Here is a 288,358-nt window from a genome sequence, read left to right as displayed (position 1 = left end):
AAATCTTCTGAGCACATGCCCTCTTTTTTATCATTGCTGCCCACACCACAAATTAATTAAAGCACACTCACGAATGCCCCCTGATGTGCCATCATTAAACAGTCTTTGAAATGTAAACAACCATTAAACCAACTTCCAAGTGCTTTGAATTCATTTCTAATTCAGTTTGCAAAGATACAAACTGCAGTCATGTTCTGTATTTATCACAGCAAAACATTTCAGACATCAGGATGCACCGATCTACATCAGTATGTGCCCTGTTACTTACTTTAGTAAAACCACTGAGTAAGGATGTTGCGTTATGTGTTTATACCATAAACTAAGGATGTCAGCATAACACTATAACAAATTGGGTCAATGCAAACGCACAATTATACACAACTTTAATCCCACACAAAAGTACATAGATACCACAATGTCAATGTTCATGAGTCCTTGATGAACTTGAATGAACTTTCAAGTTGATATTAACCATATAGTTGGGCTGGGACAAAATTGATTCATTCAAGTATCTGTATTTTTTTAACTTTTTTTTTTTTTCAGATTTTTGGGGCTTTTCAAACCTTTTTAAGCGACAGGACAAGTGATAGAAGGGGGTTAGAGTGGGGATTGACAGGGGTGGAAAGGAGTCATGGGTTCGATTCAAACCACTGCCACCAGCCTCAGTAACTACAGCCTCTGTACATGTGTTGCACAAACTAACCGCTAGTCCACCTGCACCCCGAAGTATCACACTTTTTTGGGACGGTTTCAGAAAGGACATTTATTTACCCTCAACCTAAATATTTACAATAAAACTGTTGATTCATACATTTTAGGCAAAGTTGGCGGCAGCGTCACATCATTGGCTTGCACAACTGCTTCCAAGCCTAGAGCAGGTGAAAGTAGCCGAAAGCTGAAAATGGCGGGCAACAAGACACACGAGACGGGCTAAAACCAGCACCTTTACATTTTAAATCTAAAGTATGGACGCACTTTGGGTTAATACAATTGTCAGGAAAAGCAGAGCTAGAAATAGCTAAAGTAATATGTAAACTCTGTCTTTTACCGGTCTGTTGTAGAAGATTGGTCATTGTCCTCCAGACAAGAGGTATGCACGACTCTCACAAGGTTAAATGTTGTAGAGCTACTTCATAGTGAAGTTACTGAGTGGAAGATGCTGAAAGAAAGACGCTGCTTTATTCACAGACAACTCAGCTGATATGGTTGTTGATGCACACTTCACATCAAGTGCTACATACACGTCCTCAACCTGATCTCTCAGCATGCACTTCAGTTGCCAGCTGTTGCGAGATTACTTGGACAAGTACGACGGGTGACTGGGTTATTCCATTAAAGTGTCACGGCACCCCATGTTTAAGAGAGAAAACAAATGTTCATGAGGTCGCCGTGCACAGACTGGTAACAGACGTACCAACAAGATGGAACAGTGTGTGTGTGGAATGTTTCCTCAAGCACCAGCCAGTGGCGTCACCCTACGCTCTCCATTATAGCCCCCACTAGTGGAGAAGTGGAGAAGGCCACGCTCGACCAAGCTTCAACTCTTGCTCCAAAATTGAAAGTTCTACCCTTCTTGACTGACATGGAGACGCAATCATTTTTTTTGCAATATTGCAACGATGAAGCATCATGATCAGATAAATAATTTAATAAAATAATTCACAATTATTCATCTTTCATACTTTGTTCTGTATAGTAGTGTGTGTGTGTGTGTGTGTGTGTGTGTGTATGTGTGTTTTGCAATTTAAACCAAGAAATACGTAGAACGCAGTCAAAGATCAAGATTTGATTGGACTGTATTATCCGTTTAATGAAGAGGTGGAGAGACTTGGAGGAGGATCTTAATGACGGCACACCAGATGAGGAAATAGAGAAGGATCTCCAGGTGTCGTCACCTGCTATAAGAAGAGTGTCCTGTGAACTAGCTGGACTACTTGGAAACCCTTTTGTTGATGCCATTAAGGCACCAGCAACATCACAGAAGTCAGCTTTTGACAGTGCATAGAGGGAGGTGAGAGACTGCAACTCAGCTGCTGCTTTTCCGCTGTCGAAAACCTGGTGGAAAGAATTTTGTCATGAGTATCCTCTCCTGGCTGAGCTAGCAAAGCGGTACTTATGTGCACTAGCTTAAAGTGCAGAAACAGTGGAAAGTACCAGTTTACTTCATAGTTCATGAATGTTATTCATTCTGTACAAGTTTTATCCGCGCGTAAGGGTTTTTTGAAAAGGGCAGTTGAAGTTTGATTTCATATGAAGTATGTTTATGTAAAAGGCTCACATTTGTGCCGAGTCCAGTTTTTAGAAACTCTCATCATTTTGCCTTACATTTAGATTTTGATCGTTTACAGCATTAGCTCATTCAGCTTCATTGCACTTTACATAAAATGATGTATATTTATGTTTAAAATATTGTACATTTTGTCAGTGTAACAAACCGTGTTAACATAAAGGCTCATATTCATGCTGTGTACTGTTTCCTACATACATTATCCATCTTGGTTTAGTTCGGCTTGTATTTGTGTACTGAGTAGGGGCAGCTAAATAACACTTTACTTAAATAATGTATATGTTGGTTTTGTCTAAAGTACATTGTGTGTTGATCATATCAATGATGCGTATAGGTTCCTACATTTGTACTGAAACCCGTACGCTGTGGGACTTGCTGGATACAGTGAAGCTGCCAATCACTGGAAAAAAAGGCCGGAGCTTCACAAGTGACAGCCAGTTGTTGGTGTTCATCAGTGCTAAGCAAATCCTGGTACTGAGCCAAGACCAACCAAGCCAAGCTCTTGTTAAGCTCATTAAAGTTTCAATAAAATTGCTTCAGGTACATACTGTGGAAAAGGTGGGAGAGTTAGCAAAGATGCGCCTCTTGGTGATTTTCTGCACAAACTGGAAAAAAAAACTCACAAGAATAATGGAATATTAGGGTAACTTCAAACCCTAATGTTATTCTATTCTCCTCACGCATAGGCTCACTACTCAAAGGTTTAGCATAGCCAGCATTACAACTTCATTCTCAAGATATTAAGACTTTTTATTTAGAATTTAAGTCTTAAATCTTGTAATATTACAACTTTATTCTCTCATGACTGTGTTCATGCATCCTTATTCTAGGACTCTAAGTGCCCTCAACACTCATTGTACCCTTAAGTGTCTTCAAAATACGTGATGAAAATTGGCTTTGTCATAGAACTGTCATTAACTGGCAAAGCCCTGTTGTGAGTCTCCACGTCAGATACAGAATAAGAACTATGTCCAAGAACCAATTGATATATTAATGCAATCTTTCCATCACTGTGCTGCAGATTATATGCAAATATGTTGTAGAAAACAACTCTTAGTGATATGAAATGTCATGGAAAATAAAACGTGGTTCAGCTAAATAGCTCATTATTTGTGTTCTTTCCTGGCCATACTGGATACATAGAATTTTGCATATACCAAGCATTAGGAAAGAAGGGTATGTGAAGTCAATTTATTTTCCCAGACTTTTTTAAGATTCAGCGTTATAACGAGTAATATGCCTCTCACTTTTTTTTGTAAAAACTGGTAATGAAGACTTATGTGTAGACAAAAATGTTGTCAGGTCTTGCAGACTGCAAAAGTTCACTGATGATGTTCAAGCAGTTATTACAGTTGCCCCATTTCCCAATCACTTCTTTTGATCCTCATGACCAAATCAGTTTAAAAAAAAAACATAAATTCCAGCAGCACATTATGATGTATATTTATTTTTGCTCATCCAGGTACAGTATTTCTCTGTAGTATGCCCTATGCCCCCTTCCTTACTGAATTTAAAATTGCCTGGATATGCATTTCAAAGACTTCAGCATTATAAAAGGAAGTGTCAGTCTCAGATGAAAGCTTCACTGTTGATTCAAACATCCAGCAATGAAGCCTTCTCCTATCCCAGCACTCCTTCGATGATGACATATGTTCTAATCATTGGGTCATGTCTCTCACCGACATCAAAAGTGCCATGTCGAGATGCAGAAACTCTCAAAGAAGCAAAGGAAGGGGAATGACTTCCTGGATGGGTTATGTCGGGGAGGAGAAGAAAACGTTTGACACTTCCTTCTCTGCTCTCCTGTTTTTGAAGCCCTGCGGGATACAAGGAGGACGGTGGGGCCGCTCTCTACCTGATTAGGGGGGCATCCAATGGGAATAGAGCTAGAGCAGGAATGGCTTTTATATTTATATTTATGTGGATGGGCGAGTCATAAGGGAGACAAGGCAGAATGTCAGGAGCAGAGGTCTCAGGCTAGTAGGATGCATTTTTTTTCTCCATGATATTAATAGATTGTTGAGCACTGAGGGAACCTGACCTAGTTAAAGCCGAGTGAATGGGCTGTTATATACTGTATGCTGGGTTGAATGTGTTCTATTGAATATACGAATATCATTCGAATAACATTTTTTTTTCTCCCATTGTCAGAAAAAAACAAAGTATATGCACTCCTCCAATGCCATATTTGGCAAAGAAAATAACCACATGGCACTGTGTTTCTCAAAATAGTATGTTGTAATTCTATTTATTTTTACAGTAAAAAAAAACCCAAACAAACATTAGGAACAGGAGATCAACTGAAGGAATTAAAATGGATGCAGAATTTTACATATTATTGTATCCCCTGCACAGTGAAGTGTAATTTACATATTGAGGTATTTGTTATGCAGAATTGGAATTTCTGGCTTGAAAACACAAAAACTGGTTAATGATGTCTGCATATAGTCAGAGGTCTGTGGTCTATGGGTGCGACTGGTGATCAGAATTCAAATTAAAAAGCTAATTTGAAAAATTAAAAGGCATTAACAGAAATGCCTTTTAATTTTCAGAATATGGGTGTATTATTTGACTCAAAAACTAAAATTACTACTAATTCAACCTAATTTGTATTTAATTTTCAGCATCAAAAATGCACAATCTTTGACTAAATTATCATTTTCAAAAACATTTGCCACTAATAATTTTTTTATCATAATTCAAATAATAATGCTAATGCAAATAATAAACTTAAAATGCATTAACTGAAACACATTTTAATTTTCAGAATATAGGTGCATTATTTGAACTATATTTAAAATGAATATTCAGTCATCCAATTTGCATTATTATCATTTCAGGGTTATAGTTGTTGAGATCAGGCTCTGCTTCCTACCTCCGTACAGACGATTGAAGGCAACAGTAATGTATGTGTGTGTGTGTGTACTTTTAATGTAAGAATCTTATTTTAGAAGCAAGAAAACACATACAGTACACCAGGGAGCTCCCATTAGTTGCTTTGGACATTTTATATATGGCATCAGAGATACCTTAGTACTTTACAAATATATTTAATTATTTATATTTAATATTTTAGTAAAAAGTTACACATGGTACAGTGCCTATTGTCATGATTGTAAGCATGTCACTAAATGTGCATACACTGTGAAATGTACTTGTTTATTGTAGTGTGCATTCTAATATCAACTCAGAGACAAATGGAGGCCCAAGTGTTTGTTCACTTCATGGCTCTTTCACTACTATTTCCCACATTTAGTGGAGCAACATATGTTCCTTTGGACTGTCTTTTTCCTGCTAGTGAATTTATTTTTGTTAATTTATTTGTCACACTTTTAGTTGCTCATTTGTTGTGTAGACATCACAGGTCTGATGATAAATAGGTAGTTAAGTGGCTCTGACACTACATAAAAAAATAGGGAATGGCAGATTGATCTCTTTTTCTCTACCACATACACGCACAGTCACTCTCTGTACACACATTTACTCACACTATCTTGGCCACAGTGCACCTGATCCCAGCCCACACATGGAGAAAACATACACATAGCTCCACTCGCCTAAAGAATCCCAGCTTGTTGTGCTCTGAGCCAAGGATGGGGGAACAGAAGGAAGTCAAAGCCCTGAACTGAGCAGGAATGAAGAGAGTAAAAACACTCAGCGGGTGGGTTCTTTGTGGTCTGCACAACAAAGTCAACTACATGGTGGTTGTGCTGCTGTTTTCTACTTTTACACATTACAAGAGCCATGCCTCCTGGTGGAACTTTCTTGAGTAAGCTGTTTTTTCATTTTAATATCATCATGCTGCATTGCGTTTTATGCCAGGTAGATAAAGTGTAGGTACATGAAGATGAGGTGCATCTTTAAAACGTATCTGTCCATACTTTACTTTTGACTTCCCCATCCCAGAGTGAACTGGGAACAACTCTCTGCTCCCCTTTCACCCTCTCATAAGGTTGAAGTATTACTCAGTGATGTGTGTACAACCAGCCATTATAGAATACATTTACTCATGCAGAGTGTCAGTGAGAAGAATCAACGCAGAAGTAGTGCGCACAGGCACCAGAGAGATCCGCTGCACATGTGAAGACAGGCTGATAAACTTTCACATAGAAAGTAGTCAACAAGTGTATATAGTTCAGTGTATAAGTTAAATGTGTCTTTTCTTGTCCACTCTCATCCTGTCTGCATTATTTCTCCTGCTGGTTTCAGCTGCCGGGTGTGTCAACAATCAGAAACACTAACGTTATTCTGCCTGCTGCGTCCTGTAGCTGTAAATTTACACACTCAGAAAACTGAAGATAAAGTCTGTAAATGCATGCCTGTTAGTTGTTTGATATAACTCACACAACACACACTGCATGAGCACGAAGAACAAACATACACACTCAGCTAAATGAGGTGAGGTGAGGTGAGGTTGAAATGCTTAGCAACCACCTCTGCATGTGTTTATTCTTGGTGGTGAGCTGAACAATGAAGAGTGTTTTGCTACTGGAGTTATTTCTGGTTTGGTTTATGTTGTCTTAATTTTCCCCAACTCTAACCCAATGAATTACATTTGTATTTATTTGAATGAAACACTCGCCGTTAAGTCACTGAAAATGTATCTCTTTGGAAATCATAGTATGCTAATTTTCAACAAGTAAGTTACCTGTTATAAATCCTCTCTAATCCTGTATTTGATCATGCCTAAAAAAAAACCTCTATTTCAGCGCTGCTCAGAGCAGGCTGTTTTTGTGTCTGTAGCTTGAAATGCAAATGAGCTGTGTCTGACCACGCCCCTCTCTGGAAGGGCTTGGGTGGCTGGGGCATTCTCGATCCATGCCCTACTGCTTAAGGGAAGAAGGCATACTCAAAAGGCAAAGCAAACACCTAGCTGTGGGAGTGTCACCCAAATGGGGGAGGGGTTTGTGATGTCACAAATCTGCAAATGGCCTGTTTGAGCACACATTTTCTGAAAAATGGAGCAGGCAAAAGACGGAGAGGATGGACTTTTCTTATTAATGGGGTGGGGGGGGGGGGGGTGGTGCTGTAGACAAGCTAAAACTAGGGTAAAGTGTATTTTGGGTAATATGTGACCTTTAAGGTGTCTTGTAGTGTTACAGTACAAAAACACAAAAGTGGAAAGAGTCAGACTGTGTCGCTGACACATCAGCCTAAAAAGCTAACTCAGAACAATATATATCTTGTATTTTGTTCACATTTCGGTCATGAGTTGGTCTTGGTTAGTGTAGTCTTGACTAAAACACTGAGTTATGCATTCCCACATGTACACGTAAAACCCTTACACCACATGGTGGAAAAATCTCTGTGGACATTTTTGTTTTTGCCCTCTGTTGCTCATTATTTTTAAATCAATTAGCTCCCTGTATAGCTAGCATTAGTGCCGCATCTTCATATGATATTAAATTGCTCTCTCCTTATATAAGTCTTATATAAGGTTTCCTGTGACTGGATAAAAAAGTGAAGCTAAATCATTCATAACTCTCCCAGTGAAAATAATCATCAAGCAAACTCACACTGCTAAGTAGGTACATCTGCTTATTTATGTGCTGTAATGGGGGGAGGGGGACTGTTGTTATATTCACCTTATATAGCTTTGTTACCATGGTGACAGCAAACTGGTTAATTTATCCCGTGCTGATTTGTTGCCAGTGAGTTGAGTTTTGAGTGCGCCCTGGGAAATGGAGGGAGTGAATTACAGCTCTGATAGATGCACTTCCCTGCAAATGAGAACTTTGAATTCAAACACACATAATGAGACTGACTTTATTTAGGCAACCAGAGGGGAACAGTCATGGCATATAATTAAAGTTAAAAAAAACAAAAGAAAAAACAGAATAAAGTGCGAGCAGCCGCTCAAAGTAGGGTACATTCATCACAAGTGTTTGACCCAATACTGTTCATCAGGCAGACCTGAAAAAAGGCTTTAGGAATAATAACCTTGTGTCACACGACCAAAAATACAATGGGAATTTTTAGCAAAGTTGAGGGAAAATAGTATGCAAATTTAGCACATTACGTTGCCTGCCTGTCGCCTCTCTCACCAAAAAACTGTTAATAATGTGATCCGCCTGCTGTGTGGGCTACAAACAGAAAGGAAAAAAGACAAACGCAAGCAAACAGGAAGACATGAGTAACTTTTTTGTTTTTCTCTATCAGTCTATTTCTCTTTGTTTTGTTTGGCTTGCTTGTATTGCTTTATCTTTCATACTTGCACATAGAGACACTTTGTCAGACTGATCTAAACTTACGCAAATGTGTAGCATGAACAAATAGACAGAAGAGCAAGCAAAAGAACATAAAATATCCCTTCTTTCTCTTTTAATGCTTCTAAATCTGAACGGACAGATGTAAGCACACGTGTATGCATCTAAAATAAGCCACATTTGTGGGAGCAAAGAAGAAGAAAGAAGCAAATGATGATGAGTAATCAGGTCTGTCTGCAGTCCTAATTACACTCTTATTTGGCATTTGGTCACCCATGAGTACCCAACCATTCCAGAATAAACAAGCCCGTCGGTGTCATATCCCGGCAATAACAACAGTGACAGAAGGGCACGGACGGAAGGGCGAGCGAGTACTAGGAGGTGAAACTAGAAAAATACAATGAAACGCCCACCATTTGGTTTCTTTTTGTATCGCCCAAAAGATAAAATTATCCATAATACGATTGTTTAAGGTTGAAGAGGTTAAAGCCAATTGCTTAAATGTGTGGCCTTGAGAGTGTACTCCCCATCCTCAACTACAAAAAATTATTCCCATCTCATACCCACCTACTCACAACTTCAAACTTTAAGCGATAGAGAAAAGCATTTCAGTAAACAAAAAATGCTGCAAGACATATCAGATAAGCTACATGAAAAGTGTTATTCTACAGCAAACAACAAACAGTGTACTGTAACACTATGGAATCACTTCTTCACTCGACTCAAGAGTCTCTGTTTGAATGAAGAGGTTTTGCTTTCTGATGAGCTGGCTTGCTTCATCTCTTTTGTGACTTTATTGCTTGTAACAGGTCAGTGGAGCGCAAGCAGACGGCAAGGGGTGGGAGGCTGAAGCAGTGCCAGAGGCGAGTGTAGGGAGAGACTTGTTAGTATTGTTGCATTTGCTGGTGATCACAGGGAAAAGGTCAGGGGGTCACGCATCAGAGAAAAACCAATTTGTTAATTCACTTGGCAAATATTAAGTGTCAAATACTGCTCCCTTTTCCCTTAAGCTGGAACATAGTTTTTTTTCTAATTACTAAGACTTTCCCGGCTTCGTGTAGAACCTAATATTTGTTGACATATATTCCCATGGATGCAGTTTTCTATGGCAGTCATTCCAGGAAAAGAAATGGTGTCAAATCCAGGCCAGACTGCCACTAGTCTTCAGTACTTTTTTTATATTGCAGTGCTCTGTTGTAAGGTATTGTATTGCAAGCTTACATTGAGGTATTTTCAATAATCTGTATAAAACATGGCCATAGTCTCAGTGACATCACTGCGCTGCTATGAGGCCCAACAGCGACGGTGGCCATATTGGAAATTGCTACATCAACCTAACGTTTTATCAGTCAAACAACAGATAAAGTGGGGGCTTAGAGGCATGTCTTACCTTACCTGAAAAACAGCTAGAACTTGCCCACCAATAAGTCGACTCAACCACCAAATGAATAACTCTTAGCCTTCATAAAATCAACATGGATGCTCTGGAAAAAAGTCCCCTGTGCAGCCAACCTCAACACTTAAGCATTGGCTTCATATTTCAACACCAAAGGTTGCCACTTGGGTATTTCTTTAGAATTTAAGAACAAGGAAGCTCGATAAATGTTTTGAATTAAAGGCTGAGAGGAAACTAAACGACTGCTAGCTGACTTTAACATACAGTTTGAATTAGAGATGATTCCTGGCAATTGGTGTAATTATAAGAGTTCTGAACAGATGTTAAATGATCCCTGAAGGTATGGTCAAGAAAAAATAGCACCCATATATTTACAGATACCATTTTGTTTTTTTGTTTTTTTGAAGTGGGATTCTGAAGCCCAGGACGTGATTGCCTCCTGTTAGGAGTGGAGTAGAACAGCAGATTACAGTTTCCATTTGAGGCTACAGTCTGGAGAAGACAGACAGGGCAAATCAGTAAACCCTGAAGAGGAAAGGTTGTTTATTTGAAGACGTGTAAGGTCTGACTTCGGACGTGGACCCCTACAAAGACAATGATAGCTGCAGAGACAGGATTACAAGAGCAACACACGTCAAATGTATTTCATAACTTGACAATTAATACTAGATATGACCACTCAGGAGTTTCTGATACCCCACCCATTCAACCCAGATTCAGCCTAATTTAAGCTATTTGACTCAGTTGATTGTTTTTGCAGAATTGCCCTTTCTAAAGTGTACTTGCATCATCATGAGTCACATTCTGAACATATTGACACCTTTTTCACACCTCTAGCCTGCAGTAGCAGAAGTGACACTGAGTTAGTTGTGCTCTAATGACAACTGCTGTAGCTGGTTTGCACAGGGCATCAAGATATAAATGAGATAAACCAACAAGAAATTCCTAACAGCTCTTGTAAATCAAGACAATTATTTAAAAAAACTGTACCCTTTTTGCTTCATGAGTTTAAGGTAAGACTGTTTTGTACAGTAAAGGTTTTCAATCCCAGCAGGGGATGGACTGGCCATCTGGAAAGATTGAATATGTTTGACGGTGAAGTGATACTGCTTCTCTTGACTGGCAGGCCTCCCCATGTGTGCGCTGTGATTAACCTTGCATCATAAATCTATCACACATTTAAAGCTCTACGTTGGTACATTTAACCTAAATAGAAGCAAAAATAAAAAGTGTGACTGAGTCAAACAAACAAATTAGCATTTTGCTGCCTTTAGGTGGTTGTTGAAAATATTAATTATGAGTTTGGCCTACAGATCTCAAGAGACATGTATTTCTATAATTCTACAGTGGCTGTTGCAGTGAATGTGTTGACACACAATGACTTTGTTACAATGTTTTACAGACATGTTGAGTCTCTGATGATTTCCCTGTGAGCTATATATTCTCTCACTGTCTGGCTGTCCCTGTGCTAACCTGCTCATTATGCTAGCACTATTTTTTCTGCCAATACTGCTCTTCAGTCATCGCCCTGCATGCATTTCTCTGTGCTCTCATCAGCATCCCCCTATGAGAACTGTCCAATTGGGAGACATGCACACACCCAACAAAGAAGGAGATTGGGGTTTAGTGTCTTGCCTAAGAACAGTGATGAGGCATCCACAAGAAGTCAGCCAGCTCCATTTTTCCCAAAGAGTTTGCAGGAGGTGAGCCAGCTGCCCATATTGGCTCTGGAGCTCCGCCCATTCAAGAAACACAGAGCCAGGTAGAGGAGAGTCAGAGAACATATTATCTGGTCTCACACTTCTCAGTAAACCTATTTTCATATGACATAACACCAGAAAGATTTTGCACCTATCTTTCCAATGTAGCTTTTTTCAACTATGGAGCTAAATATTTTGAAAATCAAAATTAAGCTGACTGAAGAGTAAATATTGGACTTAAATATGCTTCGTGTTCAAATAAATTTCTTCAAATTAATAAAATAATTGTTGCTATTCCTTATAAGGAAGTTCATACAGCATGTTAATGTTGTGTTTACAGCTTGAAGGCTTTACAAATGTAGCCTTCAAGGGGGGTGGACCCAATTAAAAGCCTCACTCAGGTCAAGCAGAAATAATGCAGAAATTGTATCTGGAACATTAACTAGCAGCTCATCATAAAATCTGACTACTGTAAGTGGAGAGAGGGGGGGAAAAAGATGTGGGCATGTGAAATGGCTGTGAATTTATAAAGATTAAGATCACTTTAGGGGCGCTTCAAGGACCAATGTGAGCATTCTGTAAAACTGCTGCAACTGGAGCTGAAGTCAGGGCAGCTTGTGGCAAATGCTAATGAAATTAGAGCTTGTTGTTGAGCTGGGGCTGACATGGCAAGCCGCTGCTATTAAAGCTGTGCTGCTAGTGATTGTTTTCCGGCTTGGGGCAGTGCTGATTGACATATGCACCAGCTAGCACAACTTGCAGCACATGATTCTAATGCTCAGAGATAATAAGACTCGTATTGCAACATGTGCGCCCTGTTATTGGCCGTGCACGTCCAACTGATTTGGGAACAATACTGATATGGATGTGTGAGCAATCTGTGAATGTGGGACATGGCTGGCTGTGGCTAAAGCTAAGCTTCATGAGCTCTGCTGGCCTGATGGAGAGGCTGAGTTGGCCAGGCTAGTGCGGCCATGGAGGTGTAAGTATGGACATCTATTATTCAAGACATAATTATGCAGTGGGCCGCTTTGTCAGCCAGTCAATCAGAGCCCAGCTTTTCATTAGGCTGCCTGTCGTTGCACTGCGCTGGAGGCATGCCTCTCTCGCACATACACACAGAAATACACATATTGGCCAGTGGAAAAAGACACACAGAAATATATGAACACACTCTCCTTTCTGCCAGTGTAACATTAAACAGAAAGAATCTCAGAAAAGGGTGGCATGATGACAATTGCTTCGTCCTCTCTTTTCCGTTCTCTTTTGTCCAGTGGGCCCCCCAGCTGAGACTCAATTTTAATGTCAAAGGAGACTGATTGGATTATGGTTGAGTGAAATATGAGAAAGGCACAGGAAGAGTGAGGAGTGGGGACAAGAGGGAAGGAAGACAAGAAGGAGGAGCAGAGGGAGGGCAAAGTGGTTGAGACCCTTAAATGACGAGCTGCTTAGGTTTAATTGTATCTCTTGATATTCTGCTCTTAGAGGCCCTGTGAGGAACTTAAAGATTGTGTCGACTTTGGCGCCCCGTGTTGACAAAGCGGTAAGTCTCTTTTGTGAATTTGTCCTGTATAGCTATTGTTTCTTGACAAAAAATATGTCACACAGCTTTCTTTTGACAGTCAAACTCCCTGTTAATCTTTTCTGTGGAAGAATTGAAATAAAGCCATTTGTCAAGCGAGCTGTGAATTGCCTCTGACACCTACCCAGTAGCAGTGATTACAGGCATTCAAAATTACAATAAATAAATCATTTATATCGTCCCTTATGGTCTGGCTTACTTTTGTAGGTCATAAAAAGATATCCTTATTAATTTCAGTCTGTTTCACAACCAGATAAAAAAAACATCACCGGGGCTTTAAATGAACAGTAAAAGAGACTAGATAGTCTGTCAACTGAAGTCTCATTATCAGAATCATTTTTGTGTAGGAAAAAAGGCTATTATTACATCTGTTAATACTATAAACCAATCGAGGAAACACACACATCCAATCCAAGAAAAGGGCAAGTGCTGAGTCGAGCAAAAAAAAAGTCACTGAAAAGGAAGAGAAAGACTCTGACACAGCAGGGCTCCAGAAATGTATTACACCAGGGTACTATTTCATTACATCTCTAAATACTCCATGAAAGCACTGATCGCTCACTCTCCTTTGATGAAAGAGCATTAGTTACTCCCTTAAAGAATGAGTCATGCCCAAGGTAAAGTCCTGTGTCCTGACAGTTTCCAATTAAGGGTGCAAGAAAACTGCTAACAGAAATCTGATTTCATCACGGACTTTCCCCATCAAGCACACTACCTGGATGAAGTGGATAACAGGATAAGTGGATGGAGTCAATCACATTGGGATAGAAAAGGCACAGACAAAGACTCAGATGCAGAGGATTCTTGTTTTCTCATAACAATGGCCTAATGTTTTCAGCAAATTCATTTCTACGATGAGCATTTCTTTTCATCATCAATAAAAGGACTGTGACCAACATCCAACACAGCTGCTGACTTATCTCTACTTTATTTCTCACACATAGTAAAAACCTTCACCGTCTCTGTTCAATGCAGTCTTGCCCAAAGTCATCAGCTACAGACACTTACTTCTATGGGCTGTGACAAAGCTTTGGTATTTGAAAAATGGTTTTATGTAAATGAGCAATGATTTTACACTCATCATGTGTACATTTTCCCCATTAGGTGGAGGCCTGTTCAATTATGGCAACACTTTCACACCATTGTGATGCTATATCTGAGATAAAGGCTAAGCTAGCAATCCGCTACCCTCAGATCAATTGGTGCCAATTTAGTGGTGAAAAAGCTATTTAAGTGCATTTGGATTGAGGACGACATACTACAAACACGGGTTTTGAATATAAAATAAGAAAGCAGATGGAACTGAGTTATAACTAATATGCTCTCTTTATATTGTGTTCATTTATCGCATTCATTCTCAAACTGTGATAAGAGTACCAGTGGTGGTACGCGGGATCCCTCTTTTGGTACACTGGAAGTCTCTTATATGGGAGACTCTGATTTTTGTATTTTTTTTTTTTTAAATAAAAGATGTACAGATCAAATGGTTGACGAGGAAAACTGTGATGGCAAGCAGAGGCAGCAAATATGACAGTCAAAGTGTTTTTTGCATTTGTGGCTCCAAACTGGAAATATTAGAAGGAAAAGTGTGGCAGATACGTCGAGCAGCACAGCCTAAACTGAAGTCAACGACATATGCTGGGAGTCGCATCCAGTTTGGATTCTTTTGGAGAGGCACAGAGAAAGAGCCCAGGCCACAGTCCGTGCAGTAAATAATATATAATCAGGAATACAATGGCCTCCTGTGTAAACTGTATATGTAGTTAATAACCCTACACTACTATATTTCAATGTTGGCCATAATGGTGGTTCTTTGGAGAGCCAAATATTTTCTGTGGTGGTACTCATTGTTAAAAGTCTGAGCCTACTTGCTATTCCTCTCGTTTTTGGGAAACCAAACCCATAAGTTGTGTTTGTACCAACAGTCCACAGAGTTCTCTTGCACATCCATCTCCAAAAGAATATAAATCTAATTTACAACACAAGCCTCCAATGCATCAACCTTAAAATAAACAACAGGGATTTATAGCGTTGCATAAACCAATTATGTCTTTGGGGACATAAGGAAGAATGAATTGTCAAAGAAAGCTTTAGATGGCTCCAGCTCTCCCCCACACTCTCCGTCTCTCGCTAATGAAAATGCCAAGAGAACATGGTATGACTGCAAGGGCAAAGAAGAGAGAGGAAGAGGGTCAGAGTCACAGTGAGAGGAGGACTAGAGTAGGGCAAGACAGCAATATGAAGATGTGGTAAAACAAGCTAGATTTGGACAAATAATGAATAATGTGCAAAAATAATAGAGAGATTAGAAAACAGGCTGGGACAAAGTTGATGAGTACCAACCGATCTGACAGAAAACAGTATTTAAAAGACGTGAGAGCATGAACTCCTGCCTGCAGTTTGTGGTTTGCATGTGCTTAAGAGTAAGGGGGAGCTCATAAATATGTATGCAAACATCTTGTACATGTGTGGCTGTGTGCATCGCAATGTTTACTCTTCCTTTGACCGAGATGGCTCATTACCAAATGTGACGGCTGATGAGGAGGAGGGGTCCATACAGTAGACCTCGGAATCAAAGCCAACAGTCAGAACTTAAAAAAAAAATAAAAAAAAAAAAAATATATATATATATATATATATATATATATCAGCTCCACTCCACTCCAGAGAGGAGCAGCGCTTGGTAATGATGTTGACTCAAGTCTGATCCATGTGTACACTTCCTCCTCACTTGGCGTGCCTAGAGAGGGAGGTTTGCGTTTGTGGATGTTTCATTTTCGAGGAAGAGTGTGTGCATAATAAGCCAAGTGACAGGGGACTAGAGCGAAAAGCTACGGTACGCCAAGGCCGTCGGAGAATGTTTGAATAATGTTGCCTAATTGGTGCCCGATATGTTTGGAAGCAAACACAAGTAAAGACAGCAGTTAGCTATCCTTAGCGACAGTTTAGTCTGTGGCAGAGCGGCCCGATGTTTCAGATTAGTCCGCCGAGGAACGCTTTGTGTCTATAAATACAAAACCAAATGCAGCTCATGTACTTGTCTCAGCCCAAGTTTAAATGTGGTTTGAGAAAAAGAAAGTCTTGCATCATCATCGGGGCATCTTTTAATGTAGCATTGCATCAGTAAGCGCGTCCCCACCCTCTCCCAGTCTTTTCATAACTGCCCTCCCGCTTGGAATCAACGAAACAGTAATATTAGATCTTTCATTGTTAACCAGTTATTCAACTAGTGGACAGATTTTTTTTTTTTAATGAGTGGAAGACAGACGTCAACTATACAACTGCTATTGAGAGCCTGTTAGCATAGCTTCCAAGCAAGATGGCGGAGGTTGCTTTTAGATTCTGGGAGTGAGGTCCCACCCACTGATCTGTAATAGCTCCCACCCCCTATGGGCGGGTTGAAAACATGAGGAACTAGCGATTTAGATTCACCCCCTCTAAACAAAGCAGCCTCCGATGACCCAAAATGACGATTTTTGCATCATCGGAGGATCATTTTCAGACAAGAAATACAGATCCTTCCCGTCTCAGGGGAAAATGGGGGCGGAATGCACGACCATTCAAAAATACTAACATGTTTCTAATGATACAGAGCTGAATGCAAATAGGTAAAAAGAGCCTGGCAGTGACAGTTTCTTCATTTGTGTTTTTGCCAATTGCCCACGTCAAATTGTTGTGGATTGTTAGCTAACATTTGCACATATAAACATTCAGCATTAGCATAACAACATATACATTTGTTTGGATGCATGACCTCACCACCAGCAACATATCTGACCTCCTTGTTCCATATTCCACGCCTCGTTCAATCACGTTGTCTAATCTTGGTCTTCTTTCTATCCCCCACCCTCTGAGAATCAACTCCCACAATCCGTCAGAGCTGCAGAATCTTTGCAATGTTTCAAAAAAACATTTTTTTAAAACTCACCTGTACAAACAAGGCTTAACAGAGTCTATGTGGAGAAGTTTAAAGACTACAGCAGGCTGTGGTGTAACGTTACAATTAGTGGTGTAACAGTACACAGAAATCACAGTTCAGTATGTACCTCGGTTTTGGGGTCACGGTTTGATACCTGTTCGGTAGAACAGGAATCAAACAAATCTGTCTGTTCTGATGGGGGCTGGCAGACCTTTGTGTCTGTGAGCATCGGTTTACGTTGGTGTTTGTCAGCGCATCCCGCAGCAGAGGAGCTTGATAAAGAAGACTGTTTGGGTACAAACATTAACCCTCCATGTGGCAGAGAGACCTCTTAGATTTACTCACCAAACAGAAAAGCTACATTTGGGCGCTTGGCAGGTTTTTATTCCGGACCCTGCAAGACTGCATACAAATCCAGTTAGAGAAAGACAATCTAGCAACTGAGGAGGGAAAACAAAGTATGTGGATAAACTAGCTGGGTGGTTAGATAATCATGGGCAGGTGTGTAATGAGGACAGGTGCTGGTAATGAAGAGACCAGGAATGACACATCAAGGGAAACATGAAGGCAGAAAGTGAAATGACAGAAGATGTTCGATTTCTAAAACAGGAAAAGGAATGTGCAACATTAACTAATTAACTTTCCAAAACGAAGGAAATACTTTCTATGGCCTGAAAAGACAAACATAACAAAACAAATCAACTTTGTAATGGGGTGGGAGAAAGTTGTATAAGCCGTTTTCACATAGATAGAATCTTTATTATCATTGTATACAAGGACACAACAAAACTTTGTTAGCAGCAATCCTAAACAGCAGCGTTTACATATGCACTATATCTATATCTAGATCATTTCACGAGGACTACTCCAGATATCCTCCTGACCTGGCTGTCCATATATTCACCTCACAGCTGGAGACTATCCCTGTCAGATGGAATGGGGTGCGGGGTCACCTGAGGTATGACGTAATGCCTACTTATTTCTGTTTTTAATGAAGCCATTTAATTACGTGCACAGAGATCGTAGTGGTCGCGTGCAGACACTCTATGCACCGTGCGGCAGTCAAAGTATATAAACGTCATTCCCCCTCCTATTGGCTCGACGTGACTGCTCCAGAGAATATCCTGCGGCGTTCTCACATCAGCTTCACATCGGACTTGCTGCAGAAAAAATACTAGGGGTCCGGCAGGAAAAAACTCCGGGGGAAGTCCGAGTGAAACATTTGTCTGTTTGCGTTCACATATACAGCTCCTCCTGGAAATATCCTGAGTTTTACAGAAGATTTCTGCAAGTGTGAAAGCCCTATGAGTAACACATTGTTATTGTACAAATGTATGTTTCATAAAGTACGGAAATATAAAAGGGAAATTATGTACTCCACCGTCAACAGAAAGTTTTAAGATGCCTTCAAAAATATTCACAGTGCTTCATCTTCATCTATGGGAAGAACTGATCCGACCCTAGTAACTCACAAATAACAATAACAATCAAATTTCCCTGTGACGTAAAATCTAATTTCTTCAGAGGAGACAATATATTACCTGGCAGAACTGAATAACCCACAAAATACATGGCTAATAATACATGCAGAGAGGCCTGCTTCAAGCTCAGCTATTTCCGGCTTACAAAGCAGCAGCTTATTAAAATCACTAAAATGCCCTCAAATATGTTTCCCATTCATTTCTAACAGATGCTCATTCAAAGAAATGTCAGGTGACTGCGTTTGTGCCCTTGGTCGGGATGAAGAGCAGGAATCTGTCTGCCAAGAAACTCCAACAATCCAATTTTCGAGTCACAAAAGGCTTTGTTTTATGGGTAATGTCACCTTCCATTTCCTTGAATGTTACCTATAAAAAAAAAAAAACGTTGCACTAGCTTGACTTGCCATTACATTTTTCTTTGTACACTGTTGATATTCATTTTGCACCGCTTTTGAACTGAAATGCAGAAATGTCCTTGTTGAGGTACTGAAGCGGTAGGAAAAAAAAAAGTGACGAGTGGAACATGAATGAGAAGAAAAACAACAATGAGTCAGAAGCAAGGACAAGGGCCTCAACTGGCTCTCCACCTGATAATGCTTTTGATCTGATGTGTCACAAGATGATGAACGCTTGACAATTAACTCTCCACTGCAGCACTCAGGAGCGGAAAAAAAATAAAAAATAAATTTGAACTCTTTCCAGCCCACATACACTCAGGAGCGAACACAAGCTGCTCAGCCGTTTCATTGTGCCATTTGCCAAGACCACTTTGACCAGCCTCCAACCTGTTGAGCACAAAGCCGGAGAGATAAGAAGGATTTAGGACGGCCTGGCTCTCCCTTTGTGTTTCCTGAGAAAAATGTCAACAATACAAGGTGTTTTGGGGAGTGGCTCAAACTAAATACCTCTATCAGTCGGTCTGGCCTCTGATCCCCTTTGATGCCACGTTGTTTCATTAAAAAACTCTGAAAGGATCTGGGGCTCCTTATCTCCCATCGTGTTCTACCGCAGTCATGAAACCACCCAATGAAGAACTACACACCGCTCGTCTCGCCTTAGGAAGTGTGTGCACACATTAAGTGTACCACTTGCATGTTTTTTTGCAGACGCAGCCAAGTGCACGTTTGTGTGTGTAAATATGTGTTCTAGTGCAGGTAAGTGGCTGTTGATAGTCCTCCCGGCTTTGTGTGATGCACCTTGAGTGACGTGCGGTATTAAAAGTGTCACTGTTGTGTGACATTGCTGTGATAAGGAGCCAGTGAGAGTCATCCTCATTAAACATCAATCCTGCCTTGGCTCGCAGGCTCGTTGCCCCGGGCGACACCCTGCACTGTGACACATGGAGCTACAACTAATGCACAAAGAAAAGGTGAAAAACAGTATTTCCCTCTGCTGCACTGGAAAATTCTGTCCCTTTTGCTGTCACTTGGAGGTAATTTCAATGTTTTGTTTTGCGTTTATCAGATTTTTACTTATTCACTTATTTTGACACTCCAACAGTCAAACATATGAGCAGATTAAGCCCAGTTATACGTGCATGTGTTTGCCTATTGTGAGTCCTAAATTAAAGTCTAGTCATCTGTTGGGTATTATAGGATTAAAATAGTTTTGTTACCAACTGCAGATGGTGATGAAATGGATTTGTTTGTTTCTTTCTCACACTCTCACTCTCTCACAGCAGCAGGGATAGTGATGTATCAGTGCTCCAACCATTCCAATCTGTCTTTTTGCTTATCAGTTGTCCTTTAAAGAGGAGTGCTGTGACGGGGGATTTCTTAACAACAATGGCAGCTGCGGATCCTGTGTTGTGTCATTCTTCTGAAATATGATGCATACATGTAGCAACCTGCATTATGTGTATAAATGTCTTTTAATGGTGTTAGTGTCTAAAAATAACCCATATTTTCTTTCTAAGACTTGTTGCAGTGTCTCAATCCATTCAGCCAATATTAACCCACAGAAACAAGTTAGAATCATAATTATTTGATTTATCATTTAAAGGACCAAAATACAAGATATCTACTGAATTAAATCGTGGAATGACCCTTCTTTATCATCAGATGTGGAAGTGCTGGCTTCTCTGTCAATGCAGCAGCCAGTTTGTCCTCCTTCGAAATTTAGATTCCGCTGCAGAATGGCTTGTTTTTGCTTTGACCAAAGAAGTAGGCGGCAACCCCCACACAGCCGTTTTGGACACCCGTCGGTTTGCCAGGCAATCAGCAAACCAACAGGTGTTGCAGCGATGTAGGCCGGCAAGTGAACTGTTTCAAATGTAACTGATTCTACCTGATCTAAAAAGCCTCAGCATTTTTCTAATAAGCTCAACGACCAGAAACGTGGTAAGGTTTCAAGAGCAACGCAGAGCAGGTTAAACACTGAAGCTTCCGTGTCCATGACATGGCAAGCTTGTATGATCATCAGCTCTGGAGTAGGGGGGCGGGGGGGAGACAGCTCTCTCCTATTTTGAATTTGGACTGCAGTACCCATTTTAAAACTCTAGGTGTCAGAGTTACATATTGCTCCTTTAAGATAAATCTACAAGAGCTCTTACACATAAACATGGTGCACAAATACAAAAGACTGATCAATCTTACTGTGTATTTGTGTAACTTTCAAGCTTCCGAGTTGTGTTAGGAGTAGTGTTTAATTGTGCTGTGACAGCTGGATTATTTTAATTGACTACAATTTATCCTGGAAGAGACAGAATGAGACCCAGAACCACCTGATTACTCCTCTCCAGCTCCTACACTGATGTATAAATACAGAGCACTAGGTTGGCTGCACTTGCCTTTCTAGTTCTATGGGAAATTCTGATTCATTTCATTTATCAACAGATATCAAAAGACACTGAGAAAAATAGTGGACAACTTAAATAAACCCAAAAAGAATACATACGCTGAATGAGGGGAAGGACTAAGAAAATATGCCCACAGTGAATTGTTGAAAAAGGGGAGAGGGAAGAGTGTAAAATGAAAATAGATGTAAATAACAGAGTTAGGAGGTTCTGAGTTCAGAGGTCTTCTCAGGTCTATCAATCATACAACAGACAATTGGCAGACAACTGTGATAAAAAATATGAAAGATACCGGGTTAAATATGATCCACATTATCAATTGTCACAAGGCTAACAGGGGCTAACATTCAGGGACATTTACGGCTACAATAGCACAGGATTTTTTACTTTTGATATAACTTTTGTGTTCGTGTTTTACTCCCTGTAATTATAGCATTCTCTTCTTGTTATAATATTTAATTGGTCTGTTTTCATGTGCACTTATTTCTCTTCTTGTGAAGAAAAACATTGAGGGTGCTAAGACAATACGTTCCATTATAGTTGTTCTTTTATATAATGATTTTGCATCCTCTGTGTGCTTTGTGTTGGGTTATACTGGAAATTCATGAAAAAACTGCTTAAATAATGGCTTTTTTAGATTGCAGTATGAATGCAGCAGCCCAGAAGAAGAGTAGTAACTGCAGATAAAACATTCTTGCTTGTGCTGCTAAAATTTCACACGGGGCTTTGCTTTCTAGCTATAGGGAAGGCATTTTGCAGAGATCGTTCCCCAACCTCCTTTCCTGTACTTTAAAAAAAAAAATGAAACATACATAAAATATAGATGCTGTATGTAATCTTGTGTTTCTACTCCAAGAGAAGCTATACATATTGTGTTTCTATCTCTATTGGTTTGGAAACTAGAAACTCTGTTCACCAAACTATCAATGTTTCTTCAAATGGATATTTTCTCAGGAGTCCTCTAAATGCTCCACCTCCACCCTCTCATCCTATACTGAGTCACAGGCATTTTAATGACGCACTTTTTATTCTCTCCGGAAGATAAAGTCGGAGTTCAGTGTTGTAAACTGTGCATTGATATTGATCTCGCAAAAAATGATGTCCTCTTGCAGAATTCAAAGCAAATTGAAACACCTTTATTCCCTTCATATGCTCCTTCTGTCAGGTGCAAAATCAATCTGTTTGTGAAATGTGTGCTCCACCGGCGCCACCTTGTCAAATGCAAATAGCGTGCCGGCCTATCGATCAGGGAGATGCAGAATTATCAGGCTTGTCACTTCTCAAAAAGGGAAAGAAACGCTGGGAATCTCTCTCTCTCTCTCAACAAAAAAAAAAAACCCAATCAAGCACACATCAAACTGGCTTCCCACCTCGAGAATATCTTTTCATCTTTGGAGACTCAGAGCGAGGTTATCTCTATTCATGAGTCAAAACTTATCTTCGATCCTGCAGCATCCTTTCCTTTTTTTTTTTTCCACCCTTCCAATCTACAACTCTTCCAAGTTCAAATGGCCTTTTCCCCTGCAGCCAATCACACCATTTAGTGGATGGTGTTGTGCTAATTATAATCGGGTTTCCAGCCCAACTGCCTCCATTCAGCAGCCGTACTGGACACAGTTATGATGGCGAGTCCAGGCCAAAGGGGGCTGGCACCTACATGTGGGGTATGTCCTGCGGTTGGATCATTAGCATGTGGGAACCAGCAGGGTGTTTGGCTTTAAAACGATCAGGGTCAGTGGAATGATACAGAGATTCACTTTTCTTTTTAATCAATGCGGTGTCCCAAGGCCTTGTGCAGGGCTGTTCGAAAAGAGTTATTGGGAGTGCTTCACTTTAAGTACTCTCTCATGCTGAACATTTCGCTGGGAATCAGCACTATTGGATCAGTGCTGGATACACTCTAACCCCATCTGGACAAGTATTAGATACCATGGATTCTCCTCCCAATGCTCTCTGCAGCTCTTTTATCTTTCTCTATTCTTTTTTTTTTTTTCCATCAACTGCATCAGAGCTTCACTGATGTCAGAAGCAGACTAATGACGTTAAACATCGAATCCCAAAAAGCTTGAATTCAATTTGTGTTCTACACACGGAAAGAGAGAGAGAGGAAAGTTATGGTACCAAAATGTATTTTCAATGTGGAATTCTGATGATAGAAATATAGTGAAAAGGACACCTGGTAAATTATTTTCTTACAACTATGACCAGACTTTTACATCTTTAAATGGAATAGTAAATGGACTTGAGCTTGTATCAGGCTTTTCTAGTCTTCTGACTACTCAACGTGCTTTTACACACCTAAGGTCACACCCATTCACACACTTTCACATCCTGATGGCAGAGGTTATAAAGTGACCATCAGAAGTAACTAATCTCGTTCATACATTCATACACCACCGACGAAGCAGAGGGAGCAATTTGGGGTTAAGTTGAGAGTCGACCGACTCTACCAACTGAGCCACAGCCACTCCTTGAAATTTCATTAAATGTCGTCGGGGACTCAAAGTTGTGTATTTGTATTCAGAGTTAAAATATTTGTATGATGTCATTACATGAAGAGGAGTTATACAAACTTCAGAGCATATCAAGGACTTGAAGAACAGTTCCTTCCTGAGCCATGACCCAGCAGTTTGAAAACAACAAGGTCTACCTTTTTTTTTTTAACTCCTCTTTTAGTTCTGATATTATGTACAGTATTCCAAAACAGAATTAATTAAAGAGTCTGGTGGGAATCTCAAGGTAACTTATTTTGAAATATGATACGCAACTCATAAAAAATGTTAATTTCACAACACAGTGATTCTGCAATAATTGGTATGATGAAAGACACTCATATAATCACATTAAGTGATATTATCCTCATTTTTAACCAGTTTAAATTAGTCTCAGAGCTCCTCAAAACATGAATTTGACGTTTCTTGCCAAAAATCCACTCTGATCCCGTATTTAAGCACGCCTATAAACCCCTCTATTTCCGTCCTGCTCAGAACAGGCTGCTTATGTGTCTGTAGCTTTAAATGTAAATGAGTTGTGACTGACCGCGCTCTTCTCTGGAAGGGGGTGTGGCTCAGGCTTTCTTGCACCGCATGCCCAACTGTTGACAGTAGAAAGGTGGACTCAAGAGAACAGAACAAATACCTAGCTGTGGGAGTGTCAACCACCTGTGGGAGGGGCTTCTTCCTTTTGTGATGTCACAAAGGGTAAAATCTTCAAACGGCCTTTTTGACAAGTTTCTGACAAGTGGAGCAGGCAAAAGATGGAGATGCTGGACCTTTTCTTATGATTGGGGGGTTTGTAGACTAAGGGACACATGTTAGAGTAAGAAAATTATTGTAAAGTGTATTTTGCATAACATGTGACCTATAAGAATACTAAACGCCCCTTAAACGGTAAAGTACTAGATTCATTTATGTGTTCACTGCAATTTGATGTCATAAGTGCCACTATGAGGATTGATAAAGTAGTGGCGATATGAGTTAAATTGCAAAGGAATTCTGTTTTTATTACAATAATTGGCAGCAACAATTCAATATTATATTACATAACTTAGGATACTTTCATACTCCACTACTTATTAAACAATTTGTCTGCAGATTATTTTGGGGCTATATCCTGATGCAATAATGCAATTTTTCATTTTTTTTCAAATCCAAATCTGAACCTGAACTCCAGTGAACCATCATGGTGAAGGATATATCACAGTGCAAACATCACCTGTTAACATTGCAGCCATGGCAGGACTGTCATCAGTGCAGAACCTTCAGCCCAGGAGAGCTTATGAGGCTTACTCGTGTGTGTTCAGATCAATAGCAGGTAGTACAATAACCCAACAGCGATGTATGAAGAGGCTTGACAGCACCACACCTCCTCTGGGTTAGAAGCATCCCATACTGTATATGAGATGCAAAATTAAAATGACTGACAAATGATGAGAAATGCTGTTTATTACCTACATTCAGGATCAGGTTTATTCCTCTACTGTTGAAAAGAGATGCTACATGTTTCAAAGACAAAAGTGCTTTTTCAGAAAGGCACCATATCATGATATATATTGACATGTCTATTGCTGCTACTGTGTAAGGTATATTATTTGTATATAACTTGTGTTTTTATTTTGTTCTTTGTATTTGTGTGCTGTTCTATCCTTCGGTGTTACCTGCTGCTGGAATCTGAATTTCCTGAGGGAACCTTCTCAAGGGATTAATAAAGTTCCTCTCTATCTATCGATCTATATAATTGTCTTAGTAGCCTATCCTTTACCAAATATTTATTGTCAATAAATATTAAAGCTCATTAATCAAATTAAAAATACCTCAAAAATGGCATGTTGGTTTATCGTAGAACATTATGCAGTTTGTGGTCGAGAAATAACCAAGTTTATGTCACACCATATAATATGTTACACATCTTGTTCCATTCAATGAAGTTTTCTGACGCCATGTTGCATCTGTTATATATCTGTGTGTGTGCGTCACATTCTGCATATATTCCTGGTACCCTTGTGTGTACAGGATACAAATATGCCTGTGTCTGTGTGTATTCGGTTTCTTATGTATGCAGTCCACATATGGCTGCATGTTTGGAGGCCACATTGTATCATCACTCCACCAGGGAAAGTGATGATGTGTGAAGTGAGAGGTGAGAGGGAAGTGCTTAAATCTGTAATGAAAAGGGAACACAAATAACATGGGAGAAAGGATGAACAGAAAATAGTGTTAGGCTTGCCAGCATTTTGCTACATCAAGCTTTTTTGTGTAAATACCGATACAATTTTTATAAGCATTTTTCTATTTCTTTGGTTTTGACAATATTTAAAATCACAACTCCAAACTTTATCACGTGCCGTTTGACCGGAATACGTGTCAAAAACACTCCGGGAGGCAAAGACTAAAAAGAGGCTCAATCGATGACTACACCATACCTGACATGAGCCTCCTCAAAAACTACATATTGGGGCTACTTAGACTATTGGATTAACCACATGAAAACTGCAAATAGTGTGATGTTTTGGTGTACAAAAGTGCTTGTGTTTCCACCTGAACATTTCTGATGCTAGTAGAGTTTGTTGATAGATAGAGAATACATCATCAAGAAATCCTGAGAAAGACACATTAGTGGGTAGCAAGAGACACAATATAAACACCACATTAACTTAAAGCCACAAGTCAATAGCTTGTGGAGTTGTATATTGGTGTATCAGCACAAGTATAACTATGCATGCATGCAGCTGAGACAAAAACTGGTAATGGGCTGCACTTCTCTAGAAATCCAACCACTAGAACCTAAAACGTTCACCCTTTCAAATTTGTTGACTGACTTCAGAGGCTACTATGATAGCTACCAGGCTGCCCATCAGGATCTATTCAGTGTCTTGCTCAAGGACATGTGGAGTACAAGAACCTCGGACTGAACCAGCAACCTTCCAATTAGAAGTAAATCCTGTCCACCCCTGAGCCACACCCTCCTGCTGAAAAAAGTATATTTCTTAGCATTTTCTAAACTGCTGACCTGAAGAAGAATGCTTACTGGTATTCTTTCACTCGAATGAAAGGAATTAAAGGAAGTTTTCTAATTCGGCCATTAAAGATGTATTCAAAACCTTGAGGATAATTCACTTCAGTGAAAAGTCGTTACAAATGAATCTTTCTCTACACTCATGTTTTAGCTTCGCTGAGGTGAAAGCAAGTCCAATTAACAGGCAGCATGAAATATGAAGCGTATGGGGATACTTTTTTTTTCTCTCAGGTTTTCAAAACGTTGCTAATATGTCACAGAAATACAGCAGAATTAATTGATGTGTACTTTGGAGAATTGTTGAAAATCAAAAAAACCTTGATAAGAAATAGCTAAGTGGTCATTTGAAATAAGTGAAAGATGGACTTAACCTCCTGTCAATGAGAAGTGACACCAGTGGATTTAGTAAGAAAATGTGAGATTGATTTGATTTTCTTTTTTTTAAAGAAGGTGAAAGGTACAAGGACTAGTGTTGCAGGTTAATTAGGCAGACATTGTTTGTTGGTTGTATCACTTGTCAAGCATTTGCAGGCAAACCTCCTCCCTCCTAACACCAGCAAGCCAACAACCATCGCTCCTCTTTTGACGGTGCCTGTAGTCTGCAACACTGGGACACTATGGGCTCGGAATTGATTTTAATCAGGGCTGTCACTGGATCAATGGCAGTTTATTACCCCCAGAAGGAGCACTGGCAATGAAGCTCACCCCCATGGGAAGTGTAGTTTCACCAGCCTTCATCATCCAACCAGCTAACGCTCCTTGGGGAGCGTGTGATATGGGAATTGCAGTTTTTATTGTGCGCAGTAAATCTCATTGTTATCCTTCTGAAATTTGATGGCTGTTTAGAAGTCGATGTCATGAGTGAAAATTGAAAGCAGTGCCTTGGCAGTGTAGATGTCAAATGCAAAGTGATTTGGCCAGAAGTGGATAAACAAGCTGAACAAGGTATCCATTTGTCAGGGTGATGAAACAAAGACTTTCTCATCTAATGTTGGAATATTTGCGTGCACCAGGAGTTCTTTTGACAAACAACCAAGCGGCAGCGTTTAAGGAGCAGCATGTTTCCTAAGAGCCATTTAGAGAGCCGAGAGAGTGGGTTCCAGTAGCCCAGGTGACTAAACACAGCTGTGATTAATTGCACTTTGCTAATAAGCAACTTCTACAACAACTGTCTTCCAGAGCAACTTCAGGCAGTGTTGACAATGGAGGTGTATCTGAACCTGCAGATGTGCGTTGTTTGTGCCAAGCCTTTTGTGCCACAACGCCACTGTACATGATCATATTCACTTGGGGGTTAAACAATTACAAACAACTAAGGTCTCTCCCCAATATCGTCCTCATTCCTCACTGTCCCCACCGCTGGTATTTGTCCAATGATATATGAGCTGAACCTAATACTGTTCTCACCAACCCAATGTCCTGATTACAAACAATTATTCATTGTTACTTACGGTAATAAAAGGGTAATGGGGCCTCATAAATCTACTAGCTGGTACTGCTATTCGCTACCAGAGGGGTGTTGCCAGTGGAGCCCACTGGGGAATGCAAAAAGGGGCGGGCAAGGATGGTCACAACCAATGTCAAACGTTTGACCTGCTGCATTGATTTAAGTCTGATTGGCTTTTCCATAAAAAGCATCACATTATTGTTTAGTAAATGGCCCTCATGATTAATTGTTGCTTGGATTCATGTCGTTGTTTCAAAGGAAGCTAAGTGACAAGACATAAAACATTTGAGTTCATCAATAGAGAAAGGACACTGGGTTTAAATGTATGCTCGTGAGGCTCTGATTGGTTGCACCGAATGTCTTTGGTGAGATGAAAGGAGGTCTTAAAGTGTGTGGAATCAGATTACGGAGCATAATGAAGAAGGTAATGCTAAATTATCTGCATCAAGGTTGATGTTTTCAATTACGTCCAAGTGCTGATGCTGTAGAAACATACGATTAGCACATGTCGGGGGGGAAAAGTGTTTGATGTGCAATGTCAGGAAATGAAAAGAGAAAAAACAGGGAAGGGAGGGAGGGAGGGGAAGTGGGCAAAAGATCTATATCATCTGAGCGCATGATGTGAGGTGCCTGCCGTCGCTAATTCAAGCTGGAAATACATTCAACATTTTCTCATCACATCAACCTATTTCCCATTCCCCTGCTTGTCCTCCCACGCACCTAACACACACACACACACACACACACACACACACACACACACACACACACACACACACACATAAACCCTGGATTCCTGGGCTACCCTGCAACAGGACAGCAGTGTTACCATGATGCTGCTGCGGTCAGTCATCAAGGACAGCTCGTTGAAATTCTGCTCGACTCTTCCCCTTTCTCCCTCACTTTCCTTCCTAACCCCTCTCCCCTCTCCACGGCCTGGGCGCAGCGGCCTGCTTTTGTTAACAGCATTACATAAGAGTCTGAAGAGGAGCGAGACTCACCGAGAGAGCGGGAGACATGGAGGGTACTAACTCAAGGAAAGAAGAAGGCCAGGAATCTGACTCGTGTATATATATTACAGAGATAATCCTCTGTAAATCACTTATTATGAGCCTTTGTAAAACAGGGATAAAATGATCAGGAGCCCCCCTTTCTCCTACAAGTCCACACACACAAAAGATAACACACACTCCTCTTCCAAACCCATGATGATTGCCAAGAAGCACTTAGCGTCGCTCTGACCCCAGTGTTTATTGTGAGGATGGAAAGGGGGATTATAGAAAAATATAATAGGGATACAGGCGGAGGGGAAAGAAGCTGATGGATTGGTGGATAGGTGTATACTTAAGTAATTTGTGAACGAAGGACCTCTGATGGACTGTATGTCCAGCACTTCAAGGACAGGTTTAAGCTGATGGGAGGTGGGTGAGGCGTGTGTGCAATTGGGGGATGATGGATCATGAGGAGGGGTTGGCGGTGTAAAGTGGTGGTTTGTGGTTGGGGGAGGTAATGGGATAAGTGGGCCGTTTGATTCAACCGTTTTATTCATCCGTTTTTTGACGCCAAACACGTGTTTCATTCTGCTTCGTTTAGCCCTGCCGAGGCCAGACAGTGTGACTCCCAGTTATGAAACACCCTAATACATTCTGAATCAGGGAACACATGAAAACACTTATCGGTGGCATGAATATCCATCAGTATACGTAATAGGCCTCAAATGCTTGCACTGATTTCTGTCCATGACAGCCACAGACCCAAACCTACACACACACACACACATATGTGCAGAGAGGGAGCTGCACCTGCCTTTGGTTGGACCATTAACCACGGTGAGAGGGAGGAAAGTCGGGGTTAGTGGAGTGTCTCTTATTTCAACAATCAATCACACATTAGCCGGATAGCAGATCCAACTGAACAAGCTGCCAACGAGACGGGGTGACAGAGAGGAGGAAAACACCTAAAACCAGGCGCTCCATGCATAAAAGTCAGCAAAGGTTCAAGATTTATAATCTGCGTGCATACAGAAATAAGATGATTCTTTTTCAAATATGTGTGTGTGTGCAGGGTTCTTTTTTTTATTTATTTTGTTGGACACAAACCTGATTCACTCAAATGGCAGATGTTGTTGCAGGCAAAACATTTCCTGGAACATTTTACCAGCACATGTCAGGGACTTAAATTACTACTACTTAACCTTTAAAAAATAAAAAATAAATGGCGAAAAACAAACAAGTCGTGTGCTTATGACTTTCCTGAGGGCTTCTAAGTCATCTAGTAACATCACAAGCATTTTGGATGTGGGTCTGTTTAAAAGATGTGTCCTTTTTTTTAAAGGTAAATCTGTTTTTTTAGCATATCTACAGTATGTATTATTTGTGGACAGTCCTGTGAGGTGTCTCCTAAATCTATAATTTGTGTTGTGTTTTTCGAAGTATGTGCCTTAGGCCTACAGATGAATTTCAGCTATCATGCTAGTTCTGTCATATTTACATTCACATGTAGTGCTGATAGGTTAATGTGCACTATCCTGTTTGAGTGAAATCAATAACTAAATACATGTTCTACCCCACAGTGAACTATCAATACAGTTAGATTATCATTTAATCAACTGTTCTTCTAAATATATCCTTAGTATCCACGACTCTTAGTAGTGTTTTAGTTCTCAAAATCGGTCTTTGTCTCAAGACCGGTCTAGAGACCACTTTTTGTCGGTCTTGTCTCGGTCTCAGACTGGGCAGAAACCGGATTTTAAACCGAGACCGGAAAAGACCACCATTGAGAGGCTATTTTTCGATGTCATTACTATTATTAAAAGGAAAATGCCCCTTTCTAACAGCCCTAATTACTTCAGTACATTTGTAGTTAGATTTTATCACCTGGTAACAGCCGCAACCTTTCCACTGTTACAGTCTTAGTGAGTGAAATGGCTGCTGCACACAAGATGATGATGTTTCATTGATATTTATGGGCTTGGTCTTGCCCCGGTCTCGCCCTACCTTGGTCTTGACTGGGTCTCGATCCCTAAATGTCTTGGTCTTGGGTCAGTCTGGGAGAAATCTGGTCTTGGCTATGTCTTGGTCTCAGTTAGTGTAGTCTTGACTACAGCACTATTAAGCCTCGTCAGCAGACATGTCAATGAAAAGCTCCTCTCGAGATCCTTGCTTGTGTTGTACTTACTCTCTGATGTATGCCACTTTGGACAAAAGCTTCTGCGTAATGAGTTGTACAATTGTAGCTGTTTCAACTTCCTTCGTCATCACCAGAGCAACTGTGTGTATGTATAGCACCCAGACTATTGTTACCTAAAGGCATACACAGGTAAATAATAAAAAGTGTTTTCTCATTCTGAGTCATTACAGAAGGTCAGAAAAGTAATGTTTAATTAATTTTTCTATTATTTATATTCACAAAGGAATGTGCTAAGGAGATTAAAAAGTTTTCCATCTGACAACACTGGGATATAAATGATATTTAAAATGTAAAACATTAGAATGTTCAAAATTGTGCCTTTGTTCGGCATTTTAATACAACTGTCTAAGCCCAAACTGAAAAACCCTGTATACGTTAGGAACCTTGCTAAGAATCTTAAAAACACATTCTTTAGATTTTTTGTTGCATTTTTATGTTCCCAAATGACACATGGCTGTCTGTAGTATCTGTTAGCATGTTTGCTGGTTCATTTTTAGCCACATTAGCTGCATGGCTTAAAAGAGAAGGGTTGGTTTGTCCATCACTTTGCTCCAGACTGAAATTCTCAACAACTTCTTTTTAATGATTACCATTAAACTTTGTGCCTACGTTAATGGTCCCCAAAGGATAAAGTCAATCAGGCACCTGATTGTCAGCACCTGGGGTACCAGAAGCTCAACACACGAGTCAATAGCAACAGCAGAATAAGATGTTTGGCATTGGCAGAGAAGATTTGGCAAGTTTTTCATGGGCCCAACTCACATCCTCAGCTCTGCTTCTTATCCCACGAATGCATGTTCCTTACAAATGCGGCACCATTTAAAAGGGAAATAAACAGGCTTTCCAACGGTATAAGATTCATTGCCAAGAAGCATGGTTACAACAACGAAATAATCTACCAAACACAAATTTCCTCACTTTTTGTACAATGCAAATATAAACCATTGTAAGAGGAAACATTGTAATGGTAGGCATGAGTTTTTAGGGGATTTATTTATTATACAAGAGCACTAAAGGAGAGGACAGTTTTAGCAAAGCAAACACATCTCGAGTTAACAATGCCCACCTGAATTGTTACACAGAGATGGAAAGTACAAAGGAGCTTCAGATCAGCAGTGCTGTTTGATGTAAAAATGGTACTGCTGATCACAAGAAAACAGAAAAGTTTGGAAAAAAAATACGTCATGTTTATTGTTAATAAAGTCATAAAGTGGTTGGTATTATAAATCTGAGGGGAGGAGGGGAATGAGGACATCATAAAGAACTTGAACAAAGTTGAAGGAAACTGGGATTTTTGGCTTCAGGAAACAACAAACTGAAGCTCTTTAAGTTGTTGAAGCACTGTAGGGAGGTTGGGACTAACAGTGCCATTAAATGGAAGCTTTAAAAGGTTGGCAAAACCTACAGGAGATCACAGCAGGAACATCAACTTTGTCTCTGTTTCCGTCTCTATTTTATACCTTTAGTGTACTCAGCTGTTTCTTTTATTTATCCACTGTGTACATCTTGTGTCAGCATAAGTACAGCAGACAGCAACAAAATGCTTCACTGAAAAGATACTTGATAAATACTTCCTTTTCTGTTTTCTGACATTCCTGAATGTCCCTTTTTTTATCAAATAAAAAAAGTTGCCACTGCAGCATCAGCGTCCTTCCACAAGGCCAGTGATACATGATGCAGAGTCATAAAACTCCACTTGATGTCACAAAGCAGATGCTTTTATCACATCAAAAAGTAAACAAAATGTGTGTGACGGAGGCGAACAGGTGGAGCTCTGCTCATTGAAAAGAAACATCACAGAATTTGTTGCTCTGACGGCAAAAAAAAGAACACATAAAAAAGGAATCAAATTTAAATATTGTGACTAGTTCACCAAGTTCAAGATGCACCAACTTCAGAAGTTCGTTACTAACTCGTCAAGCCTGATGAAGTGGGTGTTTGGGGGTCATGACATGGTTGACTTATCTAATATGAGTAATGTGAAGAAAAAAAAACAGAATGCCATTTGCATATCATAAATAAAGAAGTGAGGCATGATAGTATAGGATTTACATTTAAGTGTCAGGGCACAATAAGTGCGTGTTGGGCTGTATTACTTTCATTTTTAGCAATTCATTACACTGTATTTGCGTAGTATATACTACTAATAGTAGCCATGGCCGACTATGGATGCTAAAATCCTACTTTTTAATGACATTTTTGGAAAGGTAATTGTGTGACGGATAGGGCTGGGCGATATGACTAAAAATGGTGTTAGGATAAATTATTTCATATCAGTTGATATCGATAATCATCACTCTAAATGTCTAATAATTATTTATTTCTAATTCAAAGGCAGATTTTTGCTCCTGTGCTTAAGTTTAAGAAGCCAAATGGTTACTTGTGATTTAACCTTCTTTGTTGTCAGAACATGACAAACTATACTTGAACAGAGGAACATTTCACACCACATTTCGGTTAGGCTCTGAGTCTAGACCAGCATGTGAACAGTTTGGTCCGCTCCTCCTTTTATCATCTAAGGAATATAGCTAAACTCAGATCTGTTGTGTCCAGAGCTGAGCTAGAGCTATTTTGTTTCATCAAGGCTTGAATATTGTATTCTCTGTTTACATGTGTTAGTGTCACTTCTGTGGTCCAGAATGCTGCTGCTAAGCTGTTTGACTAAATCATCTAGACGGTCTCATGTTACACCTATCCTTATGCCTTTACACTGGCTCCCCGTCAGTTTCAGAATCCAGTATAAAGTTCTTGTTATTGTATTTAGAGCCGTGCATGGTCAAGCTCTGGCCTATGTCACTGAGTTGCTGAGGCTATATAACACCAGCAGGTCCCTGGGGTCCTCTGACCAGGGTCTGCTGGTTGTTCCTCACACAAGGCTCAAAACCAAAGGAGACTGTGCCTTTGAGGTTTGAGGTTTGATCCGTCTGTATTTGATTTTATGTGACTGTCTGTTTGTATTATCGATGTTCAATTCTTTATTGTGAAGAACTTTGTGACTTCTGTTCTTGAAAGGTGTTATATAAATAAACTTTACTAACTTACATACTGATGGCATAGGCTGCAATTTATAGTGCCCAACTGCCCAACAGTACTAGTCCATAAAACCCCATTCGCACAGACTAGCTATGCAGTGGGAGCCATTTGGGGTTCAGTGTCTTACAGGTGAACTGAGATAAACCACTGATCAACATCTGAAGCCTGTAAAGCCATTTTTTGAAATACCTAAGATATCTTAATTCTGCCATAGACCATTGTACAAGTAGTTCTAAAATTCTAGAAATTCACCTTTTAAATTAGTTTTTCCCATGCAGCCAAAAAGAGGGATATAACTGCAGGAAAACCCCAGAAAATGTGTGTATTGATGAGAAAAAAAAAACGTGGTGACAAGGTGCGAAAGAAACAGACTTTCCCAAAACATTATGATATCAATGATGCGGGTTAATGTCTGAATTGAATGTAAACATCTACTAAGTTGTCAGCACCCTTAAGAAGACTAAAAATAGCAGACAATAACAACATTAGACACGTAGAGAGATAAGAATCCTGTTACTCTTCTCAAACTGACAAAGGAAATTAAAATATGCCCCATTTCCTTTCCTCTTTTGTTTTTTTCCAGTGGTTGACTGGTTATGCATTACGTCACCTTACCGTGCCCTCCCACCCTCTTCTTCTTTTGCATGCAGTCAGCCACCATGTGCCATTAATGCGTTTGATGTCATGAAGGTCCTACTTCTTGATGAAAAACATAACTAGCCCTGGTGAACTAATCCGACTGACCAACAAAAACATGCAACATACTCCTTTAAATATTTTATGACCCAATGAACACAGAGAATGAGTTGCATTCAGTGTGTGCAGCATGTTTTTTTTCTGTGTCACTGAACACATGCTGGGACTTTTTTTTCTTCTTTTTTTTTTATGCCCAGCTATTAAAAGATAGCACACATATGAATTATGGATGGACTGTTAGAGGCTAAATCTGAGCCAAAATGTGAGCTTCTTTAAAGAACAGTGCATGAGGCTGGAGTTTTTAGATGCAGTATGTGCTCATTACTTCGATTTATACTATATATGCAACCTTATCTAATAGGACGAAGGCAACACACAAGGGGAATTAAGGTTATATGTTCATGTTTGTGCATCACATTACACTAAAAACAAACTTAAATGTACTACATCTGTAAGATTATTGATGAATGCTTTTGCTTTTCCACTTAAACTTTCTTTCCCTCTCTCTTTCACACACACACTCTCAAACAGCCCTGGGACTAAAGGCCACGGCCTTTACCTTTTAGTGTTTGCAGTGCTTATTGGAGCATGCAGTCTATGCCATGGCCCAGCTCTCAACAATGGCCTCAGCAAAGATCCCATTTAGTTAAGAGCCCATACAGGACCTGTCTTGGGGCTAAAGATAGAGTAGCACAGAGGGAAGGAGGAGCAAAATAGTGGGATGGAGTCTATAGCCGAAGGAGGACAAGTGGAAGATGTGTGGAGTTGTTCCCATACCAAAATCAGTATCTGTATCACAAATATACTGATACTGTTATTGGTTTATGATAACTGATATTGGTATTGGAACATAGCCATCAGTATTGTTATCAATTTATATAAATCAGTGTTTCGCCACCAAGACTTTATATAGTTTTTTACCATAATGGTACCTCAGTAATACTCATTGTTGGCCAATTATGATGTCTAGGTATTGGAAAAATGGTATCAGAAGATCACTTGAGAAGAGTAACCCTTTGGTGATTCTCATTAGTTAATTAAAATAAGGATTCTTTTTAAAAATGTATTTTATCTTGATAGTATAGGAGGTGTGTTAATAAGTGTCCGCATATACGCAAGTCTACAGTAGGTACTCTGTATTATATTATTGGTTGGGAGAAGTTGGTATCAATCTCTTCAGATTAAAAAAATCTATTATACATGGTTCATTCTTATTGGTTAATTTGTTTGGGAAAGCTAAGTTAATCTTTGTATTCCACTCTCTTTTGTCCTTTTCTCTTCTTTCTTTTTCTTCTTGGAATTAAACTTTGTGCCCCAGCACTCAGCACCTGTATAAGTCACTCAAATGTTCCAATCCACACCAACTCTCATGAATCCAGCATTTGTCATTCCCCTCCTTCAAAGTCCAACTCTCTCAATCCCAGTAGACCAAGCAATCTCACTCTTGTCTTGATTCCCTTTTGGTATTGTCAAAATGATGGAAATGGCAGCAATTCCTCAGTGAGTGCAGCTCTCTAATGGTGATGGGTGTTTTCTGCTGGCATGAAATTGCTAACTCATCTCCTACAGGGCAAGATCAACCGTCATCACTACTGTCACGCCAGGGTATATTCATTGCCTCGCTCTGCCCACCTTGTGGTGATAGAGTACAGCGAGGCATCATATTTCATGTGCCGTAAACGCTCAATTAGAATCATGTCTGGCAAGGAGTGCGGTCACAGGTGGATGTCGCTATCATGATGCAGCAGTAGTTTGATGAGCTGGGGTGATTTTTACTTCTATTTCTTAGAATATCCCTTCTATGAGGTGGCTCATAAGGTAACTAAATCCCCAAAACTTTTGGAAATGTTTGGTATTTCTGTCTTTTAAATCCCACAAACAACAATTGCATTTACATACCATTCCCTGTAATAATCAGAGGCTGATCTAAGAAGGCAGAAAAGGTTGCTGCAGGGGTGGCTAGGAGCTGATCCCTCCTGACACTGGGTCAATCACAGAAATGAATACCATTCACAATCATATTTTTGACTTCTGGAATTTCATAGGGCCGGATTAATGTAGCTTGAATATCTTTGAAGTGTATTGGGAAACTTTAGAGAACCCACACATTGACATGATAACATGCAAATTGATTTTCTCTGCAGGTGTAGCCTTGTGCATAGATTTTTCATTGGTCTAGGTTCAACGCTCAGCAGGACAACCGTGGTATGTGGAATGTTAACACCACTGCACACATACTTGGTGCAGCGTCAACCCTCCTTCAACTGGCAGGCACTTGAAAAATTTGCACAGACGAGTTCCAGTGCCATCCAATGCCAACGCTGAATAGATGTGTGCCTCATTCATAATCAGTTCTCCACTTAAACTTTATTGAGATTGATATTTCATTCGAAGCCTAGAAACAGAGACAGTGTGTTCATACATCACTGTGAAAAAAATTACTAGTGGTTAACTTACAGTTATTTTTATTTAACATTAATAAAAACAATGACTTTAAACATGTCCTGGCAAACTGCCTCTTTTGATAATGAGTCATTGGGACTATAACACTGATTAGAAGTTAACATGTTGGCCTTAATGGAATTTGGCCAGATAGAGATCAAATAACAAGTTGCCACCATCAGTCAGCAAAATGACTTTAGTGCACAGATGTTGTTCATTTATAGTTGCATTTGAACGATAATTAAATAATGACACCTAGTTATTCGCAGGTTTATACCAGTGAAAGTATGAGTACATTTCAAGCACATATGCCATCAACTAGCACCTTTCAAAATCCCAGAAAACAACCTTTGACTTTCTGTGCAAGTTTAAATCAGGGAATTGGTACACATGCCAAGGATATTAGCTTTGTTCAGATATTCAGATGGTGTGGGTCAAGTCAAACTTTGTGACGCTTGTACCTTTCCTTGTATTTTTTGCCAAAAAAGATTACTAGTTTTTGGGCTTCAAATTTGTCAGGCCAATGATATCTGGCTTGTTAAACTTAGAGTTGCCCTTTGGATACACTGCATTAAATATAGATATATTTTTGAAATATTTTCGGAAAATAACTTAACTGCTGTATCAGCTGTAACATTTTCCCAAACATATGAACAAGCCTGTTTGGTGGAGGTTAAAAGGATCCCAATCATACCAATCTGTTCTGTCACCATTTGGCTAAGCAATATATTAGCCTCATTACATTTACAATACAGTGGTTGCAATATGATCAGCCAAGACAATTGTACCATTTGTTGGAATGTCAGAAGAGTTAAAGTGTGTCAAGGGTTATGCACTAGCTGCTTATTCACTCATGGACTTGAAAGGCCTTTGATGCGAGATATACGAGTTGAGAACATAAAGACTACTTGACAAGACACTTTATTTAATCCAGATATTTGCTGTGTCTTCAAGCCAATCAAAATTGATTCTGAGGAATTATATGTTTAAGGCTATTATCTATCTTACAGGAAGAAGTCATGAACTAAAGTACACTTGATTCCAACACAGAACCGCCAGGTATTTACTGCAATATAGGTTGTTGTTTTTTTTTATCTGCTCTCTCGATACAATTCATTGTATTGATTGCTAGATGTAAAACTTAATAAAAAAGACTTAATCAGTTCATGTTTTTAACCAACATCTTAAGAAAGCTGCCCTGAAAATATGTGTTTTAATTGCCATTTTCATTATCATTCAAGAAAAATCAAAATGCTGCCGATATGAGCAGGGCTTTGGAATAGGCATGCAATGAGCCTTAATAGCTAAACTCCAGATGGACCTAAATCACATCTCTCGCGGGTTTTTAGGTCTAAGAGCCATCTGGGGCACCGCAGAGCAGCCCGCCAAGCTGAAAGCAAGGTAGACTTAAATCAAAGCTTCTTTTTTTTCCGGACCTGTTTGGCCTACAGTCAGCCATGATGGATGAGCCAACAGACTATGGTACGCTGTGGGCTTCAGCTGCTCTTAAATGTATGGGCAGGAGGTTGGAGGGATGGGATGAGCAGAGCAGACAGAGATGAGATGGAGGGACCAGGGGAGATATATGAGAAGAAGCCCGCAGAGAGGTGATAGATGTCTACGACGGGGAGCAGAAGGAAGGGGATAGACAGACTGAGATGACCAGAGAGAAGTTATACTGTAGGTGGGCTGAGGGGAGGGCCATTTCCAGCCTGTCATCTGTCTCTGTCAGCTAAAGGAAAAGTATCCCTTAGATACTCTGAAATGTAACACCGGAGCTGAAGGTAAGGATGGCTTTGTGTAGGTATGTGGAAATGCACCACTCACTGCATGTTATCCAGTGTAAGGGTGATTTATAGCATGGAGGAAATGGAACCTGGATTCTTTCAGATGAGACTGACTTTGTGGACTCACCATCACATCTTTCAGACAACCCTACATGTTTCCGTAAAGATGAGAAAAGAGACAGAGATTAATAGGTATAGTATGACCAATAGTTATATCAGGTTACAAAGCATGACTTTAATACTTGTGCACTGTATTTTAAACACATGCTACACTGTTATGTTTATACTTGTGCTTAGATGTGTCTTATCTTTTTATAATTTCAATAGCAAAGAAAATAGTTTATGATTTGGTTCCAACGATTGAGTATAAAGATGGAAAATGCGTCTCCACTTCCTTTTACTGTACAAAAGTGAAGCCAAATCACCCCTGTATGGGTATAGACAATGTGCTGGTGACCTAACTTGGAGCCAGAAACAATGAATTGAAGATAGGCTGGGGGATTAGCAGTACTCACGTCCTATCCCTACTGATCAAAACAAATGTAACTTAATGAAAAATCGGCCCTCAAGTTGGTACAGTCTACAGAAGAATCTTTTTTGCTGTTTTTGCAGATACCTATTCCTCTTTTTTTGAGATATTATAACAACCACATTTCCCCCAATGGGGGTTCAATAAAGTTCATCGTATTTTATTCTTGTGTTGGTTTGACACTGCGAGTTCTGGGAAGTTCATCGACTATTCTGCCTTACAAAGCCAAGATGTATATTCTTTTCCACTCATTTGTTTTGTTTCCTATTTTATTTTATTATTTTATAGATCAGATTCAAATATATTTTTATCTTATGAATACAATTTTACTGTTACAGGCCTATATGTTTGGGTATGTGAGCAACAATTCATATGAACTGAACAATTGATTAAAATCAATTAATTAATTAACTCTGAATGCAACACATGAATGCATTCTACGAGACACGTGACACACATGTAATTATATAACAGTTTTATCGCCCTGGGCATCAGTTACCAAAATGTACTCCTTGCTGTGAAAGATATAAACATAACTTTTGCATCTTTTTGAGACTTCAAAAGTACTCAAGAAACGGAAACCACCACTGTTCTCTCTCTTTCACTTGCAGCAGTCGTTGGATACAAATATTACTTTAAGATCTGTAGATTTATTTTTAGTTCAGGTAGGCTACTTTTGGCTAGTAACATAACAGTGGTTGAATCATTTTAAAACATCTGGAATCAAAAATAACTGAAACATTTTCACAACTTTGCTTTACATATCTCCCTTTTTTTTCTGCATATTTTTACCCATTACATGAGTGCTGTAAATAACCTCCCCACCAGTTCCGATAAAATTGAGTGTGTTTACATTGAGTATCCTGGTTATAAGTCTTATCCCGGTTGGTCCTAAAACAAAGGCAAACTGCAGTGTCTGACACCTTCTTTCACAGTATATTTTACAGATACTGCGTAACTAAAAAACCCAATATCTCTGGGAAATAAAGCAGTAGAAGAATAAGTGGATTTCACAAAAAGTGCAGATACTGCACTTTGGCTTTGTAGGGCAGTATTGTGTTAATGTTGTTCCATTTCTTCTCACCATTCCTGTCATGTCGTTCCTTTCTTTAATGTCTATCGTTTCTGTGCATACTTTTTAACAAAAAAACAGGATCACAGGATATGCCTATTTAAAGTTATAATCACAATTCAAGTTTAAGTTTCATGTCAAATTGGTATGTTTCCGGCTGCAAACAAATTTCCCTGTGGATACAATAAAGATACCTTTAACCTTTGACCTTTGAAAGCACAACTTGAGGGGATAGCTTCGGTCTCGCATCAAGTCGAGCTTCTTACTCGGGGTCAGTACCATGCTAAATAGTGAATCAATTACAGTTGTTGCAAAAGCTTCCCCTGAAGGTGCAGTTATATTTCTGAGGAGTTGCACATAGGGCAACAGCACAGGCTACAGTGAAATGAAGGGAATAATGCAATAATGCTTTGACTGGTGTGAACATGCTCACTCTGAGATTATTCCAAACGTACTAAATAAAATGAGGAATGAGTTTGACATCACCTGCATGTAAAACAAACACTATCTGATGTGAAATATAAGTCAGTTCAGGTTGTGTAAAGTGTAGTAAATGCACTTTTATCTTTCAAACATTGTGTAGGTTTCATTACCAGCAATGGATTGATGCCCCATGCTGTTAACCCTTATGTACTTCAACAGTCTGCTTACATTATCAGTTTGTAGCCATGTTAATGAATTGTTTGTGTATATTTGGTGTTTGCAAACTCGCTTCCTTTCCAATTGGCCCTTGAGGGATGAATATTTAAAGTGGATTAAAGATTAATGCAAGTATAGGAAAGCTAGACGGAGACTGGATTAGTTTAAAGGAGCCGAGAGGGGTGGAAATATACGTTTTGAGCTGGCTGAGTACAAAAATAAAAAAAACACTAATTCAGAATATACAGAGCATCGGTTGCATGTTAGAGAAAAGGGCAGCACACTAAAAGACGGAAAGAGGAGGTGGCATTAGGAGAGAAGGGGAAGGAACGGAACGGGGGAGTCAGTGGGGAGTTTTGTACCAAGGAGCACTATCATAATTGTCACATTTGATCAGGGAGGAACTCTAGTTAGCTTTATGGACCACTGCTTTTTTCCGAGCTCCCACCCCACAGAGGATTCAGTAGGCTGAGCACACACAAGTGTGCACCTACACACTCAAATTTATGTTGGCATTTATATATACGGCTGCGCACAAACCCACACATGAGGGAACATTTGACTAGGCTCACAGAAGCATGCACATTTGCACATTTACAGATATATAACGGCACCAAGATAATGAATAGGGCAATCTGAGGCTATTTGAGAATGTTTTATTCAGGTGTTTTGGTGCTTTGGTTTAGCTTTCAACACAACATCCGCAAAAAAAGCATGACCCTCTTCTCTGTCTTGATTTGAAATGTAAGTGAGGGGAGATGCAGTAACACAGAGAAGGCAAGGATTACTGGAGTGTATCTCTGGAAAGCGTGAATGGATAATTGGCGGAGTGAAAACATTACGGTGTGTGAGTGCGTTAGCTTTGATGGAAGTTGGTGAAATGTCAAATCTTCAAAGCGATTCCTGCAAACTGAAATCAGAAACAGGAGAGAGTATAAATCCTGAAGGAGAGTAATAAGTGGACATTTAAAGAGTTGATGGTTCACAGAGAGGTTGCGCAGGAAAATAATTCAAACTCAAATGAAATAGAGGTTTTAAAGAGTGCATGTGTTGGTGGCTGTTTAGTGAGCTGACAACATGACTGTGACTGAATTGGGCTAAGTCTTTTCCCCCCCATTAGCCAAGTAAAGAGAAAAAAAAGCAATGAAAAAGCAATTTAGCAATGCAAGCTCAACCCCAAAGCTTTGCCTTGTCCTTTTTTTTTTTTGCCTTTATTTATAGGAAGCAAATCAAACACACCATTGTTTGGGAACCATTTAGCCTAGACAAAATGAATCAAACAGGGGGCATACAATTTCTCAGCAGGGCAGGCATTTTTAAATTACAGAGAGGGAGGGTAGAAAATTGCACTTGTTTTGATTAGGGGGGTGCCCGGCAGTTTAGTTGTGGTTATCTGCATGCCTTCTGGTGTTTTCATTTAATATGAATATTAAGGTTGGACACAAAAGGAAGAACTATAAACGTGTCGTGCACACTCTGAATCTTGAAAGCTGTGACTAAAGGAAGTGTTTATTCAAACTATTACCACCATTCTTTAAATGACAAAAGCAAATCAAAGGCGAGGGTGATTTTTTTGTAAAACAACTTTAAAGCAAAAATAAGGAAAAAGGCAGTAAAACATGTTTTTTTTTTCTTAATATACAGCATCCATTAAAGTGCATGCATAAAGAGCTCGCTCTTCTATCATCCTCTGATTAGCTTCTTCGTGTTCTACTCCTGCCTTTGAACACTAGTTCTTCTTAAGAGTGTCTGTACAGAAAAACACCCTCCAGCCACAGCAGATGTCTACTAATCAGGTCAAGAGGCCCAAGTGTACTGGCATGTACATATATGGTACATATTCTATATGTGTTATGCTGTTGCATTGTACAATGCAAAGCTTAACCTAGCTGCCTCTTGAAGTGTGACTACCAGAGGTGAAGGTCAGAAATCATTACTGCATGGTGTAATGTAAGAGGCTAAAAATGAATTGATAACATTTAAAGGATAAAGGAGATTAAACGGAGACGCAGATTGTAAGTCAGGTCATTTAATTAAGTGTGAATTTGGTTGAAAGCGATCTTTACTGATGATGTCGTCTGGAAATCTGGACTGAAATGAAGAGCAAAGGATCGCGCAGGATAGTTTTAATTTTGCAATGCAGTAAAAGTCAAGGGTTAGAATACTGAAATTTGAAAGTGAAAAAAAAAGAAACAATCTCTGTGCTGTTCTCAAACGAGCTTAATTGACTTTATTGTGTGTGTGTGTGTGTGTGTGTGTGTGAGTGTGTGTCTGTCTCTCTTTGCCCAAAAGTATATAAGCAAGCTCCAAATCACCTTTCATGTATCTCCGAGCTGCTGATGGAGCTCTCCATGGTGCTGAAATCTTCCAAGGGCTTTGTCTGTGTGTGTGCTCGTGTCTCTCTTTGAGTGAGTGTGTGAGCCCATTTGTGTGTGTGTGCCTACGTGTGTGCATACCTAAAAGCACGATTCCTAAGCTTCAATAAGCTTTCCATGGTGCTAAAATTGCAACAAACTTGGCAGATGCTCTCTGTGCCTTTCAATCATCCAACTTCCATTATGTCACCATTTGGCTTCCCTTTCACTGTTTATTTTGAGTAACAAGGTCGTCATTAGTGAGTATAACCAGGCAGGAAGGATAATGAGAGTAGTCATCCATGTCCACTGTCCAATAACACAGTTATTTGAATGCCTCAGTGGGTTTTACACACCAGCAGCCCTGGTCAGCCAAAGGTCTCTTAAGAAGACAAGGACGATGGAATAATTGACCAATAATAGGGGTATCAAAGACCCAAGACTAAACTGGAAAATTCCAATCAAAGAAGTCAAACAGTGGGTCAGATGATGAGAGTACAAAGACTTAAGTCAATAAGGAATAAGGAATATTTTTTTTATCTTTGGTACTTGTCTGTATTAGACAGGATAGAGTGGGGGTTCCAAAACATTTCAGCCCATGACCCCCAAAATAAATATGCTAGCAAATGGGGACCCCCATTGTCCCTGGAGGTGGTTAAAACATTTAATGTTGCGCACACTATTAGGCCTCTCCAAATAGTGGCATATGAACAGCACAAAAGAACACAACAGCCCAAACAGGAAGTAGAACATATGTAATCTCTTGAACTATGTTTTTGTTTATACTTTCACAAAATTGGACAAGATATGCTATTTAAATCTTTCACATCTTTTTGGAAGGAATCTCACTCATGGGGTCCCGACCCCCACATTGGGAACCACTTGGATAGGGTGTAGAGATGGGAAATATGGGGAAAAGAGAGCTACAATGACGTGCAGCATTGATGCCTGTGCCTCTTCACATGTGGAGTGCACTCGGACAACTAGGCTTAACTCGTGCCCCGATAAGTTGCACTCTTAATTCATCTTGTGCCCGATGTGATTGAATGTATCAAATTATTTCAGAACTCATTTCTCATCAGAATTTGACTGTCAGCTTTGCCTTTACTTTAGGACAGTGCAGAAGTATACTGCTTGAAGCCTCTGCCAACCATCCCCATTGAACAGCACAGGGAAACATTCAAAGTGTCTGCCAAGAGTGTTGCAAAATAGACTGTTGTACACAATGAAACCTTGTCCCTTTTTTGTTGATATCTATGGTGCTGTCTTGCCAACTGGTTGATGTCGATATGTGAAGGATGTTTACATACTACCCTGGTCTGTTTGGTATGGAGAGGAGCTGATTGTCTGAGCATTATCTGCTTCTCCTTATTAAAATATTCAACCTTATCAGAATCCCTTTTTTTTTCCAATTAGTCAAAGGAAATGATAAATTGTAAAGCGAGATTCCTATCGGGCAGTAAGTGAATTGAAGGTGGCGAATGGGGAATTTTTCATCAATGTTATGTAGCTGCAGAACTAAATGATACGGCATGTTCTATAATGCTTATAAATGAGCGTGATTGTCACAGTGGCAGACAGTCTCTCTTTTGATCAGCTTTGTGCTTTCATTTGGTCCAATTTAGGGAGCCCACAAAATGTGATTCTCAGCAGAGTCCTCCCAGGCGTTTCACAAAATATTCACAGAGCAAGAGAAAATGTAGTATTTGCAGATTATTTTGAAAGTCTATCCTGAAATGTTATATATCATGGGGCCATTGAATATACCGTACAGAAGGAACTGTAGCATTAATCAGACAGATATGATCATCATGGAAGAACTAAAATATTCCATCAGTCCGTGAAGGGATCGTGCTTCATCCCAGTTAACTTTCCAAACCAAAAAGTTGGATAACAGAATTAGTTTTTTTTAAAAACATAAATAAGTAGGCACGAGCATGAAGTAAATCTAGAGCAACCTACAGAGTCAAAGAAAGTGTAGGAATCAGGAGAAAATGTTGCCTCTCTTTTATGCCAAATGTATAGCCTAGCAGTGCCCATGGGTTTAATATATGGGCACTGACACACTGTAATCTGGCAGACACAGTCCCACTCCCGTGATAGCATTTATTTCCTATGTATCTTCTGCCGCACTGCTCACAAAGCCCATCGAGGAGCAAAGATTTTCAAATCTGGCTTGTGGAAGTAATGCTGTCCACTTTTGTCTTCAGCGACTTCATTGTCACACAGTGTTCCTCCATCTTCCTCTGCGTTTGGCAGCAAGTCTTCTCCCTAGTTGTTGACTGTTCTTTCAAAAAAAAAAAAAACTTCAGTGAAGAGAGACGCTTTCATATTTGATGATGAGAATACTTTATTGAAAAACTTAATTGTGCAGGAACATGGATCACTAGTTACACAACTGGAAGAAGAATGCAAATGTGGATGATGGATGAATGAAAGCTGAACCTATACAGCTCCTCCTCTTCCTCCACCTCCTCCTCCTCCTCCTCAATCAAGCCTTCAAAAGAAGCACTTGTCCCACAACTTTTTATTCATCCCTATGCAAATATATGCAGCATGGTGCTTCAAAATGTAATCACACCATCTACCGTGTAGGAGATGCCTGTGATATAAGTTTGTAAGTGAAACTAAAGCCAGTGGAACTTTAAGGGACGATTTAGCTGTGAAGCTCCATCAGGTTTTGACGTGTGAGTTAAAATGCAAGTTGCAACCTCCGGTGTTAAAAGAAAAAGCCGATGCGGAAGTGTAAGAAACTGCATTGGCTGGTGTGTCTGTTTGAGGTTGGCTCCAACAGACCAGTAAATAAACAGATGCCTGTTTTTTTCCAGGAAAAAAATACAAGTTTACAGCCTGGTACAAAAAACGATATCGGTCTGACTATTTATTGTCTTCATCAAAACACATTGTTCAGGGGTGCATTTATTTTCATAACACATCCGTTTTGATTTCATGAACGATATGTGTTACGCATAATTAGGTGGCTGTCTAATTTGATTGACAGCTGAACAAAATATAACGGTTTGTCAGGAGGCTTAGTTTGTCGCTAGGGAGACAGCATTTCCAGCATGGTGACCACCACAGACGGGCTTCCAAAAGCCCCCTACAGGAACATATGTGTGACATCACACATGCTATGTCCATACATATTATAATACACAGGGTATGATTAAATCATGGCTCATGAATAATTTACAAAGTTCTCTAACACTTGAAAACTCTCACATGTTTCCAGAATATAGCTCTGTTGTGCATTTTGAAATTAAATTCAATGTTTTGACCTGTCTTGTTTGTGACCTTTTTGTTGTTAGTTAGTTGACATTTTTATTTCTACGTTCTTTTGAACTGTTTCCCTAAATATTCCGATTTGTTTTTCTTCAAATTTATTGTGGCTTTTTCTTTTTTGCTTCTCGCTTGAAATAGGCTACACAAATACATGCATTACAATTGTGACTTTAGATGGGCAAATATCTTCTTCATTTTAGAAAATATTTTGCAGAAGACCAAATATAGAAATACATTTTTTTTTTTTTGGGGGGGGGGGTGTCCTTGTGGTTTGTGGTCGCACACCATGTGCAGAAACTATGGTCCTCCAAGCAGGCAGCCCAGGTACGAATCCGACCTGTTGCTTCTTTCCTGCATGTCGTTCCCCACTCTTTCTCTCTCTCCCCCCCTCTATCCACTGAGATAACTATCCATCTCTTAATAAAAGCATAAAAAGCCCAAAAAAATAATCATCCTGCAGAAATGTGATTGGCACTTTATCTTGTAAATTTGGTGCAGGTTTAACAAATGTATTTTTGAAGATTATCTGTTTTAAATCTATGTGACTGCTCAACAAACATGAACCACTTTACAAAAAAAAACCAAGTTACCCTGAAACGTATGTGCATCATTCTACTCATTTTTGCATTTCTGTATTTGGAAACTGCGCGTACTGACGTCACGACGGGCAATGGAAGCGGGGGTAGGAAGAGCACGAGGGGAGGGAGGGGAGGAGGGGTTCCGCTGTGAACGCGCCTGACGGATCCCCGGCGGAGGGCAGCGAGGGCGCGCATCTCTGTCCTCCGCTTGTGAAGCGACTGCAGGGGAGCCAGATGCCCGACTGTGAGCCGCTGCCTGTGGATACCCATCCCGAATGCCAGCGAAGGCGAGAGAGCCACAAACACACTTCCGCCTCTGCGTGGGAAGAGGAGAGGGACAGTGACCGGAATTGTTATTTAATACATTTTTCTCGCTGTCTCTGTTTCAATCTCTGCTTCAAATGAAGAGCTTCCTCGGACTTGGAGTACCGGGCATCAGTAGAAAAAAAAACCGTTATCCCACTCTGCCCCTGCTGCTGCTGCTGCGGCGCTGCTGCCTGTGAGCGCGTCCTCTCTTTGCATTGGAATATACAGCGTGCCTATATGCGCAAAACCATGGAGATTATCTGACGTGGATGTATCTTTGGAACAAAACTGGACATCTACAACAGCAACGTCCCTTCTTCTTTTCATTTTTTTCTTTGCATTGCCTTTTTTTCTCTTGCGTCCCTCTGTTCTGTTCGTCTGTTTTTATATCTATGGCCACTTTATGATTTCATGTCCTTATTTTTTTATTTTTTTCCCCCCACTCTTATGATTTTTTTGGTCGGGTTTTCGGAGGCGCAGAAGTGGAATGCCTCGCAGTCAAGAACATTTATCGGGAGAAGATTCCGCGCAGCAGCGAGGGATGAATGAGTGATAGTCTCCCCTCTCCATCTGAGACGTGCCATGGATGGGAAACTTAATTTGTATCCACGGAACCGAGCGGGGAATAGCCGTCGCATCAAATAACTGCTGCTGACAGCGATCAGGTAATTCTTTTAATCTATTAAACTGAACATCTCTGTCAAGAGCCGTTTGCCTGTTTCTTTGCGCCATGCAGTTCTTCTTCCTCTACAGTCTGCTGGCTAGTTTATTCATTTTAATCCAGACTTCCTCGTGTACAAATCACAGTTTACACATGTACATACTTTATGGACGCATGCAGAGAAGCCAGTGCTGCAAACAGAAGCTAAAGTATATCGACAGTTCCGAGGGGATGTGAGATCTGTGAACCTGAACACAGGAGAACTAATCACAGGAAAAGCCCCAAATCCATCTCTGCAGCTGAAGAGGAGCCCATTAGTTGAGCACAGGTGGAGAGAAAGAGCCTTTCTGAATGCTGAATCCCTCAGTGGTTGCCTCTAAAGCCGCTGGCAGACCTGTAACTTTGCGCAGTGGCCAAAAGAAACACACACACAGACACGCACACACACTCACAGCACCATCGTGCGCACACCGGCTGCACAGACTTCTTTTCTCACCTTCCATACCTGCTCTATTTTCCCAGCCAACACACACACACACACACACACACACACACACACACACACACACACACACACACACACACACACACACGCTCGCTCGCTCACAAACACGATGCTGGTGTTCTCAGTTTCCACGATACCGATTTTGACTTTAGGATGAGATTTTTTTTTTTAACCACAGCTCCTTTGACAGGGCTTCTCTAATGGCTTGAAATGATTCAAAGCAGGATGGCGTCGGCTTCGTGTATAAAGCGGGGGCTTAGAGTTGTGATAGCGGTGTTTCTTCCCCACTCCGTGCGCACTGTGCGCCTGGGTGAGTGGGTGCCTTCTCCTGCTGAATGCTAAAGAGCCAGGATGTACCAAAGACGCCAGTGAGCGTGCACTGGGAGTGGGGGGGGGGGGGGGGGGGGGGGACTGAAGGGATGGGTAAGCGCGGGGGGGGGGGGGGGGGGTTGCTTGACTTACATCCGTACTGGCATCTCACCACGCAACAGAAAGCCCTTTGAAAGCTACCTGATCACGCACTGAAGTCCGATTTATTTGTGGCTGTCTGCCGCAGTGCCACTTCTCGTTACCATTCCTCCGCCCCAGTCTATCCCGGGTTCTTTTGCGTTTAATGATGAATATATGGGGTGTTTTATGGAGTCTGCAAGAGAGGTTCTCGAGTCTCTGGCCTTGACTCCCCCTCTTCAGAAGCGAGCAGGTGGCTCCGGTGACGCTGAACGGGAATGACAACCCAGGACGAGACAGCGGGAGTGCAAAGGAGCCTCGGAGCGTCCTCTCTCTCTCTCTCTCTCTCTCTCCCTCTCTCTCACTCTCTTTCCTAACCCATCTGTTGAGCATGCAGCTCGTGCGCTAACTCGGCACGCACCTAAAAAAAAAAACAACTAAAAAACTCCCATCGTTACAATCAAATCCCCCTTAAATAATGTAAGGGAGCGCACATGGCAGCATGAAGCGACCTCCATTATTTTATTCCCCAAGTAGCCATCTGTGGCATGCTGAACAATTTCCCTACAAAAATGAGCAGAACTCTGCTGTGGCAGCCTGTGGGGGAACTGGTGTAGGCTGTTTAACAGGGACACTGATTCATTGAGATGTCTCTTTGGGTCTTGGCACATTTTATATTTGGATTAACAGGTCGGATTTAGCCTGTAGTCTTTACTCATGTTTCCAAAAGAAAGTTAAGGCTTGCTGTAATCATTACAAAGTGAAACTATACAGTATGATCCCAGAACATTATTAAATGGATGTTGGAGTGAGTGGCTGTGTTGTATCCCTGCCTACGCCCTGAATGTGAGCTGTGATCAACTTTAACCCCCCCCCCCCCGCCCCTCGCCTCCTCTCTTTGTAAAACCCGCTGACTAACCTCGTTCGTTTTTATTTCTGGGGGCTTACTGCTGTCGGAGCTAATGGAGCCTGCAGGGCCATGTCCCCTTTTAGCAGATACGAGCAACCCACCGATGATGGCTGAAGCTGGATGTGAGAAGAGTCTCCTTTTTAACCCTCAGATATGCGGAGGACAAAGGGTGGGCAGGGGAAACGCTGGGTCTCCCTGTGTTCAAACAGTTATAGTTGCAACCAAAAGACCGAGTCTGCTTTTTAGTGTCCATTTGAAGGATTTGTATGAACATCCGTTTCGATACTTTTGTACTCAATGTTCTAGTGCTATGACTTTTTCTAACTGCTTCATTACAAACTACTGGGATTTATTCCGCTGTTAGTGACACAAACTGAGTTCTAATTTGAGTTTTTTTGTGTTACAGACAGTTGAATCCCAAACTTACCACTCAATAATTAACCATGTTCAACCCCATTAAAGCATTTGATACATATTTCAGCCATTTATGTTCTTGAAATATCCAAATTCAAGAGACAGTTTTAAGACAAACTGAGACATTTGTCAGACTTGTATTTGAATCACATGACATCAACAATTTCCCCAGTTTTCAAAAAAAGCAAACTAAAAACAAGAAAACAAATCTCACATATCAAGAGATCTGCTCAGATGGGACATTACTGACCATATTTCAAGAATGTTGTCTTCTCAGTCTAGTTTTGGGATGCATAGGTAAGAGTAAGAGGGGCAGGAAGAAGCTTATCACAGGTTAAAGGAATGACCAAAACAATGTCTTTCACCAAGGCTTCAAGATTCAAGATTCAAGATTCAAGATTCAAGATTTTTATTTGTCACATGCTCATACAGATGTGCAGTGAAATGTAAGGACTGTTCCGCAAGGCCATGCAATAAACACTCAAATTACTAATACACATATATACAGTAAAATAGAATATAATGTAAAAAATAAAAAATAATTATTTGAATGTACAAAATATTAAATATAGAATAATGTAAACAGTGTAAAGTGTCCAGGGTGTCAAAGTGCAATGTGCAGATTGGAATGTGGTGTGTGTGTGTGGTGTGTGGCTTACAGTACCAATGGACTATGGAGGAAGCTATGGCTTGACCCTGTGACAATCACCCAAAAAAAAACCAAGCTTTGCTGTACACAGTATGGTTTGGTAGTTTGGTAAGGTTATCTGTTAGATTATTGTCCATCTGTCCCCACCAATGGGCTGTAGTCAATGTTGGACATACACTCAGAGTAGCCTCAGATTCAGCACCATGGAGAGCGCTCAGGGCAGCATGTTTATACAGGGACAGTTGGTGGATTATCCTGGTTTACACACAGGCCATGTTGAGCATGCTTCATCTGAAGTTGTCCATCAAGAAAATTCATTGTACTCCATTTTTTTTATTACTGCTAAAATCCTGTGCTTTGGGTTCAGACGAAGACAACACAAAACCATGGCAACAAAAAGTACTTTATACTGCTAGAGGTCACATGAGGTCACAGGAAATACACATTTATGTAACTATGTTCGAGTATCTGAAGTTTAACATGCACAAGCAAAAGTTTTTAATTGAATTAGTATGAAGTTATCGCGGTCAGCCTTCTGTTATAGCAGTCCAGTTGAATGGCTATAAGTATGTGGGACAGAGTGCTGACAAGATTTACAGTAATTAACAGTGAAAGGGTGTTAACTTGCAAAAGAGCATACTGAATAAATGGCTGGTCTCTTAGCGTGCAGGGCTGCTATCTTTCTTTTGTTCTCTTATTTTTGAAGTGGACATGGTCCACTACCAAAACCCTCAGCTCTGGGTTTTTCCCTTTGCCAAGATGGCCGAAGCAAATGTTTGCAGACATCTCTGGAGATCTCACTTGCTCTTTTTTTGAGAAGCCTCTTGAAATGCACGGGGAGTTATTTGTGATTCCACATTGGATTTGAACATTTTACCAGACCTAAGGTTTGTTACAAGGTGTGCAAAGTGTCATTATGACGGTGAATATTATATTCATTTAGGTTTACTTGGTTAGAATTATTGGGCCACATAAGGAGAGAAGTTGGATATCTGAGAAAAAGGAGCATTTGCTAGAGAGGATAGTTGGCTGTTGCTGGCTTTGAAAACTCATCCCTTTAAACATGTAACATAAAGGTTTAGGATTTTATAATTTTAAGGATAATTTGCTTTAGAATTTAAGATTGATAATCAACTGTGAAGGGTATCTGAAAGCCTCATTTCAAATAAAGACCAACGCATTTATTACAGAACTACATTTAAAAAAATGTGTCAATTTTGACCGAAGCTCAGCGGGAAGGTTAAACAGGACGGACAGATGAGACCCCACGTAATGACGGCTCCATCACTGAATGATCACCCGAGCAGCTGCTGGAAGAGCAATACAAATGACAGCGTGACACATATCGGCTGAAGATGTATGAAAACCAGCCGGCTCTGTGGCAGTTTTATAAGGCCTGTAAATGTGATACTAATAACATCTTCAATATCCGCCCACATGTCATGCACTAATGCAGGCAATGCTAAATCCTTCTCCTTCTCCCTGTCTCTCTCTCTGTCTCCCTCTTACACACACATACACACACACACACACACCTTTTGCCTCACCTACCCCTCTCTACTTCCTTGTTTAGCCTCCACTCAATCTGCTCGGATGAGCTAATGTGCGAGAGTTGAAGTGAACACACACACCGGGAGATAGACGATACGATAGTCAAAGTGATAGTGGTGCATAAAGCTATGTGTGTTTGTGTGTGGTTGTGCGAACATGCATGCTGTTAAAATGTTGCATATGGAGCAGGGGCTGGCGACAGCTTGGTCTTGCCTGGATCACTGCACCCTGGCTGGGCCATTGTTCCTCTGACACCCACTACACACAAACACACACACTTCCTCCCCCTACCTGGCCTTCTCTTAACAAGCCCCCATGCTAATTTCTCCCACTCCGATCTTCTTAAGTCCCTATCCATCCTGCTGTTTTAGTCTAAAAATGATTCTCCTGTTGTCTTCTGTGATTTCTAATCTAGGCCTCTTGCTTCGTCACTGGTAATGCCCAGGTTGGTGTGTTATTTTAAATCGGGTATGCCTGTCTTGTCCCATCAATGTGCTTGGATGAGCCGGTAAGAGTAACATGCCCCGACAACCGGGCTCGAGACTTTCCATCATCACATCTAGAGACAGTGCTGTCAACTCACTGCACATCAGCCTCCACCACACAGACATTCGCTCAGCAAGGTAAAGAAGGCAAAGAAGGGATGGGGGGGAGTAAAAAAAAAATAATCCCTATAAAAATGACGACTAAGTAGTTCAAAGTTGGGTCAAAAATGTCTGGAGGCTTTAAAAGAGCCAGAAGTGAACGCATTCGCAGCATCGACTTCCCTCCTCACCTCTTCTCGTTGTCATATATTCCGCCCGCCTACTTCATATGCTCTGCCATGCTCCATTTGGAGCCACAGATGCCTCTGTCGCTGGGGCGGCATTCATTTGGCGCAGTCCCTGGGTGACTGTGTCAATATTTGCAGTCAGTGCCATTTCGGTTTCGGGGGGGAGCTCTATGAACACGACTGGGCTCGGGCCGAGGCTAAAGCTAAAGGGAAAAAAAAATCAACAGGAAACAAAAGAAAAAACTGCCCCATAGACTCGCTGTCTACAATTAATTAAGCTTTTTTTTTGGCAAGAAGAAGTGGGAGGATGGGGCTTCCTTGGGAATAGATATGGGTTGGAGTTGCAAGAGGAAGTGGGGGGGAGGGGGGGGGGACAAAACAAATTAATTGCCTGGAATTGTGGGGATAATTCACATCTCTAATTAATATTGATCGCACGTGGGATAAGAAAGTGCCACAATATATCCAAGGAGAGCAGTTAATACGATGAGTTTTTGTGTTAATAACTCCATGAAGAAGGAGTTTTTTTTCTGTTGGGTGGTGACTGTGGAATTCAACGAGGTTATTTCAAGTGTGTGTGTGTGTGTGTGTGTGTGTGTTCTTGTTTGGTGCCTGTGCGTCCCAGCAGCAATATTCCCCCTCTTTTTTATGTAATGTTTTTTCATAATGCATGGCCCCTGGGGACAGAGAAAGAGCAAGAGCTGGCAGATTGTATTGATTCAAAGCATCTAAAGTTGCTGTTTTATTGTGCGGTACAGGAGGGCCTGCGAGGATCGTCTTAGCTACTGGCTTCTCATGATTGCCGTTTCTCGGGCTGCGTCTCAGCAACTTACAAAGTCTTACCTTTTGTATTTCCACCTCATCACTATGCATCTCTCAGCATGTAGAAGCTCTCTCTTTCTGTTCTTGCCTCCCTTCTCTTTGCACCTTCCTCTCTCTGTTTTGTTCATCGCATTATGTAACAGAAAATGTCCAGACTCCCCAATTTCTTTTAGAAACACACACACACACACACACACACACACACACACACACACACACACACACACACACACACACACACACACACACACACACACACACACACACAGGTTAACACACACATACAGTTGTTACCTTTTTCAGCTCAGGCACAAGCAGGCAGCTCCTTTCACTGCTTAACTCAGCGTTCAGAGGCCACAGACTCATCTGCCTTCGCACACTGGCCTCATCATCAGCCAAGCACCCTGCTGTGACATCCATCGGCCTCTGTTAAGGCTCCTTATGAAAGGACGCCCTTGTGTGTTTGCAGGCCAACAAGTGGAATGCTGCTCTCTGCCGAAGCAGATGGAAGAAGCCTGCACTCCTTTGTGGTGTGATCTGATGGGATGTGATGTGTGCATGTGCGGCGTTAGGTAAATATGATACTGCATGCATCTGAGTGCTTTCAGAGGAAATATAATGAAATATCATGACGGTAGAACCCGACTGAAGGGTTTTGTTTATTTTGGAACAGAGGTAGAAAAAAAGAAATCCAGGTTCAGAAAAGGTCAAAGAGATGTTTCTATTAATTATTTGTTGCTCCAAACTTTCTTTCCCTTTTTTTGTTGTTGATGTCTTTAAGAGCTCTTATGAAACACACACACAGGCCCATAACGCCTGACATCTCTTAACGTCTTTACACTAATCCTCAGTGAAGGAGAGAGAGAAAGACATTTATGACAAAGTAAGATCCCACAATTAACTTGGAAAAGGGGCTTTGCAAACTCCCTGGGCTGTTGCCGTAAATGAAATGTGTTCTTGGAATGTGCTCAGCTTGCCTGTTTGAATAAAGGTTAAGACCAAAAAAGAAATTCCGCTCGGCATTCAGGAGTAACATGCTGTGATTTTCTGTGCTGCCAGTTTTCATGTTTCATTAGTTCCCTGTGACCCTGTGCGCTATATGTGTGTGTACGTTGATGCAAGTGCAATTACCCATGCTTGAAATGTGTGTTTGAAAACGTGTGTGTGTGTGTGTGTGTTTGTGCGTGTCAGTGTGTGGAGAAGCTCCCCGGGTCTACTAGCTTGTCAAAGCTGCCGCTTGTGTGTTTTTGGAGGAAATAAAGTGGACAGGTGGGTTTCCAGCCCAGGGCTTGCTGGGTAGAATCACAGTGTGCCATGTGTGTACATTTGACAGTCCAATGTTGCCATGGGGATGATTAGCCTAATGCCAGTATTGCATAGTTATTTGTCACATTTGCTGTCCTGGATGAATCGTTTAGAAGAGTATCAATGAAGATTGATCGTGTTTCTTTTGTAAGGCCGTTATTTTTTACCGACAATATGCATCCTTCACTGTCTAATTCCTGATTTCCACTGAGGCCGGAATGAAAAGAGAGGCTGAAGAGGAACAAGTAAGTGAGTGAGAGAGAGAGAGAGAGAGTTGTTCAGAGGTTCTGCTGTCATAGCTTCAGACTGCATGCTGAAAAGTAGCGTGGTGTTTAAAAGTCTGCATATAATAATGAAGTCATCTTTGATACTGTCAAACAGATTAATCAAGGAGACTAGAGATAGGAGGCAAGTAAAGAAAAACAACGCAGACAGAAGAAGCGCTAATTGCTTTTTGATGGACAGGGTCGTCAAAATATCATCATAATGTGTTATTATCATTTCAATCTTGATTTTTTTTCCCTAATGATTACATGCAGTCAATGGCTATCAGAAGATCATAAAAGTGTACAGGCAAAAATGCCTACAGTTTATTTAAAAACCCAGCTGCTGATGGGACAAACAACTTTAGGTACACATATGTTAGATTTGGCCCTCCAAACATAAGTGAATCTCCTCCCTGTCGGCAGAAGTCTAAACACTGCATGCATTATTAGAATTGAACCAGTGTTTCACAATTAGACTTTTCCATTGACAGGCTGCCCAGGTTTATTAACCGTTTTTCTGTGTTTATGTATACAATCTCCATCTAAACTCAATGAAAGACTGGACAATCTCCCCTCGCTCTTTATTTACTCCTCCCATAGGCCTCGCGAGTACCATCTGTTAGCTGTGCAGGTGGTCAGTGAGAGAGAGAGAGAGAGAGAGAGAGAGAGAGAGAGAGAGAGAGAGACGGTTATATACATTTTGTGCAGCTGGTTTAGCTGATGTTATTCTGCACTCTCTCAGATTTTCCATGTCACCTCATGTGTGAAACGTTTTAAATCGAAAGTTGTGTTGTTTCGGGGCGACTTTATAAAAAGGTACAGCTGGTGAAGATTACGAAAGGCAAAGAAAGACGGAGGAAAAGGGAGGGTGTCAGTGAGGTGCCGACCTTGGATGTTTATATGTCTGTTGAACTGCTTAATCAGGATGGTTTCATTGATCATTGTGCATGCTGCTTGAAGTGATCTCCATTAACAGCTCTCTCCTCTCATTCACTGTGCATGCAGGGCTAAGTAAGTTACAATGGTTTCAACTAGGGCCTGACTGATATGTGATTTTTGGGGGCAAATACCGATATTGATATTAGAAAGAGAAAAAAATATGTTACTGATACATCGGCCGATATCTATCTTTGACTTATGTTCAAACTAGCTGTAAACTTTTAGCCAAAGTAAGTATTAAGTCAGTGTTCCCATTTCCAGCATTTGTTTGTTCACCGTTCTCTTCTTTGTCATTATACTCAAACCTGAAACCAAAATGTCCCCACACCACTGATTTGAAAGGTGGCGGCGTTTCCTCCTACTGCAGCCTCTCCACTTTGCTCTCCATGTTAAAGTAATGTGTGAAATCACACACTGAAGTGTTGTCAGCTTTCCCCAACTTCAGCACGCAGTGATTGGATATCAACTCACGAGGAGGGGTTTCTTCATCCCAGCGCATGGACTCACAGGCAAACACAAACAGAGCCAATTCGGACGAATGGAAGGTACTTGTAAGCACTGTGGATGCCGTACCAAACTGTTCAATATTATATTGACAATTGTAACATACCTAGTTTTAACGCAGTGTCTGTCAAACTTGGTTCGGACCGCTCACTCTTAGTTTATTACAATAGCGGTCCAAGCAAGTCTTCAACACAACTCAAACACGACCAGTTCTTCTTTGCATTACCATGTGTCACAGAAATAAACCACTTTCTAGAACATTTAATATATGTGGTGTGTGTGTCAACCAAGCCCATAAGCTTTAGAAGGTTTAGTTTTATTTGAATTGGTAGACATCCACAAGGCTCTAAATCAGTTTTGATCGGACAAATCCATCTACACATAGACTGCTAAACCCCAACAACGTTCTTACCCTGAACCTCAGCTATTACAGCCCAGTGGGTTTGATAGGTAGAGCCAGTATAACTGCAAAGCCTTTAATAACTCCTTCAGAGGTCACACGTGGGGCCAGAAAATTCAGAAAATATACGTAATAGCATATGCCAACTTCCATCCACTTCAATTTTCTATTCATATAGGCGCTGGGACCTCACAGGGCGTGTAAGTGTTGCAGAGTGGTAGCAAGTGGAGCGATGTGATTTCGTGTGAAGTAGCGTTTTTTTTTTGAAAGTCGTGATGTTGGTTTTCTCTCATACTCCCCCTAAGCGCATTTGATTGCTCTTGCACTTTTTACAGTCTGTGTCTCTTGGCCACCAGCATCAGGAGGATGTGTCCCTACATGGCAGCACAGATGTTTGCTTTGACAAAAGGAAAGTGACTGTTTGCGTGTGTGACAGTTCAGACTGACTGCTTTCAGAACGTACAGGCAGCTTCTTATTTCCCTTTGGATCCATCATCCTTCATTGCTGTCTCTGTACATTCATCAAGCAGAGATTTACAGCGCTTTACAGCTCGGGGTAACATCAGAATTGTGCTCAAGTTGAAACATTTTCATCCTGAGCTGACGGTTTTTATCACAGTTTTCTGCCGCCTGCAGCAAATCTGGACCTGTGGGCCTCCTTCAGCATCTTCACATACATTATGTGCTTTTTATGTCGCCTTTAAACTTCGCTTTGTACTATGTTATGCAGCTGAGTGACCAACTTTCAGCACATTCACTATGGAAAGTACTGCGGCAGGTTTCTCCCAGTATGACTGGGGAACGATTGGGGAACAGCCAATATGAAAACCAACAGCAGCTGGGAAGAGAGAGAGAGGATTCAGACTGTTTAGAGCAGTGAGGGATTGTACCCATTCTACTGTGCTCACAAACCGTGGGATTATGTGTGCTCAATTTAATGTCATTTTATGGAGAATTTATCTATTTATGCCTTATGGTGTCCTTATCCCTCATATTTGGATTTGCATTGGTTTCCCTTAAATTACAGTATCAGGCCTTCATAAATAAAGGTTCCCTTCCCATTGGCCCACACTTGGCATACTGATATTTTGAGTGTCTATCAAGCATGTGTATACTAGCCAATGTCTTTACCACATTTTTACAGATATAGTCCTGGTGGCTAAGGCCTGAAAGAGATATTTAGAATTTTGTGGTAGTGGGTTACTTCTAATTAAAGGCCATAGCATGTTTAGAAGTTACAGGTCAGCAAAGCCCCCATTTTGGAGTTCGACCAGGATACCAACAGCAACCTGGGTAGGAATGTAGAACTGAAATACAGTTGAGTGCCACAAGAAAGGGCTTCGTAACAGCAAGGTAAAATGGACAAATATTTGGAATTATTCCTTACACATGGTGTGACTTTTTTTAAATTGGTTCAGATGAGTATGCTACAGCCCTTTGTACAGTGGTGCAATGCTCAGCGTTCTTGTAGGTGTTCCGGCTGGCTTCTCCAAAATACTTCAATTTTCTTAAGGACCTTATATCCCCCATACAAAAATCAGACTACCATAATAAAAGGTTCATAGGAAGTCTGTCAAACTATAGTATCCCCCAAGTGGCCTGGTGGAGTCACAAGGTCCCTCTTGGTTGTAGTGTCAGCATTTTATCATCTCAAGGGAACCCAATCAAATGAATTAACATAAAAAGCAAAAAAAAAAACGACTAACAAGTTCTGCAAAGCCCCAGAAGCTGAAGCCATGCAGTTTTAAAACCCTCAAAATGAGTTACCGCTGTTAATAAAATGACTCCGATTTTCATGCAGGTTAGGTTGAGAAGCCAGACTGAGGTCCCCTCACAGATGTGTTGCGTAATTTACTGTCTCCCCTCTAAACATCGTGACCAGAGGCTGTGTCATCTTGTGGCCCCCCTGCTACCTTCAAAGCAATTAGACAGGTAGATGAAATGAGAGTGTTACAGAGGCCAGCTATGTAATTAAACTCGGAATGAGAGGCCACCAGGCTCATATGAAGAAATACCCAGCTCGCCCACACACTTTGTAGAAACAGGGATTGCCACAGTGTGCTCTTCATCAATACGGTTACATGTTCAGGTGTAGACAGAAAATTATAAATTTGAACTCACTGATGACGAAATATTCTGCAACTAATCATAGATAATCTTTTCTGTGAACAATTGCCCCTTAAAGCTAAGCAATAAGTCAAGATAAGCACATTCAACAAGCATTGCAGTTTCTACATGTGGTTATATTCTAGTATGTAAGTATGAGATATATTAATTATATATTGTGTGATTCACTGTTAGCTCATCATTTTATTAATTATTTTAAATAAGAAGTTCAAAAGCTCAGTAAAGGCCTACTGGTGACTGTCATTTGATACAGAGCTAAAGTTAATCTAACCTCGCGCAGCGGGAACTAATAGATAGTGTGGCTCTTCTTAATACAGAAAGATTAGCCTACCAACATAAAAGGTCAACACCTGCCTCAAGACTGTGCTATGATACAGAGATAGAGTTTAGCTAACCTAAGCTAGCCAGGTTTACCTAAACAAGCCTGTCAGAACTAGCACATTTTGAATAAGGAATGCTTTCATACACTTGCAATAGAGGCAGGGGCTAGCTGATAGCTCAAGGTGAAAATAAATGCCTACCAAGGTAAGATGTTAATACCAGCCTAAAGACCATGTGTTGATATGGAGCTTGAGTTAAGCTAACCTATCGAACTGTTCCCATTCCTATAGCCTAGCTTCATTTTAGACCAGAGGCAGGGGAGCACAGGTAGCCTCACTCTGCTCAAGGTGAAGACATAATTCTACCAACAGCTGCCTTATTGACACTTGTATCTGCAGTTAATGCTTATGAGGTAATTCCTGTTTCAGTAACTTCACAACATTAGTATTACCTGTGTATATCCAATTATTGCCTTAATTTTCAACCATTTTAGTGACAAACTTCCACACTCATCACTAGGGCCCTTGCCTTCAGGACCAATTTAGGGTTCAATATCCAGTATTGTTCAAGGACAATTAGGGACTGGAGGAACTGGTGGTCAAACAGCTGGTTGACCAATTAGTTGATGATGTGTTCTACCTCTGAGTCACAATCCCCTTTTTTGGTTGTTTCAGGGGAAGGGTTAATACCTTCACGTGTTGACATGTCTTTGTAGAATATAGTACAAATGAAAATTTATAGATGTAGCTCAAACTATAACCAAACATGGAGGTATAGTGTGAAACAAATGTGTTTTTCATCTCTTAAGAGCTCATATAATGTTGTTCAGCAGGCGTCATTTCTATGAAGCGTGAATGGTTCTCTCTCCAGGTCAAACAGGATCAAATAAGCTATAAGAACAACCCACCTGATGGGTCATGTGGCTAATAGACAATAAGAGGGAGAGGACCACAAAAGACAATTTAAGCTCTGATTTGTCTCATCATATCTGGTCTGAGCGTAGAACACTCCCCCGAGTGTGCTCTGTTGACACGGAGGTGTTTTGGCTTGTTGTAAATAGAGGCTGTAAAAGGCCAAATGAAATTGTTTGTTGGCCAAGTGTTGAGCTTAACATTTGTGACATACTGCTTGGACAAATATTGCCTGTGCTCACTGGAAACCAACTTCTCCATACAGTTCAATTTGAGTTGCTAATCGGTTGGCGTTTCCATGCTTGAATTACTACCAGTGCCTCAGGGGTCTTGAAGAACCCTCATATGTCTTTCAGAGTTTTTTTTTTTTTTATGATTTGGAAAAGCTCAGGGTGATTGTTCCAACCCTGAACTTTATGAATGCATGTTTTTCAGTAAAGCTCAGGCAACGGATTATAAAGGGTCTTAAACAGCAGATTGCACAATTAGAGTTAAAAAGGTTTTGCATGGATATGGAGGATTGTAATTAAGTTTTATTGATTTTATCTAGAAGCTAACCCAGAAATATTGCCCTTTGTTATAGTTCTCTTATCTTATATCATTAATTTAATCAGTAAGCCTAATAAATTCAACCTTTTTTTCATTGAAAATCCCAAAACTCTGCTCTGCTCTACTCTACCTTTTTAAGGTTGTAACCTAAAGCATTTTCATTGATTATTTGCAAATGTTACGGTTTTTTTTTCAGAATACACATACATACTCTCATTTCACCTTCTATTGTATATTTGTAAATTCATACTTTGCAATATTAGGTCTGAGGCAAATCATTGCATTACTTGCCATTCACCTTATTTACCATCACACCTTTCTAGAAATACTAGGCGAGGAAAGCTCCGTCAATACATATCCAACAGATGACATCCCCACTTTGGGATATTGACTCTGCAGGAACAAATGGCATGCATGTTCCCTGCATCTTTTCTATTCTTTCCTCTGTTGAATTGGCACTTTTCTCCTGAGCCTTGCATTGTGCATAGTCCCATGAAGCCATGACAACTGCACACATACTACATAAACATACTGCGAGACACTGTGACACATGAAACCTTGTTATATTACTATTAGAGCTCAGCTCCATTATCTCAGAACACTTACTGTGCTAGGCTTTTGTGCACAGAGTGGCTCCCTGTTGCTATCTGTTTCCTCCTGCTTCATGGGATTTGCAGAAGCAATAAGTAAGTTTAACAGTCTGAAATTAACATTGAAAGGAACTGATTACTCTCGTGTAACAAAGTGGACTCAAATTTGACATTTCCTATTCTCAAAATGAATTTCTCAGCCCATCCATTTTAGATCCATTACCTGTTCATGGTAACCACACGTTCTCCTGGATTGCACCACACATTCCTGCTTTGGGTCTGTTAGTGGAGGTAGCTGCTTTTATCTAATTGATATGTTTTTAATGTATGAGCTATAATGGTCAAACAATTGAATTGTGTGATTCAACCAAGTACTTTGTGAAATGTTTCTAACTGCAAGAAATAATTTTGTGTACAGTTTTAAATTAGGACATAACAAGGATGCCGATCTTTTTTTGTTTATGGCCAAAATGATGTACCACTGTTCAGTTGTCAGCGTTGATATACCCTCTCTTTCAAATATTATTTGAACATTTCCCTGTAACACATGCAAACAATGGCAATTCATGGGACATTCTAAAAAAGTATTGTGGGTCTATATCAAGCAGCAACCTCACTTGTTGAAAAATGAAGTCAATGCAGAAGTGAACAAATCTGCAGTCAGTGTCTGCTTGAAGCTGGCTCCAAAATCCAAATAATCTCCACTAAGGCCCATTTTAAAATTATTTTTTTACAGCAGAAATTAACATGTTAACAACCTGGTGAAATAAAAAAAAGACAGTTTTGCTCTCTATGGATAATGTCTTTATTGGTTAAAACTATAAGAGAGGTGATTCTTTTATATGTTATCCACTTTGATTATATTAAGGCTACAAATTTTGAATGATTTGGCTAAAGAGTAGCGTGGCTGATTTGACTTAAGGCCAACCTCTACTCCACCTCTTTGTCTGTGACTACATTGACCAAAAGGCAGCATTTTTACAATGAAGTGATATCCAGTCGTTGAGTTTTCTAACATCTGCTTCAGAAACCAATGGGTGATGTCACTGAGACTACGTCCATGTTTTATACAGTCTACAATCAACATCATACTTTGCAGTCAATTTTCTTGCGTTGCTTTCTTACAGTTATTCACACCGCTTTGTGTAAAACACAAAGATATGTTAATATGCTACGAAGTCAATTCAACATTTCACTTGTCAACTTTGCCTATGAGGAGTGAATTCCTATATAAAGGCATACAACTTAATCAATCTAAGTTGTTTTCTGGGTGTTCTCATTTTAACTGAAAAATACTTATGACCTTATTCGTTTGCTCAGATGTCGAGGTCTCACCAGCATGATCCCAAACATAATCTGCTCTTAGATACATATGGAGAGCACACTTGTATCCGGCTGCTATGAACATTTAAACCATCCATTAAGACCACATGACTTCCTCTATATTTGCTCTAGTGAGGAAGAAAATCCTCTGTGAGGCTTAGATAGTTTTCATGCTTGCAGCACTGACAGAGTTTTTTTTCCAGTATCACAGCAGCCCAATCTCTCCTCCCCACACCATCAGCACCTTTCTCCCGGACCCAATTTAGTCTGTGATCCTAAAACGAGCACACGAGACACCCGAGAGATTCAGAACAGCGCTCTTTGTGGAGTAGCACCCCTAGTACCTTAAAGGAATAGACCGCCGCAGAATGTAATTAGATGCTGCCAATCTCTGGCAATGGCTTGGGACTGGGGCGAGTGGGGCTCCTAATGGAGACGGTTTCTGCGTGCACATATCCTTCGGAAGTAGAGCAGAACTCAAACCGGCATGTTAAACATCAAAGTGTCTCGTTTAAATGCCCGTTGTTGTGAATGTCCCTCGTTGGATCCGATCTCATTTGCTAAATGATGCTTTGTTAAACTTGCACGTTCTGTAAAAACAAACTCAGAACATTCATAACCAGACTTTCTATAATTAGGAATGCTGGGGTATTTGCATTTTTTGCTTTCCCCAAAAACAAAAGTTCATCTATTGGGAAAATTGAAGTAGTGAGGTCATTAAATATCCCACTTTTCCTAAATGAATTCTTTATACACAAGATTTGGTGTTGCCTCGAGGCGACAGTGGCTCAGTGGTAGAGTCGGCCATCTCTCAATTAGAAAGTCAGGGGGGGTTTTGAATCCCCAGCACCTTCAGTCACATGTTGAGTCCCTAGGCAAGACCCTGAACCCTACAGCTCCTGCCACCAACTGAGTGTGAATCAGTGAGTATGGAGCAGTCCAGTTGGGCACTTTACATAGCAGCCTCTGACAGCAGTGTGTGACTGTGGTGTAAATGGCTTGAATGTGACATGCAGTGGAAAAGCCCTTTTGAGTAGTCGGACGACTAAGAAAGCACTTAGCACTACAAGTCAAAATCCAGGTCCATTAATGTCACACAGTCTGGTTATAATATATAACAGGTACTGTTGTACTTTCCTGACAGACTTGATCGCCGGTATGATTATAACTGAATCGTAGTCGCTGATGATGTGTTAAACCCTTGATATAAATGTGGTTAAAATCCTACAGAGCTTAATCTATCATGTAGATTATGGCACTCTTGCCGCGACTAAATTTATTTCAATAAGCGCTGCTGCGACGGCTTTTCAGGGTACTTATGATATGACAAATATATAAATCTCTATTAAGGACCTGCTAGTGGAAGACTGACCTGTAAAAGCACTGAATATAGGATTCACTGGATGACTTGTCTGGACATGTCATGTATGGGCGCTTTGGAGTGTAGAGGACTGACTCCACTGCACTGGCCTTGTTGTCTTTGTAGTTCCTTAAGGCGGTGTTAAACGGCTGTAAACACCTATTGAGTGAATGAGAGTGCAGGTTGGACCACATTAATCATTGTGTAAGTGTGTATAAGCCTGTGTGTGTGTGTGTGAATGGTTCTCACTATGGATTTGCCTATGTGAGCGTCCGGCAGTGCAGTGATAGAGATATGCCTCTGTTTGCAGTATATCCAATGTCTACACTGTTTCACACACTCTAAGGATTATATTTCACAACCTGTGTGTGAAGGTTTTTGCATATAAGTGTGCGTGTGTGTGTGTGTGTGTGTGTGTGTGTGTCTGTGTGTGTGTGTGTGTGTGTGTGTGTGTGTGTGTGTGTGTGTGTGTGTGTGTGTGCATAGGGGTGTTGGAGTACTGTATGTGCTGAAGCCTATCAGTAGCGAGAGCCGCTGTCGGAGCCGGACAGCAGAAGGTGACGGCAAGAATACGAGGCTGCTGGCATTATTAACCCCTCACTGCGTTGAGTGGGGCAGGCAATTACAACCAGTCACATGGCTGTCACATTGCCAGAGGGAGACAGCTCAAACACACATGCACACACACAGGAAAGTTGTCATCTTTGACTTAAAGGATAATTAAAACTTAATAAGTATGTAAAAAAGTGTGAAATTAAAATATAAAATTAAAATAAACATATAGATGACAGAACTAAAGTCGAAGTAAATGTAGTTCCAAGTACAGTAGATCAAAATGGTGCATCTTTGGCTGAACTAAGGGTCGGCTTTTGATTGTTTCTTGCCCCATTAGACATTGGTCTATTGATGTTGTTCTGTGGATTTGTGCAATCACTTGGTGAGGACAACGTTACTATAATCAATAGCAATGATGTCAAGTGATTTAAAAATAAGACAACAGTTACAGTAACCCAAATAATGCTTCAAGGAAATTTAGAAATACTAAAGTTGATCGAGTCCCTCTTCTTGGACAGATACGCAAAATATATTGTTTTTAAGGAGGACACAAATATGCAAATTGTGACACAGCAAAATGAAGAAATGGACCGTTATGGACGGTTTCAGAGTAAGAGCTTGTTTTAGGATGCAGATCTTGAAATACATGTAGAAACATCCAGGTGCCACCAAAACTAATGGGATGCGAGTTATGCATCGTCTCTACTGAGTCAAGGAAGAGGAAGTGCTACACATAGTCCACAATGTTGTTGTGTTGCAAGTAGTTCTGAAATCCTAAGTCCTGAATTAACGAGTGCACCATTAAAGCTCCAGTGAGGAACTTGTGGCACCTAGACACTACGACCTAGCCGGCAGCAGCAGAAACAAACATTAAAAACACTTGTACAAAAATAATAAATCTACTCCTGTTTATGTGGTATTTAGTAGTAGTTTAAGAAATATGTATCGTTCCACCAATGCTTACACAAACATCTGTAAAAAAAAAAAAAGGTTTTCCCTTTACATAACATTTGTCTTCTCTGCAGCATCTTCCCTTTTCTCTCAGCAGGCTGGAATACTGCTTCCATTCTTCATCTTTGTATTGTCTTGTACACTTTCCACCCACACGGGCTGTCTCCTTCTCCTGTTCTATTTCAGGGTGTTAAGCTGCTGAACATGGCCGAACCGGCTCACAGCACTATATCTGATCAAATCAATACCTATTTCTCTCTCTCACACTTCTTTTTCTTTCTATTCTTTCCACTCATTTCTGACTGCGAAGCTATAGCTGTGATAGGAAGATTGGAAGGCGATGCAGCCGCCTGGTCTGTCGTGTCTGTGCAAGATAGAAAGATTATGATGGGATGGGTTGAGTTTGGAAAGGGGGGGGCATAGAGCACTGCAGTAAAGTGTTAGCAGATCCATCAGTGTAGCACGTTTAGTGGACACCAGAGCTGGACTCACTCGCCTTCCCTTCACGTCCCCATTAACAGCCTCACAAGACCAATAAGGGAACAGATTGAGTTGTCTTTTAACACCCACAGACCATCAGCAACATGTCAGCCATCCATCAATGTTCACCTCAATTGGTTAGTAGGTCAGATGCCCACAGTTCTCAAAAGTGCATTTTTTTGCCTTTCTACACACTACACACTACTAAACACTATGTGTTTCTCCTTCGTTTCCAATTTACTTGTATATTCAGTAGTGGCTGAATCTTTGTTTGAATCTTTTGCATCTCCCCGTCTCTGTGTCGAGGAGGGTTTATTATTACCTAGGTGTAAGAAGAGGGTTCACTTTGCTGCAAAAGTTGATGTTCAGATTACTGTCTTCTTCTTAAGTGTAAGAATTACTACAGTCAATTGTCCTGCTGTGCAGAAAGATTAACTGTAAAATAAATTGCAGGAGCCGCTCAAAATGTACGCTTAAAATTTCCTTGAACTTTCAATTTAATGTTTTCAAACTTTTAAAAGTAACATACAGATTGGCAACATTTAAATCTTTAAGACATGTGTTCAATGTCACAAGCAACAGAATGTGCCACATTGAAATGTGAAGAAAGCTAATCGCAGCCTGTTGCAGCACAGCCTAAATAGTTGATTATTACAGCCAAGGGGAAGGCCTTCTTGAAGTCGTCTAATTGGGCTAATGGATGCTTAAGTCGGGGCGGAGAAAGATAGGAATTTGCCTGTCGTATTTACAAAACGTTTGGAAATATGACTAAAAAGCAATCGTCCAGATAACTGATAACTGTGCTAATGTCTGTCACTTCGCCTCACCCTCTCTTCCACCAGCTCTCCCACAACACTACTCCCATCTCCCCATGTTTTCCGCAACTTTGCATTTGATTTTGCCTAGTGACTCAGTGCTAGTTTGAAGAGAAGCCCTTAAATGCACTCCAAATCTAGAGGTGGGGTGCTAAAAAGATTATTTTTTTCTATCCCACTCATCCTTTCTACATTCAATTTTTTTTTTTTTTTTTTTGGCACTCATCTTCTCTGTCTCTTCCCTTTGACTGATTGTCCTGAAAGGTTCCTCTAAGGTGAAAAATGACACGACCGAAAACTGAACCCAATCAAGGCATGCGCTCTGACAGGCTGACAAACACATCCTGTTTGCTTGAACAGACTTTTGATGAACACCCTTGCATAGACTGACATTCACAGGAACAGATTGTTGCTCCCGTTCCCATTTACATAATGATTAAGAAATGTAAGGTATGGTTATAGTCCAATTTGTGTGGTTGGTTCTTTAAATGACAGCCTTTTTTGGTTCGTCTCTGCATGCATGGTTGCAGAGAGATCAACTCACGGGGATAATAGCCGCCCCTAAATGCAGAAAATGTCACTTTAGTTAGACACATAGCCTTTACACGGTACATATGGCCACTAACTCTAAAAGACCCGAGTCTGTCGAGAACCATACAGTAATAACACTTTCAATAAAGCACAACCAAGTGTGAACAGATTTTTGTGGTTTTGGTGTCAATGTGGTGCCTCTAAGTCCTACGCCAAGAAAGTGGAGTATAGTGGGTATGGATTATAGTAAGGAGAATCCTCTCCCCGCATTAGGAGCTGTTATCCTGAGCTTATCTGCAAGAATTAGCTCCAAAATCTGCATCATTAAAACGAAAACTGTAAACCTTTTGACTTAAAGACTATTCAATAAGAGCGTAATCCTTTTTTATTAAAGGCTGAACGGCCTCTTATCGAGGCACACATAGTAGTTAGCCATTATCCTAACTCTTTTCTAGGTGTGTTTGTGTGTGTTAACTGTTCAACCACACAAATGTTTCTATTTGATGTCCCCTGTAGGTATTAAGGGTAAATTGTGTGTATAAGGAGTATATAGACCTTGTGCATTATTGGCTAATAGTGGGATTCATCTACTTAATGAAGGGGGGGGGGGGGAATCAAGCCTTAAAAGCCTTAAGAAACTCTGCCTGAGCTTATTTAAAAAGCACTAAGCCAGCGCTCAGCCCTTAAATAGAGGATACAGGCGATGTTGGGGCAAATGAAGACAAGAGGAGAATGACTCTCAAGATGTTTGTTGGCAATAAATGTTTTTGCTGTTTTATTCACCTCATAACTCTAAGTCAAATCTGTTGTCATCGATTTCCCTCGAGTTTCTTCCGCCTTCTTCTGTGGTTTGACGGTCTATCTTTGAGCTTTATGTTGGACTCTTACCGAGCTTGGACAGTGTTTTCCGATGTCTTGTAGTTTTCAATCAATTTCTAATTATTTACGTTTGATTTTTCCACCGTATTCTTTTCATCATACTTCTCTATCCTTTTACCTCTTTCCAATACATTTCTACTATCTCTTTTACTATAGTCTCACTTCTATTAAAGCTGCAACTCTTTTTTTTTTTTTTTTTTTTTGGAAAATCTTTTACTATTCATTCGTGCCAGTAAAATCCGGGATCAGCCCAGGCCGCTGAGTAATGAATTATGGCTGTAATATCTTCCACTGGCAGCCAGCCAAATCTCATCTCGCTACACATTTTAAAGGTGTGTGCGTGTGTTTATGCGTGTGCACTTCTGTATCAGGATGACTCTATATGTGTGTGTGTGTGTGTGTGTGTGTGTTAGCTGTTTAAGTGGAATGATCTGCCATCACCATCCCTGTTCTGTTACTTGCCGAAATGTCCATCATACACAGGCACATTTAAATACAAAATGCACAGTCCTGCTCCTCCTTTTTGCACTGTGATGATTTTATAACCCTTCCTAAATTATGACCTCATCCACTTAAATGAGAAGAGGCTGCAAAACTTGGTTGATTAGGTAAATTCCCTTAGATTTGAATCTAGGACTAAATCAGTAACCCTCCCGTAGTGTCTCAACCAATCTAACGCCCTGTTTGAAAATGCTGTGTGACTCTTTTGCGGCCCTTAACCGTTGAAAAGCAAGACGACTCGCATAGTTGCACCAGCTCTAATTCAGCACTAGCACCATCCCAGAACAAGCCAAAGGTTCACTTTGGTGGAAAAAGGGGTATCTCAGGTGCTTGTCTGCAACACATTGTTTTTTTTTAATCAGTTGAATGAAAATGATAGAGGCCATGTGTATATTTGCATATAGAGATAGGGAAATCTGATTACAAAGGGTCACTGGAGAGGTATTACTACTTACAGCTGTCCACTTGGATCACCTAGGATACATGTTAATACCAGGTGTAAACAGGGCCTAAGAGTCCACTTCAATGACAAGGCTCTGGGTGTTTAAGCTGACATTAATTCTTAATAACCACCATATACTCCGACAGTCTGCAAGTAAATCTTCTTGGCAAACAGGCACGCTTTTATACAGTGTGAAATATGTCCTGGGATGCTGCCTGTTTTTTGGCAGATGTCTAAAATAACTAATCCTAATTGGTGGGAAAGGGCCAATCCCACAGTTGGTACTTAGTCATTCGGCTTTAGACCTGAAGACATGCAGAGTGTTTGGCCAGAGAGGCTAAAATATGCCCAACTTCCATCTGTAACACTAACATGACATCATTTACATACACATACAGGAGTCTGTGATATGCATTTATGAATGTGGGAATGTGTAAATGTGTGTATATGTGTGTAGGAAATGCAACCAACTGGATCTTTCTTGTGTGAGCTAATGGGAGAACAAGACAGATTCATTATGTTTTCTAATGCAGTGCTTTGAACATGAATAAACACTGACAACAGTGTCATTCATCCTGTCAATTATGTGCAAGACACATGTCTGCACTGGGTTAATGATAGTGATGGAGTGTCATTCATGTGTACATTCAACGCATAGACACAGCCCACAGGGTTTTGTTCCTGTGATTCCTGTTTTGTTGAGTGAAAATTAAACTGCTCACTTTGTCACCACAGGGTTTTTTTTTTTTTTCCAATGCGTTCAAAATGATCACCGTCCAACTTGTGCTTTGCGTCCTCTTTTTCTTCATTTGCCCGTGTCTTGCTGCTCAACAATTAAAGCGTTCCTTTTTGCTGACAGTCTGGCACTGTAACCAAGGACATGCACAGCAATCATTGCACCGCAACAATGATAAGGAGAGGCAAGAGTGTGGGAAGAACACAGCGACTGAGCGTCTGATGTGGCTGTAGTGCTTCCTTCTGTCTGATCTTCAGCTAAAAAGGCCCTAACTCCTACAACAGGCTTATAACCCCTCACTAATCCCCCCTTCTGACTCATTTCACTGCAGTTTGAAGCGCTCTCTTTAAATCTCTTGTTCGTGCGCTGCTGTGTGCACACACACACACACACACACACACACACACACACACACACACACACACACACACACACATGCAGGAGTCTGTGAATAACAAAACCCTTCAGTTGAAAATGGAAATGTCTCGCTGGACCGGTAAATTGCACTGTGAGAAATATCTTTGGCCAAATGTTCGCACACATGCACAGGCAGAGACACAAGTAGACGCTGCAAATCCATTTTATAATTTTATGTGCTTAATTATAAGTGTGTGGATGCTTGCCCCGCATGACATCCATTACTGCCTATTTTTTTGGGTTGTTTTGTTTTCTTTCGGCTTCTGTTGAATGTTTTCTTGTTTCAGATCATAATGCTTTTCATGATGAAAAGAAGAAGGACCCACTCAGTGGATATTCACAATACGCGTGGGTGCACACACACAAGGAGAGCAACATAGATACAGTCTCTTATGTATGCATCACAGTGCCTGCTCTTTTTCTTTTTTGTGTCCTATTGAGTTGAAATCAACAGATTGTTTTTCTTTATCTGCAAACTGAATGGAAAAAATATAGTGAGTTTTATTAGAAAGTTTGGCTGTCATGGGTTTTAAAGGGGCAGGAAGTAACCCCCCCCCCCCCCCCCCCCTGTCGACATAAGGCCTTTGTGTCATTATTACAGATTAATGTTTCTACAAGCACCGGAGGAATTAGCATTAGTGACGGTTTTAGTGTCAAATGCTTGTTTCAGAGCTGTCAGTCGCGCCGCCTCCCGAAAATGAAACGACTTAATATCAAGGCATTAATAATACCGACCTCATCATACTGCCAAAATAGCAGATCACAGACATGGGTTTTAGTGGTAGGGGAAGAATTAAAGGACAAAAGACATGGTTCTGTCACATTGCACCACTGATGGTATTCATGGGAGGCTAAAGCTGTGTCTATTTAGGTCGGTTTCATGTCTGATTAGCTCTGTTGTCTTTTAATTCAAGGGTTGGCCAGAACATAAACAGATCCTTTTTGCAGCCTTTCTGGATAAAGATAAGAAACATCAGTGGTTGAACAGACAATTAAGCTGCTGATTTGTGCAGATTAACACTAAATGACAACATTTCAGGTCAAATAAAAATAAAAATGGCCCTGTTTTAGCATAGCTTATATCAGAAGTACTCAACAGTCTCTGATCTCTTTGTGGTATACACCCGTCTATAAGAGGTCCCTGCACTCAGTATAATGCAGAAAATTCCTTATCACGCAGACTCTCCAGCAGCTCCGACTGATATATTAGGCTGCCTTCTACGTGCCGCCGCCGCACTCTCCATCTTCATTGCCCTACGGAATTGCATTGACCACTCACATGTGAATGGGAGGAGAATATGGTTATCCAGAGATGGATATTTACCATGCAGAACGTATCACCCCCCCCCCCCCCCCACCCCATTCAGAACCATTAGTCTCTGTACTCACACAATATCTCGACCTCTCTTTAAGGCCAGACTATCAGGGGCGATTCTTCACATGAACCAATTACCGTTGTTCATCAGACAGGAGTGAAATGTCAGTGATTCTCGCCGTAATTTCTGTGCTCTCAGACTCATGAAACAAATGCTTGAACCCAGATACCAGTGCTCTCATGATGAGGGTGGGCTTATCGTCAGGATGTATGGACCATTTAGACCTCCATTACAACCATGAACATACTGTAGATTCAATGAGCATAAGGGCATTCTAATCTTTAGTCTACATACTGTGTTTGAAAAGACCTCAATCTGCATTAATGAGTATTTTTGGTAATATTGATTCAAGTGGCATGTGAAATGGGAAAGGGGTCCCTTCAAGTGGCTACTGTAAATCATAGTATTAGCATTATCATAGTATTCACGGCTAACCTTGAAGCTCTCCATGGGTTAGCTGGGTTCATAGGTACTGTATAATTGTGTTTGAGCAGCTTCATGAACTTTAGCTGATTATATTTAAAAGCTCCTACACACTGAGCTAATCTAACCTGTGCTTAATGGCAAAAAAAAGTTAGCAAGTAGATAACAAATACAGTAGAGCAACACTCGAATGATGCAGGTCTTTTGGTTGGCAGGGACCCAAATGGAACCGAATCTCTTCATATCTTCAAACAACAAAAGCTAACCCAAGACGTGACAAATTGTTGTTTACGTTGCTCTGTGTTAGCTAACTGTGTAGGAAATTGGTCGCAGCAACTTTAAGAGCAAAACAATGTAAATAGTTGTGTGGTATGTTTTTTTTGTCATGTGTTGTCTGCCCCCTGGTGGCCAAAAATGAAAGAAAGCAGCTTTCAAATTGTAAAATGGAATATTTTATGACCAGCATCTTCTGCATTGATATTTGTTTTAGTGCACTGTGTTGCAAAATTATATTGACATGACAGATGATATGACAGGTGCATGCTTTATCAATTCTAATTCTCACAATAGCAATCATCAATTTGCCGTCCAAAATTTGCAACAGTGTATTTCAAAAGAAAGTTTTTGCTCTTGCCCTAAGCTGAGGACGATCTTTTCAACTCATATTGTTCATTTGCAAACCAAACGGGGTGTAATCAATCTAATTTCCAACCCTGTTTATTGTTTCAATTGTTAGATAATGACTTGTTCTGATGTCTTCAATTCCTATGTAACTAATTTACAGTAACACAGCTCCAACTCAGCAATGAAAAGCCATGAACCAAACAGCAGAGAACAGAAATGAGCTTTGAGCTGTGGAGGCAGTGATATATAATGTTCCCAAACCTTTTGTATCATTATTTCAGTCTTCTTGTTTGCTTTCTGTCAGCATCAATATGTTTAAAGTTTACAGTGGATTCAAAGAGAAGATTGTTTTTTTAAAAATGCTTTCACCCACAAAACACAGATTAACGGCTTACTGATAAGCTTATTTCTTTACCGTTAATTGTATTATAGTGCTTTTGCTCTAATACCCTAATGTCCTTGCTTGGCATCTTTTATGTACCACCATAATACCTATATTTGTTTATGGTAAATGCTTTGAGAATTAGCTTTATGCCTATGAGAAAACTAGGATAGCATACTAGTTGGTATGCAAGTGGAAACCGATTGCGATTGAGGCTTTTCAACCAATGTCAGTCGATGTCAGTTAACAGCTTGTGCTGATTGAATAAACATAGTCATAGAGAGCATTGAAGGATGAGGAAGATGAGAGGGTACATGTTTGATTAGCCTCTGAAGAGAAGGTTGTGCCTTTAATCCCCCCTCTAACTAATCCCTCTACTCTTGGAGGGTCCTCACTGCCTGGGGCAAGAATGTTGTTAAGTCCTGAGTGTGTAGCCAGCGGTCAAACTGTGAAGCTTTCTCACATTTGTACATCCCCTTCACTCTGTTTAATGACTTCTTATAAAGCTATAACATGAGCCAAGGTGTTTCATTTTCAGCCTAATGTAGATAGTAGGTTTGTAGGTTTGCCAATGATGTTTCAGTGGAATAAATAAAATAAAGTCTTACCACCATTCTGTAATCATTATACCGAGTGCGCTGGGGGTATGGCTTGGGGGAATGGTATGTCAGTTGGTCTCTTGGTGGAGGCTCAGTCAATCTAATGGTTCATAACTTTGGTCCAAAATGAATGAGCCCACTATTGCAACATTTTGAAGCCTAATTACTCAGGGGATTTGCTGATACGCTTTGGTGTTGGATAATGACTGAATGCTTGGAAGGCATTCCGTTCAGCTTCAGCTGTGCTTTGAGTAAAGAGATAATAAGCAAATGGAAGCATGCTATCATGTAAACTAAGATTGGCAACATGATCTACATTTTAGCTTCAAAACATTACCATGGTGGCATTGCAATAGTGAGTTGCATTAGAATGACCATATCCACAGACCCCCCCCCCGCAAAAAAAAGGTAATCTGTAGTTTACTGCAAATTCAGGCTTTTGCACATCTATTTGCTCATGCACGAACAAAAGGCATGTCCAAAAACGTCCATTTTTCAAATTCTCTATTTTCCACAAACCTGATTTATTGATGAAATGGATGTATCGCCCAGGCCTAGTGTGACATGAACACACCATTTTCATTGCCTGGTTCTTAGTGAATGAGGGAATAAACCTCCTGGAGCTCTACCACAAAAAGGCCAGCTCTCTCTATGGCATGACGGCTTACCATTAGCATACTGACAAGTTCTGTCAGTATGCTAATGCCGCTAAAATAGCTCCATGGGTCATATGACTCATAGGCTGGCAACAGCTTTGATAAACAAAGGTTGATTGACTGACACGAAGATGGACTAGTCAGTGTTGAATACAGACAGGTAATGCATTATTGAGAAAAACTGGGAATTTTAGCATGTTACAGATTTATTTTGTCAGGACTTGACACAATGCTGGAAGCGGAACAGTACTGGACAAACCATGGTTTCTTGTTCCCATAGACTGAATATTGAACAACAATAGTGTAATGAGAAGGCCAAGGGTGCAAGGGTGACAGTAAACTTAGGAATATTTAAAGTTTCAAGAAAAGGTATGATTTGGATTTACACTGTGCACGTTCTCCAAATTGGAAATCACACACTTGAGTATAGCACTTTTCCTATGCAGCAAAAAGATGAGAAAAAAAAGATAAGACAAAACCTGGCAGCAAAAGCTAATTGTGAATCCCCGTTCACCATTGGAACTTGAAACCTCAGCTTGTAGTTTTATCCTGAATGCTGAGCCTCAGCTGCCTGTTCCCATTATGAGCTAACATGCCAGAGCATATCTTGTGCTGTGCAATTCAATTTAGCCAAATGAGTATCCGGGCTCCAAATAGCATGCTCTAGTAGCTCTAGCAAACCTCCACGAAGACAGCAGCTGTCAAAAAGGACTAGTCGCTGTGTAGTATACCAAATGCTTTGCCGGTGGTATCAATGTGTGATCAATATGCAATAAAAACTCATTAAAGCGTTCTATGTTCTGTCAAGGAAATTAATTCCGGAAGACAAATCTGCGATGTGTCACCCTGGATATGATTTCAGTCCATCCATGCAGAAAGAAGTTATTTAAAGCAAGAAATTGGATATGGAGTGGAGGAAAAAAAAGGGGAGAGTAAGAAGAAGTAGAGACGGAGAGACGAAAACAGAGATGGAGAGAGAAAATGGGAGGATGAAAACAACTCATCTGGAAGAGAGGAGACAGAAAGAGTCTATGACAGCCCGGCATAATGAGATTTGGTAGTCTGTGTGGCTTCCCATTCACCTGAAAGAGAATTAACATAAAAAAACACTATTCTCCATTCTGCTCTCATCTTTTCAAACCATAATTGCAGCACATGCGTACCCTCCCACTCAGTGATTTCAGCATCTGGCGGATCAATCATCTGACTGTTTATTGCAAATGCATTGGTTTTTTTTCTCATACGTGGTTTAAAAGCAGCGAGACAAAAATGTGCCTAAGAAGTGTGATCCAACCATATTTTCCAATGCAAACAGGCAAGCGACATTCCCCAGCGGGATGTCGGCGAACAACATTTCAGCAAATGCTTTTTCGGTTTAATCTCGCTTTGTATGACTCTTTCTTTTTCGGATACTGCTGTGAGCTTTCGGAGAGGAAACATGTGCAGACTGAATTTTAGTGCAGGATAATCAATGTCTGCATTCTCCTTTGTTTGGATAAGGACAAAAATACAGCCGCTTCTATAACAGCTCAATCTATATGATAAAACATATCTGCTGTTGAAGGGCAGGCCTCCTCCTGCTGTGCATGCACGATATTCTAATTTCACTTTTGACAGGCATGCATGGATGTTTTCTATTTTTAGGAGGGTAGGAATAAAAATAGATATATAAGCATGTTACAAACATACTTCAGCCTACGCTTGCACCTTTCCTCCCTCTTGATTTCCTGCTCTGATCCCACATTACTCTGATACCCATTAATATGAAAATCCAACTGTTTATTGATCACCTCAGTTTCTTCCAGCACATTTTCCTGTACGCCCGCGGGGTAGAAAGGCACTATAAGAGACACTGAAGGTCTGATTTCTTTCAAATAGTTAAAAGAAATATTAATATTGATCCATCCTTGCATTGGCTTTTTATCTGCACAGGGTCTTATTCCTCTACGCGGCTCCAGGACTTTAAAGATGATGCGAAAGGCACACGCTTGCTAACTTGCCAAACTTTGACTGATTTAGCGTTGGTAGAAATGCTGGAGGTCTTGAGTGTTGCAGACACTTCTCTTCTCATTTTCACCTTTTATTCCCCTCTTCTGAGCTGAAATAGTATATTGATTCTCACTGCATTATAACAGTCATCTTGCTAACCAGGTTTTGAGAGCAGGAGCTGCTGGATGCACTCACCCCTGATCAATGGTGCAGATTACTTGGGAAAAAAAATTGCTAGCTCACAATCAATGTAAATGACTCGTAATCATTATGTCTGCCTGGTACACATATAGGTACTCATTAAATGTACCTGATGGTGATGCAGGTGTGCCAATAAGTCAACTAGTGAGAATTGTTAAAGTAGAATACTTGCTATTTTTCCATCATTGTCTTGTTTTTATTTCCAGCGTCAAGCCTTAGCTTTCGTTGGCATGCTGAAGGACTTGTAAAGAAGCAAAGTAGAAAGGCTTTTTGCGTATTTGAAGATTTTCTTTTTTTTTGTGTGCATGCTCTGACTGCAGTATTTTTTTTTCGTTTTTGTTCTGAGTCAGATCCTTTGAATAGCTCGACTAATTTTTCCATTTATCCCTGACTCTGCGTTTACAAATCGGCCCTGTCACATCCTATTCATCACTTCCCTTTTTCCCCCCTTTCATTTATTCAACATCCATCCTTTTCTTTTATCCCATTCTCTCCATTTTTCATATGCTCTCCTTCAACAGATCGGGCCGTTTTACACAAGGACACACACAGCCAGACGCCGACCAAATATCCAGTCCATGTGAAGAATGTGGAATCACAGCTTCCTGCAGTAACTTTGCCATTCTTCTGTCCCCATATAACCCTTCTGTCCTTCGTTTTAAAAGTCAAGTTATTTGTTTGCATTTGCATAACACTTTAGGATATTTAGTTTCCATTTGCCTACATTAGGCATGTACACAGGAATGACAAGCCTTGGGAATATGTGTAGTCAGAACGGCTTAACAACACACCGGGTCATTGCCATGTAAAATCAGAGATGAATATTTATAATTCCCCCCCATCTGTTCGATGAATAATCATCATCGCCATTATTTGCTCTGACAGTGGCCTTGGTTTACCAGCCAATCACGGCCCACTTTGACCTGAAGGCCTGCAGTCAAAGCCCATTTTTAAAAAGATGAGTAGACCAACAGCTACTCATTATACCGCGGCACAGATTTAGCTCTTGTTGCTACCTGAAGTTGAATATTCTTATCCGTTGCCATCGCTGTGGCTGCGCATTCATATCCTGAATATCACTCGATTGAGAGGGCTCATGGGAATTCATTGAAAGTGTATGAATCAAAGCATGTCTGTCTTTTCTGTCCCATCCGTCTTCCATTAGTCTGGGTAAGGACAGGGCTCAGCGGATTGATGAATGGGGGAAGTGGCTGGCGGGGCATTTCCTTTACTACTCCTTTCAGCTAAAGCACTGAAGCCTTGCCAACTTGCCTTTCAACTGGTTCAATAGTTTATTGCAGCTTAACACCGAATATGTGCTTCCTTGTGCTTGTATATGTGCCCATGTGAGGGGAAAAAAAACATACACTAAATAAATCTGAAGTGTTGGTTTACGTTTATTTTTAAGTGTGTTTATGTGCTAGAAAACTTGCTGTCTGCGAGTGGGGTGAAGGTGTAGAAATGAGGCTCCTCACCATAGAAAAACCTTATGACAGCAATATGTATAAGGCTCAGCTTTCACCGCCCAGGGCTTCCTATGAATTGACTCATATGCGGCTTGTTTACTCACGTTTGACTGCAGCAGATAGCATTATAAGGCCAGTCTATGCGCTAGGCCATATCTGTTTTTCATTACCCAGCTTCTTCTCAGGGATGAATAAAGGTTATACATTAATCTCTGGAAAGATAAATGTGTAATATTGTATTTCTCTTTTTGAAGTGAAGGCCATTGAGAAGGCATTTGACTCAGCACTAAATCTGCAGCTTTCTTCTCGACTCTGGAAGAGCAAGTGCACATAAAGCATGCTCGGTGAAGTTTATTAAAACTTTAGAGGGTTCTGTCTTTTTTTTTTTTTTTTTTTTCCAAGTACATTTTTAGAAAGACAGAACTGGATGTCTTGTGTCCTTTTAAACCAAACATAGACTTCAAGAAATTTGGATTATGTAACTTTTGCTGAACACTAAGCACTTTAGCTGCTGGTGAAAATATTTGGACATACGGCTAGATCTAAAGGATCAAATGCAGATGAATTCAAGGTCTTTGACTTCTTCTGACCAAAGTTCTTGGTTTAAACATGGGAGCAAGAAATAACATCGGGATTTCCATTGCCACAAATGTGCTTTCCACAAGGTCAACAACAGCTTACTTTGAGTTGTGGGTACACTTAGCTTGACATAAAACTGGCCCATGGTATGACCTAAGATGAGCTCCTTTTACTAATTGAACTGGAATGTTTTGTTGTGTTTCCAAAATGTCTAGGTTGGCAGGGTTTTAGAAGCCTCTGTTGGTCATGCTGATATTTCCAAGGCTTGGAGATGTGGTCAGCAGGAAGCTAATTAGACAATCAATTAATCAGTAGGACTTATTTGCTCCAAATCCGATTTGAAGTCATCCCATGACACTAACATAAAAGACAGGTATAGAAAATACCCCAAAACAGGTGATCTAAAAGACCCAATCAAATCCACACCTAGCAAGCACGTAGCAACAGCTGGAAGGAAACCTTTCCCTTTCAACAGGGAGACACTCAAGGAGAACCCAGAATTGGTTGAAAGATGTCTGCCAGTGATGGATTAATTATATTTAGAGAGAGAAACGACAAAAGTTACTAAGGAGGAACTGTGGCGTTGGTTGTAAACTGTTCAGCCTCTTTGCTTGTTTTCTTTTTCCACTAAACCAGCAGTGTGCCTGCCAGTGGATGGTGTGTGTCCTGATCTGCATATGGCCGCCCCATGTTTGTTGTGTATGTATATTTATGTTATAGTGTGTCCCTCTCACAACTAATCCTGGGGGTAGAACACAGCTGTGAGAGATTTTAATTGACTTCAGGGCAGCTTGGAGGCTAGCTTAGTGATTGTGTGTGTGTATGTATGTTTGCAAACAGGCGCATTAATGGTGCGTTAACATAGCTATTAATGTCACAGCTGGAAGGGGGGGAGCATTAGCGTGGTAAATGGAATTTGTGTACTTTCATGTGCATGCATGCTTTTTTTCCTTTCATGTTTGTGTGTGTGAGGGTGTTTGCAGGTACAAGTCAGGGCGATGTGAAATGTCACACCTCATGGGAAGCGGGAGGTTTTGATGTATGCGTGTGAACCCTAAAATATCTCCTGGGTATCTTATTATCTCTGTTGGGGTCAAGCAGGGGGGGTGTGAAGGCTGATGAAAAACATGGCTGGCCTTCGAGGAAGAAGCACTTTTTTTACCCACCTGGAACACACGATGAATCAACACATATGAAGCTCGATGATTGATATCAGAACAAGTGTGATGTTTTCACTGTTCACCAGGCAATAAGTCAGAAGTGAAGAACACAGAAAATAGGTCAGTCTGTGAAGGTTTTCACACTAAGGTAGCATGCATGAGAAATGGGGATTACACAAACACAGACTCACTAAAAAAAACAGCAAGAACACACACTCCAGCTGTTATGTTCCCTCAGTAGACCCAGTCTCCTCCACCTCTCCTCTGACCTGAAATAAAAAGATCCCCATATGCCCGTCTTCTCTTCAACATGGCCTCTGAAATGTCTGCTATGGTTTGATGTAAGTTTGATTTCATATATCTTTCTTTGGCTCATGCTTGTAGAAATATCCATGCACATCGGGTTGTTATTTGTATGATGGTTCAGCTCGAGTTCAAGGTGGTTTGGAATTAATGAAATCCCAGTGCCACTGTAGCTTCAGGGCTGTAAAGTACTCAGTCATTTGTGTAGCTCTGTACCTCATAAGATTTGTCAGGTGGCGTTTTTAAAGTTCAGGTGCGGCCACCAATCAATATTGTCCAAGTAATCTAATTTAACACTTCAACTTGATTGTGAAGGCTCATGGGAGTGTGTCTAAGTAAAACAGTGCTTGTCCTGTGGTCTATCAATCTAAATAACCCACGGACCTCGCTTTTCTTTTTTTTTTTTTTTTTTTTACATCAAAGAGAGAAAGATTCCCTCACAACGTTGACCTCTTAGGTGGGCTTTGTCATACTGTTCAGGTGGGAATCTTAATAAGAACATTCTGGTCACGACATTAACCCAAAGATCAAATCAGCTCAGCAGACAGTGAAGGATCTAAAATTACATTGCACATCCTCTTTGAGGTGATTCATCATAGGAGTCTGACAATATGGTTGAGAAGGGGAAAAACGTCAAACTGTCCAAGTTTTTTTTTTTTTTTTTTTTAATACTTGGAAAGAGTGAAAAAGAGCCAGTCAGTCAAAGTCAAGCTGGAATGTTTACGTCGATAAGTCGCTGACAAGCAGTCTGCAGCTGGACTCACACACACACATACACACAAGAACAGTCTGCACTGAGTCGAAGTTTCTTCAAAATTTGGAATTGATCAGTTGGCTAAGGTCAGTGAAAAGGGTTGGTTTGCATCACACACACACACACACACACACACACCTCAGAACACAGTGTTTATCAGAAGGGCTCAAACCAAGAGAATCTACTTTGTATCAGACAGACAGAATATCCACCTGGCTGTTTAAACATGACCACCTTAGCTATATATAAAGCTGTTCAACCAACCTATGGTGCTCTGCGAGCTTTGGTGACGAGGTTGCCCACTGACGTGAGGCTGATTGAACTGAAAAAGCTCAAACTTAAAGTAACTTGGTGATATTTTGACACAAGGTGCACAGTACTTTTTGCATAGTCTACTGAGCCATCTGGGAGTTTTTCTTGAAAGTGAAATGGTCCAATCAAAAGCGCAGTGGTGTCATTATTTTCCATCACAGCTGCAGGGAGATACTGCATCACTATGGTGGACCAAGAGGGACAAAATCGAACGTGATTAACACGATTTAAAAAATGCAATGCACTGACTTTGGACCTTTATCGCATCATATTTAGATTTACGAAATACACGACAAGATGTAGAAAATCCCTTATATGCAAGCACCTAATAAGGTGTGCCTAGCTGGGGAATGTAGACACAGAGGGGTTTTCAAGTGGGCACCTTCATTCCTCAACGCTTCGTTGATAAGCCCACGACGTCTCAGGAGGGCTCAACAGTGAATTCTGGTGTCCCAGAAACACCCCCGCTCTGTGTCAACCTGGACTGCTACCTGGTCCTGCCTCTTCATCCACAGCCACTGGCTGCTTCTCTCCACTGCCTCCGACATATCTTTGGTTGCTGCCTTCAGGATCTGACCTCTGATTCCTAGGTCTCTGAGCATCCTCATTGTAGATGTCTCCACGAGCCCCCTGCACCCCACTTCCACAGGACGAACTTCGGTGTTCCAGCCGCGGAGTTGTGCATGAATAATGTGTTAACACCGTGTGGGCTGTAGCTCATTTGGTAGAGTTGGTCGACTCTCAACTGAAAGGTTGGGGGTTCGATCCCCAGCTCCAGCCGCAACATCTCTGATGGCAAGACCCTTAACCCCCAATTGATCCTGCTGCATCTGCGGTGTATGAAGTGGGATTAGTGTGTATGAAAGGGATTAGTTACTTCTGATGGACACTTGACATTGCAACCTCTGCCAACAGTGTGTGAATGGGGAGGTGTGACATGCGGTGTAGATGCGCTTTGAGTAGTCGGAAGACTAGAAAAGCAGGACACAAGCTCAAGTCCATTTACCATTTCTGCTATTTTATTAGTACTGGAGAGCGCACCTATGACACACGCGCAGGTGTGCAGAGTTCATATGCAGTCTCTTTCGAAGGTTTTGTAACCAATGCTCGTCTAAAGATCGCAGACCAATTTGCAGTGAATTGGCGGACTGGGACAAGATAATAACGCCATTGCGGAATCAATATGAATGGACAAAGACGTGATGATTTAAGCTTAGTTAAGTCCCTTTTAAGAAGAAGAAAAAAAAGCAGTCTGAAAAGGGCTTATGATTGGGTAGCTTACTAAAGGGGTATAGCTCGTTCTGAACAACATCAAAGCATACTTAAAACGAGAAAAGTAGAAGCATTACACAGAATTAGAGTAGAAGAGTCCTTCTCCCAGCAGCCAGTCATCTGCTGAAAATGAAAGAGAGAGGTAAACGGTGCTGCGCTACACCTTCATCTTCGAACGTGAAATAAAGTCTGCTTTTTGCTTAAGAACAAGGAACGAAAAAATAAAGACAAATACTAATAACGCTGCCTGATCTTATCACTCTAAGCTGTTGGTTTTTCATTTTGTACAAACTGATATGAAGCCGTTCTGTCACAATGCTCTCCCCATTCAGTGGCGGTGGGAGGAGGGTGCTGCTGCTGCCCTGAAGTGTAATCCTCTCACACAATAATACATTTATTCAATCCACAGCGAGTAGATCCATGATGACATTTTTGCTCTTATAAGCTCCTTCTTTTCTCCCTGTGTCTCTTTCTCCCCCCGTCGCTCCAGCTTTCACACACACTGGGTTTTTATTTTTTTGTTGGTTCTTTTTTTGTTCGAGGAGTGAGTCACTTGTTACTGCTTATCTCACCTGTTACATTGTGAAATCTTACACATGAGCATTAAAGACAGGGTGACACAGAGGTTCCCAAGTGAATAGTGGCGAATAGATGGATGGATGAATTCTCAAGCTATAACACAAAAGGGAGTTGAAGAAGGAGGGAAGGCGAGGGGATTAAAGGGGTCGAGGAAAGGAGAGGAGAAAAGGACGGAGGGAAAAGGAGTGCAGATGACAAAAGAGAGAGAGGGAGCAAGAGAGAAGCCTTATCAGCATTCACTCACACTACAGTGGATGAAATTACCCTTCTCTGTCTCGCTACGTCCGCGGACACTGCTATCTTCCTGAGCTGGGGATTTGCGGCGGTCATAAATCTGTTTGTGTATGTGTGTGTGTGTGTGTGTGTGTGTGTGTGTTTGAGCGAGACGTGTGAGAGCGCGGGGTGTGTAAGCACAGGTGGGTGGGGTGTTTGTGTTTGGATATTTTGTTGTTAAGATGAAAAGACTCTGTGTCCAGAATAAAAAATCACAGAAATGAAACTGTGGCGTCAGGAATGAGCACTCATAAATCATAGGAAGGTGTGTGTGTGTGTGTGTGTGTGTGTGTGTGTGTGTGAGATATAGTAGTTTAAAGGAAAGCAAGGCCTCAGATGTTCTTCTTTCCTCAGCCTTCTTATAGTTAAACAACATTAGTAACAATTAGGTGTGGGAGTATTCATCTTTTCTATAAGCTTTGTGTTATATTCTTGATGTGTGTGGGTGTATGTGGGTGTATGTGTGTGCGTGTGCGGATTAGCCTTGCATTGAGACACTAGTTAAAAGAAGCCTCCGGTTGATGAATTCTCTTTAGTGAAAAAGCTGATTTAATTGGGTTGCTCTCAAATCCTTTCACCGATAAGGACGCCTTGATAAAAAATAATTCCCCCTTTTTCTCTTTGCTTCCTCTTCTCACATTTCTTGCCTGTGATTCCTTATCTGCCTTCTCTCTTCAGTTCTTTTTCCTCTTTTTTTTTTTTTTTTACCTTACCTTCTCGGCATCTACAATATCTTCTCTTGCTTTCCAGCTTTCTCTCTTCTCCCTGCCCCTCTAATTTATTTTCGCTCTGTGCTGTGTGTGAAATGCTAAATTAGGAGTCGGGTTAAAAAAAAAAAGAAAAAAGAAAGAAAGAGGGCCTCGGAGCAAGAGACATCAATAGCTTCCTTTTCATTCTGAGAACTCCTTTGCCCCCCCCCCCCCCCCCCCCCCTCCCCCACTTTCCTCTTTTTCTCTCTATCCCCTTTCCTTCCCTCTCTCTCTCTCTCTTCCTTTTTTTACCCTGCTAATAAAGCCAAATTGGCATGAGAGCTAGTGACCTCTCCCCTAGCTTTCTTTCTTTTCTCGGCTTAAAGAACCATGTCGGGGGGGAAGAAACGACAATGGCAGAACAGCTGATGTCATTCCTCATCCCAAAAGTATCTCTTGCATCAAGTTCCTTTTATTTTTGTACCTTTTTTCGACTTCCTTTTATGCAGCTGTACGTCTAATCTATTTGCTTCAGGTGCCACTCTTGCGTGCCTGCCCTCTCTCACAAAAGACCTCAGTATTTCCTTTCTTCCTTTTATATGGCTTCTTTTTTTTTTTTTCTTTTCATTCTCCAGGGGAAAAGTGGGTTTGAACGTTTAAAAAAAAAAAAAATGTCTTACTCACTTGGAGTGGATTTAGTAAGTCTGCCTGTCAGCCCCGGTACCTGCCTGCCTCTCTCCGACTGTCCCGCTTCTGAAAGAGTCGGTACACGGCGACCTGCAAAACAACAACATGACTTAAGCTAAGTGATTGTTTCATACAACCTACTCAATATCATCACAACCACTGCCCGGCTCATTGTGATGTTCAAAGCCTACCTGAGACTGACAGAAGGTATTCGCCACAGAACTACAACACTTGACCCCAAACTTTGTTGTGCTGTTTTGCCAGGTTTCAGAAATATAACTGGTCTTGGCTAGAAGTGAAAGCCACATTGATCAAACCCACTTATTCAGCAGCCATGACTGCTGTGGCAAGTCATAAATACTGCATTCTCTCTTTTTATTCTTCTCAATGTGTGGTGGGTGGACACACACACACACACACACACACACACACACACACACACACATTCTCCAGACCCCTTTTGGATTATTCATATAGTGTACATAACAGCACTTGATCCATAGCTTTTGCTGCATTTCCTTTGTTCTCGCACTCATTTTTGGTCACCTTCTCCTCACATACTCTCTCTTTTTTTGCCCATGTCTTCAGCCTTTGATAAAGTGTGACATACAGCGGGAAAAGTTTGGAGAAGTATGTTTGTAAGTCCTCTTTTTCGCTTGTGTCTGTGTACATTCCTGTGTGTTTGCACTCAGCCCGACCGTCTCTGTGAATGTGTCCTGTCCCTCTGGGAGTATTTACACATTAAGTTTCAGCCTGTGATTATTTTGACTCGATAGCCGTGTTGTATTCAGAAGAGCCGAGGCGCTAATATAATTGGCAATTAAATTAAGGAGGCAAGCTTTCCACACACCCCCCGGTGAGTTTGCACAGTGTCTCCTGAAGTGCTCCACACACATGCATTTGGATTTGCGACATACGCGCTCCCCGAAGTAATGAGATTCCCAAAATTGTTATAAGATATGTTTAACGGGGATTGAGCAGATTCTTCTCCGGCCTTTATTGAGAGAAAACGTTTTGTTCTTTTCCCACAATCAACACTTGGACACGAGCGAGAGCTTAATTTCTTGGTGATTGAGTTTGCTGTGTTGAAATCCTGTAATTGCTCGTTCAGATCAGTCTGTAGTTAAGCTTTTACATATTGATTGAATCTGTGGTTTCTGTAATGTTTTCATTGATGGAAGAAGTGTGAGACACCATGTGTCAATGCATTAAAAACACAAAGTCAAAGACCTTCTTTAGTAGAGCATTTCTCAAGCTGAGGGTCGAGGGATGTAGGATAATAAATAAGGTTTGGACAAAAGTAATTGTCTGACCCAAAAATGGACCTATAAACGTGTTTCTCATCATTTTCTAGCTTTTTTTTAATTCTTTGATAATCTCTGTGCTGTATTGCTGTTAATTATATTTAACAATCTGGGAAGGTTATAGCCAATAGAAAGAATGCTAACAACCCAGAGAAATTGTCTGTACTTTTCTGTAAGCAGTAACAATCTTAAAATGTGCGTAGGACTGGTTTAATCTGTTACCTTGTATAGTTATTTCCAATTATTTTTACAATAGTTTTCTCTATGTCAAACCTTAACATGAAAGAAACAATTTCCTCTCAAATTCAGTGAGGTTCAAGTTCAAAGTCTCCCCGACTACACAACGTGTTCTCAGGATTGTCCCCAGTTTTGGAAATTTTCCAAGTAAAGAAATTAGAGCATCACTTAACACTGAACCTCCAATTTCCAAGGCTCGACAGTTCACAGAGTTAACATTATTATGTGATACATCCCCTCTCCTCAACTTTGTAAATTACACTCTCTGCTCTGCCCATTAGTGGGTGCCCAATGGGAGCCATGTTTGTTTAGCTCTGCTCCAATGGGAGTGCATGCTGTTTGAAGGCGCGCCATTTTAATCAGAGTTGTTGTTCAGCTGTTGTTGTCTTTTGGGTAAACCTGGCCAGGCATGTTGCCATGGGGACACATGTGGTTTATCACGCCTGTAATTGGATTCGATTTTGCGTGTCCTGCATTTTCCTTATTTTTTTAATTAGGAGACCATGCCACTGAAGGCTGGTGGTAGAGCAATGGAAGGAAAAAAAAAAGTCAAAGACAGACATTGAGCCCAAAGAGAAGTTGCATGGTGATTAGTGAATTTGGAAAAAGCGAGCAAAGTTAATTGGTAATATGGGTGTTTGTCAATTTACAATTAGTCTGAGTCCTTCTCAAGGGGTGGAATCATTTTATACAGAGAGTTTAATTTTTTTTATTCAGTGCCATTGTTCTCACCTTGCATGTATTTGATTTCAGTTCTACAGTGAGACTGAGACTGAGGCAGTAGGGTAGGGGAGGGGAGGGGAGGGGAGGGAGAGATGTATGCAAGGAGCTGCATCGATTATGACATGGCCTCTCTCTCAGGGGAACCCATGGTCAGACCATTTGTTTGACAGGAAAAGAGTGGGGGAAGTCTATTAGCGTGGTGCCTTCATGGACTGATGACAGGCAGCTGCAGTGGCAGGGGCCGAGCCCGCTGGGACTGACCCCTTCATCCCCATCTCCCCCCCCCCATGCTGGTCTTTGAGGTTGAGAGAAACGGGGTGAAAGATAGCGGGAGATTGGGGCTAACAACGCTCCCAAACCCCCAAGGGTACTTTGAAGGTCAAGTTCTTTGGACAGCTCCACATTTTATCTTAAGAGAGCGAGAGGACACAGTGTGTGTGAAGAGAGACAAAGAGGGCGGAAAGGTCATAATAATGGTTTTCACCTTCTCTTTTTAGTTACCAGACAAGAAAAGGAAAAAAAGGCTAGAGCAGAGTTTTATCTTTGTTTCTTACTAGAAAGTGGTCGAATCCATTTTAACTTGAAACAACATGATGACATTTTTTGAAATAATATTTATCTTTACATTTCCTGAGGGAAAAATGTTTTATGCTGCAGAGATTGAAATGTTGCTTTTGGAAAGGCTAAATTGATTTTTGGTTACTTGACCACTTTCTCATGGAATTCTAACCAGATCTTACAAAAGTATTGCTAACTTGACGGGGAGCCCAACACATCCAAAACTTATGCCAGAAGGTTATCTATTCTGAATCATTGAACCACTGGCCAGGCTGCCTCTAGCCAGGCTTCCATATTAAGAGAGTTAAGAGGAGCTGAGGACTTCATGGTCTTCAGTTAGAACTTTCAATCACAACAACACAGATTTGGTTCGCTTATTGCCATTAAAGCTCCTGTAATGTCTGTTGATTGAGCAACAAAGGGGTACAAAGAGTTGATTTTTTTGAAAGGAATTCAAAGATGTCCCCCAAAATGTTTTACTTAATCTCCACAAGTGGATTGTTGTTTTTCATGCAAAAGCTACCTGACAATCAGGGTCACACAGTTAAAGGTCCCATATTATGCTTTTTCTGGTTTTATATGCTCTTTAGTGTGTTTTCCAAGTGTCCTGTGCATGTTTAGGCACATCTATTTGCAAAAATTCAAAGTCCGCGGAAACGCAGCTTCTCCTACGTCCTCCTGTTAGCTGTAGCATTAGCTGCATGTAACGCTTGGTTCTAGCCCCCCTCGATAAAAATGTGTCAGTCCGACGTCATTGTCAGTGTGATATCACTGATCTGAGCCCATTGGCTCGTTGTGGCAAGCCCAGCAGCTCATGTTGCACGCCCATTAACTTCTGTAGCACGCCCACGATATGCCGTAGCCTGCGGTAGCACAGTAGTGCTAAGGTGCTAACGTTTATGCTCCCCTCGGACGGAGCCAGTGGCTGCATTCCTAATATGGTAAAAGAGGTGGGACATTTCCGAGAACCGTGCTGAGCAACTGACCAATTACGGCAGAGCCGACAGGCCGACCAATCAGATCAGACTTGGCACACGAGGGGACTCTGAACATGGGCACTTCAGAGCCTTAGAGAGAGAGTCAGAAGCGAGCTGGTGCATGGAGCGGCAGTACATGAAAACAGACACTTTTTTCGAAGTTTAGCTATTGTGAACATACTTTAGTAGGTACATAGATTAAATATACGAACCCCAAAAAGGGCATAATATGGGCTCTTTAACATTTATTAGCTGCAGGCTGAGGTTGAATTTCCACGCATTGACTGACAATGAAGAGTGGCAGACAGTCATTTATGGGTAAATCGTTCAAATCAGCAATGGGAGCATTCGAGTAACCACAATCAGTCAAAGCTTCTTGGCCTCCAAAAATAACTCGGCGGCTTCCTCCCTGATTGTTCTGCTTGAGCCTCAAGCGGCAGCAGCCTTCTCTCGCTGCGTTCACTGTCATAGATCAAATTTGGGTGCTGATTCCAACGTATTTAAAATTTTCCCCACATGTTTGTCCGAGTCCAAGCATGCAGCCCTGAGCTGAGCTTGAGTTAACAGCACAACTTCTCCTTTTTTTCCCTTTGCATTCTGACATCTTACTGCCCTCCTCGCTGCTACCCACACAACTTGAGTGGCAATGCTTCGCCCACAGCATTGCAGGGTAATCCAAGTCTGGCACTGAATGACCAGCAGAACAAGATCATTATGTAGGCTGGAGAGCCATCAGAGCTGCCTTACAGTGGGATACTTGAAGGATGAAAATGTTTATTTCCCATCCTGATTTTGTGTTGATGGTTGCACCTACAGGAGCCTCAAGCGGCAAATATATCTACTGGATACTTTTAAGCATGGGGAAATATGGGTGAAAGATGATGCTTAAGCTGTATACAGCAGCTTTGTTGATGTGTGCACAAAAAATGAATGCGCGTGTTTGAGAAAAGAGCAACAGAAAGGGAAGAAAAACAATTTTCTTGTATTTCTTCTTGTATGTATCGTGTATTTTTTGACCACTTGTCCTTAATTTTCCAATCTGTTGTTACAGTTCCACATGGGCCAAAGAGACAAATCTATCCCAAGCCCTTGACTCCCCCAAACAAAGTCAGTAAGACAGAAGTGAGATTGATTTTTGTCCCCAGGGTGCAATCTGAGATTCAAGCATAAACATAGTAATTTTCGTAGTAACTCTGAAAGGTTATGTTGTCTGAAAAGGAATGAAATCATGAATAAAACTGAGTGCTTGTCTCAGAACACGCACAGACTAAATTGCCACCGAGTCAAGTAAATTGCCGTTAACAAAATGGAGTCATGATTGAACCATTTCAGTGACAGAGAAAAAAAACAGTGCATTTACAGGTTACTGGAGCGAAGAGGAGGGGAAAAAAATCACGTAAGGTTGATATGTGAGGACTGATGCGTAAGACTTTGTGCTCCCTGAGATTATTCTTAAAATGATTCCTGATGTGAGAATGTTTCAACTTCTCAAACATCTTAATTTCACGGCCCCAACAGGAACCTGAAGATGTGCGGTCGATTAAGTGTGAACAACTTTCAGAGGTGCACAGTAAAGTCATTTCTTCACTGAGCTATCTGTTCTGTAGATCGAAAAAGGGAGATTTGCATGTCTTCAAGAGCTTTATTTGAAGAGCGTAACCAGTGACAAGGAGGAGCCACCATGACAAACCTTTTTGAATCCACAGTAAAACCATGCTGAACTCGGAGAATTTGACTTCTGCCTACATTTTCAATGCCTGGGAGTATTCAAAAGGGTTTAAAAAGAATAAAGAAAATAGGACTATTGCTTGAAAATGTGTGGGTATTCGTGTATGAGTGTGCATACGTGTCTGGAACAGGGATGTGTGCGATTAGCCAACTCAACCACTAACTGTCATCAACCTTCCAACCTGGCATAAAACCACTCGACCAAAGCAAGGTGTAACCACATTCAGCACAGGCAGATGGACGTTAACCTGGAGGAGAACTGAAGGCTTGCTAGCACTGCTAACGTTGGCCACAATCAGCAAACCATAATTAACCAGAGTTGTACGCGTTCCACTAGTCCAAACTTTATTTAGTGTTTAATTAACAATTAAATTATTAGTCCTAGTCTGGATTTGACAGCCAACCCTTTTGGTCGGTGTACCATAGTCCTGCTCTGCTCAGCAGTACCGTAATACCCACTCAATCTCTCATCCCTACACACACACACCCACACAAACCATTCTGCACACACAGTCTCATTCTGTCTATTCTGTTCCTCTGGCCAAAGCTGACTCAGGATATATGGCAACCAAAGCAACAGACAAAGAGCTGACAACACCAGGTCATTTTGGCTGGGGGAGAAAAGGGTCCCATCAGTTGGCAAAATGTACAACTCGGGAGGTTGTGGCATTTCTGAACTCTTCATGGAGTGAGATGTTTTCATTTGGACATTTCAACAACTAAGACAAGCTTCCTTTTCTTGCACTTTGAGCATTTCATCCATCAAAGCTGTAATGCGGATATGGAGCAAGATGAAATGATATTCAAGACAAAGCCATTTCATTTACCCCAACAGTCAGCGCCTCCTCATCTCATCATTGATTGGCTGCTGGGTTAGCCACCCGCTTTGACCAGCATGTGGAATCGACTTTCTGCCTGTCACAGTGAAGAAAGCCCTCCAAGCCAATATATAGAACTCAATAGACTAGAGGTGGAGGACACTGACACTGACCTGGCCACCTCTGAACCTCAGATGGGTGTTTAGTCTGTTACAATAGGGTGTCATTATTCTGTTATGAGGTGCTCTAAGTGTGTTTCTAAGTGTGTCTGTTACTCAACATACAACAAATTTGGTAAGTCATAGTGATTACCTCCTATGAGGAGTGCATTTATCACACTAGTCTTTATATATTACCTCCGCATTACACCCTTCAAATTGCCAATTGCATTCTTTGTGACCTTCCGAAGTGAAGATGATTTAATTGTTTCAGCTGAGTGTAAATGATTAGGGAATCCAAATAGGTTTAATTTCCCATAAACTAATATTCCAGCTGATTTATGTGGGCTGCTCTCTAGTGAGATACTCCAAACAGCCTGGAAACACTAATCTTAACTTGGTCTTAAACATTAGCTTTAGAAAGACTAAACCGATTATATTTTGGGCCTCAATCAGATACATCTTTATCTAATCAGAACTGCTATTTTACAAATATAAGTCAACTAATTTTAACCAGTGATTTCCCAAGTTGCAATCAAAATCAAAAATGTTCAAAAACTAATGAAATTTAAACTGGCAAAGATAGGAGAAAAAAATGACATAACTGTTAAGGTTTGCTTCACTAATGCTCGCACAAGGTCAACAGCAGATGCTTTTCAGTGGTGACACCCACATCTGCTGGAAATCTGTGAAGCCAAACATGATGTAATCAAGGGCATCATGCAGTATGAACATTCAAATGTGATCAGTAAGGGGATATTAATCCCGTCATCTGTAAATAAATGTTCTCTAAAAGTCTACGAGGGAACAACTGACACCACGTCTTCATGAAATAAAAACTTTAATGAACCGTGTTGGACTCCCTGGAGAGGTATGTTGATGCTGAGTGGATAATCCTGGTCAAATAAAAATAAAAGATTTAGAGAAGGCGTGTTATTTTTCCCCCTTTAGATTATTGTTTGACCGGTCAAAGTTATCCAACTATACAAAACTAATAAATCTGTTTTTTGGTGATTAGAAGGTAAAATATGTCTGGTTTCTTTAAGATTAGACTTGATGCAAGAACAGAACTTATTTTCTACTCATGCTGATGCTAATAAAAGCCTTATCAAATTGTTTTTCAATTTTTCAGTACTCCAGATGTAGGTTGTTTTTTTAACTCTGGTTTGTATGATGCATAAACATATGAAGTGCATGTCCCCCGTGGTGTTTATGTGGTGAATCTGTGAGCCTGTTAGTGCTCTTCCTATCAGCCTGTTGCAATCAGCAGTGTGTGTGTGTGTGTGTGTGTGTGTGTGTGTGTGTGTGTGTGTGTGTGTGCGTGTGCGTGTGTGTTCATGGGCTCTGCTTCTGAATCACGCTGGGTTCGTGGGTCCTCTCCAGCGTGCTGCTGCCAGCCTGCAACTCGAGATAAAGTTCTGGCCTAAAGGAGAGACAGCGGACCACATCCACCCTCTCTCTGCTTAATCCGCCTTCTCTCCCTCTCATCCCCTCCCTTGTTCCCTATCGCTATCTCTCCTCTTGCTTACCACCTCTCCGACCTGTGTCCTTCAATACCCCACACACTCTCTCACCAACGTATCTCCATTGGTTTATTTCCCCTCGCCTTTCCTCCTGCTGCTGCCTCCCTCTGCCCTGTCTGTCTACATTTTATTTTAGTTTTCATCTGCCCTGCCAGACCATTCTATATTAGCTTCCCTGTTGCTCCTGTATCTATCTCTTCTGACTCTGACAATTATTTTTTGTTAAATGTTCTTTAAATCACCCCTGAAGGTGGATTACTGTATCCTCAAACAAGCTCCGTCTTTCTATTGGTCAGGAATCAGTTGTAGAGGCTTTCCTCTTGGCCTTTATTTCCCACATTGCTGGTTTTAGGGCAGTGCATTCAATTTAGTTTTTCTTCCATTTTTAAATCATAGATGTTTTGTTGTTTCTGTCTTCAAAAGAACGTCTACGAATTGGACAAGAGAAAGCTTAGAATGACTTACATGTTAGTTAAAATATACACAAAATATACATCCAAAACCTTTAAAATATATTGTTTTGTAAAGTCCATCATTATGTTCAGACTTTGTTTCTCCCTGTCAAAATTGGTCTTACTCCCTCTGTACGGTTTCTTAATTTGGCACAGTAAAATATGTTAGAATTAAGATGTGGTTTTGCTAGTGCAGATTATTTTTTCCCCTTAATCGGTGACGTGCATATTTGCTGGTCTGAGAAATTTCTCTCTTTTTGGATTTGTTACTCCATACCTCTAAAGTTCTTCGAGTCCTGTATTTCATCATCATTTAAAAAAAAAAAAGCAGCTTACATTGAGAAAAAAATAAAATACACTGTCTGGGTTAGTATTCTTACAAAAAAAACAGAGATGATTCTTCCTTGGTAAAACAGTAATTTACACTGTACCGTATAGATTCTGCTGAATGCTGTTTCCCAAACAACACTCAATGGTTGACATAATGGCACTTGAGCAGGAAAATAGGAAGATTTGGCTTTCAATTTTCTATGAATTTCTTCCTATAACCTCTTCTGCACCGGTGAGGATGAGCGCGTCAATAGTTTCCCCCAGCTAAAAGCATTGAGGGCTTTACTGATCACAGGGGAACATTTGAGATATCGCAGACATTTAAAAATACATTTAATGAAAGTAATTGGGCACTGCTCTTGCCTGATAAGAAGGTACACCATTTTTTTTAACTATACTAAGTTTTCAAATTGATTTTCTACCTCTAGACTCTCATTTTTTTCACCAGTATGAAATCAACTTGCATAGACTAGAGAACATTAAGTTTATGTTATGTAATGCAGATATTTATGTAACACATGCTTCCTGGTAATATGTTTAAAGGGACTTTGAGCGGCATATGTCAAACAAGCATCTTATATATGCAAGAGGCTGACATGTTATCATTTTCCTGATGTTGATGGCTTTTCTTCTTGTAAGCATATCCCGTGAATGAAATGGATGTAGGAAGCCATCAATGAAGATGTCATGTTTTTTTTTTTAATTGCACCTCAAAAATGGAATCTGTACACAGCCCATTCATTTAAGCATTATGAAAATGTCACTGCCATCCATATGGTAACAAAGGACGAGTAATGCCTAGTCCATTGTTTACAGGGTAAAAAAGAAAAAGTAAAAGCAACTTTTTAGCCAATGATGGTTGTTCTTTAAATTGTTTCAAGGCTGACATTTAACTTCAAGAACTCTGTAACATACTCAGGCATATTGGCATGTATTTCTTTATCATTGACTTGACTTTCCTTCTCTCTGACTTCTCAGTGAACTTAGCTCTCTGGCTATTGGCAATCTCTAGAGTTGGAATAAATCTAAGACGCCCACACAATCTCTACCCTTGCTTGAAATATTAGGCTTTCCTCAAAGTTATGTCTTCAAGGATGCTCTTCCAAACCCTCTTCCATTATATCAGCGCATATCTGGACAGTTTAGGCCAATCTTTAACATATTAGAGACGAATGAGTCCAGAATGGAATACGATGTACGATCTAGCGGGATTGTTTAGTGTGATTTGTGAGCTAAATTTGGTGTCTCTTTGTGTCTGTGTGAGACTGATTGTCCTCTGCCACTGTCATTAACATTTGCATTTCAATAGTCCTCGCTTGATTGAACACCAACAGCAGCATAAGTGGTTCGGCATGGCAATTTCCTTTTTGCTTCAAAACAAACATCCACACTTATTGATGTTTCTCTTCATCAGAAACACGACTCAGACATTGTGTAATGCTTTCATTTTGTCTGCTGTAGAATATTACATCTATATTTTGCTTTGCATTTCTTGTTTTCGCTTTATCTTTGTTATTTATTCCATTTCCTGTCTTTGATACTGAGTCTTTTCATCATAGATGCCATCGACTCATTAGCGTTTCATTTTGTTGATACTGCTGTGTGTAGGTCCTCCATATGCTTGTTCACATGATATGTGAGGACTGGCTGAAGGAAATATCTTACAAATTGGCCCATACATGGATAAACTCAATAGATTTGGAAGTAAATGGTAAAATGTCAAGGTCACTGTTAGCTAAGATTGTCTACATTTTTGATACTCAAATACGTTTTATGCCATGTGTCTAAAAAATGATACAAACTCCATAATCTTGGTGATTAATAGTATCAAAAAGTACCCAAGCTTAAAAGCAAGATAAACCTCCAGAAGAGAGAGCAGCGGTGTTCCATTTGGAAAATATTGACATTGCTCATAAAGATGCAAAAGTTGTGTTTATGTCTTGTACGAACAGAAGAGAGGAGAGGAGTTGATACCTTCCAAACTGCATTGCAATGTTTCGAAATGTAGTCAATGTTTCAGGCCATCTAGACAGCGTGTCCGAATGTGCCTACTATTCTTAGTGATTACCAATAAGAAATTACCCAATATTGGGCTCCTACTACTTCTTTGTACGTTCTTGACAATCCTTATCCCTGAAAATACTTTTTCATCAATGACTCATTCAAATTTTTTACTTGGATAAATGATTCAATTTGGCTCAAAACTCCACTTGGACTCAAGGATGAACCGATACAATTTTGGTAGTCAAAGGTCAAGGTCATACAAGGTAAATGTGGCGACTCTTCTGTTCTAGTGAATATGGCATATTAAGGATACTTTGTTGTATTATGTCTCTCGTGTAAATGTTATGGGATTCTGGGAACTGTTGTCCAGATGGCAATGGGATAGAAATGCAAGATGATCATTTGAATATCAGTGTTCAGTAACGCTAGCTTTGTGGAAGAGAGCACGGAGGGCAAAGTCTGTTTGTTGTTCACTTTAACCCAGGATTAGATGTCTTAAAAAGTATTTGATGGATTGCCATGAAACGTTATACGATAAAAAATGACTTTGCTTATCCCAACCCCCACCCTGACCCCCAGAACCAACAGCAGATTGGTTCACTGATACAGTGAAATATATCACTATCTACTCGAAGGATTCACATTAAGTTAGGAATTCTGATGAGTTTGGTTATGCCCGACAGTGCCAAAAGTGCTTCTTATGGTCCTCTTCCTATGTCATAGTTAGTCGTTTATTTTTTTAAATTACACATACATACCTAATGGCTTTCCATTTAGCCTCAGTTTGACTTTGTGCTTAGTGCTAATAAGCTAATATTAGCATGCTTACACACCCACACATATGCATTCTTATTTTGAGGATCTTATTTTGAAAGCCCTGTGCTGTCGACCTGGCATTCCCTTCTCTCCTTTTTTCCCCAACGATGTCTGTTTCACGTCCTGTAATATAAATGTGTGATGAAGGAAAAGCTTCTCATAGGACTGTTGGGCAATCACATTCTGATGTAGAAATACCCATACCCGAGACACATATTACAGGAAGTAACACTGCACACATGCACAGACATGTGAGTTTAAAGGAAATGGTGTCAGCCTTTACAAAAAGGTGACATGTTTCATCTTCCACAACAGACCCGTACATGTCAGTCGTGAATATGTGAGAGCAGAGATGTGTGAAGATGGAGGCATGTATGACAATCATTCTGGCTCATATGTCTCTATCTGCCTCCTCCTAAATGTCTTACCAGTTATAACATACTTTTACTGCTGTGTCTCATCCAGCTGTCTTTGATTTGATCATTTAATTATCTTTGACCATCTGAAACCAATGTCAGTCCCCCTCTAGGGTTCTCCTTTTATGAAAGGCAAAATAATTTCTACCCATCTACCAACTGTTCCTCCTCCCCCTCCCACTGCCACCTGCATCTCACTTTTATATATCTGTCAGTGCATGACGTGAGAGGAAGAACTGAAGCAGACAAGAAATACATCCTGGTGAAAGACAGGTTCCGGATAAATAAAGAAGAGGTATACTCAGCCCTACCCAAGAGAAAAGGCTAGAGGGATTCTTTTTTCTTCTTTTACTGGGGGCAGCTGTCAGAATATGAGAGGACGATGAACAGGGGTGGAAAAAAGGTAAATGAAGGAAAGGTTGTGGGAGATATGTTGGGCTGGACGGGATAATAAGATATTGGGATGAGATTATCTCTAGAAAAGGAGATGGCCGTGGAGGAAATGTGGCCTCTAGAGGCATACGTAGAGCCACTGAAGAAGTATGGGGGCATTTTTGCTGAGTTAGTTACAATTGTGTAAAACATGGTCTTATTGACAAAATGTTAACAATATAACAACATAAAAAGAATCAAAACATTGACAAAAAGACAATATATCCTAATGGCAGTAGACCTACATAGATATAGCTTGTTTAAGGACATTTTTCATATCACTCTTGTTGGGTAAAGACCACATAACCTCAAAATTTCAGCTTTCCACTAGCTATTTAAAAGTGTTTTCATGAAATTAATTAGTTCTGAAAAAGGTGTTTTTAAACCCAACAGCTATTCCCATGACCCGCCGAGGATCACAGAAGACCGCAGTGAAAGTTAAAACTTAAAAAAACAAAATTGCAATAACATCTTTTTTCTACAGTACCTGCCAGCTGTGATATGTCAAATTAGCAACGTACTAATGGGCCCTCACATCTCACTTTCCAGACTTTTAAGTAGATCTATTTCAGTCTCAACTCCACTCCAAAGTACAAAACTTTGAAGATGAGCATTAAAGTTGGTGCATCTAGAGGTCTGGATGTGACTAAAGTAGAGTAACTCCTTACGATAAGCATAACAGCTACTCCAAAGACTTTAAGTGATTTGCTCCCCCATTAAACAGTGTTTTTTCTACAACTTCCTTTAGCTGTATCATCTGCAATCAATTAATTCTGGTACAGACTTAAATATACTTTAGGCTGAAAGATAGTCATCAGTAGTACGGTAAAAAGGTTCACATAAATTGACTCATGTTTTCAAAAATTCCACACAATATTCTGTTATCACATCAGGTGATCCACGCATAGGGAGGCTCATTGATGATGGTGCGTTTCACAACAATCATGAACTACAAGTGCAGGACAGCATCAGCAGCAAGCAGCTGCAACAGATTATAAAAACGAAACAGGAGAAGCTTCAGTTTCAACGCGACCATTGCACCTCAACCTATGTATTTACGCGAGGACCGTATGGCCAACGGACCTGACGCTCTTTCATGCGTTGCGGCAATTTTATGAATACATTTTTAAAGTTTGAAATATACTTGGGCGGCCGGCCAGAGTATTGTCCAAGTCCACTTAATCTTCTATAAGATACTGGTCTTTAAAGCTCAGTGGAAACACAGAAAAGTCGTAGAATGGAAGAATCTTTAAGATCCTTTGAAAATAATTTCCAAAGATACAATTGAAAGCATTACTTTAGTAAAGTTACTATGTGTTTTTCAGTGGTTTGAGTATGGTGACTGTCAGACATCAGTTGTAGAAATATAGGTTAAAACACCTCAAAACGAAGTCATAAAGATACATAAAAAACTGCCTGCTTGTGTTATAATACAACACGATAATAGGTCATTCTTCGATTATCACCTTAGTTATATCGTGAAGGGGATCTATCATTCTTTTGAACATGCCAGACATGACTGGAATAGATCCCGGAAAGCTGGACTTGACTTTTCTAAATGTGTTCTTAACAAGATACTGGCTGTTGTCCTTATTTGTTCCTCACTGTACTCAATGAGAATGTACTTGGCAAACCAAGTGTCTTCCACTGCCGTTTGGCAAACCCAGCTTTCCCCTGTTATGGGATTACTTTTCCTTACAAATACAGCGCTGCCTCTGGTTTATTCCAGGATTTCATCCTCATTTCCTTTTAAGACATATTCAGCAGAGAGCCAAAGGTGTACATTGCCAACACTTGTTTGGCTAACTGTTGGAGCACTAAGAATGTTGGTGTTTATTGATACATTGTCTCGTGAATATTATTAAGGCTGTGGACTAGCTGGAGAACTTTGGATGTGTTCTTAATATAAATGTGGATTTTTTTAAGTATGAATAAAATCTGAGTCAGCTAAGAGTGCTGCAGGCCACATGATGACTAATTTCTTTAAAAAAATAATGAAATACAAGAACAGTAGCCATTCTCTGTACTGATAATCATATGTCAGGCTAGTCATATTGAGAGCCTTCAGCAATGTTCCTTTTAATAACATTGGCTCTAATGTTAGCCTGTTTCTAATTAACACTGCAGAGGAGTGTTTTGACTCTTCTACTGGCAAAGTACTGAGCATGTGGTTGAACTGTACAATGCCACTAAATGTCCGTGGAGCTTTTCCATTTTTCGAGCAAACCAGCACCCCCATTACACAGTAATGGTTTAAAGTTTCCAAACAACACACCTCAAACCAACTAAATGTACATAAAATAAGCACTGGTTAGTTCGAGGGGATCACAACAGATTGAAACTTGTTTTTATAAGATGTTGAAAATTATTTTGTCCCATGCAAAAATAGACTTACTTGCCTATTTAAATATATTGAAAAAAAAAACGTTTGTTTTATATTTATTATACCAATGTATCTATTTGTACAGCTAACAAATATGAATTGCAGAGTTAAGTCAACGTTTAATCCCGTTATTGTAAAATGTATAGTCTACAAATAAAATAGTATTTCAATTTCAAACAAAACCGCATCATTAAAGGGGCTATATGTACTTACATGTATAAATCGTTTTGTATCGCCCATTAATAAGCCAACGGTTAACTGATGTGAAAAAGTAGATGTTCACTGTCTATCTGTGTTACCTGTATAAAAAGTTTCCCCCGGGCCGTATTTTCTGCGAAAGCTCCAGGAAGTGACATTTTATGCACGTTCTCAACGTCCTCCTCACTCCGCTCCGCTTACAGAGATCAACAGTACAAACTCATCACACACTCCCGGTCTTCACCTCCACAGCCAGAGGTCGCCTTCCACACGCTTCTATCCGCTCTAGGAGCTCTCAAAGGCGGACAAACTCATCACACACTCCTGCTCTCAGCCAGTGCCTGCTTCGTCAGCGGCGTACGAGTGTGTATGAATGGGATTAGTTAGTTCTGATGGTCACTTTACATAGCAACCATTGGCATCAGTGTGTGAATGGGTAGGTTTGACCTGCGGTGTAAAAGCGCTTTGAATAGTCAGCAGAAGTGCTATACAAGCTCAAGTCCATTTACCATTTACTATTCTATTAAATCATGTATGCCCACTCAGTGCTAAAGTCTTTATAAGGAAATGACTTGTATTCTGCTTCTAGCCTTTCTTACAATAAATTACTACTGTATAAGCAGAGTGGGATTTTCCGGCACAGCTTCACCATCTACCAAGGTGCATGAAGAGTGAAAGGCCTGAGGATGTAGAAAAAATTCCAGCAACACTTGTAACTGTAGCATGAAGATCAACTTTTTGACCTCAATGAATTAATAATACTAAAACAATTTGTTGTATTCTTTTGTATTGCCAGTGTTTGGATATGCCTATAAGTGAGTCTGATGGCTGTGAGCTATGTCTTAACCACCTCCAGGTACATTGGGGGTCCCCGGTCTCTGGCACCCATATTGTCAGGTTTGCGAGTTGAAAAGTTTGGGAACTACTGAGCTTGTGTATGAAATTTCTTGACAGGAATTTTAGCAAATTTGAATTGAAAGTCAAGTTTTCTTTCTAAAATAGTGTATTACATTTATTCTTACTATAACATTGAATGACTAAACGTTTTAAGCTGTGCAAGCAGTTGATCTTTAACAAGTGATCATGATTCTATCAAGACTACTTCTTTTAAATCAACGTGCATCATGTGACCACCCACTCACTTTGCAGTCAGATCCAGAAGCTCCACACAGGCATGCAGATCATGTACTTAAGCCTCCATGACTGCAATTAGTTTGTAGCTTAAAGCTATCTTAATGAACATACCAGTGTGAAAAATGTTTAGAAGGGTAAAGGTTACGATATACTTGTGTGCAATTAGAGTAATTAGTGCTGGAAGATACAGTAGATGTCAAATCAGACTGCAGGTGTGAGCGCCAGTCAGTGAATCTCATGAGGTGGAACAAAAAGAGATTTTATAATTATATATTACACAATTTTAACACAATTTTGTCATCATGTGTTTACTAATCCGTTTTTTGTCTGTATTTGTGAGGGGAAAAACCTGCAATACTGCTCCATCCAGACATATTGTGCGCCGGGTCGATAGCTGTATGCGAAAGGTCAGCTCTCCCCAGAGGCCCTGTGGGTGGTACAGCTTCATTGTGGACACGGCTGACTTTAACCCCTGAACCCTGAGGAGGTGTGACATGAGTCACAGTCGCAGGGAGAAAGGTCAAACACAGATGAGGGTGCTCAGTAAATGTATGTTCCCTTCAAGGTTTCAGTGTATTCAATGCTGACATGATGGACACTTACAGGAGTGGAGCAGGCTATGTTATATATATGTTAACTATTTCTGAATGCTTAAGGTATTTCTGTAACTTAATAAGAAAGATGCATGAAACCAAAACACAAAACAGGTATTGAATTGTATTTTACATTCATCTTTTGTGAGGATTTTTTTTTTTTTTTTTACGAATGATATATGAAAAAAGGCTGATGCCTCAATATGACCTGCAAAAGCAATCCATACACTTCTAGGGGTGGAGGGTGGGGGTGGGAGGGGGATATCAGATGAAGAGAGTTGCGGCAAACTGCAGAAACTGCTCTTGTTTTTCCATTATATAAAATTGACAGAGTGGCACTTTTGACTGTTAAAATGAAGCAGGATGACATCATAAAACCCTTTTACACATGTGCAGGCGATAAAGATATTTTGCATTGTCGGCAAAATCAATGCACACCAAAAAGTTCCTCACAGGAGCTTTCAGACCTAAAAAGTAGAACGTTAACATGTCATCCTTGACATAAAATACATCCTCAAGTATAGAGACAAGAACTATATAGACTCTGTGTCCTCACTTTGCAGGATTGCCCGTCTTCCCAATCCCAGTGAGAACATATGGGGCCACAAAGAGGCTGTGAACGACACACTTACGCACAGTCCTGAGTTGTTAGACCTGCACCTGCAGCGTCAGCTTTCTCCCGCCTCGGCTGCTGTCTTCCCCTTGATACCGAGCCCTAAAAAACAAGACGAGGAAATAGAGAGGGAGAGGAGATAATGAAATAAATACCCTGCCTGGCAACACTTCAAAGAGACAGGGAGAGCCTGATGTGCTCTACTGCAGCGAGCAATGTTACATAAAGAGAAAAAGATGGGAGATAGGAGCAGCTAGAACCTCCACACACACACACACACACACACACACACACACACACACATACACACACATTCATGCAGAGAATCACAATGATACATTTGACTGATTTGGAGCTTGTTGGTTAATAATCAAGGTATTCACATAAGTTATCCCACCATCTTGCCATAGGCTGAATGGAAGCGCTGTCAAAGCTGAGCAAAGAAATGATTCACATTTATTTCTGCCGTTGAACAAGCATGGGCTTTCTCTCGTCCCATGCTCTCATGTCGTTGCTTTAATCATTCATGTATTCATGTAGTATTGGCGTGCAGACGGACAGGAGAGAGATTTTTGAAATATTCTTCGATGTCCACAGGGCCGTGAGTGTGTAAAAGTGTGACATGCTGTTTGTCTCAAGCGCTGTCCCGATTTTGTGGGTCATGTTCTGCACTCACATGTAAAGTGACATACAAATGCATATGTCTGTCAAACATACATGCTTTATATTTGTGACCATGAACAGATTTACCTACCTTTAGTGAAGAATATGTGATTTCCATCAGCCTAGACATAAATAAAAAAATAAGAACATTTACTTCTTACCTGAATCCACTGCAGGTTTAAAGTATAGGAAAACAATTGGTAGCAGCCATAAACTGTACATGCATTATTCAAACCAATAGGTTAAGAAGCCCTGTGATGGACGGGAGGTAACTATGACAACCTCTCTGGATGATGAAAATGCAATAAAAAGAAAACCAATAAGAATACAGAATATAGTTCTTAAATATTTTATACATAGTGGAAAAACAATGTTATAAAAGTTTTTTTAAAAAACACAATACTTCATGCACACAAAGAAATTCACATCATATCCAGTCGTCTTTCCCCATGTTGAAATAATGTAAAGTTCTTACTAGAGCAACTTAAAGTTAAAAAGGAGGAGAAAGCTTTTACACATGTACACATATTCTGTGTGTATATATTTATATTAAAGTGTAACTTCTGCTGTTAGCCACCCGCCTGCATGATGAGTGTGCGACTCCCCTGCTTCAGTTGTTCATTAGTTTACACACCCTCACACACACACACACACACACACACAAAGAACCTTTCTAATATGCACTCTATCTTTCCATCTCACTTCATTTCTCCCCTTTAACCGTAATATTTCTGTCGACACTAACAATAAATTTCACTTCGGCTGGTTTTTTATTCCTCATCCCGAGGCCACAATTACATTAAGCACACTTTTGCTTTGTGAGACGTATTGTCTTTTTTCTTAATGAATGTCTCTACACGCAGCCCATTCCCTGCTCAATCAATGAGTTTTGGAATTTAAAAAGCTTCTTTTAATGCCTCCTGTATCCCGTTTAGATGACCTTGCTTTTCATGTAACGTGTCGAGCCATAGTCTTCAATATTTCAGGCCTTAATTAAATTGAAGATCAGGTTTGCAGCAGGGGAATCGGAGCAGTGATGTGCAGCTTTCCCTATTTACATCGGCGGGAATCAATTTCTGCACGTATTTTTTTGCCTTGAAAACTAATCATTTGCTCGCAACATTTCCCCTTAACACGGTCGCAGAGGAAATGAAAATCTCATTTTTGGGTGGCTTTGTTGTACGCTCAAGGTCTTCAATCAATATGTGGGGTTTTTTTTGTTGCATTTATTCTGATGAACCTCATATTAGATTAGACAGACACCTGTTTACTGCACACTGCACATCTTTGTGTTCTTTCGCTTACATAGGAACTCATTCAAGTCTTACCACAAGTTCATTCAAATTGAAAAAACAGTAGTCAGGTGTTTTTAATCATCATGTTTTTTTTCTTCTCCTAAATGACTTCTTCAGGGCGATTCATTTCCTTTTTTTTAATTATGTCTGAGAAATAGACCTCAGCTACTATTTCTCGCAGACTTTGTAATTAAAATAGACTATTTCCTCATCAGTAGGTCTTGCAATTTGGGGGGAATTATTTTTGCGTGTGTGACTTTTGGATTAAGCCTCTAAAAACACAATTCTCTTTAAATTACCTGCACAGGAACCAAGTTTTAACCAAAGCAATTATGTCGGTGTTTCAGCCTCGGTTACACGATTTTTCTGTTCTTACCTCCAATCCGCACCATACATCTGTGTCTTTATGAGAAAAAAGAAAAGAAAAGAAAAGACGTGCGTAAGCTGAGATGTTGGCAGGGCTACATCGCAGAGCAAAGCCGATCAACCTCTCCCTTACTCTGGGATTCTCTTTTTCACAATGAAAACCCAAAATTCCCTCCGGGGCCCACAACAATACTACAAGGCCATTTTCCAACGCCTTGCTGGATGCCCACCACCCGCACCCCCAAACTCACACACACTCCAGACACAGATTTATGCAGATGTATACGTGTATGCGTACACATGCCTCTGTGTTCTCTACACAAAAGGAATTGGTCTGCTTCATTTTCAGTTCAATGGAATATGACTGCGTGTGCATGTGTGTCACATCACATTTGGGTCCAAACACTCAACAGATGGTGACATTTAGATATCTTTCCCCCGCCATGACAACAAGGTTAAGGGTGTTCTGCCTGAGTGGGTGTGTTGGGGGGTTTTCAGGGTCAAACCTGACATATGCTTCTGCATCTGTAAATCTATCATCTGCTAAAAGTCCCACTTTATTAGAACCCATAGAGATTGCCTGCTGATGCTGTAAGGTTTGGCAAATGTAAATGTAGCAGACACTGGTGTGGCTCACGTTTGGATAATGCTGCCACTTTATTACCCACAGCCCAAATACAGTATATTACCCATGCTACCTTTCACCAAAAAAAGAAAAATCAAGGCTAAAGTAATATTAGCCAGCTAGCTGCCTTAGCTCTTCTACTGTGACCCCAAGCTAGACATATTTTGCTAACTTAGCCTAATTCTTAGTTTAAAATTGATAGTATAGTACATATGTATTTGTTTTTGGGGGCTTTTATCCTCTATTCCATTGGACAGAGTTGAAAATGGGGAGAAAAGGGGAGGAATGAATGCAGGGAAGGAGCTACAGGTTGGACTTGAAAGCCGGACCGTCTGCTTTGAGGACTATAGCTGTTAGGCCATCTGCACCACCACAGCTAAAATGTTTTAGCAATGTTTTAATCTCCAGTGTGTTAAAGCTGTGATGATGTCAGAGATAAGCCTGTGGCAGCAGTTAGACTAAGGTTGTATGTGAATGACACTGGCAAGGGTGTGCATTCAGTAGACCTGTGTCACATGAACACATCCATCAAGAAAGCTAACATACTGAAGACTTCATGTCTCTGGATGAAGAGCAAGCTAACTGTAGCACATTTAAATAAAACATCATTTCCATTAGGCTACACTTCTTTATAATGAGAGTGTAGATATTATTGTAGTTGCCACTATCATCATTATTACAAGTATATGCCTGAGTTTAAAGGTCACATATTGTGCAAAATACACTTTCTGAACACTAATAAGTGTCTCTAGCTTGTCTACAAAACCCCCAATTATAGACATCCTGTGTCTTTTGCCTGCTCCATTTTTCAGAAAATGTGTACTGAAACAGGCCGTTTTGAGATTTCCCCTCATGACATCACAAAGGGCAGTAACTCCTCCCCCAGGTTGTGACACCCCCACAGCTAAGTGTCTTATCTGTCCTCTGATTCTGCCTTCTCATTGTAAACAATAGGGCATGGAGCGAGAAAGCCTAAGCCACCGAAGCCCTTCCAGAGGGGCGTGGTCAAACACAGCTCAGTTTGCATTTAAAGCTACAGACACAGAAATAGTCTGTTCTGAGCAGGGCTGTAATTGAGGGGTTTAAAGACATGCCAAATTACAGAATCTTAGTGGAATTTTGGAGAAAAAAAAAACTTGGCACAGACATGTTTTGTGGAGCTCTGAGACTTTTTTTTAAATTGTTGAAAAGGAGAATAATACGTGTCCTGTAAAGTGAAATGGTTTAAACAAATAATGAAAAGGAATGATGCATGATTATTATTAAAGTATTCCCTTTCAAATTAATTTTTGTGTTTAAAAAAAAAATTCAAATGTTTGCATGCAACACTGAGTCCTTCACCATGGATTTGGGCGATGGGGGTGAGGTTGCTCGCTCATGAGCCCTTGAATAGGACCTCAGTGTGCACGTCTTTGTACAAGCTAGGACAAAATACATTTGAGACACATTGTGAATGATCTTTTTTACTATATTTAGAAGACAAAATAGCACAGAAAGAGAGGGCATAAATCTCTGCACAAATTGCTGCTCTGCAAGGCAATTCTTACCGTTGTGTGCCACCATGTCCAACACAGCCGTTTAATCGCTCATGTCAAATGAATGGGCGCCATTATCAATATCTCCCTTTGAATGTAACAGAGATCAATATTGAAATTCAGATTTAGAACTTATTGAATAAATGTTACGGTGCCAGCAAATTGTTTTCAAAGGCTATTAGACCATCTAATAATGATCTTAAATGTGTTACCCCTGAAGTTATTGGATTAAACTCTCGCTCTAAGTGTAAATATATGAGTCTAGACACTGACAAATGAGGTGTTATTTTGTCGCAGCATTGCGAGATGACATGTCAATCCATTTCTACCACCATATCACATTACTAATGGCATTGTCATTCCTTCTGTTTGTTTATGTAGTATGGATAATGACACAAACTGCACTGCATAATACAGCTCTGATATAGAGCAAATGAGATGCAGCAAGCTAACAGTTGCTATTGGGTTTCATAATCTCACAGAAAATAGCTTCCTGATAGTGTTGGCAGCAATGATGGCCATTTCTGTCCTGTTTAATCAGAGCTCATTTTCTCCGCTTATACTGTCTGTTTCTGTTTCACTGCTGATTACAGACATTATGGATCTCATATTGGTGAAAATTGCAGTTATGGAGTTGTTATTCAGGAGGTGACGCTTTGCACTGACAACACACACAAACATATGCTGTCTATTTGTTTTACTTTCTTGAAGCCAATTTTTTGCAGACTCTTTAATTGAACATTTAAGTTTGATCAGCTTTTCATAAAATCGTCTTCCGTATCTGTAGATTCTCCTCACATCAGTAAACCTCTTCCATTATTTATTTTAATTAAAATTTCATTTTACATACTTTTTTAATCCCCCAGGAGAAATTCTGGTTTACACTCTGTTATTGAGAGACGTGCTTTTCACACACATCGGCCCGATAAACACACACATGCACTATCAGGACCTGTGGACAGAAAAAAAGAATGACCTGGACAGGAAGTCAGACGTCAGACAAGGAAACACACAGAGCGGACTCACAATCGTATTGTCTGGGCACCAAATGAATGACAAAGCAACCTCAGAAACACAAAGCAAAATGTTGTTTGCACGTTTTTGTCTTTATTCCCGCGTGATCTTCTTGTTCTCCAGTGATGTGCTTACAGCTGATTATGGTTGCGCTCCACTGTGCTCCAGAAATGGACCCAGTGGGGCAGGGCGCACGCCGTCCGACGGAGCAAAGACCTTGGTGCTGACGGAGAGCAGCCCGCATGGAGTACAGAAATGTGGGAATTGGCAGTTAGCTCATCGTATTGGTCTTTGGGTGGTTGTTGCTTGTTGATGACGTACAACACTTCTATCTTGCTTGGGACTAACAAATCACCTGACTTCTTTAAGAGTAATAATCTCTGTTCAAATACTTCACTTGTGTCCTTTTGTTTTGAGTTCTAGGCCTTTATTTACGGTGTACCCAACTTGATATTCTGAATTTACAATAACGGGATTAAACGTTGACTTAACTCTGCAATTCATATTTGATAGCTGTACTAATAGATACATTGTTATAATAAATATAAAACAGTTTTTTTTTCAATATATTTAAATAGGCAAGTAAGTCTATTTTTGCATGGGACAAAATAATTTTCAACATCTTATAAAAACAAGTTTCAATCTGTTGTGATCCCCTCAAACTAACCTTATATATATGCTTATTTTATATACATTTAATACCCATAGGATAATTGTTTGTTCACGTGTCACACACGTTCACACAGCTCTAACTTTAAAGACTACACTTCCCATGTAGCCAGCTGTTGGTCGCGTAACTTTCTGTCGCTTTTTAAACCCTGCGCCGGCAGTGGCACACTGTTGCCAGTCAGGCCGGCAACCTGAGAAGCCAATGGAGTTGTAGTTCAGAGACGACGTCCAAGAAGGGATTGTTAACTGAACTCACAGCTAACAAAGATTAATTGCAGAGATAAATCAACGTTTTATCCTCCCCTATGAGTGACCGACGATGGAAACCGGTCAGAGGACCTGTGCGTATTTCGCTCTCCACGCAGACATTTCTACCTGAGCCCACAGGTAATGCGCGCTAAAAAAAAATGAATGAGTTGAGAACTGTTGAAAATAGAGTGATCCTTACGCAAATTTACCACCCAACCTGATCCCCTGGTGGCAACACAGAGCCCCTTTGTCCCTGATATATAATGCATTTTCTTCATTCACCTCCACTGTGGTCTCAGGTGCATTTTACTGGAATCGCAACCTGCCATCACATGCTTGAAAACTGTATAACTGTTGCACAGTTTCCTGTAAAAACCTCTGTATGTCATGTGTTGACCCAGTCATGCACTGGATTTCATATGCACAATTAATTCCCTACTCAGTTTAATCACACACTTATGATTTATGCCTTGTTCTCCCATCACCACACATGTCACATGTCACATGTCACATGTCACGCTGACATGAGTGTATGAATATGTATGGGGACATGCGTGTGTGTGTGTGTGTGATGTTAGCGTACACCATAACCTGCAGAAAGAAAATGCCCTTTGCTTGAGGGGTTTAGTAGTGCTGTCTCTTTTCACAGCATGAGATGCTCTCTGCCTGTCTGCCATTTGTTAATAACTGATAAGGCAGAGTGAAAAGCACTGACTTGATGGTACACTGGTGTGAGCTTGATAAAAGGACAAACAGAATACTGACTTCTAAAAATGTCAACCGGGCTTAATCACTCCAACAACATTTGGTTTGTGGTTTACATCCAAAAGATCACATCAAGATAAAAAGACTGAAAAAGAAGCAGACATGGCCGTGTGTCTGCGTGGGTAAATAAATTAAGTTTTGCTTTGAGGATGGCTGAGATTTGTGAAGGGTTGAAGTCAAAGATGAAACGGGTAAGAAGTGAGGATTTTTCTGTTGGAACATGTAGAGAGAAGATGAACATTTTATGATTGGATCACCAGTAAGATATATACTCCAAACACAGGCTTGGATGAGTTAGCCTTCAAACATGTCTGGCATGTGCAAGAATGTGCATGGATTAGTCAGGGTGCATTGTTGGCACGTGTGAAAGCTCACACAAGGCCCACATGCTGATCTACACTGAGGACTGCAAATGAGAGAAATACTCCACATCAATAAATCAGACAATAGAATTCTCCACCACAGTGCACTTAGATGTCTGTGCTTAGAATGAGAGATTAGGGTGGAGGCAGAGGCAAAGAGGAGGGAACCAGAATGAGATAAGAGAGGGTGTCAGCCCCACAGTAATGCATTTCCCCAAACACAAGCACCCTACCCAGGGATATTATTAGGTCTATAGTGCCCAAAAGCTATTTCACTCTATTATTTCTCCAGAACATGAAGGCTCATGGGAAAGTACTCAAGGTTTAGTGCATGAATTGCTTCTCATCTAGCACATTTTTTTATTGAATAAGAATGTATTTACTTTAGGGATGTCAAAGAATGACATTTTTTCAGTGTGCTCAAGCGCAGAAAAATTGCGATGAATTACATTTTTAATCACATGTTTGAAATTCCAGTATTCTGCATTTCAAAATAAGTTTCTGTTACAAAATAAAAGCGTTATTTTCTATTTTTGCACTGTCTTAAGCTAAGGGTTCTTTATTTCCTGTTCAGATACAAATCTTACTTTTATTTTGAAAGAAAATACAGAATTTGTGATAGACTGAAGGTTACACCATTAATTTAGGTTATAAGGAACTTATTATGGATGGAAAAGTAAACGAAAACAGCTAAAACGACGGTAAAAAAGGTGAAAAGTTTGATGTCAAGAGGTGGATATCAATTTTTTAAAGTTTTTAAGTTCTTAAATCATTCATAGGCACAGATGTGTCGTTCTTTGCCATCACTGTTGGAGTGCAGTGGCTTACTTACGGTGGGCCTAAAGGGACAAAATAGTATGGGATCAATGTGATTAAAAAAGAAGGAATTTTGGACATTTGTCTCATCACCGTCAACGGGTTAGTGCAGCCCTAATTTACTTATATGAATGAAATGCCAGTCAATGTTCATGGTCCCACCAGCATCAAAATGACCATTGTGTTTGAGTTGGGCTCAAGCAGCAACATCCAGTTTTAAAATATGAATCCAATGTCCAAAAAAAACTGCAGTTCCTTGAGTGTCCACTTGAGGCTGGCTCAAAAGGCAAAAATTGGGGATAACTCTAACCCTAATAAAATGGCCATTTCTACAGCAGAAATACACATTTAATTATTATTATTATTTTTTAAAGTAAATAAAAAGAAAACTGTTTTGGTCGTTTTTTTTCTTTGTTCCTAAAAATGGTAGGGGGCAGGGGGGTTATGTAACTCAACCATTGCCATTTTTATTTCATTTATTTATTTATTTTTTTCATTAATGTGTCAGGCTCATTTTGAGTGAAGGTGGATTATTCTAACTCATCTGTTAGACATTGTCATAGATTCGACTTATTGTGGCTTCTGTGTTGTTTGGGGCAAATTCCCCTCATCAAAAACTTGACACATAACACGACTGTCTGTGTGGGTTATAGAATGAACTGGCTGTCCAAAAAGTCTGACCTCTTGGACAGTGAGACTGCAGATTCATAGATTAAAAAAAACACCTTTTGTTTTTTTTGGAAGCCAGCAATTATTCACAAGGGACTTAATAATTAGTTTCAAACAAGTATATGGTGGGGTATGAACAGTATGAATCATGAGGTGTAACATTAACTCTAAAGAATGAGATCCTTAAACCTCGCTGTTTTATAATTTGGACATTCTTCAAGAATTTATTTGGTAGTTCCATGCCATGGTGCATTGGCATTTTGACACAGCTAGATAGGATCCTGATAAAGCCTTTCAGCATGCATAACAAGACTCAGGGGCTTCCATAGACAGGTACAGATAATGGAATAATTTGATATAGTTTCCAGTTGTTTTTACCAGCATGGAGAATTTGCAGGCTCACAGTGTGTGGAGAAAAAAACAAAAACAATAAACATTCTTTCAAGCCATTCCAAAAGCTGAATAAATGGGTGCGGAGACGGGTCACATATTTCAGTTTTACTGCAACTAGCGACAAAGACTTGCAAAGTTTCTTCTCTGAAAGTAAAGCACTCAAAACACACGGGATGTTTTTAAGCAAACATTAAAACTTGATGCCATCGTAGAGTATCATGAATATTTGGTGGAATTATCCCTTATGTGGGCTCAGTGATACTTTCAGAGCCTTGATAGTAGTTTAGAACTGGAGTGTCCCAGCACTGTTCTCTCTCCTGCATGAATTTTACAGTGGAGAAAAAAAAAAATCAGATGAGTCATATTGTCACTTCAGTGCATTAAAAAATGAAAACGGAGCCGAGAGGAGAAAATCAGAAAGAGAGAGAGAGAGAGAGTGGGGGGGGGGGGGGGGGGGAGCAAGTGACAGGGAGTGAGGGATATACATATTTTGCCATCCTTGGTGATAACATTAATGTCAAGGTGGAAGGGGGAAGGAAGACATCAAAGCTAATGAATATTTATGGATGCCCACAGTAAAGTGCTGTTTTAGAGTGAAGTGGGACAGAATGGCCTCATGAAGACAGCACTTTAGGGCCTACTCTTGCACAGACTGTGGCTCTATGAATATTCATTGTTCATTGTCCCAAAAACAATTTGCTTAACGCTTTGGACTTCTTATCATCCGTATAATGTGCGCAAGATTTTACCTATGCATGGATTGGCCTATAATGCTAATTATTTGTACTTTTGATGTATGTGGCATCATAAACTTTCTGACATTGTACTAAAGGTTTCCATATGCATCAGCCTATTCTCCTGAGTTCCAGTTGGGATCAAGCAAATCTGTTTGTCAGTCTCTGTACAAAACTATACATGCATTTCTGGATGTTACAATTCAGTTACACATTGCTAGCAAGACATGTGTGGATGGATGTATCACATTGTTTGAAAGTATGAGACTGTGCTCCAGTGGCAGAGTCTATAACCCTTTCATATGTAAGACAGCATGATGTCCTTTGGGCATATTTCGCAACATGCTACATTAGCCATCCCTCAGCCCTAACTGTGCAACACATTTGTCAAGGTGTCACCACAGCCGGAGCCAGTGCTATTTAAAAACGCCTTATGTCAAATGTTTTACTGGGAAATATGTGAATGATGTAAAAAAAAAAAAAAAAACAGATCCAACAGTACCCCTTAATACTCATAATAATAGTAACTAAAGGAAAGTACAAAGAAGGGAGGGAAAGGTCAGTAAATTAAAAAAAAGAGATAAAAAACAATCCATGACCTCATGGTGACAGCTTCAATGGCTGCAAATCTGAGCTGATCGAAACATGTGGTGTAAAATCATTCTTGACAGTAACCACCTTTGTATTGTGCATTACTTTGAGTCAGCATCTACTGCCTAAAACCCAAGAAAATATTTATGTTCTCTTTGTGTATAGAAAAATATTCCATTTTCCATTTTTACACAATAACCAAATGTGCATAATTTGCAAAAGCACAAATGAGGTGGAATTCATGTATTTTCCAATTAAACGTACACATTATGTGCACCAACATTTACATTGCAAGTCTGGTACCAAAAATAAATACCTGAGAAAACATTAGGCATGCAAAAACACACAAAAAAAAATAGAAATAGAGAAAGGTTAATTCAAACTGAAAAAAGGAAGGAAAAAACATAGCCTTAGACATTGTCACTTTTTCCCAGTGAAAAGCATGATTCAAGTCCAGGTAATTAATGAATCCAAAATCAAATCTAAACAGAAGATCTTAATATAGCAACTTGCAAAGCACCCTTCCACCTCCAGCATATTTGGCTCCTTCCAATGGGAACACCTCCTTATTAGGCACTGCCTTGCTGCTGTTTGGTTTGGCAGTCCTGCTTTTCAGCATTGGAGTGAAATATTAGCAGAGCACCAACAAGTGACAATCATGTTACACAATAGAAAAAACTGTATTTGTTAGAATACCCTGTTTAATCTTTTTACAAAACATACTGTGTGCTGATCTCTGACTCACCAGGATATGTGTTTTTGGTGTTAAATTCACTACGCTGAGTCATGCTATGCTAACATTGCAAAGATGTCTTTGTTGGCCTGATGTAATACATTAAGAGTGAGGCTGTCTCCCTATCTCTTTAGAGACCCAGCTAACCTCAGGAACATAATATAATAAGAAAGATGATGACTCTCTACATCACTCCTCTTTCATATCCTGCCCATCCTCAGTCATGTTGTGTTTCTAGCCATCATTAATGGCTCCCTCCCTCAAGCATAAGTGCCTCTTACTGTCTGACTACTGTAGGATCACCTCTTGACATGGTGAAGTAAGCACTGTTCCTATAGTCTCAGCTCTTACCCAGGCCCTGTGGACTAGGTGTCCAATGCTGGCGAGCCTTCACAGACTTACATAAATCCTGTGAAGTGCAGGCTACTGCTGTGTTTCATTAACCTAGGCCTTGGGGAAGTGGACTACCTGCTGTAAAGTCACACACATGCTTCATACAGAGGCTCTTACACATTTAATAACCTTGGTTGGTGCTATCATGAAGACGCAAATTGAAGCAATCAGACAAGCAAAGGACACATTGATGTTTAGCTAGTGAGAAAAAGAACTGCCTTGTTTTTTTTGTAAACATCACAAAAAACAGCAGGTCTAATCTCTAACCTGAGCCATGTAGTCCTCTTCAATGCAGTATGTTATATTGAAATCAGTGTGTTCAGTTCAATATAGTTTTTTTTCCTCTCCTTCCCACCCCCTGCGTTATTCAGCTTTCTAGTTGACACACTTGCATATTTAGCATGGGAAGCAAAGGCAAAAGACAAGCCAATGCTAATGCTAGTCTCTATGCAATAAACGGTATTGATAAAACATATCTCATGCTACATTCCCTTTCAAACCATGTCAGCTGAATTGGATTGAGAGGAAAGGGCTAAGTGGGCAGTCATTTACACTAGTGTAGCACATCCCCTGACCCAGAGTCTTACTATGCTAAGGAAAATGTAGTCTCATTCAATGTTTTAGGTGTACCACTTTGATAGCTCAAGGTCAAGGTAAACTTCATTATCCCCGAGGGGCAATTTGCTTTACAGCTGTATGTTTATTGAGTTTAGCAAGGTTGTCTGTTAGACTATTTTGGTGGCTTTCAGGCTGCTTATAATATGAGGAAAATATTTGATGAAACGTATTTTACTTTAGGAATAGAACGAGTAACAGGTACTAGATATATGTTGTAAGTATATATAGAGTCAGCCAGTCAACCAAATGGTAGCATTAAAGCATGATGCTGCCAAAAAAATGGCTAGATAATAAGCTGACAATTACAATCATGATATCACAATCAAGTAAATGTATCATATTTAAGCCATAAAATGTCAAACTAACAATTGTACTGATTTAAGCCAACTGACAGAAAATAAGCTATTGTGTCCAAATGTGTTATCATTTCCATTTACTCAAATACCGCATTCATTGGGTTAAATCATTACAACATCATATCTGGTGGAGAAAAACCCAAATATGCTGTAGTTTTGCGAACTATTTCTTAAATCCAGTATATAAAGTTGTGTCTCTGTTGAAACTTAATGTTGCAGGGAGGCTTCTGTTGTTTTTCAGAGCCTATGGTGATACTTTAATTGAAGTTGTCTGGGTATCATGTTATGAGGTTATCGATAAGAGTGGTTCAAACATTTCCCGTCTCCCACACATCCTCCTCAAACTGCATTTATGCAGAGACACTCAAAAAATCCCACGTGATGCAGCAGACACAAGTGGCGTATAAAAATGTAGTGGATATTGAAGTGGTTTCAAGCAAAAAATACTAAAACACAGTACGCTGTATATAGCGTTTTGTCATCAGTGTGTTTGTATTGTGTGAGTCAAAATCAGGCTGTTGGCGGACCCTCACTGTGTCGGTGATGGTAATAGTTTGCCAGAGCCTTGGGGGAGCTGCTCAGCAGGCGATGCTGTGTGTGTGTTTGTGTGCACATAACAGCAGGAAAGGGTAGAGCAGGCCCCACAGTGCATGTCTCAACAGCCAAGTCATCAACCTTTTTAATCCAGCCCAGCAGGGATGTGTTTGTGTTTTTGACAGTGCGTGTGTGTGTGTGTGTGTGTGTGTGTGTGTGTGTGTGTCTGTGTGTGTGTGTTTGAGGAAGAACTTCATGACAGCTCCTGCCATAAACTTGGCTGTGTTATACACTGAGGCAAGATGTTAGTCTGTCCAGAAATATTTCCAAAGGTGAACATCTTGATTCCAAACAGGAACAATGATTAACTCTTGATTTGTCCATATTGTGTTGTTTTTTTCAGGCTCGGTTTGAAGATATTTCCTTGTGTGTCTCATTCACAGCTCCATCTAATACTCAGCTCTTCCATTTTTTTTTTTGTCTTCCAGGACGAATGTCATAGGATGAACACTGCTGGTGGGGTGTGTCTGTCTGTGCTGTCCTCGCTCCTGGCTGTGGCTGGGGCCCTGGCTGCCTTGTCTGCCCTCGCTCTAGCTCCTCTCTCTGCCCTGGCTGAGGCCGCCTATGGGGCTGCCGACGGCATCCCCAGCAATGGGGCAGAGGGCGCCCCATCACCCGTCTCCTCATCATGCTCCAGCCTTGTAGCTGGGGTGCTCTATGGCTCTTTCTCCCTAAGGGAGCTCTTCCCCTCGAGGGCGCCGGGCTGTTCCTGGTCCCTGGAAAACCCCGATCCCACCAAGTACTCCCTCTACCTCCGCTTCACTCGGCACCCTGTCATCTGCAGGACACACTCCCCCATGCTACTGTCCCTCGACCATCACCAGGCCAATCAAAGTTGTCCCCATCATGTACAGACAGCTACTGCCAGGGATCAAGAAGTCATTGATCTGTGTGGCAGCCAAACCAACTCAGATGGACCATACTCATTCCTACAGTTTGATAAAAACTTTGTCCAACTATGTCTAACCAGACATCCAGCTGCAGATGAGCCTCAGGTTACGAAGGATTTGCTGGAGTTAAGATTGGTGGAGGTGTTACTCATAAACAACGAGAACTCCAGTCAGTTTACCTGTGGCGTGCTTTGTAAATGGTTCGAGGAGTGTTTACGCACAGGACACAACGGAGACCAGGAGATTTCGGACGGAGATGGGTGTGGAATGACCCAGACAGGATGTATCTGCCCAAACCACAACATCATGGCACCGCCTGTACCATTACTTCCCGAGACGCCTCACAGTTTCAGCAATGGTTCGGTATTTCCAGACGACTGCTGCGTCACCGAGCTGCATTCCAATGATGCGATCGCCATAGCACCCAGAGACGTCCGACAAGGTAGGATTATGACACATAAGCACACCAATTTAGTACCCCGTTTCCCAATGCTCATACAACAATCAACTCACTTTTAAACAGTTGTCTACTGTGTACCTAATGCTACCCAGCTTGCAGTAACGGCAAACAGACCAGAAAACTTTGCCCTGTTTTCCTGCTTTTTGATGCCACCTCAGGGAGGTCACGAGCCTCCACTTGACAGAGAATGTATTATTTGAATTTTGTTTGTTGGCCTTTAATTAAAAAACGAAGCAGTTCAAAGGGAGACCATTAAACCTCCCATCAAAAGATTTGTAAATGACTGTCAGAATTTCAGCCGTCTGATCTATATTTTAGAGATCTCCCCATGTGGCCAAGAGGTGTGGCTCATGGACCTCAGTTTGCATGCTGCACATAATTGTGTGTTTATCTGTGTGTGTGTGTGTGTGTGTGTGTGTGTGTGTGTGTGTGTGTGTGTGTGTGTGTGTGTGTGTGTGTGTGTGTGAGAGAAAGAGAGAGAGTGAAACCATCTGTTGACAATGTTAAGACACGATCAGATTTGACACCAATGCACACATGTGCACATGGTCATTCATACATCAGTGGGTTGGACACGAAGCCGATGATCCCTTTGCACAGTAACACATGGGAATATGTATGCATTTCTGCATCTGAATGAATATGTGTGAGTGTTCATTGTGTGTACCGGGGCTTTAAAAGACATAGAAAACTGCTTTAATCATACAAAGCTTGACAAGGGCTTACCAAAACTTTATTAACCTTTATTCTAGTGCATCGCACTGCTACAACAGTAGTTTCCTTGAAGTAGATCAATCTAGACGTGAGAAACAATGTGTTTTTCGTCTTGTAGTTCCAAGAATGATGTAATCATATTCCTCAGGGTGCATATAGGCACGTTAGCAAAATTAACAGCACTAATTAGAGACTGGCCATCACTCTTATTGTAAGACCCTTCGAAAACACACTAACATACACACTCAGGGCTCCAGGGAAAGTGTTACCTCGCTGACGGGAAGGTTATCTTTCACTGGATTTAATCAGCAGAGAGGTTGTTATCATTTAATAAACTCAGAGAGGGGAAAAGGGAGGGGCAGAGCAGAAGCGATAGGGAGAATCTCCCATTAGGTTTGAGTCACACTGAAGCACTGTTTCTTTAGACGAAAGCAAAACGAAAAGCGCAACTCCAAAATTTGAGGCCTCAGTGTGAGGGTAATTCTTGACATATGCCAATTGTCTGGACGCTCTGTTAGTTTTTTTTTTGCATCTCACCTCAAAGCCACTGATGATGCACACATTCTTGCTTAGCTGCTGGTCACTCAATGAGCGATGACTCACAACTCACAGAGATTACAGTGAACCTTAGAGAGACCGTTGATGAGAAGACGCCCTGAAGTAGTGTGTGCAAACCTTGGTGTGTGCAGAGTTGTCTTTTTCTTACCAATTCCCCAATGTCCTAATTACCCTATAATATCAGATATACTGTAAACCCAACATCAAGCTGTCAGAGAGAGCGAGAGAGAGAGTGTGGGGGATCTCGCCTCCATCCTGTTTCCCTCTCCTGTCCCATTTCTCTATTCACTGAAAGACAAACACTTGCGCCCTCGCTGAGTCAGAGACTCTTGAAAACAAAGCTCTTATGCTTCCCACATCACTCTCCATCTCCTTCTTTCAGGCCTTTTTGTTTTGACTCTGCCCCCCTTCCTGCAGCTCTTCATTTCCACTGTAGACATTAGAGGCTTTTCCTTTTTGAGGCAAGTTGAAGGAAGGAATATGTAACGCCCGTAAGACACATGTCATGTAATCACAACATTCTGGTAATTCTAGCAAAGGAGCATTGGCACAATACCCCACCAAACATCCCCTCAACTAACAAATTCAGCAGCTTTAAAGTTTACTCAAAGCTGTATAACAGAGGGTACATGGGTCATCCACCAATTGGTTGGTGAATGCCATTTCACACTCCAATCAATATGTATTAACCATGAAGATACATTTTAATAATAAAACTAGATATGTATTCTTATGTACCTTTTATTCATGATAACCTTTATGATAAGCTCTAACACAATTTACAAATATGTTTTAGAGTGTCTGTAGAATTGTGATGTGGCAACACAATGTCCAATGTCAAGCCAGCTGTGCCGTTGAATTGAAATATATTGAATTTAATTGCTTTGCATTAAATGTCCTTTAACAGAGCACACTAACCTTCTAAGGCTGAGCTATCCTCATAGAGACATTCAATGATGTTTTTATGACTTCTGCTAATCACAGTGGCCTCCCAGTTTTACAGTCAATCTTGATCATTACAAAGAAGCATAATGCTCCTTTGTGATGATCGAGATGAACTGTAAAATGCATGAGATGGTAAGGTTAGGAATTTAGGGTCGGTTGATCCTGGGAGCAAGGTGTGCTTGCTGTTGACCCTGAATAAGGTAGTGTTGATCTGGTAATGGCATGTAGGAGAGGACCGAGACAGGAGCACAAAAAGTGGAACATGTTAAAGGGTGACATTCCAGATGTTGGTCAGAAGAGTATATCAACCTTGCTAGTGTTGCCTTTAATGAGAAAACTTCTGTATGCCCTTCTCCTCAGCTGACTATTAAACCAGCCTGACTGAAGCTGAAGTTGTTCTCTGTGTATGTCCAGCATTTCATCATCACTGTCCAGAAATCGTTCATATCAGAGACAAAAGCTAGAGATATGGTTGTGAGTCTAATCACAATATTAATTCTTGTGCCTGGACAGTCACTGTTGATTAAACAATACCCAAAAAGCATGAAATGTAGATTAAAAGCCTCAGCATTACGGCTTTCTATTACTCCAGTCTTTATCTTTTTGAAATATCAATACACCTTATGACACTGAGGTAATATTTTTGTCTTTTGAGGAGTTTAATTATGCATAATTCCCTTATAGAAATACTGATAAGCAAGTAATTAACTTTAATTTAATGTGGATGGTGTTTTTGCCTCCAAACTAGATGGACTGTGAAATTATATATCTTCTTTTCTGGACAATACCAGTTTTTATCTGCCCAATTACATTGAGCTGTAATGGGTCTTCCCATACTGACTGACCTTCACTAAGCTTATTGTATTATTTCTGTATCGGCAAAATCCCCCCTGCAGGCCTCTCTGCCTAAAACTGAGGAATGGTTTTTCTCGAGGATAATGCATCTTTATTATGGGGTGTGCATGACAGGAACAGTGGCCAAATTACCTTTGGCATGGCATTCGGTGACCTGAAAGGACATCACTTTTCTGCACCATAGAATCTGTCAATAATTAAGAAGAGGCCTATTTGTACTGGTTACTCCCAAATGGAGCATAAGAAAAGGATTCATTTTTTTAAAAGTAGACCTGTAAATGATTTGCTCTCTGATGTCTGTACTGTGACATCGTATTTGCAATCCACGTGTATATTTTTAATTTTCGGCAGAGAGGTCCTTTGGGTCTTTGTCCATCAAATATATGAATGTATTACCTAGTGCCACAAAACAGATTTGAACCACGTATCTATGTAAAACAGGGTTAAACAAATGTTGTCTCATTTCCATATAAATTGGGTATTAAGGGGGCAAGGCAAGCAGAGTTATGCTATATAAAACAAGTTTGCTATATCATTCCCACTTATTTACTTAGTGAAGATATATTTCCTTGCTTTAAATTTGCATGGAGGTGTGTGTGAAATGCGTGACTTTATACGTTTATTTCCCTGTCTTATATCAAACTCAAAAGACGTTCTGATGCAAAAATTATCTTGTGTCTGACAAGCTTCCAGCCATACACACACTATATTTATAACACACAATATACTTAAACAGGGGCTGCAAGTTGATGCATCACAGCGACAAGGTTCCTGGTTTGAATCCCTGCCTGACAGGTGCCTCTCTTTGTGGAGTTTGCATGTTCTCCCCGTGCATGCATGGGTTCTCTCTGGGTACTCCGGCTTCTGCCCACAATCCCAAGACATGCTCGTTAGGTTAATTGGTGACTTTACATTACCCGTAGGTGTGCATGTGATTGTGGCTGGTTGTATAGACTCAAGCCCCCTGCGACCCTGAATAAGCGGTATAGATAATAGATGGACACACTCTTTCAAACAGCTCTGGTGCCTCACAGGTTGAACAAAAATTGTCAGTGAATTTTTACCACAGGTGAACGGATCAGTGCGTAATGGGAAAAAGAAAGCTAAGTAAGAGATGTTTTATTTACATGCCATAACCAAGTGAGTAGAATGGCAAATTTTGAGTTTCAGGAAAGTCCTGAGATTGTCTTATTAAACTTCTGAAAGGTTACCTCAGTCCAACTAAATAACATTCAGAAGGAACAGAGAAAGAAAAACATGCCTCAAAGCACTTTTGCGCACATCTAATTCTAGGCTCATACTCTTGCTACTTTTGGCCAAATAAAGTTTCAAGCACTGTACTTGGACATGACTTGTGCTGCATAGTTACATAGATACACAAAATGTCAACTCACAGCACATTCCAACACTTGACTAACATGGTTAAAATTCAAAATTCTGCCTTGCTTATGATGCAAGTTGTAGAAACCATATAATGTCACAGAACCTCCAACATTCCCACACACATTCCAACCTTTTTTTTTTTTCTTTCTTTTGAGCTCCTGTGACGAGTGACTGACTGTCAGGTCTGCTGGAAAGAAAGACAGGAAAAAAGAAAGTTCCCCAGTGGTTCACCTGTCAATCAAACCCCATCATAACCGACATGGAAAGTGTTTGAAGCAGAAACAAACACACCGCTGTGTATCACCTACTCATCTGCACTAATTTTCTGCTCCTCAGCATGGTAACATTTTCATCGTATTGATCCTGGTATTATCTCTCCCTCCCTCGCTCTTCAAATAGCTCACTTTTTCTTTCAGCCTAAATGAACCAGTAACTACACATTCAGTTGCTGGTTGATTTTCTGCTAAACTCCTCTGCCTGACTGGTAACCAGAAAAAGTGCTCTTACTGCCCTTACAAATGCAGCATGAAGTACCAACTCCACTGTATTTTGGACTACCTACTGATTTCAAATAAGGACCTTGGAATGTTCTAGAAAGAATGAAAGCAAGCATTAACCTTTTTGAAAAGGTTGGATTAGAAGGTTTTTGTACATTTCTGTAGCAGTGCTATTCAAAAAGGATAGAATAACAATAATGACAATAAGGAATCTTTATAAAAAAAAATACCTATAGCAGCATTAATGTAAAATCAAAATGAAGGACACTGTAGGTATAAGGTCACAAGATAAAAGGATAAATAATAAGGGGCTCAAGATGCCATTGAGTGATTCCATTGAAATTGACTGTGATGTGGACATAGACGGTATTCTAAGGATTTCAACTGAGAGTGAGGGATTTAACCTTTTTCAAAGTCTAGTTTCTCTTTTGATTGAAATGTTTGCATGCAAAGCAATGTGGGTAAAAAAAACCTCAGTGTAAATATTTCATGAAAAACAGTAGATACAGTAGTGGTGGAACTCAGGTCCTCAGGTGGAGGTGCCAAGAATTAGATCAAAGACCGGAGAGGGGGCCTTTAGTTACTGTGGTCCTTCTCTCTGAAACAAACTGCTGACCTGAGGGTCCATCACTATTGTCTCTACTTTTAAAGTAAAACTCAAAACCTATCTACTCTCCCAAGCATACCAATAGTTACTTTTTGTATGTGTGTGTACGTGTATATGATCACTTGTGTGAACTGATGTTTGCTTTGCGGTGTGTATGACTTTATTGATTTGATTTCTGTCTCTTATCCATGACTGTGGAGACACATTAACTTAGCACCATCTTCAGGTCAAACTGTTACTCAGTCACATGAAGGGATTGGTAGATTTCCAGCAACAGCATTAACTTGTACGTCAGGACAGTGTTACCAGTGCAATCAAAGACTGTTCTTGTGTACCAACTTCAAAACTTCAAAAGGAGTCCTATGATGTGATGCTGACGAAACCCTTGTTGGTCTTTATCAAATATTTATCCAATATGCTATCAACTACATTTTTCTCTTTTTCCCCCCCTCAGTTTGATATGTCAGATATGGAAGATGTATCCACTCACAAGTAGTTCAACATTAGGAATGGATCAATAAGGATCATTCACATGGGCTTATGTGTTGACATAAATGAGCTCCTGCTTGCCGTAGAATATGTTATTCTGCTAGCATAACAGCGGATATGTCGTTAGGGGGTCGGTGCTGTGATCTGGAAACATAATGTCGAGCTCCTTATTGCATCACTTCTGCTTCAATCACCATTAGAATAAAAGTGCACTGCGACGTCAGATCTATCTTATAATGCTTGTATAGGCTTCTTAAGGTTATCAGCTGTGATAGGTTGTAAAGACATCTCGTTTGTGCAAAGAATATCTTGGACATTATTGTTCTCAATCTGCATCAATCATTCATGGGGGAAATTACACCATCCTCTCAGTGTTGGCTCATCCATCATGCTGCAAGCCACCACTGCTGCTGTCCTGTAATTTAATTAGTTTGCTTGCACGCATTAACTTGTGGCTGCAAAACGGAAGCTTCTGTCTTCTAAGTCTTTCTTTTCAGAGTGGGCTGAATGTTGGTTTATTTTCTTTCTTAACTTTTTGCTTATCATGGTATGATTTAAAGAGTTTTGGTATCACTGCAGCAAAACCTAAATTAAAAGCACCTTAGGCTAAGATTACAGTACGCTTAGCAATGCAATTAAACAATTTAATTAAAAATGTAATTACATGGAATATTAATGAATTACTTGTAATAAAAAAGTATGTGTATTTACATTAATTAATGATCTAAAATGTGGTTAAAGTTACTCCAAGCTAGCTTGAAAAAGTGTCTTTGGCTTCTAAAAATTGATTAAAGGCTGAAACACTCTGGGGCAAATACACTAAGAATAGATTGCAGCTCATATAGCATCATGGTTATCAATCAATTACCACCATTATTTCCTCTGTCTCAAGTTCCTATTAACAAAGCATTTTCACGAATGATATTCACACGCAAACACGCCCATAAAGTTGTCCTGCTCCAGTCAATTTAATCTGGTTTTGCATTTAATTATGGATAGAAACTAGCTGCATTTTCACTCGCCACTCAACTCAGAGCTCATTTCTGTCCACATATTGGTAGGTGGTGAGCTGGGAGGGGAGATTGGTTTCTCTGTATGTGCTCAGGTTTCGCTTCAGACATCTCTGGAAGGATACAATGCAGCAAAGGGATGAGGTCGGATTCGAACCCACCACCACTGCCACAAGTAATATAGCCTCTGGCACGTGAAATATCCGCTAGGCTATACGCCGTATGGTTAAAATGTTTTTTACAGACCTTTATTCACAGACAATGTGGAATTGTTGTCATTATCACCAGAAGGTTTGAGTGTGACAACTGAAGCCCTGTTACCACCAAACTCTCAGCAGACTCATATTTTTCCACCTCACTGTGTGTGGCTGTTAGCACGAGTCTTTAGTACAGGACGTTGGAAGCTTTTTTAATGAGGCTCATTTACAGAGAAAGGGGTCAATTTTGCGCCAAACAAATTCACAAACAAAAACTCATTTAAAATATGTGCAAACAGCACCGGAGCACACTGACACTGTTTGCTCTGCAGCCTATTTTAGGGAGCATTTAACCCCTTTGCATGTCATTTGTCTTTTTGTCTCCTATTTAGAGGTTTAGCAGCCAAAAAAAAGCCACAAACGCATTTAGTGAATCAGGCACTCTGGACCCCTTGTCCTCCAAAAACACTTGTTTCCAAGTGGCAGCCGTATTAAATCATATCTGAGCAAATTGATGTATTTTTTTTGGTCATCATTTTAACAATGTGCACTGTTGTGCAAATTTAAAAAAAATGTTCCATGCAGGTAATCAGCTGCATTTGTAATAATGGCATAACCAGCAAACAGTCGCTGAACAATCATTACCATTCAATAAAGTAATCATGAGTATTTCCTTTTGAGAATGCGTTTTGTTTCATGGATAAAGCGTGACAACATTTGAAGTGCTGAGGGACTCTAAGAGATGCCTCCAACACCCAGGTGCAATCTGGCTCCAAGCTGTCACCACACATCCAGGTCACGGTTGTTATGTCCAAAGTGTTACAGAGGCAGCAGTGCAAAGGAGGTAGTATTGTATTTACTGCAGGTTTTTCTTTCACTTTCTTTGCCTTGATTCAGGTTTATGTTCCATTGTCAACTTGTCCTGCAAGTCTGCTTTGTCACGGGACACCTGCCTCGGTCCCTTGACAGGCAGACCTCCCTGTGGTATAATCTGTGCAGACACTCATACACTCAAACGCACACGCGAGCCTAAATATGTTGTGTTTTATGATGGAAAGGGGGAGGGGGTAGAGAGAGAGAGAGAGAGAGAGAGAGAGGACGGGGATTTGGACAGAACTCGTGGGACTAGATCACCCTGCACTGAGCAGGAGCCAGTGTTCCGTCACTTAAGAATGCATGCACATATAGGCTTATACACACACCTACACACACAAAGACACCTACACACACACACACACACACACACACACACACACACACACCCACACAACGCTCATCCCATCCTTGTGGAATACTATCTGCTTCCTGGTAATTAGAGCAGAGAGAAGTGTGTGTTTTTGTGTGAGTGCATGGTTGAGGGAGGTGTTTATTTTTTCACACTGTGCTGGCATCCAGTACATACAGGTGTTTTACTAACCTTTAACTCTCACAATAAACACACACACACACACACACACACACACAGTGAAAAATGTACACATGCCACAATGTACGACAAAGAGTAATTGCGTGCTGCGCAACACAGTCGCTGTGAATTTTCCTAAAATGAATGAAACAGAGCTGCATGGGTCTGGATATGTGTGTGAGTTTGTGTGTGTGTGTGTGTGTGTGTGTGTGTGTGCGTGTCTGTGTGTGTGTGTGTGCGTGTGTGTGCGTGTGTGGGTGAAGGACTGTCTGCTCAGGGTGACTGTGAGAGGATTAGTATTCTGTGCTCATGAGCTATGGCTCTCTCTGTGAGAGCACTGAGCCCCTTTATGCTCCAGCAAAGGCCTGACACACCATACAGACAGAGACACACACACACACATGTGCGCACACACACACACGTGCACACACACGCACACACTCACACACACACACACACACACACACACACACACACAAACCGTGTCATTTATATCCATTCCCGTTTTCTCAACAGATCTCTTCGGATCAGTATGGATTTGTAGACCGTCTGGCCCTGGCTGTATTTCAACAGCAATGAAACACAGGCCAACTTCCTGTTGATGCTATTAAAAGTGTCATGAATCAAAAATATAGGAAGACTTATAGTGTGTACCTTCCAATAAATAGACCTCTCTGTCCCACTGCATCAACCACAACGGGGGAAACTTGTTTCCTGTAGATTGGAAATAGATCTGCAGATATGTATGCTTCATTTACTTGTAACATACATGTTTTATGTGTGCCATTTACATAAATACTTAACTGATAATTATGCTTCAAAATACCAGAAAGTATTTCATATACTATTATTCCATAATTTTCGACACAACTGGAAAGTTGCAAAGAGATCAAGAGAACCTTATAGACCCAGAGGGAGTAGATCAAAAGTATGGGAATGTCGATCGTTTCAACACAACATCTTTTTAACATGCATGTCAGTTTTTTCAAAACTGAGAAAGAAAACAAGGAACTTGTGACAGACAAAATGTTACAACCTAAATGTAAACACAAAAAAGGAACATAAAAGTAAATAAAGAACAGCCAGAGAGGTTGCTGAAAAAAGTCGTAAATGCTTGATGTCACACGGTAGATTTTACTTTTTTTTTATTTTAAAAGCACACACAAGCAGAATTATTTTCCTGATCGCTGGAAAGTTTGTGTATGACATCTTTTATAAATAGTGTTACCACGCTGAGTGCAATTTTTCCTCCTTTATGTTTAATTGAATAAGCAGAGAGAGAGAGAGAGAGAGAGAGAAAGAGAGACATTACACCTATTTAATACACAGGTCTCAATGGTGTTAAATAGGACCACTGTAATTGTCTGTAGCAATTAGCACTGGTCTTTGGGAATTACATGGTGTTTGTAACAAGCTTATTTAGAGAGGAAGGGGGTCATTTTGGACGGAATTTTTTAATATTCCCAATTTGACATGGATGCAAATGACAGAGGCACAGCCAGGAAGCTCTCTGCTTGGCGGTGCAGCTTCCATGCATTTCACCTGGAGCGCGTTCCTCTTGGATTGCACGCTATCTTTTTCTCTCATAAAGATAAAGATAAAGATAAACTTTAATGATCCCCCATGGGGGAAATTTTTGCATTACAGCAGCTCAAGAAAACAGGGGACGGGAATATAATTATTAAAAGTTAAAATAGAAGTTAAAAATCAACATATTTACATCAGTTAAAATAAAAAACACACACAGTGTGTAGCATGAGGTGGTGATGCTGTTAAAGAGTCTGATTAAACAGTCTGACGGCAGATGGGATGAACGACCTGCGGTAGCGCTCTGTCTTGCAGGGTGGGTGTCTCAGTCTGCTGCTGAAGGAGCTGCTCAGGGCTCCCACAGTGTCATGCAGGGGGTGAGAGGGGTTGTCCATGATGGATGTCATTTGCACAGGTTTAACAAAACCAGCGCAATCATTTTGTGAATCAGGCCCTCTGAGTATAAAACTATAAACTAAGAAAAAAGACTTATTAATAAATTTTAAAAATGCCCGTTAAATATGTATGAATGTGGAGTAGGGATGTAAGTGTGCGGAGACAATTAGATCACTGACCTTGATTGTACATTTGAGATATTTTACAATAACATGTAACATAATACCTAACCTTAACAGATGACTTGAATATATACGGCACATAGAGTAGAGTACAGCAGGATATAGAAACCCCTTCCTTGCTTCAAACCCTTCTCAGATCACAGGGGACCTAAGGGAAAGGATATGGGGCTAAAGGTTGGCTCTGAATTAGGTCCATCACCATCACTGCACCTTATGAAAGTTGCATGATGTTGGGAGCAGAGCTGCACTGAAGGGAGAGTCGATTTGTGAGCAGGATATTTGAGAAGGGGGAGCGGGAGTTTGGAGCGACGTGATGGAGTGAAGCAATGAAGACGTGGCTAAGGCACCAGTGGGCCAAATTAGCTAACCTCTGGAGAACCCCCCCCTCCCCTCCATGTGCCAGGGGATTGTGTGCATTTCAGTGTGTCTGTGGGTGAGAAAGTGTGTACATTGTGTGTGTGTGGCTGAATGGATGACAAAAAGCCTTAGAGCTACAGTCTGTCTCAAAAGGCTCATGCAGCTCTAGAGTGGTCGTAGAGCAATTCGATGATAATGGAGTACAGAGATGTATTACTGCACCGCACACACACACACACACACACACGCACACACACACACAGACGCGTGCAGTCTATATCACTCTCTGGCCCACTGACTCCTAGTCAAGCTCCAATGGCTTCATGTGATCGATTAACTGCAGAAAATAGACGGGCATCCCAGAGTGCAGCTGTGCCCATGGTCATGTGATACAATCCCTGCAGGCCTGCGTTTTCATGTGCCTTTGTGTGTGCCTTTGTGTGTGTGTGTGTGTGTGTGTGTGTGTGTGTGTGTGCGTGTCTATTTGTGTGTGCATCCGCTTGCCAAAGTTCTGGTTTGCGTGATGATTTGTAAAATTTTTTGCCATCTCAAACCCCAACCGTGAAAATCAGTATGACAGGTTTGACATTTTATGTGAATATCAGTCATTGTGCTTAATATAAGCAAAAAAAGAAAAAAAGAACGTTTGCGCGACACTGCACATTGATTCTCAAAACCCCTGTGTTGCTGTTGTGGCAACAATGACATTTTGTGCGTACAAAGCCTTGCCATGCAGTTCAGAGCAAAGCATTTGATTTATTTGTGAGGACTGAGTGATGGTTCAAGTGCATGAAAAGATTCTTTTATCTCAGTGCTTTGAACAGGCGGACAGCTGTGTCCTGCAGTGATTCAGACAGAGACTGAACACAGGCCCCATACTGGGAGGACACAACCATACCAGTATAGGGGTTGTTGAATTTTCTTTGATGGACTCTGTAAACCGAGGGCCTTCACAGCCTTCATGGGTTCTGTCTTATTTGCATTGAAGTCGTAAAAAATGACCGACGAAGGCTTCAAAGAGACAAAACGTGGGTATAGGTTCAATAATTTTAATAGGTGGTATTGATATACTTGTTTTACAAAAGACATTAGAGCATGTGGCTGGGGACACTGGGGCAGCTGTGACTAAGCGGTAGTGCTGGTCATCCTCCAAAATAGTGGTTTAATCCTCCTTGTGTCTGCATTTAAAGCATCCTTAAAGACACCAAATGGCAAAGTGCTGAACACCTCATTCTGATTCATTTTTATTACTGTCTGAGGGGACAGGTGTTTTCAGAGAAACAAAAAAGTTAACAGAGACAAAATATATTGGAAGTTAAATGACCCGTTAATCATTTTTTTGAATTACATCCATGTAAAAAAAAATAATAATAATAATGCTGATAATTTATATTCAAAGGATTCACGGACATGTGCTCATGCAGCTCTGAGTAATACAAACCCCTGGGTCAGATATTTGATGTTTTTTGGCTTTTCTATATTTGGGGCGAGGAGTCCATTAATTATCCGTGTTGGACTAATTGAAAGCATCTAAAGCTTGGAAGAACAAAAATAATATTTCATTATCCTGGTTCCATTTCCTTTTCATAGTCACGTGTTTGATCTCGTAATGCACCCAGCTTTTAGTTTACCACACTGATCTATTTGTTTCATCTTGTTAAAGGTCCTCTGAGTCACTTTGGAAATAAAGGACTCCGGTTTCCAATGGGCTTTGGCCTCATTCAAAGAGCTGCTCATCTTAAAGGCATTATATGAAGAGCTTCGGTGAACTGCGTCGCCCTTGATGTTGTAGGAAACATGTGTGTGACATCCTCCATTATGCAGCAATAAAAGAAGATGAGAATGGAGCTATAAAAAAAAGGACATATAGCCGGGGGTTACTCGATTTCTAAAAACAGTGCATGTCTTGTAAGTTACTGTTTAGTTTAGTGCACTTTGGATGCAATCGTGCATTAACAGTGCACCGTTGTGACCCATGTGCTAAACAACTGGCCATCTGAGCCCACAGCGGTTGCCTTGCTGGGTGTGTTTTTTTTTTTTCTTCTTTTGCCTCTGCACTAACATGCACACCATAAAGCATGTGTGCATCCCTGACCGTATGTGCGCACGCAGGCATGTGAGGAGATGATCTTACTCGCTTGAAGCCATGGAGAAGATTTACAGCGGCTGTATAATTACCTTTCCGTACAGTGCAGTGATTTAGCGCGCATGGATCCTGTCACCTCTGAGGTGGAATGACACTGGAAGCGGTGTGGCTTTTTGACAGCCAGTGGTTATCTAATGCTATTCTCAGGGTGCTATACGTGTGGGCTTCCATCCATTTGTAGAAGTGAGTTGATGGTATTGTCACCAGGAGAGACACACTGAGACAGACTGGAGTTATTGATTCCAAGCAGTGGGGGGGGGTGGGGGGGGGGGGTGGTATGACAAATGTCAAGCCTGCCTTTATGGAAATGCATTATTTTGAAACGCAACCCAAGAGGGGAAAAAAAAGTGCATATCTGTGCTGTTACCGCAAAGTTAATGCAAAGGCATGTATGGTAATGTAGTCCTGAGGGGTTGCTGTGGTTAAATACAAGGCTGACGTAAGGTGCAGCCATGCCTATATACTCTCCGGTTGTCACCCACAACTCCTCCGATGTCCTTCACGATAACTGTCACCGGGATGGTCTTACTCCCCCCCCCCTCCCCTCCCCCTGAAGCGTCTCCTCTGGGGAGCTCATTTGTGTTCATCTGGCTTGACGTGAGGGGAATCTGTTTGCCAGACACAGGCTTGTATGATAGACAGGGCTATTTATCCTAATACTGTAGGGGAGGTCCCCCCCCCCCCTCACACACACAAACACACCCACATATACTTTTCCATGTGCACTAATTCATAGGCAAAAATTCTGGGATTTGCTCACTCATGCAAGCGGCCACAATAAGCTATTTTTAAGTTTGTTATGAAATCACCCCTGGTCATGAAGTATAGAGATGTTCTCTCTCTCTGTGCTGCTTCTCTCCTGTTTCTGTTTTATTTTTTGGGAAGGTGGTCACACATTCATTCTAAGAGCATCTGTACATAATACAAACACCCACACACCTGCCACAAGAGAGTGCGACCGTGTTTGCACGTGTGTGTGTGTGTGTGTGTGTGTGTGTGTGTGTGTTCGTTGCATCTTTGATTTTTGTGTGTTGTAAACAATGCATCATCCATTGTCTAAAGTGACAGTAAAAAGGGGGAATAAAAAAAAAACCCACTGTGGCCCTCTTCCTGAGGCAGGGTCTCACTGCGTAGTGATGACACCCGATGAAATACTTGATTGTCCCACATAGATGCACAAACGCACACGGGCACACACGGACAACCAAGTGAGCACAAAAAAAAAAAACAAAAAAAAAAAAACACACACACACACACAAACAATATTAGAAGAGAGAAAAGAGACGTAATTGTCACTGCAAGGGAACCTGGCAACACAGTCGAGAGGAAGACAATAGCTTGGCATGAAAGTGGACACGTGTGTGTGTGTGTGTGTGTGTGTGTGTGTGTGTGTGTGTGTGTGTGTGTGTGAGGGTGATGTCGGTGAGGAAGCAGACATGTGACAGCAGGAGGTCCAACAACACAACCTCCTTAAAAAGCCATGAAAAAAATGTGTTTGGACAAATGGATGTGTAATCCTGACCATTCCCTGACAGTCTTTCATGCCCTTGCTAAGTCAAAGTAACTTCAAAACAAGTGTGACTAGCTTCTCTCTCCCCGCCCCCCTCTGCCTCTCTAACTCTTTTTGTCAGTGCGCATTAGCATCACCAGCCGGTGTGTGGCAATTAAATGTATCCCTGGGCAATGAGGCCCTATTTAGAAATCATTACAAGACATGGAAATCTTGCCCCCTCGAGTTTAGCGGAAAAACACATGGGAAGCTTTCTGAGTCCGCCATGCGTGTGTGTGTGTATGTGTGTGTGTTTTAGGGAGTGTTTGTGTCTCTGTGTGCGCACTATACCTCTGCACATCCGTCATTCTGTTCCACTCATCCATGGCTGTTTGCTTCTGAGATAAGTCTCCCCCCTCAGACAGACTGATGCAGGGCAGTGAATCCTCCCCTCCCTTCCTCCCTCCCCCCCTCCCTCCCTGCATCCTTCTACGCATGCCGATTGGCGATAATATCATCTGCATGGGCGTCTAACAGAGCCATGGGGGGGACGCCATGGTCAACTACAAAATTGTGTGTGTGTGTGTGTGTGTGTGAAAGAAAGAGAGATAGAGATAGATAGTCTGGGGGCTTTTGTGTCTCAGAAATGGATGTTAAGGTGCTAAGGACTTTCAAATTCCAGTGTCCTCGACTGTTCATTGTGTGTGTGTGTGGCATTTTTTTTCATGTATTAACATTATGAATGTCTCTGAATTCCTTTTAAGGATTAGTGGGAATACCGACCTCACACGTCTCCTCCTGTTGCTGCTATATCATACAGTACAGCTGTGTTGAATATTTAATTCTGTTTGGTCAATCACTTTATTCTAAGACCTTTTATTTCTCTATAGCAGACTGTACACACACTTGGTAATACAGCAGCTCTAATCACAGACTCTTACTCTCAGTATAGATAGTGGATGGGGTCAGAAATCATGGAGAGAGAGGAGAAAGACATGCGAGAAAGGAGAAGGACTATAGCCTCCATACATGGGGCGCGCGCACTCACCAATGAGCACCAACCAGCGCTCCATCATCAGGGTATTTACCAAAACCTGAAAAAGTGAGTCATCGCTTGATCAAAAAAGTATCTGTTTGATTGCAGACATAATAATATGGCTTAATCAAGTTTCTTTTTTTTAGAAAGTAACAATGGCGCGAGCATACTTTCACAATTCAAAGGTGTCCATAACCAGGATTTTATAGACTCAACAGTATCTATGTCCATACAAATCTAATAATCCACAACTGTTTCAGGCATAATCCCAGACATACAATGTAGACTGTGTATGACTATTCATATATGATGATAGTGGTATTAGTGTAGTATTTAATTATATGTTGCTTTTCGAACAACACACAAAAATAATTAAAAAAAATAAAAAATGAAATGAGAAGGTCTCTGATGTCATGAGTTTGCCTCAAATTACAGAGTTTCCCTCGGTGAGGTTGTGGTGATTCAGAGAATTTCTCTCCTTTCAAATAAACATGTTTTCCTTAATTGTCAGAGCGACTTTGAATAATGATCCCATTAGCTTTTTTTTTTTTTTTTTTTTAATTATTGAAAATCGTCCATTAGTGTTTTACGGCTTTTTTTTTGTTGTTGGACAATGCAGTAATCTGCATCTCTAATGTGATGTTTGGAGGAATGAACTTAATCACTAACATTGCTGCCTAATGTTTCACTGAGGCGACGAGCAGGCCATCATGCAAATGTAGAGAACATTATTCTGTCAATGCAAAACAAAGAGAGAAAGAGAGATATTCAGATGGAGGATACAAAGTTAAAGAGGCTGCAGACAATTCATTGCACATACTGTACCAGGGACACGGACTAGGTCTACTATAAAGGTTTATGATGCAAGTGAACCCGTTAATACATAAATAATGGGACAAATAAGTGGATACGGGGTGAAAAAAAAAAAATCACCTTGCCTTCTTGTTCTTGCAGGGGGACATAAAGCGGGGTATGCTTCCCTGGTCTTGCAGGAAATAAATGCGCTTGGGATTTATCGACACACTGGCTGTTATAAGCCTACTGTCACACTACAGCAGTTACCCATGGCGGATTTAAGACTCAGGAAAGAAGAAACACTCTTAGTCTCCATCTCGGTCTTGTTTTCCCTTTTTCCCTTGCACCCTGCTGCAAGTACTTATATGCCACTGCATGCATTCCTCACTCAAAATGTGTTCGAGTGGAACTCCAAATGGGCCTTTTTGGAGTGCAAATTTAGTTACTAAGGGAGCATCTACATGCGGGCCGGCCCACTTTAATCCTGACCCATAATTTCTGTTGATGGCAACACACTTGGCATGGATCCACAGCTCCTCTCTGCCACCTCTGTCTGAACCATGTGCACAGCTGCCTAGAAATTGCGTTTTTTGTTTATGTGACGGTAAAATATTCATGGGGAAAAATAGCTTGTGAAAGCTGTCTGTATAATCCCCCACATAAACTGATAGCTAAATCCATCACACACATACATGCACACACACAAACACACACCGGCGTACCCCGCGCAACGAGAGCTGAAAGCCTCAAGGGCACGATGAATTGAATGACAGCAGCACCTGCATGCGTCTCTCCGGAGTGCCAAACATCTTGCTCATACAACCAATGGATAGGCACGGCCGGAATGCCCATACACTCCACCCGCACGCTCACACACAAACACACAGAAAGTGCCCAGACGGAAGCTGCGGATTGGGAGTCAGTATCGATTGACACTCGTCAGCATGTCCTCTATAACAAGCACTGTCCCCGAAAGCGCTGCAGCAAAGCCTGTCAGGACGAGAGAAACAGAAAAAAATAGAGGGCGAGAGAGAGCGAGAGAGAGGAAATGTGGTGTACATGCGTAGACTGAACAAAAATGTGACAGGTAAAACCTCCAGTTTGTGAATGAGCACAAATCTGCAAACAAACATTGATGCATGGGAGATGACATCCAGAGATAGTAGGTATTGTGTTGTTAGCCTCACACTGCATTGCCTCAAGTGCCAAAGCCTCCTAATTTGTTTCAAGACTTTTACAGTTTTTTTTTTTTTCCTTGCTCTGCCAAGCCGGCTCGAAGATTATGAGCGAGTGCGGAGTGGCTGAGACCAAAGCACACAGCCTGATGATAATGATGAAGTATCTAGCCACCCGGCTAACGAGAGCCCAGATCTGCCCCGAGTCTGCCTGCTATGCAAATTTCTCCCACACCAGCAATGAATCAAAGGCGTAGCAAAAGCAATGTTTCTCTTCACAGCACTTTAGCAAAGCCATCATTCACAAGAAAAAAAGGACACACCAAAGGCACGCACGCTTCTCGAAAGCGAGCGCGCCCGCATTCATAAGGAGGACACAATAACAAAGCCCAACCACACGTGAAGCTGTTCTTTATACCAGTAACGAAAAGAAAAAGGGAAAAAAAAAAGCTAAAATACTGCTAATGCTTGTTCGTGCACAAGTTTGTGTTCGTTTCCTTCTGATGCTGCGACACTTCAGAGCACATGGCCTCTAACATTGAGTCGACAATAACAAGACTCCGGAGACAAATTCCTCTTAGTTGATGTTCTTGGCAGAGAAACACAGCGACATAAGACAGATCTGTTCTCTCTCTCGCGCGCGCGCCTCCTCTGACCTCACAGCACCTTGCTGCTTCTGCAGCGGGGAATCTTTGGCGCTCAACAAGTGAGAAACTTCTTTGTTACTGGCATTTGAAGTAAGGGATCTGACTACTTGAATTGAGAGATGGCGGCACGAGTGCACACACAGGGATACATGCGCAGACAATTGTGTGCCATTTTTGTGTGCGCTTCATTCTCTCTCTCTCTCTCTCTCTCTCTCTCTCAGTCCGCTCATTATCTTGTTGCTCTGTCGGGCCCATAGCTTTGCCTCTGGGGTGTTGAACTGGCAGAAGTAACAGTATGATGGTAATTTGCTGGAATGGAAGGCTGGATGGGCTCACCTTGCCTTTTACAAAGTGTCACACGAGGGGCCGAACGGGGGAACCTTTGACACCACGATTACTTGCACATCACATGCGGGGAAGTTTTTCTTTGTCCCCTCACTGGATTTACGTTCTAATTACATGCTAACACAGGAACGCTACACACATTCATGCATGCAAATAAATAGAAATACACACATTCATGTTTATAGCAGTACGTGTAGCATGAAATTGCAAGCAACAAAACACCAACATGCGTGAACTCACATGTCATGCAAGCGCACACACACACACACACAAACAGACGGTGACAGGCTTTTAAGCCTTTGTCAGATTAATAGCCACTTTCTCTCCGCGGTCAATAAATGCTTTGGGGAGTTCCCTAAAGGCTGCAGGATGGCTTCCCGTGAGTGTGTGTGTGCGTGTGTGTGTGTGTGTGTGTGTGTGTGTGTGTGTGTGTGTGTGTGTGTGTGTGTGTGTGTGTGTGTGTGTGTGTGTGTGTGTGTGTGAGCATCTAACTGGCCTCATGGGTCAACCTGTCACCACAAAGATGGCTAAGCAGTTGGTTGGCCAGCGGGAAATCAATGTTAGGTGATGAGGCTACTGTGTGCGCGTGAGTGTGTCTGTTTGTGTGTTTTTTTTTTTTTTTATGTGTACCTGTGCTCCTGTGTGTCTATGTGCATAACCTTACATGAAGACAGAGGGGAAAAGAACTGAGAAAAACTTTGGATTTTTCTTAGGTGTTAGCATCATCTACAGTGTAATCTTAAAGAGACAGTGGATACAGATGAGGATATTTACAAACCAAAGCTCCTGTGAGGAGTTTGTAGCTGACTTTTCTCATCAGAGAGCAGTGCTTACATAATATCAGCAAAAAAGAGATTAGAGTTACCACTTTGTTACCATGGGGCACCGAAATAAACAGAATCTGGAAGTACCTAACAGAAGCTTTCAATACTTCTTGTATTCCATCGTATATACTTTCGAACAACTAATTTAAGCATCCTGCAGATGTTCAAAGAAAGAAACAAAGCATGGACCCAGATGGCGAATTCGGAGGTGGTAAGACAGTTAGTAGTGGAAAGACCTTTTCCGTCGCTACAGTAACACCCACACAGTGCTGCTCCTTTCCTTGATGGTTGAGGGGCCTGAGGGGGTCAAGGGTGTGGGTTTTGGAATCATGTGGCTAAATCCTGTTGCAATGTCGGCATGAGCTTAGAAGACTTGGAAGCACTGGAGCTGCTCTGCTCGTCTCCAGCTCCTGGGAGTGTTGAAGCTCTAGCTCGCTTCTCCGCTAGTGAACCCTGGTTGTTTAAACGAGCCCCAGCGGTCCTCATTACCCTTTCCCTGGGCGCACTCACGGACACAGACGCAGGCGCACACAGTCGTGAATGTGCAGCGGCAGCTCGTAGAGCTAAAGGAAAAGCTCTTGCACGCACACAGCTGCTGGCTTTGATGCAGTGAAACGGAGCTGGCTGCTAGGTTGCGGTAGCTTGCTAGGACAGCTGCCCTGTCCCTTATCAACCTTTTGGCTTAAGAGGTCATTCCCACTGTAATGGTGCGTGGATCACACAATGATTGATGCCCCAACTATTCAGGAGAGTGAAACCAGATCCCACTATATCACATCTCCAACGATAAAAGCTAAAACGAACTCTCAAGTCAGCTTTGTTAATTCCACATGCTGCTTGTGTTTGATATGCAAGCTTCATTAAGGTGTATTCACTATTCCAAGTACCTAAGTACAGCTATTTAAGCTCCCTATGCCCTCCACCTCCAGAGTGTTTAATCACAGCTTGAGACTGCATGAGCTCAGTGAAACTACACTCCCCTCGAATCAGTCTCTTTCCGTCTCTTTTCATTCACTTCAAACTTTTGCCCAATGTTTTCCATCATAGTCTCTTTGGAATCTACCGTTCCTTAAATAAGTCAAATGACGCAACTAGTCATACAGTCACAGACGTTTAGACTATTCCAACGCTGAGGGAATATGTTGAAACTTTGACTTCTCTCGTCTTCTAGCTCATCTTCTTTTCCATTTTTTTTTCCTTTTGTGTTTCGTTTCACTTTTGATCCCGCAGCTCCAGCACCAACACCTACAGAGCTGGAGATAGACATGCTGTTCTATTACCTTTGGTGACTTCTATGAGTGCGATTGTGTGTGTGTGTGTGTGTGTGTGTGTGTGTGAATGCTTGTCAGTGTTATGTGAATGCTTTTCATATCGAGCACTGTTTGAAGCATTCAAGTGAAGTTGCGCCGAGGTTGAGTGAGACACTGATATAAGGCAGCAGAGGTCCTTGAATGCTTCTTGGATGTGGCAGCGCTCCACTTGAACCACCAAAAAACAGGAGTGATAGTATATATGTTGCATCACTCTCCTTTTTCTTGTACTTGAAACGGCTCAGGTTCAAAGGGGGGCAAGTAAAAGATCCAGTTTCAAAATCACTTTGGGTTTAAGATGTTTTATTTCTCTATAACTTCTCTCTAACAACCCTAAAGGGATTTTGTAGCAGTCTGAACAGAAGGCTTTATCTCTTTCATTTGGCAAAAGGGATCTCAATGTTCTTTTGTCGCGTGATCCCTCCAAGAAGACACAGACTGGGATGACCCTCCATGGCACAGCAGTGCTTATACATCCTCCTTGGTCATGACTTGCTTTACATCAGAAGTGTGCAAAAAAAAGCGAGTCCTTACTCTCTTGGGAGCCAACCAGAAAGCCATCATGTGGCAAAGTTAATCAATGTGACTATTGGCTGGGAGTAATCAAGTGATTAATCAGCTCGACGTTCAGCTGACGCAGGGAATTCTGCAGTGAGAGACTTATGGATACGGAAAGCGAGGGAAGAGGAAATAGAGAAACACAGTGTTCGACTCACAGTGAAAGCAAGTAAACATGAATTAAAGTCCACAAATGGTAATTGGGGATGTAGCGGATGTAGAGGAAAATAGCTCAGCTAGAGTAAATAAAAGAGAGATAAAATGGGGTAGATGAGTGCTTAAAAACAGTACTGTTCTTTCAGACAGCGATGGTGCAACCATTCATTTCTAATTCAAGAGGAAAAGATGGACGGTGAAAAGGGAGAAAAGAGGCTTCAGAGTTCAAGTTGACAAGGTATAAAAAGTATTATCCCTGAGCTACTATGAATTTTCATGCAATGATGCAATGTGTTGAAGGCAAGTTCAACTGCTTCCATCTCGCCTGCTGGCAGCTTTCTTTAGGACATGTTTGAAGAAATAATATTATTTGACGGGTTTCTCATATAGCCTAAAAAGAGAGCCATGAATACACACATACCTGGACTTTATAAACGCACAAGCTCACACTTCCTTCTTTTTGTCATGATTCGAGGTAATCTTTAGTTTGCCTTGCAGACACTCATTTTCAATCAAACATAGGGGTTTCCAGAGATTTCTTGTCCTGTCTTCTCATTTCTACACCAAAACTCGTGCACCAATCTGCGCAATCTGTAACACTGCACTATGAAACAAAGCTCAGTATTGGCTGCATTGTAGTAGATAATTTGGTTTTGTCTCTTATATTGCTTATAACACTCCCTGGTATAACACGATTTTGTCCTGAAGAAAAAAGCAAGACTTCTAACAAAACTCACTGAAACTATGACGGTAGTAGCGATAGTGATTGGCTTGAGATGTGCCTTCATCAGTGAAAAAATTGTTTTTAGGTCCATTGTGATAAAAAGTGTCTCTTCTTTGTTGTTTTGCAAAAGAAGCCATGCAATCTTTGTGCAAATAACCAAACAAATCCAATCTGCAGGCTGGTGAAAAGCTTGCGCGGTTCATATTTTCAGTTTTTGGACGGCCAAGGCGAGGCAAGTGGGGGCAGAAATGATGGAGGTGAGCAAAGATCAGAGGAAGTGATATTAGATTTCCAGTTTCATTCAAAGGTATGACTGCTGAGGGGGTCGGCAGGAGATGAAGCGATTGACAGAGAGGTGATGGGATAAAAGAGAGCGGAGGATGGGTCAAGGGGGCTACCGGTAGCCAGGAATTGGTGACAGCAACGAAAGGAAGACAGCCATGATGCAACAGTAATGGACGGATGTGTAGTAGGCAGGTGCCAAGAGTGACTGATAGTGATAGGGGAGATACTGAGGTTGGGGTGGCACATTGTTGCCTCGAAGGGGACAAGAGTGTGATGGCTGATGGGTTGTTCTTGAGAAATAGAAATTTGAATGGTATGACTTTCGTCTTTAAACAGACAATGCGATGTTAACCATCCAACAAAATAAGTCATTCAGTCCCGGGAGATGGATGTCTACCAATGACTTTGCTTCCGTTCAAGATTTCTGCTCCGTAAAAGGACGATTTTTCATTCTAATTTTCCCAAGTGCTATCTTATTGGTAAAATAATGCTGGATGTGTTCATTATATTACAAACAGTATTTTCTAGTTCTGCTTTTTTCTGTCATTTTTTTACTTTCGCCTTTATTTTCCACCATATGAATGAAAAAACGATTGATTGATGGCCTGTAAACAAATAGTAGTAGTAGCAGCATCAAAGTGTTATCCCATCCATACTAGGTCGAGTTCAGGGGATGGCCAGCAGATGAAGTCTGATATAAGCCATCTCAAGTGCCAGCCAAACATCCTTTATTGGCTATTTGCCTTGTCAGAGGAAGGACTTATTGTAAAAGCAACTATTTGGGCTCTGTTGCATTAGGCTGCTCAAAGCTGTCATTGAGCAAATGTGGTACATTTACTTTCTTTGTCTCTATAAGCTAGACTTTTGGAAAAAAAAAACAATTTCTCCAGTTCCAATGAGATAAGCTGAGACGATTGTTTTTTCTTGCCGTTCTTGTTTGTGTGGCACAAACCTCCTGCCGGCCCTGCATAATTCAGTGCTCCAGTTGAGAAACATCAGTCAACAAAGTCAGGGTTCACCTCTGAATTCCTATTTATTGTCACTGAAATGAAACTACTGTCCGATAATAGCCAAACACTTATTTTTTTACAGTGAACTCTAAAACCCCTTTTTGATGTATTGATCAATCCTTGATGTATTGATTATGTACGTCCAATGTAACTGCTACAAGAGACTCAGAATTGAACGTTTTTGTATGTGAAAAAGAATGACAACAACACTGTAGTCTTCTTTCCCAACAGCGTAAATAGCTTGTGGGCTTTATTCTTTACAGCACAGGATCATGCAGCTCAGTGAATTGCGTATGGCTCTAACACTGCAGGGGTTAGGGTTATGCCTCCCACTGGGACATGCTTGAAATGTCTTATGGTACTGCAAGGCAAACTGTAGGAAAAGAGAACACTGTACATTTTTTTTTTATCCTGTACTGTACCACAGTAGGGGGGGAAGAATTGCTATATGCCTCAGTCCCACTGGATGACTGAATCCTAAAAATACATGTTTTGTTGCTGCATGAAACACTTTAGATGTAGAGATGTTCTCTACGTTGCTCATTAAATTCTGTAGTATCAAAGCCACAGTGACTACATAATGCCCCCCCCCCCCCTCTCTTGTAGTGACGTATATAATTAGACTGAAGTATGGAGATTAAACCTTGATTCTTGTGAAATCATAAGGCTCTTACATGACAGCAACAAATCTGTTGCCTCATTCGGCAGAAACTAAGCGACATGGACTTCTCATTGCATTCCTTTGCATTTGACTCTACAGCAAGCACTTATTTACCACATCTCTCTGCTATTTTATGGGCAGATTTTATTATGAAATCATTTCTGAGGAAGATTCAGAGACTTTTGAACTAACAAGCAACTGCCCACGTTTTTATATGATTGAGATCCTAACCCCATTATCACATTTAACATAAATAATACATTGCAAATGCCAAAGGAGCCTTCTATTACGGCAGACTAGGAGGTTGATTATCAGTGGGATTGGCAGTATAACAACCTCTTCACATTAAAGGGTACTTTTATTTACAGTTAATTTCACAATTATTGCTCCAGGATAGAAACACCAAGGAAATCACTGCTATAACAGTAGAAGGCTTTTTTTTTTAGAATGGCAGATTGTGTAACATCTGAATATCTGTTGAATATCTACAAGTTTGCTCTCTAAAGTAAAGTAAAAGTGAGAATAAATGCAAGAAGAAATATGCCAGAGAGAGCAAATGAGGGCATAGAGGAACAAACTTTTTGGGAAAAAATATGACAAAATCTATTTTATTTAATTTTAATCACGTCTCACTTAAACTTATTCAGAGAAAAAAAAAGCTTCCTGTCACATCTCACACTAATACACACTGAAAAAACGTGCACATGCACGCACATTTGCACGCCCACACAGACTTTGCTTTGGCTCCACTTCCCATACGGAAATCTAGGACAGAGTCTTATTTTGATGATTCAAGACAGGATCATTTAGCTAAGCATGCTGTTCTCTGAAAATTAGGGGCGTTTTAATTCCCACGGCGACCTTATACTTGGTGGGTATTACACAGCAATTCTCCCTGAGAAAAAAAAAAAAACAGCACAGCTCTGATTACCCCTGCTGACCTCCATGGCTGAAATTAACTCTTTAGCAGATTGCACCCCTGAATGCTGCATGACTGCATTGCTCGCTCGATTAGCCTTGTGGCATTACGGCCTTTAAGATATTTATCCTGAAGCTAGTTCTGCACAACACCTTTTCTCTCCTTGGACTAAATTGCCTGAGACATTGCATAGCGGGGCAGGAGAAGGTAAGAACGAGCATATCAAGAACTGATGAGGCCTAGTCCTTGAGCCCCTGTAAAGGGGAAGACTGTTCTCAATGCTAGCCATTTGTGTGCGTGTGTGTGTGTGTGTGTGTGTGTGTGTGTGTGTGTTTGCTGTGTGTGGACTATTGCACACTGAGGAGGTGTGAGGAAGTATTATGCTGTAGGTCAAGTCCATACTCCTGTGTCTGCAATTTTTTTTACTTTCCTAGGAGACACATTGAGAGGGAGTGAGAGGAAGAGAGAGAGAGAGAGATAGAGAGGGTAATAATATAGGAGACTAGGGCATAAAGAGGAGGAGACAGGGATCATTGGGAGGGTGGAGGATAGAGGATGGATGATGGGGGGTGTATGGCTTTCCAGGACTAGTAAATATAATACAACCTCACAAGATCTGTGCCCATAAGTTTGATTAAATAAGCTGGTTGTTGAAACAATAGTATAGTTTGGTTAATTTGGCACTACCTTGTTAAAAATAGAGACATAGCGTGTCATGTTGTCCATGGTCCCAGTGGCTCATTACAAATGATGGTGTATGCTAGCATGGAATGGCAGGTAACTCATTCATTATACATTTTAGGTGATGCCCCCCTGCAGCATCAGCACTGCAAATTCTGGTGACTGACCCAGAAAGTAATGAATTATGAATTATTATCAGTCAAAAAACTGCTTTCTGTTCCCCTACTCTCTAATAAACCAATGAAATACCTAAACTAGAATACTGATACGATGGTTACCACATTTGGTATCAATTAATACACTGCTCACACACACACGGCTCACAGTTGATTTGTATTTATTGGAATCCTGCCAAAACAAATGCAGTCTAAAACATCACTCTAGAAGTAGCTACTTCCAGCAGATATCATCTTCTTCCAAGATGCATTGAGTGGGGTAATGGTCTGAAGAGGTGAAAACATGAGCAACACTTGTAGTACAAAGAATGTTATTGAAAGGCATAACAATTTCAGGCTTCTGGCCTCCGTCTGGGTCTTGGAGTCTTTAGACTCTTTAATCCAACATGAGCCCCGTAAAAGGTTACAATCTCTGAACCCATTGGCTACAATCCTACAGCCTCTGGGAGGGACAGTAAACTTTTTTGGGCTTCCGGTGTTGCCAGCATTAGCCATAAAAGACTTCAGTCCAAGACTTTCTTTTCCACGCTTCACTAATGTTTTTTCAGTGCTGATAGCCAATTGGGATGGGATAATAAATAGGAGTTGTAAAGGTACATTTGCATGCAGATATTTGTTTACAGATACATTAACGCTAAATCATTGTCAGAACCCAACAACCCGATGGGTTCTAGGATTGCATTACGGCCAATGGATTCCGACCCCTTTTGTTCCATACACTGACTATTTTACTGTATACAGCTATTGCCTGATGAACAATGGTAGATAATACCAATCAGACTACAAAGAGAAACCAGAATGCCTCCTTGATGCGCCAGTTTAGCTCAGTGTGTAGTGCAGAGAGGAGTTGCTCCATGTACATTAGTTAGGCTATACAGTCCTTGATGCATTGGCTACAGGGTGGACTTCCAGCCTTGGCCCTTTGATGCTCTCCCCCCTATATGTCCTTTCTCTCTTCAGCTGTCCTGTTAATGCCTGCAAAATATACCAACAATTGTGTCAGATGATTACATGCTAAATGAGTTTTAGAAAGGTCATGGTAACCTCTATGTTGTTTTTTTTTTTTTTTATAGATTATTTGATTCGCTGCATGATTGTTGTGGTAGCTGACCTTTGTGGTTTTAAGAACTCAGGAGTTGTTTCTTTTGTCCCATTTATGTCAATAACCTGCTGAATATCTGGATGTCTGTAAATTGCAATGTAGTTCAACAGCAGCACAAAATACAACATAAATATATCTCTAAGTCAAATCTAAAACCTCTATGACTGCTTCAACAAAAAGTTGAAAGCCCCTTAAGTGATCTAGGCACCCAATCTGGCGAGAGCATTTAGTTGCTGAATTACTTGAAAGTTTTCAAAAGTAATAAATACAATAATATTCTAGATGGTCAAAGAATGTTTGATACGTTTTCCTTGATCTGTCTTTCTGCAGTATCTATCAACTGTCCTTGTGTCCCCTCGCTCCGTCTTTATGTTACTTCCCTCTGGTTGTAGTGTCAGGGTTATCTCAACATTGTCAGCCATCCTTTCTTTTTTGCCATCCATAAAGCTTATACAAGCTCAAAGTTACGATTGCAGTTTTACCAAATGCAATCCATTGCAGGTGTTGTGAAATTCTTGCCAAACGACAGCACCAGAGACACATTTATAAATGCCACACATTATCCCTCTCTGCCAAAATCGAGAGTTATTGAGAATGAGGACTGCTGTGATTAATGCTTCACATCCCGGTAAAACTTCGACCCTACCCAGCAGGCATATTACAGATGAGTATGTGCAAGAGGCTCAAAGTGCACTCTAAGCAAGCAAAGTATTTTTAAGTGTACAGTAGGTAACATCTTTAACAGTTTAAAACTGTCATCAGAGAATATACCATATTATATGGATTCTAATGGAAAGTACTTGATCATCCATGAATAAATGTCCACTTAGTCTTCTAAAACACCAGAATGGAAAACAGGAATTTAGAAAGATTTTAGTTGTGATCCATTTAATTCCCCTGAATAGGAAGTGCCAAATACTGATTCCCTGAACAAAGATATCAGTCAGTCTGAAGAAAGTTCAATTCAAAGTCATTTGAAACAGCATTGCATGTTCTGGAAGAAACGTGATGCTGCCAATATTACAAAGAAATATCATTAACTTTTACCAAAAACTAGCTTTGCAGCATAACCCAAACCTTATTCATTACTCCAGATGTAAGTCTGAGTAAATCTTGCAGATTTCCCCTGCCTAAGGGGGAGAGTGGCTCACCAATCAGAAGACCCTCAGCTCCAATGTTTCACACGTAGAGGTGTCAAAGTGACAAAAAAGCATAGTTCATGGTGTGAATGTCAGGGTGTGAATGAATTACATTAGATCCTGATGGGAAGATTTGCATCTTGTATGACAGCCTCCCCCATCAGTGTGGGAATGTGTATGACAGGTTGATAGTGGCAGTAGTTTAAAGAGCTTTAGGTTGCATTACTGGGGAAGAGCTACAGTACATACCACTTGTACTTCCTACACTAGAAATAAATGATGGAAGTCAGGATACAAATATGTTGAAACAGATAATAATTCATGAATAATTCTCTTCAGGAAAAAAAGGGGTTAATTCTTTTTACTGCTGTTTCCTAAAGTCAGTGCAAAGCAGCAACAAGACGCCAAATTCATTCAACAATGAATCACTGAATGTAAATTTGCATTAACTTGTTTGGGCAAGTATAATTTTTCACCAAGTGGAAAAAACGTGATAAAGCTGTGTCGCATAAGCATGGTCAATGGTCAGTCCAACTATTACAAAAAAAGAAGCATATACAAATTGTACTCTCTCTCTCTTTATTGGGCTGACAGAAATGGCAAAGCTTTTATGAACTTTTTACAAATATATGTGGCTTCCCTTCAACAAATTTTCTTGGCATGTTCCTAGTGACTAATTTCCCAGTCTATTAAATGGACATTGAAATTCAGAAAACACTCAGAAAATAGCCAAACTGGACAAAAAAAAATGTAAGAGGAAGAATTTATTGTGCAGTTATCATCATATGATAAGCTGATTTAAACCAAGCAGGATGACAGGGTCTGTGTGTTTAAATAATGTCAAATATGTTTGCCAAGACGTAGGGAAGCACTTAATACATGTGGTTACCCAAACTGGGCCTTTGTCAAGACATCCAAAAAACACAACACCAACAAAAGGAGTTGAAAAACAAACGTCACAGCAGAAATGACATACTTGTCTGGATTATCCGAAAAACTTGAGGATATTTCATTGACACAACATCCTGGTACACTTCAAACTATCCACTACCTTGAGGCAGAAGTTGGTCCACCCCAAGGACAAAACTCTCAGACAGAAGCAAAGCAATGCTGTTTATGCTTTTCAGTGCAATGAGGAATGCAGGGATTTATACATTGGAGAGACTAAACAACCACTACACAAACCCGTGGCGCAGCGGGAGAGCTAGCTCATCAGGACAAGATTCTGTTGTCCACATACTGTACATTTGAAGGGAAAAGGACACATCCTGGCCAGGGAAGACTGTTGGTTTGAAAGGGGTGATGAAGAAGCCATTTTTTTAAAGGTTAAAAAAAAAAAACATCCCTCATAAGTGGTGGTGGTCTGAGACACCATCTATCACCATCCTGCTGTGCTAGCACCACCACAATCCAGTTCTCCTTGCACGTTAACGTCCACTTGCCTGTGCTAATTGTGGTTATACTTTGCTCTTGTGGAGTGGTTATATGCCAGTTTTACTTTACACATCATACATACAACTTTATCTCCATTTTGTATATCAAAATCCTGCCAAACCACTCAGTGCTACAAGATGCTATCCGTTCACAGTGCTTGTTTTACATCCCAGCAGTAGAGCAGTGAGAGAAGGACCAATAACCATGGCTACAGCCAATGTGGTTACAGCCCAAACTAGTGTCAGGTGGCTGTGTTACAGCTTGGTTACGACTTTAGACTGGCATTTCGGGCCAACTATGACTTGTTTAACTGACCAGTATTTCTGTTGCCCAGTGGTGAGGGCGACAGTGTTTAATTGTTAAGTTGGCTCGTGGTGCACATCCCTATTTCAAACCAAACTGGACTGCAAGATTTTGGTCAAGACGTGACTTAGATACAGTGAACTGCCAAATGCAGCTGATGCAAATCAGCAAATCTAAGCCTGACTTAAGTGCTGTGCCGCAACTAATGATTTTCTTTATTTATGCAAAATGACGCAATACATTTCCTCATAAGTGCAGCCCTGAAACTGTAGGAGCCTTCAATATGTCACTGTGCAGTTTGTTTCCACAGTTATTTACGTTGGCTTTATAGATTCTCACCACCACTTTGAGGACCTGAACTGCTGGTTACTTAAGAATCCATCTCCAGTATTTCAACCATATTTGATTCCTCTGCACAAGTCATCAAGGTCACCCTGTACAGGCAGGAGGTAATAACATATGGGTGGATAGGAGTATGTTTGTACAAGCCAATATGCTTCTTTTATTTTTTTAAATACACTGCCATGAAGTCATGGCTGTGTGTTTGTGTGAAGGGGCACATAATTTATCTTTGTGTATTAGTTATTATACTGTTCCTGTCTAGAGAACTAGAGACATTAGGTTAAATAACATTCATTTGCTGTTATGTAAGCTAATAGTGCTGAAGCTAAGGGTTATTACTTGTCTGGAACAGAACATACTCTTTAATGAAATGTCCAAATGGAGCTGCATCTTTCAGTGGAATAAAAGTGTATATATTAGAGAAAAAAAATCTCAGAGACCATCCATTCATGAAAACACAGAAACAATGAGACAAAGGTGATATATTGTAAGTTACAGTTTTGTTTACTGCAAATTCAGCCTTCCCGTTCCCAGCAGGAAGAAGAATGTAACAATGTAGAAATCTAGGACATCGTCTGATTTGGATGGTTCAAAGGATTGATATTGAAGCCTGGTTATGCGACCAACTTGCTGAGTTGCTGCTTATTTTAAGGATCCACCTCAATTTCCTGCTTTATTAGCGTTTTTTCTCACAAGGATTCACCTTTCTCTCTCCCCTAAAAGAAAATGAATTGTAGAAAATGGGACTGTTTCAGCTCTTGTAGACTGGAGCTAGGCCAAACTATGCTGAGACGTGTTTGTGTGTCCGTGTGTTTGTGTGTGTGCGTATTTGAGCACAATTGTTGAGGTGCCCGTTGGTGTGCATGGCCCCAATGATTGCCCCCGCTGTCCTGCTGCGCTGACCCTTCGCTCTGATGAAAGGTAGTTGACGGAACAGAGGTAAGTGGTGTGTGAGTGTTGGTTTACTCAGGGGAGGGGTTGAGGGCGAGAGTCAGCGTGAGAGTATCGTTTCTTTCTGCCCGCTCAAACGAGTGGAGATCCAAAGTCTAGTAATACTAGACCCCTTCTCATGCTACTCCGCCGTGATTCATGAGAAACACCTGCCAGAGTGCGCTCAGGGCTGCTTCGGCCCGCGAGCTAAGTGCTCATGCAAATGTAGCGTGTGTGTCTGTGTGTATACGAAAGCAACACTTGCATGAATGCATTTCAGTGTGTGTGCAGATCTGGCAGCGATCTTATATTGCACATGGTTCTCTTATTCGCAGGGTGCTCAGGCTGCTTTCATTGTTGATTACAAGTGGAATCAAGGCCATGCATGAATGAACATAAACAGGCAGCATTAGTGTTAATGCACTCGATGGAGATACAGGTACTGCTAATACAAGAAGGGGCCACTCGGGCACTGACTTCCGCAGGGAGTGCATACATATGTGTAACACATACAAATATATGAATTTATTACCATTCCTGTCTTCACCGGTGGTATTTACTTGAACTATTAACATTGAGGTATATTTCAGATGATAATGGTTTTCAGCAATTGCAAAAATAACACAACAGAGTGGCACCAAAAAAGTGCTACACTGTAAATGTTCAATATCAACACATGTCCCTCCTCTGACTGTGCTGAAAGCCAATAACAGCGATTCTGTTTTCGCCACCGCGTAAAAATGTCCCTGAACACAGATGAAAAAAAAATAAACATATGTATTAATATAATAACTTAAAGGAGCTATAGTAACTCTGACACATAGTGTTTAAAATTGGTACTTCAGTCACAATTCAAACATTGAAGAGAGCTGTCTCCGTCCGCCCCCTCCTCCCTAGAGTTGATGTCCATGCTGGTTGCCATGTTGGACACGAAAGCTTCAGTGTTTAGCCAGCTCTGCATCGGTCTTGAAACTTTTCTGCGTCCTAGCCTCTCTCCCATTATTCAAAAGCATCTTCAATCTTTATCCTAGTTATACGACGTTTCTGGAGCTTAGAAGAAAAATGCTAAGCCGGTAGAATCAGTTCTGTCTGATTCCATCGCCGCAACACCTGCTGGTTTGCCGTCTGCTGCACAAACCGAAGGGCGTCCAAAACGGCCATGTGGGGGTGCCTCAAAACCGCCTATCATGTCTGGTCAAAACAAAAACAAACCCTTCTGCACCGGAAACAAAACTTAGAAGGAGGACATACTGGCTGCTTCATTGGTGTCAGAGAAGACAGCACTTCAACATGGCATGTTTCCTTAATGTCTGATCACATAGTAAAATCATTTCATGAATTAATTCAGTAGATATCTTTTATGTTGCTCCTTTAAACAAGTGAAAAAGAGGCATGAAAAAAGAAAACAATTCTAGTCTAATAACTCCAGCACAGCAGCTGCCCTTCACTATGGCTAAGAACATCCGTCTGCTTCCTCCGCTCACCGCTCAGACACAGGACCGACGACCGCGTGTGGACACTGATTTATAATCCACCTCCCTCCCGCTGTCCTTCTGCAACCCCCCCCCCCCCCCTCCACACACCCACACTATCACCGCCACCCTCGCCCCTTTTCTTCTCCTTTACGGCGTCAGCATGACGATGTTGCTATGGCAACTATGGGCACTGCAGAGGCAAAATGTGTGCAGTAATCGATCTTTTCGTGTGGCTGTGTCATGTACATACACATCACTCTCTGCATGTGAAAATCAACACGGTGAAACGTAGAGCCAGACAGGGTAGACATTGAGTGAAGCAGGGAAAAGAGGACGGTAGAAAAGAAGGAGATGACATGTGACATGTATTGTATCCCCGCTCTGTCAGCTGAGTTCCTGGAGCAGCTTTATAGTCTTCAATCTTTTTCAGAGATTAAAGATTCTTTTTGGGTGACAAAAATGTATTATCCTTACAGGAAAAAAAAGATCAAACTTGGACTCCTTCTTAGTGTAATATTTTGGATGAATTATTTTGTTCTTATCCATGCTTGTAGCAAAGCTCTACCAGCATTGTCAGCTGGTAAGTCCTTCATTAAGGCTACAATAACACTGCAGGCAAGAAGTGAATTTAATAGGTTTTTTTGGGGTTTTTTTTTGCTCATGTGTGACTCAGATCAGATTTTGTTTTAATGTCAGTTTGAACAGCACAAGTCATGGAATCTTATCTTTTCAAACCAGTTTTGGGGACACCTTCATTATATGCTCCTAAATCTAATACAGGTTAAATCTTTTGCAATGCATCCTCAGACTGAACAGCCAGGTTGGAATGCATGTAACTTGGACGTCATTCTTACAGTAAATGACATACGTCAGGGTCCTGAGCTGGCAGGTCGGGTGGGAGCTGGAGTCTGTTGCACTCAGTGAATATAAACATGGAAGACAGCTGCAATGGAGGCAGTGAGTCGAGGAACGGTGATGTGTTAGACCTCTTAAGTATTAGGGGGTGACACTTACAAGCTAAACTTCAAGGGTCATTTTGTAACCGACCTGTTTATGCAAATGAATGTGCTGCTTGTGTCGTCTCTGTTTTTCCTTTCCACATGCCGGTCACTTTAGGACTGCTTCCAGTTCACATAAGAATCTCAGACAGGCCACATTTAGAAGTAACGTCACCAGCCCAACAAAAGAAAAGTCTGATTTCTACTGACTTTGATTGTTCCCTTGTCCCAACTCATGAGTGAAGTGATTATGAAAATAAATACTAATGCATTAAAAGACCATCAGAAAGAAGACTGAGTCTGTCTTGTATTGTTATTTTTTTTTGTATGTCACAGCTGCAACCAGGTTGGATTCCTAAAAAGCTGATATCATGGACATTGAAAAAGCCTTTGTTTTCATTTTCACAGTATAGCACGTTTACAGAAAACTACACCTACATTCACTTGATGGGATCATAAAGAACTAAGAGAAAAAGACATACTGGTTTGTCCACTGGGTCAGCCAAACGTTGAAACTAAGTAAGAGTTCCAGTAGCTTTACACAGCACCAGCATGTCAAACTAAATATGTTTTGCTTCTGATTATTTGTTTGAATGGTGTGAATTTTTATTTTAAATATCTCGATGACAGGAGGATTATCCTAAGGACCGTAGCCGGAAGAATCTTACTCCTATCTGGAGTAGTTTAAGAATTGAATTTGTCAATGTTTAGGACATTTCCCTGATGAACTGACAGATAATCAGCTGTGTAAATCTGGAGCCAATGCTTTCACCTTTGAATAGTGTGCATCAGACTGAAACAGAAATACAAAGTGCATGTAGGCTTTGCAACAAGTTCACCAGAAGCTCAAGCTTATCTTACATCGATCCATTTGAAACGCTCCCTACCATGATTGTAAACAGTGCTACACAGGCTTAATGTAAATGCTGCATACAGATGTCACTGCAACAAAAACGACATGCTAAACCATGGGTGTAATTGTCTGTAATTTATCAGGCCAATGCAATGCAGTAGCTTACCCCCCCTTTGAATGATTTGTTCTGACCATCCCCTGCATTGATTTCTCTTTGATTTTTGCTCTGTAGCATTGCTGGGAGTCCAGTGGACTGTAAATCCATCCAGACGCTCATCTTGTTATGGTACCGAGTAAAAAGAAAGACTTTGGTGGAAGACAGAGGATGAGGGGGTGGGAGGGCAAAACGATAGACCGGATGACTGTGCGGTGTGGGAGTTGAAGATTTGAAAAATATCCAATAAAAGAAAGAAAAACAGAGGAAAAGGGGCAATTTGAGATTGAGAATGAAAGTGAAATGAAACAAAGCCAATTTGGCAGTTTGGAGCTATAGCTGGGTTTGTGTTGATCTGTGTGTGTATATATGCGTATATGTGTGTATGTGTGAATGTGTGGGGCAAAAACCGCAGTCTGCCTGTGGGGCTGAGAAAACTAGATTTTAAATCCATTTTGAGGGCAAACAAATGACCTTGAGGCCCCCATAGTCAGGCAGATGCTGTCCTGCACCAACTTCTCTCTTCATATCTGCTGAGAGAGAGAGAGCGAGAGAGAGAGAGAGATGGAGTGGGTCTGTCTGTCCAGTAGCTTATAAAAAGTCCATTATAGTGCACTTCTATCAGTTTGGGCTCTCCCAGATGGACCCTGGAGTAAATAGACAGCACCAGAGAGCTATAAGCCCAGATTTGATATACGGCTGAGGAATAGCTGTGAGTGTTTGTGAGCGTGTGCGAGTTTGTGCGTGTGCATTCAATCATATGTGCAGCACCGAAAGAGCTGACGGTAGTCGATGGCGAACATTTCCGTGCCACTGTTTTTGTGCATGCCTTTTACTTAACACAGCTGTTTGAGCGTATTACCATATGTGCTCCCTTGCCACACACAAACACACACATAAAGTCTTCCCAGCAGGCTTAAATCCCGGCTCAGTCTGACAAAGGAGCCTGTGGCTCTAACTGGCTCTGGCCCAATCCCCTTCCCCTGCCTGCTGCTTTGTAAGGCTCAAAACCGCTTACTGCACGACGTTTATTTATCAGCCATATTTACTTCCTATTGTGTAAGGTGTGTGGGTGTGACTCATCATGTTTGTGTGCATGCCACATCAAGGTATATTTGAGCTGCACTGCCATTGTAAATGTGAGCATTTAGATGTTCATAAGATGTGTTCTCGTCTTCATGCTCGTCTGTGTTTATTGAGGGTATCCCACCGCTCATTGCATTGAGTTGAGGAGGCTGACAAAAGCCTCTGCCTGCTGAGTGATAGCGCTCAGCAGGCTGTGAATGGGACTTTGTTTTTCTACATGCTACTTTATCAACTGTTTGTTTGTCTGGAAGAAAGAGAGGAAATTGCCTCGAGCAGAGAGGTGGTGGAGATGGATTTAGAGCCACTGCTTTATTCTTAGCAGTTGGATACAGGCAAACAAATCAAGCTTATCCTTAGGTAACCAGCAAACCTTGAGACTGTGTAGGATTCTTATGCCATTCCTGAACCACAGTTACCAAAAAATAGAATCAGTTGCATGAAAGGACCAGCACTGAGATGCTTTTTTATGTGCATTTTCCATTTGATGAACTTGCATGAGTGGGATGATTTTTCTGTAGCTGAAAATATCACAGATTATCACTTCATGTTCACTACAATGAGAAAAGTCCTGGCTTTGTTGACATTTTATGAGCAAAGAGCATAGGGCCAAAACTATCGGATATGTTGGTTAGTGATTAATCTTGAGATTATTCTCATAATAATTTATCACAAAATTACATAAAACACCAATATGTTGTGAAGGGACGTCTCTAACTTGTGTTTTTTTGTTTGTTAAATCAGTCCAAAACGCACATTATTTTTCTTAAATGGCAAAAGCAGGAAGTCCTGACTAAGTGAATGTTTGAAATTTTTGCTGAAAAAAAACAAACATTTGGTGATTCATAGTCGTCATACAAAAATATCAAAGAGCATGCACATCCGCAAACAAAAGTACTGGGTGCTTGAACAGAAAAACATCCAAAAGTAGAAAGAATAGTCCGCACACCAGGAGCTGCTCCAATTAAATTAAATTTAATGGAAAAATTAACAGCTGTAACGTTTCGGGCCCTCGCCGTTCATCAAACATGATCCATTAGTTCATAGTCTTCCAATTGTCTTATCAATGTGAAACCATGTAACAGAACTAAGGCCATAACTCACACCAAAACATACAGCTTTTCTGTTAACTTAAATAAGTCTACTGTTTGGACGTCCACATATTGTACTAATTTCAGTTCCCACCATAGCAAAAAACACAAAACGCCTCTTCAAATCACAAATACTCTCGTGTAAAAGTCTGATCCCAGAATATGACAGAGGCTCTTAACATCAATCAATCCATTTACAGTCTTTGTACCAATCTGTATAGCTGCCAGTATGAAAGTCGGTACTTGATATGGTTAATTTACACCCAAAAATATGAATCATCAATATTAAGTCCATCATTTGCACATGGCCAATCAGAGGATTATTGTCCTTAATGTATTCCCATAAAGAGACAAGAAAGAGCCAAGTGGGGACAAGATCAAGAATGACTGGTCTTCTTCACAGTTTTATATCTGTTCTCTCAAGTGTTATTAATTCAACTCCATGAAGGCAGCAGATTCACAAAAGTCAAGACTTGTGACTCAAATGCCTTCACATCCCATATTCATGGTAGCCTATCATGTTATATGCTTAATGGACTACATTGCATCTTTATGTTATGATCTCTTCAGCTGTCAGTGGCAGATTCTCAAACACTTTTGCATTCCCTTGACACTTCAGTCAGATGAAAATAAAGTAAAATATCACATCTCCACCTCTGCTCCCGACCAATCATAGGATTATCGACCCTGCTCGCGATTGGAAGTGATACTGGTAACTATAGATCGAAAAAAGATTCCCTTGGGAGATGGAGAAAGGGCTGAAATGGTGTGTGTGTGTGTGTGTGGGGGGGGGGGGGACTTGGGATAAGAGAGAGAGCAAGAAGATGTGATGAAGTGTGTGATGATGTATCCATTAAAGTGCAGTCCAGAACATTAAACAATATAGTGGGGTTGGTAAAGGTCAGTACTCTTGAGGAGGTTTATCCATATTGATCTCTCTTTTCCATTCTGCTGGACTCTGCACTGGTGTCCCTCTAAATCCTCTACTGTGCTGTAGACCAAACCAAAAGAAAGAGACAGACGAAAGGCGGATAGAGATGGTGAGAAATAAAGAGATACGGAAAGAAGTAGTTCTCACTGGTCATTTTATGTGAGACATTACTTCTCTTCCCTGCTTCAATGATCTCTATGTCTCAGACGCACAGTACTCTGAAAAATGGCTTTATTTGTGAGAAGTCTACTAGAAAATGGATTGAGAAACCCCCAGTTCTATCAATTTTTTCCGATCCCCAGATCCAGTACTTAATACAGGATGTTATTCAGTTTTCCAATTTGCATAGCATTTTATATCAATGAAGTTGGACAATTGGAACATGCCAACATAAGCCTAAAGGAAGTACATCAGTGCACTTATCTTATTTGTCTTCTGGGTGAAACCAGGTTTAACGCAAATGTGACGGTGACTTTTTTCTTGAAGTTGTACAATTGCATAGTTAGAACTGAATTTTTAATCCTGGAAGACTTGCTAAAAGTCAATCAATGCATTTCTAACTCCTACCTGTCAGACCAGTGTCACTTCACCATTCAATTTGGATAAATAATCCAGATGTCTATAGAGGACTTAGCAAGACCTAAGCTAGGATAGCATGCTAAGTATGGTCTTTTATTAAGCTTAAAGCAAGTTAATCATGTAAGAGTAGCCTGTGTTTGGGTCAAAACAAAGTTTTTTGTTGCTAGGCTAAGTAGCACTTATCAGCAAGCTAACATCACAATTGTCCCGCCAATTAGTGGTGGATTTCTTTTAAGTTGTTCTATAAGTCATGCAACGACTAATGCGATTATTGATAGTGTTGCCTAAGTGCGAAGTGATCTTATGTGAAAGTGTGTACCTCCGATTAGGTTTATTAAAAATCCACTGCTCCCAAGAAATTGTTTTCCCTTACAGTAAACTGTACAGTTAAAGTGTTGCTTTACAGGAACATTTTAAGTGATGTGTTTTGATACGGCAGGACACATGGGCTGTATTGACAACCTATGTTCATGTTCCCAGGCTGTTGGGCATGCTGACATCAATGACAAACTTATGTCTGTTGACCTTCCTGTAATTGGGCCAATAGAAGTTTTCATCAATGGCTTTCAGTAAGATCTGAGGCTACACAGATCCAAGAAGATCAGACGATCCAGGCTATGATTCCTTGAGCTAGGGACATATGTGGCTTGGAGTACTCATTTGAGTTGATCCCCAAATTAAAATGTATTTATAGCCCTTATCAGGAAGCAGTAGTGACTGATACTGCTCTGGCACTACAGGGGGGCAACATCTGGTATCTGAGCCCATGACACAGAGGGGCAGAACCCACTCAAAAAGGTACTACAGGATATAAACCAAATCATTATGAGCTTAATGGCGCCATCTAGCAGGCCACTTTATGACAGCGGGTGGAATATATTTTTGAAACGCTGTAAAGTTCAAAAAGGAGAAAGATCCCCCCTTGCCAAAGGAGCTCCCCCTTTTCTTCACTTAGGGTCTGAAGCTGGGATTTTGGCAAGGCATAATAGAATGGATAACCAAATCCCATGCTGTGGTGACATTATTTCTTAAAGAAGCCTGGCAGCAAAATACCCTGCAGGTTATCAAGACTCTCTTACTGGACCAGCCTCTGGTGCTGGAATCCCTCAAATGTGGAATTCATTTTTCGAATGAATTTTTACAAGTTACTTATGATGCTCTACAGGACTCAGACCCTTAACCCACTTAACTTACTTCATTGGATCAGTGGTAATATTGTCAGGGCAAGATTTGGTAAGATTATGAGCAGCAATACTGACTTTGTTGCACCAGTTTGCAGAGCAGCAGGTGGATAATGAAAAGGTTTCACTATGACCAAGTCCCCCTTACTTCTGCTTGACAGAAGCTACCAACTCTAGCACATTACATAAACTGTTAATTGAGAAACAATGGCAACATTTTTTTAAATGGGATTTGTAGGTTTTTTTTGCGTCTTTGAATTAACCCAGCAATAAACAATGGTTTGTCAATGGAGCCCTTTCTGGATTCAATAAAATGTGGACATTAAAGACAACTGGGGAAAAAATGTGGCATCATGAAAAAATGTTTCACACATTTTATTTACCTGCAACATTCATCTACAGAGAAAAGTTGACCATGTTCCTGCTGAAAATCCTCTCTGCGTTACCCAAGTATAAAGCACTGACCTTAATACTTCGCATCCAATGTTTAAAAAAAAGTATTGCATAAAATAAGAAATAGTTCATACATTTTAACATTTAAAAGTGACTTGTTAATTTCCCTTGATCGTTAGATCTTCATCATTGGTTCTTCTCTCATGTTTAGAATCAAAGAGACTTATTATTTTAATAAGAATACAGTAAGTAACTGGATGCTTTTATCTGCATTGAACCTGTTAAAAAATGTACTTTGGAAACTCTGACCTCTGAATTCAGAGAGTGGTGAAGTGATTTTGCCGGGGCTGATGGAGTAGATGAGTGTAGAATAAATCCAGGGAGAGTTCAGCAATGCAGTGAGTGGGAATACAAGCCACAAAAAAAATATAGGAGCACTCTCTCCTGGCACAGGGTTTAACGTTTTCCATGTAAAATCTGTTACTGTAAAACCTGCAGCTAAATAAGTAGGCGTTTGTACTGTGTGCTGACCCTGGGAGGGCTCATAACTCCTTGGGCTGTTGGCATATACATACATATCTGCAGCCTCAGTTTGATCGTTAAGTTACATGCAACAGTAGCTGTCTTTTTTGGGGCAAAATTAAACCTTTTTATTGTTTATTTTCTTCGGAAAAAGTCTCAAGTGCACCGGGGCACCTCTTGATGATTTAAGTTTGTTTCAAAAAGAAAGTGAAAGTAGCAACCCACACAAGTGAACATAATAGGTCATTCATCGTCTCAGTTGCTGTTAGTCGACTGCAGATATCATCTAAAAAGCAAAATTTACAATTATTGTATTGTTCCCGTGGTAGAATATTTAACTTTGGCCTACAGCATAACCACAAATTGTCCAGTTGAGAATAACACACAAAATATATTAAGTATGAATGAGAGAGCCAGAGATAGGATTTAAAGAAATCTTGTTTTTACCTAGGCAAAGTGTTTTTGTATAAGACCAAGTTGGAATGCTTTTTGCAATGTGTATTTGAGCAATCAAGTCATAAAGCATGAATGACTGTGAAGATTTCTATGGTTCTGTGTGTGTGTAATATGGGAGAATGTCCCAGGCTTGCATTGATGTGTCTATGCTCCCTCAATCATCTCCTTAATAGAGGCTAATGTGAGGTAATTTCAGTGTCAATCACTTTTGTGCTCTGTGATCTAATTCACACACAAGCGCACACACACACACATCTCCTGTGTATAATGTACCTCTGATACGTAGTATATGTTCTCTTCTTTGCGTTAATGCAAAATCCCACAAGCAGGATGTACCCAAGTGAGGAAGATCTTCTAAATCCAAGATTGTTTCGCCTGCCGAGGGAGTTGATTAAGTCTTGTGTTGCTGAAACTAAGCCTACAAATCCATTTGCACAGATCAGAACAGTGTGTGCTCATGCCTCCATATGTTCGTACCAATGGAGATAAAACCGACTTAGATATGTTGCATGATTTCCCTTTTTTTCCCCTCACTCTCTCTAGGCAATGGTTCTGTTTGAACACATTTTCACAACTTCATGACATGTTCCACTTTCAATAAGCCCTATATGAAATATGTGATGTGTTTATAATCAGGCTCTTTGACCATTGTATTCTATTCTGAGTCGTGACATTTCATTTCAACATGTATAGACTTTTTATTGACACTGACAATGTTTTCCCGCTAAGCTAATGAGCCAGTAGGAATTGACTTCCCCTCTGAGATTGTATTGCAAGCTTGACATTCTGTTATTTGTTTTCAGCACGATGTGTGCTGGAATGTATCAGTGTGTTCTTTAAATATTCTGCTACAAGTAGCAAGCCAAGGGAATGTAGGCGTTTGTATTTTTATTTTGCCAGAGTCGTGTTCTGGATGTACTGAAAAAGTTGCCTCTTTGGACTTACTCTGGATGTACAAAAGTAGCAGAGGGTGTTTATGAGCACTTATTTACTATAGCTTTCAAGTTATCTTTCTATATGCTATGGCAAAGATGTATGTCGAGTAGTAAACAAGCAAGAGCATCCACTTAGCAGATTGTGCTTTTTTTTTTCTTCACACATTTAGCCTCTGTGTTCCGCATTGATTGAAAACATACCAGGGGAAAAAAAAGCATTCTTTCTGAATAAACAGAAACAAAAGGACAAAGATGTATCCTTGTCTTTTCCAGACCAATATGATGATGATGATCTGAAGGTGAAGACCCAAAGACCAAGATCAGCTGACCAGCCAGGTGTGTTTCAGGCACAAACAGGTGAGTAATGTGAGTGTGTATGCGGCAGCGTGTGCGAGTGTGTGAGAGTTCGAGTGTTTGTGTGTGTATGTGCTGCCATAGGCCATGAATGCAAAAGCTGCCAACTTGACTTTTTTCAGGCTTAATGTTTAACTCAAAGATGAATACAATAGAGTTTATTTCCATTTGCCATTTAAGGCATTGCAGAGCCACAGGGCAGCTGCTTCGTTTGTCCATATAGTGATGTTTAAATATGTAAAAGAATGACTCCTGAGTGTGCTTGACTTACAAATCGTACATAATTAAACAGATAGGAAATGAAATGATTGAATTATTCATGACATAACACATGAGCATATTAAGAAAATCATCTTTATACATATATCACATACATGTAGCTGCTTTATCCAAACAGGGATAGGCCAAATAGTCATTTGTGTTACACATACACACACTCTGTATTCACTGAGCGTGGAGGAAGGAGTCCCTATACTGCGAGGGAAACCCCTGGCTCCGTCTTGTCCTTCGCTGTTCTCTCCCCCTCCTCACTTCTGCCCATTCTTCGGTTCCTGAAGGCATGTGTGACGAGCTTAAGCCCTGACTCACACGGCATGTTAATGAAGATGTAATGCGATTAACGGACATGCAATTAATTTGATTTCCTTCTGTGCCATGTGATGATGCCTCCGTCAAAGGACACGGCGCTCATAAACAATTTAGAGGAAGAGAAGTAGAATGACTTAACTATTACTCCTCATTTGAGAGCGTTACTCAGATTTGAAACACAAATGACATATCCCCACAAGTATAGAGAATGTTAGAATATTATATATGTGTTTGTGATACAATAGCAGTCAGGGCCATATTAAAATTAAAAAATATAGGTATCCTAGCTCCAATAAATGATGATCTTGAGGTATTTTTAGTCAATAATTCAGTAGAGGAAAGGGGAAAACAAGGTCCTATAACTACACAATCAAGCTCTTTCATCACCTGTCAGATAAGCCAGCACTTTTCCCTTGACACTCATACAGATTATGATTTTGTTTGTCTTTTTCCGTTGCAGTGAATTTGTATTGGCGTCACAGTCGTCCTCGGGAGCTTTCTTTTTTATTTCCGTAAATAAAGAGCAAAGACGCACAAAGATTTGCTAACAGGAATCAATAAAGCAAATTTTTATTGTTGTGGGGGGAATGTAGCATAAACGATTCAGACATCCTGGAACTCTGACACCACCGTTGTGCCTTTGTGTGACTCTTAAAAAGTAAGTTAACTTTTAAGACTTCTAATACAAACAGATGTTTCACATTTCGAGACAGTTATCACATAAAACCCTCTGGCAGGGAACGTTGCACTCGTGTATGGATTAGTTCCTGAAGACGAGCATTGATGTGTTCTGCCTCCGTTCACATGACACATTGTTTTTTCATTGATTGAGTAAAACTTGCGGTTGGTTTTGTTTGCTTTAAACAGCAGAGCAGAAAAGTGTGTGCCCTTGCTACCACACATATTGAAGTTCAGCATCATCTTTGTGTACTCCCACTTGTAGAAATATAAGAAAAAGGAAACTAGAACACCATGAAAATTGCATCAAAATACAAAGTAGACACCTTGCATTCAAGTTTCCAGCTGTGGCTAATTTCCGACCCCCCTAGGCTTTTAGGATTAAAACAGAATCATTACACATAAAGAGTTACAGAAATAGTGAAACTATACAAATACAGATATCATAGTGAAATACAACTAAAATACTGAAATAAGGACAAACAGTAAAATGAGGATAATAAGAGGAAACACAGTCAATGGTCATAGACTTACTTCAGTTTCAGCCAGTGTTTCACTTATGTCTTAAAAACCTTGAACTCAGGTGGTAATGTGTTCTACAGGTGTGTTCCTCTTACTGAGAAGGATGACTGCCCAAGTGTAGTTCCTTGTTTGGTGCTTTACAGTTTCCATCCGATGTAGCCCTCGTTCGGATTTCACTGTCTGGCTTGTTTACCAGCTGACAGATTGTTTCTGTAGCGAGGTTGTTTACACACTAAAATTGTGTTCTATAAAAGACAAGTTTACAAAACTGTCAAGTATATTGTATTTCTTCGGAATGAGGCAATGGGGGCAATCTAATACATTCTTTGATCCGTTATTTTCCGTGCCTGTTTCTATAATGACCTGATGGCTGAACTCACTATGTCCATCTCCTCCTTGCTCTTCAGGTGACCCAGCGGCAGAGGAGTGGTCGCAGTGGAGTGTGTGTTCTCTGACATGTGGCCAAGGTTGGCAAGTGAGGACACGATCGTGTGTTTCTTCTCCCTATGGGACCCTGTGCAGTGGTGCCCTGCGGGAAACACGCATGTGCAACAACACGGCGTCCTGTCCAGGTGATCCTGGGATCGCAGGCTCAGGTATGTTAACTGAACATTCCACTGACTATATTTGAACAGGTTCTATTTCCATCACGTGTGCTTTGATGCAGAATGTTCAAGAATATGGGGTCCCTACCATGGAATGTATAAACATGGACGTATTCTCAGTGACGTCACCCTGAACAGGCATTTTAAAGCCCGATGTGGAGGTCACCGTGTTTGAAATGCTATCCATACTAACCTGTAATGAGTCTGGAAAAAAAAGACAAGAGCTGGAAGTGGGGCAGGCAATAAGCCTCCTGTCAAACAGCTACAATTCACCCACCTGTCAGTCAACTCAACCACACCCAAGACAACGCAAATGTATGCAGAACTCTTAGGTTTCATAAAATCTAAACTTATGAGTTATAAAAAATCTCACCCTGTGCAGTTTTAACAATAAAGAAATGAGCTGTTGAAACCAACAACATTTTTTTTTTACTTTGTAACATGTTTATTTCTGTGGTAAAAATGGACTTATTCAATAGGATCTAATGAGGATTCCGCTGCTGTTGCAACCAGCTTCAAGTGGACACTAGAGGGACTACAGTTTTTTTGCAAAATTGCATGGGCTTCAACACCAGAGGTTGCTGCTTGATTATATCTCAAAATATGCTGTAGCATGGTGTCGTCTCCAGGATGCCTGCCTCCCAAAAGGCATGCTGGGATGTACAACCAGCCTTTGTAACCCCGAGTCATGATAAGACGGTTGAACAAGGTTAAGCAGTGTTGTAATATGTCAAACAAATACCATGCAATTTGCATTGTGGAATTTGAAAAAATAAACACAATTTGACAAATGCAGCTTTAAATCACAGGCTTTCTGCTTAACACATATCTCACCCATGCAGCATTTACTTGTCTATTTACAATGTGTTAAGAAAGCTGCAAAACTCAAGAAAATAATGACGGTGTGAAATTCACTTCTGAAGGAGGTGGGCGGTATGAACACACACACAATTACACACATAACTCGGGGTGCGCTCAGCCAAAACATCATCTATCCTTGGTGAAGCAGGAGAAAATTCCACAGCAGAATGAGAATGTCATTTTTGTCACTTTAATTCACACTACTGGCCAGCTGAGAGAGGGAAAGTGAAAAATACAGGCAGGCAGACATGACACCTGAGCCGATGTCAGCAAGTCTATTAGAGATGTCACAGCTCAGAAGTTCATACTTCTTAGCTCCTCTATCTTTAGCTCCTCTCTGCTCTTTCAATTTTCTTTTAGTATTGTACTCATTAACCTTATCTTTTCCATATGATATCTATTGATATGGATATATCAATAGAAACATTTTAGGTAATTGTATTTAAAATAAAACTCAAAATGGTGTAAGCCATAAAGAGAGGACATTTTTAAATAAAGGTACATTATATCTGCAATTGCATTAAAAAGCTCAGAAAAAGTCAATGTAACAGCCAGGCTTTTGTTTCAAATTAGAAAGTCATTTTTGCCCCAGATGAAATCTAAGTTCCAACCAATCAAAAAACCATCAAAAAAAACATAGGCATTAATGCTTTGCCAATCAGTGCTGATGTATTTAGTGCTGCTTCAAAGAGGCAGCAGTTAAATGAGAACGGCACCCAATTTTTTTTTCCCAGCAACACACAACACAATCACGCCAGATCAAGTCACCGAGGGACCTTGTGTGCCGCTCATCCTGAATAATGGGGCTTTGCTCTTGATTGATTGCTGGCATGGAGTCTTTCCTGGATGAAATTGTGAAGTGGTGCCTGTCCTCTGATTTGATTGTGATGATTGCAATTGAACTGAAAACCAGAATTTCATTGACTCCCTCTTGCCTGGCTTCTGTCCCTGCCCTATTATTCTGCTAATGCACAGTCCTCAACCCTAGGAAATCAAAACACAGTCTGTTTGGGAAAATAAAGACAATGTATGTAAGACAGTGTATTTTCCCCATACTTGGTATCTAGAAAGCTAACTGCTAGCCTCTGCTGCCATATAAGCAGTCTTTGTCCCACAGGCCAGCTGAGGCAGTAAAGTTTTAGTTCACTTAAAGTACCATATTATACTCAAATGATGTCACCTTTGATGAGTTATGTTGGGGAAAGGGACTTTAAGTTTGGAAATGAAACGAAATTGAAGGTGAAGGCAACTATTTAGAGGTTTTCCAATTCCTGCTTGAGTCAGGCATCTAAAGCTAACTGGGCTGCTACTAGCATAACACATACTAGCATACCAGCTACTAGCATAATCTCCAAGTAAACTACAGGTGCTTAAGTTGTGTCATTGGTAGTCTAGCAGCCACATTTTGACAAGAAGAAAGGAATATACTGTTTGAAATATCCACCCTGCAGGCTACCCAGTGGAGTCAAATAAATCCAAGTCTGAGCCAGATATGATATCAGACAGTGTACTCCACCAGCCCTTTTTTGCAGTAGAATATGACAAAGAGAGTGACCCTGCCTATGCAGCGTTCAGGGACTGACAGTTGACTGCCAAAGGAACATGTCAAAAAAGCTTGCATTGTCGCTTCACTGGAAAGAAAGGAAGAACGCCTGGCCTGGATTATTGTGGTTGGCAGACAGGGGAATTCTCTAGGATAACCTCTCTGCGCTAAATGGTTCCATAAGAGAGTGCGTCACAGGAATATGGCACCAACGTCCTCCATTCACAGCCATTCTAATAAAGATAGTGATGGGTTTGAGGACAGAACGTTATATGGAAAAATCAGTGCTCATAACTCCGCTTGGGACATATAACTGAAAGGGAAAGTGGGGCCACTACTTTCTAAATGTCAGAGTGTATAGTCATTAGGATTTAGCTGCTAAATCTAGAGCCTAATTATAGGATAGGGCTTACCAATGGTAGCTTAAAAGATAGTGGTTGAGGAACCTCTATAGCACAGGGACTTTTATTTCCTATACAGTAGGTTCTTTTAAAAAGGAACTCAAAGGTTCTCCCAGCAAACTGTCATCTATATGTCCACTAAGGTCTAAAGACCTGGGAAATTTAGAGTTTAAAAGGGTCATTCCTTCCATTTATTTGTATTAATGAATACTATCTTAACATATCAATCACAAATGATACAGTATTAAGACCTTTACGCAATATTTCCCATGTGATATGCCCTGTTTAAAAAAATGGCACAGTGGAGTAGGGTGAAATAGAAATGCAACTATACCCTCTCAGAGCATAAAAGGTATTAAAGCAACGTAATGTAACACTTCAAGACAGTTGAAGCACTGAATGCTGTGCTAGTGTTTGTTCAACTTTCCTCAACCAATCAGGCAGACCCCAAAAGTACAGTACCTATACTTTCAGGAAGTACTATACTTTTGGGGTGAACCACGGATTTTATTTAAGCTCTGGTCACTGTGGTGGAAATTTGAGTACCTCCAAAAGTCCCATTATCATGTTGGAAAGCTCCTGCAGTTTGAACACATCTACGAAAGCAGCCTCTCTTAAAATGTGCTTGTCTGGATTGGCAGAGCATACTTTTACACAGAACAGGAAAGTGGTTTAGCAAGTAGGTTCTCAACAGAAGGCTTCAACATTTTTAAATATTTGTGTTGATTGTATTGTTCTTGTGTGTATGGGAAGCTGTGGGTGTTTTTTTTGTCTTTGCTCTTCATGATTTATTGTCAATGTAGTGTCATCAGTAAGAGTGCTCTGTTCATTTGTCACATAATTGCACTGCCCTATTTGCATTTCCTGTGTGAGAGTTTTGAAAGTTTGTGTTACATGTGACACCACATAATGTTACTGTGTACATTTGCAGCACAAGCACACGTTCACAAATCAGTTAGAAGTCACTCAGTGTTTACTCATGCAATGCGCCCCCGACCTAAACCAAATGAAATAAAGTGAGAAAAAAAAAACAAGGGAAGCGAGAGGAACATTTCTCCTTCCCTGTCAGTGCATATGCTAATCTTGTTTTTATGCAAATGTGTCAACGCGATTTGTATGTCTAAGTGCCTCATTTTCCATTCAGTGTCGATATTAATATCCTCAGCTGCTCCTTTGATGGAATATTGGTAGCTGTGTTATGTTCCGTTTATTATTTCATTTTTCCTCCCTGAGCTCCTCTGATGTTTCCTGACGTAGTTCTGGAGGGGTTGTAGGGGCACTCCAGGGATTGCCTCAAAATGGGATCACGTCAAATTCAAGTGGGCTGGGAGGGTTGCACATAAACGTGTGAAATGAATTAGATGAAGTAGATGTTTTTATTTTCTTTATTATGCCATTTTCTGGGTGGAATCTACACTGGTCTTTGATATTTGTTGTTTGATGAAGTCCTAGGGATTAAAAAACCAAACCAACGGAACAAAGAATGGTACAGAAATTAGGACAGCAGTGGTTTGAGCTTTCAATACAAACACTGAAATATTAATTATCTAAAAACAACTCGTAATAAACAACATGTTGTCCGCACATGTTGCCTGTGCCTGTAAGTTGAATTTACATGTTTTCCTGCTTGTATTCAAAAGTTTCTGTTTTCAGAACATACCAGTCGTGCCAGCTTTCTGATTTATCCGATAGATGTTTTAAACCAACATCCTTCATTCTGTTTCATTTGAATTTACTCAAACTCTCAAATATTCAGCTCACACACACTTTCACAGTTTCTCCCAAAGCATCCTGAGCTGGGGAGTATGCTTAGTCTGCATACTTAATTTTTAAGCAGTGTTTTCCAGAATCTTCTAGTCAGATTTTTTAAATATATATATTTATTTATGTTAGTGCTCAAGATTAGGGTATGGAAGTGGGTGTGTTATGAGTGCGAGTGTGGGTGGATATGTCTCTGGGGCGCATCTCTGTGCATGCTTTTATGTGTGTCTGTTCAAGTTAGGGAAAATCAAAGAAAAGTAGTTTGGACATAAAGCCAATGAAGTGAAAATATACTTTTTTTTTCCTCCCTGTTTTATCATGGCTAAAAACTCTTAAATTGAGGTGGTACAGATAATCAATTTTAAGTAATGGTGTAGCTCTTGACAAAGCAAACTAGGCAGTAATTGGTCCAGCAAATTAACTTTTCTTTTTTTGGAATATGTGCTGAAGTATATACGGCCTTCATGGCCCAAAGCGTGCAAAGTAAAGTAGTACCCGTATATTTCTGTTCTACTTAGCTACTGCTCATTTCCCATAGATTCAGTGACATTTAAAACATGGAGTGGAACAATGGTGCATTATGAATACAGTGTGTCTGGGTCAGTGCGTAGTCAAACGCTGCAACAACACACTTCCAGTAACCATTCAAGCGAGAGACTCGGGGTGCATGCGAGGATCCAGTCATTGAGCGATGGCAGACTTGTGCAGATGGCCAACACACAAACTTAAAACACGCACACAGTATTAGATAATGTTGCCATGCTGCGCTGTGATCAATTCAAATTGCTGTTAATGATGGCAGTTCTCAGATTAAGTGCTATACATGTTTCAACAGCAGCAACTAGAAATTCTTAAAGTGTATATCTTCAAACAGAATGCATTGTTGCAAGCCTTGGTTAATCTAATAGGCACATTGATTTTAAATACATGCATAAATCATAAGTGTTTCACATAGCTGTAGTCCCTGAGGTGCTTTGTGTGCTGTATGTTAAGAGTGCGAATGTGCATAATGTTGAATAAAGAAAGATAAGCATGGACTTTTTATCTTTATCTTTTATCAGAGATTACTTGCATTGCATCAGAATGGTGCACCAGAATAAGTGATATGCCTCCTTTTTTATGTAAAATATATTTCCCCTAATCTGCTCCTCACGAAGCTGAATTTCTAGGAGTTCATGAACTTGATTTGGGGAGCGGGTTCATCCACAGATCTGTCGCATGAGGTTTGATGAGAACTGATCGACTCGTTATTTCACTCTTCATTCTATGCTGCTGTAAACACGCTCTTTTTCACCTCCCCCTGTGACTGCAACCCCGATGGAACAACATCTCACTTTAATGTGCACAGTTAGACTAAAAGATGTGCTGTAATATGTTCATGCAGTGGTTGGTGTCATGATGGACAATGAAGCTTTGTTTATTCCTCTAGGTTGGGTGGTGTGTTTTTGTTACCAATGGGTGGTGTAATACAATCATCATAAGTATCTGATGACATTTTTGTAGTGTTCTACTGATTTTCTCCTTTGAATGTGTCTTAATCCCAAAGCTGCTTCCAGCTTGATTTTATAGACAAATCGATTGGTTTTTGCACAGTCAGACTTCAGAAACACCAAGTTCTAAAGAGGGTGATCCAATTTGGATGAATTAGTAATGTCTTACAAGCAATCCTCTACAAACCTAAGCTAAATAAAATAACTCTTGCTGAATTATGTTTATCTTTTCTCTGCATCCAATTGTATAAACTTCTGGAGTCTTCTGGGAAACTTTTGCAATTTGGGGGTTAGAAATGTGCCGGCCCCACAGTTTCAATTCACTATTAAAATGATTCATTGAATTAGACATTTGGAAGTAAGTGTAGCTCTACTGTAGAGCCACCAGCTCTATTAGTGTGAAACGTACTCATGCTGTAAGAACCTCAACAAGTAAAAAAAAAAAGAAAAAAAAAAAAAATCACCTTTGGAAGGACTTACTAGATGAAGGACTTCTCCTATATTTGTACAACATGCTAGCTATGGCTAGCTTCACTGTGCTTGAGGGTAGGGCTGAATGATAAATGTAGTCTCACAATTGCGATGTGCGCTAAAAAAAGAAAAGCACATTATCAAGTATTCCCTCCATATTTGTACAACAGCTATAGCTATCACTATAACAAGCTAATGCCTAATGCTAGCTTCATCTGTTGGTGAGTCAGCTACCTACTGTAAGTGACACGCCTGTCAGTTTCTGTGAAAACCTATTTCTTTGCTTAACTTGCAACTTTAAAAAAAATAAAGTGTCTGTATTTGTTTGAACTCACTTAAAAACTTTCCTAATTTGAGAGCAGTTGATGAAACTCAATCTACGTTATCTAGAACTACAAATTAAACGGTAAACAGTAGCTACAGCAATCAGCAACTTGAATGCTAATGAGTGGATACAGTCCACATTCTTGTTTTATCACTGCCATTATTGCAATATATAGCCACTTAGCACAGCAGTTTTAAAAGCATTGATTGTGTTACTGAATTTAAAGACGTCTCACTGTTTAACCAGCTACCCATTTCTCTGAACTTTTTTTTTATACCACCATCTTCTCCCTCTCTCTCAGCCTTCTCCTCCCGCTCCTCTGAGCCTTCCTTCACAGAGTAGACTTAATTATTTATTGCCATGATTTATTTAGCTTTGCTCAACACAGGACCAGCAATCTCCATCTTGCTGTCTCAAACTTTTTTTTTCCCCTTCCCTCACTGCCTCTGCCTCCTCGCTCTATAACTTGGCTCTGTAGCTTTTCTTGCTGCATCTCTCTAAATCGGCTTCCTCTCGCTTCCTCCCATCTCTTTCAACAAGGCTAATCTCCTATGGTGTCTCGCTGAACAAGCCTACATCTTCAAAATACAAAATTCCTTTTCTTGGCCTCTGCTTTTCCTTCTATAAGTTTTTTTTTATTCTTATGTTAATCTGTTATTTTGAGTCCCTGCTTTAACAAATAATTCCCTTTTTCTTTTAGTGAATTTTGAGTTACTTGTTGCACCTTTCTTGTGTTCTTTTCCCTTTAAAATCTGACTGCCATCATTATACCTTCCTATCTCAGTTCAGACGTCACCTAATGATTTTGGCAATTATGTGTTTGCGCAAATGCGTGTCTTTTTTTTTTTTTTTTTTTTTTTTTTAAACAGGGCACAATCTGCTACATATGTTCAAATTCAGATCAAGCATCCAGCAAAGTCTAGCGATCAATAAGGCAGCAACACGAGAAGTCTCAAGTGACCATCATTATCTGCAAAGTTTTGTGCAAGTCCACAGTTCATTTTGATTCATTTCAGCTACATCTGTTGCTTAAATAGGACGAGGAGTGCAGTAAAGTGGGAAAGAAGAAGGGGGGGGGGGAAGAAACATTTTCAATATTTTAAGTGGTGTTTGAAGTGTTTGAAGTCTTTTGATCCTTTGGTTCACTAACTGAATGCTCTAATAGTTTCAGAAGCAAATTTACCACGTTCATTTCCTCCTCATGACTCATGCTGTACAACTGCATGTCTTCAAATGTCCATTCCTAACCTCCATTTTCTTTCATGTAGCAACATGTAAGTATAGATTCATTCTCAGCATATCTTTTCCATTGTAATGGGAATGTTGGTATGGAGGTCTAAAGGTCACCTCTTTCATGTTTTTTTTTTTTTAAAGGAATGTGCTAAGCCTCATTTAATATCTTGTGTTTCTCTCATTTTCTAACCCTCTTGCCTGCGGTGGGATGCTCCCCTCCTTTCCTCATCCCTCATGCCCATGTCGTGTGCGTATTTGTGCGTGTGTTTGTAGTGCATGGGCTGTGGGAGGAGTGGTCGTTATGGAGTCTGTGCTCCGTGACCTGTGGGCGGGGCTCCAGGACGCGAACCAGGAAGTGTGTGAACGGAGGAGGGGCCTTGGCTTGTGGGAGGCCCGAGATTCAGACCAAACTCTGCAACATAGCAGTGTGTCCTGGTTAGTACCATCCCCATTTACATGATACACCCAGTCTCTCTCTTTATTTCTCTCTCCCTCCCTTTCTTGGTCTGTCTGCCCATTCAAGTCTGGCTATCTTCATTTCTTCCAAAAACAACTGGGTTTGCTGTCACAGCTCTTGAATTTACATGCATTTATATTTCATGTTCTTCCATTTCAACTCTACAATTCAACCTAGTGTTGCTCTTCATCTGCCTAAACGTGGACCAATGTTGCATTTAAGAGCAGCTGCCTCAAAAACCGTGCATTTCAGCCTCCTGCAATTCCCCCCATGGATTATTGGTCATTTAGTTAAATAGAAATACAAACAGTCAACAGACAGATGGCTGCAAAAACACTGTCACTGGCAGTTATGTAAAAAAAAAAAAACAGCATTTCAGCTAAATTGAATTACTTAATTCTCATATTTCAAACTAACTGAAAACCCTTAACTGTTTAGTGTATAATCATTCCATTTTGTAGAAACATAATGGTGCCCAGATTATTTAGCCCAAAGGCACATTTGATCACAGGTCCAGATTTCCCTGTACTCCAAAGTTGACATTTTATGGTTTATTGTGGGATATTCAGACACATCTTGGAATGGCATTGATAAATAACCTGAAAACAACCTTCAAGCTCAATTGTACTTTGAGTAGCCATGTTAGAATAGTCAGCTTGATATTTATTAGCCTGCTGAAAACCCGTGTTCAAGCCTTTGTCATTGTGAGTATAATAGCAATGTTAACTGTTTCACTGATTCATACCAAGCGGGCAGAGTGGAAACTAAGTATGGGCCAAGCATGCAGGATTTTGCCTCCACAGATAAAAACAACAGTTCATTCAGTCCAGCCACAAAGGAAAATTACTAAAATAACTTTGTATGTTGGCAAAACATTGGGGAGAACCTCTATCTGGGCCTTCTCCTAGGAAGTGACAAAATAGGCCAAACCAGTCAGCTGATTAATCACACCTTTTATACCATGTCACCTGCTGTCCTGGCCAATCAGAGAGGAGCTCTGTAATAAGTGCCAGCTTGAGTCAGGTGGAATCAATCTCCCCTCACCTGGAGGTAACGAGACTCATGATTTACCATGGAAAAGAAAACTCCTTTTATTTTCCCTTTTGTTGGGATTTTACAAAACAGAATAAAGATGAAATAAGCCAAACACACTGTTAAACGGCAAATAAATCAAACTAATAACATCAAATAAACGTTGATTACAAGACTGAGGAATGTGCAACCTTCCTCTGAGCCTGAATATCACAGTTCACAAAGACTAATGTGCTATTTAAAAAAGCTAATCTTAGCCGTTTAATCATGTTTGATTAACGAATGAACACTTTTTTTTCACCGTTCTTTTCTCTGCTCTGCTGACATTGCATGAATCCAAACCTTTTCCTGTCTGCTTATTCTCATTGCATTAACTTTAACATTAACATCAATCCCTGGTCAGCCATGGAATACATGACCGACTTTCCACATTTTTTCACTCAGCTGCCCTGCAGGTCTGTAGCGTAGCAAAGCCTTTAGGTTGGACTTCTACGTTTCCTCCATGGTTGGCTTGGATTAGATTGCAGAGCAGGTCCATCGGTGGAGCGCTCTAGCTATAGTCTCAGAGATTACCTGTTAGGCCTATACCTTGTCAAGAACGGCTATAAGTCTCCAGTGCAGCCCCATCTAATTCCAGTGTCAAGGCTACCTCAGGACTTAATTCCAATCTTGCTCTGTCTGTCCAGCTGAGACATCTTTATCAGGCTGCCATTGGAGTGGAATTGGACAATTGAAATAACGTCTCAATGGAGCCGACCCTGAAGGAAAAGTAGGGCACGTTTTAGCCAGCAATTACTGGAGCCTATCCCTTTCTATTTTGAGATGTCAAGCTTATACCTCCTGATATAAATAACCTACAAGAATGGACTCATCGCGCATTGTCCCCGTGCTCTTTTATTTTTGTATTTCAAGTGTTCTTCTATAAAAAACACTTACTTTGAAAGGATTGACATCAGAAAGGAACTTTCATTTCCCCGGTTTAATTTGTGCCATGCTTTCTGCGTCGGCGGAATATAAATAGTTTCTGCATAACATAGGACATTAATGGATGTACAGACATTAAAACATCAGACAGCTTATAACAGAATTGGTTGCTTTTTTATTTTTTCCTGAATTGATCTCAGTCCAAATGAGCGAGAGTGTGTGTGTGTGTGTGTGCTTGTATAGTATATAACCACTCACAGGCTGTGCAATTATCACAGGGTAAGAGCTCTTTATTTATCATTGCTAAAGGAAAGAATCCTCTTGTTTCCCCTTAGTAAATCATAATTATATTCATGTCAATGTTGCTGGAGCCTTTCTGGACTGCAGCCCAACCTCTCTACTGACAGCATTTTCTGTTTTTATCATGATTATTTTGGTTTGTTTTCATGTTTTTCCATAGCAAGGTTTTTATAAGGTTAATATTTAAATAAAACAAAAATTGTCCTCATAGCCAAAGCGGCTGCAAAGTTATGTCTCAAAGAGGGAGGAATAAGGAGCCGTCGTAATCTAAAGTATGGCCTGCGGGAAGTTTCGGCATGCTGTTTTTGGGAACAGTGATGGAAGCAAAGGGTTTTTTGGGGAGAAAAGGGTGGGCTCGTCCTTCAAGGGCTTTAAGGAAATCTGTGTATTTGTGTCTTGGTATGCTGTATGTGTTTGTGTATTTGTGTGCGAATATATCACAACAGATTCAGCGAGCTTTCGGGAGTTCAAAGGCATGGGCCTTTGAAATTATGAATACCAGCGAAGGCCTTTTGGCACAAACGGCCATGCATGGAAAATAGAGCTTTGATGGATCTTTTCTATTGGTGTGTGTGTGTGTGAGTGCCTGTGTTTATGTGTGCATATGTACACACATTGTATGCTTTCAGAGACATGATTTCACTGTAAACAATATTTACTCAGACCGGATACCACGCCATTGAGCGTTCTCTTTAGTGACTATATGACAATATCTTAAAGTGTCACAGATTATATATTTCTTGGTCAAGTCGCACTCCTTTGCTGTTATTTTTTTTCAGTGTTTTTCCCTAATGCAGGCATATTCTTAGCCAACACATCAATTAACTGTATGTGTGGGCAGAGCTGCTAATGTTAATACTACAGGTGTTAGATTAAAAAAAAGACAATCAACGCTCAATATGTTTACATGCTCGGTAAACACTCAGTTAAGAGCTACAGTTATAACTTGATTAGGCCATTCAATTGGACTACTCTCCTTGTCCCAGTCTAGCATTGGGGAAGAATGGACTTATTCAGGGGAAGCATGTTTGACTCTTCAATGTTAGTAGCGATACCTAGCTAGCTAGCAGCAAGCTAGGTTGATTTGTGGGTTGAAGTCCATTGCGGGAACTGTGGGGCATGCACAGTTTGAGGCTGATTGTGGTGTCAAGAGTAAGTCGACCCGCAACCCTATTACGTGTGTGTGAGTCTGACTTCAAGTGAGAAGTGAAAGGCAGCTGATTAAAAATGAGCTCAGAGTCAAGCATATACAGGTATTAATCGTTTTTTTTGTAATATGGGGAATTGAAAACATGGCTTTGGCCAGAAAACAGCCTCGTTCCCACTGACATGTTATGTTCTGATTGATCAAAAAACACTGTTATGATCAAATGAGACATTGTTTTTTCTGCTGGGAAGTGTCTTATGGTAATTTGTACTCCTAGATCGCTTGTCATGAACGCAACATGCAGTGGTTCCTGCTGCTGAGTCGAAATAGGTTTGATCGATCGGACTTTTGCATTGTGTTGGAGGGAGAGAAATGAAGCTGTGACATCAGGATTTGTTTGATGGTTAACCACTGTTTATTCTGATGAAGTTTTAGTGAAACAGAACCTGTTGATTCCACTGAAGGAAATCAGTATATGGAGAGGTTGTGACTGGTATTGTCGGGGTAAAAACACAGAAAGATCTCCTACAACTCAACAAAAGCATATGCTTTCATCATCAACAAAGACACACCAACGCACAAATATGTAATGCTCACGACAGTGTGTGGGCCTCGACAGTGTATAGCTACTGGGTAGATTGGACACAGAAGTATAAATTAGGTTTAAATGCCAAGGAAGAGCTTGAATTCTGATCAGACACAGGCGCCTACATGCAGATCACATATAGCAATGCACACAGATTATAGAATATATTTAATCATTATCATCATCATCATCATCAACAACATCAAAGGGTATGATTAATCAGGGGATGGATTAGGATTATAGTCAAAACTATTAACGCTCACCACCCACAGGGGAACTGAAAAGAGAGAGAGAGAGAGAGGAGAGGAGAGGAGACAAAGGGAATAAAGCAAAAGAATGGAGAAGAAGAAGAACAGAGAAGGGTTTTGTACTAGAGCATTAGTACATTATGGAGCTTGAAGGTCCCCAGAGTCACCTATAGGTCTGTTGTAAGTATAACACATTACAGTGGAAAATAAATGTACAGACGTGTTACATTGCTAGATTGTACCATATATGTCTAAATTGAAACACACTGATGTACTGTTCTTACCACCCCGATTTATAGATTTTTGTTGAATTGGATGTATGCATGTGTTGCAATTAGTGGCAACTGTTCTCAGATGTTGCAAATATCTGGGAAGCCTTAAAATCCATTATGAAAACATATTTCTGTCAGTACTTCTTTTGGAAGCGGGTTTGAGATTTGTCACTTTAATCACTCCGAATTGGATTTTGAAAATGTCTGGTTCTACCTTGATTCCTACTAGTTCAGAGCTCACTCGGTGCTACAGCCCACTCAGCGTCGGCCCCAGCCAGTTGGAACATTGTGCAAGTCGCACACCGCCGTGATTGACCACATCACCGAGGAGAGTTGGCAATGTTTTCCCACTTGGGAGAAGCAGACAAATACACTTACTGCACTGTATTTCACTTTCTCCGCTACTCAAAGCCCCCTGTGTGTGTACAATATGTTGCCTCGATATATCATTCTGAACCCAAAGTTCTCACTTTGAGTTTTGTTCTCTTGTTAATACAGTGACAAATAGACAGGAAACTGAACTGCCCGAGAGCACACACTCAATATCAGTGCAGAATCAAGTGTTAGTTGAACAGCTGTGAAGAAGGAAAATTTATTTCGGATTGTTGTATGTATGATTTAATGATAGCACTGTGTTATTTGATTTACAGCAACGAGCAGCAAAGAGTAAGAACAATATATTTTTTTCTAATCATGAATTCATCTTTGGACCAAAAAGTACAACCCTAAAATTGGCTGTTTTGAATTGACGTTACAATAAACAGGCTAAAAAAAACTCTATTAGTTTGAATAAATATTTAAAACTGCATCACACACTTTATTTTAAATCTACAATGATTAATTGACTTTGTAATTAGAAAGGTTTTAACCCCCCGAGAATTCCCATGTAACTTATGAGGCGTTTTACTGACTTTTAGCTCACTTGTTTTGGTTTTACAGTCTGTAACTTTCTTGTTTTGTTGCAGACTTGTTTACAGCAACAGGCAACTTTTTTTGTGAGCAAGCATTATTCTGCTTATACCTCTTGACGCTACCTGTCTAGCACTTGGGAGGGAAGTAGGCAGACGAAGTAGCAACTACATTGTGAAGACAGTGGAGCAATTAGTGGCTAAAGAGCCCCATATTTCCCTCTAGACTTGGTACAGAGCAAAACAAGCCTAAATGGGAAATGAAAATTAGACTCTTTCATTAGGTGGCTTGAAACATGACTTCCATCCTAAATAGTTAAGGGTATAGGGGGGAAAAAAGGGCGGTTTCTTGTCCTTAAATGTTCACTTTATCACTTTTTTAAAGCTAATAGACAGTGGACACAACATTATTCAGCATTGTTTCATTTCTGTTGTAAAAAGGGATGGGAAATAAAACAATTTAAAGTCAATAATCCAACTGGAGGCAACACATGGGTTCATTTTCTTTTTCTACAAACACAGCCTCCAACAAAAGAAGGCATTGTTTTCTTTTACTCGAATCATTAGCTCTAGGACGGTGTTTTTTTGACACAAATAAAGTAAGCATTAAAAAAATGTATTTGAGGAAAAAAACAATCAACTGTTCAGGATATTTCATTACCGTTTGAATAAAACTCTTATTTGTGTGAAATGTTAGAATAATAAGCACTAGTTAAAACCAATCAATGGAAACAAATGGAAAACTATGTCACCAGTGCTTTGAAAAGTGCTATATTTAGCTCGACAAAGTGCAAATTTTGACAGCTTAACTCTGCGGCTGGCACATTTTGGGGGGGGGGGGGGGGAGATTGAGCAATAAATACAAAATTATTACTCCACCTAGCATTAAGTAATAAAACTCTAGAGGTAATTAGTTCATTAGAGGGATATTATTTTTGAACACAGCCTTTACTGCATCACATTGAAACTATGACCTGTCACCAAAGCCACATAAAGAAGAACATATACTTATCAGGTTCATTGATGTTTGACATCTGCAACAATGATTAAAAAAATGAAGCTTTCTGACAATACAATGTTATTAAGTTGCAACATACTGCACTAAAGGTATAGATAATTTATGCAGAACATCTGGAGAATAGTATACAGACAGTTTAATTGCACAACACACAGGCTTCTTGGACTTTTATTTCTCACATTTTTGACTAAAGCGATGAATATCAGCAAGGTGTTGGAGTGACTCCGACCTTCAATTTAGAGGACTGCCAAGTATTAAAAGCCAACAGATATCTGTGTGATCGCAGAGTTCAAGACTTCATTGCGACCATCCCAACCTACAAATGACTAATCTGCCAGTTTTTGAATATCCTATTAATTGCCTTTTGAATATTTTATTTGACAACTCAATTACTTCATCTATGCTCCCTTATAAAAGCGGACAGAAAATGCTTTGATTACACCTGTGCATGTCGTCAGGCTTTAGTTAAGCTATTTGGTATTCATGCATTGTCTGACAGGCGCTCCTGGATTGTATACTGCATTTTTTTCTGTGTCTGCACAAACACCAGTCGAGAGTTGAAATGTGGTTCCTTTCTAATAACGCTTTAAAGGACAATCCGACTGACTGTACTCTGCGTGAACTCTTTATAAAACAAAGCATAAAAGGAATTCTAATCAGCTATTTCCTAGATTGAAATATTTAAAATGTCTATAGAGCCATGAAGTGCACTATGTGTGTTTGTTTCTATTTATGGAAAATCAGATACCCCCTTGTAATGTATTTGTTCTTCCCACGAACTCGTTCTATATTCTGTTTGCTTGTAGCCCACTCACTTTATTTATTCTCTCTTTTCTCCCTTTGCACCTTTCTTCTCCCCCACATCGTCCTTCCTATCCTTCAAACCTCGGAATCTATTTCCCCTGATTTCTCCTTGTCTCTCAAAATCTTCCTCCTTCCATTTTCATCCATTTTTTTCCCTGTCTCTCCATATCTACCCCCATGCCCTCCTGCAGTCGAGGGCCAATGGTTAGAGTGGGGGCCTTGGTCGAGATGCAGCGTGACCTGTAACACGGGATCGCAGCAGAGGCAGAGGCGCTGCAGTGCGTCCGTTCACGGCTGGGCCGAATGTAAGGGCCCCCATGAGGAGAGCAGAGAATGCACCAACCCTTCCTGCAGTGGTAAGGCATACAAATCAATGTGATTTGCTTAGTATTCACACTGACATGCTCTCAAACGGTATTATGCAAACATGAAACATGCATTATCTAAAAGGTATCTATATGGTCTTCTCTGATTCCTGTTCTGAATGCTCATATAATTAGTGGGTTGGGATCCAATTTGGCTGGTGGTCGAATTCTACATGTACCCCCATAGGACAAAGTACCGCTGTGTTTTAATGAACCTGGTACTATAGGATCATACTGACTTACTTTGAATACCACACAAAAAAATTTAAAATAATTGCAACTGTTGCTTTACGCTCTCAGGTTAGCAGGTTGCAGTAGATGGATGTACACCGGAGTGTTTGGTATCGCTTGAGGTTTCTTCCTGTCTGACTTACTTTGAAAACCACTCTAAACATTTGAAAAGCCTTGAAACTGTTGCCTTACAGTCTTGGCTCAGTCTGTCCCAGAGGATGCTGGTACTAGGATAAATCAGGTCCTTGCTTCCTCCCTTTTCTCTAAATGTGCGGTTCTCTTCTCCTCTTCCAGGTGGAGGTAACTGGGGTAGCTGGAACCACTGGAGTCTCTGCAGCAAAACATGTGACTCTGGGTGGCAGCGTCGCTTCAGGATGTGTGAGGGCACCGGATTACAGGGATACCCCTGCGAAGGCTCAGGAGAGGAGGTCCGGTCCTGTAACGAGAAGAAATGCCCAGGTCAGTGAGTCGCTGCATGTGTCTGTGACTTTAGATAACGAGGGAGAACCAATGTTCTTGTCTTCATGTATATATTTATGCTTTAAAAGTCTGCATAAACACATTTTAGTTCACATTTTTTCTGTGTGGCTGCATTTTTTTTTATATACCTCGACTAGTGAATCCCTGTCAGAGACTAAAGAGTGTGTTTATCTGTGTGTGTGTGTGTGTGTGTGTGTGTGTGTGTGTGTGTGTGCGTGTGTGCGTGTGCCCAATCTGCATCTGTGCACTATTTGTCAGGCAGAATTGAAGAGATTCCCAGTGGTTCGCACCACAGCCAAAGGCTTCTATTGCAATTTCAGAACTGCATTCTTCTCATCTTTATCTGCCTCTTGTCTGCCATCCTGTCGATTCACATACCCATCCATCTTTACCTCTTCATTGATTTTGCTTGTCCTTGTCTTGTGGCGCTTTCATTTTATCCTCTCTGTTTACCTGAGAGATACTCCATTTCTCCTCATATCTCTCCTCTTTAACATTGTTTTTGTCGCACTAATCTCGCCCGCTCGCTCTCTGTTCTCTCTCTCTCCCTGATAGAGGGAGAGATGTTCAATGTCAGGGTGTCAGCCGCTGCAGGGAACAGTGTGTTTTAATAAACATCCCCCTTGACTGAATCTGTCTGTGCGTGTGAATATGAAAGCTTATTTTTCTCTTCAACCCTGTATGAAACAATGTACATTCATGCAATGAGCTCTTTCAGTCTACAAAAGACAAACTCTAAAGTGCAGCTTCCACCATGACCCCTTTGTTTTGAGTACCCCTCAAGCTGCTTTGACACCAGGCTAGGATCTTGTCTGTTGGCATTGCAAGGGGAACATAATATCATATTTTCTCTCACTCTCCACATCTCTCTATTTTCGCTCTCTTCGTCCCTCTTCATCTTTCTGCATCGCCTCTGCCAGCACTCGTCTGCCCCCCTCGGAATATCTTCAGAGCACTCTCCCCTGTTTTTCATCAGGGTTATGAAAGAGAGGGAGGGGGAAAACAGATGAATAAAAAGAGGGAGTAAGATGAAGAGGGAATGAGATACTGTACTGAGGCAGTGACACTGACAGAGAGCACTGAGCAATGTACAAGGGAATAAGATAGGGAGCCGCTGTAGGAGAACATTGATTTGAATCTTTTTTTTTTGTGCTTTTCTGTATCAGATTTTTTTTTTCGTTGGCTATAGTGTCTGTGGGAGCGTGTGCGTGGGGATAATTCTTTTTTGCTTTGTGCATGTGAGAATGTGCTTCATTTCACTTTTTGTGTGTATTTCTCGCCCACATCTACAGCTCCTCATGAGATATGTAAAGACGAGCACCTTCTTGCTATGGCATGGAAGAGAGCATCGGCTGGAGAAACTGTATACAACAAGTGTCCAACTAACGCCACTGGTCAGTAACATATCCTTTAGTCATTGTATGTTAGCTGTTAGCATGTTTTGGTCACAGCTTGTGTGAATTAATGATTCAGTTCCCCCCCCCCCTTTTTAGGAAATCGCACCACATTTGCTTAAACTAGGATACAACCAGATACAAACCATCCACAAGCTGATATTAGAAATTGCCTAATGGGTTGTTTTGATAGTCCCACACAATTGTCCTAAACACCTAGCATAGTTGCCTAGTTAGCAGTTGTTTATCACTAGCATTGCTGACATAGTACACTGACGACTACACGTAGGCCTACAACAGAAGCAAAAAAGGATGTAAGCACCTGCATTTGAGTTAGCATATAGGTTTGAAGGCAAGTTATGATGAGTCAAGCTAGCTAGCTAAGTGAGAGAAAGAAGTAATGTTCATCAATTTAAAGTGAACCTTTTACACATACCAAAATATTTATTTTCATATTCAAATGGCAAAAAATGTCTGTGTGTATCATGAATTTAATTTAAAAAAAAAAAAAAACATGAAACAGACTTTTATTTTATCTAAAAATACTCAAGTAATGTTTGAAATGTAGCCTACATTGTGCCCATAAAGAAGGAGCTATAGTAAGGAAACATAAATAAACTTGATCTTAATAAACATTTAAAGGAAACAAAAAAAGATCCAAAAGGTAATCTCAAAATGTCCAGCAAGAGAAACAGAAGTTTGTTAGGCTACCATCTGTTAGTTAGCAACTGCTCAAGCTAGCTACCAGGTGGTAACATTGGCAGGCTCACCCACATATGCCTAGAGGGAGAGGGTACTTAAGCTTCACACAGAAGATAATCAACAATTGGTTTTCACTGCCTATATTGTTAAGAGTAACCTCTGGTAATTTGTGGGATGTTCAGCACATGGGTAATTGTATACATATCAAACAACATTGTAAATGATTAAAGTAGATGTAGCTGAATTAACCAAAACTCAAGGTCGGAAATGAATGTGTCTTTGTCTGGAATAAATAGGTAGAGGGGTATTAATAGATAACTATTCAGCTCTGATATTAAAAGGTGATCATAACAGCATTTTAAACTTGTGTATATTTCCAATAGTTTCTTTCATAGAAGTTAACATATCCTGCTTGAACATAGTTAAACCTTTTCTGTGTACAAACCATCGCTTTAACTAAACAGCACAGTTTTTCAAACAATTTGCTGCCTCACCTTCTTCTTTTAACTTCCAGAGCAATAGCAAGAACTAATTATGTCTTTTTTTTCTTTCAAAATTGAAGTCAATAAAAGATGTGGCGCCTGAAAAATAAATAGATTTATACATCTTTCAAACTACAGTGTTGGCTCTATCCTCAAAACATGTCCGCTTCAATCAGGTTTTTCTGCCAAGAAAACATTATAGCTTAAAGTACATCCCATTTAAGGTAAATCATAGTGATAAATGTAATTAACTGAGAAACTTCACAGTTTATTTATGTCCATATTTTGCATAAAAAGCCAGAGACAGTGAGTGATTATTATTGGCTATGGAATAGGTTTTGTCTTAGTAAAGTACTGTGTTTTGGCAGCCATCAACAGTTTATTTGTTGGCTGGTTAGAATAGCCAGCAGGTGTGCGTTGCCAAACAGAATAACCCTGCTACAAATGAAATATTCAATAGATGGAACCATCCAGATATTATTTTACTCCAGGAAAAGTGAAAGTCACTTTTACAGTAAGTGTTGTAACTGTGCTGTGGTTTGCCTGTTATTGATTGGAATGATTTAACAGAAACCTATTGTAGGGCCCCTGACCTTAACACTGTTATTAATCAGAATTCCTCTCAGTTATATAATACCAGCAATATATTAATGTATTTCTGGCAGTAAAAAAAAAAGTTATTTTCTCAATTCTGAGTCCTGTATGTGTTACTCTGGCACAACAGCAACTTCTCTAACTATGAAAGTAATTACATTATCATGTGTTCCTGAGCCTGTTTCATCTGTAATATGTGACAGATTCCCTGTAAGTAATTGTCTCTTTCTCTGTCTTTAGGATCTGCTAGTCGTCGTTGCATGCTGGACAATAATGGAGTTGCTTTCTGGGGTCCTCCGAGCTTCGCCAGATGCGTCTCACTTGATTATAGATATTTACATTTATCTGTAAGTTCCCTTTGAATGAAGAAGTACTCCCAAACTCAGGGACTTTTCTACAGCTTTTCAAACACATCTTCCGCAGAAAACAATAAGAGTCTTCGTCTGAATTGCAGTATTTCTCTTTCATAACTCACCTTTATAAATACCGTCACCTTCATTAGTGATTTAGGAGAAAGCTAAGGCTCTGTTTTTAAAGTTACTCACTGCCTCACTTTTTTTCGGTTTCACCTATCATGTACCCTTTGTTCGACCTTTTTTTTTAACTTTGCAAAAACATTTACTAAGAATACTGAGTCTTTACTCAAGGCTTGACGGTATCTCTAATTAGCTTTTTTTCCAGAGCTTTGTGCTCGTACTTATCAATTAATAAACATAGCTAATTAATGTGTTCATCAGCCACACTGTTTTTCCTGGTCTGTGAACTTCAACCTCTTCCAATCTCTGCGGTGAGGGCAGAAGGAGATGACGGTTAAGGATTCTGCCTGACAGAGCTGATTGCACCGATAGCTTCTGTTCCAACCTTTCATTAACACCAGGAGTCAATGATTAATTTTCTGTGATTGCTGTTATCTTCTGTTCTACCAGGCTCTCTCTCTCTCTCTCTCTCTCTCTATCTATCTTTCCCTCACTCTCTCTGCCCCTCTTGTTGCATTTCACATTCACAAAGTCTTGCTTTCTGTATGCTCTTTCTCTGAAGTGATGCGATCCAATTTCTGCCTGAGAGTGCTGTAGGCCTCTTCTTCGCTCGACTATTTTAAGCACAAACACAAAAAAATCCAACCATGTCATATTTATACTCCTGTCTTGAAACGTTCCCTCGGCTCACATCCAAAACATTCCTGTGATTTCTTCAGAATAACAAAACGTGGTCTTGGTTTGTTTGGTGCTTTTTTTTTTGTTGATATTTTTTATTAGCTATACATTTTTGATTAGGAGCAAGAATGTAAAAGTAAGAGAAAATGGCCAATTATCTGATTAACCAGCAGACATAAAACCATGAACTCTAAATGTCTTGTCTTTCTTCACACCTTTTAGTTACGAGAGCATCTCGCGAAGGGTCAGAGGACCCTGGCCGGGGAGGGCATGTCTCAGATCGTAAGGAGTCTCCTGGAGCTCTTGCAGAGGAGGAGCTACTACAGTGGCGACCTTCTCTTTTCCACGGAGATTCTGCGAAATGTGACGGACACCTTCAAAAGAGCAACCTACATCCCAGCTCCCGACGACGTGCAGGTAAGCACATTTTCGCCGAGCCTTCCTTTGAAGCCGCCTTCAAGTCGCAAAAAACCGTGCCAAACAAGCAGTCACAGACACACTCCCACACAGAGATTCTCTTGCAACGCTTGCAAATGTATTCAATGTAGAAGCTCGACTTTTTGCTGCACAAGGTGTGCATAACAATGAACTACAGCTACACAGTTGCTACGGCCTCAAAGGGATATTTTTTAGCACTGTAAGATAGCAAAATGCTTCTGTTTGACAGCCATTATTTTATGTTTTACACAATACCAATATACAGATGACTAACTGTACGAGACTTGACAGGGAATAAACTGCAGCACTGTTGCACTGCTAATTGTAGATGGGTGCATTTCAGCTACAAATTACAGGACAAAGGCTGGCATTCCAGTGTGCATGCATACAAATGAGGTAACAAACTCTAATGGCCGTCTGTAGCACTTAATGAGAACATCTTCTTCTTGCATCTAGAAATTCTTCCAGATAATCAGCCTCATGTTGGACATGGAAAATGTAGAGAAATGGGAGGACGCTCATCAGGTAAAACTCACTATATGTGTCACTCTTAAGTGTGCCTCTGTATACACCTTTTTTTTCAACATAATCTGTTCTGTTTACTTCTGTACCAGAGTGTGGCCAAAGTGTGTGTGTCATTAAATACTTTATTTGCATGTGCATAAGTGAATTTGAGTGTATAGTAAAATATGACCACATCCCCTATTAACTTTTCATTATAGCCATAAAAACACACCTGTTTCCTAAACACAATAGCCATCTATTCATTTTACTACTTAAGTTTCAGTATGCGTGCACGTTTTTTATGTTTTGGTGTGTGACCCAGCTTAACGCCCTTGAGTCTAGGTGTGTTTACTTTGCCATCTGGACACAATAAACAAGCAACAAAATATGATCTATTAGCCTGAGGGTTTACAATTTACCACCATGGAAGAAATTCAGTGGTCTGCATAATGCAATGGGGTAAAAAAAAAATGTGTCAAATGGGGAGACAAGTCTCATTGAATGTTGTCCAAGGATTATAATTATGATGACATGGTGATGGATGCTCGCCTCTCCTTTTCTTTTCATTCCTCCAATCAACAGGTCGCTCCCGGTGCCGCTCTGCTGATGAGGATATTAGAGGATTTCATTCACCTCATCGGAGAAGCCCAGAAGCCTTTTCAGAGTTTCCTGGTGGTTACCAACAACCTCAGTAAGTGTCACATAATGTCCTCAAAAGACATTTAAAAAGATTACAACACCAGTATCTGTGAAAGATTCAATTATAGTGAATTTTAACTGCCTCTCTTTCGTCAGTCACGGCCAAAGTCTCTCTATCATATAGATTAGACTGCCAAATCTTGTACTTTAACTTTTCACTTGACATAGTTTTACTTCCAAATAACCCTGGTTTTAAATATGCATTAGTCATTGATGGTTTTTAAAATTAAAACATGACTAACAGACTTTTTTTTTAAAATGGGCATTTTTCCACAAGAGTCCTCGGTTTCAACCTTGTCCTGCAATGCAGTGACATTTAAGGTTTTTTTTTTTCCTCCTCTCTGTATCTCTTTTTTTTTTTGCCCAGTGATAACCATCCAGCGAGAACCAGTGTCAGCAGTTTCAAGCAATATCAACTTCCCAATGAAGGGCCGGAGAGGGATGAAGGACTGGGCCAGAACTGCTGAGGACAAACTCTACATCCCTAAAGAGTTCTTCACCAACCCGACTGAAGGTAAAATAACGACACTCGATCTATTGTCCAGGGTTTGGTCAACATTTCCTGTGTATTGACAGAGGGAGTATCTAGAGTTTCATAACTTGGCCCTACTTGGCAAGGGTGGCAAGACGTATGTACAAGCATACACAAAATTATAGCATTCATTTACCCTCTCTGTCTTCACGAACCATCAACTACTTAAATAATGTAACGTGTCATATAGATGTTATACTTTTGAGGATATTTCTTCAACTTGAAAAAAGTACCACAACTGAGTGGCTACTTTGAAATATTTCTTGATCATTATTGCCATTCTCAGTGGCAGTATTGACTCTGAGATGAAGGAGCACCTTTCATCACCCTCACTCAGCCTTCTCGTTAAGCCAAGGTCAGAACAAGAAGTTACACTGGTGTGATTTCACACTCTCAGAGTTGTGTCTCCTGGAAGCAGACGGACGTCTTTTCAAGAGTAATGCCGAGGAGGACTTCGACTGTAAAGTGACCCTTGAGGGGCTTTAATCTGTGAAGACATGTGATGCGTCCCCTCGAGAGCGATAAGTCCTCCGAACCATTTTGAAAGATGTGTCTTCGCTTTTAGCGACACGAGAAAGTTACCTGCTGTTAGCGTTAATGGCTGTGAATTAATTTCCATGTGGTTGAAAGTGGAGCCAAGAAATGAGCAGAGTGATTGTCCAAACACAAATCAAGAAATGAACATTGTGGAGAATAACAAGAGAAAAAAAGAACCCAGGAAGTAAAGGAGTGAAAGTTTGAAAAAGGGAAACAAGGGGACATGAAACTGTGGCAGATGCAGTTGTCTACAAACCAAGGCAAAGGTCACATCTCATAGGAAATTAGACTGGCAGACTTCCTGTCTGGCACATGGTCCTCGGCCCAAATTAAAGTTCAGAGTGGCTGCAGGCTGATGAAGGCAGAGCTGGCTCTGACCTCTGACTCGCACTGATGACACAGACTCGCTTTGATTGGCGTTCAAGACAACCTGTGTTCTAACCTCAGGGCACTTTACCTCACATCACCTACACACTTTGTCTAATTATTATGCACAACGTTATATGTTTATGTGTGCTCTTCTTCAAACCATTTCTCCATCTTGCTTTTATGTGACAAAAACTTTTTCATGATTTGCCCGCTAGTAACAGGATGAGTGTTATGGTGGAACTGGAGAAAAAACACCTACACCTTTTTTAAACCTTTGTCTTCTTACTTTTCTGCCATTTACCTTTACTTTTGGTTTGATACCTTTTTCACCAAATCTTTATTATATATTCAGGACATGCCATTGACATTTAAGCATATGCTATTTAGGTAATTGTTCCATCCATCCTGCATGTACCTTCATGAGTAATAACACTCTTCATACCCTTTGCCCCTGTGGCGAGTCTTCCGCTTCCCAATGGTATTCGTCTTTAGATGACTGCTATAAGTCTGATTGGCTCATTTACCCCATAATGAAGGCCTGTCCAGGATTGACAGCTTAAACGTGCTCATAAAGAACCATTGGCACCCTTGTGTGCACTCACATACACCGTTGCATGCACACACAGCCAATTGATAGATTCTTGACACGCATGACTTGGCAGAGGCTTGGGAGTGTTCTTCATTGGTTTTAGAGGTGACATACTCCTTCTCTTCCTCCATTGTCTTTCACTTACTATCACAAACAAATTAGCAGGCATTCTGTAAGAGCCTCAAAGCCAGCATTGACTTACTATAGCTGGTTATATATACTTACATGCATACCAGTAAGACAGAGCGCTACCGCAGGTCGTTTATCCCATCTGCAGTCAGACTGTTCAATCAGACTCTTTAACAACATCACCACCTCATGCTACACACTGTGTGTTTTTTTAAGAACAAAACCTTTTTTGTAGTTACTGTGTAACGTTACATTATTGTATTTTTTTATTTAACTGAATGTAAATATGTTTGATTTGATTTTAACTTCTATTTTTATTTTTAATAATTGTATTCCCGTCCCCTGTTTTCTGGAGCTGCTGTAATGCACAAATTTCCCCCACAGGGGATCAATAAAGTTTATCTTTATCTTATCTTTATCTTTACATGTTCCATTAGCTTTAATATTAATCAAGCAAGAACACAAACGGCGGTAGCTCCAGCTGCCTAGAATTTGTTTGAGACTGACTTACTTACCCACGGTTTGAACTGTTACTGTTTTGAGCTTGAAGATTAAAAACAAGAGAGCCTAAGATTTGACGCTTTGGGGTTGATAATTGATACTTAACAAAGTTAGTGTATCTTCACAGTTAAGCAATTTGGCCTATTCATTCACTATCCATGTTTGTCCATTGCTTTCCCAGAAGTTTAAAAATGAATAAACGCATCATAGTCACGTTATTAATGACTATCATGTTCCTCTGTTGTTTAGTCTGTTCATAAACATAATTTGAGTGTGACTATATTATTTGGAAACCATACAATTACAAGGCTAGACTTCTGAAAATACTGCACTCCACTTTTGTTCACAAAGAGATAGTTATAGCATGTTTTAAGTTTTAAGTAAATACAATTAAAAACATTTTCTGTTCCTACAGTTAGTACAGTGAATACTATTGTAGCTAGCTTTGGTCCTATAGTCTTGTTTTTAACTTTGGACCAAGTCGAGTTAGCCCTTTAGCCGTGTTTACAGCTAGCTTAGCTAAGCTATTAGCTTCTTGTCTCCAGCTCCTTAGTCATGAATTAGAAGTGCCATAGATTTTCTCATTTACCTCTTGGCTAAAAGGTTAATAGCCTTAGCCTATATATTTAAGCTGGCTATCTAGAATAAACTGCTTGATTAGTTGAGAATAGATACAATTAACTAAAAATAGATTTTGTCTGAAGTGATGAATTGTGCAGGGGTTATTCTGTGTGCAAAAAAAATTAAAATACCAATCCCTTTAAAAGGAAGAACTGCAGGCAATTATTTTTTTGTGAGCTGGAGCACATTATCCTGTCAGTCTGTTTAAACAGGGTGTATTAATTGTATTCTTCTGGTTTTAAAGTTTTTTCTTTTAATTTTTTTCTGTTCTGTGTACAAAAGTTTGGAAGGAAGCAAACTAGCAGAGGAAAGAAACAAAAAGGGAATGAAAAGTAACTCACACGGAACTGTTTGGATGGAGCTTTCGATATTTGATTAAAACCATAAATTATGGCTCAGCTTCAACTCCAAGCATATCTTTCCCTGACAAACGGCATATTAAAGTTCGCAGCTGGTGACTGGTGGTTTGCCATTTTGCCGGATTACGGCTGACCACCAATCATTTAGATGTTCAGCAAGCGAACAGTGACGAAAAGCCACTTCATGGGAAATTAAAGTTTGGTGATTGAGTGCTTTTATGTTATTAATCATTCTGGAGCGCAGGACTTCCACCCCCTCAAACACTGATTTGCTATTTACCCACAATACACTGACTTTCTCATTTGCATGCTTTTGCAGACACTGTCCAATTAGGATCCATCACAATCACAAGCTTTCTCATGCTGACTTTGATCTGGGTTCTTTTTGCCTCCTCGCACTCTCACAATTGCTTTTTTCCCCCCCACTGTCGAGATCTTTTTGGGTCTTTCTCTCCTGGTCCTTCTCTCACAGCTATCTCTCTTCCTGAGTATTACCTCTCAGGCAGCAGGCAGACAGATTTTTGGATGAGTCATCCAATGCGTCTGATACCATCAGCTCCCTCCGTCTATCCTCGCTTTCCTCTCTTTGTGCCTATATGCTCATCCGTCGCTTCTCTAAGCCTAAAAGGGCAAAGGAGGGAGTGGCATCTCTCAACATGAACTCTCCACCTCTTCCTTTTTCCTCTCGGCGTCCTTCTGCCACCCTCACTTGAGACAAAGTGACATTTACAGAGGGACACTATGTATGTCTCTGTGGGAGCTTTGGCTTCTTTTTGGCTAAAGACCACTGAAGGGATGGATGGAAGACAAGGACTTGTAAAGACTGACTTTGAAAAAGGACGGAGAAGTTAAAAAAGTGGGTTGGGGAATGGCGGCAACAACAGGGAAGGACCAGAAGGGCGGGGACAAAAGAAGATGAAGAGAGGAGAGGGATTTCAAAAAGAAAAGAGAACGCTGGAGATAAATAAATTGCATCTTCAAGAAAATTGACTTGTATTAGAAATGAGACAGAACTCCTGGCTGCTGAAAGGCAAACAGAAATGATTTCTGTGCCAACTCAAAGTGTGAATCCAGAATCTTGCACCTGCATTAATAATTTATTTTTAACATATTAAGTGTGAACATGAGTCATGTTTCCATCCTACCAAGCTGCTGAGAGGTGAAACAGTTAACCAAGTTTTTTTTTTTAAATCAGTTGTTGTCAAATGAACTTTTGTTTGTGACTGTGTGGCTGAAATTGGACGTTGATGTGACAGTAGGCTGTGCTTGTTTGTCGGCAGCTATATTTATCATGTGTATGTCTCAGCTGTAAGTGATGGTCGGCTGAAATCAATTACAACACCACAAACAAATCTATCACTTTAAAGCTCCAGTGAGGAGTCTTTAGCTGGTTCGAAAACAGAGTGAACTTAAAACGTATTCCTCTCTTTGACAAACAAAAGCAAAAGAGACCGTCAGCAAGAGTACAAATTCTATAAAGTTTTTATTTTCATTTTATTTTTATTGGTGATAAGGTGAACAAAACGAAACAACAATATAGACATGACATAGACATGATAACTAAAGTGAAAACAAATAAACCAAGACAAAATAGACACAACATAGCAAAACATTAGCAAAGATACAAAGCAACAATACAGACAAATACATTTAAATGAGATATAATGAAAGTCAAGCAATGATTTTTATGTTCAGGTAGTGTGTTAGAAAGGTGTGAATGTGTGCGTGGCAGTGTAATGCATCAAAGTGCTGAACTGAGTGGGGAGTAGCGAGAAAACAAACAAAAATATAAATAAATAGATGAAAAATAAATGAACAATGAGTTAGTTACTATTTACTATAAAGTTATTTTGAATACCTGTAAACTCTGTTGCAAGGTAGCTGTCAGACAGCACCCCTCCAAAAACAGCCTGTTCACATTTTTTAACAGCTAAGATATGTGACGACTGATATGTTTTTGACTGTCAAAAGTCAAGAAAACTTTCCCAAAAACAGATCAATATCAGCATGGAGATGAAAGGTACCACTTTGTCCACAGGGGGCGCCAAAATCAACACAAGCTCTTTCAAACTACAACAAAAGTGCCTTCACAGTATGCCTGATTTGCAGTTCATATAGAGTAAAGAGATATGTTGTTCTTTCATTTGACCTGGCATCTTGATGCTAATCTGTTGCAATTTTTATTTTTTTTTCAGAGACAGAGACGGACTCAGAGGCTACCATGTACTATGTCATTGGAGCCATCCTGTACAGGACACTGGGTGTCATTCTACCTGCACCAAAGTGAGTACTACAATATGTGGCGTGCAATAAAATATTTGTTTCCCTAAAGTTTACATTATAAATTACATCTCATTGGCACTTGTCCTCTCTTTCACCTTCTTGCCTCTCTTTTTTTCTAATACATTGTCTGACAACTTTTCATCTCCGATGTATTTTCTTTTTCTTCAAGCTCCCTTCCTCAACACTTTTCTATTTCTATACCCTTTCTTCTTTCTTCTTGTCTCTATCTGATTCCAACGTCCAATTCTCCATCTGTCTTCCTCTGTATTGCCTCCTCTCCTTTCCCGGTGCCTGCCTAGTTATCAGACAAATGTCTTGGATGTCTGTAACAGTACATTTCCCTAGATGTTTTTCCCTTTCTTTTGCATTGTCAATGTATTTTTGGAAATGTACAGTTGGGCTTTGAGAGTGTGTGGGCCTAATAGTTCCTGAAACTTGCATAAAAAAGATAAAATAAAAAAAATAGAAATTAGGAGGAATCAGAAGGTTGTCAAAAGGCCACTGTGATGTGGTGTTTGTGCTGGCCCTCGGCCATTTTATTCAGGTCAGTGCTCTTGGTCGTGGTTGAGCTGGATCTGTTTAAAGCCCTTTTCTCCCCGTAGCTCTGCTGAATGCTAATAGGTCCAGCGATTTGTTTTAACTCAGACGCTGGCTCCGGCTTTCTCATTCTCTCTTGAGGTTTCGTGTTAATATGTATTTTTATGCATGTATGCATATATTTTGCAAACACACTCCCAACAACCATCAAAAGCATGACAGGGCATTTGGAGTGTGTCGTCCTCTGAGCGTGTTTGGATGTATTCATGCATCTGTTTTGTTGTAAAAACAGCAGACAAAAAAAGCAAACATATTCCACATTTTGGACATTTTTGCCCAAAAAACAGAGAGACAGTTCAAGCCAAACTTGAATGTGCAACACAATGTTCTTTTTGATTTTATCTTAAAAATAACATCCTTCATGTCTGACTGTGTGTATCTTTGCAGTCCCCCTGCCATGATCAACTCCAAGATCCTGACAGTGACAGTGCGGCCAGAACCTCAACCCAGTGAGCCCAAGGTGGTAGTCGAGCTGTCACCGCTGATCAACGTAAGTTTTTCTGTTTAAAATTCTCAGCCACACTCTTTGTATGTGCTTACATAGAAACCCCACAAAAAATGGGTCATGAGTCTTCAACATCCACATCAAGGGTTATGAGTTGGATTTGGAAAAACATGACTCCTTCAAATGAGTGTGCACTGTGAGCTTCAAGTTCAAAGTGTGGTATGTGCAACTGAGACAAAAAATTAGTCCATATAAGGAATGCTCAGATGCAAGAGTTTGCATTTTTTTTATGGCATTACTTGTACACCGAGCATGCTTTAGCCAAGAGACTACATTTGTTTAAGGCTTTAAAAGGATTTCTTCTATCCCAGCTGACCCATGTTTCCCTGAGTTCAGATGAAAGAAAAAGTGCTGCATGCTATAAAGCGCCATGGCGCTCGCTGAATCGCCTGAATAAATGCGGACCTTTTTGACTTCCCTTATATCGTAGTGTCTCTTGGTGCCTATTCGGTTTATATTACAGTGGAGTGTGTTATTATAAATGACTCGTGGGGTGTCTTCACTGGAGAGAGGACTAAGTGCAAGTTTAATGAGGGGCCCTCTCCACAACCTCAATAAGATGCAGGTTTTCGTTAGGCATTCTTCTGTGCAAAAGGTGAGTTTTTTTTAAAATAACGTTGAATATTAACAGCTCTCCTTAGACAACATAAACACACACAGAAATAAATACTCTAATATATAGTGAATTCCGATATAGCCAGCCTCTTGCTGTGTCAACCAGCACCTCAGGGTCAAAGTTATTGCACATTGTTTCATTAAAAGGACGTTGTATTCATTTCCCACCCCCAGCCACTTCATCTCTCTGCTCTAAACTGCTGATTCATTACTTAATTATGGTATTTCTTTTATAACACTCTTTATTTTCCTGTTATGCAGCCTGTTTTTTTGTAGAAGCAGAAGTACTGCAGGCAGCGACCTGGAAGAAAACTTGTCTCAGGCATTTTTGGCTCAAACCGGGTCCTTACAACGGGACCAACATGGCATAACTGTACAACAACCATGTGTCCCCCTTAAATAGGTCTACCACATTATTCCCTTAAATCAGTACAAAATCTGAGAAGCAAGTGCCATAGACACACATGATGGGTGTGTATTCACTCTGTTTTGACGGAACCACTTGTGGGCTGAAGTGACCATGGAGTTCAAATTTAAGTGGGAGTTTGTTAAAAAAAAGGAAGCAGGCATATTCTGCAAGAACTCATTCTTATTTCAGTCTAAATGCCTTTATTTAACATGTTTGCAATAGTAGGTTTATTGTTTCAATGTTATTAAACACATTAGCTGGAATAATGATTTTCTGGGGCGCCAGTGGCCTAGCGGTTGGTGAGCGCGCCCCACATGTGGAGGCTGTGATCCTTCACGCAGGCGGCCCCAGGTTTGGGTCCAACCTGTGGCTCCTTTCCAGCATGTTGTTCCCAGATCTTTCTCTCTTCGGTTTTCTGACTCTATCCACTGTACTATCTCTAAATACAAAGGCAAAAGGCCCAAAAATAAATCCTTAAAAAAAGAAGAAGAAGAAGCTGTTGAAAAGAATAAATAAAACAAGTTAATATGTGCTTAATTTAAACCATGCACCTCCACCATTCAAGCAGAATACACGCTAAATTAAATGAATGCCTTCGACCCACCCTTTAACTTATTTTGTGTTTTAAACACATTTTAATCTCTCTGCATCTTAACATTTATTTTGCATTTGAAACACATTTGAATATTTCTGTATTTTAACATATATTTTGTATTTTAAACACATTTTCATCTTTCTCCATTTTAATATATAAATTTACACCCGTGCAAACTCATGTCTTTTTAACAAACCCCTCACCTTATTCTGACATACCCACTCGTGATGATATGCCCGATCCATCAATCAATTCATCAATTCAAAAAGCCTGTCCTCACCCTGTGCTTCCGCAACAGTTTATAACCATCCCCTTAATCAATTAAATGTATCTCGCAGTAGAGAATAACAAACAATCAAATCATTAAACATAAACAGGCACGCTACCAAACTAAACAAACCAAACAGCGCGTGTCCGAGCCGGCACCGCTGCGGCACTTTTCACGCCAGCAAACAGTCTTTTTACAGTTCTTACAGCACCTTACCGGCTGCCTCCTTGGTTTTGTCGTAGATGATCAATTTCGCACACTTCAGTTCTTTGGGCTGGTTTTCTTTTAGTTTCCGCGAGCTACCTGTCGGTCTGCCTCTCCTCCCTTCTCATGCTGTCTGTGCGTTTGCTCTAATGACTCCGGTGCCGTGAGGATTGATACCTTCCGGTTAGGTGTGATTTTTTAAAACTTATTTATCAACTGAACTCTACTCTCTGCTACCCGTTTATCTCCAATTTTAGCAAACAATACCTTTCAATAACATAACCTATTTATTAAATTAATCTAAATGTTTAGGCTGCTAATTTAATCTTCCCCTTCTGGTTTTGATTCAAATCTTATCTTTTCCTTTCTTGAACTAATCGAACTTCATTTATTTATCTGATCTATTAATTCATTTATTTTCTAACAGATCAAACTCCGGTTTGACTAGACAATAATAAAACCCCACATAATGCAGCTGTGATAATGGTATAATACTAAAATAGTCACAGGGAACATTTCACTGTATCAATACTTTGGGACAGGTAGTCAAACTTGACATTGTTTTAAATACTGACATAGTTGAACCTTACTACGGTTTGAATGCAGAACTTGCACTCGTAATGGAGAACATTCACAGTGTCTGGCACACATGCAGATTACCAGTCCAGCTCTGACTGCAGGTTTCACAACCTGTCCAGAGGATGATGATGTCTTAATGCCGATGGTAGCATGCTGTTCTGGACCGCTAACCTGAGAGCTCCAGCTGAAGATGGACACTGTGCAGGGAAAATGCACATATGCATGCTTTGACCAATTGTGGTTGTGATGCTATATGTATTTATTATGAATATTCCAGACTGTCAAACTGTGAGATTTTCAAAAAATATATTTAGAAAAAAAATATAAAAAATATATTTAGAAAAATATGCCAAATGATATACCATGAGTAGGTCGAGAGGTCAAGCACCAGCACTGCTCAAACCTATATTTACCAGAATACTTCTTTTGTTATTAGACTTTTCCTGTCCTAGAAAGTTGTCGCTCTTTTCAAATCTATTTGTAAGCTTTTTCCACCAAAATTAGGAAACAATCAGAATCAGAACAAGTTCAACTACAGCATAAACATTTTTTAAAAAGTGAAATTTGGAAAAGGGTGGCGACTCAAATTAAAGCTACACGGATACAATAATTAATATCTGCCTCATTATGAAAATAAGAATAGATTCAAGTGATGACTTCACTTAATAACGAGTATGATTACGCGATCATCATAATGGAAAATACAACTTTATCATGTATTTTTATCCTATGGTTGGATGTTCAGCATCACTTTCATGAGTGTTTGTTCAGTATTAATGAAGAGCAAGCGGTCCATTAGCTTACCTTAGAATATGCAGTTAGAGACCACATCACCCCCGTTCTTCATGACCTCCACTGGCTCCCCATCCCCAAGCTCCTCATCATCACCTACAAAGCCCTTCACAACCTGGCTCCCCCCTAGCTGTCTGACGTCCTCCACTGCCACACTCCCACACTCCCACCCGCACTCTCAGGTCTGCTGATGCAACCCCCCCCCCCCCCCCCCCCCTCCCCCTGCAGGACAAACTGTCGGTCCTGGGGGGACAGGGCCTTCTCCTTTGCTGCTCCCACCCTCTGGAACTCACTCCCAAATAACATCTCCCCATACTCCCCTCCTTCAAGACATCCCTCAAAACTCACCTCTTCATCACTGTCTACAACCACTAACTCCCCCCCTCCCCTCCCCTCCCTCCATTACTTCTTCATTGTACCATCCTCGGCGTTTTTTGTTTTGTTTTATTGTTTTATGTTTTTGTCAAAGCGTCTTTGAGCTTTCAGAAAAGTGCTATATAAAACCAATGTATTATTATTAGTTACATATTTCATCAACTGATGGAAGACAAATCAATCCACTTTTCCATCTCTGCCTGAGAGAGCATGTATCTGCATTTAACTTTAAGCTCTTCCTTTAAAAGACTTTTGTTTTGTTCAGAGAAACTATCTGCCAAGGCTTCCCAAAAACAACTAGCTCGCACATTTCTTATGTTATAATCGAAGGTTGTGTTCACCTTTGTTCATCCTTGCTTGGAATAAACTTCACTCGCTTGGAAATGCTGAGCATTTAGATGGCAACCAGCAAAGACATGGAAGTAAAAAAAAAAAAAAAAAAAAGTGCAGGGTCTCGTGACAAGGTCTTTAGCTGCAGTAGGTGTCGACCTTGGCCAGTGTAGAAAAACCCCAGCTGCTGATGCGATACCCTGACAACAGCTGCCTCAGGCTTCACTCTCACCGGGGGGGGGGGGCGGGGGGGTTTAGGGGTCTCTATGCTCTGCCATGTCTTCACTGAGATGACATCTGCTCCAGCCAGACTCCCCGCGTACTTCCCCGAGTGTCAAAGTGTGTGCGTGCCTTTAATGGTGAGTAAGAAGCAGAAGGCCAGAAAGATCTGTGTCGTTATGGTGGACCAGTAGGCCAGATGCCAAATGTTTTCCCACAGCTCCTCCTCCAGCAATACCCTTCAGCTTGCCTCTTCAATTAGAAAAGGCAGCTCTGGTTGGCTTTATGAAACATTAACCCTGAGCCTTTCTGGTCATTTCGCTGTAATGTAGTTTACCTTCATCAGTCAAAAAGCATCACCCAGTTGCTCCATTTAATTTTTCTGAATCCATAATCAGTGAAATGGAGTAAAAGGCTTTTAAGACTCTGAACCAGTACAATCTTGTTGTGTTGCTCTCGCTCGTTTCATTTGATTAGGTTACCGTTCACAGGCAATATGCATTAGGAGTTTTACCACCAATTTTCTTTAGTGTGTGCTAGTAAGTACCTTGAAGAAAATGGCTGATCCTTCTGAGAGGGAAGAAATACGACGGAGCTGTTAAGGATGATGCCATTATTACCGTTCATCAATAAGGCTGTTAGAATCAGACACACGCTGCTCCCTTTTGAGAGGCATCAGTCGAGCAGACGCTGTCATTATGCAACGCACCGACGCTAAAGAGGAGGCAGACACTGTGGGAGTACACGGGGATGTCACTCAAGGCCGAAGCGTACAGTCAGGCACGGTGCCCACTGATTGATAGTTGAGCGCTAAGAGAGCTCGCAACGCTGATGCACGCCCAGGGACATCTGATGTCGGTGGCGGGACGGTGGCCTGAACAAAAGCGCCGTCGTCCATCAGTCTGTGTCATATCGCCTTTGATCCTGAGTTTAGACACGTTGCATCATCCAGTCCTCTCAAGTCCAACCATGCAGAGACCCCAGGACTCAGTGATTCATGGGAGATCAGTGGCACACCGTGCAGAGAGGGAGGGTTGACCTTGCCTTTGGAGAAATAAATCCTCATGATGCATACCTTAATGTGAATCACCTCCTTTTTCCCCTCCTTTTTTGCTCACTTAAACGTGGTTAATATTCAGAAAAGGATTCAGTTCGCTCTCTACTCAAGAAAAGCAAATTCCTTTAAATGTTCCTCCGGCTGTAGTGAGTGTACTTGCAGTGGGCATCATCCTGTTTTGACTGGACTTAGCAGTGTGGCTGTGGAATAAATGCCATAATCCCCTTTACCATGAGGGGGAGCTCAAAGGCAAACCGTTCCTGCAGGACTAAGGAAGGACCAACAGACTGGTGACAGAGAGAGGGCTCTATTCCCCTTTGCATCAGTCCAGTGGATACATAACATCTCAATCCAGAGTATCTTTTTGAGGACCTACTCAGTCTCACTCTAAAGAAAAAGTGCTTGCCGGTGGCATCTCTCCACGGCTGTTGTTGTACTTTCATTTTGAGTCCAAAGACTCCACTCTCAGAATGCTTTTTTGATGTAGGAAGGAATGTGAGCGAACAGAGTCTTTAAATTCAGACCAGCCAGACCAAAGAGTTCACCCTGAAACCAATCACAATCCAGTCCTTTTTCCAAATGAGACACACGGGTTGAAAGGGCGCAGACGATCCTTAGAAGTAATCAATGCCTGGATCACAGAGGATCACCAGTGCAACGAGATGTGATGAGTCAGTTAGAAGATATCGATCGTGTGATTGATTCCCTGATTGAGTCATGGGGAGTCTTCCTTGGGCATCAGGCATGACTGGGCTTTGATTACCAGATGATTCACCTGCCACTGGACCCCAAACCATTGACTCGTTGGCTCTTACAGCGAGTCCATGGATTGAGAGCGAGCTGAGAGCAAATCAGCAGCTGTCAGACTGTGTCAACCAGTCTGACCTTCATTTTTTGGGGTTTTAACATGTTTTTAATAATTTCCGAGGATACTTATGAGGATGCTTGGAAGTACTGGAAGAAATATACATTTATTAAGTACTTGACTTGTCTTTGGAGAGCGGGCTAACAGGGCCTGTGCTCCACAACAACTACTTGTTCTACTAAGCACATTTTACTGCTGAATAGTTATTTACTTTAACTTTACTACTTTCCACTTGTTGTACTTAAGGAAGGAATTTGAATGCTTTTCCACTAAGGGATGTTTATGACCCCAACTTGCTGTGTATTATTGTCCATGAAATGGCTTTTCTTTCGTTCGTCTCTTAACTCTCTCGATTCACTGCTCACACACCATCCCTTCATTTCGCTGCAGCAGCGATTCACTATACTCCGTCCTGTGACAATGACTCTTTCTCCATCTTTCCCCCCCCCCCCCCATACGTCCGTCTCAATCCTTCTCTTTCATTGTCTGTTTACCTCTCTCCATCGCCCATGCAGCATCATTCTTTCCCCTCTGGCAAGCAGCTATTCTGTCTTCTCTGCCTCGCTCTCACTCATCCTCTCGACTGGCAATAACAGCTTATCTTTTCTCTTCTCCCTCCTCCCCCTTTATATCTTGCAGGGTACATCGGATCCTCAGTGCGTGGTCTGGGACTATGGCAACCTGTAAGTTATTCTAAATGATTCTGACACTCGTGTGGGTACAGTGCAGCAATGCTTGTGTCTGCCAGTGTGTGTGTTAGTGTGTGTGTGTGTTGATGTTTATCTCGTGTGTGCTCGTGCCCAGTCAAATTAATTTTATTAATGAAGCGCAAACAGTCTAATGAAGTTTCCAGTGTAAGTGTTAATTAAATTAGTCAATGAGAACAAACAGCATTCTCTCTGTGGTGCGAAGAATTTAAAAAGGATCATCAGTCAGAATGCCTTTGAGGAGCAAGTTTCCCCTTTGGATCAGTCCTCTTTACCTTCACTAACCCCACTAAAAGATTTCAATTTCACTAACACCAGTAGAGATTTCACTTTCAATCTCTGAATCCCTAGAAGTCCATTTCCATCCAACCAGTGACTTGAACCCTCACTTTCTACCCAATGGGGTTTCTTTTATTCATCATCTAAGTAGGCCACTGACTCTTTGACATTGTACTGTCACCATCCAGTGAACCACATAACTGAACTACATAATGTAAACCAGCACAATTGATCATCCTGTTTTAACCATTAGCCCACATAGTGATTAGCTTTATCATCAATAACAAATGCACACTCCATTTCACCAGCATGTGGTTCCAGGTCATGTTCTATTCACACTTTCACAATCACCAGACGAGGTATTCCCATGACCCATATGTTAGCTGACTTTGGATGGCCCATTTCCTCTTCCAAAGCCAGCGTAACTAAACTGATGAAACCCTTACCCCTAAAAGCTATACTTTACTTTTGAATGTTTAAGGAAATCTTGCAGTTGTGGTTTTGAAAGTCAATCCATTGTGTCACTTGCATTAAGTTATATTTTGACAGAAACAGAAGCAAAGTAACATCCTTTCAGTTTCCTGAATATTGCCAAAAGACTGTTATCATGAAAGTTGTTCTTTTCGAGGATGGCGGGTGGTGGTCATGGGGACTACAAAAAAAAAAGAAACACATTCATTAGGATTATAGCCCAAGTCCTGTGCAGACAGCAACGGACTAAACAAAGCAGAAAAAGTGTGACAAAAACAGGCCAAACAGTTTGCTGGCTTTCCAAACCCCATGTTACCTGATGACATTGGCCAATCAGAGAGGAGCTCTGTTAAAAGAGCCACTTTAACCAAGCTGGAATCAGTCTCTCGTCACCTGAAGCTAATGGCATCCAGTCGTGCGTCAAATTTACTCTCTTAAGAGGCACAATGAAATTTGTTGAAAGTTAATGTTAAAGTTCTGTTTTTTGGCAGCCTAAATAACAGCAAAAATAAAGAAATAACCACACTTTAAAGGGGGATTTTTATTTGTCTCCAAATACCAATTTTAACAGACAACGTTGACAGTTAAATATTGTACAAGAGATTGGATTTTAATAAGAATTGACATTTCCATGTGGTCATTAGAGTAAGCCTCTCTGTCCATGGTGACAATCAGATGACTGACAGTAGAATTCTGGTCATTTGTCCCCCGGAGATCACATTATTTCATGCAGCGCTCCAGGAGTACAATCTCTAGTGGCCAAAGCGAGAGGATAAGACATTGTAACTTACCCCTCTCCATCAAGGTAGGAGAGGAACAAAGCTCGGCAAAGTCAATTAACTAGCCGGCAGATTACAGCTGCAAACAAATTAAATTCGCAGACATAGCGAGGGCAGAGAGCCAAACAGAATATAAAGTGGCAAGATGGCAGCGATGTCTATCTACAAAACATACTCCAAACTGTGAAGGGTGAGGTGAAACATCCAAATGTGTTTACCGGGGATTAGGTGATCTGTTTGCACACGAACACACAAAAATAGCTTTGACTTACACGCTTGCATGTGGACCTAGGTTACTGTGAGGCTCACTAAGATGCAACTGTAGAGTTCTTCTTTTAATATCATACGTATTTACCAACCCCAGCAGCAAAACTGAAAGTTCCAGTTAAAATAACTGAAGCTGTCTTCACCACCCAGAAGCATCATGGAGTGATGCTCATTTCAGCTCAAGGATATGCTGCTCATGATCTCTGTGGGTTGTTTACACTTTGAGACTTGACCTCTTCTGTGTAAACAGCCTCAAGTCATTACAACATCCTATTTGGTTGCACAGATGCTGTTAGGAGGAAGTGTCAGCCTGCTAAGCCCAGCTAACTGCTGTGCTTCATTTAAAATAAACCAGGAATTAGAAGCAAAAATCACAGTGGATAAATTGTCTTTACAAGATGTACATTTAGTTTATATATATATATATTACACAATATACAAGGACAGGGAAGAAGACCTGCATGGGTGTACAATAAGCATGCATACATACACGTTGGCTGTACAGTTTTGGTATCACAATCCCAACCCCGTTTGCAGATCTTAAATTTGAGCTGGGCAGCCGGTGTGCAGTTGATACGGCCGGAGAACATGTTGTACCAAGCAGCCATTTGTTTGCTGGAGGATATCACCTCTCTCAACCTGGCTGTCTCTCTGACTGAGCCGTGGGCTTTTGAGGTTGAGCAGGAGGCGGGCAAGAGGTGGAGAATGTATAGATAGCAAAGGCAAGAGGGGAGGCAAACATGGCAGCAGCTGAAGCAGACAGCAGGAGAAAGAAGTTCAGCTCAGATAGGGAGGGAAAAAAAACTGCAAAGTCTACGACCCGTTTACAGAAATATGGAGGCTATATTTAGAGTGCACAGATGCAGCTACATTCAAACAAAGATGATATACTGTAATTTCAATGATGCGCACATGTGCAGTGTACATTTACATGAAGATTAGGGATCGCACAGAGGCTCAAATCTCTGACGCTTTGCATCACAATGGTCTGTGTGCACATGCCTTTTTTTCTCAGCGGCGGAAATCTGCGAGCGATTCCAGTGCTAGCTGTCTCTCTCCCATTTGCGCTCTCGCTCAGCTGGCTTAGTTGGCCAACAGTTTGTGGCACTCACAGTTCATCTCAGTATTTATGTGTGAGTGTTTATTTATTTATTTTGCCCCTAACAGGCCCATATGTCGGCACCATCTGCCCACCCAAATCGCCGCGCTTGCCATCCCTCCCTGTCTTTTCCCCGTGCGCCTGTCTCCTCAACCTACTCTCATTCATTTCTGCACTGCCGGCTCGAATAAATACTGCGCTCATGATGCGCTTCTGTAAAAGTTTCACGATACTGAAAATTGTTAGAAAATTGGGAAATTTAGAGAGAAAATGTTTGTCTTTACCAGAAAAAATAAGAAATATTCATGTTTTGTACATCAAATATCTTGATTAAGTCCCACTTTTTATTTCTTTCTATTGCCTCATACTAGCTCTCTGTCTTCGTTTCATGGAAAGTAACCATGATTGGTGTTCATGGTGGCTGACCTTGCCTCAGGCATTTCCATTATTTGACCCTCACTCTGCCTCAGCATGGGAAATCTGTTCTGAACCCCTGCTGACATGCACGCACCCGCTGTACAGTGGGGCACTTATCTTATGTCTGGTGCATTACCGTGGCTCTGCTAGATTGTACGTGCGACAATCCCAGATGTGCTACACTGGTTTTATAGCTGCTGAACAAACTGCCTTTCCGCTTGCATCTATTCATTGTAATACTCAAGCCTTTTAGATATCATGATGCTCATCCGAGATGCAGAAAAGAAACATACAGATGTGCAAATGCATCACGGGCGTGCAATCGAGCAGTCTCGTTTTAAAGCGAGCTTAACAACCTGACCCAGTAGTTACAGATAGATATATGCTCTAGATGGATGCATGGCAGTAAGCTTGCAGAGGGTTGAGGGTCACTTAATCCTATTTCTAATCCCCCAGTGGTCCTCAGCCTGATCGGAGATCAGTGGTAAAAGACCCAGGCAACCCACCCTGCTCCACCACCCTCTCCTACCCATCACTGCCACAGAGTAATAATGGCCTGGTTTGCAGAGAAGTCACTCTGACATCCTCAATCTGACACGGTAGATTGAGGCTTGCTTTGGGCTCAGACTGATCTGGCACAGCTATCAGCTCTGGCACTGGCAGGTCTCAACCTTAAATGAAGTGAAAAGTCAAAAGGCACATTCTGCCCGCTGCCAAAAAACTAGCTGGACACAAATCTGGCCAAAATGTAATCACATTTATTTCACAAAAAGGCATAGCGGCAAGTCCTGACCTCAGCCAAGTGTATTTTCATTCTCATATTGGCAGTGCTACATGCCATCTATTGCTCTCCTGTGAAACAAACAAGCACGTTGATGAATGGCAACAATAAAATACTCCTATCAATAAAGCTTAACTTTCAAACCATATAATCTTTTAAATTCTCAGAGTACTGCATTCATGTAGAATTCAAATCATAAAAGTCAGACTCATAACTGACCTTTCAAAAAAAAAAAAAAAAAAAGATCTAAAGTAGGGCAGCAGAAACAGGGACATCACCCATTTTATAATTCTTAGTCTTTTTCCTGGCACACTACATTACCCAAACTGCATTATGTCCACCAACAGTTAAGTTTAAGATATATGTGTTGCCAGATGCAGCTTGTGTAGCATTTAGCGGCTAACCTCCTTCAGAGATGAAAGGTATGCTAACGTATTATATGTCTTGCAGTATTAGGCCCCAATTAATGTGAACTCAAGTGACATCACTTTGAGGTCACTTGAGCTCACATTTGAGGTATGTGTCATACCTCATGCTCCTCATGCCTTTGTACATTACACATTTTATTTACATTTGGAAGGGATTTTTGCTGTATGTCAGTGGTTACCGTTCAGACCCTTAAATAGCAAATTTAGAAGTACGCACAGTAACACTCAGAGGCTGAACGCTTCAGGATACTTCAGTTCACTTCAATCCTGAACTGGACAAATTGGTATAGACCAATGGACAGTGGATGGAAATACGACAACTGAACATTAGTGTAACTTTTATCATAGAATGAGACAGCTTTCTGTTGGCTTTTCTGTGACACAATCGCAGGTGGAGATTTCTTGTATTAATTAACCACAGCTTTGATTATTTCTATGTCTTTCTCCCCATTATCACAGACCAACCACTTGCACAGCAACACCCACACACTAACACACTTAACAGTGTAGCCACCAGGAGGAGGAGAGGGAGGGGGAGGAGGTGGAGGGCAGATAGGGCTTTGCTCCACTTTTCCATCTGACAGAGCAGAAGGGATCAAGACTGTGTCAAACAACGAGTCAGAGCGGCAAGAGGGAGTCGGCCGGTAGGGCTTATGTGGGCTCTTGCCTGCACCGGGCGTCACGGACGTGGACGGGCTCTCAGCTCATTCCTCCCCCCCCCCCCGGCTGTCGCAACAGTCCTTAGAGAGCGCGTTGACACAGAAGCTTGGATTCTTGCTCAGGTTTTTGTTGAAGATGAGCGACTTTAGGGTACTTTTAATAGCTTTTAGCAGGTGAAACATGTTGGGATGAGTCTGAACTTTAGATTTGATTTATTTCTGGATGATAGCTGCTGACACCTGAGTAAAGTTCTCTTTTTTTTTTTTTACTTTGGGTGATGCATTTGTTGAAAGCTATCTAGGATTGCTTGACCCAGGTTTTCCTCTTCATGTATTTTTCTTATTGATCGCATCATCATGTGACCGGTGAAAGTGGAATGGAGCATCGTATCTCTCTGTACGGTCAGGGATACCCTTTAGAAGTGATGAGGTTTCCCCCAGGGAAAGATGATGTTAGCATTTGTAGTGATTAGCATTTGAAGTCTCTGCTGGAATACATAACCTCCTCACCACTCCACCGCTGCACATTTTGAGAGCAAATAGGTAAGTCAAATTTACACCATCTCAAATCTTAGTTTTGTGGCTTTTGTTTCATGGCTGTTTTTGCACCGAAGGTCTACTCTTAAGGGACCTTAACATGTACAGTGCAGGGAAGTACAGTTGCTGTTGCTTATCTTGTTTATGTGCACATGATCCTCTTTACTTTGGTCTTGCTGGAAGTAGGTTGACAGGACACTGTGTTAGTGCTTTATGGGACACTGTATGAGTTTTCTGTTGGGCCTTTGAGGTCTTTAAGTCATGTGCAAGATGGTCAAAAAATGTTCTTCAAGATGTAACAATTGTCAGCTTGCAAAAGCACAAAAAAAACAATTTGTGCTTTTTTTAAGCATCAGAATTAGTGATTGATTTTCTGCATGAGAGCGCCGACTTCAGAGCCATGTTAACCCAAGATGCAAACAGTCAGGATGAAAGGCGAGTTGCTGCAGACAAACCCCATACTGTATCTCTGCTTTTCCCATCCGCACACTAGCTTGCATAGCAGGAAGAAAGATAATCTCGGGGAAAGAAGCTTATAAATTAGCCAGTGGCCACGCCAGAGAGCAGATTGGAGCAGTGCGGGTCAATGACAAAGCATCCTGCTCACACGAGAGTCGGGGAAGAAGTTGGAAGTCACAAGCTCCCATGACAGGAACCACAAGAAAGACGAGTCGGATTAAGCAAGGACAGTCGCCTTGTCTTCATCACGGACCTACTCAAGATTCCATTTGTATTTAAGTGAGCCAGAAATCAATATGTAGAGGAGGAATAACGGGGTAACAAACAGCGTGTGCACCATCCTATATCAATATATCTGAAGTGTTTGCTTATCTGGCTTGTTGCGACTCCTCACTTTATTATTTTTTAATTTTGTGTTGATGTTTTCCCTGAATCACTGCATTGCACATTAACTTTCACCCAGATTTATATTTCTTGTTCAAGTTATACCGCACCAGAGCCAACATTTTAAAACATGAGCTGTACAGTCTTGCACATCAACCTAACAGCATACTTAAGATAATCCTAGAGCATGTTCTTGTGCTTATAAAACCCATCTTTACATCAGTCTGCGGAAGGAGAGTTAAGCTTCGATGCCACCTTAAAATCTGGGTCAAATACATTTATGCACACGTGCACTGAAATGCAAACACGGGCTTACATCATGGCAAATACTGAGATATAAATGTGTGCGGGACAGTCCCTCATAATAGGTGCGATGATAGGTTGAGTAACAGAGGCGATTTGTGTCATATAAAGATACACTTCAGTGGTTTCGAGCTGTATAAAGAGGAAAAGGCCAATCTGAGGCGCCTCTGGTGAATGTGTACTCTAGCTCCCTGGTGATCGGGATGTAATGTGGACTGGAATAGGTTCCATCAGCAGAAATAGATATTCTCTACAGCACACAATTTCCCCCATGTCTTTCAGTGGTCTATACATCATAGCACTAAACTCCTGGCACCCTAAACAGAGGCTTTTAGATTGGACCTGTTCACACAGGCATTAGGCTGGAAACCACCATCCTACTACTATTGACTACGTTCTTAAAATATGAAGATTCTGGCACTGTTTTTAATGGATCTCAGTGGTTTTTGTCACTGATTCCGAGTGTTGTTGTGTTTTGCTTCTTTTACCTTGCTTGCAATCTCGGAAGCATTGGAAATGAGGGAAACCTCCGTGTCCTTTCCATGAAATGAAAAACAATAAGACATTTGAAAAAAAAGCTTGTTTTACAGGATGAACAGACTTTACAATTATCAGTCTAAAGCAGACTCAGTTCAACACGAAAGAATCCTAACCCTAACCCTAGATTATAAGAGATTTACTGAGTTTTGGGTGGATTTTGCTACAAAATCTAAATGTTCTGTCTTTGGCCAGACCAACGACATAATTTGCATTTATTAAATCAAACAAATCATACATTTGGACAATGTAACGTTCTCACAGTAAAGACATTGTATTTAGAAAGTCTTTTGGAAACACTGTCAGAGTTACGTCAAAAAAGTTGAAATTAAGATAAAAGAAAGAAAAAGCTGTTTTTAACCTTTTTTTTGTTGAAGAAACAAAAAGCAATGTCATTAGCTAGGCCGGCAGGTTACCTCAACACAGTTTGTGTTGTTCAATTAAGTCAAAGCAAATAGTTGCTGAATGATACAAAAAAGTCACTGTGTGAATCTGTCTTAATAGATCTACTGTGTAGTCAATGAGAACCGAGTTGCAGCGGCTCAAGGACCTTGTCTTACCATACAAGGAGAAAATTAAAACAGCTGCTTATTGGCCATTATGCAAAGGATTCCAGGCTGATTAACCTCCGCTTATGCTGAAGGTAGGCAGATACATAAGATGTCAACTGACCTTTTTTTTCCCCCCAATACGACATTCAGTCAGTACTAGAATAAACAGAGGGAGTTAAACCTGGCTGCATGACTTCCAACTGCCTCAGTTTGTCAGGATTTGTTTTACAGTAAGCAAGCATGTTCAAAATCTACATCTGAACAGCTAAATGTAATCCAGCCATTGATTGTGTGATCATGAATACATGTGCTTTTACCGTAACAACAAAAAAAAAGTCAAGAAATGCTGGAGACATGATAAAATATTGCACAAACCGTCAAGCCTTCTTGGGCAAAATCATGCCCTTGGTGGAGAAAGTCACCGCAAGCTGAAAAAGAATGCACACATAACTGATTAAACAACCCATGTTAATCTGCCAGAGTATGATTGTTGCTGACCTATAGTGACCAGTTCTAACCTTTAGGTGTTCGTGCAATTGCCTCCACTCGGGCCTCTTACGTTCATGATCCTCAAAATCCCTCTCAATTAACGGCTAACTGTCTCTATCCCTATCTCTTATTTGCTCTCTGTATACATTCTGTACCCCCCCCCCCCCCCCCCGTTTGAGACTATAGGCTGTATTCAAAAGGACTCTTCCAGACAAAGACATCTAAACATCGGCTTATACAGTATCTGTTGCACTTCTCAATGGCTTCACAACATCCTGCGCTGAATATTCAACCAATCTCTTCTTTTACACTTCCACGGCAATTTGAGATGAAAGTATTCTCTGCGTAATGAGGATGCAACTTCTTGTTTTTATGCTTTTGATTCCCATCTGCGTGTGAAATTCTTTTGCCATCCGTCAATGCTTTAATCCTCTCTTTGCATTTTTCTTTTGGCCTTATTCCTTCTGCATTTTCAGTTGTTTCCATTGCTTGTGTGCACTTCTGACCACTGATGACACAAATAATTACAACCCAATCTGATTACTAGAATGAGGCCTATAGAGCATACTATTTTACTATTTCACTTTTTGTCATCTGGTTAATCAGTTTTGACAGTGTATGCCAGCAGCTGAAATTAGCCGATAACGTTAATCCTCATTACATAGATGACGGTTAAGTAGGGCCGCATTTTCCCATGGAAAACTGGTTTAAATGTTTAGAAATGACCAGAAGTTAAACGTGTTGACAAACAGTACTCTAGCTGCTGTGTAATGAGACTCAATTTGCATCTCCAACACTATCCTCTTTCTTCCCTTCCTGACGTTATGTCATTCTGCCTGCTGAGGATAAAAGGTTGCTTTTTAGAGAGAGACATTGGCAACACATCACTTTTCAGGCAGATGGAGGGGTTTTGCTTTTTCCCCTGACTTTACCAGCCGCATCAAACCTCCACATCAAGCCCTTCAGTTTTAAGAATTCAAAGCATGTTTAACCTTTTTTTGTTTCTTAACAGGGTGCAATTGGCTTTCATAGTGCTGCCCTTTCAGTCAAGAGTTGGTGCCAATTTATTCTCAGTGGACATAAAAGGTCATTTTATGCTGTTGTTAAGGAGGTATTTTCCTATTTTACTTAACAGCTGCAGCCTCATTATAATACCAATTAGGAAACAAACTACAAAGCATTAGAATATGTTGCTTTGTCCATGTTTGACACGGTGTACTTTGTTAAGCCATTGTGTGGCTTTAGGGATGACAGTTTTAGTTGGTCGGATCAACATTTGGGCACTCTAACAAAAGTCTGCAACTGTTGCATGGTTTGCTTTAACACTTTGGTTAATTGATCATCCTTACACACAACTGACATTCAAGATTTGCTGACCTTTTTTGTACTGCTAAAAGCTCAATACTGCAAATTTTTGGACAGATCTTTGTGGATATATCCCAAGTGTTTACATGACTTCTCCTACACGACCACTATGGGGCTGTTTGTCATGACAGTCATATCTTTTTATCGCCATAATGGAATGAATATTTACCATACCATACCATACCATACCATACCATACACTGCAAGGTACATTACAGTAGCCAACTATAATGTACCCTCCAGTGCTGCAAACATTTAGCTACATCTACAAGCACCTAATAAAAACTATGGGAACAAACAACAATCCACTTTAACAGAGAAGCACATAACCATGTAAACCGCTGACAAAATACATTAGGCATGTTGTGTTCTTTTACGGATCTTGTGCAATGAGCACATTTTAAGTTGCAAACAGGCTCAATTAAGATAATGGACTAGATACAAATGACCAAGCTAAAAGTCAAAATGTTAGCTTGCCAGTATGAGCATGTTTGGATGCTATCTAAGGAATCGAGTTCCAAGAACATAGTTTGCCTCTAGCCTTACAGTACAGCTAGCATTGCTGTACACTTTCAGTTCTGTTGCATATATTCAAAGCTGAACTAAAACTTTTGTTTTGTGTCAATTTTGCCGACCCCTGTGAACAAATTAGTACGTCTTATATCTTCTATAATCCCTGGCCTGTATATTATTAAGTAGTGATGTAATGAAAAGCCTCATCATTATTTCTTCCAAAAGAAAAACGATGGAAGCTTTTCCGTGAAATATGTAAGCAAGCCTGTTTTGAAAATCCTCGTCTGCGCCATACCTGGTGGCAGTTATTAAAAATAATTGTAGAGAAAGAGTTCATCTTCAGGCTTCATGGTCAGGTTTGCTTCAGGAGTTTATATGGAGGCATCCATGTTCATTTCAGTATGTTTCATAACCAGCTAAAAACTGGTGCTTTGATATGTGATTTTGATGGATATAACTGTGTAATCCCGATGTGCACTCAGGGATAACTATCAGTCAAAACGGCGCCAGATAAAACATCCATTAAATAAAACGTTATACCTTATCAAAGCCAAGACCAAACAACAGATGTAATGATTATCGCAACGCTAGCAAACTGGATGCGCTTGAGTATATTTACACGTCTTAACACTTGGTTCGGATTCTGCCAGGTTGATATCTTTGCAGTATACATTTGGGATCCATAGCCTAAAAAACTGACTATACTGATTTGTACACCTGTTTGTACATCTGGTACCTGTTTTCCACGATAAGAGTAGTCGGCAGCAGCAGCAGCAGCAGGTGATGGGACCGTTCAAGTGCAAAAGTAAAACAACAGTTATGTATCCAACTGATAATCTAATGCCTATATGAGCCCAACGGGGTCCACAGCAGCAGTGTGTTTTTGTTGCTGTAGTGTATCTGCAATAACAAAGATTTGATCCAACATTGTGGGCTAAATAGAACAAAAAAAAAAAAGTCCAAGCTGTCTTTTACAACAGCAATCAAATCCAGCTAAACTGGATTGGGGCGGTCAGCAGTAAATTAAGCTTGAAATTCAGCAGTGAAAACAAAGAGGTCACAGATAATGTGTGTTTGTGTGTTGCTGCTATCTCTAGCTTGTTATCAACCCCCTGTTGTGAGCTGTCAGACAGTTTCTCATTACCCAAACTTCCTGTTTGCAGCCAGACTGGCATCTACTCGATGTGTGCGCGTGCATGTGCTCGCCTTTCTACGGCTAAGTGATTGATTTGTGGCAGTTAAGCGGCTGGCATGCATGTTCTCACAAGTCCGTCCACTGTACTCTAAAGTCAAGCAACATGCATGGATCAGCGTGCAACATTTCCCCTCTTTATCTGCGCATTTAGCGCAATCATTAATGCACGTGTTGTCGCAGTCCATGTGGCTGTGGATTACTTGTGTGAACGGAACCATTTGTAAATCCTTTTACTTGACTTCTCCTGGGAGCTCGCACAGAAAAAGCTCGCACGTTTCCTATTCATGTATGCGAGTAACATCGACAGAATCACTGCAGGCTCGGTGGATTCCTCATACATGTTTTTTTTTAATTTTTTTTTTTTATATAAGACATGTAAATGTAACCCAAAAAGCAGGCAAAAAATACTTCAAAGTGTGATTTCCTCATGAAAGGTAACAAGTGCACATATCTGTCAGTCAATCTATTCTTGTTTATCGCACACACACACACACACACACACACACACACACACACACACACACACACACACACACACACACTGACACATAAAAGCACAGCCCTGCACACCGTGTTGCTACCTGTCAAGCTGTCTCGTTTTCCGATCCTGCAGTCTTTGAAGTGTCACTGTGCAGATGATTGTCATCAGGGAATTCTGCTCCCATCTCATTACTGACATTATGAATTGACTGGCTTGTTTGTGTGCACTTCATGTTCACATATATATATTTTTTTAAAGATAAATGTTGATTCTTTCTCGTCATATATCGTCCCGTTCACGTTGTTCGAGTGGCCTTGTCAGAGCTGAAGTATATTTAGTCTTGAGTGACATATTTTAGTGCGTCTCGTTAATCCTGGGTGGTTCGTGTATTCTTTAACAGTATGTTTGCTTTAATTGATTGACGGCAGTAGAAACAACAACATCACTGCATTTTCTTTTCTTCCTGAAGTCAAGATGCAGAGATACATCTTTCTCTTTTACTGTAAGCGTTCTTTTTTTCATGATTTTTGCCAAGCTAAGCGGGCAAGTTACATCCAAGCAAGACTTCTTGATTCATGGTCAAGCCTTTAGAATAAAAGCAGAGAAACTTGCAATTGTTAAAGTTCTAACCTATTTCGGTCGAGAAAGATACCTGCGATGATCCTCAACCGTATACTTTCACATGATAGGTTAGTGATTTCACTCACGTGTAGTGTCATTAAATGATGAAAGATACCAAAATATGTGATTTGCTTTCCCTTTTTAAACTGCATTGCGTCAAATATTAACATAGGATTTGTCTCATGTGACAATAAAACTCTGCAGAGAGGAGCTTCACTCAGTGACAGATTGACTCCAGGTGTCATTAATCTCACCTCCCCTGGAGTGAATGAGTTTTTGTTCCAGAACAAAAAATTGTCCCTTCTTAAGTCCAATCATATCAAAGAAACAGATAACGTAGATGTTCAGTTCTCTTTAACTTTGAACAAGTTTAATTCACTAATTAATTTGAGTAATTGTAAGTACTTCTAGTTAAATAAACATAAAGGAATGTGCACCTTCTTCTCGGCCTAGAACATCAACATTTCTCAAAGAGAATCAACATTTTTGCTTTGGAGACGATATGCTCTGTAACATCCTGCTAACAGATTTTAAGCAGGACTGTTGACATGAAAAGCTTGTCAGCCATTCATGCCCTGTCGCTGTTCTGTCTGACCTCGGCCGAATGAATGTAAAATAATCCACGGTCTGTCTCACGATTCTGTCAATGAACAACTCCAGAGGAAACACGCCAACCTGACAATATCAAAAGATATGTCCAAAACAACGAGCTAGCTTATCAGGTCTCAAAAAGAGAAATGGCCACCGAAGCCTCCCTGGTGTTAGCGTAGCTCTGATATACTCTACAACATTGCCTGTCAAAGCCCACATATTCCTATGCATCGAGTGATTTGAGTGCAGATCTCAAGCAAATCCCTATAGAGAGCCGTCTGTAGAGCTGTATGGTCAACACTGGTACATTTACTCTCCAGCTTATCTTAAGGATGCTCATCACTATTAGCTTGAGAGGAGGTTATTACTTTCTCCACCAAAGCATTAGCGGTGAAAGAGCAGTGCATACTGAGCTCTCTGGAGAATGACTACATGCCCTTCTGCTCTAAAAAAAAAAAAAAAAAAAAACTTTGAATAGCAAAGAACAAAATGTAAAAATATCATTTTGATTCTGTTGGAAAACATCCACAGATGTCATTTCAATCAGGAGATACTTAATTAAGAGTTAAAGTTATTTAATGGACAGTTTACGAAACGATAAATATGCAATGTCTTTTTCGATGAAGATTCCGTCATGATGACTTCATGCACTCAGAGGGGTAGCGAGGCCAACAGCAGGATAGGATGCCCCCTTATGGAGGTTGGACACTGGTGGTGGTGGTGGTGATAGAAGGATGCAGGATGTGATGAGGAGTGGGTTTCTGACGCTGTATCTGAACTCTGCTGAGCTGGAACGGAGGTGTCTGAGGCGGAGGAAAGTCGCAGCGACTGAAACGACAGACTGACTGTGGCAGAAGGAGGTTTTTAAAATTTGACCGCAGCAGGATGATTGGTTGAGAGAGGTGTTGTGGCAGAATCTGGTTAGTTTAATTCAATTGCTCTGATAGGTATTTTAAATGACGATGAGACCAATTACAGAGCTGAGCTAGACAACTTTTACAACTGGTGCTCTGATAACTCATTGATTTTAAATACAAAGAAAACCAAAGAAATGATTCTTGATTTTAGAAGACAGTCATCTCTCTCCCCTGGAAATATGAAGGACACAGAAATTGAAATTGTACCAGAGTATAAGTATCTTGGCACAATAATTGACAACAAACTGACATGGAACACCAACACAAAAGCAAGATATGCAAAGGCTCAACAGCGCCTCTATTTTTTGAGGAAACTAAGAGATTTTAATGTTGACAGCACTATGCTGAAATTATGTTACAAGACTTTTATTGAAAGTGTGCTGACCTTTTGTATTCAGTGTTGGGGAGGAGCACTGTCCTTACAAAATAAGAACAAACTGGACAAAGTTGTTAAACTAGGCAGCAAGATAACTGGGAAACAAATGTACAGCATTTCTTTCCTGACAGACCGGTACCGGTGAATTTAGCCATCAAGATCACAGCTGACCCTCTGCACCCCCTTTGGTCAGAGTATGAACTCTTGAAGTCAGGGCGCAGGTACAGAATGCCCAGGATGAGGACTAAAAGAGGCTTTACATCCTTTGTACCGCGCAGTATTCAGCTGCTTAATAAGAGCTGATTATACAGGATGAACTCGGCACTCTGCACTTTATTTAACTTGCTGAAATCCCTCATTGAATCATGTGATGCTTTAGTGTGTTTTTATGTGCTGTCCTGTACATTTTTGTTTGTATTGTGTTTTTTAGCTCTCTGTGCAAGGCAAATTCCCCTAGGGGCAATAAAGGTTTCATTCATTCATTATTCCTTGAAAGAGTAAACGCCAAAAATCAGCTGATCACCAGAGCAGGGAGATGGAGGGAGTGGTCAGGAGGGAGTGGCTAAATTGAATGAAGAAAATGGAATGTATGTGTGAGAGAATATAACCAGTCTTCCTGCTTGAATTTACGCTGCGCTCCATTTGTCATACCTCCCTGAGGTCTCCACATTGAAAAGTTAGTTTGTAGTTCTTGAAGGTTTACAGTAGAAGCACCTAAGCTTGCACCCAGAGGCTTTATAGTGAAGTTGTTGTGTAATCTGGCCTGGCTATACACCAAGACAAAACGTCTATTTGTCATACAAATCACACTTTTTACTGCTTTTCCATGGATTTCACAAAAGAAAAAAGAAAAGCCATATCCACTATTCCTAATGCCCTTCGTGCTCCAATATTGCAATTAATATTCATAAGTAAAGTTTGAAAAGCATTTGTAGGTGTTATTTATGAGGAGTTTCACAAAGAAAAAAAAAAATACAAATCTGCTTCATCACGACACTGTGTGTGGGTTTATTTTCCAGATTTGACCAAACATCCCACAAATGTCCTCAGATTCAAATTCAAGTGTTACATAATACTAATTGGTACGCAACAGTATGTGACATGTGGCTTCTTTTTTTTCTCTCGTAACAGCCACTTGAAACAACAAGGAAAGAAACATTGTTTTTTTTTTTCCATCAGCAGAAAAAAGAGTGCACTCATGTTGGATCACAGTGCTAATTTAAAAAAGTTGGTGTTTCTTGCCGCATTTTTGTCCGCCACTCGTGAAGTTGACCTTCTTGACCCAATCGGAGCATCTCTACAGCTGTATCTTTCAGCCTCCCCCCCCCCCCCCCCCCCCCCGTCTCTGGTGGCTAGGATAGAAGGATGTCCCGGGTTAAATGTAAGGTTAATGTGTAGTGTGAGCTGCTGGAGTAATTAGTTCATTTAGAATCGTATTGATTGACCTCCTCACTCAACCTCCGATTTAATGCATTCAGCGGGACGTGGAAGAACGGTTGGGGAAAAATAAAGGGGAAGAAGAAAGATGTCGAACAATAAAACTTTCAAGGCTCTATTGTATGGGCTCCTTGGCACTCTGTTCCTTCCTCAGTTACGTGTTGCGTGTCAAGGCAATTGACCATTTAGTGCTGAATAATCCCCCATCCAGCGTTTAAGCCGCATTGGTCTTTGTTTGGTGTTAGCTGAGGCTCCAAGAGTGTTCTTCCAGGAAAAGGGAGATGGAAGAAAAGAAAGAAAAGATGAGAAAGAGAGTGTTTAACGGTGCTAAATACGGACTCAGGAAGAAGAGAGGTTGACATTGGCAGCAGAATAAATGAGCCTGTCGGGGTGTGTGAGTGGTGATCTCTGCATCTTAAACCTGTAGAGAGGAGTGAATCTGGTGAGATTTAAAGTGAGGAATGGGCAGCATTCACCAATACCTTACATAGATTCTTTTTTTTTTTTTAGTTTTAGTTTTAAAGAAAATTCCAAGGAATTGTTTGTACTTTTAATTCTCTAATTGATGAATGCCATTTGCTTGGGCGTTAGCTTGTGCCAGTTTTTTTTCAATATTGGCTCAACGGCCATAAAAGGGCACGAGACTGCAAGGCAAGCACACAGAGTCGAAAAGAGAAGTGGAAAGAAGAAGGGAATGCAGGATGGAAGCGCTGGTGGGATTGGAACAACAAACAGGCTGATTTATTTTACAAGAGAAGAGCTACCGCATGTCATCAGAGTTAAAGGACGCCATCAGATGAAATAAAATGTTATGGTTTCAAATCTGATACGAAGCAAAGGCCAGACACAGAAAACAGACTTGAGAAATAATGTGATTTCAAAGTACAATTCTTCTGAAAAGCTGTAAAAAATAAAATAAAAAATGCAACATGAAAGATTTGTCATTTCAACATCGTGTTTGTTGTTCTCATTGCTGTTGCGAATATGTGATCTCTTTTCATAATTTTTTAAATTACAACCAGAGTGCTTGTCATTTATTTTAGATTTAACATTCACTTTTGCAGTTTAGAACAAACATTGTGTAGTTTAAATGAAAGTTAACGACATTTTAATCATGTTTTGTTGTATTTTAAAGCCCCTGTGAGGCTTTTTTTTTTAGTTGTAAATGAAACAGATTAAAATGAATATAAGCTCCTCTATACGAGCCACAAAGGCCAACCAGCCCATCAGAATAAAGACACACTTTTTAAATATAGTTAATTTGGATAACTGAAACTGCTTTGGAGGGGCAGGTGTCAAAGACAGAGTGATTAACATCATGCTGCCAAAACAGATTTGTTTTTTTCCACAGCAAAGCTTCTCAATGAGGGAATCATTTAAAGGTTAAAAGAAGGATGAGATTTGTGAGGAGGGGGGGGGCACTAAAACACTGCTTGTACATTTTACATGACACAATCAGCAGAGATAAGAGGAGCTTAAATAGCATGCAGAACCATAAAAAAACCCACAATAACCAACATTTTGCAGAAGCACATCAGCACTCCAGTGTGCACCAGTACGCTGTTGAATGTTTGTTTGTTCCAACCTCAGAACAAATCCAAGATGAGAAAACTGTGTTGAACATCAAAATCTTCTTGAAAACCGTTTAAGTGGGTGAAAAAAAAAGAATATTATTTATTAGAACATCTGGTAGGCCCAATAGCTCTAAATCTTGTACCTCGTTTAATCCCCCTTTTGAGATGGAACTTCTTTAATGCGTGTTTAGTCATGTGACAAGTTTGTAGTGCGTAATTGTCTCACAGATGCTGCTTATGTCCCCTGTGCACCCCCCTCCACTCCATCCCCTTTCTCCCCCACCTCCTCCTCCAGGGAAGCTGGCGCAGAAAACTGGGGCACAGAAGGCTGCGAAACGCAAACGTCCACCACTGTCCACACCAAATGCCGGTGCAGCAGGATTTCCACCTACGCCCTGTTAACGCAGCAAGCTAAAGACCCGGTGAGTCACTTATGCACAGCCTGATGAACTCTGTGGGCAACAAGGTAACTCGTACTATGGAGCGGGTCAGGATGGCTGATGACTGGACCGGTATAGGTGCGTTGTTTTCTGTAGTGTTGCTGGGAAGATTGCTTACTTTACCTGCACCACTCGGCAAGAAAGAAAAACAGCTGCCGACTGAAGAGCGCTGTCACTTCCAACTTTGTTTGTGCCGGCGTCTCTTTGCTTGTCTAATTATACGCTGATCGGCTGTCACTCTCCGCATTAAGCTCCTTTTGTCTTGTTCAGCTTTTAACTTACAGGAGGTCGGGATGTTCGGCGAGTGACTTCAATCAAAAGATAGGAAGGGATTTTGTTTTTGTGTCTGCGTGTGATTTTTTTCTGCCTGCAGCACATAACCTGCGCTCCTATAAATAGTCCACGCGGGCTCGCAGTGTGTGTTTGACATGATTAAAGGCGGCTTTAGAGCGGTGCACGGTAATAATGCCTGTTCGGAAACATTGACCCATTCTCCCGAATGGCGCTAATGGACATCTGATGACCCGACAGCTCTTAGTCCACCTTTTCCTCTTAACAGCCTCGTCCTCGTCTGTCAGACTTTAACTCATTTACTGTTCCTGTTCCCGTTTTTCCATCCACTGGTTTGCCATCGCATCAACGTCTTACTCTCCTCCTCCTTGACTTGTTGCTTTTTTACACATCTTTCACTCTCCTTTTCATCTTATTAACACCTTCACTCCTCGCTTTATTCTCCTTGACTGTGATGGTCGTAAAACCTTCCCTTTTAGCTTGTCTGCTAGATTTCCTCAATGCTTACTCTGCACTTAATGCCCACAAGGACAGCGGTTAAATAATGAGGGCGTGAAAGGAGCTGCAGTTTGTTTTCACGCACAGGACTCTGTAGAAGTTTTGTGTGCTTGTTCCTGTGAGTGTGTGTCTGTGTGATTGTCTTTGGTTTTAGAAAATGGAGCCAGTAAAGCAGATCCCTGGTAAGCACTGGAGGGTAACTCCAGGTGTCACACAAATGGGAAGTGATTGTGAAGAACGGCGGATTTTCTGGGAGGAAATGTTCAACCAAACAGAAGGAAAAGGCAGACTGGTCTCAGCTGGCGGAAAGCGAGAGCAAGACAGAGTGGGGCAGAGAGATGGGAGGGATATGTTGTCTGTGCTAAGTAATAATACATTAACAAGCAGTGTCGCTGAGATAAAGAGCTGCAGGCCTGTGCGGACATCTATCCCTGTGTAACCTTTTCAGAGTAAAACAGTGCTTCCATATAAAACTCAAGGTTCCTCTGATTTTCCATTTCGCCACAAACTTCAGTTAAGAATGAGTCCCCTTCCTGAGCACTACCGAAGGTGCCCTTGAGCAAGGCGCCAAAATCCCCCAACCAGCTCAGGAGTGCTCACTGTGGGCAGCCCCCTCACTCTGACATCTCGACATTTGTTCATGTCCATAGGATCCTGTTTGTGCATGTGTGTGTATTTCAACCTATGTGTGTGTAGCATGTTCAGCAACAGAGTGTGAAACTGAATATTCCCTCGTGGGATTAATAAAGTATATCTTCTTCTTGTCATAAACAGGTCATAAAGAAGGCGCTGTGGCTTTGTTACTTTACAGTATGTTCTCTTCATCTTTATTCTGGCTTTGTTTTATGCCGTCTTACAGTTTTGTAATTAAAGACGAACCTTAATGGTGAGGTCTAATGGAGTATAAATGAAACTTGTTGGCTGCTGGTTGCACAAGAAGTAATGCTGCATTCATGTGATTGCTTGGGTGGTCCAAGTTTCCGAGTTGGGAAGTCGTTCAGTGTGTTCACAAGATTTCAGTTGAGAAAGTCGGAATGTTGTAACAACAGCAAATGCGTTGAAGATGTTTGGAATGTGAATAAAAATGTATGCTAACATTAAAAAATATATATTTCGGCCCTAATGTGATGACGATTCTGACGTCAAGTCGGGATGTCGGGCAACTGATTCTTTCCCGAGTTGTTGTTCCTACGTGAGCAAGTGTCCTTTTGGGATTGAATTACTATAATACGAACGGTTTGACTGGTAAATGAATAGATTTAAAGCCACAGAGATGTTTTTCAGTGAGAGATTTGTAACAAAAGTTTATTGCTTAGATTTGTAGACCCCTTCAAATTTGGTGGTGCATTGTTTGACTTCGACAATGTGCATTATACAACTGGTTTTACCTATGTGTCCGACACCACATGAATGCACCATTATTCCCAACTAAAAATGTTTCGAAATAAATGATGTTTCTCTGAGATCATTGGATAATACATCCATCCACTGTGTAATGGTTTCTACACACCGTAATACCCATCAGCATCTGGCACCGTCACCAGAATATCCAGACCCAGCTTCTGCACACTTCTGCACCACACTCAGAGGTAGAGTTTGTTTCATGTCTAGAGTTTTTATCTGTTTTAGTTGTCAGCATCAGAAATACTTTATTTATCCCCCAGGGGAAATCGAGTCGTTACAGTTGCTCTTACACACAACACATCGTAGAAGGAATATAAGAATAGAAAACATGAATACAATAAGGAGCGTAATTAAGAGATCAAGCAATGAGTACAAGAGTGTTAAATAAAGCTGTGAACCAAGGGCATGTTATGAAAGAACAAGCTATGTACAGTGTGCAGAAGGTTGAAGGAAATAAGCAATATGTACAAAAGGGCGGTATTAACAGAAAGATATTACAAGAGTGTTGCACAGTAGATTTCAGTATCCCACGTTGTGTTGTTGGACAGATTGCTTTGATAATTAATACATTATGAATAATGGAGGACTTTACAGCTGTCAAAAGAAAACAAAGAGCGTTCGGCCGCATATGTCAAAGAAGCAGCATTTTTTTTTCTGGTGCCATTATTTCCCTTCTTTAAGGCTTTCATACAGCATGGAACTGTTAAATACTTAACAGTGTCATGAGGATATGATTAAAACTTTCCCTTGTAGAAACCAAGCGTGCCAGAAAAAGTTCCTCCAACTTTACAACTGTCATTATATTTTTATATAATAGCCAGTTTTTCACCATATGCTCACTTTTTTTTTCCCCCAGCACCGTGTCTCTTAAAGTTAGGCTTGATTCATTTAAAAGTGCTTTAACTGTCATCGGAAATTCACAAGCACATCTTTGATGTCCAGATGCTGAGGCTGCTTGGACACATTTGACTCTTTTTTTAAATGCAAAATAAAAAAAAAGAAAAGAAGTGCTTTTTAAACAGAGGCACCTCTGCAGCCAGCGCTTGCTGGAGGGATTTCTTTGAAGACAGAAAGTATACTTGAACAGTGCCACATAGGCCGCACACCAGGGGTATTATGAGGATGTTAAAGGTTCCACAAAGCTTAAAGGGGATCGTACTGGGATGGGTCATTCGGGTTACAGCTGCTGTGGACTTCCATTCGGGTGGATCAAGTAATTTAATCCATCCAAATTTGGATAAGCCAAGATGAAACTTGCTGGTGTCCCCGGTGACACAGCTGAGAGGGCGAGATGACTCAGTGAGTCACTAACTGATGCTGTAACTTTTGGATGCCCTTCCCAATGCTAAAGGTTTTTTTTTTTGGTTTTTTTTACCCAAAATGCTTGATAGCTACATGATATTTAATCCTCGGATGAATTGTAACAGTTGTCATTTTATTCCCTTCTCCATTTCCCCTGGATAACTCCACCCCCCTTTCCTATTTTTATTAAATGTAAAGAGGGTCAAAATAAGGTGATTGCCTTCAGTAGAGTAACCGCAGTTATTCATTATTTTGTCCCTCAAAGCTTGAATTACTTCACAGGGGTCTGGAACCTATTAAAGAACTGGGGGAAATGTTAATTCTCTATTATATGGAAAACGGCAACGGCTGCGACCTTTAAGGTGAAAGGGTCATTCCCCTCGCTATTTCTGGCTCCTGTGACTCCTCTTCCGACTGAACAATATTGACTTTACCATCACTGCTGCAAGCATGTCAGACGTGTGTAGAAAAACAGGAAACACATTGACTTTTTTTTTTTTTTTTTTACATTTGTTGCATTTGTAAAAAGTGGGTTAGTCATTACTGATTCACCAGTCAGCCTCTGGTGCCACCATTAGACTTGATGAAGAGGCCTGGGGGATATGGGTCAGTGTGTTCGTGACCGTGGCTCTCAGTCATGAGCTGTTGTGGCCAATGCTGAGTGCACTTTGTAGCTTCAGGGTCCTTTAGAGTTGGATTTTGTTTCAGCAGGAGATTGGACTGTGTATAGGGAGGGAGGGAGCGACGGATTGAATTTGGCATAAAAAAAAAAACAGCCACATCCAGACATGCCAACATGGACGACGACGTTTCTGTGCGTGCATAACAGGTCGGCATGCAAAGAAACTTTTGATCAAAAGACACATTCGTATGCCGCGTCCAGCCTGTGTGGCTGCTGGAGCAGAGCTGAGTATCAGCAGCCCAGCTCTGACAGCTTATCCCAGGCCACGGCGCTAGGGACAAGGAGGGCTGAGGATTAACCTCCATGTTTAATAGAAAAGGGAAGGGAGGGGAGGGATGGAGGGGGGTGGAGGGTGGTGGTGGTGGTGGGGGAAGGATTTAGAAGCGGTGCTGCCATTACAGGCCGTTTACAGTGGAGCGAGGGATAGCCAGTTAATCCTGTTTACTTTCTATAGCCTCTGAGATTTCAGTGTGTGTGTCTGTGTGAGTATCCTGCTGCCTGTGTGTGTTTGTGTGTGTGTGTCTATAGTTAGACCTTCTATCAGGCACAAGGCAGAGGTTGTTACTTTAGAGAAACAGGGGAAAGAGAGAGGTAGAGAAAGAGGATGGGTTTGAGTGAGTTCACAGAGCCAAACAATAAACCAAACCACTTAATTCCTAAAATGACTGCAGTGGGAATACAAACCCTGTGGATACATCTGGACTCATTGCCTCAACAGTTCTCATACAGGGATCATGGGATTTGGACTTTAAAGGAGCAATTGGCTTTATAAAACAAAATCTGTTTAACATTTTAAGTTAATAAAGCCAGTTTTACCTCTTCGCCTCACTATTGTTAGCAGATAAGGCTGCTATGCTAGCGGTGTTGAATTTAATTACGCTTTTCAAGTGCCACTCTTCAACTCGCTTTTCACAGCTACAGTTGGATTCATGGCTTGTGCTTACTTAAGCAGGTAACCAGAAATGAGAACAGAAATGTCAGTGGTTCAAACAGCACCTGAGACCTTGATCAGGTCAGTCTGGATGAGTGCACAAACCAGGAAGTGAATGCACACATGGGCTAAGAGGGGGAGCGGAAAAGGATGAGAAATAAAAAGAAGTAGAGACTGTGCATTGCCATAAATCAGATATAAGCCACTGTCTGTTTTAAAGATGAAGTTTAAAAAAATAATCTAAGTCTGGTTTGGTTCAGTACAGTTTGGTACAGTTCGGTACTGTAAACCCTGAACTTTGGGTTTCCACAGCTAACCCTTATTTGGTAAGCGGAGTGTAAGCCAGATGGAAATAGCCGTGTCAGCTATGTAATAGTGTGACATCATAGCAGCCCAACACAGTGTAGCCCGCTATTAATTAAGTTAAACGTTCAAGAAGAACAGGGAAACAGTAAACAAGGGAACCTTTAGGGTAGGATCGGTACCCTTGGCAACCCAACAGAAAGGTACAAAAAACGTAGGATGGTACGAATCTCTTATTTTGGTACCATTCCCAACTTTTATTGGTGGAAACACCAATAAATGGGTACCGTAACGAACCGAAGTGAACATACGGCATAGCCTTAATGTTATTCCAAATTTATAGAGTTGGGCACAAACAGGTTTTTAAAACAGTTCAGTTTGCATAGGAGGACTCTTCATCTTCTGCCAGATGGAATGAGCTCGTACTCAGAGTGGAGGATGTGAGACCGGTCGGACAACAGTTTCTGCGCTTGCCTGAGAACAGACTGCTCATACATGTCTGACATTAGCAATCATTTTTTCCGTAAGCAATAAGCATCTAGGCTCACTAGGCCCCATCAGGTCTAACTGAATTTATTGTGTTTAGTTGAGCTTGTATCATGAAGTTCATTACTGGCCAAAGAAGCTGCTTGACTTTGGAGTGATGGCAGATATGATGGAGGTGCCTCAACATGGCAGCTCATATTTTTAACTCATTATGACTTAACTGGAGAGAGTGTGTTCCCGAAAGAAAAACAAGGCCTGCCCTAGATAAAGCCTGACTACAAGGTTACAGTATGCAAATATGTTGCGCTTGTCAACTGCAATTAAAGCATGAGGGCCGCTAAAATTTATGAGGGGGACTCATGAATCACATTAGATTCCTCGGATCCCTTGTCGAATTAATTGAAGGTGAGTCAGTGACACGGGAGATGATGAGAGAGTAAACAGGTGAAATTATTTATTTGTCGCTGGCTTGGGAGGCATAATAGCTGAGCGTGGGTGTGGCCAGGAAAGATAATGGCATATTTTAAAAAATTAAGTACAAAAGGGTTTGTTTTGGCTGTGGTGGCATTTTTTTTTTAACTTACGTGGAAAGCAATTTTTGTCTAAAAAGTATTTGTACAGAAATTAGCCCTTTTGATAACCTCATTTCAAAATCTGATAGTGTTTTTGTGAACCAAGACAGCCTTTTTTAATGGAACTCTGATTGCATCAATATATTTTTGATAGAATCCTTAAAGGAAGTGCTATTGGATTTAAATTTGAACTCCATGTGGCTCTAGGACTTTGTTACTGAGCTGTAGGTTTTGCCGCCATAAGCAGTAGAGACTTCAAATAGTATGTATTAAAATTCCTCAGGACAGGACCCAGCCCTTGATATGATGACTTTACATTTTAAGTCACTATGTCAGCCCTTCAGGTTGTCACACACTGACAGGAGAGTTATGGTTTGTCTTGAGGCCACTGAAGCCAGAGCCTGTCAAGGTGAACCCTCCGGGGTCGGATGAATTGATTCAGCTGAAGCATATCGCAGGCAATATTTACCTAGTGCCATGACAGCAAAACGGGCAGGAACACTCTATTAGCAAGATGTAGAGCTTTAAGGCTCTGCAGTGGCACAAGCTGTGTGTGTGTACTAGCGTGTATGCTTAAACTTGTGTGGGTGCAAAAACACATTGCTTGAATTTTCAAATTACCATTATTTTTTGAAGTTTTTCAGCATTTCACGAGGGGAACAGAATTTATCAGGGGAGTATGAGACAAATAAAAATAAAAAATAAGTGTCATGAGCGGTACTGAATACCCACACATTTGCGCAGATTGTATTCAGGGTATTCACAGCCAGAGACTAGCTTCACAAGAAAAGTGACAACATTGGAGGTGTGTGTAAAAAAAAACCTGAAGTGACCAAAACTATTTGCAGCTTCAAGGGCTGGGAGAGTTAGGTCTACTGACTAAGAGGCAATGAAGCTCGTGACATGATATTGGGTTACCTCAGAAAATCTGTTTGGCAAGACTTAGTTGTGGCTGGGTTTGCCAAAAAACTATGTAATTTTGACCAGTTGATGGCATCGTACCAATCACAACACTTTTCCCAATACTTAAACCTGCAACTATTTTTATTTTGGACTCATTGGGGTAAACAGAAACAAGTAAACTCCTCATGGAACTCCTGATGGGAACGTCTGGAAGTTAAGCTCCTGGATGCTACATTTGATACTTGCTTCTGGTTAAATAAAAAAAACTTCAATTGGTCCAGGACAGATAACACACAATGTTTATTTGTCTGTTTTCTTTTCTATTTGTATTTTAAAAAGGGACAGTGCATACTCATCAACATTTCTCAAAATATGCCAGAGTTAGGAAACAGAGGCTACATTAATTTCCATCTGTAGTTCCTGACCAGATTTTAGAAAAGGCTCCCATGGAACTCGATGGAACAGAGCTGTTTAATTCACCAAACAGAGCAGGACGTTAAAACCAAAACAAGAACTGATAAGAGGGCAACTTGAACATTGGATAGCAATAAGCCTATCTGTGGCGTTAGTTGACCAAATCCTTTCACATAGTCAGTTTGTCAATTGTTAAAACAATAAAAGTGATTCTAACTGTTTCTACTGCTATATTTTGTTTTGCTACCAAAAACCTGAAGAATGTATAATTATCATAGGCCTGTATTCTTTGCACTCATAATGCTACTTATCAAATGGTATGCTTAAATATGTTTAACAGGTAAACATGGATCCCACAAAATCTGTGTGTCATTTTTGTTGTGTCATTGTGACTAAGCTAACATGATCCTCCAGTTTATGGTACTAACCCCAGTGCAACTCATCAGCCTCTAGCATGATGGTAGGCTTAGACTCTAGCTGTTTACAAAATCAGTCCCCTCACCAACCAAACCTTAGCATGAATCAATTCTGTAACAGTTACAAAAGGTGTTACAGCAAAGGCAAGATTTTTGGGTTGCTTTTCAGAATCTTAAAGAACTAAAGTTACGTATAAGCACTGCTCAAGCGACTTATTTAAGCTTTAACTCTGCGTGCACTTACACTAGGCCCAGTTTGTCACGTACCGATTGTCCCCCCTCCCCATCCCCCTGCTGGCCTGCACTCACACTGCTCCAGGACTAACCGGGCCTGAGCATGGTTACCTCTTGTAGCCTAAATAACGTCTCAATAAAACACATGCATGGCTGCACGTGATCATGAAGAGTGCTCAGTTAACAAGACAGACTTACTCAAAATTTGATTTTTTATTTTTTTTTATTTGAGCCTGCGTCCACACATCTAAGTAAAACACTGAAACAAGCCAGCTACTTCACTGACTTTGTGGCTCATTTTGAGTCTTTTCATGTACAGCCATAACACTCTTGGATTTCTCGATTATGGAAGGCTGTACACGTTTTGTGCTCGTGCTCGTGCGTGAACTGCTCCATGCCGAAGCACACCTCTTCCTAGCGTGCCATGGCCAAGGAAGTGTACCGAGCTTGAGCACGGATCAGAGCACTCACACTAGTCAAACGAACTGGACTTTGAGGGTGACGCGTGCTTGGGGCACGGTACGGATTACCTAGTGTGAACGCGCCCCTGTGACGTAGCAATTCTCCAGTCTGTTTTGGACTGTTCTATTGTACACAAACATACACACTCAGTAACCTGTAATATTCTATTCTGAGGATGCATGTACGGGTTACAAGTGCACCAGACTGTACATTTTTATGTAGTATAAATTAATTGAGAAGTAGTAGAAATAGTAAAGCACAGGTGGACATGGTGTAGTGAAGAACAGAATCAGACGGACCCACTGCTGAGACGTTAGTAAGAGCTTAGGCTAGTGTGGGAAGAATGGGAGACACACACACACAGAGGGAGAGACAGAGAGGGAGGATAGGTAGGAGTGCAGGGAGGAGGGGTGCCAGTGAGAGGAGATAAGTAGGTTAAACTTGCTGAGCTGAAAATAGCTATCTTCTCCATCACATGGTAGCCAAGCTGCCCAGGGGAGCCTGGCCATATACAGCACAGAGCCTCAGCACACTCTCCCTAATCTGTAGCTGCTCTCTTCTCAGACACAAACACACACACACACACACACACACACATTTAACACAGGCACATATCCTCTCTAACAGCAACAAAATATTACTGTATCTATCTAAAGCAGGGCATTTCTGTGACACTGTAGCCTAAGGGCCTAACTGTGTGTGTTTGTTTGCGTGGGTGTTTCCCTTACTTTTTTTCATTTGCTGCATCCTTCCACATTATGAAATTAGACGCCTTATCTTATCACACGCGCACATAACCTAATCACACCAATTAAGGGAACGCTGTTAGACAAATTGACACAATAAAGAGCTTAGGGGACAATGTGTGGATGTATATTTAGTGAATACGTCTGATGTATTCCATTATAGCTGCCTAGTTTAAGACCAAGTAAAAGAGGCAGAGGAGAGAAGAGGAAATTCAACAGGCCTGTGTAAGTGTGTTTATGTGTGTGTTTGTACATGTGTGCCTGTTTTCACTCCTGCATCATGCATGTTTGATCCGTCATATCTCAAAAAACACACAAAGGCCTGCATATCTTTTGACCTTCCCCTCTACATAATATCAAACACACCGACTCTGTTGCCTCGCACTCCCCTCAAGGGCCTGCTCTTTTTTCTTGAATCAGATGCCTGTCATATCCCCTCTTTCACTCTTTTTTTCGTGAAGCGTTTCTGATTATGCCTCACCTCCATTTTTCCCTCAAGTGTTTGTCAGTTTGTGCGTGTGCGTGTGTGTGCGTGTGTGTGTGTGCAGTATTGGTATTCCAGCCTATTTCACCTTCCTCTGGAGAAATTGGCTCCCTTTGATGGGCCAGGGAAAAAGCTTTGGCTCTCCCTCGTTTTCTTCTTTCCCCTAGATTCCTCCTCCGACACTCTGCTTTCTCTTAGTTGTCTTCGACTCTTCCCACTCTATCTCTCGCTGAATCATCTCCTCCTCCTTTTTTTCTTTTTCTTTCTTTACTCCTTCCTAAAGTCCCCTCGGTTTTTGGTTTCCCTCCTCTGCCTTGTGCTCATCTTGAGAAGACGCACACACATCTTAAACACTGCCTTTCAATTACTTTTGGCATCTTCTTGGACGTGCCTTTGTGTGTGGGTATGTACTTTGTTCACAGAAGACACCTTGTGCAGTGTGTGCGTGTGTGTGTGTGTGCGTGTGTGTGTGTGTGAGTGCAGTGATTAATGTTTGGGATAAAAGAGAAGGCTGGCCACTCTAGGAGGTAAATTGAGGTAAATTGTGTGATTGAGAACTTAAAAGCAGGCCAACATTTAGCCCATTTGGGACGCGGTGGGGGGCATGCTCTCACCGCAGCTTCATTTGTCTGTTCCTCATCCTTTCAAAGGCACTCCTCAGGAGAGAGGCAAAGCAGAGGTGCACTGTACATCACACCCTAAATCGTTTAATTATGCGCCGTGGTCTTGTGCTTTTACCCTTTTTACATGTGAAATTATAGAAAGAGCGTAAAACAGGCTCACAGCGATATTAGTGCACTTTCCCGTCCATGGGAGTCCATTTGTTTCTTGGAAAAGGATATTAATGTGCCCTTTAAATAATAGTAAATTGAAGCTTTAATGATAATGGCGAGGAATGATTCTAGAAAAGTTGCAAACATGCAACATTAAATTGGACAACATACTCCTGGCAAGCAGCATCTTTCAGATAAGTGTAATTACGTGACATTATCCTGCTGCATCCAGCAGACTTTTATGATTTGAATTAAAGGTAATTGCATACAATTAGTAGAAAGTTATTAACAGGGGCTATCAAAGGGATTACATTTAACAAAGTGCTAGAGTTGATGGATTATGTAAGCAGGAAATGTGCCAATAACAGCTACTTCAATCTAGGCAAATTAAAAAAAAAAAGACTTTTAGTGATTCTAACTCCCAGTGAGACATCTATGTATCTATCTGTAAACCACACCAACAAGGGGGAAAAAAATCACCACCATACTATGCTGCCAAGTGCCAAATTCTAACAAAGTGCTTACAAAAAACATGATGCACAGATGTTTTTATTTTTATTTTGGCAGAATAAGACACTTTTTGGGTCAAACGTGAAAGAAAATGTTGGCAGTGTGGTAGTCTTGGACAGTCTCTGGTAAAGATCAGCAACATGCAGCGTGTAAGACATCAAATTCAAGAGGAAGGACTACTAGCAACAATTCAAATACATCCAGTAACAAGCCTCAAGTGCCAGCAGAACAGAAGCTTAAACTGTAAAACAATTTTCTGTTGTCTGCTAGCTTTCAAAAGACACAAGGAAACAGCTGTATACGATGAGATCCAATGGAAAGCGATGAATTCTTATTCTTTCTCAGGGGGGGGAGGGGGATGTATGACTGTGTATGACATGGTACATTACATTACACATGTGTTAAGCCTACATTGGAATGACATTGTCTCGCTTTTTTTTTTGCAATTGTGAAGCGACACAATGCCTGTGCATGACTTTGGAGGTCTGCAGTGGCGTCGCTGTAAGCCAATCGTGACCCTATGGCCACTGTGTGTGATCTCGTAGCATAGCAGGGCAGCGTCAGTTCATTCAATCAAACGAGATCCGGGGGCCAGAAGCTAATCCTTCCCCATCATATACAGCAGCTGCAGATGACTGTTTGTAGCTTGTAGTACGTGGTAACTTGCAAAGTGATATCATAGCGGGAGTCGTTTGCTTGGATTTCAATTGGCAGAACACAGACCAAGCACTTTGAGTGATCTCATCCACTCTGATTTGATTTAAAGCCCTCTTCTTATTTTATCTCCCCGCATATTTCCCTTTGAAACATTTCACATGACAGAAGCTTAAGATGATCTGACTGTCATTTCTCTTGTTTTTTTTGTTTTTTTGTTGTAATTAAAAAAGGCTTTGTCTAGCTTTGACGGAAAAAGTGACTTGCAGTAAATATTATGAATCCATTCTCATTTTTTCTATCCCTCCTTTCATTTGTCCTCTCTACAGGACATGGGTCCTACCAGCATGCCCTCTGTGCCCCTCATGGTGGGCTGTGGCGTCTCCTGCACTGCTCTGCTCATCCTGCTGCTCATCTACGCTGCCTTTTGGAGGTACGTGCACACGCTTCCTTGATGATGTCATGTCTGCCCTTATATGTCCCCCCCTTTAGCAGGCAGCAGTGATTTTTTTTCCTCACTGCTCGGGGCTTCTGCCAGTACATAAAAAAAGTGCAATTTATGTGTGTCCTCTGCTGTGCCAACACTCCCAATGAGGCCTTAATAAGAGACAAATGGTTCAACTGCATGCAGTAGGGGGTGGTGATTAGATTTTTGGTAACACACATGACAGATGGCGAAATGAAACTAATGGCTCGGTAATGTCCAGAAAGATCAGACCATCAATCTGTCATTAACACTTATCGCACATGTCTGTCCTCTCTCTCTCTCTCTCTTTGTCTCTGTGGCCGTCTCTCGCCCCTTTGCTCTGCAGGTATATACGCTCGGAGAGGTCCATCATCCTGGTGAATTTTTGCCTCTCCATCTTGGCCTCCAATTTATTGATTTTGGTGGGACAATCACAAACGCTAAGCAAGGTAAGGCAGGAAACACTGTCGTGTTACAGAAAATGCAGCAAGTATTGTTTTGTGATCTCGTAAAATTGTGCTCAGAATAAGCTTTTTATAACACCCCCGAAACAAAGCAGTCAGGAAAATATCACAAGGCTCCAGCTTGGACACCTTTTATGCAGTGTACTTCTCAAAAGTAGTAGGCTTACATTTTTTTTGGCACACTAATCTGAGTGCTCTGACTAAGCAAGCCCCGCAGAGTGTGTTGGTCAGTATCGATCAGATGAGCAGCACAGCACAGCCAGGTACAAATCCTATTCCTCCACTTAGCTTTGTGCTTTATCAGACTCCATTTTTTTTTTCTTTTTTTTTTTTGCCCTCTTTATTTTGCAGAGCTTTCATTTTCCTCTGCTGACTAGCCCCCGAGAAATGATTCATTATGACACCTCTCACAAACCGACTTTTCTCAAACTCTCTCTCTATTTCCCTGACTTTCTTTTTTGCCCCCCCCCCCCGTGTAGGGCCTCTGTACTGTGACCGCTGCCTTCCTGCATTTCTTCTTCTTGGCGTCTTTCTGCTGGGTGCTGACGGAGGCGTGGCAGTCCTACCTGGCTGTCATCGGCAAAATGAGGTCACGACTCATCCGAAAGCGTTTTCTGTGCCTCGGCTGGGGTGAGCACATGCATTATCCCGCTTTAGCACACACTCATGACTGCTGTGTAAAATCCGGCACCTGCAGCGAGACTTTGCTCTCTGAATTCAGATGTTGCCAGGCCTTCTATCTTTGGAAGATTTTTTGGGAGTCGAGTCAAATTTCAGTCTTTCTTTCCCAACAAAAACTAGATTTATTTTGTTTTTGCCTTATTTCTTCTTTTCAGAATTACTTTGAGACATTTAGTCCATGAAATGACTTCACCTTTAATGCCAGCTAGCTAGCAATGTTAGCTAACATTGCTATTGAAGGTAATCTCTGCTGTACATCACCTCCATTGTGCTGTCCTCTCACTGAACTACAGCCTGATGCAACAGACACCAGGGATGTTCGAGGATAATCAGAACATATGATAACATCGGTATAGTACTGGGAAGATGCTTTAAGATAGCCATAGTAATGAAAGCACACACACACACACACACACACACACCGTCTGTCCATTTCACGTCATATCGATCCCAGCACTCTAATCTGCCAAGTCACTGATGCCCTTACCTGATACAGAGGAGGGAGAATGCATAGATTGTTGTACAGTCACAGATAGAGAGCGAGAGAGAGAGATATCGACACAGTGTGTGTGTGTGTGTGTGTGTGTGTGTGTGTGTGTGTGCGTCTGAACGATATGTGTGTGTGTGTGTTTGGTATGCAGTGGAAGATATACGATTATGCTTCCAAATACACATAAAATGCATGAAACATCGAGCCGAGTAGCGGAGATCAAACAGCTTATCCTCTGCACGTCCATTCTGCAATTTTCTCCCCCAAATGATGTGATTTAAATCAGTTGCCATGGAAACAGGAGACTTGGGGTGTGACTGGATCTGTGTAAGATTAGCAGCTGTGCGTGTGTGCGTAATGTAAAGGTGTGTGTGTGTGTGTATGCCATGTATTCTATATTGGAAAAAAAAAAAATGCTTGATTGATGTTGTTGCTATCTTAATGAAACTTTGCCGGTTAGTGGACCAGTCCGGCTCGCCCCACCATCTTATTGGTTAATGTTAATGTGACTTTTTCTAATTGCTTTTCATTTGCAGCCATAATCACTGCTTTGTTAATTACATGAATATTTCAGCGCCAAGCTCATTACGGGGGCCGAGCATATTTCCTGCTTTTTCTGGCACGCGCTCTGTGACACTTAGTCTCACTCTCTTTTCCTACTCATACACACACACATACATGCATGACACACACACACATCTCTTGATTGAGCTAATTAATGCATGACTAATTGACCACTTTACAAGCTACAACTCATATTTTTAGGAGCTCTCTTCCACTCATCGGGTCACACACATGGCTGAAAAAAAAAAAAAAAAGGTCAACAACACACAAAGTCTTACAAATCAAGGCTTCTGTGCATGCCTGCTGGATCACAGCCCAGTTTCATGCCTGTAGCTAGACCTTTGTGTTGGCGAGCACATGCGGAGAAATAGGCTCATCAATAGGGCACCCAGTCAGTTTGAATCACACCCGTTACGTTCTATCGCACGGCTGCTTAGCATTTGAATAAGAAGAGCTGTGTGGAGTGGTTCACGCCGGAGGACCTTATTTGGATGTCATGCTTTGTCGTCCCCCTTTAAGACTGTCTTTCCTCCTTTGAATAATCCTTGTGGTCTTCTTCTCCATCTTTCTGTGTGTGTGTGTGTGTGTGTGTGTATGCAGGTCTTCCAGCTCTAGTTGTAGCAGTGTCAGTGGGTTTCACCAGAGCGAGAGGTTACGGCACAGACAGCAAGTGAGTACCACTTCATACAGTAGCACCCTTCATTTAGCTTCAAACCGGTCAGGACTCACTTTGGATTTCATCACTTAAACCATGTTTGTTTTTCTTGATTTAAAAATCGGATTCGTGTATTGTCGAAGGCACAGCACACCTTCTGTAATATTAGAATCGAATGCAGTGGTTCTCAACTGGTCTAGCCTAAGGACGCACCACCAACTCCTTCATGAAAATCAAGACCCAAATTTGTGATATTTTTTTCAACCAATCAGATTTATCGAATGCAAAATAGTGCAGTTTGGACCCCAGATGGTACGAAAACATGTGGCGGAACAAAGAGGAGGAACAAAACCAACATGTTTTAAGAGTGCTTCACATACTTTTTGACACTTTTTTTTTTCCAGTCACATGTTCGCGACACACAGGTGTGGGAGGGACTCTCTCTAGGGAGGGGCTCTACTTGGAGACAGGGGTGAGGGAGGGGCTCTTCTTGGAGACAGGGGTGAGGGAGGGGCTCTACTTGGAGACAGGGGTGTGGGAGGGGCTCTACTTGGAGACAGGGGTGAGGGAGGGACTCTACCTGGAGACACAGGTGTGGGAGGGGCTCTACTTGGAGACAGGGGTGAGGGAGGGGCTCTACTTGGAGACAGGGGTGAGGGAGGGGCTCTACTTGGAGACAGTTAATTTGTGTTTGCTTACTATTTATTAAACCTACTAGAGGTGGTCAATGATTCCCCAAAGGCTCAGCTGTGTATAAACATTGCATTATGTGCATTGATGACCACCTCCAGCATGCTCATAGAAAAGACATTATTGCCAAGTTTAATATGGATATTTAATCACTCCTCGTACATTGAAGTAATAAGGTTCGTCAGCAGTGACTACATGTACCATGATGCATTGTGCACGAGCAGGTCAGACCTCATGTTGCATGCATTTCCTGAGCTGTAGACTCGGCCACAGTAAAAGAAATAAAGCCGAGTATCAAGTCAGCCAAAATACGTCTTCGTCCAAACTGCCCTGTCTACTCAGTTTTTGTAAGTTGATGCATTTCTGTGTCACACAACAGCTCTGAAAGCGCCCAGGATGACGGATTTCCAACTTTCCAAAGCTGTTCTCAAGTGATGCAGAACCATCATCAGCAGTTTTTTTTTTCACACTACAAAAACAACTTTGACAGAAATCAGTTTTTTAAAATCTCTTTTACAAGGGAGTCATTGCCAAGACAGCAGCATAAAAAGTTCACTTAAAAGAACAAGTAAAGGAAAAAAATAGCAGATGAATTATCAAAACAGCACAAACAAAAAATAAGAAAATAAGACAATGTTGTCAATGGCACCTTCAAGAACACTTCTCTTTCTATGAACGATTAAATTAAGGCCTGATCAAAGTAAATGGGGAAACCTGACATAACCTCCAGTCTTAATCAAAAACTGTTTGTGATATAAAGCATTGTTAACGTGTTGTTTTGTACTTAGCATAACAGTTTAAATCTCAGCTAATCTAACACCCCTGAACAGTTTGTGCTAAAGCTGGAAAGATACTGTAAATAAGAACCCGTTTATTGTCGACAGGTTTCTGTTTAAATGGTGCTTTACTGTGATTACACCAACTAAGCCACTTCAAACTGCAGACTTTAATACAGCGAGTACAGCAGGGACCAAAGCACAAGTGCAGAAATCTCTCATTTGAAATAACTGTTCAGACTAATTTTCCTTTTCCATAGGAAGCGGGCTTTTTTCAGGACCTTTCATGAATCTCATAAGGCGTTGTCGGACCACAGGAGCTTTTTCATAGTTCTAGGAACTGTTGGAACCCTCCTCCTTTTTGATTCATTCCGCACCACAGGAACCAAGAACAATTGTAGTTCCTAGAAGAGGAATTGTTAAGAGGAACCTATTTTTTTAGCTCCTGCTTCAGAGTAGGTGCGAATGTAGACAGAAAAAAAAAGTTCTCTAGTGGACAGTTCCCTCTTCTAAAAGTCCCCAGCTCTTGGTCAGAAAACACTGATTCATTCATTAATTCAGAAGCTCTGAGAGGTTATTTGAAAGCACATTCTTGAATATATAGAAATGATGTACAGCAACATGGTGTGGTGCATTTTTAAGATTTCTGTTGAGTAAAAAAAAATCTTTTTCAAGTAAAAACCACTTAATTATTTCTGTTAATTTAGGAGCTGAACATTTAAAGACACAGAATACAGTCACTGTTGGGCTCTGGTACCCAGTAAATAGTGTTTTTCCCTCACACTGTAGTTAACATCCCATTAATACAAGGGCTGTATATTAGCTTTCGGGGTGTGTGTGTTTTTTCTACATCTTCCCTTTTATTGAGCTGCAATTAAGACAAGAGAGGGGATTCAGTATCGCTCTGATGACATCACTGGAGGACACGTTTAAACTCATTAACTCTCAATAGCTTCCGCAGAATTAAAATTTCACCAGACCATTTTGAGTTTTAGGGCACGTTTTTAGGTGAATGTAGGCTACATAATAAATGTGCTCAGCACTGAGGGCGATATTTTCGCAGAAACAGACACTTAACCAGCCAAAGAAATGACTGCTTCATCTCTCTTCAAGTACATGTGATCCCTGTAATTGGTTGAGTATTTGTTGTGGTTAAGTACTTGGCACATGCAGAAAGCAAAATGTAAGACCTGAGCGTGTGAAAGTGTTTTTTTTTTTTTTTTTTTGTAACAGTGGTAATTATGTGTCATTGCTGTGCTTTGTGATTCAAACACTTCCCTGTTCTTGCTCTAGTTGCTGGTTAGCCTTGGATGGCGGGTTGCTTTATGCCTTCGTTGGACCTGCTGCTGTCATCGTATTGGTAAGTTGGTTCAACACACCCTCTCTGGACAGAATTCCCTCCAACCCCACTTCCCTTCCTCCCTCCCTCCCTCCCTTCCTCCCTCACTCGTCACATTTCATAATTCTGCAACAAAAAAAAAAGAAATTACAAGTTAGCCTTCAAACCAAGAGCTTTAAAGCATCTGCAGCTGCACTCTTGAGGATTTTCCCTTTTCCCTCCACCCAAGGGTGTCCAACGACAAAATGATGACATGAGCACTTTGATCGCTGAGTTTAAAATGTCAGGCCAGAAAGACTTCAAAATACATTCCATTAGACAGGAGCTCCCCGGCAATGCAACACATGCCAGGACTGAGTTTCAGCCTAGCAGTCTGTGCCTCACTCTTATGTGGACTTACATAACAGGAGTCAGTGTGCCCGGTTAATTAAAGGGTGAAATAAGAACAGATACATACATTTTACATGAAATCTGTGTAAATGTATGTAATGTCATAAATAACATTCTGCCCCATCGTCATAACAAAGTGTTGTTGGTTTGCCTTTGTACATTTCTATAAAACACATTCTTCTCATATCCACAACTAAATGTACCTTTTTTTTTATTGTTCTACAGCAAATTTGGCTACATTGATTGCATCTCAGTGGTGTTTTAATCATCTGTTGCTGTGTGTGGCAGTTTGCAGGATTAGCTAATTTCACCTAAATGAATTCCCAGGTGGATACTTCCACTGCTAATACGTCTGGATGTGGTCCTAAACTTTCATTTGATAATTGCTGCCACTGCTGCTGCTGCTTCTGTTGTTGTTGTTGTTGTTGCTGTAGTTGTAGTAGGTGTTTCTTTTCGAGTTGTTTTTCCACACTTATTTTATGGTACATGACAGGAGAGAAGCGAAGTGAAAAGGGAAATTAGTGATTTTTGAAGTGAGAGATGTGTTGTTCGTTTGACAGTTATTTCACTTAGTGACTCAAGGTAGCAGGTATTATTTAGCGCTGAATATTCATGATTATTTTGATGCTGTGGCTACGAATCCTACTGCTATTTACAGAGGCGGAAAAGAGTCAGGTTGGTGCCCTACTGTAGCTTGCTAAATCTAATGTACACACATTTGCATAACTCAATTTCACATAACCAGTTGAAACCCAAATCCGCAATTGTCTTCCAACCTTATGTGTTATGTATTTGGTTCGGCAGTCGTTCAGTCTGTAGGGACTTGGGTTGGGAATCAGAGGGTCGCCGGTTCAAGTCCCGGCACGGACCAAGTCTGGAAATTGGCCTGGTATGGTAAATTGATTTGAGCTTGTTAAATGCTTTTCAAGTCTTCTGACTACACAAAAAGCTTTTACACTGCATGTCACACCTACCCAGTCACACACTGATAGCAGAGTCTGCTATGTAAAGTGACCATCAGAAGTAACTAATCCAAATTCATACGCTACTGACTAAGCAGGAGGGGCTAATTGGGGTTAGTTGTTTTGCCCAAGGTCACATCAGACATGTGGCTGCAGGAGAAAGGGATCGAACCCCCGACCTTATGGTTGAAAGACAACTGACTCTACCAACTGATCCGCTCTGCCCCGTAATAAGAATCTTAAAAGGGTTAGAAATGAATCAGTTAAAATTCTAAATAATGTCCTTTTTGGTTCAGTTCTGTGGTAATGCTGTGATCAAATTGTGACATATTATGTGCTCCATTCATTGAAAAAGTGGCAATTTACTATCAAGCTACTTTCTCCCATTAAATGTCAACCGCAGTTTTCAGCCCTGGCAGTTTGGTCGGAGCAGTTGATGTCGTACTTTTGTTGAGTATCGGCAGGCCCGTTTGGCTTCTTTATAATGAAGCGCTAGCTAATCACTTAGCATTGCAAAAATAACTTCGAGAACTAAAATGGGCATCTCAGCTGCGCTAACGTTGGACATGTAAGCTTATCACGGACTAGAATATGGATGACATAGATTTGTATTTGACCATTCAGTGACCAATAAAAAATATTCATGCGGCAGGGATTCTGCTGCCTTCTTTGATTCTTACACAGATGACAGATGGGCCAGGCAGATGTCAATCAAAACATGATCTGCCATGACAACGGAGTTATGGAAACTGAAGAAACAAGCTGAATGATGAATGCATGATACCTTGGCCTTGCATAAGTCTTTAATATTCCAGGCACAATTTCCAGCAGCTTTAAAAAAGTTGTTACACTTTTAATCTCTATATATGAGTCCAAAGGTCAAAGCCATTATAAATCAGAGGGCATGTTGTTTCTCTTTGTTTGTCATTGACTCGTCTTTCTTGGAACATTTCCTACGTTACATCATAGCTTCCTCCACAATGTTGATGTACGATCCACACCCCAGATGCTGTAATGGTCCCCGGCCCCCCGGTGTTGTTGCTGGGGCCCCGACTCTGACAAACAGCTGTAATGAGTGTGGGACGCTGGGCAGAGAAACGCAGACCTTCCCACAGGACTCTTCTCTAATTAATGAACCTGGCCTTGGGCAAATAGCAGAGCAGGATGATGCTGACTAACAGAGCTGGGGCCAGAAATGACTGGCATGACAATAAGTCTCTCACAATCCGGCACATCGGAAAGTCGTTTTTTTTTTTTTTTTTTTTTTTCCCAGCAGCGGCGCACACACAAGAGGGAAGGAGATCAGAGGGAAGGAGTTTTTTTCTCTAGCAATTTGCAAAAGCTGCCAGATGTACTCTAGATGTTGCAAAGAAAGAGGCTTCAAGCAAAAATCTGCCTTCAGCAAAACAGGGAATTTGACTGACCGCATGAAAGCCAGACTTTAAATGCTCTTTCCTATAGGATTTCTAGCAAGCGTGTATGGAATCCATGAAAACAATCACCAGCATAGCAAGATACTGCTCTTGGTGACAGATGAAGGAAAGAATCGAGGCAGACATTCACTTTAGGACCTTGTTAGTGTAGACATGCATTGAATACACAGTATATGTATGAATGAATGTCATTTTTATCTTCAATTCACCTCACTGCTGACATCTGCAGATGAATAACCACACAGAGGCTCCACAGAGGAACCCATACAGGGCGAAAGACAGAGTATGAGTGAATGTTGGAAGGATTAGAAGGAACATGTCGCCAGCATGGAAAATCTCCAAATCGGGCAGGATTTCAAGGCAGAGGTCTGCATGTGGCAAACCTTAGCGCAGATCTGTGTGCACGTCAGTGTATCTAATAGAATCTTGATCAGTGGGTCACTATGGCCAGATGTTTGGCAGGCTTAGCTATGGACTCCTCATTCGTTAGGGAAGCCGGGATGAGACGCAAATATTTTAACCCCATTTTTCGTAAGTAAGCCAAACATTTGTGATAAAAAGCTCCTGCTGTTTGAGGGAGCTCTACTGAAATGAGTAATCCCATAAAACAGAAACAAACATGAACATAAATCTTAGCTGAACAAAGAATACAAAACACCCCATTAGAAGAGGGTTGTTGTAGTGAAAGGGAAACACTGGCATGGGCATAAACAGTGCCATGAAGCTATTAGATCATAATGTCAAAGAAACACTCCGACAGGGATATGATTGGACATGAACTTCTATGAAGCTGAATGAGCCTTTGATTGTTAAGTATAATTGAACAAGCTAATGTGATTTCTCATTATCCCCTTTTACACTGTTACCTCTTGCCGTCAATGTAGATATCACAGAGGCGTAAGGGTTGGGCGTAACATCAGAGCTGGCTGAACCAAAAAGCACTGTGTGTGTATATAAAGCTTCCACTGTTTCTTTACACTGAGTTCAATGTTATAGTACAAAGGTGTCTTAAGTTAAGGAGCTTTGTTAAGGCGCTGTGGCCAGGGCATGTCCAGACTTTCTGGACTAGGGTGGCCCAACTGAAGCACTGACCTGTAAGGGTGAGCCTGAGTTTCGTGTGCACACACATGAATAACGAACATTTATTTACCCATTCTTTCGGCACAAATCACATTGACTTTTAAGTAACACTAGATGATGGCAGCATATACATCTTGTGAGCTTAATTCTTTCAAGGACTAAAAAAAAAAATACGACCAAGATCAAAATTTTAAGTATTTCAAATAATCTGCACACTGAAAACAATGAGCTGCCTGTTGAAACACAGCCTGCATGGTGGATTTGCCAGAGTCGGAAGTCCTACCTCTGGCAAGGCAAATGACCAATCATAGTGAATAAATTTGGGGGTGGCACCTGGGGTGGCCAACAAGGGGGGTCCATGCCACCCTTGGCCAAGCCTCTGGAAATGACCCTGGCTGTGATGGAATCTCATTGTAAAAAGGGCTAATATAAGCACATACATTATATTGTGCTCAGACAGAACTAACCCAATGCTTTACAGTGCTCTGTGAAAAAGTTTGCAATTAAAGAAGAGATTTACAAAAAGTAGAGGTCAGCGGTTTTCCACTGATTGACGCTTGGTGTCGCCAATACGCAAAGAAACCAAAACACTGGCAAATGCAAGAGAAGAAGACTATTAGCTCATGCAATGTAAGGAAAGTACATTCAGAAGGTCAACACAACTTTTGTTTGTTTACAAGTACATTTTAGACACGTTCAAAGTTGGGCCAATTTTATCCTCACACACTTAATGGATTATTGCCCAGCAATGGTGTCATCTGTTGTGCCACTGGTGGCAACAAGCTATGCTGCTTTTACGTTAGCATTGTTGAATCTGTGGAGGAAAATATTCCTAGATCATAAGACTATCATAGGAGTGACTGTCAAAATGTGGTGTTGCAAGTTATAATATAAAGGAATGGTGTTATGTTTTTACAATGTTTAGATTTGAGGTCATTTAATGAGAAAAATTCTAACCGTGCCTCTGATGTCGAAGCACACAGCACCCGATTAGCATCACAAAGTCAGAAAAGGTTGAATTGCGGTTGTTAAAATGTTTTTTAAACTATATGTAACAGATGTTTGAGAAAGTCTATTTAAGCCTTGTGTAAAATGTGACTGAGATGAGTTTAAAGCTTGTGTTGCACAGGAGGGAGTCAGCCTGAGATCTCTGACAGCTCAAACACTGTCGCTTCACTTTCAGTCTGGAGTCTGTGAGACAATTAAAAAGTCATCTTCCATCTCCTGAAACGTATTGAAAAGCTGTTAAAGAGCGTATGAAAGTAATCCCTGTTGGCAATCCTCAAACCCTTACAGTAATCCTGATCAAACCCTCCTCTCTTTTTTCAATGCAGGTGAATATGCTCATTGGAATCGTGGTGTTTAACAAGCTCATGTCTCGAGACGGCATCTCAGACAAGTCTAAAAAGCAGCGAGCGGGGTAAGTTCACTTCCTAAACTCTCAGCACCTCACACACACACACACACACACACACACACACACACACTACATCAACACACCTTCATCAATCTACTCAATCTTTGGTGGGAAATGACTACAAATTTGCTGCATTAGATACATTTCACCGTCTGTCAGGCACAATCTCAGGGAGACGACAATTTCATGGCAGCTAACTCAAACTGTTTTCTAGCGTCTCTGAACACACACACACACACACACACACACAAACACACACCTTTGTGTACACCTGCGCCCCAATCAACAAAAAACAACCCCCATTTTGGCGACAAAATGACAAGACATGTGTTGTTTTGTGATGCTCGGTGAATTCCATTAGAAATTGCCAACCAATTCCACATATATACGTTCTTCCTGTGATGCAGATGAATAGATCAGATTTGAAAATCAATGGCAGATGGAAAGCTCATTATGTATTATAAACACCAGGATTAGATGGATAAAACCAAATGCACTATTGAAATCCGATACCATTTCTCTCTGTTATTCTTCCAGACAATCATGCACACACATGCTATATATGCACACATATCAGACATGCATGCATATGAATGCACCTTCAACATTACTTCTACTTCACGTCGAGGCGTTCATCATCTTCGCTAATCCCAAGAACGGAGTTTCCTCCAGCTCTTGCAGGAAAATCCATGCTTTCATATCCATACCAATTGATTTCATTGTTTTCTTGTTTTCGTTCTCTTTTTTGGCTTTCTCTCTCTCTCTCTCTCTCTCTGTCATTACATTTTCTTCCAATGATTCTGATTCTTGTGCAAATTGAAATTGATAATTTGTGTTTGGCTGAAAGGGTTAACAGCTCAGACTGCCTCTCTGGGGGGTTGATTAGCTTTTGTTTCCTGGTGACTCAGCCGAGATTAAAGCTTTCGATGTGTACAAACACGCCCACGCGCACACACACACACACAAACAGATGTACCTATCTTTGTTCCAGGAAAAAGTCAACAGTGTTATCCGATTATTAAGCACTTTTCATTCTTAGAAGTGTGTGTTCCGTGTACGCGCAAACATCTTGACGTGCTCGTAGGTGCTGTAATAGTCGGCGGCGTTGCTAACAGGACGGGCTGTCATTAGTGTAATGTATTTTCATATGAAGCCGCGGGGATGTGGCTGGCTCTAAGGCAATGAGCTGTGATGGGGCGCTAATGTACCATAGCGTGCGTAGCCCTATCATTCTGCATCACTATATACAGTACACACACACACACCTTTTTTTTTTTTTTTTAATCTATTTGAGAAGTCAGCTGTAAGCACACAACCAGAGAAGTCTTTCCCCTTCCTGTTGCACCCCTCTCACGCTTCATTGTGCAAAGCCACACACATTGTACACGACAATGACGCACACACTTGGTGGCTGTATTTCTTGTATGTGTCACTGTAATCTGTTTATCCACACGACTCTGTTATAACATCGCAAATGTCCGTCTCACTTTCTACTTGCTCTGGATCTATCTGACTGTTTATTCATTACTGCTACTTTTTTCAGATCTGGTTTTAATTTGCCTTTCTTTCTTTTCTCCCTCCCCCACTTCCCCCCTTTATTTCTTTTACCCTCCCTTTGTTTGTTGTCTCCACTTTTTTCTGTTGTTGTTTTTTTTTTTTTTTTTCTTTTCCGCAAATGTGACATCTTCACTTTCACCTGTTACCATACCTGGAACCTGTCTCTCCCCCTCATCCCCACTCCTCCTTCCTTTCCCCCCCCCATGGTTTTGTGAATTGTGTTTGTTTGTGTGTCTTTGTGTGTGTGTGTGTGTGTCTGCACATGTCCTAAAGTGTCCCGGCGGAGGCGCGTAGCCGACTGCTCCTGAAATGCTCCAAGTGTGGCGTGATCTCGAGCACCGCTATGTCCAGCTCTACTGCCAGCAGCGCCATGTTAGTCCATCTTCATCATTTTCTCTCTCTCTCTCTCTCTGTTGCTCTCTCCTACCTTCCATCATCTTCTCTCTCTCGCTCTGTGTCCCTCTCTCTCTCCTCCATCCTTTTAATCTCTGGCTGTTGGTAATGATGCAGGATGACATTCAGACTTGTCTGGTTACAAAAACAAACTAATGAAAGGAAAAATCACCTGCACTGCAAGCCGCCACTGTTTAATGAGAGCATGTTTTGATCTAAAGCGAATTTTTCCTCGGCTCGTACTGTGCGAAAAAACCTGACCCGTGTCAAACACTATTTATGAATCACTTTTAGAGTTTGCTTTAACTTGTTTGTAGTGCGCTATTGCGGAGGCTTTAACACATCAGGGCAGCACAATGTCACTAATACTGTGCTGTAATTGTCTAAACCTGGCTCATTATATTATGGCATGTGGTGAATGCGCCAAACTTTGAACTCTGAGTAACAGGTAGCACATCAGATTTACAACCTGCCAAAGCTTTTCAGACGTCTTGCATACCTATATCAGTGCAGCATACTTACTGGGGACGCAGGTACGTCTCTGTGATCTCTGTGAAATCAGTGAAATGTTTTTTTTTTTGTGGCTCTGGAGGGAGCTTTGTCAAGTCTAAGAAATGATGCCAATGACATCCAAACTCTACTAGGGCTTTGAGAATACAAGACTCTGAGTTTCATTTTTTAGAAAACATGACTCAACACAGTCATTTTTGGAACTTTTAGTCCCATATTAAGGAGAAACAGTTAGAATAAAGTTAGCTTCATCCTTGCATTTACTTGTACCGCTCTCCTTCCTGCTCCTGCGTCAAAAAAAAAAAAAATCTTCAAACTTCATGGAAGTGCAGTATATAAATGACGTCAACTTGCGCTTCGATTCATTCACACCTTTTTTTCAGTGTTCAATCTAAAGGTGTCTCTCAATCTCCCAACCAGCTTTTTTTGTGTGGTTGCCTCTAAGAAGGTGTAAAAAAATAAAAAAGAATGATAACAAAACTGTTCTCTTACTCATAGCAGGAGTGTGGTTGTCATGGTTTCATGTTCAGTGCTGCCAAGTCTATTAATGAAAGACCCTCCTCCTGTTTAACTGCTGCAAAACACTCCCGTTCCTTTTTAACTATGTCCTTGGACAAATCACTCATTACGGCTTTGTGTTTGTTTTGGAAGAGTGCTCCATTTAAAGCAGCACCTCTGTTTTTAGCTCCTTTTGTTGGATCGTTGGACACTGTGATTGGAGGGTAATGGGATGAGATTGCCTATTTGCAGTAACAGCTTTGTATCAGGCTTCCCCCCCCCCCCCCCCCCCCCCCTCACCGTAGTTGTCGCCGAGAACAAGCGGAGCCGTTATTGACTTATTTTCAAAGCGCTTAGCTGATCCCTGATGTAGGAATATCTTCGCTGAAGCTGTAAAAAAAAAAAGAAAAAATGTTAATGTTTGCCCCCATCTTTGCAGTTCTTCTTGAATTGTCCATAGCACAAGCTTCAAAACGCAAGGTGTCACTCCTTCATTATCTGGAGCACCATAAGATGCTTAGTCCTCTCTGCTGACGAAGCGACAACGAGGAACCAAATTACTTTTTTACACTTGAAAAGTTGTTTCCATGACTTGTTCTACAAACTGGAAAACGTGAACAAAATAACCATTGCATTAAACCCTTGGAATGATAATAGTCAGGTTACAGCCAAAACCATTGGGAATGACCAGAAGAACTAAGTTACAGCTTTTTTAAAAACAGCTTAACATGTAGAAAACACAACATACTAACCCTAATTATTTCTTCAGAAATTAAAAATGGTATTATGCCCCTCAAGGTGTTGGTTATCAAGAGTTTATTGGATGATGTGGAAGCTAGAAAATTCCTACAACACAGAGTGTATAAGCTACACTGAACCACAGCCTATTGTATATTTCAAACCACCATCCCCAGCAGCGCTGACTTTTACACATTAACAACAGGACGGCACAGCTTCGGCTTGCTTTCCCTTTATTCTCTCATTATTTTTTACTTTTTTTTTTGGCCACACACACCTCGAAAAGGGCGCAGATATTCCTCAGTGTAGTTACACAGAGCTGCCTGTCTGTCAGACTGACAGCTCTAAAACCATGAATGTGCGCTCAAACCGCATGAGCAATTTAAATTGGGGTCTGACTCGACCGATTACATGTGCACACACAGAATCCCACACACTTACTCCTCAGAAACCCCCATGTCAGTGCTTGTCAATGGACTGTCTCAACACCCCCCCCCCCCCCCCCCCATCGGCTCCACTGCCTGGTGTCTCCTAGTCCACCAGCATGACACTTAGAGTGCATCAACCATGTAATTGTGAGCAATTGTCAGTCTCATAACTATCTACATGATTACACATCATCTTCCACCTCTCAGTTAGAATATTAAGTCTGATACAAACCTCCGTGTGCCAATCAGCTGCAAATTGCCCACCACTGAACCTATGACTGATCCATGTGTGTATGTGTGTGTGTGTGTGTTTGTGTGTGAGGGAGTTTTAAGTGGAGTTATGTGACTTAACAGAGCTGACTGGTGGTGTTTTAGACTGAACCCCTTGTTCCCTCTCCTTCCTTCCTCCCCTCTTCCCCCTCCTCCTCCTCTGCCTGTCTGTCTCTTTCTCTGACAGGGCATCTCTATGGAGCTCCTGCGTCGTTCTTCCTCTGTTAGCATTAACCTGGATGTCAGCCGTGCTGGCCATAACCGACCGCCGCTCCACACTCTACCAGGTGATGTTTCTCACGATACGATCAGATGCTAACGTAGCGTGACTCGCGCACATTTCAACTTGCGACGCTGCCATGGAGAATGTGCTTTCAAAACATGGCTTCAAAAAGTGGATGTTGCATGGCGAGACTTCTGTCACAAGCTGGGCACCTGATGTAGAAAGAAGACATGGTCAGGGTGCTGAAGCAAGGATAGTTGATAGTTATACATACACTCTGGCTAATATGACAACACTTCCTAAACACTAAACACCTGCCACTCTTTAGTTTAAGAAGCCTTCAGCATGACATTGTATGACTTTAAACCATTAAAATAATGATGGTAATAATGAAAGTAATACTATTCCTATAGAGACTTTCAAGCAAGAAATGATGCTCAACGTTTTAAAAAAGAGGAAAATAAATGCAAATGATTGAAGACAAAATTAACATCAAAAGATGGAAATTAAACTTGATCAATTTTTGAACTAATGTCCAAATGTAGATGATGAAATAATTCATTAAATTGGATGAAACATGTACGTAAACCTGTGAGTGAAAAACACCATCAAAGGAAATGAAGTAAAGACGTTAAATAAATCCAAACAAATGATAAAAGCTTAGATCATGCTGCATACATTGCGTTAAATAAAAGGTTGTGAAATGCAATCTTTGTTAGAGAAAATAATCAGGAGTCAGCAGGATGGCAACGTCAAAGGTCACATATGCAAAGTACACTTGAGCATGTTTTTCTAACACTGGTGTCTAATACAAGGTGTGTCCCTAGAATGGTTGATACTTCACAACATTAGAATAAAGAATTCACATTCGTGAAGCATGTATCAAAGACCAACAGAGGGTTTCATTTCATTCCTAAAAAAAAGTCTACAAACTGTTATGATTTAATTTGAACAAACATGACTAATTTAGTCGCATGTCAGTCCCTCTGTAATGATTACTTAGTTATACGTCACAGAATAACAGGTATAATCAGTGCCTTACAGACACTTCAAGCCTGTCACAAGAATTGTTTTCTAATTTTTATAACGTTTTCACCCAACCATGAAATATGAAAGAAATGTGCCCAAATATGTCAAGACAGAGAAAAGACGGGACACAAAAATCACCACATCAAGATACTAAATTCTTAAATATGTAGTTTAACCACAGCCACGACTGGCTTGACATCTTACAATTGCTGGTTGTCAGTGTAATACATGTTTTCCTTTTGGCTCAGGAGTCGCGCAGATGTACAGAAGTCACAAAAAAAAAAAAAAAAAGGGGATCGTCAGAGCAGTGATGGAAGGATTTGTCACTGTAAACAGTGTTTCAAGAGATGCTGATACATCTCAGCCCGCGACACAGTTTGAGACAACAGAACCTTCCGGCCAAAAAAAACAAAACAAACCTAAATCAGGTTTACACTGTAGGCAGCTGTATGCTTACAGCTTTTGTTGTTGAGGAGACGTTCGATGTAGTCTAAAATGCAGGGAATATACCCTCAATGCAGTTTAAACAAAGAAGAAAATGACTTTTTTTTTTATCCAGGACAGATCTTTAAAAGAAAGTGCAAGAATTTACACGCAAATGTTTTACTGTCTCCTCCAGGTCCTCTTTGCCGTCTTTGACTCGGTCCAAGGGTTCGTCATCATCACCGTCCACTGTGCAATGCGCAGAGAGGTGAGTGTTCCCAGACATGTGTTGAGCTCTTACATTTCTAATTCGGCACCACGCGGTGACCTCGGCGACACTGACTCCCTGTGACAGGTGGGAGTCATGTCGGCAAATGTCAGGTTAGTTTCCGGGTCAGCGTGGAGACAGGACACGGCACAAGCGGATCAGACACGAGAAGGATTAGCATGGTATTTATGTCCAGAGCTGCTGCTGCTTCTTCTTCTTCTTCTTTTTTTCCCCTTCATAATGCAGTGTGATAGTGGAGTATTGTCCGTCTGATCCGAGGCTGCTTTAAGGAGCTTATGAAGATGCTGTATGGAATAAGACGATAAGTCCTTAACTAATACCTCCTAGTGCCTATTTGCCACAGGCTTTGCTGTGCCCCCTCCCTCCCCCTCTGGGATGCTGAATTTTATACTCATTGTGCACACACATGTAGTTATGCCCTAACCCTTGAGACAGACATTTGCACACACTTAGTTAGCTATGGCCTGACTCACTAATGCACCAGCGACAATTAATGCAGATCATTTGTTTCTCTTAACTGTAAATAAGCCATCTGTTGCTGGTGCATGCACACAGCACACAGCCTTGCCTTTATACAAGAGATCATTGAGATATTGAATGCGCTGCATAGTTTATGTGGATTTCTAAATGCTTGGAACGCTCAGCTGTATTACATCAGTATCACAAAAGCAGCATGGATTAAAAGGTACAGTAAATCCAAGAATGATTTATGTTAAATGCATAAAAATCTCCTGAAATATATAGAGAGAGAGTAAATACTGCTGCAGAACAATAGCTGAAGGGAGTGCCACACAGGAGGGGGAGCACTGATGGGGGGGGGGGGGGATATGATGAAGCATTACGGTGCAAAAACAAAAGAGTAGTGTGATATTGTGTGATGCAAAATACAGACACAGAACGTGCCGGGGAAGCGCAGCGGCGCGTAGCCCTCCTAGATTGCGCTCGCTGCTTTGAAAGGTAGCGGCTGAGAATGAAAGCACAGCCGGCCTGCTGAGATCAGTCGAGGAAAAAAAGGGGGCGAGGCGAATGAACATGTGCGACGTAAAAAGGCGTTGTGATTAGCAAGGCAGCAGGAGAGGTAGAAACAAGGGAAAGGAGATGGTTTTATTGCAAGAAAGGGGGGATAGAGGTAAATGTGAAAAAATGCATGCAGAGATCTGTACGGGGGCGGGGGGGGGGATGTGTTTCAAGAGCGTGGCAGGGGATGATAGTAGGGGAGGAGGAAATGGAGAGGTAGGTATGGACCCATAGAGGCGCTCTCCACTTTGAAGTCGGAATAAGCTGCAGTGGGTGCCAATGTACACACTGACAGAATGGGGAGCAAATACTGCAGAGGATGAGTATGGATATAGAGGGAAGAGACAGACGGAAGGAAACAATGGAGGCAATACTCCAGCTCATGCAGCATTTATCAGACATGGATTCTACTCTAGTTTACCCCAACTGCAGAACACACACACACACACACACACACACACACACACACACACACACACAGATGAGACCGCCCAGCAAGAGAGGAGATGCACTTGCACAGCTTATTCAACAAGCCCTCGTTTCCACCAATGGGAAATCTTACGGGATTTGACAGCATCAACATTGAGAAATTATGTTGCTCCTCGGGAAAGATCCAGGCTATCTATAATGCAGCGTCTGGTGTGTGTGTGTGTGGGGGGGGGAATCTCAGTCTAAGAGTGGGCTGTGAAACCTATTCCACGTGGATCCCATTTGTTTTTGAGCTGCTCCCAGGAACCACTTCTTTGACAGTAGGCTGGTGTGTGTTTGCTTAGACACCATATGTGGGAGGATAAAGAAGAAGAAGACGACGACGACACTGGGTAGGGGCGCCAGGGGTTAGAGCATCTATATACCGTGCTGTTGGTTTTAATTAGAACTGTGTGCCACTGATCTCACAAGGCTCAAATAGGCCACTTTGAAGAACTGCTTTCTATACCGCTTGCTGTCTCTTACGTAAGCTACAAGCTGAGCTACTTAGAGGAGAATATAGCCGCTTCGTTTACCATTTTCACGTAATTTAATATTCACTGAACAGCTGTCATGTGCAGTGTTGAAGAAGATGAATTTAAAGAATATCTAAGGAGTGGGCTCCCCATGCTCCAGTATTTGCCAAACCAACTTAAGTAAAAGTTCCTCCACTAACTTATTTCCTTTGCATCGTCCCTGCATCATTCTTTTCCCCACCTCCTCCCAACCTTTTTTTTTCCTTTTTCTATATTCAACCCCCTCCTCTCCCCATCATCCTTTATTCCAACCCAGGTTCAGGATGCGGTGCGCTGTCGGATGGGGGGATGTAAAGACGACAGCGAAAACTCACCCGACTCCTGCAAGAATGGACAGGTGCAGATCATGGTGAATAGCATTTCCATTTCATCCCACATTGCTATTCATTAGACCAACATTAAACGTCTGGAGCTTCCTAGAAGCTGCAACTCCAGTAGCAGGAAGACATGATTGCCATTATTGATGTGCTCAGACTTTCCATAACCATTTTTTTCCCCCAGCACAGGGGTCATTATTCTTCTCATTCTGCATGTTGAGGTTCTCAAAATTGTTTGATTTCATTGCCAATGGTTACAAATGTTCACTCCCAGCCTGAAACTAACTTCCTATAGTGTAAACGTGGAACTAAAGAGTTAAAAATCCTGCTTAAATCAATGTTAATCTTAATTTAAAATGTGCATTTTGCCATCAGCATTTCATGTATTAAGAAAACCCAATCTTCAGCACTTTTATTTACTCTTAACCTGAGCTTTTCCATCTTTATTTGAAGAGTGTAGCGCTCCCATAAGGTTATTGCATGTGTTCCAAATGTGACTAATAGTGTGATAAATCATACAGACCTGAACTGCCGTGCCAATGTCAGAGCGGTCACACTGCAAGAGCTACTCTCCCAGCGCTATTCCCTTTATTTCTCCCTCAGACCTGTTTGCGGTAACGATTATGAGTTCCTGAACGCCCCCTCTGAGGTTATCAAGATTAAACTTCAGAGCCATCATTTCACTCAGAGAACCCATAATGACACTTTCTCTCGTCTGTGTTTTCATAACCAAGAGGAACATTTACAGTCTAACTGTGCTTTTAAAAAAACATTCCCCGAGTTAAATGCATTGCTATATCTTACACACAGCTCACAGGCAGAGCTAGTTTCTATGCCAACTGCTTCTGGAAGACAGCTGGTAAAACCTTTAAGTTTCCTTCAGGCTTTGGGTTCTTAATGTGTATGACTTTGAGGAGATCTTTTCGGAGAAAAAAAAACTTGCATGGAGAGCCGTGTGAGAAACAAAATACCCTTGAGGATTGTAATTATGATGGATAATTTGGCAAAACTGCATCCAGTTGTACCTCAATCATAATTACATTGCACGCCATCCTCTCAGGTGTTCCCGCCTTATTCACATTAGAAACCCCTGAAAGTTAGAGGCATAACATTACTACACCAAGTCAAAGTTGCCTTAAAAAAAAATCTAATTAGCTTTTTTCCTTTCTCCAAAACTGGTTAAATGGCTGCTTTTAACCTTTAAACGTCATGTTTTTTCATTGATTTTTGTTTGTTTCATGCCATCAGAAGGGTCCACTTGTGGGCCAGTGTGGGCAGCAGTGTGGCTCTCTGCGTTACGGCACATCAAGCCTGCCGAGTTGTCACTTGCAGACGTTCCCACCGGTGTGCCAGCAGGCCTGTCACCACAGTCTGCCCCGCAGCAACCACGGCCTGGAGCACAGCCACTCCATGACCTATGCACACAACCATACCCCCACCCTCAACAATTCCCACAACCACGTTCATAACCATAACCACGCCCACAACCACATCGGCTGCAGACCAGTATGTTACCTGTTGAATTAAACCGAATATTAGTCATTATGAATAGCAGAGCACGTAGATGTAGAAAGGTGGAATGTGTAAAGCCATATGTTCATAACAAATATGTACAAATGTTTCTTTAATAGATTAACACTTTAATTTGTTAAGCTATTATTCTAATAGTTTGGTGAAAAAATCTATAGGCTACCATTAACATGTCTGTGCCTTTCATTTGGAGCTAAAGCCAGCAGCTGGTTAGCTAAGCTTAGCGCAAAGACAGGAAATGGGCATACACTTTTAAGCTAGCTAATAAACATGTTGCTCTTTTCATTTACTTAATTTAATGTGGTTTTATTCATCATAGTATTGTGACTGAAGGTTTACTATGTGCCAGACTACTTCTTGACCAGGCACAGTGACTTCTTTGAAGTCTTGTTGCTAATTTCTCCTGAAGATCACTTAATGGCAAAGAAATAGTAAAACAGTAACACCCCAATTAAACCACAATAAGTCATTTTAATACATGTTTTTTTAATACAATTTATAGGAGCAAGATATAAAAAGGGAAGTTATATGGTAAGAGGCACTGGTTGGCTACAGCCAAGCTAGCTACTTCTGCCTGTTTCCTGTCTGAGTTTAGCTAATCCACTGCTAGCTTAAACTTTCATGATTTCCATACAGACATGTTATCAAAGAGTTTTACTCAATCTCAGCAAGAACAAGGTGGAAACAAAAAATATATATTTCCATCAAGTGTAGTTACATATTTCACCTTTAAATGTAATGTAGTAGTATGTATTAGCTGTGTTGTATAAGAACTAGCACTTCTCGTGTAGCAAGTAATGCAAAATATGTATCTGTAATTTGTCTTTGGGCATTTTCATTGATTTAAGAAATGATGTTTTCTTTGGTGTTCATTTCAACAGTAACCTCACACAGTCTGCTCTTTGCTTCAGGAGCATGACTCAGTCAGTAGGGCTCATATAGGGCCTTATTCCCTTTTGGTGTTTTTTCTAAAACAGTTGACTTTGATGACTCACTGTGTTTAACCTACGAGGCTGTTGCAGAGAGTTTGTTTCATAGTTAAAATAAAGATGATTTGTTTTTCTCAATTTGGATGAGAATGACGGACTGCGAGTAAGAGAGGGAGAGAAGTTTTCTTTCATATCCGCATTCGTCCATTTAGCTGAGACCCATTTATGGAGCTGCGGGTGATTTGCGTACTAAGAGCTTTTCCGTTCCTCTGAGACCCTCGCACATTCGCTCCTCCGTCTCTCTCTCTCTCTCTGTGTTTCATTTCCCTCCCTTCCTCTTTGCCTCGGTGGCGTGCCCAAACTGTCTAAAATCTGTAGTTTATTATCCAAACAAAGGCTTTTGTCAGTGAATCCCGCCGAGGACAGGAGGAGGCTCTATCGTGAGAGAAGAGAGGACCACATCTGCATAGCAATGAGCTTCACTTTCAAGTTTGAGAAACTTGAGGGGTGGCGATTTTGAAAATAACATGTTTCTTCTTTGTTTCATTACCCTGTGGAGTAATACCACCCTGCTTTTCTCAAGTGAATTCTACATACAAGCAGAAAAACACAATTTTGTGCCCTCAAAATACGTCATCTAGCTACATGAGTAACCTGAGTAGTAACAGCATATTCCTGCATTGTTCAGGATTTCTTTTTCAGTTAAAAGGAAGCTTGGCTGAAGGCAGCAAAGTTTTACTTAAACAGCAGATAATAGTTGAGCTTCTGTGTACATTTCTGGCCCTGTTCCCATCCCGATGATAGCGAGGCGACTGTTAAGTAATCAGTAAATACATGACAAAGTTTAAAGAGCCCATATTATGCCCTTTTTGGGGTTCGTATATTTAATGTTAATGTTCCTACTTTTGTACGTTCACAATAGCTAAAGTCCGAAAAAAGTGTCTGTTTTCATGTACTGCTCCTCCTTGCTCCCTCTACGCTCTGAGTCCGTCAGCTACGCTCTGTTGAGCCCCCACTGCAGAGCCCCACGTGGGCCAAGTCTGCTCTGATTGGTCTGCTGATCCGCTCTGTCGTTATTGGTCAGTTGCTCAGCACGGTTCTCGGAACTGTCCCGCCTCTTTTACCATATTAGGAATGCAGCCACTGGCTCCGTCCGAGGGGAGCATAAACATTAGCACCTTAGCACTACTGTGCTACCGCAGGCTACGGCATATCGTGGGCCTGCTACAGAAGTTAATGGGCGTGCAACGTGAGCTGCTGGGCTTGTCACAACGAGCCAATGGGCTGAGATCAGTGATCTCACACTGACAATGACGTCGGACTGACACATTTTTATCGAGGGGGGCTAGATAAAGGGGCTAGTTACATGCGGCTAATGCTGCAGCTAACCGGAGGATGTAGGAGAAGCTGCGTTTCCGCGGCAAAATTTTTTAAAAAAGGAACCCCTACAGATTGGTCTTAGAAATTAAACAGTACATGGGCAATGCCAACAGTTTAAACAAGAGATGACACAAAAGGCAATAATTACAATATAAGACAGGAAACACTAAAGACAAGACTAGGGAAATACACACACAGGGAACAGAGAAACACAAGGTATACATGAGAAAATAAACAGGAAGTAAAGGAATATAGACTCATACCAGGGACATGACCAGAAAAATACACAGAGTTTAAAGCAATACAAGGGACAAACAATACAAAATGAAACAGCAAATTAAATCTAATCACTCTAATTAACAAATTATGAAGCTAAACAAGAACAAGGTCTCTATAGAGAATGGCAACTGAACAATTCATAACTGAGGAGTGTTAACTAGTTTAATACTGATGCTAAAACAATGGAAATAAAAGCTTTAACTGAATTAAATCAACTTAAATTTGACTTTAAATAATGTTTCAATCATATTGAGTGACCAGGAACCATTACACACAGAAGGATATGACTACCATTACATTTTTGCACCAATATTTGTTTATTAAAGCTCTTGGGTGGAGTTTTCAAACTAGACCAACAGCAAAAATACTGTTTTGATACAGTCAGTGTCAGACAAACAGAAGTGTATTCTTTACATTTGCCACAGTAAAAATCATCTGTGCTTGATACAGTTATTATCTAAAGACAGGTTCCGTTAGAAAAAAAGACTTGTGGATGTACAGGTCAAGATCAGCGGAGCGATAAGATGTTCTTCTTAGTCCACAGGGTGTCAAAAAGTGGCAGTGGCTTAAAGGTGTCTGTTTTTTTGTTCTTGTCAAAAGAGGGAATCACTGTTACTGAATTGTATAGTAACTGTCACCATTGCAAAACATCACATACTTCTGTACAGGGAGAAATGGCAGCATCAGAGTCATTGGATTCAGCATACACATTCAAGATCCAATCCCTTATCAGGCCTGTTCCCTTACTAATGTGTTCAATGTAACTTATACACACTGACTGTCTCTCTTTTCTTTCTGCCATGCCTCCTTCTCTCAGACCGACTTTGAGAAGGATGTGGACTTGGCATGCCAAACAGGTGAGCTCTCCTTTTCTCATGATTTTTTTTCCATTCTCTTTTCTTCCTTTTTTTTTGTCAAACACCGGATTAGCATTGCAAAGAGTCTGTTACATTCTAAGCTCGCTGCTGTGCATGCTGAAACACTGACAGGAGATGATGGGCTACATCCCCACACAGTTGTTCACAAATTATTATGCTTTATCAATCACACTGATTCTGCCCAATAAGTGTTCAGCGAGCATATGTTGGGATGAGAATGTGTTTAATTGTGCATGATGATAACACCCCTCAATGTGTTCAGAAATGTTTCACAATGGTCCTGTGTGTGTGTCTGAGTGTTTGTGGATGTAATACAAATGTACCACAATCTGGTTTATGTTGTGTTTTGAAATAATAACACAGTCACTTTCCCCCTCCCCTCCACCCTTGCAGAGAGAGGACACCCATGTAAGTTTTGCACCCAACTGATCTCCTTTACAATGCCTGGTCCACCCCTTTAGACTTTAATATATAGACTATAGACTAATCCGGGTTGTAGCTGGAAGTACAAAGGTTTCCATTTATTGCATTGGCACCATAGTTGTTTACTTTCATGTTATACTGTACTTATTAAACAATTTAAATTCTTCAATGTCAACAACATCAATGTCAATACAATAGTGATAGAATATGAGACTCAAATCATGACTTTTTAACTTGTTAGGAACTTTAGAAGTTTAAAGCCATCTGTGCAAATACAAAAACACAGCTTGATTCACTAAAAACAAAGGGAACAATCAATTTTAGTTTTATAAAGAAATAAATATATAGGCCTATATAGCGGTCAAATTGAGTGACCATGGACCGTTTGGTATTTAAAGGTCACATATTATACTCCTTTTCAACAAGTTTAAATACGTCTCAGAGCTCCCCAAAACATGTGATTTGATAATGCATAAACCCCTCTATTTCAGCCCTGCTCAGAACAGGCTGTTTTTGTGTCTGTAGCTTTAAATGCAAATGAGCTGTGTCTGACCACACCCCTCTCTGGAAGGGCTTGGGTGGCTTGGGCTTTCTCACTCCATGCCCTATTGTTTACGGTGAGAAGGCAGACTCAGAAGGCAGAACAAACACCTAGCTGTGGGAGTGTCACCCCTGTGAGGGAGGGGTTACTGCCATTTGTGATGTCACAAAGGGAAAAATCTCCAAATGGCATGTTTGAGCACACATTTTCTGAAAAGTAGAGGCAAAACACGGAGAGGATGGATTTTTCTCATAATTGTGGGGTGTGTAGACAGACTAGGGTGCTGTATTTAATTTCACTTTTATATATTTGCGCATCCTGGCATGTACATGTATACGAAGTAGTCTCTTAAAAAAAAAAAAATCTGTCATCCTATAATTTTGTATTACACAAAGTGCCTAAGAAAGTGACACATGAAACAACCCCCGGATTTGTCTATAGGTCACGTGCTGGTCATCCAATGTTGGGTGCATAAGTGAATTGATCTGAGTGGTCAGAAGTCCTGTCCAGTTCTTTCACATCACTCTGCATCCAACAGACATAACAACAGAGAAAATATCAGGTTCTGTACTCTGCCAGTGTTCTCGCTGGTTAGTCAGAATCTGCAGGATCCAGCTTCAACTTCTGATGAAACGTGTAGCCTGACATTTTGTCACAGCAATGCGGTGAACATGAAAAGGTCTGCTCTATACGCTTTGGTTGAGAACTGGATTTTTGGGGCCACATCGTAAATATTGAATCCTCTGATGGTGACAGAATGAGCATGATATCCAGCATGACTCTCCAGACAGTTTGATTTGTGTTTGATTGTGATGATAGATTGATGTTAGGTTGTGATGAAACATCCCATCATCAGCATGTCATAAGTTAATTTTAGAGACGCTGTTTGAAAATTGTGTAGTATCTGTTTTTAGTTTTCTACTCAAAAAACAAGCATGAAAGTGAACCTAAAGACATTTTATTACGTCATAGAAGAAGAATCTCAAACATCGACCAAACATTAAGCCACAGGAAAAAGGAACAATGATGTGTTGAGGACTATTTGGGGTAGGACTCAGTAGTGAGGGAATTTGGCTCAATCCAATTTTAACACCACAGCACTTTGTACTGTGTCCCTCTCCAAGCTAATAAAAAACCTGGCTCACCAGCAAATCTTGAGATGGAGCAAGACTTAAGGTCACAGTGACAGGGAAACAACTACTCGTCTTATTTACTGTGTGCCAAGAAAGCCCAAAATAAGAAGTGAAACTTTCCCTTTGAGCTACATGAACAAACTTCCATCAGCACGTTAGTCATTTCGTATGTTTCTGTTTCTGCTACGTCACTGCAACAAACATTATCAATTTCCATCTAACCCCGTCTAATGTTCCTTTTTTCCTCTTCACTACCTCCCTGTCTACGACTCTTCTCCACGGTTTTCACTTCTCTCCTCGCATCACGCTCCAGTCATATTCAAGGAGGTGAACACCTGTAACCCTGCAACCATCACAGGGACCCTCTCTCGCATCTCACTGGATGACGAGGACGATCCCAAGCTGGCGGCCCATCAGGAGGGGGGAGTCGGGGTCAACTTTAGCTCCCTCCCTGGGAACATCCCCCCTCCCAACCTCATCGTACAGGTCTGATATACCAAAAACATAAATTCCTTGTCTGAGCAATAAACCCTGATTCTTATTCTGAATCTAAAAACACTACATTTTACTTCATTTCTTATTATACTCCAGAACACCATGCATCAAGATCATTGAGTAGTAGCAATAATTACACAAAAACACAAAAAGTGGCTTTAAAGTTTAACTACAATCAATTTAAATTGGAAGGGGAAAGACAGAATTTTGATTATCTTTGATGAATCAGGATTACGGACTCAAATGAAAAATGAGATCAGGCTAGAGGAAGTTAACTCGGAATACTGAAATATTGCTTTTTCCACAAGGTTCCAACCCTAGGGGGTCTGAACGAGCTGAGCGAGACGCCGCTAAAGAAGGAGGTAAACGTGGACCAGCAGCGACAGCAGGGGCAACAACGCAGCGGGGCTCCAATCTACCTGTGCACCGAGAGCGGCCTGGGCTGGGCTCGACCCCCCACCTCCTCCAACACCTCTCAGGACGGGAGCGCCGGGAGTGGAGGAAGTGGAGGGGGAGGAGGAAGTGGCGGAGGCGGTGAGGGAGACTACATGGTCTTACCTCGTAGGACGGTCAGTCTCAAACCTCCAGCGTCCTCCTCCCAGGGAGGGGGCCTGGGAATGGGGGGTGAGGACAAGCCTCTCAACATCGCAGTGGATGATCCCCCCTTCCCACCGCCTCCCTCTCCTCTCACCCTGCACCCAGCCGAGAGCGAGGCCTACCCGGCGGATTTTGTGCCATCAAGTGTGGGCGACATGAACATTGCCATGAACCTGAACCGCTCCTACGGGACGATCAAAACCATGCCCCATGGGCACGGCCACATGATGGCTCAAGGGGGTATTGTACACTCCCACGGAGGACACATGCACTCCCACGGGCACTCGCTCCAGCTGAAGCCGGGTCAGAGGCCATCGGTCAGACAGATTCTGACCGGGGGAACCACAGTGGAGAGAACCAGGACTCTGCCACGCAACCTGGGCAGCACCAATGCAAACACCAGCCTCTCTGCAGGATCCCTGGAGGTGGGTAGGAGGTTGTCAGATGAGGGAAACGAGGGTTTCCCTCTTGGGGTTAAGCCTATTTATCACATCCACCTTTTACTGCAGCATTTCCATATGGTTTAAAGTTATTGACATGGTGTTGTGACATAGGCGGTGTTGGTGTTGATATAACAGTGAAGTTACAAAGATGAGAGAACAAAGACAAAGTGAAGGAAAGTTCTTTGTGGAAAAGGTTCCAATTATTGAATGTGACATCCTGAAGGGGTTTGAAAATCTCAGGTTCTCACCATTGGAATTATTGCCATATATTTTTACCTTAGAAAAATAAGATGTAAGTTTCACTACTACACTGACAAGTACTTTAAAATATGTTTTACATATTTACTATCACAGTGGTTCCAAGACATAACAATAAAACATCAGTAAAGTGGCTAAGAACAAGTCTGCATTAAAACACTGCTATTGGTGACAGCTGTGTAATATATACCGCTGCTGACTGAGACAATGAGCATTAGGAATAGTTATTTTCCTAATGATGGACAGCTTCTTCCTAGATCAGAGTCAGTGTGTGTGTGACAGTGCATTTTATGTACAAGGTGGCCCAGCAGATGGACTGAGACATATACCAGATCAGAGGAAATACCCCTGGCGAATGTCTTTCAGCCCGCCTTATTTTTTACACACAAACACACACATCATACAACATAGCCCACGGTTACAAACACATGTGCGCTCACGTTGTAACCTAACCCTGTGGCCTGTTGCTGAGGTTGAGGTTGATTGAAGAGATGCAAATGACACTGAAAATTCACTGAAAAAGTGCAGATGCTTCATTTGAGGGCTGAGGACGAGTCATTAAAACTCATAAAAAATCACTGTCAGAAGAGCTACGAGTGCACTCTTGAATACCACCCCCCCCCCCACTAAAAAAAAAAAAACTGCACGGGAACCTACGGGACGTAATTTACTGCTGTAATTTCACCCTGTTTGAATGTGCTTGATTTGGAGATGGATATCAGAGCGTGCCTCTCAAGATTAAATCACAGCAGTGTGTAACTCCCTAATTCAAAAATGGTGACGCCTAATAGAGGGATCATGCAAACGTACTCACAGTCATCATTTCACTGTAGATTTTTGGTTAGGCTTATAAATTGAAATCTTAATGGTGTAGTCGAGGCGTGAGAAAGTATCATGGAGCATTTTATCCTTTATTCATACAATAGGAAACTATTTCAGTGAGTATTGAAATGTAGATTATTAGTATCTCTTTGTGGGAATTGATGTGACTGTGGTTGGCTATAGAACCATAATGCTATCAAAGCAGAAAATGGCAGTAGCAAATGTTTCCTTACACATTCTGCATGAGTGAGTTGATGACTGCATTGTGTGTCCCCACCAAAACATGCAATATACTACACCTTGTAAGTATGTTGCATGTCTACCATGTTAAAAAGCAAGGTCAAACACGGAATTGCTCTCTTTCAAAGGTAAGGATTTCTGCATAGGAGGGTAGTAACTGCAAAATGTTTGGGAGTAGCGACATTCACCAAGTGAGCAGGACATCTCCTGGGAGAAGCTGCCACTTTTATCTGTTCGCATTCCTTTACCTTTTTTTTTTTTTTTTTTGGCCGCCACAGCATCAGATCAGCAACTCTGCCCTTTCAAGAAACGAATATAGCTTTTAACTAACTGTGGAGAGCAGCCGCTCCGCCTGCCAAATGCAAATCTGGCAGACAGCGAGAGCAAGATAGGGAAGTCAGAGATGGAACGTAATGCAATGTCAGGGCCAGATGAGTTGGAAATGTCTGCAGCTTTTTAAATTGGCGGCCTGCTTGCCACTTTCTGTAGCTGTGGAGGCACTTAAGAGGAAAGTGGAGGGTTCCAAACAAGATTAGGGGGGGGATGAAAACCAATCTCTCGTGGGGGGGTTTTGCAGCTTTTTTTAATCATAATGTCTCCAACAAATTCTCCAAAAATAGCAAAGAAGATGATATATATGCTAGGGCTGTAATGATTGTATTTGAGGGTGTGTGTGAGCTGAGAAATTATTATTCCATTCTAATTCTGTGTTATTCCACTTCACTAATCTCATTACGTTGAAATAGACTGAATCGTTTGCCTTTTTGCCTTGACATTTGTAAGGATATCTGTACGATGTTGGGGAGGCAGTGCACATTAGTCATCTTCTAGTTACTGAACAATGGCACTGGGGGATCCACACATTTATAAGAAGGTCTAAAGTTCAATAGTGGTCGAGAGGTGGTCATTGATGCTTTCTTCTCTCCCCTGCCCCTCCCCATCCTCTTCCAGAGGAAAAGAGTACGGTACTCTGAGCTGGACTTTGAGGTAAGATCTCGGACCTTTCCCCGCTGTCATCAGCCTGTCTCTGCTTTTCTTGTGCTTCTGCCAGGACTTGAGTAACGCATAGAGGAGCAAAAAGCATCGCTAAATCCCTCCCAAGCACCTGTTCTTCCCTTGCATAATAGAACTACAAACTGTTTTAGACCCTCCGTGTATGCTGTTTCTCCAACAATGGCCTTAAACCCGCCCTTCCTTGTTTTCGGTCTCAATAAAATTATGTTTTTTAATTAAATTGCAGCATCCTCGAAACATCCCACTGACATGTACAATCACACCAAACAGTGTTGTCATGTCTTTGTGGGGGTCCTGGTTGAAGAAACAGCAAAGTAGATTGCTTTCTGTGTCTAAATGAATTCAAGTAATACAGTTATGGATCAATAAGTCTGTGTTTAAAGTCAATTGGCTGGTTATATATTTGTTGGAACGACATTGGTTTGGCAGTGTGTCCCTTTGTTTGTTAGAATGACCTGGGTGTCCTGTGAATTTCCAGTCTCTATATTATCACAATAAAAGACAGTCCCTCGCTTTGCATTGCTGCCTTTTGGTGGGAATTACGTTTGACACAAAGTGTTTTAAAGACTGGACATTCACCCTCCAAAATGGAGATGTATTGGTCATATAGAAGGTATGTGTGATTACCAGCTACTAACAGTGACTATGGCTTATTGTTTTACTTTTCTGGCAAATTTAATGGAGAGGCATTTCAACGGCTGCATGAATTTAGCTCAGGGAGTTTGGCTCTCTTAGAAATCAACTGTTTACTCATTAAATGACTATTGACTTTTGAGAAAGCAGTTGGCCTAGAAGAACCATTAAAACTGGGAAGAGTATGCTTCCATCATTTAATGGAAAGTAAACCAATTTTCATTGAAGCATTCTTCTTTTATCGAGTTTACCAACCCTTTTAGACAGTCAGAATTAACTTTTAATATATCATCAAACTTGTACCATTTCAAGCAACTTTAAACTGAATTAAGGATCTGGTCTTATAGGGTAAAGTAGCAATTGACTAAAAAATAAAAATAGTACTTCATTGAATTAGAATTGCACTTAAAGTTTGGCAATTTGCAAGGGAACGCTTCCAAAGAACAGTAAAACAAAGAGGCTCACTTTTCCTATTCCTCATAAATGCCTACTTCTTATGAACACCACAGCTTTTTTGTGTCAAGGATTTTAAGTTGCTGATCCAAGCTGGGATAATAAAACCTTAGAAATCTCCTGCAGAACGAGAAGACACTGTTTTAAGTGTTCCGCCAACCTCTATTGTGGTTATTGTGATAAATGAGCTGAACTTTGAGAGTTGATTCTTTAGAGCTCACCTGAATGAGTGTTTTATTGTAAAAGTATCGTGATCATTTACAGGACATCACAGCCCATGGACTTGTCATTGGGCTTTCACAAAAAGCTAAAAGACTTGGACTCAGACAATGGTGTGCCAAAAAGGAAAAAGAATTCTTAAGACTTAGCAGAAAAAGGACATGTAGGAAAGAACTCGTAGCACCCTCTCAGCTAAGCAGAGATGAGAGTACCCACTCTGAAATAATTGGAGCCAGTGCTAAGAGCCAGTCCTAGCCAGTAAGTGTGCTGGTGTGAGTGCTGGCATCATGCCCCTGTGTCACTTTCAACCTCGCAAGCTGCTTTGACGATTAGTTACTGCCGAGCAGCTCCCGCACTGCCCATTAGCACAGAGAAACAACAGCAGTGGCACTGACGAATGCAGTTTGCTGTCAGAAAATTAAAGATCTGGATTCAGCTCTCCTTCCATACAGGCATATTCAGAATAGGGGGAGGCAGTTTTTGTCGATATCCCTTTGCTAGTTATGTTTCTGTCCATCTGTTAGATGTTTAGTGAGTCAGACAGAATCCTGAGCTAACAGGACCACCAGCTAACAGACATTAGTCCGTAACAATGGCATTTTTGTCAGTTGTTTTTGCCATGTTATCACCTAAAGAACTCCTCTGCAGCACTCCCAGTTGCCAAATTCTTAAAGACTGAGGAAGTGGATGATGTATGAGCATGAGCCAGCAATCGATCGATCTGTCGCGTACCTCTCTAACCCCCTTTTCATGGCTGGCATCACTGCAGTCCTTCAGCCTTTTACCCATTACCCTTTCCAGCTGCCTGCCCTTATGTTGGCCCCTCCTTTCATTTGCTTTTTTTTTTTTTTTTTCATTTCTGTTTGGTTCATTTTTTGCTGTCCCTTCCTTTCTTTCCCTTCCAGAAAGTGATGCATACTCGCAAAAGACATTCTGAGCTGTACCATGAGCTCAACCACTCCTCCAAGTTCCACACCATAGACAGGTATAACAGGGACCCAGCCATGTCCACATTCAAGGTAAGACCATTGCCCAAACGCGGGATGGGAACTCCCTGTACCTATGCATCCCCAACCCCCTCTCCACTCTTTGTCACAATCCCAAAAACACCAACCCCTTTATCACTGAAAGAACTGAACCAGAAAAGCAAACACTGACGTCTGGGCAGATCAAATTGCAGTGGCAAGACTGGCTTAATTGAACAGCACTACCTTAAAAGGGCATTAACTTGTAAACACAGCTTTCAGATGATTATAGCTCTAAGAACTCTGGGTAAAGCTCTCAGCCGTATCAGACATTTAGCTACTTTTGCACCTTTCCCAGCTAACTTGTGACTTCAAAATACCAAGTCATTGTTTGTTCTTAGAAGAGAGCTTAAATGTAACGTGAAAATACTATGTACCTAATTGCTATTTGATTTATTCACTGCTGTACTCATTGTTTCCATGGAGAACCTACCGTTAAGTGCCCCATTATTATAACCAGTGCAGCACATTTAATAGAAATACCTCTAAATATCTTTATTTTTACTGCTGTAATTGCCTGAATTTAATTAATTCTCACGTGTAATTGGTGCCTCATTAAATTCTCGTCAAACTAGTTGATCACATGAGCTGTTCACTGAAGGATAATCAATCATAACTGGTTAATGATACCAAATTCTGCAATTTAACACGTGTGAAACTTCAACTCTTATAGCATCAAGCACATGTGCCTACACACTGAAGTGCTTTGTCTATGCCTGTGTCAACTGGTTCATGTGTCTTTTTATAATTGGATTTTCTGTCTATGTACTGCCTGTGACACTGTTTTTTTTTTTTCATGTGTGTATGTCTGCATGGGTGGTGAGGTGGGCACCTGTTAGCATGAGACTTCTTTAAATCATTAATACGCCATTTGTAGCAGACGAAAGAGTCCCTGCTTGCTTTGTACTGACCTTCAGAGGGCCAGTTTCATTAAGATTTAAACACACGTGCACTTGCCCACACTCCTCTCATCTGCCGAGGCCCGAGTGCGTAGAACCATGATGAGTTAGTCAACCTTGATAGGTGTACTTTCCTCAGGCGTCGGCAGCATGCTGGTTCGCATCTAATTTACCCCGCCAGAAGAGGAGCAGCAGCCAGGCTGACATCTCTCATATTCCCCATGCCACGTAGCCACACACACATATACGCACGCAAACACCCTGCCATTTCCCAACGCCAGGCTGCCGGCCTTTTCCTTCACTCCTCATTTGCACAACGTCTTGATCAAGATTTTCAGAAGCGGGCAACTCTCGCATCCATTGATGCCAAGCAAATATTTTATGGAAGAGGAGAAAAATGGCAGGCTGCTTGCAAAGCCATAAGCCATCTATTAGAAGTAGGAGTTCTGAACAGTTGCACTGCAGCATACTAATATGCCTCAAAGTGAGCTCAGGTGTGCTTTGAGATTATGCCCAAATGTTAAAGGAATAAAAGCCCAGTCACAAATATTAGATAGGCCATATTAGGACTAATTAAGACAAATTGGAAGGCATATTTCCTCTGGGTTTGCGGTGTCATGTAAGTTATGGAACGAGAGGCCAGCATAGATATGGCTTACTCATCCAATTCCATTATGTTAAAAGTAAGTAGGCAGTTCACTTAACTGTGAATAATTACACGGATAATGCTATCAGTGTCGGGCCTTTGACAGGACCCAGCTTGAGTTCAGCTCTGCTGTTGTCAACATCTCACTTTGAGAGTCACCCCCGGACACGAACATGCTGACTATACAGTAATTATGGAGATGAGAAGGGTGTGTGTGGGTGTGCGTGTCCATATACTTTTATACTAGAGTGCCTACTGTCTGTGTGTGTGGATCCATGTCTATGTGAGTGTCCGTTGTTGTATGGATGACTGTTTGTGTGTATCTGTTTTTTCTGTTTTCTGTTTGAGATCAGAATGTTGCACTGCCTGTGTTTGAAGCACATAAACTGTGTAAGGAGACAATTACGGCATGAGTACTGATATAATCGTTTCATAATAACTCTAATAACCTCCTCTCTATGCCATTTGACAGACACCGAAAGTGATTTTTACACAAGCTACATGATATCTGTGATTTAATTGCAAACATAATTGCTTTTCACTAAGATATCTTGTCACGGATGGACACACAAAGTACTCTAAAAGTTGATATGCAGCCTTAACTTTAAATGGCTAATTTACTTAATGACTTAAGCGCAGGCAAATATTGAACGTCTCACCTTTTAATGACGAGGGAAGCTAGTCAGTTCAGTGACTTCCAGTAGAAGGAAAAGCCTCACTCTCCCTTACCTGTTAAAGCAGTCATCTACAACCAATGATACCTGAAAAGCTCATTAACCCCCCTGACTTTTGCGGGCATCTCTGTCCGATTGAGTGTCTGAACAGTGATAACCCCGGTACTAAACAACATTTAACCCTTTTTAACCCCCATGGTCGGTGTTGGTCCACCACAGGTCCCCCCTCCCCCACCACCGAGGCACAACACCGAGCCATCACTAGTGCGCAGAACGTCCCTCGTTTACAAAGAGAGTCAACGTAAGACATACATAAACGTGAATGAAGCTCTTGCTGTAGAGCCCCTCAGACTCACTCCAAGGCCCATGAGTTGGTTCACTACATATCACTGTGTGTACTTCATAGTTTGCTGTATCTGTGTCTCTGTGCTGCAAAACAAAAAAAAAACAATTCTCATGTAAATAGCTGTTTGCTAAACCTCTAAACCAACCAGCAATTGTGGAAATATATTTAATCAACTATATCTCGGCACAATCTGCCTGTAAAGCATTGGATTTCACACTGTTAGCAGTTCATATGTGGCTGTTCTAATATGTGAAAGCTGGTGTCATTTTCCTTGCCTTTTTAAATGGTCAACTTTATGTGGATTGGATTAATACACATTTCTTTAATTGGAAAAACACACAAGCTGCAGTCATTATATGTCTAGCTTACAAGGTAATTACACACATCGAGAAGAAAGCAGTGGGTGTTTATTTAAAAAAAAAAAAAAAACCCTTTCACTTCTTTCAGTATGGCACATCCACTCTGGAGTATTTCTTTACTGCTCCTAATTTCTATGATTGGACACTTTAGCAGGGCTATAAAAGAAGAATCTAATAGTTCTTGTCTAACATTTCACCTGAATCATTAATCATTTAGAGAGTGAGGGCTTTCACTGTTTGAGTGGTACCAGTAGCTATAAGAGTAGGTATTTGTGAGTAAGGAGAGACAATTCCTCCTTTTTTACACAACTGTTAAAAAATCTCAATAAGTTAGCTAAAGCCTTCTGTCTACAACCAGTAATGAAGCTAACGTTTATGCTGGCTTAATTTGTTAGCTTGCTACAACTGAAAATAAAGTTGTTAGCTAGAAGAATAAAGCAGAGGGTTCCTATAAAAACAGAATATGTCTTTATTCTAACTCCATCTAAAATTAAGGATAATTCTTTTGAAAATTTTGGAAATTGAAGATTCTATTCTCATAAATGAATGTTTTGGGAGGCCTAGCTAAAATTACCAAGGAAGATGGTTTTTAGCGAAGCGTCAATTCAGAGAACGGTACGTCATCGCGTGCCTGAGTGCAAGTGACTAAAAATCTAACTATTTCAAGACTATATTTATTTGTCATCACAGTCACACAGCTACAGTAAAACTGTAAGCGTAATCCATGTAGCTGCTCATTCACTTCCAGTAAGCGCTGTCTCACAGTGTAGACTTTGTTTAATGAACCTAAATAGTAACTGCTCCCCTAGTGGTGTGGTGGTGTAATAGTTAATTGTTTCACAACTTGCTTTCCATGTGCATAAATCCTCTTTCTGCATAGAATTCAGAAGGCTTTTTTTGTTGTTGTTTTGCTGTTTTAGGTGTTTTCATCACCGTAGCCCCACTGTGTTGTGGAGATCCATATTGTCCGTGTGCCCATTTCAGTGCCTGAATTAAACCTTATGATCTAAACAACCCATAACTGAGTAATAAATCAGTTCATAAAGACAATGACCCATTCAAAACGATTTATAATCACCTCATAAACCATGTTATTCTGCTCATAAACTAGCTCATTGGCACTAAAAAGGGCCAAACACGATGCACTTTTTTATGGGTACTGATGACAGACTTTAGGAAATGTCACAAAGGCTTTATGGGGTCAGAAGATACTTGATCCATTTTACTTCTCTGAAAAAGGTAGGATTTATGTGTTGGCTGTGTTGAGCAGATGAGTGGATATCAGAACATTCCCCCCCCCCCCCCCCCCCCCACACACACACACACACACACACACACACACAGACATTTGTGTTTGTACTTTCACATCTTATCCAATTTTAAGCGTAAGAGCAGTAGGCTTAAAGTGCTTCTGGGTATTACATGTGCCATCAGAGATACGATCCAAGTAATTCAAACTCTTAATTCCTGCTTTTCTTGTCTTCCCTTGTCTCTCCATAACACATACTCAAGTTTTTGTTAACTCCAAGTTGAGCGGTAACCGGTATTTTTCCTATTTACAACTCTTATGACTAGAGGCTAGATTAAGTAATGACTCTGCGTTAGTCTTATTATATGGAGAAAGATGTGACCGGAAAGAAGGAGGGGCAGTAGACAGCACATCACAAATCCCCATTAACCTCGATGTTGAAAATCACCTTGTCTGTCTTTTGTATTAGGCCGCTGATGCTAGCAGAGCTATTCCTGTCGAAGTCTGAAAATAAATGTGCCCGTTGCCCTCTGTTTCTTACATTTGGGATATTTTTTGAAATCCATATGCATGACCTTTAAAAAAACTCCTCAGCCAAATGGCTTAAAAGTGAACAGTGGCTAACAAAGGTCACTAGCAGGCTGTGACACAAACATTATATTCTTCTGCTTGTGTCGGACATTATTCTGTGAGCTTCTTTAAAAGCGGTAAGGTGCATACAACCTTTCACATTAAAAAAAAAAATGGCTTCAAGAGTTCCAGAGCTTTTGTCGATCATTGTAAGCTTTCAACTGTTGACTACACAAGTATCTGCTGACCTTGAATCAAGTGCTTGGTTACAGATAGCTCTCTGCCTCCATAAGAGAATAATGTCTGTTGCAGTGGAAGCTATTGTATTATTATCCGTTGAAGTGGATAGAAAGTGGGCTTAACAATAATGCTAATGCAAAAAAACATCCACACCCGACTCTGTTTTAAGTACAGGAGATGCTCTGAGAGGGGCCAAATGGCTAGCAGGAGGCATGAAGTCCATTTTCATTTCGCCTCTCATAATAGAAAGCAGATACAAATGGAGTCAGCAGGGTTACCGAGAGACAGAGTGGATTCAGTGTGACTGTGTAACGCGGTATTACTGTTCCCGCTAATGTTTAGATTTCAAACAGCTTATTGGCCTCGTTCACTGTGCAGTTAGCCTGTCACTTTCTGTCCTCTCCACAGGGTTCATCAGGTCATAACACAAATCTGCATTCAGTGCCCGATGATGCAATGTCTTGCCTCTGTGTGTGTGTGTGTGTGTGTGTTGGAAGGACTGTGAGAGTCTATGAAAGAGAGAGGGAGCAACAGAGAGAGAGACAGAGAGAGGGAGGGAGGGAGAGTTCGCACTGCGTAATGGTCTGGCTGATGCATTTTTTAGCTCTCAAATGGGATATATTTCCATCCCGTCGCCGGCTGTGTTCTTGATTAAATGAAGCGTGCTTGGCTCCCCTTCTCAAGATAGACAGTGCGGAGTTGTGCGGAACGCAATGGGTTGGAGAAAGGAAAAAAAAAAACGACAAAGGAAACAAGTTCTCTACTTTGTTATGATTTCACTCATGCTAGATCAGAGCGGGGAGAGGCCAGCAAAAAAAAATTTGGATTATGAAAGACACATTTGCAATTCAATCTGTGCTCGAGGCGTGTTTTTGTGAATCTGTGATGAAATCCTTGTCTGTCAGCCTCCATATGGAAATATATTGTTGTATTGTCTGAGAGGGTTCCTTTATTAGCCTGTCCCATAAAAAAGAGAGGCAAGACTTAGCTGCTCTCTTTTGCATGCACTGTTAACATTTGAGGCTTTTATTGATATTCTGGCAGGTTTTTTTTTTTTTTTCAGGCCACTTAAAGGACATTTTTCTAAGGTAATGTGTCTGCTTTGAGGGCGTCTCAGGCAAAATGAAGATGTATAATTTTAAATGACAAAGACTCCATTTTTGTTGATTCAGTGAGGGCAATTTGCTGCCGCTCGCAAACCCCCATAGGTCCTGATAGTCAATTTGCTGGCATTAAGCTAAGGGGCTTCAATTTAACATTCCAGCAAAAGAGCAAGTCCTCCCCCTCTTCTTCCTCTTCATATCTCACTCTCCCGTCGATTCATCCTCACGTTGTGACATTTTCCCTGTTACCTTGTCCCTCATTCTCCCATTCCTCCCTCTAAACCCAGCCCTCGGTGGCACATTTGAGGCATTAATTGAATAATTAATTCCACTCATTATCTTGTTTTTAATTATTTCCTTGCCCCCTTCTCTCTGCCGAGTATAAACTCATCAACTGTTTTTCACCCTTCTACACAAATTGCCCATGAAAACCGAGGGCTGGCGGAGTGAAGCTCTGAAGCACACTGGCTCTATCAGTGGCTCCTAATGAGGGGACAGTTAGCCCAGGCGGAACGAGCCTAACACAGGCTTCGTGCACCAAGAAGCACAATACTAATTTAGCTCATTTAGTGTCCTTGGGCCAATTAAAGGGAGGTGAAAAGGGCCGAAACGCTTGCTGGAACGGTTTTCACTGTAGGAGAGTTAGCCTTGTATTGCACGGGGGGCCAGACAGCAGGAAACCAAGCCAGTGTGTCTGATTGCTCGTTTGTTTGCAATGTGTTGCACTAATGGAATTTATTTGCCCTACATTCTCCAGATTCGGCTCCTTTGAAGAGCCTTATTACTTGTGACACAGATTTCTTCCCCTGCTAAGGGGGTAAATGGTGCTAAAGACTGCAATGCCCAGTTAGTCTATTTTCATGCTCCATAATAAAACATTTTTTGTGCTGAATAGGCAGTCAGGATTATATAATTATCTTGATGATGTAATGGAATAAACACATAGAAACATTGTTTCTATGAGCCCCGCTACACAACAGTCAAACTCTGGTATCCACTCAATCTACTCTTGATGTTGTTTTTTATGTTCTTCATGCATTAATGTGATTTAATTTTCTTCTATCTGAGTCTCACACTCAGTGCATGTCTTTTCATTGACTTACTGCCACTTTTTATTGATTTCTGTTTTTGTTTTTTTCTTTTCTTTTTCTTTTCCTGTTTTATGTTCTTTGTTGGAATCTTTTTTTTTTTTTTGCATGCTTGTTGTCATGTCCCAGTTTGAATCTAGCCAGACAGTCCACAGATCCATGGGCATCCAAGTCAACAAAGGTAAAGTTATCTAACTTACTGCCCATCCTCCCCCAAACATATCCCATCAACAACAACAAACAACAACAACAAAAAAAACAAAAAAAAAACAGGCTGACACATTTGCTCACCCACATCCAGACACGACTTCCATTCCATGGTCCAAATGAGGGGGACTCTGAGTGGCAGAGAGTGGGCCTCATCCACCAACACTGTAGCAGAGGCTTCTTAAGATGTCGTTTCTCTCTCTAAAAAAACGTTTTCTCTGCTTTAGATCTGTCACACTTTAAGCTTACAACATTATCTCTCCCGAAACTGCATGACATGGCGATTAGATAAAAATCGAAGTGGAGCCTGCCCCTGCTCCCGTCTTTCACTAGTGATGGACGGGGAATTAGGGGATCTTATTTGGCCACATTAGCTCAGTTTGTCCCTGCTGTGCCTGCAAAAGGGTAATGTAAAGTACTTTGTGCCAGTTCAAAAGACACTTTGAGGTTGAGAATAGTTGACAACATTCAGGCACATCTTCAGTGACTTCAGAGAGCCATTTTACCTGATCCAATGCAAACACTGATGGCACTCCAAGTGTACTTTTAGAGGCTAATGATTGGAACACTTTTGATGCTTTGGCAGAAATGTGAAGGCGCTCATTATGGTGATTGAAAACTAGGAAGGAAGAAAACAGGCTGCCAGCCATAAATCAGGCTGACAATGATCATCCTATTGCCCGACTATGATATCTTCTTTGAAACTTTTTATGCTCCATATGTTAAAGCATATGTTGGAAGCGGATAAAAACAGATACAAAGAAAAGAAACACAACGCGTGATCAAATAGAGTTGTTTAATTCAACATCTAAATCTGCTTTCCCAGTCAAGTACCTCAAATCTAGATTTAAGATCAGTGAATGTATTTACTTAAGTCCTGAATTCTATCTCTATTACAGACAATAACAGAAGGTGTATCAACATAAATGATCAAACCGATTGCAAATTCAACGTTTCTATACATTCTCAACATGTCAGAGATTTCAGTTTACAAGCACGTGGCATTTGGTCAAAATTCAAGAACAAGCAATGCCCTGGAATTGTTTTTAATTTCCAAAGAGATCAATCTTAGGTCTTTCTAAAACTACAGTGGCTGATAAGTGCAAATACTGTCTCCTTCTGTAAAAGGGCCCAAACTATTTATTACATGACAAACAGGCAAGACATTCAAAAACATATCCAAAAGTTCGAAACGTAAGCAATGACGGAGGTGCACAGCATGTGACATTTTAGGTTCTGCAATAAGCTGAACAATTTGCATTATCAGCAAATTTGGCCACGGTATTGGTTTGGTGGTTGTTCGCAAAGGGGCAAAACAATTTGTGTTGTGAGAAACAGAAGACAAAATAAAAAAAAAACAATGCAAATTCAAAAGCACATCCAAATGTGCAGAAAAAAATCAGAAATGACAGAAATGCCTAGCAAATGATATAATATGCAGCCAACAGCTGAAACAAAAAATTGTATTAACGGAAAAGTTGAAGCAAATATTTTCTCCTAATGAGAAAAAGTTATTCGCACTTGTCAGCCATCGCATAAAAAAACCAACAAAATAAAATACTTTGTCCTTGTGTTTTTTCGCCACCCACATAAAGACTCCCTCTCAAGCACTTACGTGGAAATGAAAAAAATGACAAACTCGTAAACTTGTCTACTGCTTTTAAAAAAGAGGAAGAAACAGGAACAGGACAAACTTACAATTTAGTGTTGCAGAAAAAGTTTTAACATCAACCTGAAATGCTTCTCACAAGAAAAAAGAAAAAAAAAAAGAAAGGTCCGGTCAATACAGTCAATATTAGCCAAGTTTTTAAAGTCACTGTAGGGAATCAATAGTGGCCCTGACTTGTGGCACACTGGGATTTACAAAGTACATTTGACAGCACCAAAAACCAGATACTTTATAACACAGCTACTTATTGTTTTGTCTGACTTTTTCTTTTTTGTGTGCGCACTGGTGTTGTATGAATCATTACATGCCCACTCTCAGACCAGCCAAATAAGAAAACACCTGTGACCACCTGTAAAATTTATTTTTATGTCCAAAAAGAAGCCAAAAAAGAAGACCATCAAAAACAATAGATTACACTGCAGAGGTACAGCAGGGCTAAGCGGGTTTATGTGTCTAAGCCAGTAGCAGTATGTCTGCTTTATAGCCGTCTTCTGACTATTTTATGTGTCGTGTTAACACATACTGCGACAAATCAATAATGCAGATAGTGTAGATAGTCTTTCCACGGACTAATAACCAGATTCCTTTTTTCCACATTATTTAGAATACATGAGCTCGCAAAGCCTCTAGCGCCGCACAGTAGACTCACCGTTAATGGCTTTTAAAAATCTATTTACTGTATGCCCACACCCCATCCTTTCTCTTATCCCCTGTTGTTGCAGTAGTAGTTGATATTAGAGTAGCATGTAGAATCTAACAGTCACGCTGTCTTTGGTTCCAGTGTAATCCTGTTAGGTCAGGATGCTAAAAAAGAAAATACTGCCTATTCCCCACACAGTTTAATTCTACTTGTTTCAATCATTGTTTGCACTGTTTCTGTTCATGTGTGCATGTTGTAAGTGTGCACATCAGCTGCATTGTCTCAGAGAGGGAGAGGGTTGGGGGTAAGGTGTGAGCACGAAGCAACAACTGCCTGTTCACCTGCTGAAAGGTGTGGGAACAATGCCATTGTTTCAGGGCAGAGTTGTCAGTGACTGTGATCCCCCTCCCCTCCCTCCACCACCACCACCACCACCCCTCAACCCCTTCCATCGTCAATACTCCCCTTCTTCTGTCTCTTTCTTTTCTCTCTCTCTCTCTGTCTCTCTCCCGTCACTCCTCTTCCTTGTCTTCTCCTTCCCATTTCATCACCACAGAGGGAAAAGCGATGGAGCATTTCGTCTGCCGGAGGTGAAAAGAACTCGTCGAGTGTAAGTAGAGGGGTTGCTGTCGGGAAAAAAAAAAAAAAAGGAGCGAGGGGAATGAGAGAGGGATGAGAGAAGGGGCTTTGGGAGCAAGGAGGGGACACAGGCAGGCAGGAGATAGCAAAAAGAGAAACATATAGACACGCAGTGGCAGCACAATCGTGTTTGCCTGGACTCCCAGGGATAAAGTTGGGCTTAACTGCAGTATTACCCACACTCCTGCATTACAAAATGTTCCTTCGCCGGCATTTAGCATGCAAATTGGCTCCCAGATTATGCCTTTTGTATTCATTTCACCAACTGTCAGACTGTGACGCAGTGAGAATGATAATCAGGCATATATTGCCCCCTAGCGCTGCAGTGACAATCATCACACTTTGAGGGGTGGGGGAGGAGGGGGAGAGGGAGAGCTGTGTGATTTCCGATCAATGAGTCGTATGTGTGTGTGATGCAGAGAAAAGATGACTAACTCAGAATGAATCACAGCACAAGTTCTTTACAAGAGTCTGTGTGACAGAGATTGTGAGCGCATTCAGTAGTTCTCTCGTTTATGGATTCAATATGTGCAAACATACAAATACTCGCACGACTATGGATGAAGCAGTTGGTATTTCATTGAGATGTTCTCTGAAAAAACACTTTCCTAAGCAATTATGATAGGCCATTTTGTCCTGTGGTCATCAAATTATAAATATTCAGCTCTATGTCGTCCAGCAGCTGGGTCCATCATGTCTGCAAAAAAAACACAAAAAAAACCAAACACGAAGTAGTTTGTCCTGTTTTTTTCTTGTCTCCGTTTTATTCCAACAAGAATCATCCTGGCCCCGCGATCTCTTGTCTTTTCCCAATCGTATCGGTGGAATCATTGACTCTGCAAGATAATTAGTCTGATTTGAATAATGGTCTGTATCCGATGCATAATGCCATCTCTAATTTGGGCGTTGAGCTAATCCCTGAACATGTATTTTACATGTGTGGTGGGGACATCTGCAGAGCTCATGCAGCAATAATCAACCAAAGCCTAAAAGCCTTCAAGCTTAAACCAGTCAATCTGATGGGAAGGAAAGTTATCAGGTCTGTTAGAAAAATTAAAATGTGTGCTTTGGTGTACAGGTTTGTATGGTTCTGATTTCAAGTATATGTTGGGTTTAATAACTACCAGATACTTTCCCTTTTTTGCGAGAGACAACAATAATTAAAAAAAAATTGATGTGAGTGCATTCAATGTAACCATTTTAAAATCTTTGTATTGGCAAATTACAACCTTGAATGGCAGTGGTTCACAGGTGCATCATTTTAAGCAAGGCGCTGACTTATTAAAATATCGCTCACTTTAACTGCACATATTTGGAAACATCTTTGCTTCTAAATCCAACATGGCAAGGAGCAGACATTTATCACAGATTATGTAATCCAATGTATTTAGAAATCAACCTAAAAGGGAGACCATCCAAATAAGTTTTTATATTTTATAATTTCACAGGAACACTTTAACCAAAAGCTACGGTAAGTAGAGTGGATCAGAATTCAAGCAGGAATTCAGGGCCATATTAACCCACCAGCGTGCCTCAGGGCATGCATGAATTGTGGGCACTAATTGGGACTCAATTGGTTCCAAGAGTTATTATGGATTTAATACTAATAGAGGCAGGCCCCTTTTTAAGATTTTCAATAATGAATGTACATAAAACCTTGTTGACAGGTGAAGTAGTTGCTTTTTTTAAAGCAGGTTGTGAATCAATAAGAACGCTCCATGTGCAAAATCAGACAAGTTGCCCCGTGTCAGCATTGTTTGGCGATAAAGACTACAAAAGCTTGAGAAGGCGCTTTTAGAGACGTCAAGTTACCAGATCTCTGATCAAGGCAACAACTTGAGGATACATAGCTGCCATAATATTTAGAGATGCAAATCAATTCAAGACAATACAAGTCTAGATTTGGAATGCGTAATATGCATGGATAAGAACGGCCTTACCTTTTAAAGGCTCTGTAAACCCACCAAGTGTTAGTGATGAGACGATGATCAGATGTCTTTGAAGCAACAGGTGGGTGTGGTCCACATACCTATACACCCCTCATAACCCTGTTCATTTGTATAGGACCTATTTGGGCAGTAGGACCTGTTGACCTCTTATCATACTTACTGTTACTTAGAATGTATTACATCCTCAATTCTCACCATAGCTCTACCTATTTTCAGCTCTTATCAGCCGGAATAATTAAAAACACTTGTGTGGGTGTACAGGGTGTACTTTTAGTATCCTGATCAATCCTGTACTCATTTTTGATTGGTCTAATTTCCACAAAGAACTTGCTCGACAGCTAGTTTGGGTCCCTTGGCAGTTAGAGGACCACATGTATTGTCCCTCTTCATTTGGTTGGTAATCTGAATTTGCAGGATGTTAGTCTGTCAAATGGGATGCATGTTGAAAACAAACTTCTCTCTCCCAAATAAGTTTGGTCATTGCTTCTTTGATGTCTTGGCTGAACTAACCAAAAAAGTGAAGCCGTCTTAACCGAGATCCCGCATCTTTTTTGACGTCATCGCAGGGTCTTCATTTGTATTTTACGTCTCCTTATACGGCCCCCTTTTCTTTGTCCTCCTCCTTCCATCAGGACAAGTCCACCCCAGAGGACCAGAGCTCCTGGGACAGCTTCAAGACCATGACCCCCGAGCTGTCCATTGTGCCTGGAGAGCAGAAGGACCGGATGGAGCTGCACAATAAGAACTGGGACTCCTCCTCAGCAAACACACCCGACTCGTCCGAGGGAGACTTCCAGACTGAAGTGTGAAGACACACGGACGTAGACGCACTCACTTGAACACACACACACACACACACACACACAGACACACACAGGCTCTCATGCCGAGATCCAAATGCACACAGAGATACTGAACTTCTCAAAAGCTATACATACGTACATGATTTTTTTTTTTTTTTTCCGCAAAGATCTCGCACACACAGCTCCCTGTCTCCTGCAACGTGCTGTCAGATCCCATACTGTATTTGTTTACTGCTGCAGTGGACAGACGAGGAAAGAAGACTGTTCTACTCTATATTTTCGCAAAGACTATTGAAAAGAAAGAACAGGAGCTTGACACGTCTGTGAATGGGAACACATTTTAAATGAACAAAGAAAAAAAAAAACTATGAAAAACTTATTTCTGAGAGAAAAATGTCTTGATTTTATTCTGGAGAAAAAAAAAACAGAAATCTCTTTCAATTGTTTGATGATTTCGGGGGCGGGCTGAGAAAAATAATATTTCTGCACCATTGAGTTCTTTTTTATAGCAAAGGGATACAAATCACACTGAAATTTCTCGCACTGGCAGCCCCCTTCTTTCATTTATTTTCTTCACCCCTTTAATGGATGACGACAGCATCTTCTCTTTTTTTTTTACTTTCATTTTGATCATTTGGTTAACGTGGAGGGCGAGGGGATGGGGGGGGGGGGGGGGGGGTGGGGCGAGGCAAAGCTGCTCACTGATATGTGCCATCCTCTCCACTTTTTCTTCAGGCTCAAGTTTAACAATCCTATCCATCCATGACACTCACCTCCTCTCTGTCAACATCATATTCCCTCTTTATGTATTTTCTACTTATTTGTGAAAAAAAAAAGAAAAAAAAAGAAATTGTCCTCCCTTATGGTTTGAAACGTTTAATGGAAAAATAATATGACTGAAAGAAATAACTGAGTTGTGTTTTATTATCTAACTGTTCAAGAGGAATTGATTTATTTTCAAACTGTTTTTTTTTTTTTCTGGTTCTGCTGCCTTTTTTATTATCATTTTTTTGTTCATTTCCTGTGAGAATTAACCCATGTGGAGCTTTGAAAAAAAAAAAAAAACATGATTCAGGGCTCACATGGCAAATAAATGTGATGTTGCTCTCTGTGTTATCAAACCATGAGGGAAATGAAGGATAGTGATCGTTATGCAGATTCTTGAATCCCCCTTTTCCCCCCACTGCTAAGAGATACAAGCCTTTAAAGATTACCCCATGTGAATCCATCTCAGCCATCACCAAGTCGCAGTCATGCCATAAAAAGAGGATATTTCATTCTTTTTCAACCCCAAATAGAATCCGTGCTAGCTCCGTTTAGCATCTCATATTCTGCCAAAGCGCTAGCTTTAAAAGCTTAGACTGAAGAATTCATCAGTTTAGCAGGTCATTTCTCTCCCCCAGTTTCTGAGGATATTTTTTTTTTTTAACTCAACCTGACCTTAGGAGGCTCTTAAACCCCAGACCTTTATGAAGAGTTAGCAGCTGAGCAAAGTCCAAGATCGCAATCATGGCTTCCACCTAATGTCTCTCCACCTCTGTTGCTCATTACGCCCACCGTTATCGTCGTGCTAACAGGTTGCACAAAATCCTAACGTTCAAAATTTAGCCAGATGTTGAGTTCATAGTTCACATGATAACTTTCCGCGTGATTCCTTCGCTTGTGAGCAAGCGGCTCCAAGAAATTTAGAGCGAGACAGAAATCTGTAGAGGGAGCACCAGAGATTCCAAGGCCACAATGTGAAAGAGTGAAGAGGAAACAGAGAGAAAAAGGTTTAAAAGAAAGGCTGGAGGTGTTTTGCTTCTTTGCTTCACATTTTAACATCCCTACTTCATTCTCTCAAAGAGGACAACAGGTTCTTCTGCTGTTGCTACATTAGCGCATCAGTCCTCCACACATGAGTGGGAGAAAAAAAAAAAGAGCGTCAGAGTTCAGGATGAATTCAATAGACATCGTGATATTGTTTTTTGCCGGTTTTCAAAGGAGTCCCCATTAATCTAACAGCTCAGAGATAGGAGATGGGAGACAATTTCGGCGGAAGAAAAAAGTGCATGAGAAAATGGTAGCCGAGCAAGAAGATCCAAAAATATATATAATGAGAAAGCTAGAGGCATGGAAGAGATGCAGATTAAGAAGGCGAGAGCTCAAAACAGTAATTATCCGGGGATGGCGATTTGTCCTGACATTTTCAGAAGCAGCCCTCGAACCATCTGTTTAAAGATCCCTAATGTGGTGCTAGTGAAGCGCAGCGCAGATGGTGAGACAAGAGCGCGGCCCTGCTAACCTTTCAAGCTAATCAGCAGATAGACAAACCTCACAGCTCACTCCTTCCTCTTGAGGAAGGAGGAGGAGCGAGGTGGGTTCGGTCCCCGCGTCGCCCCTCGCTGAGGTCACATTCTCCACGACCTTCTTTGAGACTTAGGATTCCCCCACAGTACACGAGTGTCCACACAGGACGGAGCAGAGCAGCGGCCTTCATGGCTACATGGTTTCAACCCCATGTGGTGTGCACCAGAAGGGAGCGTCAGTCTCAGGGGAAACAGATTTGACCTTTGAACTGACAAATTCGTTTTTTGTATGAGGAAAACTGAGCATTTTTGAGAGGAATTCTCCGCAAAGCCTTGTTCCTATTTTAATGTATAAATGGGATTTGATGAAAGAAAGAAAGAAAGAAAGAAGGAATGTGAATGTTTTATTTCAGCACAGTTTTACTTCTTCATATTTTTTTATTATTGCACACTAACACTATGACAGGTTTCACCTCAATGAGGGCCAGATTTTTTTTTCTAGTTTTTTTTAGTTTTCAACTCCAGGAACGGTAAGTTAGATGTGATTGACTGATTCAGATTCATCTTTTGAATGTGCCACCGGAACAAAGGATCATCTTTCCCGCCCTTGACATCCCCCCCTCCCCCTTCCTTTTTTATTTTCTTTAAATGAACTCTAGTATGATGCAAATGCTTATACATGATGGTCAGAGTGTGTTTTTGTCATCTTGTTTTCCTACGTGTGTTGAAAGCCTGCCAAGCTGAGAAGCCCATAAAGAGATATGAACACAGGCAGATGCCAAATCAAAACCCTACTACTCTCACCTTGAACCCCTCCAGCTTTCGATGCTAACGTGTTAGCCGACTGCTAACACCATCCAACATTCTAGTTAATTTACTCTTGAAAACCCCCTACTTTTCCCTTTGTCCCACATTTTTGGTTCTTTTTTATACATAAGATTGTACAAAGTAGTCCTCTAATGTTTTCATAGTGTCTTTTTTATATGAAAATAAATTTTCAAATTGATCTCGGTGTCTCATAATGTGTGTCCCCGCCGCTTCAAGGGCATCTGTGGCTGAGAACAACTGTGCTCTTTCTTGATTTGCAGTGCTCTCACAATCCCATGTTTTCATAATATCACTCTGGGTGTTGGGCATGACAAACTCTGTTACCCAGAAGCACTGGAGCTTAACTGTGACCAATCTGAGGCCCCCGCTGGTCGGTCTGAAAACTGTGAGAGGAACAGCTCTGCGGGGTTTGAAGTTATGTTGCACTGGAATAACCGAAGGGGGAAATGTCAACTCCAAGTGATTATTTCATTAAAATGTATAAACTTTGAGCGATATTTATGCTAATAATAATCCCATTCAAAAAATGGAATTTCGCAAAAAAATGGTTTTCTTATGCAACATGTTGGAAATAGTCACAGTGGACGGGCAGGGGGAAAAAAGTGCAGATAAGCTGTGCTGGGATGAAGAAACATAAGGGGATGACGGTGCGCATGCCTCAGTCACTCTTCATTTGCCCTCCAAGGGGCTTGTGGGTAATTAAGTGTGGGTGAGTCCTTCCATCGGAGCTGCCATCTCTCCCCCCAGAGAAATGCCACCAACTGTATGTTTCTGAAGGGAATGAGGGGGGGATGAGCAGGAGGTCAGAGGGGGAGGGAAATAGAGCAACAAGCCTCAATGCATGGTGACAGAGTAAAAGCAAGGAAGGAGCTTTCACATCACCTCTGGCAGTGGAGTCACAGTGATTACAGTGGCCTCTTGGTTATTTTTTTCCCAGAGCTTTGTGGGTAATTAAGTTGTGCTGCTGGTGTGTCACAAGTGACTTCAGGGGGGAGACCCTGCTGACAAATAACACAGGGGGACAAAGTGAGGAGTGGACGGACACGCTTTGGAAGAAGAGCAAATAAATTTCATCTTGACGGAGGCATGTGTCCACCAGGAAAGTCTTGTCAAGCGCTGCCTCTTTTTGCTTGATCTTCACGGCAAAGACAGGACACGCCATTGCGTGGTTGCTGACAGCGCTGGGAGATTGAGAGTGTGTTAAGTGATCCAAACAGGAAGTCCTGGAAGTTTAATCATGCTGATTCTCACAAAGGAGCGATGCAAATAGTGCCATCATTGCTTTTAAAATAGTGACTTTAAGCAGGAAAATGGAGCATTAGAGTTTTTATGCACCAAAAAAACAGATTATCCACAACATTATTTTTTCTGTTTGTATGTGTTTTGGCTCCATCTGCAACAAGCAATTATAGCTGTGGTGTTGTGCTTTTCCTAGGGATCACTGCACAAATGGCTTGTCAGTACTACTACCATATACAAACAAGGACGCTGAGACTTGGGGGAAAAAAGCAAAATACACTATTATTGGTATTATTACTGTCTCATATTAATATCTGGAAAGGCTTGTGTTTGTTTGGATCTAACCAAAAAACCAACAAAGGTGCATCCTGAATTTAACTATCAGCTGTATCTTTATCTCACAAAGAGGCACTGTGGCTAGTTCAGATACCTTTTCATTGTTTTCAATTTTACTTTGCATGATGAACATTTCAAAATACAAGTATTTCATCATATCGTCCCTTATTTATTGACACACAGAAACCCAGGGTCATGTGTTGTAATACTGTCAAAGCTCCTGCATGCATTCAAATAGATGGAAACCTGGAGGCGATGTGATCATTGCACCTGTGTGCTAACTTCATGTTTTGTAGATGCGGTTGCCAAATTATGGAGCCAATAGTATTTTTGACTGTGCTCATCCATAACACCAGTAATGGAACAACACGAACAGAGTGGACATTCACTCCCCCAGGCGCTTTTCTCCTTGTCAGTGTGTAATATTACCCAGGGTACCTACTGTATGTCGCCTTTCACTGCCTGCAGAATTCAGGTAAAAAAGCTCTAAAGCCATTAAAGATATGAACATGACTGCCTTTGTAGTCAATCCAAATTTGATATCTACATTATTTTTAATTGATCAAATGGAATCATTATCTGTGGTGTCATCCATTTTTTTTTCTCAATCCCCCTTTTGAAGCCATCAAATTCAGTGAACTGGCTGTCACCACTTAGGTTTTCTTTTAGGCCAAGGGATGACAAGATGGGAAGAAAGAATGCATATGCATTGTTTTGTCAGTTGGTAGAGCAACCCCCATTATGCATCCTACATACAGGAGCAAAGTTCTTGCAGCATTGGCCCTGGATTTGTCCCAGCACCTTTGCCATGTTGTCCCCACTCTTTTGCTCATGTTTTTTTTTTTTTGCTCTTCTCCTTGTCTCTCCATATTTCAATGATGGAAATGCCAATCAGATACTCTTTTTAAAAACATTTTTTAAAAATTGTTCTGCATTTATGATTCACATGTAGCTTTTACCATGTACTTAATCATCCTCGCAAAATAAAAGTCCTAAAAGTAAAGTCCTTTCAAGTCATCTGCCTCCAGTCTAAGGCAAGTATCAAGTCATTCAGGCAAAGTCAAAGTCAAGTCTCAAGTCCTCAAATATGTGACTCGAGTCCTCAAGGCTCAATTCAAAGATAAAATGCAACATTTCTAAAAAGAGAAAAAAAACTAACATGGTCTTGCAGGACAAAGATTGGGAAATCAAACTTCTCCTTAAATTCCTCAACTTATAAATCACATTTTGAAACTATAAATAAGGTAAACTGATGTTTCAATTGAGAGCAAGGGGAGATGGAGGCTGTGAAGAACTGCGGTTGATGGGCAAAGTCAAAACAAAATCCAAAAAAACACTCGATGGAGTAGACACAAAACCATCCCTGGAATATTGAGGAATTTGGAACAAGTGACAGTGTGAAACAGCTTGGGAATTGGCAACAACCCGTGAGTGGCATGACAAGTCTCACTTTGACACTCCATTAAAAAGTGAAGGTGTGCAGGGAATGCAAGGAGAAAATGTTTTTTTTTTTAATCCTGAGACAGCGAACAGTAGAAATCCATTGCGCTAATGGTCGCAGCATGTCTAGCTGTCCCTACTCGCTGGCTGACAGATGGTTTTGTCCCACAGGCTCTGGTGCCATGCTGCTCAGAGAGGACGCTGAGAATGAAGCATACTGACGGATCAGAAGGGAGGAAGGAGTTGAAGAGGCCACAGGAAGCACTGATGAAAGTAAGAATTAGACACTGAGAACGGCTCTGTGAAATGTTCCTGTTGGGTATGTGGCAAAAGAGGAAGATCAGCATGCAAACTGAGTCATCCAAAACTTCTAAACCAGCATTTTGGACAATGCTACAGACATGTTTTTCTGATGTTGACTGAACAGCACATTCTCATCTGTGCTGCTATGGATCAGATCCCTGAATGCTTTGCCATTCCAACATAGTGTCTGGCCCGGTTTGGTAGTGATGGCACTGCCAGAATACTCCTTTGAGACTGTATTCCACAGTAGCGTTAGATGGCTGTCCATATCAAATGCCCTCGCTGCACCTCATCCAAATTCTGGCCCAGCTTATCCACCGAGTGTCTAAGTCCCCATCAGACAGACCGAGATAAAACACGAGTGGTCTTTGACACATTGAGGGTGATTCATTCAGAGCTGAGGTAAAGGACTCATTGAAGCTTTTATTTTGGCTGCACACAGCTCTCTCCACAAAGCATTCTTCACATATCATGGCAACCTACATTTACTCAGGATGAATTGCTTCTCCAGCCTGCCAAGGGCTTCTCGAAACACTGGCATAATTTAGAGGTAGGCTTAGACTAATGCAATCTACCAAAGTCTCCACCACATGCAGACGAATGTAATGCCTGGGACTAGCTAGATGTTTAACAGTCTCTCAGCTTTCACACATCCTGGAGGATGGCCAGAAAACCAAGAAAGGAACACTTCATTGAGCTGACTTCAAACCTTAAGGATTTTGTCTGGTGATAGGAGATACCCTATGAGCTGGAGGTGTGATGTGTCCACACACATGTCTGGTTACAGGATAAAAAGACAGCCAAGATGCCTCGCCAATTGGCCAATAGCACAAAGCTGTGAGTAGTCCAAATGAGGATGACCATTTCTATGCCTCCCACATGCACTTCACGGGTTCTTTTCAGCTGTGTGTGTGCTGCAGGGGACTGCAGTGCATATGTATCCTGATATCCACCTGAGCTGAATTAAGACATTTGGAGTGATTGTGAGCTTAGTTGTTTAAATATCTTCTAGTTGTAAGGTTACCTTAACTAAAAATAAGATTAAAGATTCTTTCCAACCACTAGCATACACTTTGCCGCATTGTGACAAGGGACGAATGTGGCTCAGTGATAGAGTTGGTCATCCCTAAACCAGAAGGTTCAGGGTCTGATTTGTCCTCTGGCAAGACACTTACCAAGTTGCTCCCACTGCTTCGTCGTGTGAATGTGAATGAATGTGATAAGTTAATCCTGATGGACACTTTACATAGCAGCCTCTGCCATCAGTGTGTGAATGGGTGTAAAAGCACTTTGAAGGGTCAGAAGACTAGAAAAAGCACTTTACAAGCTCAAGTCCATTTACCATTTACAAGAAAAGATTGAAACTAAAGAGCTGTTGCCATTTAGCCTAGCCCAGCTCAAAGCCTAGCATTTAGAAACAAACATGTCTGCATCCCTGGAACAGTCTAATGCAAAAAGTTGTGGTTTTCATTCATAGTGCGAGTAATATCTTCTTTCCAGTGTTTCAGCTGGCACTGGCTGTGTGAAGGTAACGTGCTAGTTGCTAGTTGGACAATAAACAATGGCAACACATAGCAATAAAGGACTTTTTAAGCCATGACTTGTCTAACTGCTAGCTGCCCTGCAAGCCCAGAAATGTTGGCCGTCCCAGAGGCTGCATCATCATCAGATGATAGCTGAGGAGTTTTGAGCTGAGGAGATTGTCAGGGATACGATTGGAAGTTGTAAAGTGCCTTTGCAGGTAGACTTAAAAAAATGTCATACGAAATGTTCTAACTAAGAGACTGCAAGAAAAAACTAAAATTGTCCCATGTCTTCAAGGGACATGTTGTACGCTGGCTGAGAGTAAAATCGCTTTGCAAATTCCACAAAACGCCTGCAAAAATCTGCAACACAAATGCAAACGAGCATTCGTGTTGCAGCTCTTTTGCATTCGTGACATGTTTGCAAAGCGTTTTTTGTAAAAGCATTCGCCTGACACCTCCCAGCCACCGTAATCTTAATCCTGAAATAACATACAAAAAAGTATGGTGATTCTTCATTGCATAGCAAAGTAGAGCTTTTTGACCCACTTTACACAAGTGTCCAAAAGCATGTTTCTTATTCGGGGAATACTAAAATTGGTGTTGCCCATTACCTCACACCCATTCATGGTACTCCTCAGGCACACAAAACAAAACCCATTCATTTCATAGCGCTGTCCTCTTTTACATTTGGTTTTGTATTGGCAGCAATCCTGCTGGGATCCGGAGGAAATATTTTATTTTTGCATTGTACATGGTGTTAGTCAGCATAGTTATTTTTTATATTACAATGTGAGTATTTGGCAGGAGTGTGTATGCATGTAATTTTATGCCACAATCATGCATGCTCAGCATCTCTGCCCCCATTTCCTTTATTATCTTTCTCTCCCTCTCTCTTTGCATTCATGCACAAAGAATAACTGAACACATTCCCAACCTTCTAAATAAAGGTATTTGGAAGCAAATATACCACACAATACTATCAACGACATACAGAAAACATGTGCTGAATGTTTCAGTCTCCTTTCTCTTACATAATGCTGAATGTTTCAGTATCACTTACCTCCTTTCTCTTACGTAATGCTTGAACCCTTGAAGGGTGGTCTTAGATAAAAGCAGGATGCGATTGGGGACCCTGTGTAACCCCTGAGGGGGTGGAAGTACTATTTCATCCCACTCAAGGAGCCTCTCTGTGCCAAGTCAAACCGACCGACAGCAATACAGGAATAGATTCCTTAATCTCCTCTCCATTTTCTGAAGCATCATACAGCCTTTCCATTTACCATGAACATTGTTCAGCCATGGTAATAAGACTTAAAATACATGGCCCTTCACCTCTTGTTCAAAGCAAGATGAATCACAGCAGATTGTCAGAGAAAAACATGCATTAGCAGTGTCTGAATGATTTCTCTTCTTTTCAAGTGACCCATTATCATCTTTAAACTTCCTCCTTTAGTAATTCCATGAATGTTATTGAAAAACATTGAAAGATTTCCGTTCAATATGCGTAGTTATCCAAAGTCAAACACAACACCTGCACTGACTTTCATTTGTACAGAAGCAATTAATGTTGAGATTAATGTGCGGGATCCGTTCTTTCGAGATTCCGCTCCCGCACTAGAAGAATCTTCTTCCAAAGCGCTCATTAATCTTGAAAGAGTTAAGAACAGCCCAGCCTGTTGAAGCTCAAATAATTGTGCTGAAAAGAAAGAAAGAGCTCCTTGCACATTCACTCTTAGTATGCACTGCGGTTTTCAATTTGCCGTCTTGCTGTAATGTCATAACTTCAGTAATACTCTGCAACTGTTTCAAGAGAATTATCGTGCATGAGGTCAGGCCATGATTGAGCAATCTGACCACTTCAGTAGAATCCAAAGAAAAAGGATATTTTAGTTGTGGCTTCTTCTTAGCCTTTTGTCTTATGTATTTCCACTTTCTCAAGTTTTCTAATTAGCGCTTGAAAAAGTCTTAGTTTACCTTTAAACACTGTAAGCTTCTTGACATAAAACATCCAGATTTTGGGATTAAGGATACATTTTAAAGCTGTGCTAATGGATTTTTTTATCACTAGGGAGCAAAGAATAAGCCTCCAGACACCTTTTATGGCAAACAGTAACACAATTCTTAAACACTTGCACATTTAGCATAGACAGAGCAACATTATGATTCCATATTGATGTAGTTCATGGACAGCTGCCATGACAAGAATGACTTCGATGTTGATGAGTTACACGTGATTGTAAATGGAGTTGAGCTTCACTTCTGACTACTCAAAGCTCTTTGTACATTCTGCCCATTCACATCCATCTATACAGTGATGGCAGAGGTTGCTATGTGAAGTGTTCATCTGTATTAACTTATCCATTCATACACATTCACACAATGCAGCTGGAGCAAATCGGGGTTAAGTGTCTTGCCCAAAGACATATGGGACATGTGGCTACAGCAGCTGGGGAATCGAACCCCAACCTTCCGGTTGAGAGATATCCGACTCTTCCACTGATCCACAGGCGCCCCACCAAATCTTGATGAAAACTATACTAGAATTTAAAGGGGTCTATTATTATATACATGAGCCCATAAAATAAAGCACAGGACGTCAATTACACGTTCTGCTAAATGTCAGCATTTCACATATCTGGCGCCTCGTGAAGTAATTAGCTGATATGCATTTAAACAGCCTATTAATTAGTTTCCCACAGTAATCTGTCAGAAACTAGTTTTTTTTTTCCCCTGACCTGCAGCTGCTAGGGAAACTGGAAACAGCTTTTACATCTTGCCCTATTAGATGGAGGTATTTTAAAAGGAAAACTTTCTGGTTGAAAGAGGAAATCAGTATACTAGACGTTTCTGCAAGAATGCACCTCACTGTCTTCAGTTCAGGAGCTGAGCAATGTGTAAAACTAGGCAAATAAAGCCAAGGGTAGAGGGCAGAATTCTACAAAAATCTACCACAGGCCTTCTCCTTTTAATGGTTACTAAACCCCAGAGTTTCAGCTAAAGTGCATCTACCGTGGAATTTGAAAAAAAAGGCCTTTCAAACGGGGACAGGACCGGGGGGAGGACAAGCCCACTCACTCCTTTGTGCCGTTACCACAGGTTGCAACATCGTACAGTCTATGCTAAACACACACACACATAAACTGATTAGCTAGTTAAGCTAGGTTAGTTAGCTGTAAGCAACGAGTCAATAAACAGCAATGACTCTTTTGCGGCAGACATCTCATTTGAAGTAGCCGTGGTTGGGTAGGCCACAACCACGGCGGTCCAGAGCCGTATCAGTTTGCGGCGAGTGCTGACACAGCCGATGCAGAGGATGGGGGAGGGGTAGGACAGGATTGTGATGTCTCTGATCGGTAGACACTGCACCCTGGAGGATTTCAAAGTCATGGCTTTAACATTAAAACATTTTTTAGACTTTACAGCTGATGTCGTTAGGGTTTGGGGAGGAAAGCTGGTACCACAAATGTCAACAAAACAACAGATCAGCCAAAAGAAAAAAATAATTGCAGTAACCGGGTTTCAACCTGTAGATGGCGGTTGATATGTATATAAATTAATCAACATAACTTAATACCTATATACAATGGTGTAGTGGTGCCTGTATACTGTCAATCAATCAATAGTGTGAATCAGAGGAGATTTAGAAGTGGGTATAGCCTCTATGGAGACTGAAAAATAATTGGGTATACACCGTATACACCATTGCCTATAGGTTTTCAGCTGAAAAAGTGGACCATTGGGTTTAATTACTCCTTAAGGCTTAAAAGGTATTATTGCCCTTTAACCTCAATGTCCATTTAGTAGCTTTCTTGGTGCTTTCTACCACATAGAAAGAGTCATCATCACATAAAGTGATGGTCTAAAAACGTTTTAGAGTAGTATAACAATGACCCAGGAGGAGAGAATGCGTTGTGAAATGATTGCAGATAATCACACATAGCAACATATTCCTACTCAACATG

At 40.9% G+C, this 288,358-nt stretch overlaps 1 protein-coding gene across 5 annotated transcripts; it reads left to right on the top strand.

Annotated features, from left to right (window-relative positions):
- Positions 1-48,082: 48,082 nt before the first annotated feature.
- On the top strand, positions 48,083-279,730 carry adgrb2 (adhesion G protein-coupled receptor B2). Of its 5 annotated transcripts, XM_061058960.1 has the most exons (35): positions 48,083-48,898; positions 117,456-118,359; positions 160,611-160,694; positions 162,887-163,075; positions 179,057-179,221; positions 179,756-179,920; positions 181,234-181,335; positions 183,354-183,460; positions 184,490-184,684; positions 185,162-185,230; positions 185,792-185,900; positions 186,276-186,422; positions 191,741-191,828; positions 192,813-192,915; positions 199,878-199,921; positions 217,751-217,877; positions 230,290-230,393; positions 230,773-230,875; positions 231,370-231,520; positions 233,226-233,295; positions 236,040-236,106; positions 241,285-241,370; positions 243,198-243,296; positions 245,949-246,048; positions 247,633-247,704; positions 250,003-250,095; positions 251,312-251,569; positions 254,999-255,038; positions 255,453-255,467; positions 257,470-257,642; positions 257,960-258,673; positions 260,963-260,998; positions 263,236-263,349; positions 273,602-273,655; positions 276,266-279,730. In XM_061058960.1, exons 2-35 carry the CDS (start codon positions 117,471-117,473, stop codon positions 276,440-276,442), a joined length of 5,109 nt encoding a protein of 1,702 aa, XP_060914943.1. In that variant the 5' UTR covers positions 48,083-48,898; positions 117,456-117,470; the 3' UTR covers positions 276,443-279,730. The 5 variants fall into 5 exon arrangements, with proteins under 5 accessions (XP_060914943.1, XP_060914945.1, XP_060914944.1 ...); XM_061058962.1 differs by lacking the exon at positions 251,312-251,569 and having other exon boundaries at positions 48,084-48,898; positions 250,003-250,083; XM_061058961.1 differs by lacking the exon at positions 251,312-251,569 and having other exon boundaries at positions 48,084-48,898.
- Positions 279,731-288,358: the final 8,628 nt, after the last annotated feature.

This window comes from Labrus mixtus, chromosome 16 (genome assembly GCF_963584025.1).
Source record: "Labrus mixtus chromosome 16, fLabMix1.1, whole genome shotgun sequence".
In the NCBI taxonomy this organism is placed as follows: Eukaryota; Metazoa; Chordata; class Actinopteri; order Labriformes; family Labridae; genus Labrus; species Labrus mixtus.
Note: the sequence above shows the minus strand (reverse complement) of the source record. Positions and strands in the feature narration are given on the sequence as shown.

Excerpts from the sequence above, each read along its gene's own strand:
- adgrb2 (XM_061058960.1), top strand. The coding sequence starts at position 117,471 with ATGAACACTGCTGGTGGGGTGTGTCTGTCTGTGCTGTCCTCGCTCCTG. Across the intron at positions 230,394-230,772 it reads ATCTACGCTGCCTTTTGGAG|GTATATACGCTCGGAGAGGT; the intron begins GTACGTGCACAC and ends TTTGCTCTGCAG. Across the intron at positions 250,096-251,311 it reads ATGGACAGGTGCAGATCATG|AAGGGTCCACTTGTGGGCCA; the intron begins GTGAATAGCATT and ends TCATGCCATCAG.